The sequence below is a fragment of the Acomys minous genome (genome assembly GCF_964271855.1).
Source record: "Acomys minous genome assembly, chromosome: 2".
Taxonomy (NCBI): domain Eukaryota; kingdom Metazoa; phylum Chordata; class Mammalia; order Rodentia; family Muridae; genus Acomys; species Acomys minous.
Window position 1 is genome coordinate 49,311,400 of NC_140484.1, and position 288,358 is coordinate 49,599,757.

At 42.8% G+C, this 288,358-nt stretch overlaps 4 protein-coding genes, 4 long non-coding RNA genes and 1 pseudogene across 10 annotated transcripts; 4 read left to right on the forward strand and 5 right to left on the reverse strand.

Moving 5' to 3' along the window:
- Positions 1–9,946: 9,946 nt before the first annotated feature.
- Positions 9,947–43,289, reverse strand: LOC311609536 (uncharacterized protein). Its single transcript, XM_084802726.1, has 21 exons — positions 43,161–43,289; positions 42,087–42,443; positions 31,438–31,541; positions 30,762–30,916; positions 30,078–30,246; positions 28,067–28,190; positions 27,764–27,879; positions 26,677–26,891; positions 26,226–26,334; positions 25,876–26,079; positions 24,906–24,938; positions 18,149–18,749; positions 17,449–17,552; positions 17,070–17,224; positions 15,192–15,360; positions 14,638–14,761; positions 14,408–14,523; positions 12,886–13,100; positions 12,650–12,758; positions 10,663–10,866; positions 9,947–10,359 (listed from the first exon to the last, which is right to left on the reverse strand). The coding sequence occupies exons 2-21, from the start codon at positions 42,417–42,419 to the stop codon at positions 10,269–10,271; spliced, it is 3,450 nt and encodes a 1,149-aa protein (XP_084658852.1). The 5' UTR covers positions 42,420–42,443; positions 43,161–43,289; the 3' UTR covers positions 9,947–10,268.
- LOC311586163 lies at positions 16,179–17,063 on the reverse strand. Its single transcript, XR_014775465.1, has 2 exons — positions 16,770–17,063; positions 16,179–16,605 (listed from the first exon to the last, which is right to left on the reverse strand). It is a non-coding gene; the product is annotated as an uncharacterized lncRNA (long non-coding RNA).
- A 23,264-nt stretch (positions 43,290–66,553) lies between the features above and the next one.
- Positions 66,554–69,757, forward strand: LOC311586183. Its single transcript, XR_014775469.1, has 2 exons — positions 66,554–68,118; positions 68,480–69,757. It is a non-coding gene; the product is annotated as an uncharacterized lncRNA (long non-coding RNA).
- Positions 69,758–74,610: 4,853 nt separating this feature from the next.
- LOC311586180 lies at positions 74,611–77,041 on the forward strand. Its single transcript, XR_014775468.1, has 2 exons — positions 74,611–75,634; positions 76,432–77,041. It is a non-coding gene; the product is annotated as an uncharacterized lncRNA (long non-coding RNA).
- An 8,082-nt stretch (positions 77,042–85,123) lies between these two features.
- LOC311586158 (solute carrier family 22 member 19-like) lies at positions 85,124–120,820 on the forward strand. The gene is given in 9 exon segments (XM_084762097.1): positions 85,124–85,742; positions 86,620–86,723; positions 102,437–102,560; positions 108,376–108,405; positions 108,407–108,492; positions 115,798–116,012; positions 117,258–117,366; positions 118,615–118,818; positions 120,496–120,820. Coding segments are annotated over 9 exon segments (1,338 nt in total). The 5' UTR covers positions 85,124–85,340; the 3' UTR covers positions 120,560–120,820.
- Positions 120,821–133,378: 12,558 nt separating this feature from the next.
- Positions 133,379–150,014, reverse strand: LOC311586186. The gene is made up of 3 exons (XR_014775470.1): positions 149,942–150,014; positions 142,046–142,197; positions 133,379–133,928 (listed from the first exon to the last, which is right to left on the reverse strand). It is a non-coding gene; the product is annotated as an uncharacterized lncRNA (long non-coding RNA).
- A 3,814-nt stretch (positions 150,015–153,828) lies between these two features.
- Positions 153,829–208,886, forward strand: LOC311585612 (solute carrier family 22 member 19-like). Of its 2 annotated transcripts, XM_084761021.1 has the most exons (10): positions 153,829–154,424; positions 170,148–170,251; positions 189,126–189,280; positions 189,382–189,550; positions 190,058–190,181; positions 191,800–191,915; positions 193,450–193,664; positions 199,354–199,462; positions 207,835–208,038; positions 208,594–208,886. In XM_084761021.1, exons 1-10 carry the CDS (start codon positions 154,023–154,025, stop codon positions 208,652–208,654), a joined length of 1,659 nt encoding a protein of 552 aa, XP_084617147.1. In that variant the 5' UTR covers positions 153,829–154,022; the 3' UTR covers positions 208,655–208,886. The 2 variants fall into 2 exon arrangements, with proteins under 2 accessions (XP_084617147.1, XP_084617148.1); XM_084761022.1 differs by lacking the exons at positions 193,450–193,664; positions 199,354–199,462.
- A 24,959-nt stretch (positions 208,887–233,845) lies between these two features.
- Positions 233,846–267,477, reverse strand: LOC311585618 (solute carrier family 22 member 19-like). The gene is made up of 10 exons (XM_084761043.1): positions 266,861–267,477; positions 264,469–264,572; positions 257,194–257,348; positions 256,920–257,088; positions 256,257–256,380; positions 254,140–254,255; positions 245,027–245,241; positions 243,393–243,501; positions 235,524–235,727; positions 233,846–234,429 (listed from the first exon to the last, which is right to left on the reverse strand). The coding sequence occupies exons 1-10, from the start codon at positions 267,260–267,262 to the stop codon at positions 234,369–234,371; spliced, it is 1,659 nt and encodes a 552-aa protein (XP_084617169.1). The 5' UTR covers positions 267,263–267,477; the 3' UTR covers positions 233,846–234,368.
- Positions 249,545–251,371, reverse strand: LOC311586155 (heterogeneous nuclear ribonucleoprotein C-like; annotated as a pseudogene). Its single transcript has 2 exons — positions 250,520–251,371; positions 249,545–250,098 (listed from the first exon to the last, which is right to left on the reverse strand). The product of its transcript is annotated as a heterogeneous nuclear ribonucleoprotein C-like (transcript).
- Positions 267,478–288,358: the final 20,881 nt, after the last annotated feature.

Below are 288,358 nucleotides of genomic sequence, written 5' to 3' on the forward strand. Positions count from 1 at the left end.
CCGCACAAAGCACTTGCGTACAGTAGATGTGAGCAGCGTGCAGGACAAGTGGGAAGGGCAGCAAAAGAGCTGACAACATCCGCGTCTTTGTTCCCAGTGTCTCTCGGGCAGCTTCAGCTTGGCCCATCTCAGCCCATCTCGTGGCTTAGTGACGAGAGCCATTATGCATCCCACTTAGGCTCAAAACAGCTAGAATTGTCATAGAACCATGTACAAACCGGGAGTCCTGACCAACACAGGTTCAGAGAGAAGCTGCTATTTATTGCCCAGTGTTTTTCTGGTGTATGTATGTGTGTCTGTGTGTGTATACCTGTGTGCGTGTGTGTGTGTGTGTGTGTGTGTGTGTGTGTGTGTGTGTGTGTGAATGTGGAGGCCAGAGGTCGACACTGGGAGTCTTTCTGTCCTGTCCATCTTTAAAAAAAAAACATATTTATTTTAATTATTTATTGCATGTTGATGTGCGTGGGTATGTGAGTGTGTGAGTGTGTGTACCTGTGGGGTCTGGCAGAGGGTGACGGATCCCCTACAGCTGGAGTTTCAGCAGCAGTTGTGAGTCAGTTGATGTAGATGCTGGGAACAAAACAGGTCCTCGGCAAGAGCAGTCTTGGCTCTCAGCCTGTGAGCCATCTCTCCATCTTATTTTTTTTGGTGTGTGTGGGGGGATTCTCCCTGGACCTGAATTGGGCTCCAGGGATCCTTCTGCCTCTACACCTCCCCCAGCACCTGGGGTTATAGGTGTGCATCGCCACGGCGCGCATCTCTGTATGGATCCGAATTCTGGTCCTCATGCTTGTGCACTGGACTGAGTCCTCTCCCTTAGCGTCCAGCCTAGCATTTTTAATTAACAAGAACTGTTTACAGGAGTTGGTTTTCTCCGGTCACCATGTGGGCTCTGGAGAGCAAACATAGGTCATCAGGCTTGGCAGCCCCTTCACTCACCGAACCTTCTCGCTTGGCAGCATCTTTACTCACTGAACCTTCTCGTTGGCCTGTTTTGTTTTTTGTTTGTTTTAATAACCTACAACTAGCCACTTTTCCTTGTTGTGGTTGTCTTCTGCATTGCATGCAGGTTGCTGAGTCATCCCTCCCAGGTCTTGGCTCCTTTAGGAGTTGTTGTTGGTTTTTTGTTTTTTGTTTTTTTCCTCAAGGACATTCTGGTCTTTCTCAGATGACCACCTGGTTTGTTGTACTTACCAGACAGCCATGTGGTCCCGGGTAAAATGTCTGCATTGCAATTATGCTTCTTGCTTAAGAAGTCCCTGCTGGTTTGTGAACCATTTCATTTGCTTAACATCCCTGAAGGTCCAGCTTCTCGTTGGGTTGTTCGTGTTAGCTGCCGCTCTTCTTAATGAGATGTTCTTGGGAGGCAGCCACAGGCTTTGATATAATTGACCTAAGAGGGGGAAATCATGACTGTGTTTATGAGATATACTTTCTAGTGGTCTAGCTCAAATATGGTGGTGGTTGATAGCTCCATCTGCGGTGCCCACTGGAAGAGGACTGTATCATTCCTGGCATCTGTACAGACTTGTTTGGAATTGTCTCACGGAATGGGACAACTGTGTATCAGTTAAATCAAGTCTTCATTTATAAGGGAATCCAAGATGCCTTTTTATTCAGATTCTTTACATGGTATGAAATCTGAGCTTTCAGATCAAACTGTCTGATGTTTGGGACAGAGAAGCAGCAGGTGGGTTGACAGTTTGGAGAGTATAGTCATCCTTGGAAAGTAGAAAAGTGGAGACCTGGACTTGAAAAATAGGAGGCTGCCCAGGGAGCTCAGGAAATAAAAGTAAAAAGCGTTTGCCAGGGTAATCTGAGTTCAATCTGCAGAATCCACATAAAGGTGGGAAAGACAGAGCTGTAGAGCTGGCCTCCGACCTCTTCCCCAGAACCACACACATACGCACTACAAAGTCAATGTTAAAAACTAAAAAAAGAAGAGAAAGGGGGAAAGCAGAACTGGGAAGGTTGATAAGATATATTGAAGTTGAGTAGACAAGAAGGTCTGAGACCTTGGGCCTGAAAATAAAGAAGAAATCTCCAGGCTAGAGTATGGCTCAGCTTTAAGAGCACTTGCTGCCCTCCCTGAGCACTCCAGTTCCAGAGGCTCTGACGCCCTCTTCTGGCCTCCGAGGGTACTGCATGCATATAGGGCACATACATACACACAGGAAAACACCCATACACATAAAATAAAAATGAGTAAATCTAAAAAAAAAAAAGTCTTGGCTGGGCAAGGTGGTGCACGCCTTTAATGGTGTGGCAGAGGCAGGCGGATCAATGTGAGTTTGAGGCCAGCCTGGTCTACAAAGCAAGTCCAGGACAGCCAAGGCTGTCTTGAAACCTGTCTTGGAAAAAAAAAAAAGTTTTTATGACTTCCATATGGTACTTGTGTGTGACAGAGGAGGGACTAGCCACATCATATTTAGTTACCTGATGCTTCTGTGTCGGGTATATCCACTAGGGATATAATTCCCCTTTTTTCCCTCAGGGCATCTTCTCTCTGCACAGCGTAGACTGAAGGGCAGTCAACCACACAGCTCACTATTCTCATCCTTGGCATAAGCGATGGTTAAATTTGATTATATGACGGCATTGAGCATCCACATAGAAACAAACCCCGGGGCCTTCTGTGAGGCGTTACCGGGATCACACGCTAATTCAACTGGGAGACGTGGCCCTAATTTAGGCAGTGCCATTCCATGGGCTGGTGTCTCAGACACCCTAAAAAGGAGGAAGTGAGCTGAGTGCAATGCACACCTTTGCTTCTTGATCACTGATGTGCTGTGACCAGCCTCCTCAAGCTCCCGCTGCCATGGCGTCCCTGCCACCATGGAGCCAAAAAGAGCCTCTTTCCTTACCTCACATTTGTCAGGTATTACCACAGCAATAACATAAGCAATGAAGTGCATTTATTGGGTGAAGTGTGGCCAAGAGCAAACCCAGAGGGTAGGCTCATCAGTGTGTTGCTTTCAGCCAATCAGAACTTTTCCCGAGAATTTGAATTAAGCACATGGAAATGTTCAGTTTCATGTTGAGCCCTAAGCCTGAGAGGTAATGGATCAGAGCTAGGACTGGTGGTCACTTAGCAGGATAAGCACACAGATAAAATAGGCAGAGGGGAGGAGCAGACTGGGCATGCAGAAACAACGCTGCGGTGTTACGGTTCTCAGTTCCAGTTTCCATGAGTCCTGGATATGCTTTATCACCTGCTCTTGAAGTCTTAAAAAAAACCCCAAACATGTATTTTTCATGTTTTGGATTATTTGTAGGTGTGTCCGCAATGTGAGACAATTCCTGCACATGAGTGGGTGCTCACGTGTCTGCCTTGCGTGCTGGGAACCACGCTTGGGTCCTCTGGCCGAAGACCAAGCACTCGATTTTAAGAAGCGTTTTTATTTTAGTGCGTTGGTGTTCTGCCTGCATGTGTGTCTGTGTGAGGGTGTCAGATTACTTGGAGCTGGATTACAGACAATTGTGAGCTGCTATGTGGTGGCTGGGAGTCGAACTTGGGTCCTTTGGAACAGCAGCCAGTGATCTTAACCGTTGGAGCCGTTTCTCCAGCCCTGAGCAGGTGCTCTTAGCTGATAAGCAATCTCTCCAGGCCCCTTGATTCTTTTGTGTACCTGAAGCTATGCCCCCTTCCCAATGGCTGATTCCAGAGGGGCTGTTTCTGCCCACCGAAAGCCCACTGCCAGGAACAGAGGTGCAGAACACGGCTGGTGTTACAGCTGTGAAGCTCAGAATGCCACACAGTAAAGCCACTCAGTGGCAATCATGACCCACTCCTGTGTGTGTGCTTGTGTGCATGTGTGTGTGAGCGTGTGTATGTGTGTATACACATATATGGTGTGTGATACGTGTGAGTGTGTTTGCATGTGTGTGTCTGCATGTATGTGTGAGAGACTGTGTGGTGTGAGTGGATGTGTGAGAGTGTGTGTATGAGAGAGTGTACATGTGGGAGAGTGTGTGGTGTGTGTGGGTGAGTGTGTGTGAGAGCGTGTGTATGTGTGAGTATGTGTGGTGTGTGTGTGAGTGTGTGAGAGTATGTGAGTGTATGATATATGTAGTGTGTGTGAGTGGGTGTAGTGTGTGTATGCATGTGTGTGTATGCGTGTATGTGTCAAAGAGTGTATATATGTGTGAGTGTGTGTAGTCTGTGTAAGAGTGTGTGTATGTGCATATGTGTGTGTGTACATGTGTGTGTATGCGGGAGTGTGTGGTGTGTGTGAGTGTGTGCGCACGTGTGTGAGAGTGTATATGTGTGAGTATGTGTAGTGTGTGTGAGTGTGTGAGTGTGTGAGTATGTGAGTGTATGGTATATGTAGTGGGTGTGAGTGGGTGTAGTATGTGTGTGTGCATGTGTATGCGTGAGTGTGAGGGGGTATGTATGTGTGATCCTCACCAGCACGAAGACTCTCCCTAGATTTGACCCCTTGACTTTGGACTTCCTCCTACTCCATGTGACCAAGATGCAGCCAGAAGACTGAGGCTCAGCCAGTGAGACCTATCCACTCTGAACTTTGACTCAGGGGACAGTGACTTGAAAACAGAACCCCAGCAGAGAGCTCCCCCATGGTGATACAGACCCCAGTGTCTTTGCCGGACTAGTTTGGAGGTCACACCACTCAGGCTGGGCTCTCTCCATAACTCTCCCCACTGCCCAGTTGCGCTATCGGTAAATGTGTTCTCTCCTTGAAAACTAAATTGAGACAGACTATACTGGTGTACTGAAAAGAAGAAAGGGAAATACAGTTCTGGCAAAAACAAGAACAAAACAACAACGACAAACGCTAAGCTTGTAGCCATCTATCAGCAATGGCAGCGATAGTGAGCCCAGGCAAGCCTTTGCTGCTGAAAGATGACTTAGCTCAGGTGTGCGTTACAGTGACAGAAAGCTGACTAATATACAGGGCTCCCATCTTAGCTCCTTGGCTTTGCTCCATCTCCTAGTCCCAGCTACTGGGAGCAATTTCTAGATGAATTCAGGAAATTGCTTTTGCCTCTAAAACCCTGAGCTCAGAATCTTCAGCCTCCAGCCTCTGTTCTCCCTTCCTCCACACCCGCGTACCCACCCACCCACCTTGGGGACTTGGCTGAGTCCCCAGGGTCTTTTGGCATTCTGGGAAGGTGAAGGTGAGCGGTTGTCTCTCGTTGCAGCCTTCTCTGGTGTGGGCTGGGCGGAGAGCTGCTTCCTGTAGGCATTACTGTGTCTCTTCCGGGAGAGCATCTCAGCTGGGAAACACTGTAGCCTCAGAGTCCACCCCCATTCAAACAAAGTCAAGTCAGGGTCTGTGTCTGTATGTGGAGAGGGCCAGATGGGGGCGGGGCAAGAGATCTTGATGGGCATCTTGGCTGGATTTAGAAATATGTAGGAGATAAACTTCTGAGTGCTTCTGTGAGGATATTTCTGGAAGTATTTAGCTGAGGTGGGAAGACCCACTTTGAATCCGGTGGCGCTGTTCTGAGGCTGGGGTTCTTGACTGAATAAAAAGAAAAAAAAGTGGAATACAGGCAGTCGTTTCTCTGGTTCCTGACTGAAAATGCCATGTGACCAGCTGCCACAGGTTGCTGCATCCCTGACTTAATGGACTGTATCCTCTCTAAGTGTGAGCTAAAATAAGTCCTTTTTCTTTCTTTTGTCAGCTACCATGACACAGCCCTAAGGAAGGTAACTGACACAGATGCGGGCACGGAGGGTGGGAAGCAGCCCAGCTTACTTCACTTTAACCAAACTGGTACACAGGAAGGAAGATCAGCCATTCATACACGCAGGGCTGTGTGACTCTCCTGCTGCTGGCTTCTGTCTTGTCAGGGAAGCGTTGTTCCCATTGGAGGAGAGAAGAGGACGCAGGAGGCAGCCAGGCCTCCAGGGCCCCTGTCCTTACTAAAGTTGAGGAAGTGAAAGAAGGGAACAGGTTGGGGTACCTGGCCAGAGTGGGTGGGGCCAAGGAGTTGGGGTGGATAGGATTAAGATAAGCTATTTACATGTGTGGAACTGTCAAATAATAAATATATTCTATTTAAGTTCCTAATCCAAATGTCTGGTGTCTTTATAAAAAGAGGCAGCAGGGATGCGTGCATGTGGAAGAGAGGCCATGTGAGGACATGCTGGGAAGGTAGCCAAGGGAAGATGCTTAAACCTGCTGACTCTTTGATACTGGACTTTCAGCCTCTAGAACTGTGAGAAAGTGCTTTTCTGTTGAGTAAGCTATCTAGTCCTTGGTATTCCGTGCCGGAGCCCTGTATATTAGTCAGCTTTCTGTCACTGTAACGCACACCTGAGCTAAGTCATCTTTCAGCAGCAAAAGCTTGCCTGGGCTCACTATCGCTGCCATTGCTGATAGATGGCTACAAGCTTAGCGTTTGTCGTTGTTTTGTTCTTGTTTTTGCCAGAACTGTATTTCCCTTTCTTCTTTTCAGTACACCAGTATGGTCTGTCTCAATTTAGTTTTGAAGGAGAGAACACATTTACCGATAGCCCACTGGGCAGTGGGGAGAGTTATGGAGAGAGCCCAGCCTGAGTGGTGTGACCTCCAAACTAGTCCGGCAAAGACACTGAGGTCTGTATCACCATGGGGGAGCTCTCTGCTGGGGTTCTGTTTTCAAGTCACTGTCCCCTGAGTCAAAGTTCAGAGTGGACAGGTCTCACTGGCTGAGCCTCAGCCTTCTGGCTGCATCTTGGTCACATGGAGTAGGAGGAAGTCCAAAGTCAAGGGGTCAAATCTAGCGAGAGTCTTCGTGCTGGCGAGGATCCTGTAGCATTCCAAGGTGGCTGCCAAGGGTGTCACATGGCTGCATGGAATCCAGAATTTTACATGTTAGCTGTCTGTGTGGGTGTGAAACGGCATCTCACTGTGGTCCGACGTTCATTTTCCTCGTGACTATTGAGGCTAACTATCTCTTGTGTTTATCACCTGTTCCTGCATCTTCTATGATAAAGCCCATGTTTATGGATTTTTGGCTGTAGCTGAATTGGGATGTTTGATTTCTGTTTGCTGAGTTTTAGGAAATCTTTTAAAATTTAATTCTCTTCTCTTCTTCTCTCCTCTTCCCCCCCCCCCCGTCCCCTTTCTCTCTGTGTGTGTCTGTGTCTCTCTCTGTCTCTGTCTGTGTCTGCGTCTCTGTCTCTCTCTTTGAGTGTGTGTAGAAGTCAAAACATAGCTTTCAGGAGTCAGTTCACTGCTTTCATAGAGGGTCCCAGGGACAGAATCCATGTTGTCCGGGTTGTGTGGTGCGTGCTTTTACCCACAAAGCCATCTCACTGGTCCTAGAAATTCTTTTCACTTTTTTTTTTTTTGAGACAGTCTCATGTGGTCCAGCCTGGCCTTGAGCTCTCTAAGTAAGTGAGGATGACCTTGAACTTCTGCTCTTTTGTGTGCTGGGATTACAGGCATGAGCCACTGTGCCTGGTTTGTATGTGGTACTGAGGTAGCTAAGCCCTTTACCAACTAAGTCATTCCATCTCCAGCACTAGGAATCCTCTTTGGACTCTGAAAGCCTGTGGAACCTGGTGATTGCATACTTCCCTCGTCTCTAGAAGCTTTCTAGTTCTTGATTCTGCAGATTCTAGCTGCCTTGGCCAACGCGAACTTCTCTTTTGTTCTCCTCAACATCGTGAGGTTGCTTGACTCTGTTTGGACTCTGCTTGGTACTGAGTTCCGGAGTCTGCTCTCAGGAAGGGGGCCCGGATGAATATAGCCCTCATAGCACTTGTTTGTTTCCACACAGCCAGTGTGGCCTGGAGCTCCCTACTGTCCCGTGTCTGAACTACATTCCCTTCAGTTTTCTTCCTGCATTCCCTTCAGTTGTCTAGTTGTCGACTGTAGAAAAGTTGTTTCAGACCCTGACGGTTGGATCCTAAGCAGGAGGTTGGAGGAGTGTGGATGTTAGTGAGGCAGGTGAGGATTTAGTAGAGGGGAATCTCGGAGTTTCAACATATCTACAGGAGCTGGGAGTAAGGCAGACCCTGTGAATTTGATAATAGGGCCCTTCCCTTCCCTAGGCAACACAGCTCTACTCCAACTAAAAATACAGTACATCGGAAAATAGAGTTTCTACTGGGTCTCCTGGAGGAAGCTAACAAAAGGCATATCAGCTTCCTATTGCTGTTTGTAAGACATCATCGCAAATACAGAGGCTTAAAACAGTTCCATTTATTCTCGTATAGACGGAGGCTGCGTATCTAAGGTTGCTATGTCAACAGGGCTGTGTTCCTTTTCCTTCCCATTTCAGCTTCCGGAAGTTTCATTCCTTAGCTTGGAGGCTCACATTACTTAAAAAAATTTTTTTTGGATAATGCTGAATGTACTTATTTGATTGAAAATCAGAAGTTACTTTAATTTAGTAACTATTGAAGCTTGTTGTCTCAGTCTCGTCTTGAGCTGATTTTTATTTTTTGTCCTTTCTTGAGTCACTCTGACCTCTTGACTCTGCTGTTGCATCTACGGGCCACCAGTCTGTTGCTCTAACTACCCTTGCACTCACATTGGGCTAAGCCAAATAACTTAGGATCATTTCCTCGCCCCAGAATCCTTAATTTAGTCATAGCTGCAAGATTCCTTTTCTGTTTCAGCAACACAGTCAAAGGTTCCAGGGAGCTGGCTGTGGGTATCTTTATGTGTTCCAGCCTACTACAGGATTGAAAGCTTAGCAGGTGACGCCTCTAAATCTCTTTAGGGTCATGAAACTTCTGGGGAGAGGGGCAAATACATATAAGAATGGGGTTTGGACAGGGCTGGCCTGTGTAAAACCTGGCATCGCGGGTGACTCCTGAGAACTGGCTTCTGAGGGGGCACTCTGTCAGGACCTGGCAGGTGAGAGTTCTCTGGAGTGTTCCATCTTGCTCTAACCTTGCTCTAAGGTTCCTGACAGACTGACTGAAAAGAGACTAGATTTGAACAATGTGGCATACACCTGTATCACTAGCATTTGGGAGTTGGAGGCAGAAGGATCAAGGTTCAAAGTCACCCTCAGCTACTTAAGTTCAAGGCCAGCCAGGGATACACGAGACCCCTGTCTTAGTATTTCTGTTGCTGTGACCAAACACGGTAACTGAAAGCAACTTGGGGAGGAAGGGGTTTATTTTGTCTTACAACTCTCAAGTCACACTCCATCACGGTGAGAAGTCAGGGCAGAGACTGAAGCTGAGACCGCGGAAGAACACTGCTTACTAGCTTGTTCCCCAGTGGCTCGCTCAGCTCGCTTTGTTACAGCACCCAAGACCGCCAGAGCCCAGGGGTTGGCAACCACCCACAGTGATTGGATCCTTCCACATCAACCGTTAATCAAGAAAATGCCCCACAGGTTTGCCTACGGGTCACTGATGGAGACATTTCTTTTTCTTCAGTTGAGTTTTCCTTCTCTCGATGACTCTAGCTTGTGTCAAGCTGGGCAAGATGATAAGTAGCTAGATACGACCCTGCACCAGGAAAACCAAACCAACCAAACAAAAAGAAACCAGACCAAATCACTCCCAAACAGTATCTACCTCCGGAGGGTGGCTGGGAGGAGAAACTGAGTTAATATATTCAAATTGCTTAAGACATCACCTGGTACCTAATTAGCACTCAGCACTGGCTCTCCCTGGCTGTTCAATACTATCCAGTCCTCCTCTCGCTCCCCTCCACCAGACCTTGGGCCCACAGGAAACAGAGCAACATTAAAAACCTCTGCAAACACAGGAAGGATTAGGTTGCCTAGTGGTCTGAACTTGCAGGAGGCATCCCACCTGTGACCATGGTTCTCTTTTGTTGCTAGAAGTTTCCATCTGCTCTTACAGCGGGAGAAGAGCCCAAAGCAGAGCCTCTGGCTGCTGCTTTCATTTCAGTTTCTCACCGCGTTCTGATTTCTGGGAAGGAGAGGGGCGCAGGGTGTTTAGCTAAAACAGAAATGGTTGGCTACGAGAGGTGGGGGTCAGAGAAGAAGAGAGAGGGACCAAGGTAGGAGAGAGAGTCTTTTAATGGTCTGAGATTCTTTGCCCTGTCCCAGAGGCAGAGGGCAGGGGAGCTGGGGGGGGGGGGGCATGACCACTGAGCTGGAAGATGGCCGAGGAAGCGCGCACTCTGCTTAAGAAGCTGCGCACAGTCAGACTTTTTGTTCCTAGTGGGGACTACTGAAGTGACGTTTGGGGAGCCATTTCTCTGAATGGCAGCCTCCACACTTGGATAGTCGGGTCCCTCCACTCGACCCCCTCCTCCTGCAGATGGCAGGACCGGTAGGTAGAACTCCACTCCCTTTAGTGCTGCGTGAAGCCCCATCCGTCCTCAGAGTCCATTCTTCTCTTGTGTGGAGGCCTGGAGCGGCATCATCTGCTTCTGCTCTTCCGGCTGCTGTTGCCCCTGTTTTTTTCTGCTCCTGGGTGGAGGGGGGAGGGGAAGGAAAGCAGGTATCTGTGTTTGCAGCCTCCCAGATGGGTCTGCTATTGGGCAGGCTCTCCTCTCAGCTGTGCCTAACCACCTGCTATGTGCTCCCAAATGGCAACTGCTCCTGCCTGGAGCTGAGAGACCCCAGAAGGATTGTGGGAGAATCTTCTGCTCTGAGAAAAAGGGACGAAGGCCTGATGTGGAAGAGGAGGCCTAGGTCTGAACCTCAGGGCTGCCCTAAGCCTGGGCTGGGTGACCTGGAGAAAGTCACTGAGCCTCTTTGGGGTGTGCCTACCTGGTCTTCAGGTCCTGCACTGTATCCGGCAGTGGCTGGCCCAAGGTCTCGGGTAGGAAGGGGATGACAGCACTGGCAGCCACAGGGATGGCGCCAAAGATGAAGAGCGGCAAGGAAGGGTGGAACTCCGCAGTCATGCTCACCAGCGGGCTCACGATGCTGCCCACTCGGGCCATGGTGCTGCCTACGCCAAGGCCTGTCTGCCTGTGGTCAGGGTGGGTGTTGGTTAGGGCTCTGGCATGGATACCAGCAGCCACATTCAGAGTAGCCCCAGACATCCCTTTGTCTCCTTCTTCCTACTTGATTAACAAATGATTTTTGTGTTTGGCTGTTGTTTGTGCTAGAATCAAAGCCAGGGTCTTGCACAGGTCAGGCAGACACTTTACTACTGACCTGCATCTCCAGGCCACTGTGGTGACTTAAAAAAAAAAAAAAAAAAAATATATATATATATATATATATATATATATATATATATAAATAGTTTATTTACTTGTATTTTATATACATTGATGTTTTGCCTGCATGCATGTCTGTGTGAGGGTATCAGATCCCCTGGAACAGGAGTTATAGCCAGTTGTGAGCTGCCATGTGGTTGCTGGGAGTTGTACCTGGGTCCCATGAAAGGGCGGCGGTCAGCACTTGTAACTGCTGAGCCATCTCTCCAGCCCCATTGTAGTGACTTTTAAAGCAACAGGGACATTGAGAGAATTGGGAGACTTGAAACTGAGTTCTGCCTCTGTCCTTAAGCTGCTGTGTGACCTTCAGCCAATTGCTTTACATCTCTGGGCTTCAGAGCCAGCTGCCACATGAGACCATAGGGTAGGATCTGTGATTCTGGAATGTTTTTGCTTTCCTTTTCTTTCTTTCTTTCTTTCTCTCTTTTTTTTTTTTTTTTTTTTGTGGCTGAGCTAGGGATGGAGTCTGGACCACACACCCACAAGCCAACTGCTCTGCCCCTGAGCTACACCCCAGCATACCTGCATACCTTATGAATTACAGGTGTCTCCACTACAGAGACCCATTCATTAGAATCCCCAAGCGAAGGGACCTGGAATCTGCATGTTGCTTGTGTGTTAAGAACATTCATTCTCTTTGAGGGGCTGGAGAGATGGCCCACTGCCTAAGAACACTGGCTACTTGTGTAGAGGACCCAGGTTCAGTTCTCAGTACCTAGTGGGCAGCTAATAACCATCTGTAACCCTAGTTTGAGAAATAAGTGAGTTAATATTTGTGAAAAGATTAAGACAGTACTTGGTACGTAGTACCAGAGTGCTTGGTACACAGTACATACTTTTTCTAGAAATCGTAAAGGTATAGTACCCAAGATGCCTCAGTGTTCTTATTCTGGCACCATGACTTCTCAGGTCTTGCACATTTCATGTGATGCATGCATTCAATTCTTAAAGTAGGCATTTTATTTCTTTTTTTTTTTAAAACAAAGATTTATTTATTTATTATGTAACATATTCTGCCTGCGTGTATACCTGCAGGACTCAGGACCTCTAGAAGAGCAGTCAGCGCTCTTAACCTCTGAGCGCTCCCTTATATCTGATTCGTTAATGGCTCTCCCATTTCGCTCTAAAGTGCATATGGCTGGCATGTTGTGGTTCTTACAGGAAGTTGCATGCATGCTCGTGACTTTGGCTTCAGAGGTACTGGTTGGTTTAAGATGGAGTTTAATACGGCCACAGCTTGTAATTTGTGTCTCGGAGTCTTCAGTTCGTTGCCTCTGAGATGTGGCAGTCTACCCTGGTCGAGCAGGTAACTTCTAGATCTCTTCTAGGGTTAAATGAAGTCTGGACAGCCACACCTCTGTCCGGCAGATCCTGACACGTGCAACTGAATGGTTTCTATATACCCTGCCTTAGTGGATTTTTTTTTTTTGAGATGTTCTGGATACTGGGATATGCTCTGGGGCTCTGGCTTTAATGTGGGAAAGGGGCTGTCTTTTCCTAAACCCTCCATTCCCTGGGCTTCCACTCACCGGATCACTGTGGGGTACAATTCTCCCGTGTACAGGAAGATGCAGTTGAAAGACGCAGCCAGGCAGCCCTTCCCTAGCACAGCTAGGGAGGTGCGTATGATCGTCTGGTCTAGAAAGGAGTAGGGAGAGTGGGAGGTTGGAGGTACTACTGACTTTTTCCTTCTTCTGAGAAGCTGGGTTATGTCTGTAGGAGTAAGTGGGTGGGACTGAGAGCCAAGATGCTGGTACGTGCTTACCTTTCGGTATGACGCCGTTCACCAGGATGCAGATGCCGGCCAGCAGCAGGGAGGCCAACTGTGCAGGCCGCCGGCCCAGGGAGTTGAGAGCAAGGAAGCACACGAACTTGGCAGGCAGGTCCACGGCTCCGAAGATCACCTGGATAAGGTACATGCTGACCCCAAAGCCCTGCAGGTCCATGACCAGCCCGTAGTAGGCGAAGCTAGTGGCAAACCTGGTGAGGAGGAAGAGGGATGTGGAGCTGTTTAGACAGGCGTAAGCAAGGGGGCTCTTAGCTGGGTGGTAGTGGCACACACTTTTAATAAATTTTAATTTATGAGAGGCAGAGGCAGGTGATCTCTGAGTTTGAGGCCAGCCTTGTCTACATAGTGAGTTCCAGGACGGCCAAGGTTACATAGGGATACCCTGTCTTGAAAAACCAAAACCAAACCAAATCAAACCACAACTAACCAACAACCAGCCAACCAAAAAAAAAAACAAAACAAAAACAAAAACAAAAACAAAAAAACAAAACAAAACAAAACAAAAACCAAGAAGACAAAACAAAGCAAAACAACAACAAAACCAAGAGTACTCATAATGTACATATGACTCATAATATACATATGATATATAATATGCACTCATAAATATAGTGATGTGTAGGGTACCCTACTTTGGGACCTAGGGACTGCTATGGTTGTTGCTTCTTTAGACATTTAACAATGGTATACTCCAACTGCGCAGTTGCAGTACTGGGGCAGTGCTTCAGTCCTGTGCTAACTAGACACCCCCGGGAGCCGGGAAACTTTCACTTAGTTGCTTATCCACGTTCACTCTTGATCTTATTCTGGGCTCAGGGAGGATGGCTTACAGTGTGAGCCACATCACGGTGCTGCTGACAGCCAGGATCTTCTGGGACATCTGTGTATTTCTGGGATGGATGTTTAGGGGTTCACGGAGCTTAGGTTTGAGGATAAAACCCTCTGCAGAGAATAACCCCAAAGTTGGCAGTGGAGAATTCTTTGGCAGGCTGTGCCCCCACTTAACTGCGATGGAATCACCATGGTGATGCATAGGAGAGAGATAATGGGGCCACTGCGCAGGGAAAGAGAGACTTGGGCTTCTATCACCTTTGTCCCAGGTGTGTTTTGGGGGTAAGTGTGGGCTTTCTTCTGCCTGTGGTGTTTTTCCCCCCAGGCCCCGCCAGAGCAGTAAAGTGTTTTCTAAAACATGCTGGTCTGACCTCACAGTATAAATCTGTGGGCTCTGGAGACTATTGGTCCTGATGAAGAAGTGGTTTATACTGGGACAGGGCTGGTGAGAGAAGCTGGGAGACCAGTGGCCAGTTTGAAGCTGGAGACTGGGGTGAGCTGGAGGACTCTTGTTTCTGTCCGGCTCTCATTACTCCTCGGAGTAGATCGGCTGACTTTTCTTCCCCGTCACGTGTCTTTCCCGCCATCTCATTCGTACCCTCCCCCAGCCTGCTCTTTTGTCTTTTAATCATCCTGCTTGTCCATGAGGATGCCTGTCTGAGCCTACCACAGCATGGAGAGGCAGAGGAAGAGGCGGCGAAGGGTGGGGCAGCGCAGGAGCTCCATGGCCGAGGCCTGGCCTTTGCCTAGGGTCAGTTCCTTCTGCAGGCTGGTCCGGAGCACCTGATGAGATGGGCACGACTCAGGGCCTGAGCTTCTCCTAGGGGACCCCTTCTTGGTCCAGCCTCTGAGTTCTGGGTCTTGGTATTGGGATTTGGGTTGGAGCTCAGGCCTTACCTCTATGCTCAGCTTAGCTCCCTCCTCCTGTTTCCCATTGATCTGGGCCACCCTCTGCAGGGCTTGGAGGGTGAGGTCCAGCCTTCCCGAGGAGGAGTACCATCGGGCTGACTCAATGAAGAACCTGGGAGAGGAGATGGCGGGAGGGTAGATGTTGGATGTCGGCCTGGCCTCAGTTGCAGTCTTCGGGTTAGAGATACGCAGAAGGGTTTTTAATCTATGTTTTGGGGACCAGGGCTCTTGCCAAGACCCCTTTAAGGACAAAGCAGTTTCCAGTGACTCATCCCCAACCCAGAAGCTCAGCTCTTGGGTGCTAGATAGGAAAAAACTACCAGCAGGCAGGTCAAACTGTGGATACCAGAGAACTGCTGCCCTCTCCCACAGCCTTGGCTTCAGAGTCTGTTCAGTGGAAACACTAGACTAGGGTCAGCTTCCTGGCTTGATGGATTCTCTGGGGTGGGGGGGAGGAGGTTTGTGCCCTGCTCTGGGAGATGGCCAGTCTCTTGTAGCCCCGTAGTCTTTGGGCATTGCTTTCCACCCCAGATCCCACATACCAGGAGTAGATGAAGGCAACGAAATAAGGCACAGAGACCAGCAGCTGCAGGTGGCGCCAGTGGGGCACAGCGTAGGCGACACCAGCCAGGAGGAACTGGCCCAGGCTGTAGACATAGCCAATCAAGGTGCCCACATAGGCGCGGGTGTGGATGGGCATCCATTCCACATCTGGAAAGGGGTTAGAGTGGCAATGGTGCAAGTAACGGGGCTGCTAGGCGGGAAGAGACCCCTCTCTCACTCCTTCCCACCCATGCTCTTCCCCAGGGCTCTGAGAAGATGTATCGGTGAGGCTGGGGGCCAAGGTAAGGAGAGTGGAGATGCTAAGTGGAAGTAGGAATTGGGAGTTAGATTCAGGATCCCCAGGAACTGCCTCCTCTGTGCTCCTGCTGGTTTTTGGCCCTGCCCCAAGGGCCTGACTACAGCCCCTTTCCCTGCAGAGTGACTCTGACCACTCAGTCTGTTCTCGGCAGAAATTACTTCTTTCCTCTCGGTCCTGACTGGACCCACCCTTCAGTGGTCCGAGCACTATGGTTTCCCCATCCTGGAGCATCAGTCCAGGTAGGGAGGGGACCACGGCTCTGCTAAGGTCTCGAGAGGACCGGCTGGGTTCCCGGTGGCCTTCTGAGTCTGCTGCTGAGATAGACTTGAATATTTATATTAACTTCGGAGGCTGGAGCCTTGGGCAAGTCCCAGTTCTATCTCAGGCCTACCTAGTTCCTTTCGTCAAGAGAATTGTGAATTCCTGGATTTCTTTCTGGGCTTGAAGGATGACTGCAGGTAAACTTCTTTTCTTTTCCCCAGCCTCAGGTTTATTATCTGGGAAAGTGAATGTGTGTGTGTGTGTGTGTGTGTGTGTGTGTGTGTGTGTGATATACTAGAGGAAGCATACTGATGATCCATGAACTCACTATTTTCAGTCAGTAAGTGTATTTGGTGCTTATGATGCTGGCTTATCCTTGTTTAGAAATATCAGACGAGCCACAATATTAAAGTAATTATGATTTTTATATTTAAAAAAGTGAGAGAGATCTGGGTGTGCTGGTGTATGACTATAATCCCAGCACTTGGAAGGAGGAAGCTGAGCATCATGAGTTGGAGGCTACATGGTAAGACCCTGAATCAAAACAAAACAAGTAAACAACACCAACAAAAATGCAGTGACATCTGACTTCTTGCCTGGGAGTGACTTTAGTATCTCTAAATAGTGTTTCTTTTAAAAATACACTTATTTATTATTTATTCTCCCCCCTCTCTCCCTCCCTCCCTCGTGTGTGTGTATGTGTGTGCACACACACGCATGTGCACATGCGCACGCTTATGTCATAGCAAGTGTGTGGAGGTCAGAGGACAAACTAACTTGCAGTGGTTGGTTCTCTTCTTCTACCATGTTAGCCCTGGGGATCACACTCAGGCCTCGGAGTTGGTGGCAAGTGTCTTTATCCTCTGACACATCTTGCCATCACCACCTTCTTTGGAATTTAGCTCAGACTGCCCTGAAACTTTATATAGACCCATCTGGCTTCACACTTGGGACAGTTCTCCTACCTCTGTCTCCTGAGCGCTGGGATTATGGGCACACACCACCAAGCCTAGCTTGTCTCACTAGCCTTTGGATCGCCTTTGGATATAGTCTTCACTACTCTTAAGGTCTCCTGAACCTGGCTTGTCCTGGCCACTCTGACCAGGGAGTCGGCAATCTCGTTACTAAGTGAGGAGTCAAGGCAGCGTGAGCTGGGGAAGGCAGTGTTGTGTTGACTGGAAACTGCAGATGCGAGGGAGCTATTGGGTTGAGAGTAGATGGGGCTTGGGAGTGAAGGGCTTGGGGAGGAAGCTGGCAGGACTGGGTGGTGAGAGGGGACAGAGATGAGCAGCCTCACTTAGTGTCATGCAGTTGATTGCAATGCTGGCCAAAGACATGCCCGAGAGGAGCCGGAAAATGCAGTAGACAGTGTAGTTGGGGGCATAGGCTGCGCAGGTTCCCGACACAGCTGTCTGTAGGTAGTTCAAGATCAGTACCTTCCGACGGCCCAGCCTGTGGGGGAAGGGAAGACCTGTGTCAGGGGGCTGAGGACTGCTGGGAGCCAGGCTGAGCTACACAGAAGAGGAGTAGCTGCCTGGGATGAGGCCCTGGGCTGCGTTCTGAGGCCCCAAGAGTAGTCTTGAGCCGTGCACTTAAGCCAGCCACCCCTGCCTTGAGTCCAGCCAGGGGCCCCCGATCCCAGTTTAGCCCAGCTCTTTGGCTTACCCAGGACTGACCTGTCTGCCAGGTAGCCAAACATCATGGCTCCCAGCAGCACTCCCACCATGTACAGGGACTGGGCCAGCTGGCGGAAGGCCCGATGAGAGCACACAAGGTTCCACTGTGGGGAGAGGTAAGCTAGAGTTGGGCAGAGAAGAGCTCGGAGGCAGGCAGGCCCCTCAGTCTCCTCTAGGAAGGTCCTCTGAGGTCTGTGTCATCCTCTGCTGTTTGTCTCACAGTCCCTGGGAGCTAGGAACACTTAAAACACCCAGAAGCTTCCGCGTCTGTCTTCTGTACAAACACCATTTTCTTGAATGTTTTCATCTCATTTTTCCAATCTAGGCCCCTGGAGAACTTCTCCCTCTCTCTCTCTCTCTCTCTCTCTCTCTCTCTCTCTCTCTCTCTCTCTCTCTCTCTCTCTCTCTCTGTGTGTGTCTGTGTGTCTGTGTGTCTGTCTCTCTCTCTCTCTCTGTGTCTGTCTGTGTGTGTGTGTGTGTGTGTGTGTCTGTCTGTCTGTCTGTCTGTCTGTCTCTCTCTCTCTTTCTCTCTCTCGCTCTGTGTCTGTCTGTCTGTCTGTCTGTCTGTCTCTCTCTCTCTCTGTGTGTGTGTGTGTGTGTGTGTGTGTCTGTCTGTCTGTCTGTCTCTCTCTCTCTGTCTGCTGTCTGGCTGTGTGAGAGGAGAAGTCTGTCACATGGAGAGAAAGCCCCAAATTCTTACCTCAGTCACGATGGTTGAAGGGAAGGTGCTGTTGTCATAGACCCAGCCATCAATGCAGGGCTCTGTGACTTCAGTGCCATTAGCCTCTGTGCCATTGGGAAAGGGTGGTCCCCACTGTGGGGAAGTAAAACGGAGGCAAGACTTGGGCTGTCCCTGCTCGTCCAGGGGCAGCCAGGCCTCCAGCCCTCCATCTTGGCTGAGGTTGGCATTGATGGGTGGGCGGCAGTGGTGAGCGGGGATGGCGCCAGTGAAGTTCTGCAAGGTGTTGTGGGAAGCCATCAGCAGGAGGGGAGCAACCACCAAGGTGACCTGGATCAGCTGGAAGCGCCCGACGCCCCCCACCTGCTTCAGGATGTCATTGAAGGCCATGGGGCTGGGCCAGGCCGGGTGGGTCAGGGACTGAGGACCTCCAGTCCCGAGACCTCTGTCTGTCTGTCTGCTGCCCTTTGCCTGAGGAGTGGGGCTGCCACTGCCTCTGCAGCTGAGTGACTCCTGGAGCTGGAACTGAGCCGGCTCTGTGTGGGTTCCCTGGGCTGGTGGACTGCCCCTCCTTTCTCTATCCCCTGCTTCTGGCCCTCCCTCCCTCGCCCTTGCCTCTTTTCTTCACTTCGGGGGTCTGGACAGCTCAGCTTTCAGGGTCCTGCTGGAGCCCTGACTCTTACGCAGGCAGCTTTTAATCTTTGTCCTGAAGACAATGAGTTAAAGTGTGACTTGGTGTCAGAAGGATTAACCCTGTGAGTATTCCTTGTGTCAGTGGAATTTCTCCAAGTGGGTATAAAGGGCAGGAGAGGATGGATGAGACTCAGAGTGGCTTCACTGAGGGAGGCCACTTGGGTACCCTGGATGCAGAAGGGGACAAGGTGGGACCTTCTGTCTTCCTTCTATTGAGGAGTCTGGGCTCTGGGAAGTGTGGTTCTGTGGACACCATAGTTTGCCTTTGGGATAACACCAGAGAAAAATGACAAGTCTCTTTGAACCTGAACTTCATATTGACCAGTTTTTAAACAGTGTAGCCCTGATATTGCATAGGCCATGTTTATACATCAAATTAATTATGCATTGATTTGAGATTCAGATCTGACTGGGAATCTTGTATTCTTATTTGCTAAATTGAGCAAACCTGATCTTTGGTCTTTCAAGGATAGCTTATGTCTTGCAGGATCACAGCTTTGTGCAACTGGAAGAAACAACAGTGGTCAGAGGTCGCTCTTGAAAGGCACGGGCACCAAGGGTAAAATCAGACATGATAGAGACCACTCTTTGGGAGGGGGTGTGTGTCTCAGTTTTCATGTTCTTTTGTTGTTCTTTTTTTCCTTTTTTTGAAATTTATTTTTAATTTATATATTCACTTTACATTCCTATAATAGCCCCCTCTCTCCTCTCCTCCTGGTTCCTCCCTCCCACCCAAGTTTTCATGTTTTTGATTATTCTTTTTTATTTGTTTTTAAAGACCAGATCTCATGTAGCTCAGGGTTGCCTTTAGGTCAATATGTAGCCAAGGTTGGTCTTGAATGGTTCCTCCTGGCTCCACCTTCCAGGTGCTAGGACTACTACACAGTTTACCTTAAAGTCTCTCTCTCTCTCTCTCTCTCTCTCTCTCTCTCTCTCTCTCTCTCTCTCTCTCTCTCTCGTGTGTGTGTGTGTGTGTGTGTGTGTGTGTGTGTGTGTATGCCACAACTTGTGTGTGGAGCTCTGAGGATGACTTGCAGCAGTGAGTTCTCTTTCTACCCTGTGGGTTTTAGGGTTTGACCTTATCAGCAGCTTGGCAGCAGGCGGGCTTACCTGCCGTCTCACTGGTCCTCTTTCCTCCTTTAATGATCTTGAATCAATTTCCTCCCCCTTTGTTCTGTTTTTTTTTTTTAATTTCTTAAAATATTTTTTACTTTATTTCGTATGTATCAGTGTTTTGCTTGCATGTGTATCTGTGCACCCTATGCATGCTTGGTGTCAGATTCCCTGGAAATGGCATTAGGGACAGTTGTGAGCCACCATGTAGGTACTGAAAACTGAACCAGAATTCTACGCAAGAGCAGCCAGTGCTCTTAACCACCGAGCTGCCTCTCTAGTTCCCTCTTCTGTTTTTTGTTTTTTGTTTTTTTAATGAGCATGAACCTGTCTTATTTTTAGCCACAAGTCTAGGACCTGACTAGAATTCCTCCAACAGGTTTTTGGCTCCTGAGCCCTGGTAACTCACAATCTGAGGCAGTGTTGAACACTAATTGGATGTTTCTGTTGGATCTGAATACTTGAATCACAGTCTGGGGAGGCCGAGAGCAGGTTGTTACTCTGTAGCTTTGATTTACAAGGTGCCTCTGGTACAAATGATGGAACCCTGGAGTTGGCCCTCCTTCTGTCTTCTCATGCTGCTTGACCAGGAGCAAGTTATTAACTCCTTCTACCTCTGTGCATTGCTTTCAAGCTAGGGGTGGTTTGCATGTCCCCTTTATTTTGTTCTTTGAGGGTTAAATGAGCCAACACAGGTAAAGAGTTTAAAGAAGTCTTTATCCAAGTACACAAGTTTGTGCCCTTAGTCCTGGAAGGATTGAGCTCAGGAGCTCAGCTTGGGCAAGAGGATCGGTATCTTAAGCTTAGTCTTGGCTATATAGTGAGCTTGCAGGCGCCCTGCACTTCATGAGACCCTATCCTAAAGAACCTCCCACAAAAAAAAAAAAAGGTCAAATACTATGCTTATGCAAATTGCACTTTTATTCATTAAATTGGGAAGGAATTTATTGTCTACTTGGGTCCTTAGACACATGAGGTGTTAGACTAGGGCCTTAACTTCAAAGCTAGTTTCCTCCTCCTCCTCCTCCTCCTAGGGTCTAATTATATAATCCCAGGCTGGCTTCAAACTCACAGCTCTCTGATATCAGCCTCCCAAGTGCCTGGAGCCCCTATGTGTGGCCAAAAGCTGAACCCTTAACTACGGCTCTAGAGGTGTTCGCTGCCATGCTAGAGGGGTCTTGGAGGTAAGAGCTAACTTTGCATGTAGAGGAGAGAGCCGGAGGCAGTTGCGGTTCATCCCAGCCTCCCCCTCCCAGCATTTATTGATTCTAGCTTGGGCTCAATGGGTGTCCAGATGCCTGATTCATTCTCCAGGCCAAGGTATATAAAGACCTGTGGCCTGTGGAGGCGAGGACAGCTGGACAAACAGCTTAGGGGCTGTGGGGTCAGTCCCCTGCTAAGACAGTGCTCTCGTTGGGGAGTAGGTGGAGTCCTGAGGGTAGCAGGGCGATCTCCTGCAAGCACCCTCCTTCTCCAAGCTTGTGCTTAATCCTGCTCTGGTTAAGAACTTCTTTCTTAGCTCCTGTCCTAGTTAGAGTTACTATTGCTGGGACAGATGCCATGACCAAAGCAACTTGGGGTAGAAAGGGTTTATTTGGTTACACTTTCATATCATAGTCCATTACTGATGGAAATCAAGACAGGAACTTAAACAGGGCGGGAACCTGGAGACAGGGTTGATGCAGAAGCCATGGAGGGGTGATGCTTATAGGCCTGCTCCTCGTGGCTTGCTCAGCTTGCTTTCTTAGAGCACCCAGAATCACCAGTCCAGAAGTGGCTCCGCCCACAGTGGGCTGGGCCCTCACCCATCAATCACTAATTAAGAAAATACCCTACAAGCTTGCCTACAGCCGCATCTTAGGGAGGCATTTTCTTAATTGAGGTTCCCTCCTCTTTAATGACTATAGCTTGTGTCAAGTTGACATAAAACTAGCCAACACAACCCCTGACCAGTCCCAAGTCTGGCTGAGTCTATAAAAGACTCCATTGGAGACTCCAGGAACCGAACTGTGGCAAGATCCCAGGATTTTCAGATCTGGGGACTGTCCCTTGTTGACCTTGTGGGTCATTAAAAATTTAGGGATGGGACTTCTCTGTGCTAAACGGATCATTGGCTTAAACTCCGGGGGGGGGCAGCTCTGGGGGGGTCTGCATACGGGCAGACGCTACCCCCCCCCCCTCTCAGAACCACATGCCGCTGGAACTGAGAGCTGCCACTCAGCTGACAGATCTCACACTGTATCCGGTGATGTAAATAAGGAAACTGAGGCTCAGACAGGAGTCAGAGCTGCCGGTGATCATACTCCATGTCTCAGACTCACTTCTTCTGCCTCCTTCGTTCTTCCCTGCTGTGGGAGTTGCTGTCACATAGGCTCCAGATTCTCTGGAATAAGTGCTGGCCTTGTATAACCATAGTCTGTTAAGTCAATGGGATTAAAAGTGTGGGACTACATGTGATTTTTATTACTTTGTGACACCTTTCAAATAAATAATTTACAGATCAAAGAAGACAAGTCTGGCTCAAATCATGTTCTGGAAGCACGGGGCTGAAATGACCCGGAGAGTTCAGAAGACTCCAGCTGCCTGCCAGCATCTGAGCCGGAAACTTCAGAGGCAAAGTGAACCTTGTGCCTTGTTCCTGGCTACCCCAAGCAGCAGGCCGTATAAGCCCACCTGGAGCAGCTGTTTATAAAGCTAGATGTGAGCTGGGGACATAGCGCGTTGATAGAACGCCTGCCTAGCACGCAGGAAGTCCTGAATCCGATTCATAACTTGGGACACCGTGGCACAAGAGTGATCCTAGCGCTCGGTTGGGGGGGGGGAGGGGGCGGGAGCGTGAGGATCAGAAGGTCATGGTCGTCCTCAGCCTGCTATGCAGAGCTTTGGAGGCCAAACTGGGCTACACGAGGCCCTGTCTTAACCAGACAACAAAACCTCATAAACTAGACATGAAATCATTCACCTGTGAGGTGACCCAGAGGTGCTCCATATTGGGTGGCAATTCACTGAGGTACAGGAGGGGCAGTGGAACAGCAGTGATGGCGACAAGGATGAACGGGGTTTGGTGTTTTACTTTGAATCCTGACAGCACCAATGGAAAGTGCTATCTGGGCATCTTCCTTCCCCCTCGCTGTGTGTCTACAATAAACACCATCCTGGATCAGTGCAGGAAGGTCCTGGCTAGGAAATTCCAGGAGCCAGGCTGAATTCTGGACCAGGAATATAAGGGAAGATGGTAGAGGCCAGTGCTTCACACTGAGCCCAGCTCTTTGTCTGGTGGAGACCAGGTGAAGCCAAGGAGAGCAATAGCCGGCTCCACTATGAGCTAATCTTAGGCTCCAAGGATTTGAAATCCCAAATTCTAAGACGAAGAAGTCAGGTCTCCATGTCAGTGTGGCTGATCCTGGGTGCCAGCCCCAGCCTGACTAACGGTTGGCACGGGAGACTCCTGCATCCAAACCAAGTGTAAATGACAGCTTCGGATGGGGCTGGGTGACCGGCTGGTGCTGGGTGGTGTTTGAGGTAGGTAGCAGAGGGCTCATCCTGCCCTTTCTCTCCCTCTCTTCCTGGTGCTTGCCTCCTTTCTCAGACTTACTCCCAGGCTTCCTGTTTTCATGACGCTCCTACCCAATAAACCACTTTACATTCAAATCCTTGTCTTGGGGTCTGCTTCTGGGGAAATCTACACCAAGATTCTATGGCGGTCACAATTCATGGTACAATCTGTAGGTCACCTAACCCAGGCTTTGGAGCCTCAGAAATCCTTTGGGAGGAGGCTACACAAGTCAAGACCTGCTCCAAGATAAGTTCTGGGCGAGGCAAATGGAGTGGGGCGAGGGTTCAATAGGGAAAACTCTAGTCCTGAATGAAAGGCCGGGGCAGTTAATGAGCAGAAAGAGACTGAGTGCAGGCTGGATTTCAGCGTGTGAAAGTTGGAGTGTAAAACCTGGAGTTGCAGCTGCAGGTTGGGGCCTGATTCTGAAGGGTCTTGTAGAAGGGTTGAAGTTTTATCCCCGTGAGAAATCACTGAAAGGTGGGGGCAGCGTGCAGTGAAATCCTTTTCCTGTTTATTAAGCACTCTTTCAAATCTCTGAATACATACTCAGGAGTAGTCATTAGCTCTGCAGTTGATAATGGGGCTTCACAGAGTGGGCTGCTGTTGTCCTATGTGGTCACCAAATAGCCACTGCTGAGTGCTTGAATGGGGCTGATCGAAGCTGAGTCTTCTTCTCCTCCTCCTCCTCCTCCTCCTCCTCCTCCTCCTCCTCCTCCTCCTCCTTCTTTTGTTAAGTTAACACAAGTTAGGAGGAGGGAATCTTAATTGAAAAAAAAATTCGCCTCCATGAGACTGGCCTGAAGGCAAACACTTGGGGTATTGTGATTAATCATTGCTGCGGGAGGGTCCAGCCCACTGTGGGCAATGCCACCCCTGGGCTGGTGGTCCTGGGTGCTATAAGGAAGGAGACTGAGAAAGCCAGGAGGAGCAAGTTAGTAAGCAGCACTCCTCCATGGCCTCTGCTTAGTTCCTGCCTGACTTCCCACACTGATGAAGTGTGACCTCAGCATCATAAGGGAAATAAACAGTATCCTCCCTGAGTTGCCTTTGGTTATGGTGTTTCACCATAGCAATAGAAACCCTAACTAAGGCAGGGTCTCGTGTAGGGTTCTGAAACTCCTTAATTAGCAGGGCTTGGGAATACAAATGCTTGGAGAAGGACAAAGTGTCCCCTGTCATGATGTTCCACCTTGGCTCTGAAGAAACAGTGCCTGGTGACCATGGGCCAAAACCTCAAACTGAGAGCCCAAATAAAATCTTCTTTTTAAGTTGTTTACTTCAGGCATTTTGTCATGGTGTCAGAAAGCTGACCAACACAGCTCTGTTCTCAGGAAATGGATCAGTGCCTGATGGAATAGCTGGAGGGAAGCAGCTTTGTGGAGACACAATAACTCCCCAGACTCTGAACCCTGATACCTTGACCTTGCTTGGACTTCCCAGACTCCAGAACTACGAGCAATACATTTCTGTTGTCTAGGCAATCCAGCTTGTGGTAGCATGTTATGTCTGCGCACGCAGACACACACACACACACACACACACACACACACACACACACAGACACACACACACACACGGACATGTGTATGTGTTCAGAGCAGCCCAGTTTGCATGCAGCTGAGTGCCCATATCTGTATGCTTGTGTGGTGCAGATGACACGTGTGTTTGTGCGTGTGTGTGTGTGTGTGTGTGTGTGCGCACGCGTGTGTGTGTGTGTGTGTGTGTTCCCATGTCCACATCATGGCCATCCCTCTTTCCCCATCCCCCTTTCCAAGAAGCATGGCCTGAGTTATTCATTGTGGTTTATTGAAATTTCCCACCAAGGAAAGGGTTTGAGGAAGGAAATAGAAAACCATTAGAACTGCTAGGGGTTGTCAAGGGGGAGGGGAGGTAGGACAACAGGGGAAAGTGGCCAATACAGAAAGGGCAGATAGAAGAATGACAGGGCCTGGGTTGCCTGGAGGATGAGTGCAGGGGTGAGTACGGGGAGCCTTGTGGCTAGAGCTGTGAAGAGGCCAGGTCTGCGGCGTGGGCGATGGTGGAGGTGCTGATGGTAGAATAACTGGACCAAGCTCTCAGAAGTCTTTGTTCTAAGAGCATAGGCCCACCCAGGGCCTCCTCCAAACTTCCAGGAGCCCGAGGAGCCCCGGAAGGGTCCTGCTTGGGATCAATCTCTGGAGGGCAGGAAAGACGACTCTGCCGTCCTCAGCTGGGGTCCTATCCACCAGTCTTCAGAGGAATTGTCTGGGATTCCTTTCCTGCTTCTGGGTCCTGCTTTGCTTTCTTGACTTGCTGGTGCCTAGGGACATATAGGCTTAGGGAAAGCCTGGGGCTCTGGCCTGCTTGCTCAAAGGGAAGCCCTGGGAGCCAGAGGCAGAGAACTCACCAGTGTTGGATGTCCTCAATAGTCTCTGGTAAGGGCCGATTGAGGGTCTCAAGCAGGAAGAAGGCGGCGCTGCCTCCCAGTAGGGCCGAGCTCCCGAAGATGACATTAGGGAGGAAGGGATGCACCTCACCCGTGATTTTCACCAGTGGGGCCATCATGCTTCCCACGCGAGCCCACACGTTACTAGCACCCATCCCTGTTTGCCTGGGAGGGTTCAGAGAAGGGATTAGCAGCCTGTGCACAGGGCCTTTAAAAGGGTAACCCTGGAACCTCTGCTCAGAGGGCAGGAGGAGGAGGAGGAGGACGCTCCAGCTCCGGCTGTGAGCTCCTCACCCAGGTGGATCACATACCTGAGGACTGTAGGGTAGAGCTCACTTGTGTAGAGGAAGAGGCAGCTGAAGGAGCCGGACAAGCATCCCTTCCCAAACACAGCCAGCGCTGTTCTCAGGAGCTGCATTTCTGCATGGGAAGGCATTGGGGGGGAGGGGGGATGGGCCTTGCCATTCCCGAGCACCTGAGTGTTCTCACTCCTTAGCAGACTTATCTTCCTCAGTGCTTTGGTTGCCCGGAAGCTCATATGAAAAGGGAAAGGTGAGTGATTAACCCATCTGCTACTCCTAATGCTTTGTCATGTGGGCCGATTGAATTGTTTTCTACAGGAGTAACCTGAGCCCTACAAAAGGTAGGGAGTCTGTTCAAGGCCGACACCGTGACCTGGAGGAGGGTTGATAAAGCTGGAGCTCACTTTCCTGACTGTGGTACCTTCTTCCAGAGGGTCCTAGGGTCACCCCAACCTCTCACCTGAAGACACAAAGATGAGTGCCAAGATGGCCCCTCCTGCCAAGAGCAGGAGGGAGCCTTGAGTGATGCGCCGGCCCAGATAACTTATGGAGAGGATTGTGATGAACTTGGCTGGGATGTCAACCCCGCCAAAGATGACCTGGAGTATGTAGATGTTCACTCCAAATTCTTCTACCCCCATGGCTAAACTGTAGTAGGCAAAACCAGTAGCAAACCTGAGAGACAGAGAGGAATTGGTCAGAATCTGCAGCCAAGCTGAGGTCCCTTCCCAGAGCAGTTCATGGGTTATCAGGATGGTAAATGCTTTTGTCTATTGTGGCATCTATAACCGATTGATACAGGCTACTTGAATCTTGTGAGACTGTGTCTGAGCTCAAGGAAAAGTGCTCGGATTGATTGGTCATGTCTGGCATGGTCATGGCCTAGGGTGTTCTCGGCAAAGGGGTCCAAGATTAGCTCCATAGAACAGCAGGACTGGAAGGATTCTCAGAGAGCAGAGGAGGCAGGAAATGATCTGTTTTTGTTCAGTAAAAGTAGACCATCCAGAGAGGCAGAGATGAAACTCAAGCTGTAAGCAGTAAGTGGGTAACTCCTCCTCCTCTTAGAATTATGGCAAAGTGTGAAACAAATTTGATTCTGGGGAAGACTAGGATGGAAGATGGTTTCACAACCAGGTCAACTAAAAGGAAGATGCAGGATCAGTCAGAAGAGGAAACTTGGGAGACACATGATTGCTTCCTGCAAGTTTGCAGCCTGCAGGGTCAGCTCTGCTCTGTGTAGATCCAGAAGGCAGGCTGGTCTAGAAGGCTTCAGTGGCAGAGAGGCTAACTATGGGGAAAGTGCTGTCACAAGAATGTGCATGGAAGGGTCTAGAGCATCTGCCCTTTGTGTGGGGTAGTGCAATGCAGAGGGAGGTAGACCCTCTCAGCAGAATGAGGGACTTCCGGGATGGAAGTTTGGCTCGGCGGTGGCCCCTAGGAGGCAGTCCCTTGATTTCATTTGCAGGTCTCCTAGTGTTTGCCCTGATGGACACCTTCTTGTTCGTGAGTCCTATGCAGGACGTGGGTAGGGAGAGGTGGCGGGTTACCAGGCCAGGGAGAGGCAGAAGGTCACACGGCGCAGGATGGACACGCGGAACAAGTCAGATAAGCCATGCTTGACCTTGGCTAAGATAATGTCTTTCTGCAGGTTGGACTTCAGCTCCTTGGGACACAGGAGAAGGGGGAAGTGCTGTTAGTAGGCCTTGCTGGTAGTAGGGAAGTAGGTTCAGGCCTTGTTCTTCTAGAGGATTCGTTGGGGGAGCAGATAGGGTGTGGCTGTAAGCTGAGGAAACAGAGGCGAGCGAGGCGGCCACGTGGCCGTGCCCTAACTACTGTCCCTTCCTACCTACCTCCACGGTGAGCTTCTTTCCTTCCTCCTTCTTGCCATTGATGGTAGCCACCCTCTGGAGTGTCTTCAGGGCCTTTGAGACTTTTCCAGACAGAACCAGCCACCGTATGGACTCTGGAACCCACCTGGGGGCCAGAGTCAAAGCACAGCGGCTCCAATTCCAGAGTCTCTTTTGAGGCATCTGCGTCTGGGGCCATGGGACAGGAGACCCAGAAACCTGAGGTGCCTAGTGCATTTTCCGAGGAACTTCACGTTGGCCTGCCTTTGTACCTGGGGTGCCTCTACTGAGCACACATTTCAGCACTCTGTTCCCCCACTTCTAAAAAGCCTTCCTCTGTCTTCAACCTAGGTCTCTTGCTGTTGGCTCTATTCCTTAGCTGAGAGTCCCAGGGACTAGGCTAAGGTGGGTATAGTTTGGGAAGGGAATGGCATACCTGAGGCTGGTCAGCTGGAGGGTCATTTACCTCTTCCCCCTTAACCTTCCTTGCTCTGGATTCCTTCAGGGCCTTTGGAGGGTGGATATTGATCACCCTCTCAGACCCCTGCTCCCAGCGTTCTGAGTCTGTTGCTCAGGGGCTTTGTGATTCCATTTCTACCTTGGCAGTCCTGTTCCTGCTCTACACTGGCAAGTGTCTTCACCTGCTTTGCGCCTCAACATCATCATCATCATCATCATCATCATCATCATCATCATCATCTGTCACTCACTTCTGTGTATGTGCTGTATAGGATCCTGTGCCTAGCGGAGGACCCAGACCCAAGGCAACAACCGTGAAGGAGCTCCTGTCATGCTTCCTGCCTGAGCCCAGGAGTCCTGCCTTGGCTCCCTGAGAGTAATGACAGCGTTGGCTCCCGGTCAACAGCCTTCCTGCAGGCTAGCCCCATGAAACCTGGGGGGAATCGGCAACATCATCCCCATCTTATCTAGAAAAATCTTGATACTCAGAGTGGGTGACACCTGCCCCAAGTCACAGGATAAAGGGCCCAGAGTTTTCAACTGTACTCTGCGGACCATCTGCCCGTTTTGTCTCCTGACTCTGACGGCTCCCACGCCAGGTCCCATGCCTTTCTCTCTCACTTTCAGATTGCCACTGTCCGAGTTGAAGTTCCATCACAAGCCTGTACTTTTCCGCGTAACAATCTCTAAGCCTCAGCGTTCTCATTTTTGGACAGGGACGATAATGCTCTCATCAAACAGAGCCGGTACAAGGATCAGAGACAACACTGATCATTGTCCAGAATGAGGTCTTACACATAGTTTATAAACAGTTGTGCCAAGGTTTCATAGCCTGGCCTCCGAATGCTTGTGACATCCCGTGCTTCGCCTTCAACCGTGAGTTATGCACACTAATTTCCTGTTTTTCTGTGTGGCTTTGGGTCGAACACATTGATGATGAGTTTTCTGTCCATCCTGGGTTTCCCACCAAACCACCTCAATTCTCACAGATTTCCAGGCTGAGGCTCCACTTTGGATAGTCTTTGGTACTTTAAATCTGAAAACCTCCTAATTCTGTAGATACTTCCTTTAAAATGTCTTTCGGAGTTCTCCCCTGAGTCATTTATTCTATAACAGTCCCCTTCCTTCTATCCTTAGCCTCATCATGTGGGTCTATATTTCAGGGCCTTTAAAAAAAAAAATTCCCACAAGCAAAACTTTGGCCAGGTCTGCCATCCCCATAGACATCTCTAAACTTTTCCACCCTCTTCCATGTGAAGCTAAGGCTTTCCTGGCTTTCTGTGTTCATGGTGGACCAGGCCCCTCTCATCCACGTCAACTCATGCCCCTTCTTTAGCTGCAGGCGACCCCCCCCCCAGGCCCCCGTGCTCCCCATACCTGCTCTGTCCTACGGTATGTTCCAGCACATGTAATCCTTCCACCCTGGAGAGCCTTCCTTGACTCTGGCACAAGGGAGCTGTGCACAGATGGAGCTGCATAGTCAGGTTAGGCATGGGACCCTTACTTGTCCCCGGTGGAACCGGGGAATAGAAAAGGACATCAGAGGGCCACATACCAAGATGACAGGGAGAAGACGAAGAAGGGAACAGATGTGGTTAACTGTAGCCAGCGCCACTGAGGAATGGCATAGGCCAAGCCGGGCAGAATGAACTGGCCAAAGGTGTAGCAGTACCCAATTGTTGTTGACGAGATGGCTCGCATGGAGGTGGGTACCCATTCCACATCTGTGGGAGGAACCCAAGAACCAGATGAGGGTGTGGCCAGGCCCCAGGCACCTCTCTGTGCAGTGGTATCATCTTCTGCCTCCCGGCAGCTACCCGACCTCATCTGATCCCCAAGGGTTCAATTATCACCATTTTGTAGATATTGTACCTGAAATTCAAGGGCGCAGGACTCAAGCCTGGGCCTCTCTCCTCCCCAGCCTACTTTTAATATGTCTCTCCACTGGCAAGTGGATTCCCTTGCTTTGCACCTACACTTCATCATCTGTCGCTCATTTCTGGGTGTGCACCGTGTAGGATCCTGTGTGCCTAGCGGAGTACCCAGACCCCAGGCAAGCCTTTACAGTTTCACAGCCGCTGTAATTTTGTTTGTGGTTTCCGTTAAATTCAGAAGGGTCTTGAGAAATCAAAGGTAGGGCCTCTGGGTTGAATCAAGCCCACTCTCTTAGCTTTTTGCCTGGGGCTCCCCAATGCCTTGCCCGGCAGCACCCCCCCCCCCATCCCCCACCGTGGCTCACTCAAGATAACAGTGCTCAGAGTAATGCCTGAGATGCTGCAACCACACAGGAACCGGAAGATTATGTAGATGGGGAGGCTGGGGCTGAAGGCAGCACCTGAGCCACTGGCTGCCAGCATTAGATAGCTCCAGATCAGGATGGGCTTGCGGCCAAACCTGCAGCTCAGAAGAGAGGAAGGGGCAGGTCAAGCCACTGTGCGTGTGCCAAATTGAGTGACTTTGCAGGCTTTGGGGCAAAGGGCTAAAGGCAACCCCACCCCACCCCAATCCTCACTCAAGGAGAAGATGGAGTAGTTGACCCCCACAGCAGACAGAGCCTTGCTGATAATTGCTGTTATTCAACAAGTCTGCAGTAGGATCATTGAGTTAATGAGTTACTTCCTCCATTGCAGCTTAGCTGACTGAGCAGAGGTCAAAAGACCATGTATTTCTGAGCGACTTGTCTGTCTGAGTTTACACTATGGAGCAAGAATACTGGGTCCAAACACCTGGGTCAAGAGGCCAGATGATTCAAGTGAGGACTTTGGGACAAAATGAAAGCTATGGCATGACAAGGGAACAGTGTCTGCCCAGAGGGGACTGTCCTTCCCACTACCCCCAGCTTTTGCTTCTTTGGGGTACCTGGGTAGAGCAGTGTTGGGAGGGGGATGTACGTGGAATGTGCTTCCAAGACTCACCTGTCTGACAGTTCTCCAAACACAGGTCCTCCAATCAGTATGCCTGCCATGAAGATCGACTGAGCCATCTCCTTCAGTTTGTTGGAGCTGCACACCAAGTCCCACTGCACAGAGCAATGTAGGATCCGCTTAGCTCACTGCCCCTAGCCATGCTCAGCCTGCGCGAGCGTGCGCATGCACGCACGCACGCACGCACGCACGCACGCACGCACGCATACTAGCAGCCACTCACACGCCTTGGCTTCCCTGAGCCTGGTCTTTGACTACCAAGCACCAATACTTTCTGCCTATGGGGGTTCCTTGGGTCCTTGAGCCATGATTGTGTGATGACATCCCTCAAGTGTGTGTGACCCATTGTGTGGCTTACAGAGGCTGCTTAGCTGCTCCATCGACCTGTCCTCATCCTCTTCCATGGAAAGCGTGTCTGTGCCCTGCAGCATTCGGTTCGCCTCCTCCTTTCCGCCATATATCCAAGGCTAGTCCCTCCACCTGCACCCTTGACCGCACCTTTCCTTCTCTTAAGCTCTCCTCTTCTGGTCCGTCCCTTCCTTTCTCGTCTCCTCTCTTCTCTTTCTCTCCCAACTCTTCTCCATCAGTTTTCTGCATGCAGTTTCCTTTCTACACTCCCTCCGATTCTCTTGCGCAGGAAACTACCCTTGCTGCCACCCGTCCTCCTCTTCACTCTGTTCTGAGTTCTGTCCTGACCCACGCACTGAAGCTGTGCTTGCCAAAGCCACCCACAGCTGCTTTGTTTCCCCATACCACAGACCTTCTGCATCCTGCCCTGCCTTAGCCCTTGGCAGCCTCCTTCCACCTGGCTCCTTCCTCCCCCCACTGCCCCCCTCCCCCCCGGGACTCCCTCTGGATCCTTCTCTCTCCCCAGATAATGCCACTGCTTTCTAAGTCTTATGTTACTCTTTATCACAAAGAGCCCAGATCCATTTCTGTGGCCCACTCTCTTTTCTGGCCTTCAGAGCATCAGTGTCTGTGGCCTACTTGAAAACACTGCCTGGATGACATCCCACAAACACCCTAGACTTAACAGGACTTGTCATTCCACTCTTTGTATGGTCCCATGTGTGCCAAATGGCAACCCTGTCTTTTAAAAGTGGGTGGTTTTTTTTTTTTGTGAAATTTACATGACTTTGAACCTGCGAATCATAATTAGCGTTACATGTGTGGAGAACACTGCCATGTTTTTGATATACGTGGAGAAAATAAAATCATGCCAAGGGAACCTATCTGTCACCTTTCCTACTTCATATTTTTTGTGATGATTCATTTAAAGTTTTCTCTTTTAGTTATTTTGATACTCAATTCATTATTAGGATTACAGTCACCCTGCTGTGCAACAGAACAGCTAAAACTGTGTATCCATTGATGACTGGCTTCTCTGTGCCAATCCTCCAGTCCCCAGCCTCTGACAAATATGAGTCCGTACTCTGCGCCTAAGAATTCTACTTTTTAGATTCCACATATAAGAAGAGAACCTGCTGGTGTCCCTGTTTTGACTCTTGCCTCTCTCTCCTACCCATGATGTCCTTGTGTTCACAGACATGCGGTAGAGAAGCCAGGAACGTTAAACACACAGGATTGTCTCTTCAAAGGGGGACATGCATAATCTGTTTTCTACCCCAAGACCGAGAATGTATGTGGTTAATAACTTGGTGGCCTGTGCTGTCTGTATAGGGCCAGGCCACACCCGATTTCTCCAGACTCTTTGGCTTATATCATTCATTCTTTCCAGACCAGTGGCTCTCAACCTGCGGGTCATGACCCCTTTGGGGGCCAAATGATGCTTTCACAGGGGTCAAATATCAGATATCCTGCATATCGCATATTTACATTATGATTCGTAACAGTAGCACAATTACAATTATGAAGTAGCAACAAAATAATTTTATGGTTGGGGTCACCACAACATGAGCTATATTAAAGGGCTGCAGCATTAGGAAGGTTGAGAACCACTTCCCTAAACCTTTATCTTGAGCCTTGTTTCTCAGACCATCTACAGAACCCATCTTTATGGAAGAGATCACATATATTTTGCAGTGGGTTTAGATGTAGTCGTCACTTAATCTTGCGTACAAAATCGAGTTAAGTTCTGTCAACAGAAAAAAAATTCCAAAATTGTACTGTACTCAAATATGCCTACAATAAACTATCTGGGGCCAGCCTCTAGAAGTTTGAACCAACACGAGGTACTGATTTGTGTCGAACTGGATTTCTTTCTTGCCTCACACAGATCAAAACTCTGCTGGCCCTGGTGTTTTCTGAGACCCCACCCCCACCCTCAAGTTTCTAATATATATTAGACGGGGTCTCTCTCTCTCTCTACAGCACTGGATGTCCTGGAACTCATAAACCAATCTGGCCTAGACTTCACAGTGATGTGTCTGCCTCTGCTCACTGAGTGTTGGGTTAAAGGTGTGCGCCAGGACACTCAGCTGCATTTGCCTTTGAATCTGGATGTTTCTGCTTTTTCAGATGTTTTTATCCGATGTGTGTGTACGAGGGTTTTGCCTACATAGGTGTATGTGCACCATACATGTGCCTGGAGCCTCCAGAGGTCGGAAGAGGATGTCAAAGCCTCTGGAACCAGAGCTACAGATGGATGCTCGTGAACTGTCACGTGGGTGCTGGAAACAAAAATTAGGTCCCCGCAAGAGCAACAGGTGCTCTTAACTGCTGAGCCTATTCTGTAACCTCTCTCTCTCTCTCTCTCTCTCTCTCTCTCTCTCTCTTTTTAAATCACAACTGCCTTAATATAGGCCTCACCATCTTGCCCTTGACTGAGCAGTGGCAGCTGATGTCTACGGAGGGCTCGCTGTAGCGGTCACTGTCCTAAAGTAACCTTTTCTATACTTTACTTTCTTTAACCCTCACACCCCATCTCTGTGTTATGTTCCCATTCCTTGTTCCCAGGGGGCAAGAAGCAGTCTCCGAGCAGATTGCGGCGATGGGCAGGCTCATAGCAAGTCTTCTCCGCTCTTCCGCCAGCGACACGAGTGGTTCTTGGGTTCCTAGTTTGCTCGGGCTACTCTCTTGTCGGCTGGGTAGAGATACTCGCTCCCCTGCTGAGAGGTTTATAAAGCCCGCTATGCTTTGGCCGGTCAACCTGTCTGCTCTAACCTCTGCTAATCCCAGCACACATTCCTTGCTCCAGACATCCTGAATTACTTGTGTAATGAAGTGAAGAATGTTGCCTAGAAATGCCTCCCTAGAAGTAAAGTGTGGAGACGGCTCACAGAGCCTTTCTACCTTTCTCTTCTGGAAATGAGGCAGGGTGGGGGGTGGATGAAGACTCCAGGTCTTCTTCCGGCTAGCTTCAGGTGCCCCAGCAAATCCAGGAATCCTGGTAGCCACTTCTAACAGGGAAGGGGGGCGGGGGTCTACGTGGAGTGGTGGGAGGGCAGAGGAGGAAGTGACAGGATACAGGAGGAAAAGAAGCAGGACAGGGGTGTCCGGAGAGACCTCTGGTGCTTTATGCCGGCTTAACCACTTCAGGAAAATCTAAAGCAAAGGTTACTGTCTACATAAAGTAGCTCAACTCCTCCCTTTGCAGTAAAACGCACACACTTCCTGTGTGATGCGGTTAGCTCCGGGGAGTCATGTGGTTCTCGATAAGAAAGTGAGACTGGATGGTGTTATGTGGCATTTCTACCTCATTGGCTTAAGAGGGACTCACTGGCCTCGACTTATACATGCTTTCTCCTTTCCTATGGGAAGGAACAGTGATGGCTGCCACGATCCTGGGAGCCAAGTGCTGAAGGTGGCAGAGCAGCTGTCAGTCCGGGTCCCTGGATGACCCCAAGGAGCAGATCTAACCATCAGTCTGAAAGGCTACTTCTTTCAGAACTCTTACAGAAGAAATTTCTTTGTCAGTAATAGTCCAGCCATGACTTATTGTTGAAGCATTTGTTATAGCCATGAAAAATTGCAGATGAAAATGAAATTCGTATCACCCTCCGTGTCTGCACGAGAGGCCAAATGGTCTATGAGGAAAACTGCCTCCCTTGTGAGATGTGTGTATGGTGGGGTGGACAGTATCTGGCACACTAACTCTGTTAGCGAGGAGAGGAACTTCATTCTTTACAGTCAGATTGGAAAACCACAACATGGTGTCCCCTGGAGCAGTACCAGCTTTCAGTAAAGCTTAGAAGGTCCCCTGTGGCTAAATACTGAAAATAAAGCAAACGGCAATCACATTGTAAATTGGTTTTAAAGACTTCATGGGTATCAAAGCTCATCAGAAGTGATGAGAAAAATGTGGTCATGACTGACCTGCAGGTTAACACAGACTGTAGGGTGTAGGTCTGAGACCCACAGCCATTGTGAGTTGATGGTGACCCCTCAGAAGGTACACTGAAGTTCTAGCCTCCTACAGTGGGAACCAAGTTGGTTTAGATATAATTAGCTGAGTTGCAGTGAGGCCAGAGCGGGCAGGAAGGGCCGCTGGAGGGAGAGGAGAGGAACACACGTAGGATAGGACGGAGGCAGAGCTTGGGCTGGTGGACACACAAGCCCAGCAGTGCTGAGGCGTGTCAGCAATCACCTGAAACTAAAAGGTACAAGGGAGGATTTCTTGGAGGGCCTTTGTAAACAACATACTGATTCTGTGGGTTTTGCAATTCTGGTCTCCAGTTCTGTGAGATAATAAATTCTGTGCTGCTTTAAGCTACCTGGTTTGGGGAATTTTGCTGGAAACGAATGAACCATAATTCTGTGATGTGTGATGCTTCTGTTGGCCTGATAGGCGGTGATGGGAAAGGGTTTGGGATAGACGAGGAAGGCACGTGTGGAGCAAACGGGAGGGGTTTTTAAAGGCATCCCAAGTTTCTGAGAGAGGAACATCCTGGATGCTTTCTGTAGGACTCGCTGTGCAAAGCCCCTGGGAGGGTCCTGTTAAAGCCTGTAGGGGAGGGCTTGACATCAGGAGTGTTTTCTGTGCTGCCCTTATCCGGGGGTCCATAGGCTGGTGCAGTCCTTGGATTTAATCAGGTTTTACTCGGAGTCGGAAAAAAGAAACAAACGGTTCCTTTGCTGTTTTTCACGTGTTAGGATCCCCTTGCTCAGGAACGTTGCCTGTCCTTTGATAATCTTTTCTGAGTGCCAGGGGCGTCTCTGGGTGGTCAATTCATGTGTGTGAGGTGGATGAATGTCTGAGCACTCTGACTCCCAGTGTAGGTAAATTGCCCCTTGTCTCCCCAGCTCTGGTTTCACTACCAGGAGGGTACATGCTAAGCTGAAGCCTCCTAGCTGCTCATCTCCTGATTTTCCCCTCCTATCTTCTGTAGATCCTCTGAGGGCAGAAGACATCTCACCTGACTTTTTGTCCCTGGCAACTCACAGAGTAGCTAGTTATAATACATGTTAGTATTTGTTTAACGAATAATGAATGAATGAATGGATAAACAGGGATCGGATATTATACATAGTTTTACTGATGAGGCCCAGAGAGGTAAAAGGTGATGTGCTAATTGGAGGAACCAGACACTAGCTTCTTGGTGCTTTGCTCCTGCCCTGGTGCTTTGCTCCTAGCCTTGTAATTCCTATCAGCTCCGGTCTGTGCTACATAGCCTTTTTGCTCTTCATAGCCTAGTCCTGTACTGGATTTCTTCCCCCAGTCTTATAGCATAGCTAAGCTCCAAGGGACTGGTTTGGGAAGGAAAGGACAGAAACCTCAGCCTGGCCTGGTACATCGGTACCAGGGAGGAAAGAAAAGGGGCTACCCTGTTCAGGGGGCAGCTTTGCATGCCACAGCAGAACAGTACCACTAAACTGGTGCTGCTATGACCTCATTTTCATAAAGAGCCCATGGCTCCGATAATGCATGGCTTGGTTCATTTCAAGGCAGTGACTAAGCATAGACCTGCAGGATCTCACACTGTGGTTCTGGGCCAGGACTACAGCTCCCAGATGCCCCAGTGTGTGCTGTGTTCTGAGCCCTGGGCTGCCAGACGGAAGACTTAAACATGGGAGTCATTGTGCTGCTAGATGGCATAGTGTAGTGTGGCATTGTGTTAATCAAGATCAGAGCCCACTGGTCTGGTCAAGGTCCAGAGATACAGGTTTAGGAGTTAGGGCAGCAGCAAGAGTAGCCAGGAGGCCCCTCAGAGGGTAAGCAGGCTGGATGATATAGACAGTCGCCACAAACCATTCAGGAGGCAGACTACAATCAAACAAAAGGATGGGTTTCCTGCTGCATGTGGAGAAAGCTAACTTAACCAAGATTTCACATGATGCCAGAGTCCTCAGCTGTATCCGTAGGTACTTGGTACCTACTTCTTAGAGCTGTGAGTGATTTAAGGAATGAAAAGCACCCAGCTCTAAGTCTTGAAGACACTGTCATCTCAAGTCACAGTGATCATATAATAATAATAATAATAATAATAATAACAACAACAACAACAACAACAACAACAATATTATTACTATCATCATCATCATCATCATCACATGTTCAATGGCATGTGACGTGGTACAATAATGGGTGTGGTCCTGGGGTCAGGGTCTCTTGGCCCAGCATCACAGCTATGTAGAATCCCATCTGGATCTGAGCCCAGTGCCATTTTCTATAGGATGGTGAGGATGGGACCCGACTGGCCTGCTCACAACAGGAGGAAAGTAAAGCAGCAGCAGCAGCTCCAGGGCCTGCGTGCAGTTGATGTCTACCAAGTGAGCTCTTGAACTTCAAAAACTACAGAGTGCCTCTAGGACCCCTCAGATGATCAGGAGCTTCTTACATAGTGGCTTTCACTGGGGTCAAGCTGGGCAGAAATGTAGGCATGGTGAAACTCCCAAGTCCTTACTGGCGAGTTAGATGAGAGGCTGAGGAAGAGGTGGCAGAAGTGGGTACCTGAAGCAGGGCAGAGGGCAGCCAGTGGGGCTGTGAAGCAGGACTGGGACTGAACATAAGAGACAGACAGATAAGTGTTCTGAATTTGGGTATTTGGTGATGACGATGGGGGAGATCAAAGGGGGCTGACCCCGGAGCAGGAGTCCTGTAAGGGTCCTCTCTTGGGTAGAGATCATGGGCTTCTTGTTGCTCCAGAAACAGATCAGGAAGGTAAAAAGCCCCAGAGAGGAAGCCCAGGGCCTTAGAAGTATGCATTTTGCTCACTTGAGGCTGGAGCTGGGCCCAGAGGGCCACAGGCTGGGTGAGCCTCAGTGTATGTGAGCCGTACTCCAGCAAACCTAGGGCTCAGCACCCAGGCTCTCACGCCTTCCAGTTATAAAAGAAAGGCCTTTGTTTCCTCTCAGCGTCCTAGTTAAAGCTCGGGAAAAGGCCTCATGGCTTCTATCACATGGGAGGCAGAACTCTACTCTACCCCACCCCAAGTGCTTGGAGGTCACATTTGCCATGGGTGGAATGAACAGAAGACCAGAGAGCCCTGTGCTTGTTCTAGCTGGCTTTGGCCATTAATGGTTCCAGCGGCCGGGCAGGGCAGAGACCCTTCTTATGTCCTCAGAGAATTAGAGCTTAACGGAGAACTAAGTGATGTCTGACACAGACAAGGGTGCAGCGCCTGGGAGGACTTCTGCAGTCTCCTGATTCACACCACCTCAAGGAATGGCATGGTGACTGGAAATTGGGCTGGCACAAAGATAAATTGATGCTCGCCGGGATCCTGCAAGCTCTGCTCTTGGCATGGCACCCCGGGGGCCCACCTGAAGAGCAACCTGGAGAGGAAACGGTTTCCCAGCGGCCAGTAGTGGCTCTGTAGATGTGAGAGGAGCTCACCAGGTATTTAACATTATTTAGGCACTTACTGCATACCTAGCCCAGGGACTCGATTAGTGGCCTGTCTTTCCGTTTCCTAATCTATGCAAACAGAATAGTCAAGGTGCTTAAGTGAAAGGGTTGTGAGGATTACATGAACACACACACACACACACACACACACACACACACACACACACACACACACACACACACACACACCTGTACCTATCCAGCAGTTACCTAACCAGTAAACTCACACACCATGATTGTGATGAGGCCATTTCACTATTTCTTGTAAGCCTGCCTTTTCTTCCGTCAGTTCCTCCTTCTCCACCTTCCTCCCTTCTTTTTTCTTTTCCCTTTTACCCCCTGAGACAGGATCTTTCTGTTTAGTCCCAGGTGGCCTGGAAGTATTTAGCCTAGGCTGGCCTTGAACTCCTGCCTCAGCTTCCACGTCTAGCGCCTTCTCTTTAGGCTGTTTGTTCCTTCAGTTCTATGTTTCTGGTGCTGCCTTTTATTCCTTTCCATTGTCTTCCCAGGTGCGTAGCAAACCTCCCGCACACTGGGGAAACGTATAGGCACGTCTTTGATTTCCTATCTGCTCTTTTCCTCCAACATCTGTTCAGTCACCAAGTCCCACAGGTTCCGATTCCCTATTCTCCCCTGGGTTCCAAATCTACCATCCTATCTATCTGTCACATCTGTCCTGTGCAGCTTGCCACCAGCTCTCCCTGCTGCTGGACCAGAACTCTCCCAAAAGCCACCCACTCTCTGTCCCACAGAGTGAGGCTCTGCAGAAGGTGACCTGAGCCTGCCCTACTCCTCCTTAAACACCACCACATCCGGCGGCTCCCTAGCCCTTGTTACACATTTTTGCCTTTGTGACCACAACAGCGCCCCTGCTATCCTCTCCTGCCCCGTGTCTGGTGAGCCACCATGCCTGGCTGTTCTTGTCTATTCTTTGGTCTTTACACATCTGTGACTTTGCTTCGGAGATGCTGTGCCTCTTCTCTGGGGTGTGCTGCCCACCACTTGGGCCCATTCCCTCTCTTTTATGTCCAGAGCAAGCCCTCTAGGACCCCCTGACCCCCTGCGCTGGTTAGAAGCCTCTTCACTGGCTTTTCAGACTCTTAAGATTATGGAAAAATTTATTTATTCCATCCACAAATATTTATTCTTCAGAGTCTCTCCTTTATGCCAGGTACTGGGGACACAGCAGTGAGTCCTGTCTCAAGAAGAATGCAGATCCTACTAAACTACTGACCCCTACAGAGAGGCACCTGCGTCCCTTCTGAAAGCACCTGAAAAGCATCTGTAAGCATCTGAAAGGTTAATGTCTTCTTTCCCTCTGGCCTTCGCATTCTGCACTGTATGACACACTGTGCCCAGTGTTTTGGATACTTGGTGCATTCTGAATGCTGTGCTTGACACAGAGCAGAAAAATAGTGGATGTGACAGGGAAGACGGATAGTCTAGGGGACATGAGTGTAGCAAATGTGCTCCTCGGGGGCTCAGCTCTGGTGACCAAGCCTGCTTACTCACAGTGTGACCCTGAGCAAGCTCCTAAGCTCTCTGGGCTTCAGTCTCCCCATCTGAAAGATGGGGTTTTGAATGTTAATAACTTTATAGCTGTCAAAAAAAAAAAAGCACAAAATGGTTAACATTTGTAAGATGTTTAGGACCATGTCCGTCTGGCATATAACAAATGCTTCATAGAGAATAAATATTTGTCAACTACATGGATAATTATATAGATGGTGTGGATGGTCTGGAATTTAAATCCTCCCTCTTTCCACAGAAGGTCAGGCCTGAGCCTCCATTTCCTCATCTTGGAAGTGGAAAAAGGGGACTGCACTCCCTTGGGATTCCAGGAAGCCTAGGCCCATAGGGTGGCAACCCTGGGACTGTATTTGCAAGGCAAAGGTCTTCCAATGAGGCAATATTTGGATCCTACACTTGTGGGGAGTCACGGGGTTGCCTTTGTGGAGAACCCTGCAATCTTATGGCCTAAGGCTTCCCTTGAACTTTGTCCATGGGAGCATTTTACTTTAAATTCCAGCAAAGAACAGCTGCTCTCTTCCCTGGGCCCCTCAACAGCAACAAAACAGCCGCATGCATCCACACACCAGAGCCCTGCAGAGCACCCAGATGTGCCTGGAAGCCAGTAGACCTTCAGTGAACACTGACCCCCATTTCCTCATTTTTCCTCCCATCACAGCCTTCTGACTGGCTTGTCAGTTCATCGAAGGGTTTGATTTAACTTTGTTTCCTTAGAATGACAGGTGAGAAAGTCAGCCACTCCAAGAAAGGTGCCTGAGAAGTGAGTGCGTGCGTGGATGACTGACCGCCCTCGGGATCTGCTCAGGAGTTTTTCAACCTCTGCGTCATGGAATTCCTCTTCTGCCCGCCCAGCCTTGCAATGCTTTGCACATGACAGAATGCCCCTCTTCTGATTAACCCTTGCCTGCTGTGCTAGTCTCAGCTCCAGAGACACTTCTTGAGGGCGGCTCCGTCCAATGCCCACCCCTTCCTGGCCCTATAACTTGTCCAAGGGTGCAAGGTCACAGTCCAAAGTCACTGCACAGCATGAGGTAACAAGTCATTTTACACTTCCTCGTGTGGTGTTTTCATCCACTGATGCTGACCAACAAGGCTATCACAGCCCACTAGGAGCGAGGACTGTACAGTTTTGAATCCATGGAGCTCAGTACTGTGCTGCGGATTGAGGAATGCTTGGGCTCTTGAGTATGAAGGAACCAAACCACTCAGTTCATATGCGATAGCGCTGGCCTCCTTCCTCTTTGCCCAGACCCCTGTCCTCCAATCCTGGGAAGTCAAGTGCCCCTGCCTGTCCTATCCACAAGTGCTGTACAGTGTGGGAGTACCTAAGGTAAGGTGGAGTGAGAGAGCGTGCCAGACGTACCTCTGTCACAATGGTGTCTCTGGTGCCGTTGTAGATCCAGCCATCCAAGCATGGCTCGGTGGCCCCCTGGGTGGCATTGGGAAGACTGGCGTTGGGCAGATGCACGAACCGGAGACACCTCGCAGGTTTTCCATTCTGGCCCAAAGGGAGCACCCAGGGCCCCATAGAGGCATTGGGGGGTGGGCGACAGTGGTGGGCAGGGGTGGTGGCTGTGAAGATCTGTAGCAAGTTGTGGTTGGCCATTCCAAGGATTGGGAGGGCCAGCAAGGTCACATGCAGGTACTGGAAGGGGCCCATGCTTCCAACACGATCCAGAATTTCCGAGAAGGTCATGGCACCAGGCAAGATGAACCAAAACTGTATGCAGGGCACATCAGGCCAAAAAGAGGGGTTTGTGTGTGTGTGTGTGTGTGTGTGTGTGTGTGTGTGTGTGTGTGTGAGAGAGAGAGAGAGAGAGAGAGAGAGAGAGAGAGAGAGAGAGAGAGAGTGATATGTAGGTCTGTGGAGCATCATTGAACCACATGCCTGAAGACTTATCTAGTTACATGTGTGATCACACATGTGTGGAACTATGTTTGTGTACGTTAAAGATGTGGGGGCTCTGGTGTGTGGACACATAAGGTGTACCCCGCTGTGTGTAGGGATATTGGAATACCAGTGTGGATGCAGAAATGTGTGTACATTTAAGTTGTATATAGAGGCTGAGTGAATGCAGACATGGGACCCTGCACTTATTTGTTACAGGTGTGCATGCATGAGGCTGCACGGGCCACATAGTAGGGACCAAGGGTCCAAACTTGCATGTAGGTTGCACAGGCTGTAGGCATGTGAGCAGGAGGATAATATACATGCCTGATTGCTCCATGTGGGCTAGGAAGGACCCCCCCCCCCAAGCTCAAAACCTCCTTGCTGTTCCCCGGGGGCGGGGGGGCATCCCCTGTGCTGGAGTGCCCTAAGAGTCCAAGCAGCTCCCTGAAGGCATTAGGGGTTTGACCAGTTTCCGTGGGGAAGCAGGGCCTGGCTTTGCGGTGTTCTTGGGTGCTAGACTTAAGGGCCTCTTCTATCCCATCTCACCTGGTGGCTGGGGCTGTTGGATCCAGTGGGGCTGGAGGTGGCAGCGGCCCGCGCTCTGTCCTAGGGTCCGGCAGCTGCTGTGGTAGGGCAGCTCAGCTCTAACAAGCTGTTTGTGTCTCCCCCAGGGGGCCTTATATAAGGCATAAGCTGTTTCCTGGGCTAATGTTTGACTTTCTTTGGAGGATTAACATCCGGCAGGGAGAATGCTGTGAACCCACCAAGCCCAGATCTCCTGAGAGGGCTGCCTCAGCCAAGGCTGGTGGGGGTGGAGAAGCGGGTTGGGGGAACGGAGGATGGCTGAGCCTAGAGGGCTGCTGGCTGGACAAAGGGCTGAGTGGTCCAGGACACCTCTCCTAAGAGAGAGTCTGGGGAGGGATTCCTGTCAGAGGACTTGGAGCTGAGAATGACATTTCAGAGAGGTGGCGGTCCTGCAACTACTGTCTTTTCCTGCCTGGCATCTCCTGAGCAGGTACATGGAGAATGTTAGGGTACACACCAGACGGAAAGACCCAAGCACTGGTGCTTGTGGTCTCAGAGTTGCCACGCCTTGGGCTCCTGGAAAAACCAGGGCCATCCCTGACTAAGTCTCAGATGACAAGTGACCATTCTTCTGTCTACCCATGGACTCACCTGCCTTTCTCCACCTACTTCTCTCTGCAGTCCCTAGAGCTTTGTTTACTTCTCTGGGTATGGTTTAATTACCAAATAATATGCATTTCTTGTATAAAATGGAAACCTAACAAGCCAACACACACTGAGTAAGTACAGTCAGTCTCACCCAAGAGCCAACTGGGCAGGGAGTTTTGTGGTATCCTTGTGTGTCTTTTCTCCTACAGACCTATATCTAAGACGTGGTCTAGTAGGGCAACTTGAAGGCTGCCTGGCACTCACAGCAGCCCTACTGTTAGCCCAGAGTCGTCCGCAGTTGGAAACTGAGAAGTTAAGTAACTTGTTTAGGGTCCTCAGCCAAGAAGTAGGTCAGGGGTGTGGCTTCAAGCCCATTTCTGGCCTTAAGCATCTAGATATGCCTCTCTCTCTCTCTCTCTCTCTCTCTGTCTTCCCCTCTTCTCCTCTTCTCCCTCTCTCTCTCTCCTTTTTCTTCTTTTCCCTCTTTTTCCCTCTCCCTTCCCGCTTCTCTCTCCACCTCCCTCCCCTCTTTGGGTTTCTGAGACAAGTTCTCACTAATACAGTTCAGGCTGGCTTTCAACTCATAGCAATCCTCCTGCCTTAGTCTCCTCTCAAGTGCTGTGATTACGAACATGCACTGCCACTTCTGGTTTGAACCAGAGTTTTCCGAGAAGTCTGTGGGGCTGTACATTGTTTCTTCCCTAGTCAGGTTGGTTGCTTAACTTTCGTTGCCTTTTAAATCATGGCTGGCCTATTTAGGACTTGTTTGTATTTCCTGGAAGCCCTGGGGAGGCACCCTGTCCTACCTGTTGTGGGAACCAGAGAAAGGCCCACTTATTTATTTATTTATTTATTTATTTATTTATTTATTTATTTTCTGGTAGAGGTCTCCCATTCTATTCCCGCGCTTGCTTCTTAAAGGTGGCATCTGGCCCCTAAGCTAGGGCAGGGATCCTCCTGCTGAAGTGCCTGTCAGCTTGTCCCTCTGCCGCAGGCCAGGGTCAGCTGATGAACCCTGTCCCAGCCCCTCCTCTTCGCTTACCACCTGGACTCAGCAATTATTGATGTTCTCCGAGTGGCCCGAGGCAGGGTGAGATCTGGAGTCATCAAAGGAAGATTAAATTATACTCCAAGGCCGCCAAGGGGTTGTTTTAGGAAGGTTTTGACTGTGAGGCTTGCAGCAAGCTGGGCTGCTACAGCTAACCCCCTGTTCTGGGTGTTCACTCTCATAGAGATTTTCTGGTTCCTAATTGGCCTGGGTTGTCTGTCTGTTCCTGCCCCCGGTGGGATATTGTTTAAAGGCGCCTGGTGACTTCCCTGAGGCTACTGGGGTTGAGCCAGAGTATACACGGTCCAACTGCCCAGTGAGGGGCCGCTGTATCCGGGCAGCTCCCCCAGCCCCCAGCGGATGTGCCTGGGTTCCTGATCCCTGAATCAAGGCTATTGGGGGTTGCATGATGCTCTCGTATGACCTTGGGGGAAATCACCTCTTCCTGGGCATCTTCTCTTCGTTAGTTAAGTGGCTTTGGAAAAAGAAAAGAAAAAAAGCTCCCGAACCTCTTATTCAATAGTATGCTGGTATACTACAATCGAGTTGGTGCTCCAACTATGGAGGAGAAACAGTAGCCAAAATCAGACCCCCTTCACTTTCCTTAGTCACTCTTTCCTTGCTGTCTTCTTTCCCAGGCTGCCGCTGCTGTGGTCCTAAAATCAATGTGTTCAAATTTGACTTTAATTTTTAAAAAGAAATTATGTATGCAAGAGATCTTAACATGCTCAATGCATTTCTAATGGAAATAGGCTTTTCTTTCTTTCTTTTTTCCTCCTGTTTTTTTTTCTTTCTTCTTTTCATTTTTATTTAAATTCTTTCAGTCTCCTCTAAGGTGAATCTGAGCTCGGGTTCCCTGTAATGTCAGGTCCCATCAGGGGCGTGTGACATGACCAAGGAGACAAGAAATTCTCTAGTGCTTTCTCCTCCTCTTGTTTAGGGGGCTTTGGGGTCTAATACAAAGGAACACAGGCTGGGTCCCCAGCGTCTTTGACACCTTTCTAAGTCTTAATTCCCCCGAGGCAGGAAAGCTGCTGAAAAGGGAATCTCGAACAAGGGGCAGTAGGGATCCCACTGACTCCCCCCCCCCCCCCCCCCCGTACTCTCCCACCATGTATCCACCCACATGCCGGCTTGTCTATCTGAGGCCTCAAGCTGTGTTTATGTCTATCAAGTGTGCTTCTCTGAGTGGACAGCATTTCAGAAATAACTACAGTGCCGAGGAAGTCAAGCTTTAAGATGACCAGGCTGCAGGACTGGATCAGAATGGGCTGTCTGGAAGAGCTGACACCATCACTGGGCTTTGATGACTTGATAGGATGAGAGTTGGAGTGAGAGAGTGGTGAGGGCGGGGGACAAGAGGGCAGACCCTCGGCTTCTCTCTAGTGTGGCCAGGACATCCCTGTGACATTCTCAGAGGAGCTGGAGACCGCCTGGGCTTCTTCTCTGTCCTCCAGGAGTATGAGGGAGAAAGTGTCTGAAGCCTTTGCCCTCTGAGGAATCAGGAGTTGGCTCCGTCAAGTTCACTTAGCTCAGCGGGAGTTTCTTACTTCTCAGTTATTTTACTAGGCTGGCTGCCAGCAGCTGCTGCCTACCTGTTCTGCATCCCCTCAGGGGTTCAAGGCAAGGATGTAGCGTGTGCTTCTCCTGCGTGGGTGAGGACGGTAAAGCTAGACCCCCCCCCCCCCCGAGGTCTGGGTGCTGAGTTTCCCTAGTGGCTGAGCGGCAGCCTCTCAGCCTTAGCGTCAATCACTAACCTAGTAGAGACCTCAAATTCAGTTCTTGTGCTGGAGCAGCTCTAAGAAAATACCAGGTAAGAGGATGCCCTTAAACCCCTCTTCCTTGCACAGACCCACCCTACCGCTGTCTTCCTGGGGAGGAGACTTCCGTAGGACCGCCTGTGAATATCGACTCTAACATTTGTTAGCTGGACTTGAGCAAGTGGTAACTACCTGTTTAGGTCTCTCTCACAGACCGAGAGAAGGAAGAAAGGGTTGTGAGAGGGCAAGAGTGCTCCTGTAAGGGGCACACACTGGCAGACCTTTGAGGTGGGTGGGCATCTTGAGATCTTCCTAGTCAATTGGACTTAGTAGACTCTGGCCCAGCCATTTCTGCCTGAGGGCACCATGTAGCCAAGCAGCCTGGGCCTCAGCTGTTACAGGGCCCTTCCGGGACCCACATTTACGAGATCATGTTGTTGCAACAGGAGCCTGGCAGCTGAGTAGGGCCAGGGAAGGGCAGCTCCAAAGGGATAGCAGGGAGAGTCGCCCCCTTCTGGTTTACATCACAAACTGCACTTCTCCCTTGAAGATGGAGGATGCTCTGGAGGAAGAGCCCACTACATGTTTATATGGATTTGGAGGGAGTGGGGCCTCCCCCTACACTGGGCAAACATCCTAAGAATTTGAGGGAGAGGACCTGGTGCCAGCGCTGCATACCTATAGTCCCAGAGGCCAGCCTGGGCTATACAGTGAGACTCTGTCTTAAAAAATGACAAACAAACCAAAGTAAAACAACACTCCCCGCCCCCACCAAATAATCCTCCTCAAAAATTGCAAACAACAAATAACATTGAAAAAAAAAAACCACTAGTAGGAACGGGAGAGATGGCTTGGCAGTTAAGAGCACTGGCTGTTCTTCCAGAGGACCTGAGTTCAATTCCCGGCACCCACATGGCTGTCTGCAACTCTAGTGCCAGGGGATCCAACACCCTCACACAGACATACATGCAGGCAAAACACCAATGCACATAAAATAAAAATAAATAAATCTTCAAAATAAAAACCCACCAGTAACCCAGAACAAAAAGAATCACTACAACAAAAAGAACTCGAATGAGGGGATCCCAGGCTGGGGTACTTAGTTCCAACATGGTGGGACAAATGCCATGGTCCCCAGCACAGTTTTCTGTTTATCAAAGTCTTATAATAGGGTTGGCTGACTTCAGCGTTCAGGGGCCGAGGGTATGTGAAGGAATTGGGTGGGTCAGGTGTTGGCAACAGACTGTGTGTGTGTGTGTGTGTGTGTGTGTGTGTGTGTTTAAAGGGAGGTGTCGATAAAAATCTAGAGAGAAAAAGAGAGAAAACTATCCATGAAGAGATGTGGAATGGTATGTGTGTGTGTGTGTGCACATGCACGCATGCGTGTGTATCCATGAAGAGCTGTAGAGTGTGTGAGCATGTGTTAGTGTGTGCGTGTGTTTTTTGGTCTGTCCATGGTGAGCCATAGAGTGTGTGTGCCTGTGTGCATTTGTCCTTGAAGAGCAGTAGAGAGTGCGTGTGCACGCATGAGCGTTCGTGTCCGTGAAGAGCTGCAAAGCACACGTCCAGTCTGAAGCAGCTTCGCACCAGCTGCTGTTACCATGGGGACATGCAGGCTCTGGGCTGCCAGATCCTCAGATATCTTAAAAATAGCTTGAAATCTGGACTTCTTTGTGTGAAAATTTTCCAATTGTGTAGGCGACCCTTCCTCCTACCTTCTGGAATCCCGTTGCCTTCTCTGTTTCTACCAGTCATGGGGGCCGCCAGGCTCTATCCCTGGGACAGGGAGGCAGGACTGCCTAAGGCAGTAGGAAATAAATGCATTAGACTGCCCTTCCGTCAATTGCGAGAGGCAACAGATTTGGTGACTCTGTATACAAAACTTTTTTTTGACAAATTTTGGAAAAATAAGAAAAATGCTGGCTGGTTGCTCCTAGCATCTCTGGGTCAATTGACAGAGGAAAAGGATGAGCTGCATGGTAAAATTAACCAACTTCTAGCATCTCAGCACACAATGAAGGACAAGAACTCGGTGGCAAAACCAACAGGCTCCAGATGCGCATAAAGTCTAGAGGTTTCTACGTGCTCTCTGGAAGAGGGTCATCCGTCCAGCAGCCACACAGCTCAAGTTGCAGAAAGTCAAACTGAAGCCTTTATTTCTAAGGCTGGCTGAATTACATCCAAAAATCCGAGTCCCAGCCTCAGGCGGTGTTGGTGGTAAAAGTCAAGGCTTTAGTGGGCACAGGACAGGGATCCTATAACTTGGAGTGGAGATGTGTGGACTCCATTGGAGTGGAGAACTTCGAACGTCAGCTTCCCAAGGGTTTATCACACCTGCGGAAGTAGTCTCTCCACTCTCAGCAGAAGATGTACTCACACCCCCTACCCCCTGAAATACTGCCCTTTCTGCCTTTGGCTGAGGAAATTAATCCGTCATTGTCTGCTCTACCAGCAGTGACTTTCTCTGAAGACAGTGCCAGGCAAGACAGTTACTGATGTCTCTCAGGGCCCACCAATAGTTACCTTTAGACTTCAGGCTAATCAGGCTCCTAGCTAGAGGGGTGATAGAAAGTGTGGTCCATGAGAAGGTGTGTAACACTACTAAAGAGCTTGGTGAGTTTGCTAATTCATTCAAACAAAAGTCTGGGGGGGGGGGATATATGTAGGAACGGATTTTTAGGGTGTAGGATAATGGCGGAAGGAAAGTTAAACTGGATCAGGCTGAGTTTATTGATACAAGCTCTCTGAGTGGGGACTCTAGGTTTCCTAACCGTGGAAGCACATACAGTTTTAAAAGAGGTGTCAAGAGTTGTTTTGAATGGTTGACTGAAGTGTTTATCAAAAGATGCCCTACTGAAAAGGCGTTGGAAGTGCCTGGTATTGGTTGGCTCGAGGTTGATTAGGGATTTTGAGGCGCAGGGAAGCTGCAGAGCTAGCGTGGGTACACTGTGCAAAACCCAATCCTCCACGCTGGGAAGGCCCAGTACGCCTGTGCTTCACTGATCGTATAAGACACAAAACGGTGAGGGCGCACGGGCACATTTGAAGAGTTTCATCATCACCCCTTTCCCTTGTGCCTGACCTTAGGGTTGGAGACACTGCTGCTCAGTTGGCTGAATTAAATGCAGCTGGGTTTAACTGGGTCTCAAAGTAGCAGGGCCCAGGTGGCAGCACTGAATTGTCCAAGGCAAGATGGCCGGAGTTATTGAAACGGGCAGCACAGAGAAAAACCATGCCCCGTAATGGTCTAAGCTGTAAATGGGCAGCTCAGGCAAAGTGAATTTTACATGGGCATGAGTCCAACAGACCTTTGGTACTGGATCATCAGGGTTAGTGTTTCCAGACATGAAGTAGGTTCATGGGCATGTAGCTATGGATTGGCTGGGACTTTGGAAAAAGCATGACTGGAAAACTGGTAGGAAAGACATCCGGGGAAGAAACATGTGGCTGGATCTCTCCAAATGGGCAAAGGATGTGAAGATGCTTGTGTCCTGTGGAAATGCCTACCAAAAAGTGACTTCATCAGGGGAGGAGTTCAACGGTCAAGAAGATAGAGAGACCCGTTCTGTGGACAGTCAGCCTCTCACCCCAGCCACCCCTGTCATTGCCCAATGATCCCTGGAGTGACCAGCCAGAGACCTGGTGGCAGGTTGACTACATTGGACCGCGTCCACCATGAAAAGAATGGCGTGCTGTCCTTACTGCAGTAGATACTTATTCTGGTTCTGGATTTGTCTTTCTGCCATGTAGTGCTTCTGCCAAACCCCACCACTCACGGACTTACAGAACGTCTCCTCCACCTTCATGGTATTTCCACACAACATTGCTTCTGGCCGAGCAATTCATGGTACAGGCAGAGAAGCTGGCCCGCAGGCACGGAATCTACTGGCCCTACTGTCTTGCAGCAGCTGGCCTGACAGAAAGACACAATGGCCTTTTGATGACACAGCTATAGTGCCAACTAGGTGGCGGCAGCAGCCTGGAGAGCTGCAGCCGGGTCTGCAGAAGGCGGGCTGCACTTTAGTGTCCCCGGTATGGCTCTGCTTTGCAGATAGCCAGGATCCACAGGTGCAGGAATCAAGGGGTGGGAAAGGGGCCCAGTCCCACTCACTATCACCCTGGGTGACCCATTAGGGGAAAATTTGCTTCCTGTTCCCATGACCTTAAATTCTGCTGGCCTGTAAATTTAGTTCCAGCGTAGGGAGCACCCCTACCAGGAGACACAACAAATATCCCATTGACCTGGGAGTTCAGACTCCACCCCCGCTGGCCACTTTGGACGCCTGATGCCCTTTAACCAACAGGCCAGGAAAGGAGTAACACCGTTAGGAGGGTGATTGATCCAGGTTACCAAGGGGAAATTGGGTTGCTTCTCCACAACAGAGGTAGGAGAGATTATGTCTAGAGTGCAGGAGATCCTCGATGCTACCATATTCCGTTGTTAAAGTCAATGGAAAACTACAACAGCCAATGCAGGCAGGATGCCAAAGGGCTCAGGCCCTTCAGAAAAGAAGATATAGGTCACTCCTGGAAGAGCAGAACTAGCCCTGCTGAGGGGTTTGCTGAGGGCGGAGGAAATACAGACGGGGTAGTACGGGAAGGTAGTTATAAATACCAGCTGAGACCATGTGACCAGTGGCAGAAGTGAGAATTATAAATGACACTAAGTGTTTCTGTCATATTTCATTAAGAATGCGTTTGTACAGATATTTGTATTTTCTTTTCTCGATTTAGTTTCCTTTTTAAAAAAAGGTTTAAAAAAAACCTTTTGTGTATGAATGTTTTCCCTGCATGTATGTATCTGTACATTTTGTGTACACAGTGCCCATGGAGGTCAGAAGACGTCGTCGGATCCTCTAGAACTGGAGTTAGGACGGCTGTGAGCCACCATGTGGGTGCTGGGAACCGAACCTGGGTCCTCTACAAGAGCCACAGGCGCTCTTAATCATTGAGCCATCTCTCCAGCCCCTCGGTTTCTTTGTTAAGTAATGCAACACCAATGAAGAGAATCTCAGTGACTATCGTATTTAAGTTTGAGATACTGAAAAAATGTCCTCCGATGGCCGGGCGTGGTGGCGGCGGCGGCGGTGCATGCCTTTAATCCCAGCACTTGGGAGGCAGAGGCAGGTGGATCGCTGTGAGTTCAAGGCCAGCCTGGTCTACAAAGTGAGTCCAGGACAGCCAAGGATACACAGAGAGACCCTGTCTCCAAAAACCAAAACCAAACAAACAAACAAAAAAAGAATGTCCTCCAAGGGATATTGCTAACTTTTCTAAAACTTACAATGTACCTGCGGTGGGGCAACGGATAGCAAGACCATGTTAGGCCTAATTATGGTCTGGCTAAATTTATAGAACATTTGTGGTGCTACATGGAGTGGCTTTACCTTGTTGGGTGTAATTACGACCTGATCCAGTATTTACCCGGCCCCTGGGCTGGGCTCTCTGAAGAAATGTACGTTGAGCAGACAGACAGACAGACAGAAGAATGAAGAAGATGCAGCGTTGCTTTGGGGGCTTACAGACCCACGCAAGGACAATGGAGGGAACAGAAGCCAAAGAGTCTGGTGGGTGGCAGGCACCCTAGGGACACCTTCCCATACGCTTCCATACTCTCTAAGGTCTTGCATCCTCCCCAGGATGCCATCCGTAGGGCAAGTGGGTGGATTTGGCACCAAACTGCACTCTTTGGCATCTTCGTATTCCTTGGTCCCAAGGTCAGCTCCCTTTTAACTCCTTAATGTCACTTCCTCAGAGAAGCTCTTTTTCAGGCCACACGGGCTGGTACAGCCCTTACCTCCATCCTTCTGTGTGCTACAATATGATCTGTCTAGTATCCTCAGATGCCTGAAGTCGTGTGCTTGCTTGTCACCGGCCTTCCTCCCGTGGACTGTAAGGCTGTGAAGGCAGGGTCCAGCTATGACATACACGTCACTGTTTGGAGTCATGACAAGAATCTGGTAGTTTCAGGTTTAATAGAAATAACCTGGGGACAAAAGTCTAAACGGGAGGCTTTTAGACAGTGTTCGCAGAGTCTTTTTAAGATTGCAGTCACCTCCTTGCCTGTGGGGTATGCTTATCCAGTTCTCTGTCATCCTTTTGGGGTGCCTGGAAGAACCCGGGTAGCTTTTAGAACACAGTCTTAGCAGAGGCAGCTATCAGAGAGTCTGGCTCTCACTTGCTGGGCCTTTAGTGTCTTCAGTTGTAGGAATGCACCCAGCAATGGTGCTTTTGGCTCCACAGGGCTGTGAGAAGGGTGGGTGCTTCTGTGAATGTCGTGTGGTGGTCAGCCCATATCCTGCGGTGGTTTGTGGTGTCCCTGCTTTTTGGGTCCTGACTGGAGGCTTGAAGTTTATTGACAAGTCTCCTCCCCCACCAAACAGTACATTTCCCTCCCTCCTCCCGCACCCCAGCCTCTCCTGTTTTCTGCCCAAGGCTGGCGCACAGGCTTGCTCCGAGGTGGGTCTCCCTCAGCGAAATCAGTGAACGAGGAGCTGAGTGATAAAGATGGTACCACAGGGAAGAAGCCACAGATGCTAGGGAAGATGCTCTCAACCAACTCAATTGTCCCTAGGGTTTACCTTTTGGTAGGGGTCCTTGGGAAGGGGATGATCAGAATCACCTTGACCATGGTGAAGGCAAGGACCAGACAAGCTTAGAGTCTGCAATGTGGAGGATGCGGCAGTCAGGGACCAGACACACAGTTGACTGAACACAGAAGAGCATCCTAGACTAGGGCTGAGGGTGGCAGAACATCAAGTGGCATCCAGGCTAGTGGATTTGCATAGTTGAAGACACAGGGTCTATCGGCAGGTCTACTAGCCTGATAGTCCGCCTCTGGGCTCTGAGCTCGCCCCAGCTTCTTCGACACTGTTGATGAAATTCAGATAACTAAGCTTCACCGAGGCTGGTGAGAACCCAAAGCTGGGATGGAGGGGGTCTAAGCAGGAAGAGGGAAACCAAAGCCGAAGCCACGGGAGGCCGAGTGCTGTGGCTGCTACTTTGTAGCAATATCACTCCCCACAAGCCGGTTAACATGTTTCTTTTTCAGAGATGGCACTGAAGCTCCAGCCCTCACAGTGCCAGGCATGTGCCCTGCCGCTAAGCTTCATCTGCTGCCTGTCACATAAGTGTGTATGCGTGCGTGTGCGTGTGTTTGTGTGTGTGTGTTTTGCCTGAGTTTGCTTGAGTTCTGTTGCTGTGATAAACAACACGACCAAAAGCAACTTGAGGAAAAGGTTTATTTCTCCCTTGTTTATGAGAAGTCAGGACGGGAACACAAGACAGGACTGCTGGAGGCAGGAGCTGATGCAGAGGCGGCAGAGGAGTGCTGCTTACTGGCTCCCTTTCCATGCCTTGCTCAGCCTGCTTTCCTATACCACTCAGGACCACCAGGCCATGGGTGGCACCACCTCTAGTGGCCTAGGATTTCTAACATCAACCGTTAACCAAAAAAATGCCCAACAGACTTGCCTTCTAGGCTTATGGAGGCATTTTTCTCAATTGAGATTCTCTCCCTCTTGTGTCAAGATGACAAAACTACTGATCAGCATAGATGTCTTTCCTTAATCTCTCTTCACCTTTATTGGGGGGAAAAAGGGAAGATTTATTTATGTATATGAACACTTTGCCCCTATGTGTGCCTGTGGATCACAGTGCTATTGTGGATACTTGGGAGATGTTACCATGGATACTGGACCTTGAACCTGGGTCCTCTGGAAGAGCCAGTGTTCTTAACTGATGAGCCATCTCTCCAACCCCCACCTTTCCTTTTTTTGAGTCAAGGTCTCTCATTGAACCGGAAGCTCAGCGGTTCAGCTAGGCTGGCAGGCATCCACTTATCTCTGCTTCCTTCAACACTGCAGCGCCCAACTTTTTTATGTGGGCGCTGGGGACCTGAACTCAGATCCTCAAACTTGCACAGATGGCATCTTACCAAGTTAGCCACCTCCCCAGCCCACATAAGCTTTCTGAGTCTTGGCTTTCCCATCTGCAAAATACAGACAAATGCCACCTACACTGCAGTGTTGTGAAGGGTCATGAGGCAAGTCATGGTTGCGATGCTAGCCTTGTGTGGCTGGCACAGAGTAGGTCCTTAGCAACCGGTGGCCAGTGACGTGACTGATGTCAGTGGGAGCTTCCTAAGGGCAGGGGACTTGTCTCTCATTTCAGTACCAGCACCTGGTACTGCGTGGGCACCGAGCAAATGTTTGTCAGATGAATGAACAAGATGAATTTGACAGGGATAAATGTCAGTTCCTGCACTCAGATCCAAAGACCCAGCTGCACAGGGATGCGGTGGGGGAAAGCTGTTCTCAGAACCAGCACATGTGACAAAAGTGGAGGGGTTTACACTAGTGGAAATTCTGGTCAATCTGAGGTCACTGCCAAAAAAAAAAAAAAAAAAAAAATCAGTCTCAAGGACTGTATACCACTCTGTTATGAAGTGGGGCATGAAGCGGAAGACCCACATCACAGAGAAATTCAGGCACAGGGCTCAGAGAAGTTCACACGAGCCACAGGGGCAGTGTTCAGACTTGCCTCTCGACAGCACCAAGCCTCAGTTTCCTGTCTGTGAAATACGCAAGCCACAGGTGGGACCCAGTATGGTTGCTGGGGAAAGGCAGGAACCAAGCTCAATCCTCACTGGACTCACTCCCCCACCCTCCTCTCTGAGCTCCCTGTGTGGGGGCGGCGAACACAGGAGGACAGCTTGCAGGAAAGCTGTGGGTGGTTGGTGGAGTCTTTCCATGGGGGGTGGGGGGGTGGGGGAGGGCGGGGGCTTGGACCAGGATTACATAGGCGGCATCTCTCTCATAGATCTCCAAGCCTCTTTCCTCCAATTGAATCCAATTGAAAGATTTGAAAGATAGGTTACCTCTCTGGTCCATGTCCAGACCCGGCCAGCTTCCCTTTCACGTGTGTGCGGGATTCTGTCCTTACTTAATATGCACGAAACTAGGCTTCTGGCTTCTGGCTCCTCTTCCTAAAACAGCACTTGCTACAGTGCCGGCCTCGTGGTCCCTCTGGTGGCTTCAAGGAGTCACTGCACTAGCCTTTCCACAGGATTGGAATCGGACATTTTGGCAAAATCGTGGCCCTACATCAATGCCAAATAAATGAAAAGACATCTTATGATATATGTGTACAATTGAATTATTTATTAATAATGAAAAAGAATGGAAATGTCACCACATATACCACAACAGCAATAAGCCCTCAACATATTTTTCTTAGTGAAACAAGATACAAAAGGCAGATAACTACAATTTTACCTATAGGAAGCACTAGACAAATGAAAATTAAAAATACGGGAATTAAAATAGAGGTTTTTATAGGATAAAAGGTCTTGGAAAGGGAGTTGTTGCTTAATAAGCTTAGAATTCTGTTTCCCATGACAACATCTAGAGATGTGTAGTGGTGATCATTGCCCAACACTGTGGATACGCAAAACACCACAGAGATGTACTGGGCAAACACGGCGTGGTATCTGTGCATGCCTAAAATCCCAGAACTCAGGCAGTGGAGGCAGGAGGATATATGATAGTGCCTCAAAAAACAAAACGGAGCCAGGAGGTGGCTCCGTAAAGTACGTGAGGACTTACATTTGGATCCCCAGCACTCCGGGATTGTAAAATCAAGGTGTTGATTTTATATGATCTGCTCCTGTGAAAAAGGAGATCCCTGGGGCTCATAACAGCTGTGAATACCTGCTCAAGATCTGCACAAGATCAAGCCAACCACAATTCCAGCACGGATAGGAGGGCCCCTGAGGTCCCACCCGCAGAGGAGCAGTTGGCAGTTGCTGGTCGCTGAGGGAGAATCATTTTTATTTCATCTGGAAGGTTGCCTATGGCCCAGTGGAGGGCGCCACACAAGAGTATATTAACAGCGTTAATTGGACTTAGGGTTATTAATCACAATAAAAAAAATTAGACATGAAGTTGGGAAAAGGACAGGTTGGAGGACACTGTGAGGAATTTTAGAGTGGTGGGGTGGATAGATAATGGTAAAAAATATAAGAGATTCAAGATGGCAACACTGAACACACACCTTGTTTAGTCAGCAGGACAGTAGTGACTTTACAGCCACCTCAGGTCCGATCTGAAAACCACAAAACACCAGTAGTGGTGACCGCCAGAACAAAAGAACTAGACACTGATGCTGGACCAGACCTGACAGGATCCATTCCGCTCCGCATGCTGGATGCTGACATCCTGCATCCTTCATGTTCCAGCCCCAAGTGCTTCAGTACCTCCTCAGGACAACTCCTAGGACGGCTTTGAAGAAAACTCCTGATCACCATTGGTCCAGAGTTTCAGACTGTCCCAAACAGGACTTTTATTAAGTCTGGAATTTCTCAACATTTAAAAACTGAACCACAAGCCAGGCTGTTGTGGTGCACACCTTTAATCCCAGCACTTGGCAGGCAGGGGCAGGTGGATCGCTGTGTGAGTTCGAGGCCAGCCTGGTCTACAAAGTGAGTCCAGGGCAGCCAGGGTTACACAGAGAAACCCTGTCTCAGAAAAAAAAAATTGAACCACAAATGCTATTCTTAGTTTGCTTAGTCATTTTCCCCAATTGTATTTGGGCTCCTACAAAGATATTATTTATTTCAAATCAGCCAGAAGCAGCCTTAAAAAAGAGAAGGATGCCTCATTTCCCTTAAGGGGGGTTGGGTAGGGTTATAAGTTATTATTGTCTTATTCAGAAAGAAAATGAGGCTGGACTCAGGGATTTCTCTCTTTCTTTTTATTTTTCCTTCTTTCTTAGGTATGGAGATAGGGGTTGAAAAGAAAGAAGGGGAAATATAGAAATATATAGGGATGATAGGACAAAAAGTAGATTATTGAACCTATTCCTCAACACACAAACAAGGCTATTTTTAATTCATTGGTATAGAATTTTGTATATTGGTGCAAAATGAGTTTAATTTTGATACACTATTATAGAATTCAAATTTAAGATTATTCTTCACACACATTATATATATATTTCTACTATAATATGAGGTATTGCACCCACACAGCTCAATTATAATACAAGGTTTACTTCCAATACTTTGAAGGTGCTATTGTAGGCTGTTTAGGATAATTAAGTAATATAAGTTAATTGTTAGTTGATCAACTCATGGTTATGTCAATTACTGATGTACTTTCACCACAAGACTATACACCTTAGGCTTAACAGATGGATATGATTCTATAGATAGATAAGGTAAAATAGTTAGAGAAGATCTCTAAAAGCCTCAGAGACCTACGGAATCTGGCATTTGAAGATATTTCTATTATTTTAAAGAATCTTTGACAATAAGACAGGTTAACTCCTGGCAACACCCAGCCTACCTCAGAGAAGATGATGAGCATCAAAGAACCTCCTTATGGAAATGGCTTCAAATGTGACAAACAAGCCATTGGGCAAAATGTCCTCCTTTGTGCCACAGGCAGAATTCTGCCTAAAAGTGGGCAAGCTTATATGCAGGCAAAGTCGACAGCCAAACTCTGCCAAGACAGGGTAAGCAAGTCCTCAATAGTTCCTGCCTCACAGATATGTCTGCCAGATATACTGGGCCAGAGGGCTGCAGACGAGGCTACAGCGTTATACAGAGAGTGTTGGGTGACTGTTCGGGCTGCGATCCCCGTCATGTTCTCATTTTGGCAGCTGCTAACTTGCACTTCCTGCTTACTCAGATATCCTTGTCAAGTCTCTGACGGGGCTGAAGACCAGATAGTTAGTTTAGTTTTACAGTTAAGCTTAGTTGTTTAGGGGCTAAGATGTTTGTTTTTAGGTTGGTAGAGATGAGATATGATAGATATTGATTTACATTCAGAGTTGTAGACTCACCAAGATAGGAAAGATGTTTTCTCCAAGGCTGCCAAATACAAATAGACAAAACACTATGAATGTAACATTTATATAATCCATAAATGTTTTGTGGTCCTTCTTGCTGTATGTAGTTCATTTTGTGTGTGTGTATATATGTGTGTGTGTGTGTGTGTGTGTGTGTGATAATATAAATGTGTATGTAAAAGTAAAAAAAATAAAAACAGTAAAAATAGATGAAAATTTCAAAGAATAAATTAAAATGTTATTAAAATTAATAAATATAGAATAAAAGATAGAATTAATTAAAATTAGAATAAGTTTGCCATTTTATTCATGGACAATTTCATGTATGTGTGGAGGCCAGACAGAGGTCAGTGTTTGGCATCTTCCTTGGGCTATCCACCTTGAGACAGGGTCTCTCTTGAAGCAGGCAGACTGACCCGCAGTGAGCTCCAGAAATCTTCTGGGTTTGCAGATACAGTCTACTGCACCCTGATTTTACAATCCACGGGTCCTGGAGATCCAACCCAAGCCCTCAAGCATATTACTAACTGCCTAGTTGTGCTTAAGCAAGCACATGCAGCCAGTTGTATGTGTTGTGTGTGTGTTTGTGTGTGTATGTGTTGTGTGTGTTGTGTATGTGTGTGTTGTGTATGTATGTTGTGTGTTGTGTGTGTGTGTAGTGTATGTGATGTGTGTGTGTTTATGTGTGTATGTGTGTGTGTATTGTGTGTGTGTTGTGGTGTGTGTGTGTAGTGTGTGTGTTGTGTGTGTGTTGTGTGTATGTGTGTGTTGTGTGTGTTTGTGTGTGTGTTGTGTGTGTGTGGTGTGTATTTGTGTGTGTGTGTTGTGTGTGTGTTGTGTGTGTGTGTGTGGTGAGGTGCTACTGGGTCTTTATTTCTAATGTAAAGGATTCCTTGCCACACTGGGAGTGGTCTGAGCTGGGCCTCACATTCTCTGTAGACCAGGCTGGCCTCAAACTCATAGAGATTTGCCTGCCTCTGCCTCCCAGAGTGCTGGGATTACAGGCGTGTGCCACAATGCCTGGCTTGGTTTTCTTTCTTTCTTTAAAAAAACAATTATTATTTACGTAATTTATTCAGATTACATCTCATTTGCTATCCCCTCACTTGGATCTTCCTGTTCCCCCCTCCCTCCCTCTTTCATCCTTTTCCTCTCCCCTAGGCCTGTGACAGAAGGGGACCTCCTCCCCCACCATATGATCACAGCCTATCAGGTCTCATCCTGGTAGCCTGCTTACTCTTCCTCTAAGTGCCACCACGTCTCCCCAGCAAGGGGAAGTGGCCAAATGGGGGCACCAGAGTTCATGTCAGAGTCAGTTCCCACTCTCCACACAGCTGTGGAGAATGTGCTGTCCATTGGCTAGATCTGGATAGGGGGTCTGGGTTTACTGCATTCACTGTCCTTGGTTGGTACAGTAGTTTGAGCAGAGCCCCTGGGTCCAGACCTGCCAGCCTTAATGATCTTCTTGTAGGTTCCTAGGAACCCCTGGATCCTTCTGTCTCCCCATTATCCCCTACCTCTCTCACGTGGAGTCCCAGTATCTATCCCAATCTCCGGCTAAGTGAAGACTTTCAGGGGACATCTCTGTTGGGCTAGTGTCCAGTTATAAGTAGGTTTTGAGGTCTTTGTTTATTCTAAGACACAAATCCTGTGTCAGATATAGCTGCCTGTTTACTCAGCTGACAGTTTCCCTTGCTGTACAGGAGCCTTTTTATGAGATCACATTTGTTGGTTGCAGCTCTTATTTTCTGTGCTAAGGAATCCTATTCAGAAAGTCCTTACCCGTCCACAGGCTGAAGTGCGATGGCTGCGTTTTCCTCTGGGAGCTTCAGAGTTTTAGAATTTATGTGGAAGCCTGTGCTACATTTGGAGTTCAGGTCTTAAATTGTTTTTTTTTTTTTTAACTTATATACTTATTTTAAATTTTTATATGTGTCAGTGTTTGCCTGCATGTGTGCATGTATGGGCAATGCATGCCTGGTACCCGAGAAGGCCAGAAGAGGGAATCAGATCCCCTGGAACTGGAGTTTCAGAGCGCTGTGAGCTGTCGTGAACGTGCTGGGAAGTGAACCTCGGTCCTCTGCAAGAGCAGCAACTGCTCTTAACTACTGAGCCATCTCCCCAGTCCTTGGTGTTGAGTTTTGTGCGAGGTGGGAAGTAAGCATGTAGTCCCATTAGCTCACACGCTGATATCCAGTTTCCCAGTACCATTTGTTGAAGAGGCTGTTTTTTTTCTCTCCCTTCTCTAATATGCATTATTGGCATATCTGTCAGAAGCCAGGCAGCTGTAGTTGTGTGGACTTGCCTGGGTCTTGGTCTATTCTAGTCTACTGGTCACGTGCTGTTTTGATGCCAGCGCTAGCCTGTGTTGGCTTTATGGCTCCACATGATAACTTGAAATCAAGTTTAGTGACCCCTCCAGGAGTTTATGTTGCTCGCTAGTGCTTTGACTGTGTCTGGTCTTTTGAGCTTCCATATAAAGTCTAAGATTATTATTTTTTAAACACGTCTGAGAAGAATGGCCTTGGGATTTTGATTGCAATTTCATTGACTCTTGCAGACAGCTTTTGGTAGGTCAGCCATTTTCACAGTATTAATTCTTCTGATCCATGAGCATGGTAGGTCTTTTTACCTTCAAGTGTCCTTTTAAATTTCTTTCTCCTCAAGCACCTTAAGGCTTCCATCACAGTGGTTTTTGTTTTCCTTGGTTAGGCTTTTTCCTAGGTGTTTTATTTTATCCTTGTGACTATTGTGTTTATTCATTTCCTGATGTCTTTTACAGCATGCTTGTTGTTAGCGTGCAGCAAGGTAACCGAGTTTTGTGCTAATTTTGCATTCTGTGTTACTAAAAGTGTTCATCAGCTTTGAGACTACTTTGTCCACCAAGTCTTTTTCAACTAGACCACCAGGGTATCTAAGAAACGAAGCCAGGCCCAGTTGAAGCCCAGGCTGCTGAGAGTCCTCCCCGACTCCTTCCCATGCTGTGGTGCTCCCCTCTCCTCTCCCAGCACTTTCTACGACACTGTCCCATCATCCTGCAATTGCAGACTCTTTCTGCCTCCGGGGTTTTTACCTCTCAGGCCAATCTCAGGATGTGTTCTCTGGCTTTCTGTGTCATTCAAGTGAGCCCAGGTGTTTTATGTTTAATAAATATGAAAATAATAAAGAAATATCAAGGTACCAGATGTTAGAATATATGAGGTTTATTAAATGAGCATAGGGGAGAAGGAAAGGGGGAGGGGTACCAGAGAGAGAGAGACAGACAGACAGACAGACAGACAGAGGAAGAGAGGGAAGAGGAAGAGGGGAGGGGTGAGGTAGGACTGTCCTTTTATGTAGCCCTGGGCAGGGCCACGCCCCCATGGCAGGTAGGCAATGACATCACATGTAGGCAGACTGCAGCAGGATCCTAACGAGGTGTCACCAGTCTTCCCGAGGACCTCACTCCTCACCCTTAGCCTCAGGCTGCCTCTCCTCATCTTCTTCTCCCTCTGTCCTGTTTTTCCTTCTTTAGAGCTGCTTTCCTTTCTGCAGTGATCTTATTTCTTACAATCTGAAGTTAATCTATTTTTACAAAAGTGGTTTGTTCAACTGGTTGGACTTTGCAGGGCACAAAGCAGGGAACCATGCTCCTGCCCATCCTTGCATCTTCTCTGAGGCATCTCCCTTCTTTGAAAACATCTCAGGAGTGCAGCTTTATTACCTCAGCTATTAGAGTGACTTTGAGTCCATCCACTAAAGAGTTCAGTTATTTCAGAGGTGCACACTGATGGGTTTAGCAGTCATGTTTTTTTTTTTTAAATGGTTATCTTCCAGAATTTATTGTATTTCTGTTGTTTTCCAATTGGCTGCTTTTGGTTTTATTATTTTTGCATATATTTAAATTTATTTATTTGTGTGTGTATATATATATATATATATATATATGTGCATTCTATTGCATGGATGGAGGTCTAAGGACAACTTGTGAGGGTCAGTTCTCTCCTCCACCAGGCAATAGACTTGTCTCATCAGCTTTGGCAGCAAGTGTGCTTACCCACTGAATTACCATGCCAGGCGTCTTCCTTACTGTTCTATTGTTGTAAACAGACAGCATGACCAAGGCAACTTATAAAAGAAAGCACTTAGCTGGGGGCTTGTTTATAGTTTCAGAGGGCGAGTCCATGATTATCCTGGCAGGGAGCATGGCAGCAGGCAGGCATGGCCCCGGAGCAGTAGCTGAGAGCTTCCATCTGATCCACAAGCCCAAGGCAGAGAGTGTGGGGGTGGGGGTTGGGGGTGGGGGTTGGGGGGGGGTGGGGAGAAAGAGATGGGAGGTGGAGAGCATGAGGTTACTGGGAACAGCATGGGCTTTTGCCACCTCAGAGTCCGCCCCAGGGAAACAGTTCCTCCAACAATGCCTTACCTCCTAACTCTTCCCAAGAATTCCACCGACTGTGAAGCAAACATTCTAACTTATGAGCCTACGGCTTATGGGTGGCCTTCTCATTTAAACTTCCACAGCAGGTCACCAGGACTGTCTGTCTTGAGGTAGGCTCTCAGCTACATAGACTAGGTTGGCCTTGAACTTAATCCTGCTGCCTTCACTTCCCCAAATCCTGGGATTATAGGCGTGTGCTACCACAGCCAGCTTTGTTAGCATGTTAGTTTTACAAAACAATGGTTTCATCATGACACTTTCACACAGATCTGTAGTGTATTCTGGTCATTTATGCCCCCAATACCCTCTGAGGGCCTACTTCCACTTTTCCCCTGGTCCCCTTCCTTGTCACAGCTAGTCCCTCTACTTTCATATCCCTTTCCAGTGTAGCATCCACGTATGAGACGAGACATTTGATATTTGTCTTTCTGGGCTGGGCTTATTTTGGCTAGCTTTCAAATGCTTCAGCAAAACCATGGACAGCTGGCCGTCTGCACCTGCAGCTTCTGCAGCCTCGGGTTTTCGAACTCGGTGGTTCTCAACTTTCCTAATGCTGCAACCCTTTAATACAGTTCACCATGTTGTGGTGAGCGCCCCACCACCACCACCATAAAATTATTTTTGTTTCTATTTCATAACTGTACTTTTGTTACTTTTACGAATTACAATGTAACTCTCTGATCTGGGGGATATCTGACATGTGACCCCTGTGGAAAAGGCCCTTTGACCCACAGAAGGGTTTGCAACTCATAGGCTGAGAAACATTTGTGCTAACCTCACTTTAAAAATATTTTAACAAATTATGTTGGGCCAGGTGTGGTTGTGCAGAGGCCCGTGGATCTCTATGAAGCCAGCCTGTTCTACGTAGTGAGTTCCAGGACTGCTAGAGCCATATATCAACCCCGTTTTAAAAAATGTATGAATATAGGCCATGGTGGTGCATGCCTTTAGAGTTCCAGGAGAGCTGAAGGCGTGAAGTGAGACCCTTTCTCAAAAACAAACAAACAAACAAACAAAAACCTTGTCGTAGTATTTACACTAGATTACATATTATGACTCAAAGGTGATTTAAAGTTACGTGGGAAGACATGCTGAATAGATTCTATGCCGAGGTCACTCTAGAGGTTGCACACCCAAGGATTTTGATATCTGAGGGGGTCATGGGCCAACACACACAGATACTGACATACACACGCACACACGCGTGCACACACACACACATTTACACTGCGCTTGCATCTGCAGCCCTCCCACTCGCCCTCTCCTCCTCCGCTTCCCTCCCGCCTGGCTTCTCCTTCACGATCCTTTGTGCAGTGGTGAGCGCTCTGGAGTCTGAATACTGCTAACGTCCTGCATGTTTAAAAACTCTGTTGTAAAAAGTTGAGTGAAAACGAAAACAGCTTTGACAAGCTAGATATCTGAGTATTTCTCTCTCTCCTTCAGCGGGTTCTAGCCAGCTTGGCAAAGGCCTGGCTTTCTTGGGGACAGACTTCTGACTGGTAGTGGCGCTGTGGCTGGTGTCTTTCCTTCCTAGAGTTCACCTTTGTCCTTGCAGGCAGCTGCTCCCTCTCCTGCAGGGAAGGGGAAGGCTGTGGGAGGGCAGTCCCAAACCACAGGTAAGGAGAGAAAACAGTCTGTCCCTGTCGGAAAGACGCGAAAAGCCTTCCCCAGCTCTCTCTAAAAGCCTTCACTGCAGAAGCCTGGTAATTGCAGTCTTAACGGCCTCTTGGAAATGCTTGTAAATCCTTTTGGAGGTGAAGTAGGCCCTGCTCCAGCTTGCCTCCCCACAAGTGTTTCACAAGACCCCTTGAAGCATCTCATCTTTCTGAAATGTATCTAGCGAGGAAGTCAGTGCCCAGTTTCTGCCACAGCATCCTAGCCTAACTTCAGCGGGGTCTGGCTCTGAAATGGCAGACTTACCTTCCTACCTACCTGCTGTCTGATTAACAGGGAAAAGGAGATTTTCATTTGAGCAAGGGCAACTGTTAAACACAGGTGGCCACCATAATTGCCAGGCTTGGATGAACTCGGTGTTGAGACAGGGCTAAGTCTTCACTGCTATCTGTCTGTCTATCTGTCTGTCCATCTATCGATCTATCCTTCTATCTATAATGTATATAATGGTATATTTTATATGGCATATAATATCTGCACAATATTCCATTATATAATAAATCATACACCACTACCACACACACATACACACACACACACACATACACACACACACAAATATATAAAATTCTGAGTGTCAAATTCTGGTTTAGAGGTTATTCAGTATTTCTTTCCCTTCCAGTTTTGCAGGAGGCTTTCTGGGTTGCCTGGAGATTGCACCTTTAATTTGTATTTCCTTGGCAGGTGATGTGTGCACCTTCCAGAGATGTGTACTTGTGTGTCATCTTTTCTGTAGAAAGAAATGGCGTCAGCTGGGTGTGATAGCTCATACCTTTAATCCCAGGACCAGGCAGGCAGAAGCAAATTGATGGATGTGTGTTCGAGGCCAGCCTGGCCTACGAAGCCAGTCCAGGACAGCCAAAGCTACACAGAGAAACCCTGTCTCAAACAACAGCAGCAGCAGCAACAACAACAACAACAAAAGTAAAAAGAAAAAAAAAAAAAACCAAATCGGCGTTGTTTCCCTTACAGGCCTGCTAAGATCCCACGATCTAACGTGGCTTCCAGAAAGGACCAGCTGCCTTGCTACCAGATGGTCAACTTCCCTCAGAAAGGGGTGGGAACAAAAGCTGAAGTGAGGTTTTACAGAGATTGTGATTGACCCTCTGGGTAGCTCATGGGAGACAAGGGCAGTGGTTCAAGAGGCTGCAAGAGGCCCCCAGCCCCGCCTCCCCCCCAAACCCCGACAGTGTGGAGAGCAGTGGGCGGAAAACAGTTTCCTGCACTGTGCTGGGTGCTGGAGAGGCAAGAGCACAGGTTGGGTGCCCAGCAGCGCTAGGAGCCCCTCCCACGCTCCATCCCTCAGCCCCCCTCCTCCAGCCTCCAGCGCCCCCCCCACTCCAACACCCGACCCGCAGCCATACCAGGCTGCAGGCTGGCTCGACAGTGACATCGTGTGGCAGGTATGGAACTACGGCTTCTCTAACCCGGTAAGTGAGCCAAAGGGGTCTCCGTCCTGGGACAGCTGCATCTGGGATTGCTGGGGATGCTGGGGATGCTGAAGATGCTGGGGATGCTGGGGATGCTGGGGATGCTGGGGATGCTGGGGATGCTGGGGATGCTAAGGGCTTGGTTAGCAGACTGGAAAAGATATGTGTGAGACAAGATTCCTGAATGTCAACTAGCAAGTTAGTGTTACCAACATTGCTGAGGACCCTTCCTTCCAGATAAAGGGTTGGGTTGGGTGTGTGTGTGTGGAGTTGGCCCTTCTGGAGATTTTAGAGGGAGAATCAGTATTTTTTCCTCTTCTTGTTTCAAGTGTCAGGTTCCTTCCCCTCCCCTCCCCTCCCCTCCCCTCCCCTCCCCTCCCCTCCCCTCCCCTCCCCTCCCCTCTCCTCTCCCCTCCCCTCTCCCCTCCCCTCTCCTCCCCTCCCCTCCCCTCCCCTCCCCTCCCCTCCCCTCCCCTCCCCCTCCTGACTTTCACTATGTAACCCAGGCTGTCTTCAAACAGGCGATCCTCTCACTCGGCTGCTCCAGGCCTAGGCTTATAGGCACAAAGTGAGTTTTAAGTTATGTTTTTGGAGACAGGGTCTGGCCGGCCTGGAACTAACTTGCTATGAGGACGAGGTTGGCCCCAGACTCTCAGAGAGCTGCCTACTTCTGCCTCTGTATCTCGAGTGTGAGGTGTTTTAAAGTTGTTGAGAATGAGCACCGGGTGAGCTCCGCGACAGCTCTGCCTGTGCACCAGCCCATTCCTGGAACACCCAGGAAAGACGCGGCACCGACTTCTTCTGGAAGTCTTGTTGGACATTTCATGGGTTGAGACCGAAAGGTGCTGCTGTCTGAGCATTTACCTCAGGCAGTGAATGAAGGCTGGGGCAGCTGGGCACATCCGGCTCTGTGCACTTGGAGGCCAGAAGATGACCTAGCCCCTGGCTAAGCTTGCTTTATAATAATTTTCTCTTCATTAGGCAGTAATCAGTTTTAAGTTCCAGTGTCTTAAGCAGTGCATTATTTTTGCCCTGTATGGAGAGACTAAGAAAATAACTGTCAGTCTCCTGTATATAGTAAAAAGATATTGCTGCATGCAAAATAAAGCACAGCACAATTGCTTTCCTCAGCAATCTGGCTCCTGTTTATTGGTCTTAGATATTTATCTTATTCTTTATCTAAATATTTCTTATTTCAAATGTTAGTACTGAATACCAGGCTTCATTATAAAGCACACACACACACACACACACACACACACTTTATTCTTATTTGTCTCTCTTTGGCATTGCTCTACCCTGCGGTTTTGATATATTTCTTATTTGTTATTGTTATGCCCTCCCTTGCTCTTGCCCTCATTAGAATATAACGATTCTTTTTTTGAGTGCAAAGACTTAGCCTGCATCTCAGTGTCAGATCCCGGGCTGGTGCTCTGTGGGCAGCCAAGATGTTTGCAGTAACAGGGCTGGGGAGGTAGCTCGTGCGCAGGATGCCTGGCTTTGGATTTGGACATGACCTGGCTAACACCTGCGATCCCAGCACTTGGGAGATGGAGTGCAGAGGATAAAGGGCTCAGGGCCAAGCCGCCCGCGCTCATGGTGGCGCACACCTTTAATCCCAGCACTCAGGAGGCAGTGGCAGGAGGATCAATGTGAGTTCGAAGCCAGCCTGGTCTGCAAAGCGAGTCCAGCACAGCCAAGGCTACACAGAGAAACCCTGTCTCGAAAAACAAAACAAAACAAAACAAAACAAAACAAAACAAAACAAAAAAGAGTTCAGGTCCAGTCTTAAAGCAAGTTGGACATTCCCCTGGGCTTTGTGAAACCCTGTTACAACCAACAAGCATGTTTACGTCACGAATGACGCATGCAGACATTTAGACAAGGAGCTGTGGTCATTCCGTACTCAGGTCTGTATTGCCTTTCAGTTCTCACTGGAGAAATGGTGAGAGTCTCTAGCCAGGAGAAAAGCTTGAGACCGCGCCTCGGCTGGGCTTCCGATTGCTCTTGTCTCATGCTGACCCCTGGTGGCCCTTTTCATACATGACACGCGTCTAGCTGAAGATGCCGCACAATGAGCAAAATACAAGATTATTCCACCAGAGGGCAGCAGAACACAGTGTTCATCTCTGGGCCTGCATGATTGAAGGTGCGGGCAGCCGTGCTTGCTGAGTTCGGTCTCTTGACCGCTGCAAGTTGTCCTCTGACCTCCACATGTGCTCCGAAATATGTAAGCATGTATCATGTGTGCACACGCACCAGCAAGCAAATAAAAATGCTTAGGGGCTGGAGACATGGCTTTTGCAGAAGACCCGAGTTCAATTCCCAGTACCCACAGCTGGAGGCTCACACCTTCCCGTTACTCTAATTCCAGGGACCTCCTGTCCCTCTTCTGGCCTCTGAAGGCACCGCATTCACACGTGCACCCACTCCCATGTGTGCGGGTGATTAAAAGTAAAAATAAAATCTTCGAAGTTTGGGCTCTGGAGCATTTATCTCTTCTCTTTCAGGACAGTGGAACGTAGGCTGAAGGAGGCGGCGTTTTGGACCGAAATGATGACGGCAACATCCTAGAGATGACAGACGAACAAACAGATCAATGTGCTGTGATGCTAAGAACGTCTCACTGGGGCTCAGGAGGAGGAAAGGAGGGGAGCTGCACACACCTCATTGTCCGGAAGTCACTGCTGCTGAGAAGCCGTAGGCCACACTTTTCTGCAAGACAGGCTGAGAGCTACGGCCCCCCACCTCCGTGGCCAAAAATCCGTTGTACTGGATATTGGGAATTAACTGTCCGTTTCTGCCACAAACCATCAAGGCAGCTGGGGTTAAATAGTCTGACTTACAAATGCATTAATTCTATTTTATTTTTTTAATGAAGGCAAAAACTTCAAAGGCGATCCAGACTCAAGCCTCTGGCCATTACCCCTTACATCCTTTGTTTATAATTAAACTTAATTGGTGACATCAATGTTTGGAGCTCGCAGCTCAGTGCCTTTGCTTAGCATCATCTCTGGCTGATGTCCTATCAGTAGCTTGTGCTGAATTTGTCTGTTGCTTTATTAGAAATCTTTATTTGCCTGATTATCATCTCATTATATTTAGCCGGGCCATCTGGAGGCTTCGTCTGCTAGAAGATGAAGGAAGAAGTCTGAGTGGTCAGCTGCCTCCTTGTTACACACAGCTGATGAGTCACTCAGCATCGCTGACGTCTATCCCTTCTCCTTGGTGGCTTTATGAGGCCAGTTCACGGTTGGGGGGGGGACTGTGTTTTCTGTCTTTCATATACCCCCTGCTTTCCAGGCTATGAAGCCCATGTTCTCTCTGTACCCCGACCCCCCCACAGAAACAAATACATCTAAGTACTTACAGACTGACATGTCCTCAAGAAATAGAACAAAACCTCAAATATATACTTGTTGAAAAAGAACTAAAATTATCAGTTGTGGTGGCACACACGTTTACGCCCAGTGCCCAGAAGGCAGAGGCAGGTGGATCTCTATGAGTCTGAGGCCAGCCTGGTCATATAGTGAGTTCCAGGTCAGTCAAGGCTACATAGTGAGATCCTGTTTCAACAAGCAAGCAAGCAAGCAAGCAAACAAACAAACAAAAAACAACTCCCCAAAATAAACAAAAGTCTATAAATCAACTAAAATCAATCTTCCACAATTTTTGTGTTTTAACATCCATTTTAGCATGCTTTGTATTAATTTTTTCATTTGTCATTATGAATTCTTGGAATGATTTACACTCACCTTTTTGAAGATTAAAAATTTATTTTGTGTGTATGGGTGTTTTGTCTGTCTGTATGTCTGTATATCATGTGTATGCCTGATCCCCAGAGAGGCCAGAAGAGGGTGTCGGGTACTATAGGACCAGAGTTACAGATGGTAGTGAGCCATCACATGGGTGAAAAATTAAACCTGGATCCTCTGGGAAAGCAGCCAGTTTGTTGTTGTACCACTATTGCCTAATAATTGCCCCATGCCGAGTGTCAGTTGTTGTTAATTTACTAGTACAGCCTAATAATGCTTATTATTAGGCCTATAAGTATTATTACATCAGTATTTTCTAACCCACTAGTAATCAATCAAGACACAGACACCTGTTTTATTTTAAAATAGCCTTAGTTAACCTGGGGCAGGGCAGGTATTAATCCTCTAAACTACTTCCCGTGTGGGGCAGGTATGTGATATCCCATGCCATCTGGTTCTAATAATTTATATCAAGCTTCCTCCCATGCATAATCCCATACACTTGCTAATGTTCTTCATCTGGGCCACGTCTTCTATCCATGCTGGCCACGTGCTTCTCTTCCACCTAACCCATGGCGGCCTTCCTCTCCTCTCTCTGGTCTTTCTTCTTCCCAAGATTCTCTCTGTCTCCCCCAGCCCTGGAAGCTTAGTCACACTGTTCCCATTTGCCCTGCCCTGGTGTGATGGCATCAGACCAACAACTCCTCCTTTCTGTCTAAATAAAAGGCCATTTTTTTTATATACAGGAAGAACAATTATGAAAAATTATAAAAACCTATAGATAAGACTTACATAATGTCTAATCAAAAGGTATTTGGCAACCTTGAGAAAATATTATCTGTTTTATCTTGGTGAGTCTAAAGTTTTGAACTAAATCAATATCTATCAAAACACAAATCTATCAACCTAAAAGTATCTATCTACACCTAAAAGTATCTTAACTCCTAAACAACTAAGCTTAATTTAAAAACTATCTGGTCTTCAACCCCATCAGAGACTTGAAAAGGGATAAAGTTAACTACCAGAGTAAACAGGAAGTGCTTCCAAAATGAAAAAAAAAAAAAAAAAAAAAAAAAGACAGTTTGCTGCCTGAACAGTCACCCAAAACTCTCTATAATGTTGGAGCATCATCTTCAGCCTTCTGGCCCAGTATATCTGGCAGACATATTTGTGAAGCAGGAACTATTGAGGACTTGCCTACCTTGTCTTGGCAGTTTGGCCATCAACTCTGCCTATATCCAAGCTTGCCCATTTTAGGCGGAATTTTGTCTGTGGAAGATACAACATTTTTTTCCCCCAGTGGCTTGTTTGTCACATTTGAAGCCATCTCTAGAAGGAAGTTTTTTGATGTTCATCATCTTCTTTGAGGTAGGCTGGGTGTTGTCAGGAATTAATCTGTCATATTGTCAAAGAATCCTTAAAATAATAATAAAAAATTTTAAATGCCATATTCTGTAGGTCTCCGAGATACCCTATCTGTTTTATCTTATCTATCTGTAGAATCATACCTATCTATTAAGTATATTCCTGTGATAAAATTATACTAGTATTCGACATGATCATGAGTTGATCAACTAACAATTGACTTGTGTTACTTAATTATCTTAAACAGCCTGTAATAGCACTATCAGAGTATTGGAAGTAAACCATGTATTACTATTTCAATGTATCAAAATTAAATTTATTTTGTATCAATATACAAAATTTTATATCAACGAATTAAAATTGACCTCATTTGTGAGTAACAATAAAGGCCTTGAGTTGATTTACTTTTTGTCCTATTGTCCCGATGCAATTTTATATTTCCCTTTCTTTTCAACCCCTATCTCCATACCTCTCAATGACAATACACATCTATAGCCCAAAAAAGCAACCAAAAACCTACCCAACCTCCCTTAAGGGAAACGGGGCATCTTAAGGATTTTTTTCAGCTGATTTGGGGTGAAGAATACCTATGTAGGAGCCCTAATCAAATTGGAAAAAAATAGTTAAACAAGATAGGAATAGTATTTGCGGTCCAGTCTCTAAATGTTGAGAAATTCCAGGCTTAATATCAGTCCTGTGTGGGACAGTCAGAAATGCTGGACCAATTGGGATCAGGAGCCTTCTTTGAAGCTGTCCTTTTCTGATGAGGAACAGCAACGGAAGCACTTGGGGCTGGAACATGAAGGATGCAGGATGTCAGCGTCTCAGCACGCTGGAGGAATGACTCCTGTCGGGTCTGATCCAGCGTCAGTGTCTGGTTCTTTTGGTCTGAAAATATATAATTTTTCACAAGCATTATACAGTTCTAAAACTATGACTGTATTAGGTGTGCAGGATGCACAGAACAGTTAAGGATGGTTCTCCGCTCTTTGTATGAGCAGAAGGAAGACATCTGTAAATCTTCATTCACGCCATATGAAGAATGGCATCTAATAATAAGTCACAGGGATTCTTTAACCAACAGGAAGCTTTGGCTATGCATAGACATTCATGTCTCAGCCAGTCTCAGAGCTCTTCCCATGTAGTGGGATTAGCAATGTAAGTGAACTGCTTGTTCTGCAGTTTGAATTCATGTAAACATAGACTGACTTACGTTAGCAGTCTCTCTTTTATCTAGGTCTGTTTCATTTTGACCTCTTTCAAAGAGGAAATATAACATCACCATTAACAATGAACATGTAATTATCATCATATTGAAATCAAAACAAGATTGTATAGTTCTAAATGTCCTTGTCTAGGTTTTATGGTGCCTGATGTATATAGGCCAGGCTGCTACGTGTTTCCCGAGAGAATGCTTGCTGTTTTAGAAACAAGCCAGTTGCCTTAAGCAAACGAAAAGGCATTAAGCTTTAAATAAACCTTATATAAACTCCCATTTTATTTTAGAGTTTATGTATATCCTAGGCATCGTGTACCTGGGTTTTCACATTTGTTGTGGGTGTTTTTGTCTGACCCCCTTCTCTATATGGGAAGCATGCAGATTGTGTGTCTATTCCCCCCCCCCCCCCATCCCCAGTCTAACCTTGACCAACAGAACATATCTCGTAGGCCAATTACCCTTTGGCACCAGATCTCCTTTAAAGTGGACGTTCTACTTTAAAGGAGATCGGCTGGCCTTTTAAGAGCAGTTTCTTTACATAAACCTAAGATTAATGTGTATCCATCCTTTAGATCAGTAAGGACATACAATCCGTTGTTAAGAAAAAGGAATATACACAGTAAATTTAAGGAAAAATTTGTCAGTTTAAATCCTAGGCTGTCTCTGAAGGTAACTTATCTCATCAGCAGGCGCTCATGCCTTGTGGAGACCAGGTTGGTCTGCAACTCAAGAGTTCCTCCTGTCTTTGTCTCCGTTGTGTTGGGATTAAGGGTGTGTGCCACCGCTACCCCTTTACACTATTTTCTTCTCAATTCAGTCAAAATCTTTAGAAATCTCAAGCAAAAGTCAAGCAGGGAAACAAGAAAATTCTAAGTCTTGGGTCAGTTGTACCAACTTAGGCTTCAGTTAGTGAAGTCCTGTCCACTGTTCCTTGGAAACTAGTTATTGCTATCTCTTTTTGGTCGACCTTTTCCAGAAGGTTCCTGACAAACACCTTGCTGCTAAGGAGCTCTGAATTCCAGCAGCTATCAACTCTATGGAGAAGAGGTTGGTTTTATTGTCAGTAACTTAGCCTCACAGCTCTCATCTCTCTGCCTTTTTCCCTGAACGTTTTTTTGAGAGGGTGTGCAGAAGTGTGAGTATGACCAAGCCCATTGTGAACAAATTCATAACCATCAAAACAAAGGCAAAAAAGGATCCAGGAGCCTGTTGAGTCGTCTCTCCAGCCCCTATACTTGGCTTTTTTAAAGTCAACATCCTTTTATTGGCTGTGTTTTATCCTGATCCAAAATGATTTTTGTTACTAACTTATGCTTTTGCTAATTCCTAGACAAGTAAATAAATGTTGTTTCTCTTGTCATCAGCTAACCTGGATTCAACCGTTCCTGGCTAATGGGTTTGATACAGTTTTTAGAATGCTCTACTATATAAACGTTCATTGATTACAATGTTAAGATTTAAATCACTGCCTAAAACCATGTTTAGCCTAAGATTCTAAATGTGGTGTTACCTATCATACAAAACTGTTCAGCTTTTTTTGGACTGTACTTGTGTTTTTAATGTTCCAACTTAACTGAGATAAAAACCTAAAGTCTTAGTCTTTAAGTATTAAGATAAACTATAATCAAAGTTTGTCTATTCAAATATTCTTTTTAAAATATAAATATTTATTTATTTATTACATACACAGTGTTCTGACTCCATATACACCTGTACATTAGAAGAGGATACTAGATCTCATTACAGATGGCTGTGAGCCACCATGTGGTTGCTGGGAATTGAACTCAGGACCCCTGGAAGAACAGACAGCGCTCTTAACCGCTGAGCCATCTCTCCAGCCCTATTCAAATACTCTTAAGGTAGACAAGGCTGTGCTCTCGCTGCCATTTTAATTAAAAGGCTGAGGATGTTTTCTGGATCCCCATATAGGAAATGGTAAAAATAATTTTAAAATCTTTAAAACCCGAGAGGAGCCTTCCCGACAGGCTCAGTTAGAACAAACTATTCTCCAGGCCTTAGCCACTGTCCCTGAGGAAAAAGCAGAGGTCTGCAGAACCCCCTCCTGCCGGGGTCCAGCCTGAGCCAGCTCTGCCAGGAACCTGTTTCAGATGCAGCCAGGAGGAGACACCAGTCTCACAGCTGCTGCAGCCAGAATGGGACACTGGTCCCACAGCCCAGCCTGTTGGCAAAATTGGTCTATGGATGTCAGAATGCTCACTCGCAGGCTTGTCCTCTGTGCCAAGCCACTGGAGGTTCAAACAGCACAGAGCTTTAAACATTTACAGCCTTCAAGCTCCTTGACCTGCTGGAGTACAGGTGGCTCTTAGATTCAGCAGCCTTGCCAAACCCAGGGTAATGCTACAGGTCAGTTTTAAACCTATACTCGGGCTACACAGTGACATTGCCAGCTTCTCTCATGGGAGGCTTCAGATACCTTCCCAGCCGTCTTCATATGCAGGAGACCAAATGTTTAACTGTCAAGTCTAGGTACAGGCCACTCCTAGTAGATACAGACTACTTTGTTACTAGACCTTATTTGCTATTCTTTTAGCTAAGGACAGTGGCTCCTTATGGCAATTTCACCTATGTCTTGAAGCTTTAAAGAAGGCGTTTTAAGGTTGATACATACAAGTTGTAAATGTTAAAGGGTCCAAGAAGGTGTTTAATGTTGATACATGCCAGCTGTGAATGTTAGAAGGCCTAAGAATGTGTTTTAAGTTGGTAATGCAAGTTATGAAGGTCAACACGTCTAAAGGATGCTCTATTTCTTCCTGTCGCTGTGCTGTTGTTGTATTAACTGTTCAAGGTATTGACACTGATAAATGGAGCTCTGATTTATTATCTAATTATGGTAAAACATTACACTATACGATCCTATCACAGTTCCAAGCCCAAGATTTTAAATTACTTTTGGTTTGCCTTTCTCTTAAAATGCCTCTTATCAGGTTTAAATTATCCAGTCTTCTAAACAGAAGGAAGAAGCCTCTCTTTCATGATTTGTACTGATGCTAAAGTGAGCTTTTGCCTTCTGCTGTCCAGGAGATTTCTGTCCTCCCCATGTTACTGTTCCACAGAGGCCAAAGAGGCTTCTGCTTTCCCTAAGCTCACCTCAGAGTATGTGTGCTTTTAACACAAAGTTCTTTCCCTAAACCACTGCTGTGCTATATGCTTACTACCTTTTCCTACAATATGTTTATGTCTAATAATGTGTATTTCACTGCAGATTACAAACAGCGATGATGCTAAATTTATCTCCCTTTATGAACTTAGAAGGATCCTTGTAAACTACAGGAACTCCATCTCTCAGGTCAAATGAGATAAGTCCAGTTAAGTACTGTCAATCCAAAGCCTAAGTTTCTCACCTATCGCCTATTTCTAAGGGTGGGATTCCTTCTTCTTTTCCTTGGCTTTGGGACTCCCCGAACTACCTGATTGCCACCTTTCTGCACCCAACACCAGCTAAATTCCCCCTTCCTAGTTGCATAAAGGCTTCCCTTTGTCTGAGATGCTATTGACACCTCTCTGGTTCACTGGGAGTGGAGGTACGCAACCACAGTCCTCTTCACTGACCTATAGCTAGGACCTTTCCCATTGGGTGAGCTTTCAGATGCAGCTTCCTTCCCTTACCTGTCCTCACCATTCGTAGCCTCTGTCCAAACCCTGGTGCACTGGGTAGCTGTGTCTACGTCTCCGGGGCCAGCTCTTCTTCTGTTGAGCTGTGCTCTTGGTCACTAGTCAGGGCTAACAAGCTACAGACCAGTCTGTACCTCCCTTTCCTGGGCCACTTCCTATTTTTGGGGTCACCCTAATGTGTTACTGACCTCATCTCCTCATGAAAAACATCCAGACACCTGTTCTTCCAGGCTTTTCTAGGATGTCTTCTGAGATTTTCAAATCCCTATGCCCACATTAAGGACTTCTAAGCTTACCTGCTTTTGTAACCAAACTTAGACAGATCCAAAGCTAAACCGGTTTAATTATTGCCAACAATTGGGTAAAATGGAAGGGAGTCCCCCATGTTCAAACCTTTTTCTTTGCTCTCCCAAAAGTTTCAAATGTATACCTAAATGGAATTTTCTCCCTAACCTACTAACTTTGTCTTCTGTCCACATGTGTATTCCAGAATCCACCAGGCTTCCTCCATCTGTGACATCATCAAAGCAGCTACCCACGCATGTTCCAGTCCAACCTCAGAAATCGTGCCACCTGGAGCTGCATTGCCCCTCCTAGCTGGACCTGCATTGCCCCTCCTAGCTGGACCTGCATTGCCCTTCCCAGCTGGACCTGCATTGCTCTTCCCAGCTGCATGTGTTCTTAGACCCTGGACAGCAAACCAACAGCCTGTTCTTCCAGAACTTGGCCAACATTTCAGCCTTTTAAACCCCTATTGGCACTCTACTGTCAGCAGGAAGTAGTTAAGATGATTACTTTGCTTCTTATCCATTTGCAAAAGGCTGAGATGGCGTGCTCCAGGCCCAGGACAAACAGCTCCAGGTTCTCCAAGCACTCCTAGGTCCCTATCTGCTACAGGACATGGCTGACATACCCTGCCCTCTACCTTGAACTTTCAGGGCAGAACTTTTCTTTTCCCTTCACTATATAATCTGGACATTTTGTTGCTATTGATTTTTTTCTCTTTCTCTTTCTCTTTTTCCCTTACATGGCAGCCAAAAGCTGCTTCCAATGAACCTGCATTTATATACTTTAACTTACCTTATGTAAAAACAGTCCAATGTTCCTCATTTTTTAATTATAGGAAAAGGTAGGAATGTTAGAGTTCTTCAGTCTACTACCTGTGACGTCACTGCTTACCTGCTATGAGGGCGTGGCCCTGCCCAAGGCTGTATAAAAGGACAAACTGTCCACATGACCCCCTCTCTCTTCCTCTTCCTCTCTCTCTCTCCTCTTTTCCTCTCTTCTTCTTCTCCTCCTCTTCCTCCTCCTCATCCTCCTCCTCCTCCTCTTCCTCCTCCTCTTCCTCCTCCTCCTCCTTCTCTTCCTCCTCTTCTTCCTCCTCCTCCTTCTTCCTGTCTCTGTCTCTGCCTTTGTCTCTCTCTGGGGTACCCCTCCCCCTTTCCTTCTACCCCCCATGCTTATTTAATAAACTCCTCTACAACATAGTTTCTAGCATCTGGTACTTTATTTCCTTATATCTTACTGCCTTAATTATTAATCATAAAACTAGGCATATATATTTTCAAGTCAGTTACTGTTAACCTGAGTAGTCCTTTGGAATTTATAAACCTTATTGATCAAATATACATTATTTATCAAATATTTCTATTATTTAAATTTTTTAAAAATTTATTTGTTTATTATTATGTATACAGTGTTCTGCCTGCATGTACACCTGTTGGCCAGAAGAGGGTATCAGATCACATTACAGATGGTTGTGAGCCATCATGTAGTTGCTGGGAATTGAACTCAGGACCTTTGGAAGAGCAGGCAGTGCTCTTAACCACTGAGCCATCTCTCTAGCCCTATTTAAAATTTTTTAGAAGCCTGGTGTCGAACAGTTAGCAAAGACATAAGTATTTAGACATATATTTCTGTTTCTGTTAACTGGCATATATCTTTATAACTTTAGGGATTTATTTCCATCAAAAGTCCATCCTAATCCAAAATATTTTGGAGACCTTCGGTTGCCTCTTTAGTCTAAAAGGAGATAACAACAATAAGCACAGAGTTCAGTGGGACTAAAAAGTTTTATTAGTGATGCCTTAGTTGGCTTATACTATGTAGCCATCTTAATCAAGGTGGTGGTAAAGTCATGTGGCATGTACTCATTTTAGCCTTAGCAAAGATGGGTGCCAGCCACATGGTTGCTTCCATTCTGATGAGGTCATTAGCCAAGACGGAGGCAAATAACATGGTTGCTATTTAAAAACATCAGTTTTCCTAAGCAAGAATTGAATTCAAGTTACATATACAGCAAGTAGATATATTTTTCTAAGAGTTGAATCACATATGTTGTAGCAAATTAAGATTACCCATGTACAGATTTTTTTTTGTTTTACTATCAATCTTTTGTTACAAATTTTAAGCTGAAATTTGTTACAGATTTTGTTTTGTTTTGTTTTTCCAGATTTTTTTTTAAACCACACTCAATGAATTTACACATCCTGAGACAAAGGCTGTTTATACAAAGTAATCTTAAAACATTTCTTAAGAGCAGAGCACAGAGAAATCATAGAGATAAAAGATTCTGAAGTGTGGAAAATAGAGAGTTTGGGATTGTAGAGCAGAGAAAGTTTAGATTTAAGAGTTCTTGGTGTCATTTATTTGTGCAGGGGCAGAAGTTGTACCATATGAGAGAATTTGAAAATTGACTGTGTCAGTTCTTGGCCATTGCTTGAGCTGTGTTGAGGCCAAGTTGTCTTCAGTGAGGTAGTGAAGTTTAATAAGATCTTTGAGTCCATGGAGTGAAAGGGTGAAAATCCAGGTACAAGATGCCTAGGGTATGCATAAACTACTAAAAATGGGAGTTTATGTAAGTGTGTAAACCAAAGTACTAATGCCTAGGGTATACATAAGTTTATTTAAGGCTTAATGCCATTTCTTTTGCTCAAGGCAACCCTGTTGTCTCTAAAACAGGATGCATTTCCTCGGGAGACAGGTAGTGGCTTAATCTATGCATCAGGTGCTATAGAGCCTAGAGAAGGACAATTAGTTTAAAAGGTGGAAGTGTCCATCCCCTATGGAGAGAAGAAGTGAGACAAAACCACCTGCAACAAGTGTGTAAACCCAGGTACAAGATGCCTAGGGCATGCATAATGTATAATGCTTGTGATAAATTATATAATTTCTGAATAAAAGTACCAGACACTGATGCTGGATAAGAGCCGACAGGATTCATCCTCCAGTGTGCTGAGAGGCTGACATCCCGAGTTCTTGGGTTTCATCCACAGTGCTCCGGTTGCTGTTCATCATCAGAACAGAACCTCTCCCAGGACAGCTTTGGAGAAAGCTTCTGACTCCCATTGGTCCAGCATTTCAGACTGTCTCACACAGGACTTTTATTAAGCCCGAATTTCTCAACATTTAGAGACTGGACCAGAAATGCTATCTCTAGCTTGTTTTGACCTGGCCCTCAGGTCAGTCAACAGGAGTACATGGAAGGAGCAGTGGGAATGGGTGGGAAATAAAGACAAGATGATATTCTGACCTGCTCCGGCCCCCCAGGGTTCGACTAACACTCGGGAGGAAAATTTTCCTGTATAGAGACAGAACACTAAACACGAAGAAGGGGGCAAGTCTGCATTCTGATCAAACCCCGTTTATTGAGAATTTTCACAGAGTTTATATAGGCACAGAGGCATGGGTATTTGCGTAAGCAAGGGTTGCTATGGATACCTAACTCCGGGATGCTCCAGCAGGTAGGTATCTACCTTTACAGCTGCTATAATTGCAGGAGAGAAATTCCAGGAAAGTCGTGAAGGATCTGGTTAGCCAGGAAAAAGCTCCCGGAACTGCTGCTCACAGGCAGCTGGCCTTTAATCTGATCTTATCAGTAGTCCCACCGGAAAAGGAGTAGCTCGGGGGTCTGGAATGACCAGTCCCCACAATAAACCACAACAGGTGTCTTAACTGCCGACCTACGACAAGGTCAGCTGGTTTCTGGTGAATGGCAGGCTTCTGGAGAAATAGGAACCTAGGTTCTGACAAGATGGCTGAACATTGGCCATGTAGCCCATCCCCAACACCGACCAAGTCTTTGTTTATTGTGCAGCAGAGCAACAGTATATACAGTCAGCGGAAGGAGGGGTGGAAGGCAGAGGGTGGAGCAAGGGAAGCAGGTGTTCGGGTTCTGCAAAAACACTGGGTATATTCAAAATGGACATAGGAAAAAACACCAAATGTAACCAATGGAAAGGTGCACTCAGTACCAACTCTGAGTGCATGGCCTTATGAAAAACAACATGCAGGAGCAGGGCTCCATACATTGTTTAACCATTTTCCTAGTTTTATTTGGGCCCCTATGTAGGTATTATTTGTTCCAAGTCAGCCTGAAGAAGCTTTAGAAAGAGAATGCTGTCCCATCTTCCTTAAAGGGGGGTTGGATAAAGTTTTGGGCTATGGATGTTTATCTTCATTGGGAATTGATTGTGTTAATATTGGTTTTGTTCAGAGAGAGAATGAGGTTGGACTCAGGGCTTTTTCTTTGAAAATATAAAAATATATAGGAACAATAGGACCAAAGGTAGATTATTGAATCTACTCTTCAACGTAAGGCCTTAATTGTTACTCACAAGGCAATTTTTAATTCATTGGTACAGAATATTAGATATTGATATAAAATGGGCTTACTTTTATTCACCTTACTATTCAATTTTATCACAAGACTATACATCTTAGGTTTAATAGATAGATAAGGTAAAATATTTAGATTAAGTCTTCAAAAACCTCAGAGACATACAGAATACGGCATTTAAGGAAATTTTATTTGTTTTGAGGATTCTTTGAAAATGAGACAGGTTATCTCCTGGCAACACCCAGCCTGTCTCAAAGAAGGTAATGAGCATCGAGGAGCCTCCTTATGGAAATGGCTTCAGATGTGGCAAAACAGCCACTGGGCAAAAATGTCCTTGTTTTCTGCCACAGACAGAATTCTGCCTGAAGTGGGTAAGCTTGAATGCAGGTGGAGTTGCTTGCCAAACTCTTGTCAAGACAGGGTAAGCAAGTCCTCAATAGTTCCTGCTTCACAGATATGTCTGTCAGATACATTGGGCCAGAAGGCTGAAGATGATGCTCCAACGTGTTAGAAAGTTTTGGGTGATTGTTTCGGCAGCAAGGTGTCTCAGTAATTTTTTATCTTGGAAGCTGCTAACCTGTACTTCCTATTTACTCGGCTAATTAATTTTATTCCTTCTCAAGTCTCTGATGAGGTTAAATACAACAAAACATTATGAGTATAACATAGATATAATGACTGTTTTGTGGTTCTTGTGTGTGTATATTGTACATTGGTGTAATGATATAAATGTATGGGTGAAAGGTTATTTATTTATTAGACTTAAAAGGGGAATTGTGGAGGAATGCTGAGTGGATGTAACATATATCAATAAAGCACTGTTTAGCCAATCAGCTGGGTAGAAAGACAGGAAGTGGAAGGCGGGACTTCCTGGAGGGGAGTGTGGAGAGGAGTCAGTTGGGAGGAGAGACAGTTGACTGGGTGGAAGGATGAAAGAGAGAATGACCGGACGAGCATCTTAGTGGCAAATGCTTGGGGTATATGTATTATATATCAGTTTACAGTAGTTTGTTTACCATAGTTTAGGAGAAGATTTGTATTAGTTTAGATTCTGCCAAGCATTGTGCGAGATTCTGCCCAGCATTGTTCTAGCAGTTTTAAAGTATGCTTCAGACTCTGTGTCTTTATTTAGCTACCATAGGCCAAACCAATACTTTTTTTAATGAAACAATTAAATTCCCATTTTTGAGGAGTTTATGCCTACCCTAGGCATCTTGTACCTGGGTTTGCACACTTGTTGCAGGTGCTTTTGTCTCACCCTTTCTCTCCATAGGGGATGGACACTTCCACCTTTTAGACTAAACGTCCTTCTCTAGGCTCTGTGGCACCTGATGGATAGGTTAAGCTGCTACCTGTCTCCGGAGGAAATGCACCCCGTTTTAGAGACAAGCCAGTTACCTGAGCAAAGGGAAAGGCATTAATGTTACCCTTTTAAGTATGTGAATTTTAGCCTTTGAGTGTTTGGGATCTAACTAGGCTGATGTGTACTTTGTCACCTGTAAGTCCTCGGTGTCTTTTTGCATCTAGTGTGACCGTCACCTGTCCTCCGTGAAAGTAGCTCACATTTAGAGGGATAAGCTGGCTGCCAGAGCACTGACACTTTAACTCCACAAAGGCTTTTCGACGTGAGAGGCATGCAGTTTGCATGTCTGTTTAAATCCTAGGCTGTTTTTGCAAGTAACTTATCAGCAAAGGGGTCACACCCTGTGGAGACCAGGCTGGTCCAGAACTCACAGAGATCCACCAGCCTTTTTCTCCATTGTGTTAAGATTAAGGGTGTGTCCACTACCCTGCACAAATATTTCATCTCAATTCCAGTCAATTTAAAAAATTTTAAGTAATATTTAAGAGTTATCAAAAAAAATTCTAAGTCTTGGGTCAGTTGCACCAATTTTGGGCTTCAGTAAGTGAAGCCCTGTCCACCATTCTTTTGCATTTAGTTATTGCTAATTTGCACTGGTGGACCCTTTCCAGAGAGAGCTGAGAAATACCTTGCAGCTAATAGGTTTCGAATTTCAACTGCTACCAACTTTACAGGAAAAGAGTTTGGAACCTTCTTCCCTTCTCATTGTTGGTAACTTAGCTTGATATCTCTCAGCTTTCTGCCTTTCTCCCTGAACAACAAAAGCCAAGAAAAACCCAAAAAGTATCTAGGAGCCTTCTGCCATATGGACTTAGCTCTTAGGGAGCAATTCCCCCAACAAAACCACAACAAAGTATCTTTTTTCAAGGGTGTGGATACACTAGATAAGTTGGGTGCCAATTTGTTACAGTAAAATAGTATCAGTTCAGCCCAAAATTGCTAAATAAAGACACAGAGTCTGAAGTATACTTTAAAGCTGTCAGCTCTACGCTGGGCAGACATCTAAACTTATACAAATCTTCTCCTAAACTATGGTAAACAAACTAAACTGTTACATATACACATACCCCAAGCATTTGTCACTGTGATGCTCATCCAGCCATTCTCCTCATCGTCTTCTTACCCAGTCAACTGTCTCCCTTGCTCCCATCCAGGAAGCCCCGCCTTCCACTTCTTGTCCTTCTACCCAGCTGATTGGCTAAACAGTGCTTTATTGATAGATGTTAGACCCACTCTGCGTTCCTCCACAACAGAGGAAGAAAAAGTTACAAAACAAGTTGGGCATGGTGGCACATACCTTTAATCCAAGCACTTGGGAGGCAGAGACAGGTGGATCTCTTTGAGTTTAAGGCCAGCCTGGTCTACAAAGTGAGTCTAAGACAGCCAGGATTGTTACACAGAGAAACCCTGTCTTGGGGGAAAGAAAAAGAGCCTCAAAACAAGCTGCTGGAGGGAGGGTGTCTGTAAACTCCACGAAAAAGCAGAGAGGCAGAAGACAGTGTAGCTGCAAGGGACAACAGTGGGATCTCTACCCAGGGGACGATTCTAATATCAGAGGAGCCTAGAAGGGCTTAACAAAGCTTTGAGACTACAGCTTCTATGGGCAGGCATGGAAGTTCCAGGAGGAAGCTAAAAACAAAGGGCACAGAGGGATAAACAGCAAGAATTTCAGTCCACAGTGTCCCCAAATGGATGGAGAAGCCTGTGAGAGGGAAGTGTCCCCAATTACGCAGGAGAGGCGCACATCTTCCATGCGATAGAGGCCTAGTAGGGCAAGAGGAGTGTCCTGGCACATGGGAGTAGCTTCTGTAGTAATAGTGGACAAATCAGGCAGCTCCAGAGGTGGGCTTGGAGAGGCCTTTGGGGGAAAGGAGGGTTATTATAGCGGGAGATGGGTAAGTGTCTTAGATAGCTGCCCATGTGGTATGGCCCCAGAGCATGTATAAAGCTTAAGATACACTTTGGGTGCCCCAAAAAGTATAGGAGGCTCCAGGAGCCAGAGAGAGGGACTTTTTCCCCCATCAGTGAGGAGAAATGTGTGGTTAGAGCAGGTAGAGGGCAGAAGCAGCTAAAGAGGTGGACTTTAGAATTTGGACTCAAACATGGTGGGTGGCAGGAGCCAGAAGAAACAAATGATTCAAACATACCTTAGCAGAGAGTCAAACCAGCAGCTTGGTTTAGAGAAACCAAGTCCCTTGGAAGGGAGCTCTTTATTGTCACTCCTATGGCTTCAGCACCTGGTGAATAAAAAACAAAACAAAACAAAAACAAAATAAAACAAAACAAAAAAACAAAAACAAAAACAAAAAAAAAAAAAAGAAAAGAAAAAGAAAAAACCGAGGAAGTGACTGCTGCACAGTGAGGTTGAAGAGAAGGGTTTCTTGTAAATGTGAGGGAGAGAGCAGGCAGAGGCATCTGGAAGAGCCCAACCTGAGCATGGCCAATAGACTGAACCAGGCTATAATGGGAGAGGGGGGGGAGGAAGGGAGGGAGGGAGGGAGGGAGGGAGGGAAGGGGAGAGGGAGAGGGAGAGGGAGAGGGAGAGGGAGAAGGAGAGGGAGAGGGAGAGGGAGAGAGAAGAGAAGGGGCAAAGAGAACATTGAGAACCAAAAGCATCAAGTGGCCAAAAGACTGTGTGTCCAAGATGGCTGACTTATACAGGGACCAGAAGCTGGTTAGTGGGGGTAGGGAAGGGAAGCAGAAGCCTAACCTCTAGGAAGAAGAGGTTTAGGGTAGAGGGTGGGGCTAGAACAGTAGGGAGGAACCATAGGTACTGAGTGAGAATTGTACCAGGCTCCTTTGAGACCTAACACCCTGTCACTGTTCACACGCCTACCATCTTAGCATGTACTTAACAATGGGAATTCATGGCACCAATGGACCTGAATCAGGCCAGGTAGCAAAGGCCAAGAGCTGTGTTATATTTCATTTGCATTGATTTAGCCTCTGATTCTTTTCACTAACTCTATTAGCCAAGGTGAATGTTGAACACTCCCACTGATTAGGAAAGTGAAAAACACCCAAAGTCTGAGTGTGGAAAATGATATGTTATTTAAAGGACTGCATATTGTATAACATGTTAACTCATTTACTTTCAGAGAATTTGCAGTTCAACGTCCACAGGTAATGATAGAGGTGGTACACAGACAAGTTACTCACAAAGTAGATCTTTAACAGATTCATCACAGAAAGAAACGTCAGCAGAATGTTCCTCTTGGTGACTTTAAAGGGAGTAGCTTCCTTACCTAACACTTAACTCACGAGGAATACTGTGGCCCAATGTAGAAGGGAAAGGGCCACGTTAAGAAAGGGTCGAGATCTGCTTTCTAGTGAAACAGAACTTGTTAAATCCTTCAGATTATTTCACATAGGAACATTTTGTTTTTTGCCTTCCTTTGGACATAGTCATTTGTCCTGAATGGTCTTTCAGGATCTCCTAAACCAAGCTGGCAGCCTGGGAAGATTCCAGATCCTTCAGATGACTTTCATTTTGATCTGCAACATCATAGTGTCTCCTCATACTCTGTTGGACAACTTCACTGCAGCCATTCCCAGTCATCGCTGCTGGGTCCCCATCCTTGACAACGACACTGTCCCTGATAATGACAGTGGGATCCTGAGCCAAGATGACCTCCTGAAGGTCTCCATCCCACTGGACTCCGACTTGAGACCAGACAAGTGTCGGCCCTTCGTCCAGCCACAGTGGCATCTCCTACATTCTAATGGCACCTTCCCCAGTGTGACAGAGCCAGACACAGAGCCCTGTGTGGATGGCTGGGTGTATGATCAAAACACCTTCCTATCCACCATTGTTACTGAGGTAAGTGGCTTCATTTCCTGCCACAAGTTCATGATAGGTTGCTTAGCAATGGTATGAATAGTGCACATGCTTTGTGCCTAGAGTTGGCATTTTAGCCACTATTGATTGCTTATCTATTAAATACGAAACGCATATTCAATGAGTCTCATAACTACAAAAAGGACATGAATTTATTCTCCTGGTTATTTCACTCTAATGGAGGACCACAATTTAATAAGTAACTTATGTACTTATTGTGTATCAAATCAGTTTAAGCAAATAATTTGTGGACCCTTTAATAAATATTACAGTCAATATTTATTTTTTTCAGCTTTGATTTCAAATAAGAAATATCTAGGAAATTAAAAAAAAACATAGTTGGTTGTCTGGGAGTATGGCTCACTGGTAGAATGCTTGTGTGGCACGTATGAACCCAGGATTCATTCCCTAGCATTCTAAAGAGTCTCAATACTTTACCTTCTGTGATAGGGTAGAATGGGGCTGTGCACAAGGCCCGGGGCACCACGTTCAGTTTTGTCTGTCTGTCTGTCTGTCTGTCTGTCTATCTATCCATCTCAGCTACTTCCAGAGCGATATGAGAGGCTGTGCTTCTGTATGGGATACAGAACATTTTTTAAGGCTCTAAAGTGATTGCAGTACATGGCCAAATTTGAGAGCTTCTCAGCACGGACTGTAAGTCAGTAGTGCATCCTGAAGAACTAGGCCCTGGTTACCAAGGGAAGATTCCTGAATCCAGGTGTGTTTAAGATGAGACTAGGACGGTAGAAGTCAGGCGGTGCTGAAACGGGAGAGGAGTTCAGAGGCCGCTAGAAGGAGGAGTGAGGGTCATGTTGACCGGCAGGCTGTACCTTACTTGGCTGATTTCCATATCTTTCAGTGGGACCTGGTGTGTGAATTTCAGTCACTGGATTCAATAGCTAAGTTTCTATACTTGGCTGGTATATTACTAGGAAATATCCTATGTGGCTGCTTAACAGACGGGTGAGTACCTCTTCTTCATGCCTCTCTGTATGGAGGACTTTAGTCACCCGAGGGTCGTTCATTTATTCTTAAGTAGCCATTTCAAATTATATTCTTCTAGCTGCAGAAGCATCCCAAAGATCCTAGAAACCCACAAACACAAGTGGAAACGCGAGTCAGTGTGACAGGAGCCATTTGAATAAAAGTCTATGTGTTGTGTGGACATGAACCCTCCCCATGAAATACGATGGCGTTTCAGGATTGGGAGTAGGGAGAAAGTGTCACACAATGGACGAGAAACCGTCAACTATGGGAAAGAGACAAAGATGTTTTAACACAGTTTTCATCCTATTTGAAGATTCAAAAATAGAAAATAGGATTGGCGCTCTTGCCAGGGGCACTGTGCTTCCTCCCTCCTGGACACTGCACTGAGTAGCTGTGGTGCACGGACAGCGGACACCGTGCCTTCATTGTTCAAGCGCATGGTGGAAAATCCTTTGCTGCCGGTGGTGCCATCGGTGTGACGGGAGCTCTGTCTGTCACTTTCATTTTTGCTTCTGCCAAAGATGATTATTTTTTTTCTTCAGAGATGATTTTTAAATGTTACTCTTTCAGACTATGAAACAATTCATCTAATGACAACTGCCCTCACAGTTTGTGGTTTAATAACTTAGCTCTGTGTTACAGTACATTGTATCCGTTCGGCCTACAAAGCAATTAACTGACACAGGGAGACTGAAACGTACTTTAAAGCTGCCAGCACTTCGCCGGGCAGAGTCTGAACTGATTCTAATCTACTCGTAAACTAAACAAACTACTCTAAACCTTATAACAGATCTGTTGCCTGAAAACACCTCTTTTTTAAACAGAGGACCATTTCTGCCAAGCAAGTTGCTGCCTTTTCTTGTAGCAGAGGTGGCCTACACTGGGCCCTCAATATAGTACAGAGTGTACATAGCTCCCTTGGGTATCTTTTATTTTAACTTTAGACATTCAGTATCACTGTGTATCTATGCACATGGTGTGTGCACGTGCACATGAACATATGTGCCATGGCTTGCAATGTGGAGATTAGAGGCCAACTTTATGGGAGTCTGTTCTCTCCCTCCACCTTTGCATGGCAGCTGGAGAGCTTACTAAGGTTGCCAGGCATGGGCTGCAAGTGTCTTAAGCCACAAAGCTTTCTCACTGGCTCTGCACCTCTTTTATAAGGCCACCAATTCCACTCATAAGGGCTCTCCATTCTCATAGTTTTTTTTTTTTAAAAGAATAGCTTTTATTTTTTTCTTTGACAATTTCACAGTTGTCAGCAACATATCTCTATATCCACCTCAGCTGACCCCCTCCACTCCCTTGCAGGTGCCCCAGCACATCCCTCTCTCCCTTCATACAGTCTCCTTAAAGAAGTCATCATAGGTTAGGTACTATTATGGCATTTTTATTTGTGTGGGTGTTTAGCCTGTATGCATGTCTGTGTTCCATGAGTATGCTTGGTTCCAGGGGAGGCCAGAAGATGGTGTCAGACACCCTCCAACTGGAGTGACAGATAGTTGTAAGCTCCCATGTGGGTGCTGGGAATAGAACCTTCTGGAAGAAGAGCCAGTGCTCTTACCACTCAGCGATCTCTTCAACCCCACATTGTGATATTTCAAACAGCGTGTTTTTGTGGTTCTTCTTCCTCCACACCCTCTTGTGGTTTCTCTGCCCTCCCTGATGCTGCCTCCTAGATTCTCTTCCCTTTCACGTCCCATTGTCTTTTCCCCACTCTCAGTCTTCCCCATCACCCAGTATTCGGCCTCTGTTCTGGATTTTCAGGCTTTACCCACATTGACACCTCTTTTTATTTATTTATTTATTTAATTTTAATTTTTTTATTAATTTATTCTTGTTACATCTCAACGGTTATCCCATCCCTTGTGTCCTCCCATTCTTCCCTCCCTCCCATTTTTTCCCTTATACATATATGCATTACAGCCTATGATCCTCATGTATGAGGGAACATGCAGTTTGTTCTTTCTGGGATTGGGTGACTTCACTTAATATTATACTTTTTGGATCCATCTATTTCCTGAAAATCTCTTGATTTACAGCCAAAGAATATTCCACTGGGTGCATGCATTGCATTTTCATTATTGGTTCATCTGTTGATGGACATCTAGGCTGGTTCTATGTCTTTGCTATCACAAATATAGCAACAGTGAAAATGATGAGCAGGTAACTGTGTGGCAGGATATGGAGTCTTTGGGGTCTATGTCCAGGAGCTATATGCATAGGTCATACAGTAATTTTAATTTTAATTTTTTGAGGAACTTCACAGCCAATTTTCATATTGGTTGTACTAATTTGCACCACCACTGGCAGTGAAGAAATGTTTCTCTTTCCCCACATCATCTTCAACATTTGTTTTCAGATTTCCTGATGATAGCCATTCTGTCTGTAGGGTCCCCTCTCACATTTAACACAATCTGAAAGGTCCCTCTTAGTACTATCAGACCAGATAGTAATTTTCTATGTATGAATCCTGGAGGCACCTCAGATTGTAGCAAGTTTGTAATATGTTGCGTGAATGCCAAGTAAGTAATTATGGTTGGAAGTAATGTTCACCCCTATATTTTGAGACTTGTGGTATATTCTTTGCTTTTCTGTTAGTTACTGAAATATTAAAATTTCTCACTCCATTAAACTATTTTTTCCCTTTAACTTTGTGTTTCTGGTTTGTGTATTTGAAAAGACTGTTTACATAAATGTAAAATTGAGATTCAGCATTATAATTTATGTTTTCTTTTATCAATGAAGACTCATTAAACTATTTATTCATTTTGTTGCTTGTGGGTTGCTTTATCTTATTTATTTTATGCTGGCTACAAGCTCGGCATGCCTCAGCCTCACATGACCTAGGATTATTAGGGTTAACACAGATTTTGGGCTTAAAACAGTGTTTCCAATACCAGGAACTCATACAAAGATGAGCAAGGAGGCTGGCAGCTGGGTATGAGGTAACCAGACAAGAAGCAAGAAAGAGACCAGGGAAAACAAAACAACACAAAAAAGCTGGTTTCAGCAAGTTCTAGCTGGCTCCCACAGAGCTGCCCCTGAGGAGCATGCAAGAGGTGCCTTTGCCTTTGCTTAGTGTACTGTCAACTTGGCAGGTGCTTACACCTCTAGACCTATTTGTACATGTAATTGTAAAAAGACTGAATTGTAGGTAAGGGCAGCTTCTAAGAAGGCATGTTCCCTGCCAAGAAGGAAGGCACCCAAAGACCACCCCAGGGGAGAACCAAGAGAAGGAACCTGGCATATCAAGACTTCTAAATTCAGACACTGGAGACTGACTTTCACACTATTGCTTGGCTCACCACTCAGGAGAGCCATTTCTGATTTTCTGAACTATGCTCAAGACGAACTTTGGCTTCTTATTCTACAGTGTGAATTGCTCTCCCTTAGAAGACAGCAACTGGGGCTATTGGAGTTGGGGGACAGATCTTTCCACGGTGTCTCCCTGCATGGCGCACACTAGCCTCAAATGCTATGTGTGTCTCAGAAGATTCTTCAGATAATAATCTTTTACTGTTATGCCCAGATTGCTAGATTCCCCAAAGACCACCAGGAGTCTGAAGCTGTATGCAAAAGCAAGGGGTCTTTATTTCTGCAGAAGTAAAAATGCCAATCCCAAAGTGAGCTCGCAGGCTCTTTTTAAAGGCATTCAGGGGAATTCCAAGGGAGGGGTTGGTACCCTTTAATATGATTGGTGCGTTCAAATTGAAAAAGCACGGGCAGCCCGGAAAAGTGTGGGCAACCTTAGTCAGTGGTCGTGAGTTCATCATAAGACAAGTGAACCTTGAGAAACCTTATCTTCCTCAGGCCAGGAGCTAGGCCGTCCCTGATTGGCTGCCCATTATCTGTGATATTTCCAGTAACCACTGAGCACACTTCTGAGGAATGGAGGCTCAGGCCTGCTCCAAGCTACCAAGCACCTGAAGCCTGTTATGGAGCTGTCTAGACTTATTTAACCAGGCCGCCTCAGTACCTCAATCCCAGAGTCTGGAATGCTGCTATGCACTACCACACCCGGACAAATGTATGTTCTAAAACCTATTTCTGTCCAATATGAGTATAGTCTGTCTAATGTTAACATCTTCAGCCATCATATGCCTTTAGGAATTTTTTTTATTAGCCTTTGAGGACTTCATACATGCATATGATGTATTTTAACATATTCCTTACACTCTTCCCCCTAACTCCCTCAAAATCTATTTACTATTCCACTTCCTCTCCCAACTTTGTATTCTCTCCACCTGCCTTTTAAAATAGCCTATTGATTCCTCGAGGTGCAGCCTTCGGTGTGGGGCCACTAACTGGAGAATCACCCATCTGCTGGAGTCCACACCCTTAAAGAAAACTGACTTTCCTTTCTCCAGAAACCATAAACCGTTAGTAGATTATCTGCTAGGGGTAGGGACTCTTAAGTTCCTCCCCACTTCATGCTGAAGTGTTGACTGGGTTGATCTGTGCAAACCTTTTTCAGTCAACAATAGCTGCTACAAGCTGATAAGTGCAGTGTCCTGGTAAGTCTAGAAGATTAAAAAAAAACATTTGAATTGATTCTTTATGGGTTTCACATTATGCACCTTTTTCTTACTCAGCTTCCTGTTCCTTCATATCAACCCTCCACCTTTGCAACCTCCCCGCAAAAGAAAAAAACCCCAAACATGAAAAACATCTTGTTGTGGAAGCTGTAGTCCAAACATCTTTTGCCCTTTTGTTCAAACATAATACTTGCAAAATGTTCATTGCAACGAGTCATTGGTATGGTTTGAGGCCTCTGGCTTCTGCTGCACCGTCAATACTGGATCGTCACTGGGACTCCTCTCAGATATCCTGTTGTTGCCCTGTGTCATAGAGATCCTGCAGCTTTGGTTCTGCAAGACCAGCCCTTTTACACACTCCAGAAGTTCATATATGATGGAGATATTAGGGTGGATTAAGTCAAAGCCATGGGTCTGGGCTTAGGTGGTAGCTAAGTTGATCAGCCTGCCAGTTATCCTGCACCCACACCACCCGGGTGAGCTCTCCAGCACTGCCCTAGCTAGCTCACTCAATGCTGCAGCCAGCAAAGGACAGGATCCAGCTCTCCTTCTCTCAGGGTTGGATCAACTGCACCTATGCCAGCAGCTGTTAGCTCTATTGTGCTGCCCAGTTGAGGTGCAATCAGGGCCTGCTCTTCCTAGTGCTGCAGCCAGTGAGAGTTTGGGATGGCTCTTCTGCTCTTATACCCTCATGGCTGGAGAAGACACTGTTTGGCTCTTAACAACCTGCTCTTTCTTCTTTAATGGTCCCTGAGCCTTGGGGGGGCAGCTATTTTATTTTTATAGTTCACAAGAAATATGTTAATTGATCATTTTCTTCTATTTATTCAAAGAACTAATTAAATTTAGATCTTCATTTTGAATCCACTCTCATTATCTTGTCTTTTTCATTAGAATTGTTAGTCTTTGATAAGAAGTATTTATTAATTTTTAAGAAATATCACAGTGTAAAGTCAATCTGCAAAACAAAGAAGTGGGGAAGAGGGTTACTCTGATATTTCAGGAATGTGTTCAAATTTATGATGTAAAGAGAGACTTTAGTGATCACATAGGACTAAGAATAGTCATAAAATTTTATGACTAATAATAGTCATAGATGTTAAAGAGTACCCGTCTTCCGTCAATAAAATAATTGAGAAGCATGAAGCCCAGAATTTCTACAGTATAACAACCAAATACCATTTTAAAAAGTTTGATAAAGTAAAGAAATGGGAGAAGAAAAAGAGAACTATACCCAATCAAAACAGAAACTTATTAGGGATGTTTCTTAGTTCCCCCATCTTCTGTTAGAGATTTAATAGACAAATGTTTTATAACATGTATTTTAAATAAGTACAAAAGTAAGATAGAACATGGAAAAAGTACCAAAGAAAATTAGCAAGGTCATGTATGGAAATGTCAGAAATAGAAAATATATGAAGGAATACAATAGATATCTGGGTGAAAAAGTGCAGTCAACAAATCAAAATGTTCACCAGAGACATTTGGAAGAGGACTCGTAGCAAAATAATAAATCATTGAGCAAAAAACGCCATTAGAAATAAAAAAAAAGAAAAAGCAAAACCAAAATAGGTTTACAAGTGAGTAATGCTTTTATGGAGTGTAAGGAACAGGCAGAGAGAGAGAGAGAGAGAGAGAGAGAGAGAGAGAGAGAGAGACAGACAGACAGACAGACAGACAGACAGACAGACAGACAGACAGACAGACACAGAGACACAAAGACAGACAGAGAGAGAACAAAAAAAGAACTCAAGCTGGTGAGTTGGCTCAGTGGTTAAGAGCACTGGCTGCTCTTCATGAGGTTCTGAGTTCTATATAGCATCCACATGGTGACTCATGACCATTTATAAAGGGATCTGATGTCCTCTTCTGGAATGCAGATGTACACGCAGACAGAGCTCTCATACAAAAAAAAAAACAAATAAATAAGAAAATTTATCACATTTAATATAGAACATCAATCTATACATCCAAGGAGCTCAAATACAGTCTGATTTTTAAAAATATTTATTTATTTATATAAGTGCTCTATTTGCAAGAATGATAGAAGAGGGCATCAAATCTCATTACAGATGGTCATGAGCCACCATGTGGTTGCTGAGAATTGAACTAAGGACCTCTGGAAGAACTGACCACTGAGCCATCTCTCCAGTCCTTACACAAATGTTTTTAAAATCACCATCTCTGTAATATATTGTCACAGACATGAGGATAAGTCATAGAGGTTTTACTTTAAAAAGTTCCAGAGACCTCCACCTGTCCAGCATGATCTCTAGACATCCAGAACAGCCATTGAGGCTTTGCTTGACAAAGGTCCAAAGATCTCCGGCTGATCACCACTGCCCTTAAATATTATGTATGGTCCAGGTGTAATTTTGTCTAGAAATCTGCTTTTTCTCCTAAAACTGTCTTTTTCTTTATTTCTCAGCCCTAAGGAAATTCATACAGGAAAAACCTTTTCCCATAGAGAATGTTGAGAGAATGCATCTGGCCAAAGGCTTGAGGCAATGATAGAGTTTTTTGCTCTGACTGTGAGCACCCAAGCAGAAACTGCATGGAAGAAAGTTAAGACCTTGGCCTAACAGTACCTGGTTAGCTAATGCTACCAGTAGAAATGTTTCCTTAGAAGCTGCTTTGAGAGCAATAGAAGGTAGGCTTGGAACATCATGCTTTACAGATACTTTTCAATAAAGGACCCCTTGGTAGGTAGCCTAGGCTTGCATAGCACACCTGTTGGTTTAGGACTGGGAGTAGTCAAGTTTTTTCTTTATTGGAGAACATTTAGCTCAAGCTATGCTGCTATGACAATCTTGGGCTTTAGCTTGGGAAATTTTATTATTAAACTTTCCCAAGTATTATTTAAGAAATAATAATTAGGTTATGCTGACCATTGCTTGGAAATTGATTGATTTTGGCTGTATGCTTTATTGTAGGTTATAGAGAACTTTTTGTATTTCCTTGTTAGACTGTTCTCTTACTTTGTTGATTTTTGAATGCCCTACTGATTGTAAAAGATGAGAAAAATCATGATGTAATCTCTAATGAAAAAATTGAATTTCATTCTAATAACATACTGGGGTTGGTCCAAGGAGAATGGCAAGCAAGTGACAGAGAGTAAGCTAGGGTGAGATAGACAACAAGAGAGATAGAAAGATGAGGAACAACAAGTAACAAGAGAAACAGAAAGATGCGTAACAGCAAGCAAGAAGAGAGATAGAAAGGTGGGTGACAACAAGCAAGGAGTCAGGCAGACAGCAAGCAAGACAGAGCCAGCCAGCCAGCCAGATAATAATGTTTTCCTGGGCATTAAAACCTTCAGCTTGTACCACATATGCCTGAGTCTCCAAGTATTTTTTCCCTCCATTCCTCAACCTCTCTTCAACATCTAGCTGGTTGTTTAACCAATGGCTGGTTTCCCTTAACCACCTGTTCACCATCTGCTCAATTCTCCCTACCACGGATCCACCTCTCTTCTCTCCTCTTTACTGTTCCCAGAGCTGGTCTGTGGGGACAGCAGTATATCTTGAGTTTTGGAATAGTAACCCCTCCTGGATCATTCTTTTGGTGCATGATTATTTTATCTATTTTGATCATCTTTTGTGCATCTCTATGTATTTTAAAACAAAATTTCTTGTGAAGAAGAGCATGGGGATTTGAATTGGGACTGCACTGAATCTGTACATTGTTTTTGTTAGGATAGTTATTTTTACAGTATTAATTCTACCAACCCATGAAGATGGGAGGTATTTCAACTTTCTAGTGCCTTCCTCAATATCTTTCTTTAGAGGTTTAAAGATTTTATTATAAAGGTATTTTATGTCTTTGGTTAGGTTTGTTTTGAGATATTTTATTTTCTTTGAAACTGTTGTGAATAGTAGTAGAATAGGAGATTCTAGCTGTAAACTCTGATTTTTATTAATAAGTGGGCAAAATAAATCCCATTATATTCATGCTATGGGTACATAACACATAATTTCTGAGGAAGTGTATTCAATGCATACCTATTATCACTATTAGATATGGTATGCTTAAAATATCTACTATTTGATATTTAAATTTTATTACTCATAAAGTAATTTTACTTACTAGAAAAAAACCTACCTTAAAAAAGAGACTAGCAATGAATTTTTACAAGAATATTCTTGCTATTTCTGTGTGTCTTTGCTACCAAGCCTTAATTATCTAGGTTATAATAGAATTTTTGCAAAAATATTTCCTTTTATACAGGGAAATCTTTAAAGATTAGATCACCTCTACTGTAGATGGTGTTGCATGTGTGGTTTTAAAAAGGAAAGCATTTTGAAAACTTGTGTGACATTTGTCTTTTCAGATGATATGGATAAAAGACAAGAAATAAATTTTTTTTGTTTTGTTTTGTTTTTTGTTTTTTTTGAGACAGGGTTTCTCTGTGTAGCCTTGAATGTCCTGGAGCTCACTCTGTAGACCAGGCTAGCCTCGAACTCACGGAGATCCACCTGCCTCTGCCTCCTGAGTGCTGGGATTAAAGGCGTGCACCACCATAGCCCGGTGACAAGAAATAAATTTATCCCCACTATTTAATGAAGAAAGAACATACATAAGTTCTTTAGTTTAAAACTGTAGGCAGGGGCCTGGAGAGACAATTCAGTGGTTTAAAGTTCTGGATGCTCTTTCAGAGGACTCAGGTTTGATCCTCAGTATTCACATAGTGGCTCACAACCATCTACAAGTTCAGTTTCAGGGAATCCAATGCTCTCTTCTGAACTTCAGCGGCACCAGGAATGCATGTGGTACACAGAAATACATGCGATACATGCAGGCAGGCACCCTTTCACAAAAAGTAAAATAAATAAAAATAAAATCTTAAAAACAGCTGTAGGCAGAGTGACCCATTCATCTAATTTTTTTCTGTATGCCCTCTTCTTTTCTTTGTCATGTTTTTAATTTTTAATTTTAATTTAACTTTTTTAAAGACAGAGTCTTACTGTGAAGTCCCAGCTGTCCTGGGATTTGCTGTGCAAATCAGCTTGGCCTTGAACTCACAGAAAACCACCTGCCTCTGGTCGCCTAGTGCTAGGATTAAAAGTGTGTGCTTTCAAATTTGGCTCCTTTTTAATTTTTTGGTTTGAAAGTTTTAATTTTTTATTAGGTATTAAAATAGAATCTTTGTGTCTCAAGTTTTCAAAAAAATTTATTTATTCTTTGAAGTTTTCATATATACATTCTACACACGAGCACAACAGATCTTGATCACATCCATGCCTTACTTTTCCTTTCCAGCTCCCACCAGGACTTCCATCACACCTTTCCAACTTTATGTACTATTTATTTATTTACATTTTTTATCCCTCTGAGTCCAATGAGCCCTGCCCATGTGCTCTTGGGTGTAGGGTTATTAATCAGTGACCACATTCCTAAAGTGACTTTCTCTCTTCCAATAGCCATAAACTGCCAATAATTCCTCAGCTAGGGGTGGAACTTGGGGTGCCCATACCCCTTCCTGCTAGAATTTTTAATTGGCTCGATCTTGTGTGCTGTGAGCTCATGTGTAGAACAGCCGTGTCGTGTTGAGAGGACAGCATTTCACAGCACTACTTTCTACCCTCCAGCTCTTACTTTCTTTCCGCCTCCTCTTTCACCACATTGCCTGAACTTGGGGTGAGGGGGTGTTGATGTAGATATCCCGTCCTTGGCTGAGAACTCAGTCACTTACTCTCAGCATTTTGAACAGTTATGATGCTTTACTTTAACTACTACTACCCTCTGTAATAAGTTCCTTTAACTAAGGCTGAGAACAGCATGCATCTATGCCTATAAACGTCTAAGTCAGATCTTCCCCATGCTTTCTCCCCTCCATCTGATTCCTCATTTTCCATCCTCACCCACCTCCAGTCCTGCCAAATCTACCCTCTTTCCCCTTCTTATGGAGATCCATGCGCTTCCTGCCTCAGAGTGCTCCTTGTTGGCCTCTCTGGGTCTGTGGATTGTAGCATGATTATCACTTACTTAACAGCTAATATCAGCCTATAAGTGAGTACATACCATATTTGTCTTTCTGGGTCTGGGTTACCTCATTTGGAATGACCTTTTCTACTTCCATCCATTTCACTGCAAAATTCACGACCTCATTTTTATTTTAAGCATCCAAGAAACACTCCATTGTATAAATATACCACATTTTCTTTATCCATTCTTTGGTTGAAGGATTGTCTAGGTTGCTTCCAGCTTCTGGCTATGACGAATAAAGCCACTATAAACATAGCTAAGTAAGCATCTTTGTAGTAAGATGGATTACCTTTGGGTATATGTTGCAGGATATTTGATCCCATTGTGAACCCCATGATTGTGAAGGGGTGTTGGAGTCTGCCAAAGGCTTTTTCAGCATCCACTGAGATGATCGTGGGAGTTTTTTCCTTTCATTTCTTTATATGGTGGATTACATTGACTCATTGTTTTTACGTTGAACCTACATCCCTACATCTGTGGGATGAAGTTCACTTGGTCATGGTGGAATACATTTTTAATGTGTTCTTGGATTTGGTTTTTGAATATTTTGTTGAGTACTTTTGTGTCTATGCTAATAAGTGAAATTGGTCTGTAATTCTCTTTCTTTGTTGAACCTTTGTGTGCTTGGGTATGAGTGTGACTGTGGCCTCATAAAATTAATTTGGCAATGTTTCTTCTGTTTCTATCTTGTGGAATAATCTGAGGGTATGCATTAGCTTTTCTTTGAAAGTACCTTTTATTGATACTATTATTTGAATTCGGTGTATTAATTTCTGTCATTTTTGTTTTGGTGATGTTTTCTTAGACCTCTTTAGATGAATTGTTCTGAAATTGTTATTTTATTCCCTGTTACTTTGTGTGTGTGTGTGTGTGTGTGTTTATTTTTGTCTTTAGAGAAAATATTTTAGTGTTTTCTGTAGAGCTGGCTTACTGCCAGAAATTGCTTATGTCTGTTGTTATCATGAAATGTTTTAATTTTTTCTTTAACTTTAATAGTTCTGTTCATTATGATATTCTTGGTGAGCAATTGTCTTTCAGAAGTTGTAATACACTTTCCAGGCTCCTTTGGCTGAAAAAGTTTCTGTGAAATAATCAGGAGCTATTCTCACGGGCTTGTTTTACAAGTTACTCAACTTTTTTTTCTTGTAGTTTTTAACACTCTTTAGTCTATGTTTTAAATATTTTAATTATAATATATTATGGAGAGTTTTTTTTCCTTTGGCCCTATCTATTTAGAGTTCTGTGGGCCTCTTGTACCTGGGTCACCATTTATTTCCTTAGGTTTAAGAAATTATCTGTATGGTAATTATTGAAAATATTCTCTATGCCTGTCTTTCCTATAATGATCTTCTTCTTCTGTGCCTATAGCCTGAAGGTTAGGTATTTTCACGGCATTTCAGAACCTTCTCACGTTCTCTTCCTACTTCTTTTTACATTTATCATTGACCTTTATTGAATGATTCAATTCCTCTCCATTGCCTTTGACCTCTGATACTCTGCTTGTCACATGCCCATTTCATTAGAGAAGGATGCCACTGAGATTTTTATTTGGCTTATTGGGTTTTTCAATCCTGGAATTATTTTAATTTTGGTTTTTATTCAGTAATCCTATGTTTCTTTTCATATCTTGGGTTGGCTTCTTCGATAGCTACTTTACTATTCCTGTGATAAAACACCGTGACCAAGGCAGCCTGCAGAAGGACGGGTTTATTTGAGCTTATGGTTCTAGAAGGACGAGAGTCCGTCACAGCCGCAGGAGGCGGGCGTGTTTATTTCTAGCAAAAGCGGAGGCCTCACATCTCTGATTACAAGCAGGAAGCACAGAGGGAGAGTGAACTAGAAACGGTATAAATCTTTAAACTGTCAACGCTTGCCCCCAGCACCACCAGCCATTCAAACGCCTGAGGCTCAGGGACAGCTCATTAAAGCCACCACAACTTTCTCACTTCATTCATCTCTTTGTTTTTGTTCTCTTGGAGTATATTTATTCTCCTTTGGATTGTGTGAACATTCTTTATTTTATTTTTATTTTTGTTTTTTTGTTTTGTTTTGTTTCTTTGTTTTTTTTTTTTTTGGTTTTGTTTCTTTGTTTGAACATTCTTATAATTATTCTTTTGAATTCTCTATCTGGTAGCTGCTCCAAGTCATTTTCATGTGGTGCCATTAGTATGGGAGCAGTAATTTGTGGTGGAGACATGCTGTATTGGTTTTCCATGATATTTCCATTTCTGTGATGGGATTTGCTCATCTGGGGTTAGTTTGTGGGTCTCGCTTTCTTTTTATTCTTTTGTATTTTTACTTTAAAATTATAGTTTCCTTTAATTTCAGTGGTGGAGTTTGCAATATTTATTGAGAGACTAGTCCTAGTAGGGTTGGGTTGCCCCTTTCTTTTTGGAGGTTTTTCCCTCTTGGCCTTCATCTCCTAGAATAATGACTCATGAGACTCAAAATATATTTATACATACCTAGGCTATACAGCTGGGCTCTTCTATGACTAGCTCATAACTTAAAATAACCCATTTATACCAATTTACATTCTGCCACATGGCTGGTTACCTCTGCTGAGGTGCCATGTATGTGTCCTCACATCTTCCCAGAGGAATCTCCTACACTTGGTTCTATCCCAGAATATATTCTTCCTGATGGATGTTCCACCTTCTATTCTACTCTTTCCTATAGGCCATAGGTCTTTAAATGGACAGTAAATGCATCCATCCATTACACAAGGTATTCTCTCTACACCTTTCCTCAGTGGGACTGGTTCTTAGCGTTGGAAGATTTATTTCTATTGTTCCTGTGAGATTAAAGTATTGTCCTTTGTGTCAGTTAGGCCCTCTTGATTGGGTTTACAGCTTTTGCTGTGAGTAAAGGAGCTCTTTGCATGCCTATTGGTTTTACCCAGAGTCAGATCTGGCCCACCCTATTTCCTCAGCCACTATGTTAGGGCTACTGGGAGATGTGGATCTTCCCACACACTTATAATCTTGACCTAGACTTAAAAATAGGCCCTTCAATGGGTCCTCAGCTTCCTTTGAGGTTGGTGAAAGATATGGAACTCCTCAAGCAACAATCCATTCATATATATTTAAAAATGTATCTTTGCTGGTGTGGTGGCACATGGCTGTAATCCTAGCACTCAGGGAAGCAGAGGCAGAATTCTAGGCCAGCCTTGTCTACAAAGTGAGTCCAGGACAACTAAGGCTACACAGAGAAACATTGCCTCAAAACCAAACCAAACCAAAACAAACAAACAGACAAAAATCACTGACCTTCACTGAATGACTTGTTTCTTTTATCTTGTGTTCCTGATACTTTGTTTTCTGCATCACTCATTCTGTTGATGAGCCTTTTCACTGAGGTTTTTTTCCAAAATTGTTTTATTTATTAAAAGTGTATTCTTCATACAATTCATCCTGACCATAGCCTCCCCTCCCTCTCCTCCTTTCAGCCCCCCACCTCCGCTCTCCCCCAGATCTATTGCTCATCCATTTCTCTCCAGAAAAGAGCAGGCCTCCTAGTGATATCAATGTAAACATGCCATAATAAGATACAATAAGACTAGGCATAAACCTTCATATAAAGGCTGGGTGAGGCATCCAGCAGGAGGAAAAAATGCCTCAAGAGCAGGCAAAAGAGTCAGAGATACCCCACTCCCATTGTTAGGAATCCAACAAAACCCTCAGGCTAAACAGTCAGTTGTGGTGGCACACGCCAGTAGGATTTGCTGAAGGAGGTAGAGGCAGGAAGACCATGGGTCTGAGGCCAACCCAGGCTTCACTGTGGTTTTTATTTAGATTATTGAAAAATTTCATTTTCAGCATCATTTCAGCTTGTTTTTCTTCAGTAATTCTATCTCTTCATTGAATTCTGTTTTCGTACCTTGTACTGACTTCCTTGTTTTATTCCTGTTTTTCTTCTCTTGGAGCATATTTACATCTTATTTGAGGTGTTAAATGTGGTTGTAATCATTTCATTGAATTATTTGTCTGAGTTTTCCCCCGGTCATTTTCATTATCTGTTATTATTTGTGGTTAGTAACTTTTGGAAGAGTCAAGTTGTCCTGGTTTATTATGTTGTTCTTATTTCTTAGCTGGGAGTGAAGCAGTTGGGAAACTTTGTTGGTTGAGTGTTTCTTTATTTATTTATTTTTTCTTTTTCTTTTGGTTCAGGTTGCCTTTTTCTTCCACTAGAGCCACAGTGTTCAGGAAAGGACTAAGTCTTAGTAGTATGGTTGAGACGCAATTTTCCTCTGCAAATTGGTGCCGTGAGTTTCCAGGCTGCCTGGATGGGCCTGAGCAGGGGAAGCTGGGGTTCCCTGCTTAGCGCAAGAGCCTAGGTGGGCTTAGCTCCCAAAGCAAAATTACATCCTTTCCCTTAAAAAAAAAAAAAATCTAAGCCGGGCGGTGGTGGCGCAGGCCTTTAATCCCAGCACTCGGGAGGCAGAGGCAGGCGGATCGCTGTGAGTTCGAGGCCAGCCTGGTCTAGGACAGCCAAGGCTATACAGAGAGACCCTGTCTCGAAAAACCAAAAAAAAAAAAAAAAAAAAAAAAAAAAAAAAAAATCTAAAAACTGCTCCAATATTGGATCAGCAAAGGAGACACACTTGGTTAGAATTGACTCTAAGAAGTGATTATAGGTTTGATACAGTGAGATGAGTTCATAGATACAAAGGAGTAAGCCTTCTGAAGGCTCACTCATATACTGTTCATCTTTACAACTTATCAGTTAACACTGTGGCACTTATGCTTCCATTATATAGATGAGAAATTTAGTCAGATTATTCATCCATGTATGGTGAGCGAGATTATTCTTTCATCACATTCTTAGTGTAGGAATGAATGTAGTTCAGATGATATAATTAGTATGTAAGATTTTCAGAGGTCCTTAATTAGGATAAATATTATGAATAAATATTTTCTATGTTCTAACAAGGAAACCTGAAAAAGTACCCTGTAGGTGTCCCTTATGTTTCAGTTCTGTGAACTCCATGTGCACACGCACCCTGCATTCCAGAAGCACAAGTGGACTGCATGGGTGAACCGTTTCCTACTACCAGAGAACATAAGATTATATTTACCTCCATAACAGAAGGGAGGTAAACAAACTTGGCCCATAAAATGACCACAGATAACTTGTTTTTATGTCCAACCTCTTCTTGAGCAGGTGGCTGTCAGAGTCAGCTCGGTGGCTGATTGTGACCAACAAGCCCCAGAAGGGCTTAAAGGAACTTAGAAAAGTTGCACACATAAATGGAATAAAGGATTCTGGAGACATCCTAACCATGGAGGTGAGCATGATGGGACTTGGTTACGACACAAAGGAAACACAAGCTTGATACATACATGTCTAGATGTCAAGATGCAATATATATATATATATATATATATTTCTTTCAAAAAGGACTAAAACATGTGTCTTTCTTCCTTTTGCTTATTGAGTTTAGCTTGTAAAAATGTATCCATAGGATTTTATTCATTTTAAAACTTTTTCCTTAGCATATACTAATTATACATAACAATGAGTCTTATAACATTTTCACATATGTATATTATATATTTTGTCATATTTATCACTCATTGCTTTTGTTCTTCTCTCACTCCCACTGGTTCCCTTCCTCTTCTTACATGGCCCCTATGGACTTCCATATCTTTTTTTGAGTGTGAAGCAAAAAGTTTAATTAGGGTTAGCAACAGAAACGTGAATGAGAGGCTAGTTACAGAATGGTGGACAACTCATAGTGGTTATTAAATGGAAGAAAATGTCTTTCCTCTCCCAGAAATCAATCATTAACTGACTATTAATCTTCAGGAGCAGTAGGCCTTTATGACCCCTTCCATCTACCAAGGGTCAGTAAGTCCTGAAGAATGGAAAGGCCTCAACAAGCCTCTCTACTTTCTTTGATGAAATGTTGACTGGACCATCTGGGCGGGTCTTGTGTAGGTAACCAGGATAGCTAAGAGTTTAAGTGTACAATGGCTACATAAAGCCTTGAAGACACAATTATATGTGCTGGGCCACTTCTGGTTCTCAAGCCCCTCATGTTGTTCCTTGAGCCTTGAAAGGGGTAATATAGATGCCCACTTTAGGGATGAGCACTCAACAGTCACTTGTTTTCAGCACTTTTATTTACCAGTTCTGAATTTTCAGTATCTGTACCCACTGTAAAAATAAACCTATCTAACCATAACTGACACCAGCAGTACTCTATGGACACAAAGATTTAGATTAGAGCAATTCAATTGGCACATCATGTCCAAACAACAAAACAACCTCCCAAGCAGCATGAGTAGCTTTTCTATTGCCATGACAAAAACACCACGACCAGTTCACCTTATAAAAGAAAGCATTTAATTTGGAAGCTTACAGTTCCAGAGGGTTAGAGTCTAAGGTGAGGAGCAGGCAGCAAGCAAGCATGGTACTGGATCAGTAGATGAGAGGTTATTTCTATCTATAAGCATAAAGGGACACAGACACAGAGACACAGACACACACACACACACACACACACACACACACACACACACACAGAGAGAGACAGAGAGACAGAGAGAGAGAGAGAGAGAGAGAAAGAGATGGGGAAGACACACACACACACACACACACACACACACAGACAGACACAGACACACACACACACACACACACACACACACACATACACACACACACACACACACACAAAGAGATGGGGAAGACACACACATGGAGAAAAAGCTTGAATCCTCAAAGCTCACCCCAGTGACACATCTCCTCCAACAAGACCACACCTCCTGATACCTCCCAGGTAGTTCCACAAAGTAGGTGCCAAACATTCTATATCTGGGCCTATGGGAACTATACTTATTCGGACTAGCACACTGTCCCCACTAGAGTCTATGTTGTGCACAACTAGGGTTTTTCACCTAGGCTTGATGTATCAAATACAAGTTATCGCTTGTTGTACCTACAGGCCTCAATGCCAATCAGAAAGTCAATTGTTAACCCCATGGCAGTGATGCCAACGTTGCACAAGCAGACGCACCTTCTCTGGCATGTTACAGTGTGACATAAGTGTTTACAGCGGAGTAAACTGCTGGTGAAAATCCTTCTGCAGCAACCCGCATAGCACGTTCCAGGGCTGTGAAAAGCTAGCTAGTAGGGAGGAAGCTTTCAGCTCAGTCGTAGCTTGATTTCTCTATATCCCGCCAGCAAAACATGTGATATGTTTAGCAATATATTCGTATTACAGTTCTGGTAGGAAACCGTCAGCCATGGTATGATCCACTTGGCGAGATTGAGAATCACTGAGGACAGAAGCCTCCGGGCGCGCCTGTGATATGTACGTTAGCTTAGTTTCTGAGCATCACCGTGAAGGGTCACCTTGATTTAGGTGAAACCAGAGGACTACCTTAAAAAGGGCAGCACTATCCTCTGGGGTTGGTCTCTGGACAAGATCAAAAGACGGAAACTACTAAATAAAGTGTAACAGTTACTTTTTGTTGTTGTGATAAAGAGTTTGTTTGCCTTATGGTTCCAGAGGAAGGGTCCATAATGATGGGGGAGGCATGGCAGCAGGAAGCAGAGAGAACGAACGGGAAGTGGGGTGAGGCAATAAATATCCAAAGCCTACCTTCAGGGATGCACCTCCTTCAGCAAGGATTCACCTCCTAAAGGTTGGATAGCCTCCCCAAATAGCACCATCAACTGAGGATCAAGTGTTCAGATATAAGAGCCTATGGTGGACATTTCTCATCGAAATCACCACATTTCTACTCTCAGGACCCTATTGGCTCATAGACACATCATAATGTAAAATGCATTTAGCCCAACTTGAAAAGTCCTCATAGTCTTTCACAGTCTCAATACTGCTCAAAAGTCTAAAGCATTGAAGAGAATTTATTCTGTAGGTTTTTCTAACTCAGCTAGTTCCCAGATAATTGAGACAGAGTCCTATTGATTTATTTAACAAGCTTAAGCACAGTAACCTGGCAAGTACAATTTATACTAACTTTCTAAGCTAGTCTGGCTACTTCCCAGTCACACATTCAGTGCATGTGAGAATGCACTAGCCTGGACTGCAACCAGATTTTGAGGACCAGGATTTAGGATCTAAATACACAGAGCACCAGACCAACACTAAAGTACAAAGTCTCCTCTGAGTCTAAAGAAAATCTCTTAACTGTGGCTTACTATAAAATAAAATAAATAAAATAAAAACAAGTTACATTACTTCCAACATACAATGGCACAGAATATACATTCCAATTCCAAGTGGAAGGAGTAGGAACACAGTGAGGAAACATGGCCAAAGCAAGACCAAAATCCAGCAGGACAGACACCAAATCCTGTAGCTCCATGTCCAGTGTCTAGATCTTTAGTTTCACAGGCTTAGATTGATACTATGCTTCCAGATTTGCTGCCTGCAACATACATCTCTTTCAGGCTTATTCATCTCTTCTTGGCAGATGTTTCACAGCTCTGGTACCTTTCACATCTTAAGAGTTCCCACTGAAACCCAGGCTTCCCTTTCATGGCTTCATACAATGGACTACAAAGGCCTCCTAGACGCTGAGGAACTTCTTGCAGTGAGTCCAGCACTAGCATACATTTGGCTGGCCCTGGTAACTCTCTGAAACTGTGGAGGAAGAATCTGTGACCTCCTCAATGCTTGAGTTTTTAATGGCTCCAAAGCTAGTATCACATGCATGACCCTACCAAATTGGGTTGTGCCAGCTTGGGATGGACATTGGCCCACTTCTACTACCGTGGCCTTTTATGTTTAAACTGTGTCTTCTTTCTTAGATTTTCCCTTTCTACAAACTGGAAGCCTAGATGGTGGGGTCTTGCTTTTCAACACATTTCCCATCTTTCCAATGAAGAGTGAGAAGCCTTTTCTTAATGGCTTCAACCTCCTTTTAAGCACATGCCTTGATTGCAGATAATCCTAGTGATTTTATGTTTTATTTTGCAAGCTTTACATTTTGCATTTATTTCTGTTCCACTTTTTTTTTTTTTACTGTAGACCTGCATAGGAGGTTTTAGTAATATAACCACACCACAGATTCAATGTTTTTTTTTTTTGTCTTGAAATTTTCTTTGCCAAATAAATTAGTCTATTTCCTGTTAATTTAGTCCAGTGGTTCTTAACCTTCCTCAGGCTACGACTCTTTAATACAGCTACTCATTTTGTGGCGACCCCCAACCAAAAATATTTTTGTTGCTACTTTATAACTTTGCTACTGTTATGAATCACAATGTAAGTATCAGTGTTTTTTTTTTTAATGGTCTTAGGCTAACAAGTTGAGAACCGCTGATTTAGTCTCATGTAAATTCTCTGGATATGACCAGAAAACAGCTACAGACTCCTAGGAGCCTTCCCTGCCCCAGAGATGGCCTACTCACAGATTTCTGTTATCTCTCCAGGTTCTTCTCCTTGCCCCCCGCCCACCTGATCCCCACTCCTGTTATCCTCCCCACCCATCTGCCAGCCAGTCCCCTCCCTCCATCTACTTTGGATGTCTATTGTGTTTTCTGTTCTGAATGACATCCAAGCATCTTCCCTTGGGTTCTCCCTGGCTTCTTTGGGTTTGTGGATTATAGCATGGTTATCCTGTACATTATGGCTAATGTCCACTTATAAGTGAATACCTACCAAAATGTGCCTTTCTGGGTGTGGGTTACCAAAACAACTCTGAGATTCCATTTTACACCTATCAAAATGGCTAAGATCTAAAACTCAAATGACTGTGCACGAGAGGATGCAGAGCAAGGGGAACACACTCCTTCGTTGCTGGTGGTAGTGCAAACTCGTACAACCACTGTGGAAATCAATCTGGAGGTTTCTCAGAAAACTGGAACTAGGTCTACCTCAAGACCCAGCTATACCACTCCTGGGCATATACCCGAAAGATGCTCCACCATACCACAAGGAACACTTGCTCAACTATGTTCATTGAAACCTTATTTGTGATATCCAGAATCTGGAAACAACCTAGATGTCCTTCAACCAAAGAATGGATAAAGACGCTGCGGTACATTCTCACAATGGAATACTACTCAGCTATTAAAAACAAGGAAATCATGAAATTTGCAGGCAAACGGATGGAACTAGAAAAGATCATCCTGAGTGAGAGCCTGTATCTTTAACTGCAAGCAACAAGCAGAGTGCCATCTAAAAGTAGGGTGAGGCTGTGGCTCTCAAAGCCATTTCACCTTCTAAACAGCGCCACCTACTGGTACCAAGCGTCCACATACCTGAGCCTACGGGAAGCGGTTCTCAGTCAGACATCTAGAAGAGACCATGATCTAAATGAGTCTTAACTTGTCTTTTTTTCTCTCTAATTTGCATCTCTCCCCTACACCCTGCCTTCAATGCTCGGAGTCCACCTATACTTCCTTACTTAACATATCCTCACTGCAGAAATCACTTGGATTTTTTTTTTTTTTTTTTTTTTTTTTTTTTTTTTTTTTTTTTTTTAGCTCTCTTGGTTTTGTAAGACCCGCGGAAGGATCCTACTACCGGGAGGTCCCAATTGAGAGAGAGACACAGAGACCGGCTAGATGCAAAAGCAAGAGGTTTTATTGATCCAGCTGGGGTCGACCTGCACTCTGAGAAGAGGCGACCCTGAACAAATTTGGCGGGCTTTTGCACATTCATAACCCGGCAACTTGAGTAACCACAGTTAAAACACTTCAGGATTGGCAGAACAAAGTAGACCTTTAAACTGATTGGTAAAGTCAGAACAGTCGAGGGCTACCATATATTTTGGATTTGGGACTTCCCGCCTTGACAGGTGGCCAGGGTCCTTAACATTTGTGGTTTTTCCTGGTAGGGGGGAGCAACCCTAGTTCCCTGGTAGGGAGAGGCGGCTATGACATTTTGTAACAGTGGAATTTTACAAGCTTCTGGCTTGCTCATCTCAAAATGGAGTTACTGAAACCTTGCCAGGCTTCTTTAGTTTCACATTTCTTGCATGTTTATAGCTGACACTGTTTCTTTGATGTTTATGTTTTTCACTGGACAGAAATAGTAACTGCTGATTAAGGTCTCTGCAGGTGGCCCGTGTACCCACCGTGTCCATCATTTTGTGACAATAAACAGTTCATTAATGCTGTTGTTGAAGGTTGTGAGAACCACCATGAAAGAGGAGCTGGAGGCCTCGCAGACAAAACCTTCCCTGTGGGACTTGTTCCGTACCCCCCACCCTGCGCAAGCGGATATGTCTCCTGTCCCTTCTGAGGTAGGCTTCACACAGCGCCCAGTAAAATAGCTTGAAGATACAATTTTCTCACTGATGCATTTGGAGATTAAAAAAAAATGGTGAATTTCTGGAGTTGGAGGTAGTCAAAAGGCTTTGAATATAGGAACACAGACTAATTGTACTTTGAGGGGTGTTATTCATCCAACCACTTACTGGACTCATCACCAGAGACTGACACTGAGAAGCCCAGTCATGGTACAAACTCGGACATCTGTTCATCTGTTTCAATTTCAAAGGAGATACAAATTTCAAAATTAAGGTACATAAATGTACATTTTTTTTTCTTTTCGAGACAGGGTTTCTCTGTGTAGCCTTGGCTGTTCTAGACTCACTTTGTAGACCAGGCTGGCCTCGAACTCACAGTGATCCACCTGCCTTTGCTTCCCGAGTGCTGGGATTAAAGGTGTGCGCCACCACGCCTGGCCCTCCTGTTAATTCATAACACCCTGGTCTACCTGGCCAGAGTGGTTTACATACTAAGAGCATTTTTTTTTATTGAGGAGGAGACAAGTGCCTTCTTTCTTGGCAGTCAGAAGGTCAAGAGCTCTCTGGTTTTGTAGGACAGTCGAGGAGGCTAGAGAGATGAGCTGTTTCAGGAGCAATAGTAGAGCCAAGGTTAATTTCTGGATGGAATCAGCCAGCTGCGTGGGGATCTGCTGGCGTAGATATAGACTGTGGGCAGATGGTAGCATTAAAAAGCCTAGAGTGTTCTTTACACATATTTGAGGCTTTCAACCATTCGTCACAGTCAGTGCCCCAAGACCAGTGGAAGGAAAGGACTCACCCTTAGGAGTAGCTGGTAGGCAGGAGACCTTAACCCTTTGAGCAGTACTCATCAGACAAGGGATCTGGAGCCAGTCTGAACTATGGCAGATGGTGCCCAGTCATGACTCCCTGAAGCTCACATGAGTGTTTTAAAGTCGACAAGAAGAGGTCAGTAGTACCACTGCCCATTTTAATCTGCATTGAAGCCCCCACTGCAGGGAAAGCAGGTAATAAGTGTCTGCAAACAGCTCGAGCAGGTGCATTCTTTGGAGTCATAACAAAAGAATAAAGCCTGGAAACTATCAGCATAAATAGAAGCTTCCTGGCAGGAAGGAAGACAAAGAGGAGGAAGAGCTTGAGGTGATTCTGGGAAGAAATGTGAGCTCTCTTTCCTCTGCCCTATTGTCCTCGGATCACCATCTGAGGGGGACCAGACAGATATAGGTTGAAGAACAGAGGTGTCTCCAGCACACACAAAAAAGTACTTTATAAACTCTATATTTAGAAAAGAAAACACCCAAAGGAAATTTTCTAAAAATTGAGCATATGACCATGATAATTTTAATTATTTAAAAAAAAAGTTTTAGTAACCAGCACTTGTAACTGTTACCGAGACTAGATTAACATATCTTATCAAAATCTAATTGCTTAATATGTTAAACTTTTAATTTTCAAGTTTTAATGTCATATGTATTAACTTTAAGTCTCATTTTTACAAACCTTGAAGTACTTTTTCATACCTTTCTAACTTGCATAAACATTGAGTAATTTGTCATGAGACATGGGCGTTTGATTATTGAAAGTAGTCATTGAAAAGGCAAGTTTTGCCAAGTGTGATGGCACATGCCTTTAATTCCAGCACATGGGAGGCAGAGGCAGGGGGATCTCTGTGAGTTCAAGGCCAGCCTGGTCTACGAAGTGAGTTCAGGACAGCCAAGGCTAACACAGAGAAACCCTGTCTCAAAAAACAAAACAAAACAAAACAAAAAAGAAAGGGCAAGTTTTTTCTTTTTTATTTATTCTTCTCTCATATATCACATGCTGACTGCATTTCCCCCTTCCCCTCTCCTCCAGCACCGTCCCTCCCAACTCTCTCTTTCTTCAGATCCACTCTTTCTTTGGTTTCCTTCAGAAAAGAGCAGGCCTCTTCATGAGTATCAACCAAACATGGGGTAACAAGTTACAGCAAGACTAGGCACATCCACTTATATCAAGGTTGGACAAGGCAACCCAGTAGGAGAAAAAGGGTCCCAAAAGTAGGCAAAAGAATCAGAGACAGTCCCACGTCCATTGTTAGAAGAACCACAAGCTACAGAACCGTAACTTATGTGCAGAGGACCGAGGTCAGACCTATACAGGCTCCTTGACTGTCAGTTCAGTCTCTGTGAGCCGTGGTTAGCTGATTCTGTGGGCAGTGGTCCTGTAGTGTCCTTGACTCCTCTGACTCCCAAAATCCTCTTCTTTTTCTGTAGGAGTTCCCGGGCTCCAGAAAAGGCAAATCTATTAAAAATCATCATTGAAGTATAAGGGAATAGTAAAAAGAAAAATTTAAGTCAGGAACAACAGGCTGGCTTGTGAGTTTGCCTTGTTCGGTTGAAAGCCTGCTAAGCTATAAGAAAAAGGAAGGCCTGAATTTTACACTTGAAACAGTTATCAATGTAATAGTATTTTCTATTTTATAACCATCTTATTCCGGCAGGTAATTGAGCCTCAGTTTTGAAGCTCGGGTAATTTAAACTTTTCTTTAGAGCTCTTAGATTTATCTCATCAGTAAGCAACATGTCCACCTTTTATACCCAAAGTTATCGTAAAGTGAGAATGTTTTAAAGGTGAAAGCAGACTTTTAAACTTTGGCCAGATGAAGCACCAAAGAGACTGTATCTGTCAAAGCACCTCTGTTTTCCCCCCATGACGGGCACAATTTATACATTTGATATGAAGTAGAAAAATATACTCAGCTTGTATTTAAAAGAAAGCTAAACCACAGGGGCCTGGTCTAGCTCAGAGGCTAGGAGGAGAAGGAAAATTCAGGAAGGGGTTGGATGCAAGAAAAAGAAAAGCATAATTTAGGCATGATAATCCCTGCCCAACAGGAGGGTTGGAAATTAGGCATAAGAATGGAGGAGTGAGTGATCAGGTGGCCCCAGAGAACAGAGGGGAGACCTAGATAGCAGGCCTAGGCTGGAGGGTCTGGCCATCAGCACCTACCACAGAGCCCTGAGGAAGATAAGTTTTACCAGAGCAAGCAAGAAGTATAGACCAAGTGGCCTCTGTATAAATTAAAAATGATGGAGACTTAGCCTAGGCTCCTTCATGATAATCTTGAGAGCTTTGTTGAGGCAGAAGTCTCAGGGAAGCCTCAGTCTTTGGATGCCAGGCCCAGAAGATCTGAGAGATTTTCCTGTGGAGGAGGAACTTGGATGGGGGACTGATTTACCTTGGCGAGACAGGATGGTGCAATCACTATACAGTGTCCTGCCTATCCAAAGTCCAGGCAAGGCGTGGGGTAGTTCCTTGTCCGGAGGCCAGTGTTGCCGTACTTGAAGCAATTCCCAGGTCGAGTCTATTGTTGTCCTATCTTCTTTGATGGAGGCCTCAGGGATGCTGTTAAAAGCTAGTATTTGTGTCTGTCACAGGAAGCCTTTTACTCCTCTTCCTCCTCCCTTCCATTAAACATCGTAGGTGCCACGTTCAGCAGATCTCTCTGAGAAGTTTAAGGGGCATCTTAAAGTAGTATCTGATTTGACATGAACAAACTTTAATTGTTTTCAGTTACTTGCTTTAGACTTAACTTTGACAACATACACAGAAGGCTAAAGCTTGTCCCTATAAATGTTACACTTGTACTTAGCATGACTAAAAACACAGTTTTGAGTATATTAAATAATTTAATCATTTATAAGCTGACTGACCAGTACTTTGACTTGCATGTCTTAATTATATTTAATAGTTTACAAATCAGTAAATTTTATAAGATTCAGATTTATAATTTTTATTTCTGTTAAGCTTGAACCTTAAAATTAATACTTTTTAACTGAAGATGCTTTAATATCAAAATAAAATTTCAACCATAAATACAATCTCATTTTTCTGATACTTTCATAGTGTACTTTTATAAAATATCACAGTTTCTTGTATGACTCAATTTATTTAAATAAGCTGAGTGGTGGTGGCATGCACGTTTAAAACAAGCACTTGGGAGGTAGACGCAGGCAGATCTTTGTAAGTTTGAGGCCACACTGGTCTACAAAATGAGTTCCAGGACAGCCAAGGCCATGCAGTGAAATCTTGTCTTAAAAAACCAAACTAAACCAAACCAAACCAAACCAAAAAAACCCCACAAAAATCCAAAACAAAAACAAAAACCCAACAACCCACCACCAATAACGAAAAACCACTCCCAACTCAATTTATTCAAATAGTGAAAGCCTAACACAAAGGTACAAGTGGCTAGAAGTATCTTTAAGGTAGAAGTAGTTAGACATATATCTTTTTTTAATGTAGTATTTTTCTTTTTTCCTTTATTATTATTTAATTTTTTTGTATTATATGTAAATACAATAAACTACATACAGCAAGAAGAATCACAAAATAACCAGGAATTATAACAATGTTACATTCATAATGTTTTGGCTATTTGAACTTGGCAAACTTGAAGAAAATATCTTTCCTATCTTGGTGGGTCTAAAATTCTGAATGTAAATCAATATCTATCATATCTATCATATCTCATCTCTATCAACTTAAAGCATCTATCTAGACCTAAAAACATCTTAACCTTTAATCAATTAAGCTTAATTGTAAAACTAAACTATCTGGTCTTCAACTCCATCAGAGACCTGAGAAGGAATAAAAATTAATTACCTGAGTAAACCAGAAGTGTAGGTTAGCAGCTTCCAAAATGAAAAAAATGACAGAGACGGTTTGCTGCCTGAACAGTCACCCATAGTCATCTTCAGCCGTCTAGCCCAATATATCTGACAGACATATTTGTGAGGCAGGAATTATTGAAGACTTGCCTACCCTGTCTTGGCAGAGTTTGATCGGCATCCAAGCTTGCCCATTTTTAGGCAGAATTTTGTCTGTGGTAGAAACCAGGACATTTTGCCCAGTGGCTTGTTTGCCACATTTGAAGCTGTCTCCATAAAGGCAGTTTGTGTTAACCTGAGTAGAACTTAGGAAGACATAGGTTTAAATTTGTTCCTGTTAGCTGAATGAACTTTTATAACCTTTGGAAACTATAAATCTTAATTATAAAACATATATGTTAGTAAGTCCTATTTTATTTTATTTTATTTATTTATTTTTTCGAGACAGGGTTTCTCTGTGTAGCCTTGGCTGTCCTAGACTCGCTTTGTAGACCAGGCTGGCCTCGAACTCACAGCGATCCTCCTGCCTCTGCTTCCCGAGTGCTGGGATTAAAGGCGTGCACCATCATGCCCGGCCTTAGTAAGTCCTATTTTAAATAAACAAGAGTTTAATCCATGATACACATATAGTATGCTGTAGCAAATTAAGATGATTTATGTATGTATGTCTTAGCTATCAGCTCTGTTACAAAATTTAAATTACCCTTTTGTTACAGAGTTAAGCCATACCCAGTGAACTTACAAATCTGAGATAAAGTTTTAATTTTAGCAAAAGTTTCAAAGATAGTAAAACCAAGGGGAAGAAAAGAGGGCGCGTAATTCAGAATCTACAATTACACTTGCCATCTGTAGCCTCTATTGGAGATACTTTACCTCTTAGCTGTTCTCAAACACATAGTGTCTTTTTCCTGGGATGTTCTGTTTTACTCTTCTGTTGTAAACTGAGGTGGCCAGGCTGACCCAGGACAGATGTGTTGGAGGAAAGTTTAAAACAAACAGACTTGGGTCTAAAGCAGGCGAAATCCCAATGCCAGAGCTGGCTTATTAGTAGGGTAAAAAAGTATGCGACAGAATTCCAACATTATCCAAACCCCAAAGACATTTGAGTATCTTTAAGACTGAATTCAGTCCCCAGAGGGAGGTACAACAGCAGAGAGCACTGAAGTCTTAGAGGTGAGGGACTCTCTTGAGCGGAGCTTAAAGAAAGCGTAGAGATAAAGGAGTTTCAATAACTTGCTCCTGCTGTGGCAGAAATTGTTACACTCTGGGTGATTTGGAAGTTGAATGCATCATTGTCTAACCTTTGAGATGGACTTTCTAGTTTTCAGTAAAAACAAGCCACTAAGACCCAATAAAGATCTCTGAGTCTGTAGCGGGAAGGAGGCTTGAGAAGGCAGGCAAGCGGAGTGTGAAATGTGGCCCAGGGTGAGAAGATCCTATGGTTGACGAGATGATGGAGCGGTGAGGAGGGGGTGGCAGAAAAGGAATCACAGTACTGGGACAAAGAACAGACAGAAAGCAGTTAGGAAAAGTCTTTCCTTCCAAGTCCAGGCACTGGAAGCTGTAACTAGGAGATCTGCCAGAAGGAAGAGACCAACGGCATTCACAAGTGCAAGGAGGTGGGGACACCACATCATTAGGAGGCAGAAGAAGGCGGCAGTGAACTGGTGGAGGGTTGGAGTGAGCGCCTCTGTGTGGAAACTTAATCCTGAGGGTATGCCGAAGAGGGCTGAAATTCAGCACGTGAACTCTCAGATTGCGAGAGACGGCTGTCTGTAACCAAGCGAAGGGTGCCAAGGAGGAAGAGAGAAACCGCCCGGTGTGCAGCAGGCTTTTGTAGCAGGCTTTAGTGAGCATGAAAGAAAATCTGAAGCTGTCCTGAGAGAAGGGCACTTGGCCCAGTCTGTGAGGAGAGGTGAGTAGGCATGCAGGAGAGAGAAATGGTGAGAGAGATGGACTAAGAATCCGGAGTCAAAGATGGTGTATGACAGGCAAGTGATCGGTACCATGGAAGAGCCCAGTTGGCAGTTTTTGCCTCAGTTAAAGGAGGGACTGATTCCCCAAAGGCGTCTCTCATGGGTTTTGGCACCAAATGTAAGCAGGTGCAGCAAGAAACAACCAAACATGGCCATTTTCAGTGGACAGAAATAACAATTTAATAATATAATAATAAAAAAGTTAAGCTGCTGCAGACAGTAGAGGACAGCAGTAGTTGTAGAAGCTTATTGGGTTTTATGAGGGTGGATGGCAGGTGTGTGTGTGTGTGTGTGTGTGCGCGCGCGCGTGCGTGTTCAGAAGCTGGAACAGCCAGGTAGTTAGCATGGGGACTCTGAGAGAGAGAGAGAGAGAGAGAGAGAGAGAGAGAGAGAGAGAGAGAGAGAGAGAGAGAGAGAGAGAGAGAGACGAGAGAGACACGAGGTGCCGCCAGTTGCAGTTAGGAGCATCCAGCCAGCTGTTGAAGGCTTCTGAGAAACGCCTCAGGTTTCTATTTTCTAGAAAAACCCAGCTCAGATGGAAATCAAGTCATCACCATCCACACTGCCACTTTGGGGACCTAACAAATGTAGCTACACCTTGGTATTTTAACAACTGAAACTGCCTGCTTTGACATCAGCTCCAAACTCATGGTGTAAGTTTCTGTTCTTTACAGATTTGTGATATGGACGTCTGCGTTTGGCCTGCTGATCAGCTTCCAGTACCTGAGGACTAATGTCTTCCTATTGCAGTGCCTTTTTGGTGCAATAACCATTCCAGCCAATTTGCTTGGATTTTTTTTAGTGAATCACATGGGTCGTAGAACAAGTCAACTGTTTATCATACCCCTGCTTGGAATGTCCATTTTGGCCATAATATTTGTGCCTTACGGTAAGGAAAGGACACAGGAAGAGCAAAGAAATGATCTCTTTCCCTTTCCCCTGGGACTTTTAGGTCCACCTATAAAATCAGAGCAGATGACATTCCCAGGATTTCTTGTAACTAATCTGGGCACTTAGGGCACATTATTTCATTAAGATGCTCAGGGAGGAGTCAAAAGTCAGTCATGTTTGGTTCTAGTAGATGAATGTTCGTTATATTCAAGATGCACATAGAAACTGGTGACGGTTATTCCCAAATTCTGTTATTCCATGTAGGACCTTTTAATCTGATGAAGAATGACCACAGAATATTGTTTTTCCCTCTGCCCCGCTCTGTTTCATTGCACAGTTCTAGTAACAACTTATTTCTGAGCTCTGAGCATCTACTTATGAGCCTCCTAATATAAGGTCACAAATATAACCCTCATTTTGGAAACTGATATCAAAAAAATGGGCATCACTTGTGCTGAAGTACATAAAAGTATGAATAGATTAAACATCAAGACTTTTAGAACTGACTCCACTGAATTCAATGGACTTAAATAATAAATAGCAGTACACAAGTTGTCATAACTCTTGAATGTCAGCAGTTAAAGTTTTTTTTTTCTTGCCCAACTGAAGGCTCAATGCCAAGTTTGAATCTTACATGACACTGAGTTGAGTAGAAAATGACTTTATGAAACTTTCCTTGAGTGGTTTCCAAAGTCTGATATTTTCCTAGCAGCAGTTCTTATGCTGGAGTCTTGAGACTCTATTTCAAACCACACCCATCTCCAGATTGCACCCCGTGGTAGGATTTCTATCTTCTCATGACATGATACTGTACTTCTGCACATCAATTGTGGACTTAAATTCCATGAGTAAATGAATGAGGGTATCATCTTTAGTCACTTCTCCATGATATTCCTACATCCTGCATGAGAAATTGTTGAGACACTGAGTAGAAAATATGAAAGTGAGCTCCTTTTGAAATCACCCAGTTTGGTTTTTGTTTGTTTGTTTGTTTGTTTTGCTTCTTAAGCAAGTATCAAGAGATTTAAGGTGCATGAGTCCAGGTGTTCAGAAGCTTTGATTCCCCCAGATTTATTCTTCAATTTATTAGCCACCAAGTAAATTCTACCTCTGTACCCTTTCCTTACACTATATTTTACACTTTTATTTGTCCCCAGGAAAGATGTTTTCCATTTGGCATTTGGGAAGTACAAAGTCTCAAAGCTCAAGATTTCATGACTGTCCTTGGTCTTCCTCTCTCTAGAAATGTGGATCCTACATTTGGTTTTGGCAACTTTGCGAGGAGCATTTTCTTCTAGCTCTGTTGGCATTAGTTTTATTTATGCAAGTGAGCTACTCCCCACCGTAATCAGGTACAAGACTCAAGGGTCGCTGTCAGCTTCAGAACAAACTTTTCTTAGTTCATTTACTCCTATACATTTTTTACATTTACTATGAATTAATTAATTAAAATGTTTGTGTGTCTGCATGTACCTTTATGATGGGTGCTTATGCAGGTGTGTGCTCATGTACCCACGGAGGTCAGAAGACAATGTTCAGAAGTTGATTCTCTTCTTCTGGTCTCTGGGATTGAAATAGAGTCACCAGGCTTGATGACAAGCATTTCCACCTGCTGAGTCATCTTGCTGGCTTCTTAGCTCATTTACTTTCATTGACTGGATAGTTATCTAAAACAATTAATTGTGACAATAACAACAAGCGTTTCTAAAGTTTCCTCAGAGTCACCTTTTGGTCGGTTAGTTATAGATTTAACAGCAATGTGCCACTAATTAAATCTCATACAATATTTGAAACCCAGAAAAGCAAAAGTCATGAGAAATAATCTATTTAAAAAAAACCCTTTAAAAATCAATTTTAAAAAGTTAGCATAAAGGGCCCACGCATGGTGGAACACACCTGCAGCCCCAGAACTCAGGAGGCAGAGGCAGGCAGATCTCTGTGAGTTTGAGGCTAGCTTGGTCTACAAAGCAAATGCAGGACAGCCAGGGCTCTGTTACATAGAGAAACCTTGACTTGAAAGGCCAAAAAAAAAAAAAAAAAAGTTAGCATAACGAATAATAGGTTTATTATACATTTTTACATCTACTCTGTTTTGGTTGCTCTGCCACTTTTGTCCCTCAAGTCCCCTTCTCCTAGTTATCTTCAGCTCGCTAATTACCACCCTCCTCCTTTTTCACACACACACACACACACACACACACACACACACACACACACACACACTACCCTTAAGATATTTTCTTTCATTTTCATTGTTCTCTTTCTATTTTCCTGTACTTCCACCCATGTATGTATGTATGTGTGTGTGTGTATATATATATATATAAAAGCTAAAATCTAGGATCTCTACATTAGAGAAAACATATTGTCTTTGTTCTTCTGTGTCTGGCTTTGTAAGTGATAAATGAGTGTTTTAATATTGTGATCGTGAGAAAATACACTATCAAATGAGACAGAAATGGGAAAAACAGAACCAAATTATCAATATTCTTATGTCTAAATTCACTGCTGATTTCTATTATTAATGTAGGATGCTAAGTTACAAATTTCAAATGTGCATCCTCATGCAGTTATTTCTACATTCTGTTTTGTGCTCTAAGGGCAACTGCTTTAGGCGTCACTGGAATTGCTGGTAGTGTTGGGTCAGCCCTGTCTCCTCTGATTATGATCCTCACCACATACAATGCCTCCTTGCCCTGGATCATCTATGGGGCCCTTCCCTTCCTTGCCTGTCTTGTTGTCCTTCTTCTTCCTGAGACCAAGAATCAGCCTCTGCCTGACTCCATCCAAGACGTGGAAGATGAGTAAGTACCAACCCGCCCCTTATGATGGAACCTGTGTGTTGTTAGTGGTCTGAGAGGAGGAAGGTGAAACAGCCTTGTCTCCAAAACTACTCTGTGCCAGGCAGGCTGAAAACTAGGTGGCTCTTTTTTGTTCACATGTGGAAATTGTGTTTGGCGTAGGAACCATTTGCATATCTTTTCATGCAATGGTTTCAGATATGCCTGGAAACTCTCTAAATAACAAAGATCAGTACTACCTAGACTACACAGGGAGATTTAAAGATTAGGGGGACAAAAATATGTGTCTTTTGTCCTCTTTGACCTCATGTCAACACATATCTTTGATGATAATTCACAAGCACACACAAGCACACATGTCATCTCATCCCTCATATTGGTAAGTGCTGGTAAGCTGTCTCAAACTATCTATATGCTTGAGTGTGCAGTGGTCACTGAATAACTTAAAGGGAATTACATATAGGCTTAAGGAAGCTGCCACAAACGATACTGAATCTGAGGGAAGGACTCTTGTTTTTTTTTGCTATGAGATTCATATTATCTTTATTTCATCAGGAATGAAAATGTTCATGACAGAGAGGAAGGGAATGAATGGTCAACAAGAGGATCATAGGACGTGAAATAATGGGCAGGATTTCAAAACTTTTGGGGCATTTCCATTGCTTCCCACCACCTAAACTCCCTTGGAAAATACCATGATAATCAAGACAGAAAGTGTCCAACATTGTTTCTCTGTTGCTCTAATAAAACGTTGACCTAATACAACTTGAGGAGAAAAGTCTATATTTTAGTTTATAGGTTAGAGTTCATCGTTGCGGGAAGCCAAGACCGGAGCTTCAAGTAGAAAATAGTCAAGGGACGTTACTTCTTTGATTTGCTTCCTCTGGCTTGCTCAGCTACGTCTCACATACAGCTCAGGCTATCTGCCTAAGGGTGGTACCACAGTGAGCCGAGCTCCCTAATATCAATTAGCAATCAAGAAAATGCTCCACAGGCATGGGCTGGACCTAGACCTCCTACACATACATACACTGCACCATGGACAACCTGTGAGTCTTCTAACGATGGGAGCGGGGGCTGCCTCTGACTATGCTGTCTGCCACTGGATCCCTTCGCCCAAGCTGGCCCCAGTGGGAAAGCGCGTGTTTAGTACTGCCCTGATTTGAGGTGCCTAGGTGGGTTAATAGCCCTTGGGGACCTCTCCTTCTGAGAAAAAGGAAAGGGGGGTGGGGGGAAGGGTGGCATGAGGACGAGACTGGGTGAAGAGGAGGAAAGGGGCTAGGATTAGGCTGTAAAGAGATTAAATTTATAAGTAAATAAGAAAGAAAGAAAGAAAGAAAGAAAGAAAGAAAGAAAGAAAGAAAGAAAATGCTCCAAAGACATGCCACAGGCTTATCTGATGAGTCAATTCCTCAGCCAAATTGTCTCTTCTCAGGTGTGTCCAGTTGACATCAATATTAGCCATCATACTGAGGTTACCAGAGACGTTGGCCTTTTACTTCACAAGATGTACTCAAGTACTGTACAAGATGAGTACAAGATGGCAGGAATAATGGGTGTTTTCAAAGCAGTTGGGTGAAAGATGAGTTTACACTAAAGAATGTAGGGGATGCCATTTTTCTCTGTGTCCTCTTAGGCTCACTGTTAATATGCTTTTGATTTTTGCTATATGTGTTACAGAGGGAGAGTCTCCAGACAAGCAAAGGAGAAAGACACTTCCGCCATCAAAGTGACACAGTTTTAAGGAACTCCAAGAGCTGGAATCTGATCAAGGAGCAAGATAAGAAAAAAAAAATCACTCAGATTTGTGATGATCCAGGATCACTCTGGATATGACTTTTTTTTTTAAGCAAATAGCAATATAGTAAAAATTTGTAAGTTTAAAATTGCCATACTTAATTGGTATATATATATATATGCATATATAATGATATATATTGTCTCAATAACAAAATTAAAGGAAACATAACACAGTGAAATAAATATTCAGTGATTTAAAAAAGTCTATTTATGTATTATGCATACAGTATTTTGCCTGCATGTATGCCTGCATGTCAGAAGTGGACATTACGTCACATCATAGATGGTTGTGAGCTACCATTTAGTTGTTGGGAATTGAATTCAAGATCTCAGGAAGAGCAGTCAGTGCTCTTAAGTGCTGAGCCATCTCTTGAGCCCCAGAGATATAGCTATGATAACGTACTCCTCTCATTGTTGTGACACAATACCTGGGGAAATTAAAGACGGATAATTTATTCTATAACTCTCCTCAAGCCTATGGTCACTTAGATCTGTAGTGAGAACTCAAGAATTTCAGTTTCTTAAAAAAACCCACAAATCTTATAAGAAGATGTTTTTGTTTTAATCTCAGGTGTGGGGACATGGGACTGTCCACAGCAGCTGGGTATGATTTGTCTCACGCTCTAGCAGAGGCATGGTTTTTCCAGCTGCAGATAGTTTTTTGCAATTGTGTGACATTTGGAATTCTAGGAACTTTTCAGAGGGTGTGTAAATGCTAGGGCCCTGAGAGGTGGTGTGCGTGGTTGTCGGTCGTTCAGGAGGGCTGGTGGTGGTTGGCTAGTAGTCATGCTCAAACAAGAAAGAAGGGGAAAGAAACTAGATTCAGAGATCTTTATCTCTCCCTCTCCCCCGTTCTTCTTTCTCTTCTATCTAGTGATAAGGGGCTGAAACTGGGGGCGGGGGTGGATAAAGGTTGGGAAAAAGAAGAACCCATAAAATAATAAAAGTCCAGCTATATGATCGGTTACTTCCAGGCTTGTGGGGGACAGTATATGATGATGGCAGAAAGGTATGCTGGGAAAAAGCTGCTTACTTCATGGTAGACCTGGAGAGGGGGGGCGGGGGCTGGGGGAAAGGAACAGAAGGACAAAGAGAGAGGGAGGGACAGAGAGAGGGAGGGACAGAGAGAGGGAGGGACAGAGAGGGAGAGAAGAGAGAAGAGCGGGTAGGGAAGTGAGGAAGAGGAGGAGGTGCAGGTGAAGAAGAAAAGAGAAACAGGATAAGGCCAAGAACAAAACAAACAAGACCTTCAAAAGTGCATCTCACGAGCACTTCTCTACATTGGCCCCATTTTTAATCAAACATTTTAATAATTAATAATTAATAATTTAAATTTTCTTTTCAATAATACCAACAGTGGGAACATATTCTTTAATAAATGAAACTTTAAGAGACATTCTAGATTCAAACTACAACAAGAAGACTAATTAAATTTAAAGACATGTCTTTTCTACAATTTATAAAAAATAATTGGTGGAGTAATAATAATTAACAACATCATGCTTTTTGAAAAAAAACCTGAAAGATATTTCAAGTTTGTCTAAAGAGTAACAATTATGTACAAGTCTGCTGTCAGTTGCAGGGAAAAAGTATGTTAGATAAAATATTATATGTAACAGTAAAGGCAATATACAACAAATCCACAGCTAATATCATACTAAATGGAGATTTAGCTAAACTTAAAACATTGGCACTAAAATCAGGAAGAAGGCAAGGATGTCCACTTCCTCTGCTCCTGTTCATTATAATGCTTGAGGTCTTAGCTTGACTAATAAGACAAGGAAAGGGGATAAGGGAAGAAAAAGGAAAGGAAGAAGTCAGAGTATTTATAACATATATCTATATATCCTAATGCCTACACTAGAAATCTAAAGCTGATAAACACTCATCAGAGTCACAGAATATAAAATTAAAATACAAAAAAAATCATTAGTCCGCTTACATATTAAAAACATACAGGGAAGGAAATCAGGAAAACAATCACATTTACAATAACCTCAAAAATATCTTGGAATAATATAAATATAAAAGGAAGTCAAAGACTTGTACACTAAAAAATTAAGACACTGAAGAAAGATATTGAAGATACCAGATGAAAAGACCTCTCATGTTCATGGATTGGTAGGATTAATACTGTGAAAATGGCCACCCTACCAAAAATAATAAACAGATTCAACTCAATCCCCATCAAAGTTCCAATAAAATTTCTTAATAGAAATTATAAAATAATATTAAAATTCAAATGGGAACCCAAATGACCCAGGGTAGCCAAAACAATCCCAAACAATATAGAAACTACTGGAGATATAACCATTTTTTAAAATTTCAGGTTAACAGACACACAGATAAGTGGCACGGAATTGAGGACCCACGTATAAGCTCACACTCTTAAATTTACCTGATTTTTTACAAAGATACCCAAAATACACATTGGAGGGAAAAAAAATTAAAAACAAACAAACAAATTGTGATGATGAAACTGAAGAGCTGAATACAGAAGGATGAAATGCGATCCTATCTCCCACTCTGCGTAAAACTCAACCACAAATGGATCAAGGACCTCAACTTGAGATCTGATGCCAGGAATCTTATAAAGAAGAAAGTAGAGAAGATGTCTGAGGCTTTGAGGTTGTGTGCATGCTCCCTCAGTGGCACACCTCCTACAACAAGACCACACCTACTCTGGCCACACCTGCTACTAGTGCCACTCCTTATGGGCCCATGGAAGCCATTTTCTTTCGAACCACTACACTTAGAATTTTTTATTGCTGTGAAGATACAGTAAGATTAAAGCAACTGCTGTAAAGAGAACATTTAATTGGGGCCTGGCTTACAGTTCAGAAGCTTAGCCCATTGTCCTCATGGTGGGAAGCATGGGGGCGTGCAGGCAGACACGGTGTTGGAGCAGTAGCTGAGGGTTCTACATCTGGATCTGGAGATAACAGGAAGAGACTGCCACGCTGGGCCTGGCTTGAGTTCCTGAGACCTCAAAGGCCACCCTCAGTGACACACTTCCTCCAACAAGGCCACACTTCCTCCGATAAGGCCACACCTCCTAATAGTGCCACTCTCTATGAGGATATGGAGCCATTTTCCTTCGAACCACCACACCAGCTATTCATCTGACAGAGGCTTAGTCTCTATAATATATAAAGAACTAAAAAAAAAAATATTAAATATCAATGAAGAAAACAAAACAAGACAGAGTCTGGAGAAGTGGCTCAGCCTTTAAAAGTGCTTGTTATTCTTGCAGAGGACCCAGGCTCAGTGGGAAATCATCTGTAACTCCAGCTCCAGGGAATCTCATGCCTTATTCTGGCTTCCAACTACTCCAGATGCACATGTGGTGCACATACATACATACCTGCAGCAAACACTCATACACATAAATCTAAAATAAAATAAAATGAACAGATCAGTGCATTTTGACATCAAACACATAGGCAGAATGATTCCAGAGTAAAAGCAACTAGTTCTTAAGCTAGAGAAATTAAAAACTTTACACCAAAAGTATTTAGGTAGAAGGACTTACAGAAATAGAGACTTGGGTAAGAGGACAAGGAGAGAAAAAACAAAGAATCTTATAGTTTTATATACAGAAAAACTAGATGTCTCTAGTCCACCACAGAGATGGAGATTGGATGCAGATCCTTGTACATGTGAGGTGACTGCTTTCTCACTGAGCCACATTCCCAGAAAAACTATATCATTTCAACTTTGTTAAAGTGCATTGCAAGTTATGGACACATATTTGTTAGCTGATTAACCCACATTAACAAGTATAATATTAAATAGGATCTAAAATGCCAAAACAGTTGGGGCACGTAACTAAACAGAGAGTTTTCAAAAGTTGAAATAAAAATTACTGAGAAACATTTAACAAATATTCAACATCCTCAGCCATCAGAGATACCCATATTAGAACTACTTTGAGATTCCACCTGACCCTTATCATCATGGTAAAGATAGAACAACAACAAAACAAATGGAAAGTGCTGGCCTGGATGTGGGGGAAAGCGGGCGCTTATTGACTGCTGGGAGAGGCTAAACTGGTGCAGCAGCAATGGAAACCAGTGCATCATTTAAAAAACAAGAGACAAACAAAACCAAAACCCAACCAACAGCCAATTAACCAACCAACCACCACCACCACCACCACCACCACCACCACCACCACCACCACCATCACCACCATCACCATCACCACCACCATCACCACCACCACCACCACCACCACCACCACCACCATCACCACCACCACCATCACCACCACCACCACCACCACCACAACCACCACCACCACCACCACCACCACCACCATCACCACCACCACCACCACCACCACCATCACCACCACCACCATCACCACCACCACCACCACAACCACCACCACCACCACCACCACCACCACCACCATCACCACCATCACCATCACCACCACCATCACCACCACCACCACCACCACCACCACCATCACCACCACCACCATCACCACCACCACCACCACCACCACCATCACCACCACCACCACCATCACCACCACCACCACCACCACCACCACCACCATCACCACCACCACCACCACCACCACCACCATCACCATCACCACCACCACCACCATCACCACCACCACCACCACCATCACCACCACCACCATCACCACCATCACCACCATCACCACCACCACCATCACTACCACCACCACCACCACCATCACCACCACCACCACCATCACCACCACCACCACCACCACCACCACCACCACCACCATCACCACCACCACCATCACCACCACCACCATCACCACCATCACCACCATCACCACCACCACCATCACCACCACCACCACCACCATCACCACCACCACCACCACCATCACCACCACCACCACCACCACCACCACCACCACCACTACCACACCAAAAGCAAAAATAACTAGAAAAAGATCTACCACATGTTCCAGCTATATTAGTTCCAGTCACATTCCTAAAGAATTATATATCTTCTATATCTATATACTATACTCTATATGCTCATCTGTGTTCATTGCTACTCTATTCATAATAGACAGGAAACAGGAACAGCCTATATATTATCAATTGACAAATAGATAATGAAAACATGATATGTATAGACAATAGAACGTTAGCTCTTAAGGGGAAAAGTAACGTTATAAAACACCCAGGTGAATGGAAATAGTCATTCTGAATAACACAGAGCCAGAAAGACAGAGCCACATGTACTTTTCTCATATGTGTATGCTAGCTTTGAATCTACATGGAGTATAGCTGTGTAAGACAGGAAGCTTGTAAGGGGCTATGGGGAAATATCAAGGAAAGAGGACTACAATGCATGTGGTAAGAATGAGGGTGTGGCCACACGGTGGGTGTGGGTTCGCGGGGTTTGAGAGATGAGGTCCTCAATGCATTCTCAGGAGGATGATTGTGTTCCAGAGCTACACAGAAATGTTCACCACCCCCTCCCCACCCCCCCCAGAGCGGCTTGATTGGGAGGAAACACATAGCACAATGTATTAGAAATACCCAAGCCTAGATCATCCAAGATGGCGTCGATTGCACACTGTGTCTGATCCACAGAACAGCAGTGACTGCGCAGTCACCAAAGGACCATACTGAGAGCTCCAAAACACAGTGCTGGCGTTTCCCAGAAAGAAGGAAATCCTGCCGTGTGGATCGTCCATGCCCTCCCGCCGCAGGACCATGGGACCACGTTCCAGTGAGCTCCCAGGGACCCCGGGCCAGCGCTGCCACCTTTCAGGTTGCATCCCAGTGCAGTGCAGGCTAAAGAGATGGCATTTGAGGAGGGGTTGCTGTTCGAGTCAAGCCCAAGAGGACTGCACCACCACAGGCCTCACAGACCTCCTCTCATGGGCCTGGGCCATGCTCAGTGCCTAGAGCTGGATCATGCAGAGGTGGATACTAGCGGCAGCACCCAGGCGGGGGCCCATGGCAGATGGAGCACGCGATGGAACCGGGCACTCAGGAGGCGCGAATCAACAGAGCCGCAAGTTTCCCAGGACAAGAAGCTGAGCTGAGCCAACATCAGTGGTTTCTGTGAGCTACTCAATGAAGACTTGGAGAGGCCTCCACTTGCCACCTGCTTGATGGCCCACAAGGTCCAGTACCCACAGGAGTAGGAGGCCATCCAGGCCTTGACGGCCAGCAACAATCTGGCGACTTGAATGGGAGCAGGAGAGCTGGCCCTGAGGATGTGGGAGCAGGTGAGCCACCCCTGGGGACATGGGAGCGGGTGAGTGGGCCCTGGCCTGAGGACACAGGAGTGGGTGAGCTGGCCCTGCCATGATGTCACGGGAGTGGGTGAGCAGGCCCTGCCCTGAGGACATGGGAACAGGAGAGTGGACCCTGCTCTGAGGACAAGGGAGTGGGCCCTGATCCAGGGCTCTGAGTGAACTTTACCCAACAACTACCCCATGTATCACCTGCTGGAACACATGAAGGGGCTGGACCTGCAGATTTAAAGATTAAGAATCTCCTTGACACACGGCAACAACGGGATATCCGACAGCCGTCCCAGTGAGGATCCAGTAACGATAGTGTAGGCCTCCAACCAGACCCACGTCTCGTAGCAATGAGCATTTGAAAGTAAACATAGGTGGACAAAAGGCTATACTGCACGATACACTACAGCTTCTGTGATGAGATTTTTTTTGTTTGTTTTATTTTACTGGGGGGAGGAGAGGGATTTTGGTGCATGACATGTAAATCGTAGACACTCAATAAAAGTAAAAGAAAAGAAAAGAATGGGGTGTGGTGGCTTGAATAGGTTATGGCCCCTATAGACTCGAGTGTTTGAATGCCTGGCCCACCGGGAGTGGCCCCATTAGGAGGTGTGACCTTGTTGGAGTAGGTGTGGCCTCATTAGAGGAAGTGTGTCGCTGCGGGGGTAAGCTTTGAGGTCTCCCAGGCTTGTTGGCTCATATTCATTCTTACTGCCTGCCAACCTGGGTGTAGAAATCTCAGCTCTTTCTCCAGCACCATGTCTGCCTTATGTGCTGTGATGCTTCCTGTCTTGACGATAATGGACTAAACCTCTGAATCTGTCGCTGCTGAGCAGGGCAAACACGGTGGTATGCAGCAGCCTGGAACTTGCGCTCCAACTCATCCCCTGAACGTGCTATCCAGACACACAATCACCCTGGTTCCGAGCAGTGACAAGATGTCCGAGATGAAGAACAGCTCATTTTCTGGATTGGATATCCTCGAAAGAACTCTATGAGCCATGCTTCCCTGGAGGCCACTTTGGTATCTGTCCATGGTCCGCTGCTCCAGGCTATGTTGAAACAGTTCATGTGGCTGCCCCTGGTCCTACCACGGCCAAGATACATGTTGATGTCCCTGGCCTGAATTACCACCTCCGACTGAGTCACTGACCGAGGTCATTCTGATGTCTGTAGGCTGTGCTTCTGCTGGGGGTCATGTTGATGTGAGTGGCCTGCAGTGCCATCTGAGGCCATGGTGATGCTCGGGTGTGCTGCCTTGGAGGTCCATGTCTGGGTCAGTGGTCCTACTGTAGCCAGGGTCTCTGTGGATGTCTGAGGCCCATGTTACCACCTAAGGCCATGTGGATGTCTGTGGTCTGTGCTGCAGTCGCGGTGATATCAGTGGGCTGTGCTGCTACCAAGGGCCACATTGATGTGAATGGCTTAGGTTGCCACCTGAGCCCTGTGTTGCCACTGAGGGCTATGATGGTGTCTGAGGCCAATATGGCCGCAGAGGGCCATGTTGATATCCGTGGTCTCTACTGCCATCAGAGACCATGCTGAAGTCTGTGGCACTTGCTGACAATGGAGACCACGTGAATGTCTGTGGTCTGCGCTGTCACCAGAAACCATGTGTAATTTCATGATCAGTGCTTCTGATGACTGTAAAGGACAAAGAAACTAACTTTGCCGTGGTATTGATGACTGATGACTCACAGTTGAGAAAGAGGCACATAGAAGGCTTCTATGACAATCCCTACACCCATGCCACATAGCAGCATAGATAGAAAGCCATCGAAGAGAACTCTTAAAAATTGTAATAATAATGATGCTGAAATATAGATCTTTTACAGTTGATGGCATCTGGTGGAGGTGCAGGCTGGGAAAGACTCAGTTTTCTTTAAGAGGCTGGCCACTAGGAGTTTGACCATGCTCCAGTGGTATATGGGCAACAGAAATTGGACTTGGTTTTTTTTTCTTTTATTGAGGGAAGGGGTCCCAAAAGTAGGAGGCAGACCTGGGAGGACTAGGAAGTGATGGTACTTGGGGTCCATGATGTGAAATTCCCAGCTAGTCAATTAAAATATCATGAAAAAAGAATATTGTACTGTCCTTAGAAGACATGATGTATAAAAATTAAAACCCAGAAAGACCATCATGATATGTACTCAGTTATAAGTGGATATTTTCTGTAAAGTAAAGACAATCTTGCTACAGCCCACAGACCCAGAGAGGCTGAGTAACCAGGAGGGCTTAGGGAATGCATGGATCTCCTTGGGAAGGGGAAATAAAATAGATTTTGCAGGTGGACTAAGGCATGTAGGATTGGGAACAACAGGAATCAGATGGGTGGATGGGAGGGAGAAAAGACTGGGAGAAACAGCTGGAATTGAGGGGAATTTCAGGGTCAGGCTGAAATCTAGTACAATGGAAACTTCATGGAGTCTACAAGAGTAACCCACAAGATTACTAGTAATGGGGCACACAGGGCCTGAATCGGCTATCTTGTGTAACCAGGTAAGGCCTCAGGAGGAGAGATTGGGACACCAATCCAGCCACAAAACCTTTAAGCTAGTTTTTTCCTGCCTGCAGAGTGTGCTGGAGCCTAGCAGAACTGTCCTTAAAGAGACCAGAGAGACTTCTGTCTAGCAACAGATGGGAGCAGATTCTGAGTACCACAGCCAAACACTAGATGGAGCCTGGGGAGGAAAGATCGGAGGAACCAGAGCGGTTAGGGCACTAGGGGAACACGGCCACAGAATCAACTGGCCAGGACTCATGGCAACTTGAGAGATCAGGGAACCTATAGGGCGCTATTATTTACTTTTCTGTTGCTGTGATAAAATGCCACAACCAAGGCACTTTATAGAAGGAAGAATTTATTTGAATTTATTGTCCCAGAAGGAAAAGCATCCATCATGAGCCAGGTGTGGTTGTGTACACTTTAACCTCGGTACTTGAGAGGCAGAGGCAGGAGAATCTTTGTGATTTCGAGGCCAACTTGGTGTACGTAGTGAGTTCCAGGCCAGCCAAGGCTACATAATGGGATCCGATATCAAAGAAGCAAACAGACCAAGAGTTCACCATTTCATTATGTAGGAACAGAAGATGAAAGCTTATACCTTCAAATGCAAGAAAAAAGGGGAGAGAGAGGGGGAGAGGGAGGGAGGAAGAGAGAGAGAGAGAGAGAGAGAGAGAGAGAGAGAGAGAGAGAGAGAGGGAGGAAGGGAGAGAGGGAGAGAGGGAGAGAGGGAGGGAGGGAGGGAGGGAGAGAACGAGAGCGAGGGGTGGGGAGATTGGACCTGGCAGGGGCTTTTGAAACTTCAAAGTTCACTCTGAGAGACACACCTCTTCCACTCTTCCAACAAGACCACATCGCTTAATCCTCGCCAAACAGCTTCACCAACCAGGGACCAAAGCATTCAAACATATGATCCTGTGGGAGCAAGTCTCGCTCAAGGGCCCCCAACCCTGTTCTATACGTCCCCAGACAGTGCCACCAAATGGGGACCAAGTGTTCAAATGGTAGCGACTATGCTGGACATTTACCACTCAAGCCATCACAGAGCCTACGTGCGGAAGGGAAGGATCTGAGAGGAGTTAGAAGGTAGAACAAGAGGGTAATAGGTGGCTCATTAGCAAAGGCTGCTCATTGATTCTGAGCCATTGCCTGGTGCCTGAGAGTTTTTAATGCAGCAGCCATTCATTATCTCCCGGGGTTTCTGAGGGCTGACACTTCTGTAGTCACACTTTGTGAGTCACCTTTGACTCAAACAAGATCCTTTTTTATTATCATTATTTTTTTATTTTGACTCCAGCTGTCAGAAGACGCTGCAGCAGTATAAAGGCTAGGGCAGGGCTAGAAGGCCTGTTTTCAAGGTGCTGCTCTCAGTACGCAGTTCATCACTCATGAGCCTCTGTGCAGGGACTTGTGTTCGTTGCTTAGCTGTTCACTGTGACTGACCACAGAAGGAGTTCTACCAAGACAGCATCTAATGGATCTGTGTTTAAAAATTTTTTTTGTTAAAATAAACATATAAATATAACAAGTAGAAAAGGTTATCTCTGCGTTAAAGATGAGGTTACTACGATATTTCAGCAAAAACAAAAAGTCCCAGTGCCAGGCTCAGAATACTTCTCTATGAGTCAGGGGCACAAAGACAATTGCCAAACAATACAAGCTATTGTCATTGCTCCCTGTTGCCTGCCAGAACTGGAAGGTTAGGCCCTGTTGCTGAGGATACCACATCCTCTGAATGAAGGGCACAGAGATATCAAGCTAGGATTCATCTGGAAGGCTCTTCTCTCCTGGTTAGCTTGCATAGAGCTGGGAAGACGCATGCGGCTGTTGGGGCAGGGGGCAGGGGATTACCAATGTCTCATCGAGCCATAGACTCTGGTGAAGCAGAATTATTTTGGGAGGCATTTGTTGTCCCCCTTTTTGTCTAATTATCTATTAGGGGTTTCTATCTCACTTTAGACTTTTTAGTTTCCAAATAAGAGACACAGAGACATATTAGACTTATAATAAACTTTAAAGCTCTAGAGCTGGGCAGGTATCAACCCTCTAAGCTTTCTTTGCTACTTCCCAGCTGTGTTACCCAATATTGCTTGCCATATTTGTCCTCTCTGTTCTGGATCTGCTCCACTAGGCCATGTCCTCTTTCTCCGTCTTCTTCCTTTCTCCTCCTCCGCCTGCCTGAGACCCCAAGCTTGGGAACTAAAGTCCTGCCTATCTCTCTTCTGCTCAGTTACAGGCTGTCAGACCTTTCTTTATTAACCAGAGATAACTGGGGAGCACAGATTATACAACATTGCTCAGTGTATGTGAGAATGCACTCATATGGACTACAACCAGATCTTGGGGGGCCGGGATTTAGTATCTGAATACAGACAGCACTAGACCAGCCCCCAAACACTCTGGCTCTTCTATTACTAACCTGAAAGCAAGATGTATCCACCAGTGCAATAGTGAGATGACAGCTATGGAGGCAGCCAAACATTTTCTGATTGTTTGTGAGGCTTCACAATGGGGAATTCATGCCTGGCAAGGTAAGTCTGGTCATAAGCCCTGGGGCTATCTACTACTGTTGTTTTATCAGTGGACTGTTGCTGTCAAATCTCATTTAAAACATGTGTCATATTAGGTCCAAAACTTTCCACAGACTTAAGAGGAAGGAATTCATGCCTGGTATTATAAATCTAGCCAACTACCCTTAGCTGGTGAGATCATGAACCCTGGATAGGAACCCACCTATGCCACTTTCCTAAAACAATATCATTTCTACATATTTCTCCTTGTACCTGAAGAAAAGTATAGGTCTCACCCCTCATCAAAGAAACTTCTTTCTGTAGCAGATAGAGACCATTATGGAAAGCCACAACTGGCCAAAATGCAGAGAATAAAATGAATGTGAGTGCCTAGCTCCAATCAACACATCTGCAACATAACCTTTACACTTACGGCTCAAGGAACATGGTGGAAGAGGAGACAGAAAGAGCCAGAGCACCCGGATAACTATTGTGAGAGAGTTGTTCTATATATGACAAGAAAGCTACACCTATTAAATCTAAATAATGTGGTCATCTAATTAAGACCTACATAATGACACCACCAGTTGATATGTCAACAACTGTCTTAATAAGGGTTTTTTATTACTGTGACAGACACCATGACCATGGCAATTTTGATAAAGGAAAACATTTACTTGAGGCCGGCTTACAGTTTCAGAGGTTTGATCCATTATCATCACGTTGGGAAGCATGGCAGCATGGAGGCAGACATGGTACTGGAGAAGTAACTAAGAGTTCTATCTTTGAATCAGCAGGCAACAGGAAGAGAATGTCACATTGGGTGTGGCTTGAGCATCTGAGATCTCAAAGTCCACCCTCAGTGACATACTTCCTCCAACAAAGCCACACCTACTCCAACAAGGCCACACCTCCTAATAATGCCACCCCCCTATGAGCCTATGGGAGCCATTTGCATCCAAACCACCAAGCATGGACGGGGAAATCTCACAAGGCCCCACCCCTACATGAAGAGCTATTGAAGAAGACCAATCTTTCCCAGGGATGTGCCCTGGTAGATTAGTCTCAAGTAGTCAGCTCTAAATCGATAGACACAAGAGCAACACTAAATGGACTCAGAGGTTATGAATTTAAGTGGGAGCTGGGGGAGGGGAGGCACAGTAGGAGCTAGAGGGAGGAGAATGAGGTGTGGAAATGATGTGAGTACTATACGCGTGTAGGAAGGTCTCTTTAAAATGTGCTTTTGAAAGAAAAGCAAGGCATGCTTATAAATCCCTTTTACGAGTATTTATCCCGATACAGAAAACATAAATTACGTAAACAACAGCAAAAAAATTATATGCCAATCTCCTTGACAAACAAAAATTTATTAAATTTTTAAAAATTTATTCATTTTACATCCCCGGGAGAGCTCCCTTCCCTTTTCCTCTCAGTCCCACCCTCCAACCCCCCCCCCCCTATTCCTTGGGAAAAGGGAGAACCCCTACCCATCCACCTCAGCTCATCAGGACTGAGTTCGTCCTCTTCCCCTGTGGCTGGCAAGGCAGTCCCGTCAGGGGAAAGTGATCGAAAAGCAAACAAGAGTCCATGTCAGAGGCAGCCCCTGCTCCCCTCACTGGAGGACCTACATGAAGACTGAGCTGCCCGTCGGCTGTATCTCTGTAGAGGACCTAGGCTCAGTCCACGCATGGTCCTTGGTTGGTGCTTCAGATTCCACAGCATGGCCCCCCCTCTGGGGTCCTGGTTAGTTGGTTCTGTTGGTCTTCTTGTGGCGCTCTTGGCACCTCAAGGTACATTTATCCTTCCCCTCACTTTCGCACTGTACTCTCTATGCTTCGCCCAACGTTTGGCGGCTGTGAGTCTCAGCATTCTGTTTTGAACTGCCGCTCAGTGGAGCCTCTCAGATGACAACTCTGATAGGCTCCTGTCTGCAAGCACAGCGGAGTATCACTAATAGTGTCAGGGGCTGGTTCTCTTCCATCGGGGTGGGTCTTGGATTGGGCCAGGCACTGGTTGGACATTCTCTCAATCTCTGCTCTACCTGTTCTGACAGAAAAAAATTTTAATCAATACTTTCAAACTGAAGAATATTCCCACGGCATATGCCTAGGAGGCTGCAGCCGGACTTACTTCCTTGGTGAGCACAAGGCTCCTGAGTAGCTCCAGCCCCCGTCAGGCACAGAGCACCTGGGAGGCCCCTTCCTGCCCGTTGCAGTGGTGACTGTGGCATATTTAGTCGACTTCAGCCCTGTCGATTATCTAGGTGAGGACTGAATGCCCAGGAGGCTTCATTCCAGTCCTCAGTCCCTGTGGGGGCTGCTTTTCAGTCTCACCTGGTACCCGGGTGTGAACTGTGCACTCAGGAAGCTCTAGCTCCATCTGCCCTCCAGTGAGTACAGTGTACCGGGGTGGGCTGCTGCTATGGTGCTGCCTATTGTCCCAGTGAGGCCTCTAGAGCTGGGAAGGCAAAGTTCTCCCTGTCACCCAGATGAGCATAGAGCACACTGGCCGACTCCAACACTATTGTGAAACTTTCACTGACCTGCCGGTGGTATATATAAATAAGGCATGGGCACTTCTATAGAGTTTAGAGCTTAGGCCGTTTGCTGGGGCCTACTCAGCGACTATCTAAACTTAACATGACGGTTCTAGCACTATGATAAGCCACATGGTTAGCTTGTTACCTCCCCGCTCCACTCCAGTCAGTGTCCATTCCCTTCCACAGCCTCTTGGATTCTCCCACTTCAGCTTGCCTCTTCCTGTATCGCTCTTTCCGACTGCAAGCTCCGCCCTCATACTTCCTGCTTCAGCTATTGGCTGTCAGATCTTTATTAGAACCAATCAGCAGCAAGACAACACCGGATCCATCTCATAGACTGCCTATAGGCAAAGAGGGCTGCCTGACCTCCGTAGAAGGATAAGAATTTACAAATATAAAGCGAGTGATGGGCCATAGAAATTACAATACAAAAACCCTGACAGCACTTAGCGCTCTGCTGTACAGAATTAACGACTGAAAAGACAGAGTACACCTTCATACAAAGTCAGGAGGCTTATCCTAACACAGCTCTGTCATGGCAGCGATAACTACAGGCTAGTAGTATCTAGTGAACAAGGCAAACACTCTGATATAATAGGGATAAATTAAAATAATACACAAATAAATAAATTTAGCTAACAACTTAAATCCAGATGTATAAATCCCAGTGGAAAACTATAAGCCACATGAAAAACCAGGCAATGCAACTCCTCAAATAAAAAATCTATCTTACAGAATCTCTAGAAAATGTGAATTATGATGTAATTCAAGCTTTGACAGACAACCGACAACCTAGCCTACTATTTACAGCAAAGCTACCACTCATCACTGACAGAATTCTGCCTAAAACTTGGCAAGCTTGGATGCAGGCAGAGTCGACAGCCAAACTCTGCCAAGACAGGATAAGCATGTTCTCAATAGTTCCTGCCTCACAAATATGTCTGTCAGGTATACTGGGCCAGAAGCCTGAAGATGATGCTCTAATGTTTTAGAGAGTTATGGTTGACTGTTCAGGCAGCAAACTGTCTCTGTCACTTTTTTTTTTTTTAATTGGAAGCTGCTAACCTGCACTTCCTGTTTACTCAGGTAAATAAGTTTACACCTTCTCAAGTCTCTTATGTCGTTGAAGACCAAATAGTTTAATTTCACAATTAAGCTTAATTGTTTAGGGATTAAAATGTTTTTAGGTCTAGATAAGTTGATAGAGATGAGAATTTTAGACTCACTGAGATAGGAAAATGTCTTCTTCAAGGTTACCAAATACAAACTGCCAAAATATTATGAATGTAACATGGATATAATTCCTGATTGTTCTGTGGTTCTTATTATAGGATGTAGTTTAATTTATAGATGTGTAACAATATAAAAGTATATTTAAAATATTAAAAAATATTTAATAAAAAAAATTTTAAAGCTACCAGTCATAATTGAAGAAAAACGAAAAATGTTCCAAGATAAATACAGGCTCAACGAATTAATGAGCAATTTAACCCAGCTGTACAGAAGAAAATTGGAAGACTTATTTATACTGGGGTGAATGACATACCCATCGGGACACAGAGAAGAATACACAGCTATCGTACAATAGCTAAGGAAGAGAGAAATAGAAGAGCACTAAATACAATAAAATCAGCAATTCAAAGTAAATAACACATACTTTTAAATAACTCCAAATATCAACAGTCTCAATTCACACACCAATTTACACACACTGGCAGATTCGTTTATTGGCAAAAAGCATCTATTTATTGTCTCTAAGAAACAAGTCTCCGTATAAAGACACACACTAATTTAAGATAAAAGCAAAACATGTTCCAAACAAATAGAACTAGGAAACAAACAAGGATCTCTTTCCTAATAGCTGATAAAATGGACTTTAAGGCAAAACTCAGCTGAAGAGATAAAGCCATTTCATAACATTTTAAGTGAACACTACATTGAGAGCACATTACCATGCTAAACATGTGTGCTCCAAATGTTAGCGCATCTAATTTCATAAACTAAATGCTACTAGAATCAGAGAGGGAGAGCAACTCCTGCATAATAATAGTGGAAGACTTTAATAGCCTATTATTATTTTTTCAGATTTTAATTTTTCAAATTTTACTGAAAATAGATTCTTCTTTCATACATTATGTCCCGACCACAAGTCACATTGTAGGCAGGATTGCTATGTAACAGGCTAACTCTGGTTTCTTTTCAGAAATTAGTTGTCACAGTTGAAAGAGTCATTACAGCAAAAGGCTAGACACAAGTTGAACTTTAACAGGTTTGAGTACAGAGAGCACATCAGCAGAACATTCCTGGCTCTTTAAGAAAACAGCGCTCTACCTAACTCCAACATCACTAGGCAATACTTGATTTTGGAGTCAGGGTCTCCCTCTGTAGCCTTGGCTGTATTGAACTCATCTTGTAGGCCAGGCTGGCTTCAAACTCACAGTGATTCAGCTGCCTCTGCCTCCCTGAGTGCTGGGATTAAAGGCATGCATCACCATGCATGCTGGCAATACTATTTTTGACTTTGATACGGAAATGAAGAGGGTCCTGTTCAGATTGTGATCAATCCTATTTAGTGCATTTTGGTGAAACCCAATACAATGGTCTTTTCCTCATTTGTACTTAGGTAAATCATTGCCTGTCATTGAGGACAGATATTCAACCTAGATGGCCTTTAAGGATCCCCTGAGTCAAATTGGAGGCCTGGAGAGATCCCAAATCCTACAGATGACTTTGCCTCTGATCTGTACAGTGGTTGTGTTTCCTCATGTTGCATTGGAGGACTTCACAGCAGCCATCCCCAATCATTGCTGCTAGGTCTCTATCCTTGACAATGACACTGTCTTTGACAATGGCAATGGGGCCTTGAGCCAAGATGACCTTCTGAGGATTTCCATCCCACTGGACTCCAACCTGAGATCAGACAAGTGTCACTGCTTTGTCCAACCACAGTGGCATCTCCTCCATATAAATGGCACCTTCTCCAGCATGACAGAGCCATATACAGAGACTTGTGTGGGTGTCTGGGTGTATAGCTGAAGTACTTTCCTCTCCACTATTGTAACTGAGGTTAATTGTCTCTATTTCCCCTGAGGAACTGGGTGTTAGAGATGACATATATAGTGCATATGCTTTATGTTTAGTCTTCTTCATCCTCTTAACTAATATTGGTTACTTCTTCACTAAATCTGAGATGTGTATTTATTGAACCAATGACTTGAAAAATAAGACCTTACATTCATGGTTCTTGTCATTCTCAAAATGACCACAGTATACTCAGATAATAACAAAACATGCTTTGTTATGAGCGTTATGGCAAGTCAATTTAAGCAAGTTACTTGTGTGTTTTATTATAATTGTTATGTCAAGTTAGTATTATTTATCCTTGATTCAAAACTGAAAAAAAAATACCTGGGCAATCATACAAAACCATAATAGTAGATTGGGAGTATGGCTCAGTTGCAAAGTCTTAGTGTAGCATGTATAAGGCCCTGGATTTAACCCCCAGTACTACAGAAAATGTTTGAAAAGTTTACTTTTTTTTATAGGATGCAATGTGGCTAATTGGTAGCGTGCTTTCCCCCAGTGTACAAGGCCTTACATCAAATCCTCAAGATTGATTTCTACATCTCTACATAATCTGTATAACCTCTATATATCATCTATCTGTCTGTCTGTCTGTCTGTCTGTCTGTCTGTCTGTCTGTCTGTCTATCATGAATGTCTAGGGTGAGTGACATGTAGTGAATACATGGAATGTTCCATCTCAGGTTGAGTAAAACACTTGGGTGAATCTTGTTGATAAATTCAAAATTCACCTTGCATATCTGTGAAGGAGAAAGTTATATATACATATGGCCTAATGGCACACATGTTCCAAACAGACAAAAAAGGTAAGGGCTCACACAGAGGCATATGAGAGTGTAGGCAGTAGTATTCAAGATCCAGTAAATTATTTAAGGTCTTCGAAGTATTACACCATATCGTCAAATTGGAGAACCTTCTAGTGTGGGATACATGTCATTACTATAACCTACAGAATTAGGGAAGACATTTTGAAAAAGACACTTATAAATTGATAGCTGGATAACAGAAGTCATGTAACATTCAAAAGGGAAGTTGGAGAGAAAGAAACTGAACTTGAAGGTCATACTGGAGGGTTTGGAACAAAGACCACCACTGTTTTCTTCTCTTCCAGTGGGACATGGTATGTGGATCTCAGGCACTGAACACAATGCCTAAATTTTTATTCATGACTGGCATGTTGGTGGGAAACATTCTAGGTGGCCGTTTAACAGACAGGTGAATTGGCTCTCACCCACAGCTCTCTCCACATGTGTTCTCATGACTTTACTTAACGTATTACCTATTTATACATTCTTATCTATTCTGAAATGAATTACAAATTTAGGAATAATGTATATATTGTATGAATATACATTATGTGTATTTGTATACATATGTATAATTCATATAACTCATGTTATAATGTGAATATACTATTGAGAGTTCATCAATCATAAGTATTGCCTTCCTGTTAATATGGTTGCTCATGTAAACTCGGCTCGTGTGCCTTTGTTCCACTGGGCAGAAATTCTAGTAGCCTATGAAATTCAGAAATCTGTTTCTTATGTTAGATCTTCCCATATTATCAGTCTTCATTCTCAGAGGTGCTTATTTCTTCCCTCAAAGCTTTCTACAAGTCTTTCTGTTGCCTAGCAACTCTCTTATAGCCTCTACTGGGAAGGGGAATGTTGTTCAAGGTCAATAAATCCAGGCCCAACAGAGGGTTTTTATGCTCACAGACCAAATTTTCCTGTGACATCATGTTAGTCGCAATCTCTGCAGCACTGGTTTAGGTACTCAATATTACATACACTGTGTGTGCTCTGTACTATGCTCATATGGAAGTGTTATGTTTACCAAAGGCTCACATGTTTGCACACTTGGTCTCTAGCTGTTGGAGTTATTTTTCAAGGTTATAAAAAAGCTGGAGTTGGAGCCTGACTGACAGATTTGTTTGCTTTGATATTAAAGGAGGTATCTTTCATGTCTAGTCTGAAATCTACTTACTAGTCCAACTCCAAGTGAGGAGCTCTGTCACATGCTCCTACCACCATGGAACCCTTCCATCCTGTCTCATATACTTTGATGGACTGTGTGCTCTTAAGCTGTGAACCAAAAATAAGTCTTTCCTGACTTAAGTAGCTTCCTCGGGTCCTTTGTTACTGCTAATATGCATACTAAATGCTCAATTTAGTATTATATAGTGTTGTAGGAAGCTGAATTATCCTTTCTATAATTAATACTGTGAATTATTAAGAGAGTAATTTTCTTTAATCAGCTAGTTCCCCAATGACTGACACACAAAGACTATGATTTATTTTTAATCTATCAGCACTATGCTGGACAGAATCCTAGCTACTCTAATTCTAGTACTTTTGAACCCCACATAAAAACCAATAACTTGCCAAACTGGTGATTCCCAGGGTGGCTTCTACCCCATCAGTGTGTTCCATGTGTTCAGCTATCCTTTCAGCATTCATGAGCACACCTGTCTTCCTCCATGTCTCCTGGCAAAAAGATGTTTCTCTCTTCCTTTGCCAGAGTTCCTTTCTTCTTACTAGAAAGTTCTGCTTTCCACTTTCTGTCTTTTTGCCCAGGTGATTGGCCAATGAGATCTTTATTGACATTCGCTATATTTACACAGGACAGTCCTCCACAATTCCTCTTTTTAGTCGAATAAAGGTCTCCTGCAGACCAGGTCTAGGAACCTTTGAAGAGGGAAAAAGCAAAAGTGTTTGTGGATCTGAGGTAGGGAGAGTTGATTAGGTGGTGAACAGCTAGTTAAGGGAAACCAACTGTTAGTGAACACCTATCTAGGAACTAGTTGTTGGGGAGAGATTGAGGAACGGAGGAAAAAAGAAATACTAGACCCAGCCTTATGCAGTACAAACTGAAATGTCTTATATCCCAGGAGAACTTTACTTTTCTGTCTCTCTGTTTCTTGCTTTCTGTTACTCCTTGGGCCAGCCTCAGTACTTTCTTTAAAGTGAAGTTCAATATTTTTTCATTACAGATTACATCATTATTTTTACCGTGTTTTACAAGCAATAGAGCATTCTAAAATCAACAAAGCAAGAGAACAGTCCAACAAAGAAACACAAACAGCTCTGTATAACCTACAATAAAGCATACAGCAAAATTTAATCAATTTCCAAGCAATGGTCAGCATGACCTGGTTATTATTAGATTTGCCCTGGCTAAAGCCATTGTGTTTACAAGGTTGGCATAGGAACATAGCTTGAGCTAAATGTTCTCTAATAAAGAAAAGACCTGCCTTGCTCCCAGTCCCAAACCAACAGGCGTGCTAGCTAAGACAAGGCTAACTGCCAAGGGGTCCTCTATTATAAAATATCTGTAAAGCATGACCTTCTAAGCCCACCTTCTATTGCTCTCAAAGCAGATTCTCAAGAAACTTTTCTCCAGCTACTGTTATGTCAAGGCCCTAAGTCTCTGCCACTTTCCTCTTCACAGCCTCAAAGTCTTTTCCCTGCTTCAGCTTCTCAGGCCAAATCTCACTGACCACTGTCCTGTACTTGTCATAAACACACTTGCCATACTGGTTCATGAAGGACATGCTGGCTGCGATGCTTCTCCTTGGGTCCCATGTCTATCATCTCACAATCCAGGGCTAAGGCCTGTTCCTTCACCAGGGAGGTGGTTATTTTTGCTTTGGCCCAGCTTCTTCCATACCAGCATGGTTGTCTCTGGGCCAATAGCAGCCTCAGTATCATTGGGATCCATATCATCAAATCACATGTCTTCCTCTGATGATGTGGACTAATTCACAACTCTGGCCATTTCCAATATTTTGAGGTCTCCAACTCAGTCCAGACTCTACCTTCATAGCTTCACAAAATGGTATCTCTGGGCTTCCAGGGCTTCCAGTCAGGGACTCCATTTGTTACACACATGACCTCAGAAATTTTCATCAATCACAAAGAAAGATTCCATAACCCCTTTACCTATGGGTGCTTCTTCACTCTAAATTCAAGGCTACCTGACTGATGCTGCCAAGCTCTGCTGTGTGCTTGGGGTGGAACCTGCTCCCATCACTCAATTTCATTTGCATAAGCTTAGATTTTTTTAAATGATGTTCTTTTCTTGTATAAGTGTTAATTCCTTGAGCTTTTTTTTTTTTTTTAAACAACAAATTGGAAGTTTAGCTGGGTGTGATCTTGCCCTGAGCATATCACTCTTTTTATTCAATTTTACATCAGGAATTTCTTTAAACGTCTTGTGTCTTTGAGAATGTTGTACCCTTTTTTGCTCTGCTTACTCTTTTTCATTGAAGATCTTCATAAGAGTGATCATTGTTAAGTTTCAGACCTAGAACAAGTGGCTGAGGTGCTTATTTAACATATCAGAGTAGACCTGGCCTTCAGACTCTCCCAGCATTCCTCAGTACCTACCTGTTGCAAGGCATGGCTGGCACACCACACTCTCTACCCTGAACTCTCCAGCCTAGGGTCTGAGCTCCATTTCTCCTGGAGGCTTTTTTTTTTTTAAAAATATAACCCAGACATTTTAGTTACCCGCAGTCTTTTGCTCTTTTTGTACCTTTGGCCTCCTGGTTGCTGTCCTTGGTTTCCCTTTCTCACTTCATGTCTCCGTCTCCCAACATGGTTGAGGGTCATGACCATTCTGGACTCTCTCAGATGTCTCACTTTCCTTAGATACATTGCTCCTTGGCAGCATTGCATAATATTACTCTTGGAAAGATATTAACAAATATTTAAATTGCCTCAGCTAGGAAACTGAAAAACAAATCAAAGTCCAGATTAAATGTCCAATTTAATCTATTTGCAATCTTCTCCATGGAGACATCCAGTGTAGGTCATTGTTCTGGTGGCTTGTGGGGTGACTATGGCAGAGTCACAATGAGTTACCCAGGAAGCAGACTCCAGAGACCAGCATCAGGGTGTAGATCTAGTTTAATATGGAATATTACATACATATATACATACATCATCCAATCAGCTAAGGACACATCTTGCTATCATCCAATGAGTATGAATAGCCCACAATCCACATCATGTGTTGGACAAAGGGCAGGAAGCAGGCAACAGCCTGGGCTCAGCACCATTTTGTTGGTATCCAGTGTGCCAGAGTCCAATTTTATGTCCTTTAATAGTCTCAGGTCTTATGCAGCAGCCATGAGAGCTGTTTGCAGTTCTTACGTTCTCTGCCTCTTACAGACACCATCTGGACAGACTGCTCCCTCAATTCACTTAGACCAGCACAATTTGGTGAATATGCTTTTATTTTTCCATTGTGTGTTTCTATTGCTTCGTTCCCAAAAATCAGGTGTCCATAGCTGTGTGGATTTATGTTTGGTTTTTAAATTTGAGTCCATTGACCAACTCACCTGTTTTTTTGCAAATACCATGTGATTTTTATTACTACAGCTCTTTAGTAGATCTTGAAATCAGAGATGGTAATACATCTGAAAGCTCTATTATTATTGTTCAGCATTCTTTTAGATCCTGAGACTTTTGTTATTGTTGTTGTTGTTGTTTTGGTTTTCATATGAAGTTGAGTATTGTTCTGGCTAGTCATATGTCAACATGACACAAACTATAGTTACCTAAAATTCAGGACCCTTAATGAAGAAAATGCCTCCATAAGATCAAGCTGTAGTGAATTTTCTTCACTAATGATTGATGGGAGAGGGCCCAGCCCACTATGGATAGTACCATCCTTATGTTAGTGGTCCTACTTTCTATAATGAAGCAGATTGAACATGCCATTTGAAGCAAGTCAGTAAGAAGCGCCCCTCCATGGCCTCTGCCTCTTGATAGTCCTACCTAGTCTGAGTTCCTGTCATGATTTCCTTCAATGATGAACAGCAAAATGGAAGGGAAAAATAAATAAACCCTTTCCTTCCCAATTTTCTTTTTGATTACAGTAGCAATAAAAATATTAAGACAAGTCTTATTCTTTTAAGGTCTATAAAGAATTGTGTTGAAATTTTTGAGAGGATTGAGTTAAATCTGTAGATTGTTCCATATATTTTAGTAGGATGGCCATTTTTACTATGTTGAACTACCAATCCATGAGCATGGGAGATAGTTCCATCTGCTGATAACTTCTTCCATTTTTAATGCTTTTGAATAATCTTGAATAATTTTCAATTCTTCAATGATCTGAAGTATTTGTTATACAAGTCTTTCACTTGCTTGGTTAAAGTTGGTCTAAGCTATTTTATCTTATTTGTGGTTATCATGAAGGGTGTTGCTTCCCTGATTTCTTTCTCTGTTTGTCATTTGTATATCAGAGGGATATTTTAGTTAATCTTATATCTAGTCACTTCCCTGAAGGTGTTTATCATCTGTAGGAGTTCTCTGGCAGAATTTTTGGAGTCACATATATATACTATCATATCATCTGCGAATAGCAATACTTTGAATTTTTCCTTGCAATTTGTATCCCCTTGATCTCCTTTAATCACTTTATTACTCTAACTAGAACTTCAAGTACTATATTGAATAGATACAGAAAGAGTAAACAGCCTTGCCTACTCCTGATTTTAGTGGGTTTTCTTTGAGTTTCTCTCCATTTAGTTTGATCTTGGCTATCAGCTTGCAGTAAATCACCTTCCTTATGTTTAGGTATGTTCTCTATATCCTTGATCTCTCCAAGACTTTTATCCTTTAGGAGTTTTAGATTTTTGTCAAATGCTTTTTCAACATGAGATGAACACGCGGTTTCTTTTTTCTTTCAATTTGTTTATATGTGGATTGCATTTGTGGATTTTTGCATGTTAAACCATTCCTGCATCTCTGGGATGAAGCCTACTTGATATTGGTGAATGATCTTTTTGCAAAAATAGGTGTGGAAGGATGGAAAAATAATATTAAAGATATATGAGAACACTGTAGATAGGCTATTGATGATAGATAGATAGATATTAAAAAGCTTAACATGATTGCCGGACACGGGGTAGAAGGATCATCCTTCTTTCAGAAACCATGAACTATCAAACAAAGAGCTCAATCTCATGTCAGGGATATCACACCTAGAGTTGTTCATCAGGATAAGTCCAAGATCACTCCTAGTCCAAAAAATGCAGATTATAGTTTTTTTTTAAACTTAGTTGTCCAATATAATTTGAGAACAAGACCCTGTTGCTGAAAACACCACATATTTGGTCACAGGACTTGGAGGGACAAAAACCTAGTACTAAAATGGAAGCATCCTCCTTGGTAGCTAGCTTTTATAGCACTACAAATTGCTAGACAAAGAGCTGGGAGAGAAAAGACATGAACAGTCATACCTGATTGTGGACACCACACCTAAAATAATACCTAATCCAGCAACTAGGCCCACCGAATGCATTGTTTTGGGAGACAACCAATAGCTATTGGATTAGATTTAAGACCTACTTAACAAGAGGGAACCCATGCCTGGAGCCATTAACCTGTGCCTAGAGAGGTTGTAAACTCAGGAGGAAAACACTAACTTTTGTTAAATGCCTACAGAATCTTACTGTCTTCTAAAGACTTATGTTTAGAGCTATAGATTAATTCAGCTCCTGCCCCTACTCAGAAATATTTCTTTTTGCAATGGATTTATGTTAACATAGAACCAAAAATGTGCAAAGAGCAGTGTGTTGGTTTAAATAGCTATGGCCACCATAGGCTCCTGTGTTTGAATGTTTGGTCTATAGAGAGTGGCAGGCACTATTAGGCTATGTGGCCTTATTGGAGTGGGTGTGGCCTTGTTGAAGGAAATGTGTCACTCTGGGGAAGGCTTTGAGGTCTCCTGTACTCAGGCTCCATACTGTGTGGAATCCGGTCTCTTCTGCTGTCTTTCAAATCAAGACGTAGAACTCTCAGTTCCTTCTCCAGCACCATGTCTGCCTGGACCCCGCCGTGCTTTCTGCTGTAATGGTGATGAACTAAACCTCTAAAACTGTCAATCAGCCACAATGAAATGTTTTTCTTTATCAGAGCTGCCTTGGTCATGGTGTCTCTTCACAGCAATGGAAATCACAGCTAAGACAAACAGAGGAAAAGGGACCGTGGAATCTCATCCCCAAATGAGACAGCTATGTCACATTCCCACTTTCCAGGTTCATGAAACAAAGAGCAGAAAGATTATAAGTCCCAAAGTTCTGGGAGGAGAAAGTGAAACTGAGTATTCTGATATAGGGTTTTGCACTGAAAAAAACTTTCTATAGCAGCAAATTCCTCAGTATTAAAAAAAAGAAACAAAGACAAAAGCATAGTTAGGTTTGTTACAACAATATCCAAGTCTCTGGTACCAAATTCTGTCTTAGTGACTGCTCTATTGATTGAAGAGACAACCACGACACAAGCAACTCCTATAAAAGAAATTACTTAATTGGGGACTTGCTTACAGTTGCAGAAGTTTAGTCAATTAATGGCATGGTAGGAAGCACGGTTGCAAAAAGTAGAAGCTGGCTAAGAACTACATCTTGATCATAGACTGAGAAGGAGAGGACGGGCCTGGCATGGGCTTCTGACACCTCAGTGCTCACCCCCTAGTGACACACTTTCTCCAACAAGGTCACACCTACTAATCCTTCCAATCTTTTTTTAAGAGTTCCACTCCCTAGTGATTAAGCATTCAATTATGTGAGCATATGAAGGCCAATATTATTCAAAACATATAATACTGAAGGGATTTCCCAGTGTTTGAAGCTTTCAAGAGACTTGGGAAAAAAATCTGGAAACCCTAGCACCACAAAGTTCTAGACAGGCTATTGGGGAGAGAAAAACACGAAATGTTAGTGAGCTATGGAGCCTGAAAACTAAAATAACTTACCCAGCAATATAAGCCCACTAAAGACATTAACATTTTGGGCAATAACCAGTAGCTGTCTGGTTATATTTAATACCCACTTAACAAGATGGAACCCATGTAGGATACTATTAATGAGGCCATAAACCTGTGGCTAGAGAGATCGTAGACCCTAGGGAAGAATATTATCATTTTACTAAACTGATATAATGTCCAACTATCTTCTAAAATCTTATCTTTATATCCTTCGATTAGCACATCTCTTGTCCCTACTCAGAGAAGCTTGTTTTTTGCAATGGACTTAGGTTAACATAGAGCACCACGAATGATCAAAATGCTGAGAAAAAGTGACTCTAGAGTGCTTGTAACCAAATGGGATATTTATGTCACACTCCCTCCCCACAAGGCCATGAAAAGTCTGGCTTGAAAGACCCAGAGTATAGGGAGGACAATCATAAAACTATGTCTTCTGCACATGACAAACTTTCAACAGCTGTGGGGGCCCTCACAATATCGGTAGAAGACCAATCTAGTCAATGTTCCAGGATGAATGGTGAGGGAACTCACAAGGCTCCACTCTTAGTTGAGAAGCTCCGTGAAGTGGATGTGTGTGGAGAGAAAATAAGTTTTCCTTGGTGTGAGCCCTGTGTATCTTGCCCATGCTACAGTAGACATCCTTGCATATATTTGCATGTGGACAACACTTACTAAACTATGTAAGTTTTATATATATCTACAAAAGAGAACCCGAAAAGTTATTGTAATTATGCTTTTGGAGTTGAGGTGTTGGGTCTCTTCCAGGACTAAGCACAGTTACTTGCAGGTAGCTTTTGAGGTTTCTACCCATTGCCTTGAAGCCACATAAATGTTTAACCCAAATGTTAAAAAAAAACCTCAATGTTTTGATGGTTTGGAAGGCTCACAGCCAGAAATGTTAGCAAAGTGACTGTTAAAATTGACCCTCAACCCTAGTACTACCTTTCCTTGCCCTCTCTCAGAATGTTTGTACAGTGTCCAGGAAAGAAGCAAAAGAACATTTCAGGACATTAAAGGCGTCTCCCGTGGCTGGAAAGGGACCCAGACCTTACTGAGAGTGCAGAAAACTCTTACAGTCAGTGGAAAAGATTTATCTGGATTGAAAGAATCATTAGTTTTAACAGAGATAGATATATATATTTTAAAATGTGTCATTCACCTACACAAGCAAAGGATGGAGGCCTGGAAAAGAAAACCCTTGGTAGGAGTCAATCATGGCAGCATCTTAACCCCTGATTTCTACCCTGCAAGACTGTGAGAAAGCAGATTTCTGTTGTTTAAGCTAAGAGAAACAATGAGAGAGAAACAGTTTCCTTCCATAGTTTATGGAGAAAATAACTTACTTTTCCCTCACAGATTTTCTTCATACTATTTTTTCAGCTTTTAGGAACTTAATTTTATTTCCACCCTTTTTTATTTTCACTCAGGTGTCTGTAGAGGAGCTTCAACCCACTCAGTGGCCTGCGCTGCTGACCGGTCCTTATTGGCTGGCTGGGCACTCCAGTCTTCAGTAGGAAAGCGATGGATGGGTAAAGAGGGCACTTACACACCCTCAGGCAGCCAGGCTGCCACTTCTGGCTGAGTAACAGTGAACTGAGGAGCCTGTGATGCCCATTCACCTGAAATTCCTCCCTGGTGACAGCCTTCTTAGCATCAGCCTGGTTCTCCTTTTGAGCCTCCTCTGGATCTCTGTAGCAGTAAAGATGAGGTATAACCTTCCCTAGGTGCTCACCAGAGCTATTACCACACGTGGAGTATTTCCTGGGTCATCAACCACATCAGACCCACTGAGTGTGAGCTCCCTTGTTGTTGGATGGGATGGCGATGTCCACACAGAACAGCAGAGAGTCTTACACAGAGCAATGGCTGGCAGGCTGACATAAGATGTTTTTGTGAGGGGCTAGCGGTCAACCCTAGAATTAGTCACCACTAGAAGCCATGGCTCCCTTGTGGCTGCTTGGATGTGGTTAGTGAAGACCCCAGGCATAAAACAGGCCAGCAATTGGAATGGCTCAGTGGCAGCAGCAAACTTCAGCACAGCTAGTTCACCCGTATTCCTGGAGACGATGCTGACAATCCATAACAGTTTATGAAAAAATGCTCTTGACCTAGCTTGAAAAACATTAAAAATCTATCCAAAGATACATATTAGTTCATAAGTCTGTTTTCTTTTACCACATTGAAAAGAAAAATTGAATACAAGTTGAACACAAAAAGGAAATATATGTAAATACATATATACAGTAATACATACATAACACACAGCCTATGTGTGTGTATCTCAGTCATTGTTCTGTTGCAGGGAAGAGACACCAAGAGGATGGAAACTCTTATGAAATGGAAGTGTTTAACTGGGGTTTGCTTACAGTTTCAGAGGATTAATAAACTATCCTCGTGGTAGGGAGCACGGTAGCAGACAGGCAGACATAGTAGCTGAAAGTTCTATATCAAGATTCACAGACCGAAGGGAAGAACAAAAAGCCTCTGGGCTTGTATAGAGCTTCTGAAATCTTAGAGTCCACCCCCAGTAACATACTTTCTCCAATAAGGCCACACCTACTCCAAAAACGCTGGATGTCCTAGCTATTTCAAATAGTGCCACTCCATATGACCTTATGGGGCCATTTTCATTCAAATCATTAAAATATTTCATATTTATCTCACAAGAAAGGCTTTATGAAGTCCATCTCTGAAAGTTCCACAGGCAATCATAGCATTTCTCAAAAGCCCAAGTCAAAAGACTCCTCCTAAATACCCTCTAACAACAGAAAATCAAATCAACATGGTGGCTACCACCAGTTCTACCCACAAGGACAGGTGTATCTCCTACTTTGAGGCTAGACAGGTCTACAGAGCAAGGTCTAAGACAGCCAAGGTTACAAATCAAAACCCTGTCTCAAAACAAAGCCAAAAAGGCCAACAACCAACAAACAAACAAACAAAAAAGTCAAGCAAAGCAAAGCAAAGCAAACCAAAAAGACAGCAAATCTGCAGCTAAAGGGCAGAAAGGGATTTTGATCATATCATCAGAAGTCACATCTGGCCATCTGAGGTCAGTTAAGGCCCTGTGCGCCACAGGAGAAGTTATTGTACAAAACACAGAGTCCTTTGTCCCTTGAGATTCTCTTTCTGGTGATGCTGGCTGCTTTGACCTGTGCATCTGCAGACAGTGCTTCTGAGCACACATACTGCTCTCCTATTCTTCGCCCCCGTTTGCCTCACCTTGTAGACTGGATGGATCCAGTGCCTGTTATCTTTCCTAATGATCGTGTGCTTACGAATAGACTTTGGACAGTAATAGACTCATTCATTCATCTGAAGAAGGGATTGAGTTTAACTTTTCCTCGAGATTTGAATCTTGTTAACAGTGGTCTTCTTATTAAAAGTAAAATGCAGGCCTACATTCTACAAGGTCCTAAGACTACTACTCATATAGGTCTCATTAAAAGCTATTCTATAGGCTTTTTGTTATCAAAACAATAATGTAACTGATAGTACTGGACTTAGTTTGGATCCCTGTTCTTGTATTGCACACATGCTTTCACTTTTCTAACATTACCCTGTTGGCTCTGTTTTTTAACAATTAAACTTTATTATACAACCCAACTAGCTTACACAAGAAAGAAAAAAGGTTAAAGGGACAAAAGAGTGAACCTTCCGGTATCCGTTCCACAGGACGGGTCCTTAGGTGTCTCTCTGGCCCGCGTGCTGGTCCGGCCTGGTCGCTTTTCCCCATGTGCTCTCGCCCAGGCTGAACCTGTTGTTCTCTCCTCCCCATCTGCCTGAGTCACATGGAAAGGGCGGTCTCCTTCTCCCGTTGAGGGTCAATTAAAAAGAACAATAGCCCAGGTGGGGTTCCCAGGTCTGCTTCCTGAATTCCAGGCCCAGGATGGCTCCACTAAGTCTATCACAAGGCATTCATGGGGTGCCCCAAGGGTAAAGCCCGCCAAGACTGCTTCCACTTGTGACAAAGCTTAATCTTTCCCACATTACCCATATGTATAATTTGCTTTCTTGTAGGGTACGCATACATCAAATGACAATTAGATTTATCTGCAAAATCTCAAATCAAAACCACGCTGGATATCCTGCATTTAAAAAAATAAAAAAAGGGGGTAGACATCTGAACACAGCCTAGGAATGGAGTCATGGGAGGAGATTTCCATTTCTAAGTGCTTGTGAGAAAATTCCAAGAAAAGAATACAAGAGTCCTGTGACTTCAGTTTCTTCAAAAACATAGAATTGCCCTTGGATTGTGTTTTTCTGCCCTTCCATGGAGTAATGGATAGAGGTTAGTTTGCTTTATATCATTCATCACAACTGGCATGCTTATTTGTTCATATGCTTCTATCAAAACAAACAAACAAACAAACAAACACTTTTTTTTTAAAATCACACACAGCTTGCCTGTCATGTATAGCTTCTTTGTCACATGTAACCTGCCATAGCGTTTTACACATTGCCATATGATTCCTCTTAACCCTCAGAGTACAAATTATCTGATGCTCTGAATAAAGTTGGCTACTGCATGAGATATTAGTCTGCCTCATTGATCAGCTCCATTCTCGTAGGTCCCACCACCGCTAGGGTGGTAAACAATATGTATAACTGAAGCAAACAAACAAACAAACAAAAAACTGTGGAATGGACAAGTGAAACATATTAGTTCTCAGAAAAATGTATAAAATACCACAACAGCAAAGGCACAAAAATAACATAAAGGACAATGAAGAATCTGAGACTGTCACCCCAATAAGAAGTAGGCTGACTTTATTTCCTCTAGGCAGAGCCATTTCCCAGACACAAAAATGATTAACCACAGAAAATGCCATATACTCAAAAAACAGATGGCCAGGATCCAGAAGCTGATCCTACATTTCTCATCAATATGACAGGGTACCTCACACTACCCAATAGTACGCCAAGACATGAGTCACACTACCCAATAGTACGCCAAGACATGAGTCACACTATCCGATAGTACGCCAAGACATGAGTCTGTATTATGTCTGTGTTCAGTTCATCAGAATCATTTATACAAAATGAATGAATGGACTTCTAAGTACACAGTGAACTCACATGCACTGACTGTCCCAATGATTGTTATTGTTTTTTTGTGTGTGTGTGTTTGTGTGTGTGTATGTGTGTGTGTTTAGCCAAGGCAGTGACACCAGTGTGTAGCCCTTCCCGGACTATAACTTACTTTGTAAACTGTGCTAGCCTTGGACTCACAAAGATCTACATGACTTCATCTGCCAAGTACTGGGATTGAAAGTATTGCACTACTATGCCAAGAATTTCCCAATGATTATTTTTAATTTAAATATTTTTATAATTTTACATGGGAGTATTGCATACCTAATCCCTGCTTCTTCCAAAAGACACTTTCCATGCCCCCAATTCCCTCTTAAATTCATGGACTCTTCTTTAATTATTGTTTCATACACTCACATAAGTACATATACAAACACATATGTACATCTATGAAACCTATTGGGATCATTTAATGCTAATCATATGTACACGCGTATATGGCTGAACACTTGGGATTTGGATAACCTAATGAGCACTACTAACTGATTAGGTTACAAAGTAAGGAAATAAATTACATGCTCCTGCCGCCAAGTACTGTTTTTTTTTTTTTAAAGTAGGCTCAACAGAAAACAAACTCATATTTGTGGTGAAGGCAAGATTTCTTTTTCTTTCTTTCTTTCTTTCTTTCTTTCTTTCTTTCTTTCTCTTTCTCTTTCTATCCTTTTGGTTTTTTGAGACAAAGTTTCTCTGTGTTAGTCTTGGTTGTCCTGCACTTACTTTGTAGACCAGGCTGGCCTCGAACTCACAGAGATCTGCCTGCCTCTGCCTCCCGAGTGCTGGGATTAAAGGCATGTGCCACCATGCCTGGCTTCATTTTTTTTATTTTGGATTTTTTGTTTTTCTTCTTGTTTTTGGCCATACTGTAGTTTTGTTTTGTTATATTTTTTGATTTTCAATTTTTGGCAATTTAAAAAATTACATTTCTTTTTACATATACACTTATATTATTACACATAAATAAAACTTACATATAGCAAGAAAAATCACAAAACAATCAGGAATTATATAAATTTTACATTCATAGTGATTTTGCCACTTGTATTTGGCAAACTTGGAGAAAACATCTTTCCTGTCTTGGTGAGTCTACAATTCTGACTGAAAATAAATATTGATCCTATCTCATCTCTATCAATTTAAAACATTTATCTAGACCTAAAAACATCTTAACCCCTAAACAACTGAGCTTAATTGTAAGACTAAGCTATCTGGTCCTCAACACCATCAGAGACTAGAGAAGGAACAAAACTTAATTACCTGAGTGCACCAGAAGTGCAGGTTAGCAGCTTCCAAAATGAAAAAATGACAGAGACAGTTTACTGCCTGAACAGTCACCCAAAACTCTCTATAATGTTGGAGCATCATCTTCAGCCTTTTGGTCCTACATATCTGATTTTCAAAGGATTTTAACAAGATTTTTATTTCATGCGTATGAGCGCTTTGTCTGCATTGTGTCTTTGTACTATGTGCATGGAATTGATGGAAGACAGAAGACAGCATCAGATCCCTGGGAACTGGTGTTAGGCAGTTCTGAGACACCATGTAGGTGTGGGAATCAAATCTAGGTCCCCTCAAAGAACAACCAGAGCTCTTAAACACGAGCTACCTTTCTAGCCACCGTTCAGGAAGGGTTCTGGTTTCGGTTTGGTTTTGAGAGAGAAAGTTGGGTGGGTTCGGAGATGAGTAGGATCTGGAAATAATTAGAGGAGGGAAAAATGACCAAATTATACGATATGAAATTTTAATTAAAAGAAAGCAGGCTCATAGAGGATAGTGGTAGGATTACTTTCGATTGAACAAAGGTATAAAACATATCCAACAGGTATCATCAAGACAAAGTAATGCTATGTCAGCATATATATTTTGTTACAAATATCATACATGTGTCAAAGCAAAAACACAACTATTTTCTTGAAGGGGATAGAAGACGAAAGACACACAAGACCCAAATATGAGTGACAAGAGCTCAGGACCATAGATCTTAATCCAGATCTCATGTTCCTATCTGGTAACAGTTTCCTGGAGTTTTATAGTAATAGAAAAAAAGAAAATAATAATACCCTTTTCACCAGACAGGCAGGTCAGAGAAAGATGGGGAAAATCTGAGCTATCAGCCTCAGGTGCCATCTGATGACAAGGTGGAGAATGGCACCTTAAGTGATTTGCAATAACTTCCAGATTATTTTCATTGACTCTGTTAAGCAAATTCAAAATTAAGCAAAAATACTTCAAATAAATAAAAAAATGAAAATACTTCACTGTAATCCCTGGTACATTTTACATTCTACAGAAGGTTTTATGCCATGGAACAGATAAACTCTGGTTACCTTTCAACAAGTTTGCAAACCATTTTCCAGAGCTGGCTATGGGGTATGGTGTACAAAGTTCCACAGAAAGCAAATGTTTAACAGACTAGGTTACAGAAAAAAAAAATACCTGCAGATAAATTTTCAGTGCTTTGTAGAACAAAGTTCCCTACCTAATGCCAACAACACTACAGATTGCAGTTCTAGGATTCTGGTGTGAAGGAAGGGCACATTAAACAGGTCAAGATTAGCCCTACATAGTGTGCTTTGTTTATAGGTTAATCCGTACCTAGGTATAGGCATTTCTGCTTCCTATTGGAGACACTCATTCAGCCCCCATGGCCTTCCAGAATCTTCTGAATCTAGCTGGAAGCATGGGGAGATTCCAGATCCTTCAAATAGCTTTCATTATAGTCTGCAATATCTTTGTGCTACCTCACTCAGTGTTGGAGAACTTCACTGCAGCCACCCCTGGTCATCGCTGCTGGGTCCACATCCTTGACAACGACACTGTCTCTGACAATGACAGTAGGATCCTGAGCCAAGATGACCTCCTGAGGATCTCCATCCCACTGGACTCCAACCTGAGGCCAGAGAAGTGCCGTCGCTTCGTTCAACCACAGTGGCATCTCCTATATTTTAATGACACTTCCTCCAGTGTGACAGAGCCAGACACAGAGCCCTGTATGGATGGCTGGGTGTATGACCAAAGCACTTTTCTCTCCACCACTGTGACTGAGGTAAGTGGGTTCAACGATACCAACCCCTCAGTGAATTGATTACAGCAGTTCAGCGATAGCACAAATAGTACATGTTTTGAGCTTAGTCATTTCCTTATTAAATACAAGAGCCATATTCAATGATTCTAATGACTTCAAGGGAAAGCAAAGAATTACATTCTTGTCCTTTCCTTTAAGGTATGGCCTCAGATTAAAGGAAATTTAACAACAGGACCACATAGTAAAATAATAACAGTAGATTTCACCCCAGGGTCTACCTCCTTTCAAGCATGTCTTTCTAAGTCTCTTTACAATATCAGGTTTGACTTTCTTCTTCTGAAGCAATCTTCAAATCCAACCAGAAATGTTTTATTTTCCTATAACAGTTCTTTTACTGCTGCGCCAATGGTCATATTGTCTCTCGAGTTGGTTTTGTAGTACAAGAGGATAAGTGCTGGGTAAGGCCATTGATGTCTTTACCAGCAGTCTACACAGCAAAAGCCAACAAGGAGAAAGTTTCTAGTTTGTTTTGACAGTGTTTTTTTCTGTCCTGAGTAAAAGACTGTGTGGTGTCTTAAGCAGTAGAGCTTAACATTTAGTTATGGTAGGTAACGGAGAGCAATGGTAACAACCTGTGTTGTTTTGAAGACCTGTGATGCTTCCTTGGCAAAAATAACTCACACAAAGTTATTAAATATGACTGTCATGAACATTTCTGTCTAACACCCAAGTCTTCTGGGATCAACAGTGTAGTGAATATAAACATGTTTTTGTTTTGATCCCAAGTGTGGGATATGTAATGGATGCAAACGTGTTTTTGCTTTGATCCCAAGTGTGGGATGGGGAACAGACTTGTGAGAGAACAGGTGATGTTTATCCACTTAGAAACCAAACCACTTCTTCACTTCTTGGTGGGGCTTGGTTTTTGTAAGCTGAAACATATCCTAGTACAGACTCTGAGAGGACACACACACACACACACACACACACACACACACACACACACACACACACACACACACGGAGGCTGGAGCTTTTTGCATCTTGGTATTATTTGGCTGTTCATTGCTCCACTTCGAGAGGTTCCTAGAGAGAACTGCTACAGAGAACACTTTGGGATTCTAGATTCTGGCTGCTGTTCCAGGTTCCAGCTGGTTCCAACATTGGTGGAATTGCTGGTCTGTTGAAATCCTGCTGACTATGCCAGGGGAATTACTCCCAGGAACTTAATTCAACAAGGTCTACTTCTCCTGTTCCCATAAATCTCCTTTCTCTCTTAATTAGGGTAGGTGGGTTGGAAGGGAGGTATAAGCATTTAAAGATCCTGAACTAAAGTAGGTTTGGAAAAGGGAAAGCCTACACATCAGTGTTTGCCCAACTATTTAAAATTCCTTTTTTTAAATTATAGTTTGATTTACTTACCAAGAAAGTGGGTCAGAGGCGAGGACTTCCTACTGAGATTTTAGGCGAGAGTAGCATGGAAGAGTGGGGAAATAGTAGGACCCACAGGGTTCTGGAAACCTACAAGAAGAACTTTATGACAGGCAGATCTGGGTCCTGGGGTCCTCAAACTAAGGCACCAGCAAAGGAGAATATAGGCAGTAAACTTCGAACCCCTACCAAGACCTAGCCGACAAACAGGATATTCTCCACTGTTGAGTGGAGAGTGAGATCTGACTCTCACACGAACTCTGGTGCCCCTTTTCTGACCATGTCCCCTGGATGGGGAGGCCTGGCGGCACTCAGAGGAAGGATAGCAGGTTACCAAGAAGAGACTCGATATTCTAAGAGCATATACAGGGGGAGGAGGGCTCCCTCAATCACAGACATAGGGGAGGGGGAAAGGGGGGAAGTGGGAGGGGAAAAGGGGGGAAGTGGGAGGGAGGGAAGAATGGGAGGAAATAGGGGAAGGGCTAACAATCAAGATGTAATGTGAATAAATTAATAAAAAAAAAGAAAAAAATTATAGTTTGAAGTTAGGTTACTCAACAGTGAATTTCCATGAGACTTTATATAAATCCTTCATGGAGGTGCTGGATAAGAAATTGATTGGAGTGACAAAAGCGAAGAAGGTGTCTTAATTAGAGTTTTATTGCTTTGGCGAGACACCGAATCCCTGAGTCTAATCTCTGATAACTTGTTTCCTCCCTGGCCAAGACTATTTAACAACCTGCATCCAAAAAACTGTGCACTCACTTTTTGGGAATGGTGCATCATATTCTTAAAATGTCTTCCTGCTGATAAGAGGTGATGTTTCTTTTGAGGCCCTAAAAAAAAAAAAAAAAAAAAAAAAAAAGGAAATTGGTCAGTCCAGTCTTAAGAAGGCTGGCTGTAACATTTGGTGTCCAGTCTCTGAGTACTGTGAAAATATAGACTTAAATGAAGTCCTGACAGAACAGTCTATGATACTGGATGATCTAGCTAGCCATTTTAAATTGTTTTCTACGTATATATTTGAGATAAGAGCTACTGGGGTAGCCTGTGATTAAATCAAGCAGGATGCTGAAAAAACTCAGCATACTTGAGGGTCAGGGCCCCTTCAGCTTCATCTGTGTCTGGTCCTTTAGTTCTGTAAACATATAAACTGTCACAGAAAAATATACATTTTTCATTAACATATGTATGGAATGTGCAGTGTGCATAGTTTAGCTGAAAATGATACTTTGCTCTTTGATGAGGTAAAAAGCATCTGTCTCTCTTTACAGGCCAGTCTGGACAGTATAATCAAACTGTAATACAAATTTTCGGCTATGCTATGTGAATGGCATAATAAGTCCTCAGGACACTGTAGCCAACAAGATTTATTAGCTATACATAGCTGAAGTCCTGGCTGAAGACATTTTTTCCCATTTTTATTATTATGTTTCTTTTTAAACATAAACTTTTATATTATTACACGTACAAACTACATACAGCAGGAAGAACCATGAGACAACCAAGAATCACATAAATGTTATATTCACAGTGATTTGGCTATCCATACTTGGCAAACTTGAAGTAAACATCTTTCCTATCTTGTTGAGTCTCACATTCTGAATGAAAATCAATATCTGTCGTATCTAATCTCTATTAACTTAAAACATCTATCTAGATCTAAAAACATCTTAAATGCTAAGCAACTAAGCTTAATTGTAAGAGGTCTTCAACTTCATCAGAGACTTGAGAAGGAACAAAATTTAATTACCTGAGTGAACCCAAAGTGCAAGTTAGCAGCTTCCAAAATGAAAAAAATGACAGAGACAGTTTACTGCCTGAACAGCCACCCAAAACCCTATAATGTTGGAGCATCATCTCCAGCCGTCTAGCCCAGTACATCTGACAGACACACCTGCAAGGCAGGAACTATTGAGGGCTGTGTAACCCGACTTGCCGTCGACTCTGCCTGCATCCAAGCTTGCCCATTCTTTGGCAGGATTCTGTCTGTGGCAGAAATTAGGACATTTTGCCCAGGGGCCAGTCTGCTACACTTGAAGCCATCTCTATAAAAAGGTTCTTTGATGCTCATCATCTTCTCTGAGGTAGGCTGGGTGTTGCCAGGAGTTAGGTTGTCTTGTTGTCAAATAACCTTTATAATAATAAGGACATTTTTAAATGACATATTCTGTAGGTCTCTGAGGCTTATGAAGACCTCGTTTAACTATTTTACCTTATGAATCTACAGAATCACATCTTTCTGTTAGACCTAGGATTTATATAATCTTGTGATAAAACTAGACTAGTATTTGACATGACCATGATTTGTTCAACTAACAATTAGCTTGTATTACTTAAATATCCTAAATAGCCTGCAGCACCACCTTCAAGTTTGGAAGCAAACCTTGTATTAAAATTGAGTTGGATGGGTACAATACCGCATATTAGAGTAGAAATATATGTACACACACACACACACACACACACACACACACTGTGTGAAGAATAATCTTAGATTTGAATTCTATACCACTGTATCACAATTACACTTGTGTTGTATCCATATACAAAATTCTATACCAGTGAAGTAAAAGCAACCTTATTTGTGAGTAACAATTAAGTCCTTGAGTAGAGGAGTAGATCAATAATCTACCTTTTGTTTTAATTTCCCACCTTATTTCTATATCGTCCTTTCTTTCTTTTCAGGTCCTACCTCCTTACCTATGAAAGAAAAATAAAGCAAAAGAGTGACACCCCCGAGTCCAACCTAGTTTTCTCTCTTTATAAGACCAATAATAACTTATAACCAACTTCCAATAAAAATAAGCATCTGTAGCCCAAGAGCAAACAGAAACCTACCCAACCCCCCTTAGAGGAACTGGGACACCATTCTCTTAAGGTTTCTTCAGGCTGATTTAGGGAGAATAATATCTTTGAAGGGGCCCAAATAAAATTGGGGAAGATGGCTAAGAAGTCAGGGATAGCATTTGTAGTCCCTTTTTAAATGTTGAGATATTCCTGGCTTAATAGGAGTCCTGTGTGGGACAGTCTGAAATACTGTGCCAATTGGGACCAGAAGCTTTCTACGATGCTGTCCTGGAAGCTGTCCTGTTCTGATGGGTGACAGCAACTGAGGCTCCTGGGGCTGGAACATGAAGGATACAGGATGTCAGCGTCCAGCATACTGCGAGGAATGAGTCTTATCCGGGCTGATCCAGCATCAGTGTCCGGTTCTGAAAACATATAATTTCTCACAAGTGTTATAAAGTTCTAAAATTATAATTGTATGAGGTATATAGGATGCACCAAACAATTCAGGCTTGTTATCTGCTCTTTGTATGAGTAGAAGACTTCTGCAAATATTCACTCATGTCATACACAGAATGGCATCTAATAATAAGTCACAGGGACTCTGTGACCAACAAGAAGCCTTGTCTATGCCTAGACATTCATGTCTCAGACAGTCTCAGAGCTATTCCCATGTAATGTGATTAGCAATATAAGTTACCTGCTTGTTCTGCAGTTTGAATTCTTTACATCCTGATTGTAGCTCCCTCCCTCATGACCTCCCGATCCCACTCCTCTCATCCCCTTTCCCTCCCTCCCCTAGTCATTAAAAAGGGGAGCCCTCCTCCTCTAACATCTGACCTCAGCCTATCCGGTGTCATCTGTACTACCTGTAACCTCTTCCTCTGTGGCCTGGCAAGGCTACCCTGCCAGAGGGGAAATGTTCAACATTAGGAGGCCCTAGTCCATGTTAAAAGTGGTCCGTACTCCTCCTATTGTAGAACCTGCAGGAAGACTGTGCAGCCTACCTACCACATCTGAGCAGGTCTAGGTCCACATCCTACATAGACCTTGATTGGTACATCAGTCTATGTATTGTAATGTGGTTATCCTGAATTAAGTGGCTTACATCTGATTATGAGTGAGTATATGCCCTGTGTGTCTTTCTGCGTCTGAATTACCTCACTCAGGATGATTGTCTCTACCTCCATCCATTTGCCTGAAACTGTCAAGATTTCCTTGTTTTTGATAGCTGAATAGGATTCCATTTTGTAAATGAACCATAGTTTCTTTATCCATTCTTCAATGGAGGGACATCTAGGTTGTTTCCAGATTCTGTCTATTAGGAATAAGGCTGCTATGAGCATAGTTGAGCAAATGTCCTTGCTGTGTGGTGGACCCTCTTTAGGTGTATGCCCAGGAGTGGTAAGGCTGGGTCTTGAGGTAGACTTATCCCCAATTTCCTGAGATAGTGCCAGATTGATTTCCAAAGTGGTTGTACAAGTTTTCAGTCTCAGCAATGGAGGACTGTTCCCCTTTCTCCGCATGCTTACCAACTTGGATTTAAGGCTTATTCTCTGCTCTTTATATGAGCAGAAGTTTGCCATTCTGGTAGATGCACGATGGAATCTCAGAGCCATTTTGATTTGCATTTCCCTCATGACTAGGGATGTTGAGCATTTCTTTAAGTGTTTCTCAGGCATTCAGTATTCTCCGTACCCCATTTTTCAATATGGATATTTGGCTTGGTGGTATTTAATTTCTTGAGCTCTTTGTATGTTTTGGATATTAGCCCTTTTTCAGATTTCGGATTGGTGAAGATCTTCTACCAGTCTGTAGGCTGTCATTTTGTTCTGTTGACTATTTCCTTTGCCATACAGAAACTTACCAGTTTCATGAGGTCCCATTTATCAATTGTTGATCTTAGGGCCTGAGCTGTTGTTGTTCTGCTCAGGAAGTTGTCTCCTATGCCAATGAGTTCAAGGTTCTTCCCCACTTTTTCTTCTAACAGATTTAGGGTATCTGGTTTTAAGTTGAGGTGTTTAGTCCAATTGGACTTTAGTTTGAGCACAGTGATAAATATGGGTCTATTTGCATTTTTCTACATGTAGCTGTACAGTTAGATCAGGACCATTTGTTGAAGATGCTATCTTTTTTCCATTGTATGGATTTAGCTTCTTTGTCTAAAATCAAATGTCCATAGGTGGGTTGGTTTATTTTTGGGTCTTCTATTCAATTCCACTGGTCAACCAGCCTGTTTTCATGCCAATACCATGCTGTTTTCATTACTGTTGCTCACCAGTACAGCTTGAGATCCAGGATGGAGATTCCTCCAGAAGATCTTTTATTGTACAGGATTGTTTTAGCTATTCTGGGTTTTTGTTTTTCCATATGAAGCTGAGAGTTGATCTTTCAAGGTCTATAAAGAACTGTCTTGGAGTTTTGATGGGAATTGCATTGAATCTATGAATTGCCTTTGCTAAGATGGACATTTTTACTATGTTGATTCTCCTGATCCATGAACATGGGAGATCTTTCCATCTTCTAATAGCTTCTTCTATTTCTTTTTTTAGAGACTTGAAGTTTTTTTTTTTTTTTTACATATAAGTCTTTCACTTTCTTGGTTAGAGTTACACAAAGATACTTTATATTATTTGTGGCTATTGTGAAAAGTGTGGTTTCTCTACTTTTTTCTCAGACTGTCTGTCATTTGTATACAGCAAGGCTACTGATATTTTGAGTTAATTTTCTTATCCAGCCACTTTGTTGAAGGTGCTTATCAGCTGCAAAAATTCCTTGGTAGAATTTTTAGGGTTACTTATGTATACTATCATGTCATCCACAAATAGTGATAGTTTGACTTCTCCCTTTCCCCTGGATATCCTTTAGTCGTCTTATTGCTCTAGCAGGAACTTCAAGTCCTATGATGAAGAGATATGGAGAGAGTGGACAGCCTTGTCTTGTCCCTGATTTCAGTGGAATTAATTTTATTTTCTCTCCATTTAATTTGATGTTGGCTATAGGCTTGCTGTATATTGCCTTTAGTATGTTGAGGTATATACCTTGTATTCCTGCTCTCTCCAAGACTTTAAACATGAATGAGTTTGGGATTTTGTCAAATGCTTTTTCAGCATCTAAGGAGATGATCATGCTGGGGTTTTCTTCTTTCAGTTTACTTATATGATGGGTTACATTGATATACTGAACCACTCCTGCATGCATGGGCTGAAGCTTACTTGGTCATGGTGAATGACATTTTTGATGTGCTCTTGGATTCAGCTTGTGAGTGTTTTATTGAGTATTTTTGCATTGATGTTCATAAGAGAAATTGGTCTGAAATTCTTTATCTTTGTAGAGTTTTGTTATGGTTTAGGTAACTGTGGCCTAATAGAATGAGTTTGGTAATGTTCCTGTTGTTTCTTTTTTGTGGAATAGTTTAAAGAAAATTGGTATTAGCTCATCTTTAAAGGTCTGGTAGAATTCTGTGCTGAATCCATCAGGCCCTGGGCTTTTTTTGGTTGGGAAACTTTTGATGACTGCCTATTTAATGTTTTTAATTGATTCGATTTTGGTAGATGGTATCTCTCAAGAAAATTGTCCATTTTGTTCAGGTTTTCAAATTTTGTAGCATATGGGCTTTTGAAGTAGGACCTAATGACTCTTTCAATTTCCTCACTGTCTGTCACTATGTCTCTCTTTTTTATTTTTTATTTTGTTGATTTGATTACTCTTCCTTTGCCTTTTAGTTAGTTTGGCTGAGGGTTTGTCTATCTTACTGATTTTCTCAAAAATTGATTTTTCAATTGATTATTTGAATTGTTCTCTTTGCTTTCATTTTATTGATTTCATCACTGAGTTTGATGATTTCCTGCTGTCTATTCCTCTTGGTGAGTCGGCTTGTTTTTGTTCTAGAGCTTTCAGGTGTGTTGTTAAATTGGCAATATGGGATCTCTCTGGTTTCTTTATAAAGGCACTTAATGGTATGAATTTTCCTCTTAGCACTGCTTTCATTGTGTCCCATAAGTTTGGGTATGTTGTGCCTTTGGATTCAATGAATTCTAGAAAGTTTTTATTTCTTTTTTTTTTTAAGGTAAGAAAGAATGATTTATATTTGCACTTTTTCCAAGATATATATTATTTTATTAATTTGTTCTTGTTACATCTCAATGGTTATCCCATCCCTTGTATCCTCCCATTCTTCCCTCCCTCCCATTTTCCCCTTATTCCCCTCCCCTATGAATGTTCCTGAGGGGGATTTCCTCCCCCTGTATATGCTCATATGGTATCAAGTCTCTTCTTGGTAACCTGCTGTCCTTCCTCTGAGTGCCACCAGGTCTCCCCCTCCAGGGGATATGGTCAAATATGAGGCACCAGAGTACGTGAGAAAGTCATATCCAACTCTCCACTCTACTGTGGAGAATGTTCTGACCATTGGCTAGATCTGGGTAGGGGTTTAAAGTTTACTGCCTGTATTGTCCTTGGCTGGTGCCTTAGTTTGAGCGGGACCCCTGGGCCCAAATCTGCCTATCATAATGTTCTACTTGTAGGTTTCTAGGACCCTCTGGATTCTTCTACTTTGTCATTCTCCCATGCTTGTCTCATATAGAGTCCCAATAGGATGTCCTCCCCACTGTCCCAGTTTCCTGGTACTTGAAGGCTTTCATGGGACATGCCCCTTGGGCTAATATGCAGATATAAGTGAGTATATACCATTTGAGTCTTTCTGCTTCTGGGTTAACTCACTCATTATGATCATTTCTAGGACAATACAGGCAGTAAACATTAAACCCCTACCCAGATCTAGCCAATGGACAGAACATTCTCCACAGTTGAGTGGGGTATGACTTTCACACATACTCTGGTGCCTCATATTTGACCATGTCCCCTGGATGGGGAGAACTGGTGGCACTCAGAGGAAAGATAACAGGTTACCAAGAAGAGACTTGATACCCTATGAGCATATACAGGGGGAGGAAATCCCCCTCAGGAACAGTCATAGGGTAGGGGAATAAGGGGAAAATGGGAGGGAGGGAAGAATGGGAGGATACAAGGGATGGGATAACCATTGAGATGTAACAAGAAAAATTAATAACAAATTAAAAAAATAACGCCCCCCAAAAGAAATTCTCAATAAAATACTCACAGACCACAAACCAAATCCAAGAACACATCAAATATATTATCCACCTTCATCAAGTAGGCTTCATCCCAGTTATGCAGGGATGGTTCAACATATGAAAATCTATCAATGCAATCCACCATATAAACAAGCTAATAGAAAAAAAATCACATGATCATCTCAATAGACGCAAAAAAGCATTGACAAAATACAACACCCAGTCATGATAAAAGTCTTGGAGAGATCAGGGATAGAAGGCCCATACCTAAATATAATAAAGGCTATATACAGCAAGCCAATAGCTAACATCAAATTAAATGGAGAGAAACTCAAAGCAATTCCACTAAAACCAGGGACAAGACAAGGATGCCCACTCTCTCTGTATGTCTTCAATATAGTACTTGATGTTCTACTTAAAGCAATAAAACCAATAAAAAGATAAACAGAATACACACCAGAAAGGAAGAAGTATGACTATCAGTATTTGCAGACAATATAATACTATATAACAATGACCCTCAAAATTCCACCACAGAACTCCTACAGCTAATAAATACCTTGAGCAAAATGGCTGAATACAAGATTAATATAAAAAAAAAATAGCCTTCCTGTATACAAATGACAAACAGGCTGCGAAAGAAATTAAGTAAACCACACCTTTACAATAGCCAAAAATAATGCATAGTATCTTTGGTTAACTCTTACTATGCAAGCCAAAGACCTATATGAGAAGAATTTCAAGTCTCTGATGAAAGAAAATGAAGAAGATATCAAAAGATGGAAAGATCTCCCATGCTCCTGGAAAGGTAGGAATAACATGTAAAAATGGCTATCTTAAAAAGAATCTACAGATTCAATGTGATCCCTATCAAAATACCAACAGAATTGTTTACAGACCTTGAGTGAACAATTCTAAACTTCATATGGAAGAACAGAAAACCCAGAATAGTGAAAACAACCCTGTGGTTCTCTGCTCCCACCAAGCTCCAGCAGATCTTGCTTGGGCAGAGCTGCCTTGTGGCCCAGGGCATGCTGTAACAAGAACCAGCCATACCGGACGAACAGAGGTGGGCATCTTAAGTCTTTTAGACTGCCTGACTATAATAAATGGTAGTGGCAATTCTCCTAGAGGGAGTGCAGGCCTTTACCTGAATTCCTATGCTCTTGGGCAGAGAGCATCCCAGTTCTCACATCTCTCTGCAGAAAGCCCAATCCAACCCTTCACCTCTACCCCCATATCTCTCAAGCAGGGAGGGAAGCCAGGGCTTGGAAAGTGCAAAAAGCAGCAGCCAGAATCAAGAGCTGAAAAGAGGCAGATGAAAACACCAGTAACGAACCTGTACTGTGCATTCTAAGCCTTGTGCATTCAGTGTAGAGAGGGAGTTAAAGCTAAGCCAAAATATAAAAAGGGAGCAAAAAGCAGGGGGAGAAGAAAAGGCAGGGGACCTGAAGGCACAGAAAAGTTGGACCAGAAGGGCCAAAAATGACCCCTACTTGGCAATCTGGGGTTTTTTAAGCCATGGAAGTTGTAAAGAGGAGGTCTCAGGATATGGCTTATGTTTATAGTAAATATCCTGAGGGCCTTATCTCAGAAAGGGGAACAGCCCTTGGCAATCTGGAAGTGGCTTTGAAAAAAAGTTTTTTTAATCAAAGCAGAACTAGGTCTGTGATACCTCTCACCAGATGGAAATTAGGGGTCTGCTTGGATTAAAGGGAGTTTCCCTCCTTTTTCCTAGAGTGTTAGACCAGCTTCCTGGAGGGCATGGACTTCAACCTCACCCAGCAATTCCATACATAATTCTATACAATAAAAGAACTTCTGAAGGTATCTTCATCCCAGACTTCAAGCTATACTACAGAGCAATAGTGATAAAAAATCTGCATGATACTGGCATTGAAATGGACTAGTTGATCAATGGAATCGAAGACCTAAAAATAAGCCCTCACACATATGGACAGTTGATTTTTGACAAAAGCATTAAAACCATACAATGGAAAAAAAGACAGCATCTTCAACAAATGGTGCTGGTCTAACTGGATGTCTATATGTAGAAAAATGTGACTAGACCCACATTATCACTCTTCACAAACTTAAACCCAAGTGAATAAAAAAACCTCAACATAAAACCAGATACAATAAATCCATTGGAAGAGAAAGTAGGGAAGGGCCATGCTCTCATTGGCGCAGGAGACAAATTTCTGAACAGAATACCAACAGCTCGAGCTTTAAGATCAACAATAATAAACGAGACCTCTTCAAACAGAAAAGCTTCCGTGAGGCCAAGGATACTATCAGTAGAACAAAACAACTGTCTATAGATTGGGAAGTGATCTTTACCAATCCTACATCTGACAAGGGCTAATATCCAAAATATATAAAGAACTCAAAACATTAAACACCAACAAACAAAATAACCCAGTTAAAAAATGGGACACAAAGCTAAACAGAGAAGTCTCAGTCAAGGAATCATAAATGGCCTTGAAACACTTAAATGTCCTTAGTCATCAGGGAAATACAAATCAAAATGACTCTGGGAGTCCATCTTACACCCATCAGAATGCCTAAGATAAAAGACTCAAGTTATAGCATATGCTGGCAATAATGTGGAGAAAGGGGAACAGTCCCCCATTGATGGTGGGAGTGCAAACTTGTACAACCACTTTGGAAATCAATCTGGCACTTTCTCAGAAAATTGGGAATCAATTTTCTACCTCAAGAGCCAGATATACCACTCTACCACACAACAAGGAGACTTGCTCAACTATGTTCATAGCAGCCGTATTGGTAATACTCAGAGTCTGAAAACAGCCAAGAGTCACTCAGCTGAAGAATGGATAAAGAAACCGTGGTACATTTATACAATGCAATACTACTCAGCTATTAAAAACAAGGAAGTCATGAAATTTGTAGGCAAATGAATGGAACTAGAAAAGATCATTCTAAGTAAGGTAGTACAGACTCAGAAAGATACACCTGTATCTACTTATCAGTGGATTTTAGCCACTTAGTGTAGGATAAACATATTACAATGCAGAGACCTAAAGAAGCCAAGTAACAGAGTGTATCCAAGGGAGGATGCTTAAATCTCACTCAGAAAGGGAAATAAACTAGACAGAGGTAGTGGTTGAGGAGAGGGTACAAAGTAGGAGAACACAGAGAGATATGAGGGGGCAAGATCAGACCTGAGGTCTGTAGAGAAAGAGAAACTGTGGGCAGGGGCACATCTGTGACAAGCTGGAGACCCCAGTTTGGGTAGGCTCCCAGGGGGGATGTGATGGGGACTATAGCAGAGACTCCTAGTAGCAGGGGTCATAGAGACTGAAGAGGGCACCTTCTAACTAGACAAGTCTCCTAGTAGAGGGAGAGGAACACCAAACCACCCACAAACACTTTGACTCAAAACTCACCCTGGCTACAAGATGTGCAGGGATGGAGATAGAGCAGATATATCAGAGATGGAGGGAAGGTCCAACCAATGCCTGGCCCAACCCAAGCCCCACCCTATGGGAGAGAACCAGCCCCTGACACTATTAAGGATACTCTGTTATACCTTTATACAGGCATCAAGCAAAGTTATCCTCTGAGAAAGTACATCCAGAAACACCTTGAAACATATGCTGAGACTCTCGGACAAACATTGGGTGATGTATAGGGAGTCTTGTTAAAAATTAGGAGAAAAAGCAAGTGTGGGTCCGTGTGGTGGGTGCGTCGTGTCCATGGGTTCGAAAGATGAGGTCCTCAATACATTCTGAAGAAGATTATTGTGTTCCAGAATGACAAAGAAATGTTAACACCCTAAAGCAGCCTGATTGGGAGGAAACGCTTAGTTAGCACAATGTATTAGAAATACCCAAGCCAGGATCATCCAAGATGGCGTCGATCACACACTGTGTCAGTTCCACAGAACAGCGGTGACTGCGCAGTCACCAAAGGACCATACTGAGAGCTCCAAAACACAGTGCTGGCGTTTCCCAGAAAGAAGGAAATCCTGTCATGTGGATCATCCATGGCCTCCCACTGCAGGACCATGAGACCATGCTCCAGTGAGTTCCCAGGGACCCCGGGCCGCTGCCGTTGCCTCTGCTGCTGCCACTGCGTTTCAGGTTGCAGCCCGGCTCGGTGCAGGCCAATGTTTGAGAAGAGTTGAGACCAAGCGAGGACTGCACTGCCCACACCATAGGCCTCACAGACCTCCTCTCATGGTCCGGTGCCATGCTTAGTGCCGAGAGCTGGATCGCGCAGAAGTGTTTACTGGGGCAGCACTGAGCTAGCGGCCCATGGTGGATGGAGCATGCGATGGAACCAGGGACTTGGGAAGGGTGAATTAACAGAGCCACAAGTTCCCCCAGGGTAAGAAGCTGAGCTGGGCCAACACCTCATGAGACTGAGAAGCTTCTGTAAGGCAGGAGGCACTGTCAAGAGAACAAAGCGACAGCCTACAGACTGGGAAAAGATCTTCACCAACCCTACATCTGACAAAGGTCTAATATCCAAAATATATAAAGAACTCAAGAAATTAAACACCACCAAACCAAATAACCCAATAGAGAAATGGGGCTCGGAACTGAACAGAGAATTCTCAATAGAGGAATATCAAATGGCTGAGAAACACTTAAAGAAATGCTCAACCTCCTTAGTCATCAGGGAAATGCAAATCAAAACAACTCTGAGATTTCATCTTATACCCATCAGAATCGCTAAGATCAATCAATCAATCAATCAATAAATAAATAAATAAAAATTCAAGTGACACCACATGCTGGTGAGGATGTGGGGAGAGAGGAACACTCCTTCATTGCTGGTGGGAATGCAAACTAGTACAACCACTTTGGAAATCTATCTGGTGCTATCTCAGAAAAATGGGAATAGGGCTTCCTCAAGACCCAGCTATTCCACTCCTTGGAATATACCCAGAAGATGCTCCAGCACACAACAAAAACATTTGCTCAACCATGTTCATAGCAGCCTTATTCATAATAGCCAGATCATGGAAACTGCCGACGTATCCCTCAGTAGAAGAATGGATAAAGAGACTGGTACATTTACACTATGGAATACTATTCAGCTATTATAAACAAGGAATTTCCGAAATTTGTGGACAAATGGATTGAACTAGAAATGATCATAATGAGTTAACCCAGAAGCAGAAAGACTCAAATGGTATATACTCACTTATATCTGCATACTAGCCCAAGGGGTATGTTCCATGAAAGTCTTCCCTTACCAGGAAAGTGGGATAGAGGGGAGGACATCCTATTGGGACTCTAGATGAGAGAAGCATGGGAGAATGGCAAAGTAGAAGGATCCAGAGGGTCCTAGAAACCTACAAGAAGAACATTATGATAGGCAGATTTGGGCCCAGGAGTCTCGCTCAAACTACGGCTCCAGCCAAGGACAATACAGGCAGTAAACTTCAAACCGCTACCCAGATCTAACCAATGGACAGGACAGTTGAGTGGAGAGTGGAGTCTGACTTTCACATGTATTCTGGTGCCTCATATTTGACCACATCCCCTGGATGGGGAGACCTGGTGGCACTCAGAGGAAGGATAGCAGGATACCATGAAGAGACTTGATACCCTATGAACATATAAAGGGGGAGGAGGTCGCCCTCAGTCACAGTCATAGGGGAGGGGAGTAAGGGGAAAATGGGAGAGAGGGAGGGAGGAATGGGAGGATACAGGGGACAGGATAACCATTGAGATGTAATGTGAATAAATTACTAAAATAAAATTTAAAAAAAAGAAACATATTTAAAGAAGTAAATATTGCCTATCAATCTAGTTTAATAAAGTGCCCATGAGTTGGGACAAGTCAGCATTATTAAAAACTGAAATATATAGAACTTTACACATTTAACAGTTGTAGCCAGGAAAGTAGGTACCTGACAGAATGCCTCTTCAGCACTTGTGAGGCTCAAGATTCAGAACTGAGCACTGTGCCAAAAAGACACCTCCCAGTAGTTATTCTTTTATAGACAAAAATGTGAGTAATTCCTACTACACTAGGCCCATTCATGGGCTCTACGTTTTAGTGTCAGTATTGCATAAGTATTCAAGAAAATAAAACAAAAAGAGTGATCAGGGTCTATGTGGGTTTTACTCTAAGAGGAGTCATAGAGGAAGTTGTGCATAGATATATAGAATCCAGTAAAAAAATAGTTAATGACATTGAATCATATATAGCCACATATGAGACCTTCTTGGCATAGGTTAAAAGTCACTAAAATAACATACAAAATTATTGAAAGACTCCTATAAACATGTTTGTTTAAGCTGAGATTGAATGGTAGAAGTCAGGTAATGATGAAAAGGAAGGCTGGAGAGGAAGATGAGGGTTGATACAATGGAAATGGAAGTTCATGTGGAAGAATTTTTAACAAATTACACTGACAGACTGCCATGTTGATTTTCTTCTCTTCCAGTGGGACCTGGTGTGTGAATATCAGAAACTGGCTTCGGTGGCTAAATTAGTATTCTTCACTGGTTTTTTGGCAGGAAATTTTGTGGGTGGCTACTTATCAGACAGGTGAGTATCTATTCTTTACACCTCTCTCTACATTTTAGTATTTTCAACAGCTAGGAGTCATGTGTCTTAGTTGAGTGTCTATTGCTGTGTAGAGACACCATGGCCATGGCAGCTCTCATGAAGGGAAGCATTTAAATTGGGGCTGGGTTACAGTTCAAAGGTTTAGTTCGTTATCATCATGGCGGGAAGCATGGTAGCATGCAGGCAGACATGGTGCTGAAGAGATCACTGAGATTTCTCTACATGGATCCACAGACAGCAGCAAGAGAGATTCACTAGGCTTGGCTTGAGCTTTGAAATCCTCAAAGTCAACTACCCAGTGACACATTTCCTCCAATGAGGCAACTCCTGCTCCAACAAAGGCAAATACCATAATGCTACTCCCTATAAGCATATGAGGGTCATTCTTATTCAAACCAACACATTCTACTCCCTGTTCATGACAGGCATGTTGTCTTATCATAATACAAAAGGTATTTAATCCAACTTAGAAAGGCACTATATCATAGTATCAGAACTGTTTAAAGGCCCCAAATCCAAAGTCTATTTTAAGACTCACTCAGTCTCTTAACTGTAAGCCCCTACAAAATCAAAATGAAATAGCAGACCATATACTTTCAACATATACTGTCACAGCACATATGTTACCATTATAAAATGGAGAAAAGGAAGCATAGAGTGGTAAACATTGGACCAAAGCAGGACCAAAAGCCAGCTGGGAAAACTCACAACTCTGGATCTCCATGTCTGTTGTCAAAGGGATCTTCAGATCTCCGAATCCTTTCAGCTTTGTTGACTGTAACACACTTCCTCTTCTTGGGCTGGTTCCTTCTGTTAGCAGATTGCTTTGACAAGTGGCCTACAATTCTGACTTCTCTAACATCTTGGGGTGTCTAAGGCAATCCAGGCTTCTTCTTCTTCTTCTTCTTCTTCTTCTTCTTCTTCTTCTTCTTCTTCTTCTTCTTCTTCTTCTTCCTCACAGTTTCACACAATGGCCACTCTAGGCCTCCATGAAGGGACATCTCTACCATACGTCTGGGCACAGTACCTTTCTTACTGGTGGAGGTAGATTCATAACCTCTTTCTTCTATCCTTTTTTATTTTGAAAGCAGTTTAGTTATACATTCGTTTAAGAAAACATCATCAATCAATTTTAAGAGGCATGTTAAAGGTGAATCAATCACAGTTCTTTTTTTGGCATATACATTTATATATAAATAAAATAAACTACATACAATAAGAAGAACCACTAAACAATGTTACATTCATGGTGTTTTGGCTAATTGTGTTTGGCAATCTTGCAGAAAACATCTTTTCTAATTTGGTGAGTCCAAAATTCTGAATGTAAATCAATATCTATCATAGCTCATTTCTATAAACTTAAAACATCTTTCTATACCCACAAATGCCTTATCCACTAAACAACTAAGCTTAATTAAAAAGACTAAAATATTTGGTCTTCAACCTCTGCAGAGTCTTGAGAAAGAATAAAACTTAATTACCTGAGTAATCTGGAAATGCAGGTTGGCAGCTTCCAAAATGAAAAAATGATAGAGACAGTTTGTTGCTTGAACAGTCACCTGAAACTCTCTATAATGTTGGAGCATCATTTTTAACCTTCTGGCCCAATATAACCAATAGACATATTTGTGAGGCAGGAACTATTGAGGACTTGCTTACTCTGTCTTGGCAGAGTTTGGCAGTTAACTCTGCCTATATCCAAGCTTGCCCACTTTTAGGCAGAAATGGGGGCATTTTGCCCAGTGGCTTGTTTGCTGAATTTGAAGCTGTCTATCTAAGGAGGTTGTTTGATGCTCATCATCTTCTTTGATGTAGGCTGGGTGTTGCCAGGAGTTAACCTGTCTTGTCAAAGAATGTTTAAAATATTAAAAGCATATTTAAGTGCCATATTCTGTAGTCTCTGAGGCTTTTGAAAATCTTATCTAACTATTTACATTATCTATCTTTAGGATCACATCTATCTGTTAAACCTAGGATGTATATTCTTGTAATAAAAACAGACTAGTAATCTCTATGGCCATGAGATCAACTAACAATTAGCTTGTATTACTTAATTATCCTAAATACCCTGCAATAACACTTTCAAAGTATTGGAAGTAAACTTTGTGTCATAATTGAGTTTCATGGGTTCAATACCTCATATTAGAGTATATATATATACTGTAAAGAATAATCTTAAATTTGAATTCTCTATCAATGTATCAAAATTAAACTTATTTTGCAGCAATATACAAAATTCTATACCAATCAATTAAAAAAACAACCTTATTTGTGAGTAACAATTAAGGCTTTAGTTGAGGAGTAGATGCAATAATCTACTTTTTATCCTATCATCTCTCTATATTTCTATATCCCCCTTCTTCTTTCTTTTCAACCCCTATCTCCATACCTATGAAAGAAAGAGAAAGGAAAAGAGACACATTTCTGAGTCCAATCTTGTTTTCTTTCAGAATAAGACCAATAATATAACCAATTCCCAATGAAAATAAGCATCTGTAGCCCAAGAGAGCAAACAAAAACCTATCCACCCCCCGCTTAGGGAAATGGGCATCATTCTGAGTCCATGTCAGAAGTAGTCCCTACTCCTCCTATTGTGGGGCCACAAGGGGACAACATCTGAGCAGAAGGTGAAGGTCCACATCAAACATGGTCCTTGGTTGGCGTATCAGTCTCTGTATTATAATGTGGTTATCCTGTATTAAGTGACTAATATCTGCTTTACTTTTCTTTTCTTTCTTTCTTTCTTTTTTAAAACAGGGTTTCTCTGTGTCACACTGGCTGTCCTGGACTCTCTTTGTAGACCAGGCTGGCCTCGAACTCACAGAGATCCTCCTGCAAGAGTATATACCATGTGTGACTTTCTGGGTCTGTGTTACCTTACTCAGGATGATTGTTTCTAATTCCATCCATCTGCCTGCAAATTTCAAGTTTTCCTTGTTTTTGATTGTGAACAGTATCCCATTGTGTAAATGTACCACAGTTTCTTTATCCATTCTCTGGTTGAGGGACACCTAGGTTGTTTCCAGATTCTGCCTATTATGAATAAGGCTTCTATGAACATAGTTGAGCAGATGTCCTTGTTGAATAGTGGAGGTCTTTAGGGTTTATGCCAAGGAGTCATGTGGCTGGGTCTTGAGGTACAATTGTTACGAATTTCCCAAGATAGCACCATATTGACTTCCAAAGTTGTTGTACAAGTTTGCACTCCTTTCACCAATGGAAGAGTGCTCTTCTTTCTCTGTATCCTTGCCAACATGTGCTGCCACTTGACTTGTTCTCTGCTCTTTGTATGAGCATAAGTTAGCCATTCAGATAGGTGTAAGACGGAATCTCAGAGTTGTTTTTATTTACATTTCCCCGATGAATGGGATGTTGAGTCTTTCTTTGTTTGTCGGCCATTCAATATTCCTTTGTGGAGAATTTTCTGTTTAGGTCTGTACTTCATTTTTAAATTAGGATATTTGTCTTGGTGGTGTATAATTTCTTGAGTTCTTTGTATATTTTGGAAATTAGACCTTTGTTGGATGTAAGCTTGGTGAAGATCTTTTACCTGTCTGTAGGCTGTCATTTTGGTCTGTTGACTGTTTCCTTTGCCTTGCAGAAGCTTTTCAGTTTCATGGGGTTCCATTTATTGTTTGATCTTAGAGCCTGAGCTGTTGGTATTCTGTTCAGGAAGTTGTCTCCCATGCTAATGAGTTCAATGCTATTCCCCATTTTTTCTTCTAATAGATTTGGAGTGTCCAGTTTAAGTAGAGGTCTTTATTCCACTTGGATTTTAGTTTTGTGCATTGTAGTGGATACAAACATGTTTTTGTTTGGATGCCAAGTGTGGGATAGGTATTAGATGTAAACATGCTTTTGTTTTGATCCAAGTATGGTATGTGAGCAGGCTTGTGAGAGAACAAGTGATGTTTATCCACTTAGAAGTCAAGCCATTTCTTGGGGTGAGGGCTTGGTTTTTGCCAGATGACACGCATCCTAGCATGGACTCTGAGAGGAGATACATATCTGAACAACAGGAGGCTGGAGTTTTTTGGGTCTTGGTACTTTTCGGCTGTTCATCACTCCACTTCAAGATGCTTCTAGAGAGACTGCTCCAGCAAAGGCTTCCGGGCTCCAGGTTCCAGCTGCTGTTCCAGGTTCCAGCGACAGCTTTGGTGGAATTGCTGGTCTGCTGAAGTCTTGCCGACTCGCCAAGGGAATCGCTCCCAGGAATTAAATTTAAAAAGACCTAGTTCTCCTGTTCCCATAAATCTTTCTCTCCTATTTAGGGTAGATCGTTTGGAAGGGAGGTATAAGTATTTAAAGAACCCTAAATAAAATAGGTTTGGAAAAGGTGAAGCCTACAGGGCACAGTGATAAATGTGGGTTTATTTGCATTTTCTACTTGTAGCCATAGTGTTAGACCAGCACCATTTGTTGAAGATGCTATCCTTTTTCCATTGTATGTATTTGGCTTTTTCGTCGAAATAAAATGACCATAGGTGTTTGGGTTTATTTCTATATCTTCTATTTGGTTCCATTGACCAATCAGCCTACTTCCAAGCCAGTGCCATGCTGTTTGCTGGTTTTATTACTGTTGTTCTATAATACAGCTTGAGATCCAGGATGGAGATTCCTCCAGAAGATCTGTTATTATATAGGACTGTTTTAGCTATTCTGGATTTTTTTTCCTTCTGAAGCTGAGAATTGACCCTCCAGGTCTGTAAAGAATTGTGTTGTAATTTTGATGGGAATTGCATTTTGTATCTTAAAATTGCTTTTTGTAAGATGGTCATTTTTTACTATGTTGATTCTCCTGATTCATGAACATGGGAGATCTTTCTATCTTTTGATATCTTTTTCTATTTATTTCTTTAGAGACTTGACTTTTTTTCATATAAATTTTCACTTGCTTCATTAGAGTTACACCAAGATACTTTATATTATTTGTGGCTATTCTGAAGGATGTAGTTTCCCTAGTTTCTTTCTCAGCCCATTTGTCATTTCTGTACAGCAGGACTACTGATTTTTTTTAGTTGATTTTGTATCCAGCCATTTTGATGAAGGTGTTTATCAGTGGCAAAAGTTCTTGGTAGAATTTTTAGAGTCATGTATGTGTACTACCATGTCATCTACAAATAGTGATAGGTTGGCTTCATCCTTTCTTATTTGTATCCCCTTGATCTCCTTAAGTTATCTTATTTGCTCTAGTTAGGACTTCAAGTACTATATTGATGTAAAGTCAAGTGTAATTCTGATAGGTTTGCCTTTATATGTGACTGGCCTTTTCTCTTACAGTTTTTTTATATTCTTTCTTTCTTCTGTACATTTAGTGGTTTGATTGTTATGTGGTGGGAGAATTTTCCTTTCTGGTAGAATCTATTTGGAGTTTTGTAGGCTTCTTGTATATATTTATGGGCATATCTTTCTTTAAGCTAAGGAAGTTTCTTCATTGATTTTGTTGACAATATTTTCTGGGCCTTGTGGTTGGGAGTCTTCTTTTTCTTCCATCCCTTCTTTTTCTTTGTAGGTTTGGTCTTTTCATAATGTCCCAGATTTCTTGGACATTCTGTTTCAGGAGCTTTTTAGATTTAACATTTTTTGACTTCTGTATCCATTTCTTCAATCATATTTTCTATCCTTGATATTCTTTCTTCCATCTCTTGAATTCTGTTGGTGATGCTGCTGTCTGTAGATCCTGTCCTCTTCTCTGGGTTTTCCACTTCCGGGATTATCTCAATTATGTTTTCTTTATAGCTTCTAGCTCCATTTTTAGTTCTGGAAAACTTTTATTTATTTCCTTATCCAGTTTGATGGTAGTTTCCCATCTTTCACTAATTTATTTAAGCAATTTGTTCAATTCTTCCCTCTGTTTATGTGTTCCTTTTATAGTTTGAGGGATTTATTTTCCTCCTTTAAGGCCTCTATTATTTTCATAGCCTCAGATTTGAAGTCTTTCTCTTGTGATAGTATCTCCATGGCTTTGTTGTGGTGGTGGTGGGACCACTGATTTCTGGTGGTATCAGATGGACATGGGGAGTGTTGCCTGTGTTCTTACACTGACCTCTTCCCATTGTGATGTCTCTGGTTGAAGCTTGTATCTGGTGGCTGGTTGGACACCCAGAGCTTTCTGTGGCTTTTCTGGGTGACCCAAGGTCAGATCTTCTTGTGTTCCAAACTGTTGTGTCTTCTCAGTGCTAGAACCCAGAGACACTGGTGTTATTGTGAGCCAAGGTTTGTTCTAGGATGTGCCCTAGGATTTCAGAAACTGCCCACCAGCCAGGCACATGTGTCTGCACCCAGGTACCAGGTGGCTGTTTTGCCATTTGGAGCTTTCTGTGGGTTTTCTAGGTGACCTGAGGTCAGATCCACTTGTGTTCCAGATTGTGGTATCTGCTCCAGACTAGGACACACAGATGCTGGTTTTTTTTTTGAAAACCATTGCCTGTTCTATGCCCTGGGATTTCAGATGCTGCTCTCTGGCCAGTTGTGTGGCACTAGCCTTCAGAAGCTGTGTGCCTGTCTCTGTGGTTTTGCTGGGTGGCTGGAGGCCAGATCCAACCATGCTTATCTGGGTGGTATCTTTCCCTGAGGTCATCACACCATTATTCCGTTTAGGTTCAGACTTTTCTTTGAACTCTTCCCTGGTACTACTTTCCTCCCTGAATTCTGTATTTCTATTGGTCAGTTTGCCACTTTTTATTATATATCTGCATGAGACTGCCCCACTCATAATCAAGCAACACAGCCAATATTAGACTTTCTGGAGATCTCCTTTACAAGAACTGTTAATATGTGGCTCTTCAATTTATCTTCGGGCAGATTTTTGGGACAAGAGCAGAAAGCAGCTCATTATTCACCAAAATACTACTAAGTGATCACTAGTCTAACTGTTAATAGTCTTCTCACCTCTTGATCTGGGCTCCCACTGTTCAAGTAGCCATCAACACCTCTGCTTCCCTTGCCCCTGGTAGTATGTTTCATTAAGTTGCCACGCCTAAAGCATTCTAATGCTTTCCTAATCCAGTGTCTCAAGGTCCACATTTCAGCAACAAAAAGCAAGGTCAGGCCAGCAACAACAATACGACACTCCTGGTAATAACTTCTATCTTAGCTGTGGTTTCAATTGATGGAAAGAGACACAATGGCCAAGGCAACTCTTGGTAAAGGAAAGCATTTCATTGGAGTGGCTTTCAGTTCAAACATTTTGTCCACTATCGTCATGGCGGGAAGCATGGTGGCATGGCAGGCAGACATAGTGCCACAGAGATAGCTAGCTGAGGGTTCCATATCTGGATCCACAGGCAGCCATGTAACAGAGCCATTGGGCTTTGCTTGAGCTTCTGAAATGTCAAAACCCATCTCCCAATGATGTAGTTCCTCAATAAAGCTACACCTATTCCAACGAGAAAATTGAAGATATCAAAACATGGAAATATCTCCCATGCTCATGGACTAGTAGTAACATTAACAGTAAAAATGGCTGTCCTACCAAAAGCAATCTACAGATTCAATTCAATTTCCATTAAAATTCCATCACAATTCTTTATAGACCTTGAAAGAAAGATATTCAGCTTCATATGGAAAAACAAAACAAACAAAGAAAGAAACAGGATAGCCAAAACAATCCTGTACAATAAAAGAACTTCTTAGGATATCATCATCCCCGATTTCAAGCTGTACTACAAACAATAGTAATAAAAAAAAATAATAAACCACATGGTATTTTCAAAACCAGACCGGTTAGTCAATGGAGTTGAATTAAAGACCCAGATATAAACCCACACACTTACAGACACTTGATTTTTGATTAAAACACACACACACACACACACACACACATACACACACACACACACACACACACAAAAACTAATGGAAAGAAGAAAGCATCATCAACAAACAGTGCTGCTCTAACTGGATGTCTGCATGTAGAAGAATGCAAATATCTATCACCCTGCACAAAGTCTGACGCGACCTCCTGCCAGCAGGAAAGACGCTTGACACAGGATCCTTCTCAAACACGTTTTATTGGGAGCGCCCTTGAAGCTGAAGCGAAAGACCCCGAACCCCCCTAGAGCTTGAACTTAAATACCATCTAAAGCGGTCTGTTAACACCTCACAGGTTCAGGCAGAATGCCTAATTAACATATGAATGCAGATAGGTCAACAGCTACACAAGCGTAGTTACAATTAGCATAGTCCCCCTGACGGGAGGGGCAACTAGAGATAGCTCTAGCAAACGCATGCATACTGGCAATTGTTTACAGGTAGCAGCACACAGACCAGCGCCATTATTGGGTGCGGCTGGCACAATCGTGGCTGGCTCCTTACACTTCCCCCTTTTCTGTTTAATAAGAAGAGATGAGCAGTGGGGAAATACTCCGATCAAGGCATGGCACAACTTTGTGTACCATCCGATCGAGGGGTAAATTGATGTCAATACAAGACACCATCCTGCGTGCAATGGGTAGAGTCCCAGCAGGGTGCTATGGCTGTCCTGTATTGGGAAGGGAAACACATGCCTTCTGACGTGCAATGGCAATGAGGCCAGTCAGGTGCAAAGGCCATGTGATCAAGGGAAGCTCATTTCTTAAGGCTTGCAAGTCACACTTGGGGGGGAAGCGCCCTGCTCAACTGCCAATAAAGCTTGGACCATAAGCATCTTATCATGGGTATGCTTATTTTTCATTTTGCATATAACCCAGAGGCAAAACACGAGACTGCAGATGGTAAAAGCTCCAAAAATTCCCACCCCCACCCATTCCTTAAAATAAGAAAATGCAGAATGCAGCCAAGAGGTGAATTCTCCCAGAGTAACGGGTTTCATTCGGGTTCCATTCAGGTATGCAATACTGACCAACAGCTGTCGGGATAGCTCTTCAGCCTCCAGCATCCAATTTCCTGCAAGATATTCTGATAACAATTTACTTTGATTAAAAGAAGCTGTAAAGTCATACTGTATTGGAGTGATGCAAACTTGACCATGATGCGAAATGCATCCGGTCTGAACCATCTTATATAGTTCTTCCACCTGTTCTTGAATCAGGTCCATGGGCTGATTTGCCAATCGGAGGCCATGAATAAAATGTGCATTATACTTTTCTTGATTTAAGAGGGCGGTGGTTGTTTTACTAACAACCTGATCAATGGTCTCAGCTGTTTGTACTTGATTTGCCATGGCTACAGCAGCAGTGACTGCAGCTGTAGCAGAAATGGCTATAGCTGAAATAATAGCTGCTGAGATGCCAAAATCTCGTCTCTGGTGGATGAGATTAACAAGGGGAAGAGTATCAGGATCTGCTTTTACAGGAATGGGTACAAAGGTTGGCAGACGGACCACTAAGGCCAATGACTGTGAGCCATTCCAACATTCAGCCAAAAAACAGGGTAAGGTTGCACAGTTAAGTTTCTCAGTATCATTACTGTCTGCCAGTAAAAAGAAAAAAGGAGGTCTGACACAAACTAGGGAGGCTTTAAAAGAATGATTAAAAAGCTTTTGGTGATAGGTTATATTAGTCAATTTATAAGTTTGATTCCGAGTGTCAGCTATCTTAAGTAAAGCTGTCACATTCCAAAGTTCATGGCTAACCTGGCGAAGGGAAGAGAAAGCAGACAAGTCTGTAGTTGCTTTGGCCTCATTACTCAATATCCATTGAAACCATGGCCATCCAGCTATTCCAGCTATACCACTCTCGTTGCCTTTATGAGATAATTTAAATCTATTTAGTGGTGGAGAGAACTGAAACCCTAAAGACAGCTGAAATTTTGAGCTCTCTCGAGATTGACAATCTGTAAATGTGGGAGGAAAACTATAAGCAGGAGTACACCAGGGTGCAGCCCTAAATTGAGTAGCATTCTCATAAGTCACATTATTTCTAAGAGGTATAACTGTTCGGCTAGTAATCATGTATGTGAAAATAGTGGTGCTAGCTGTTATACTTGGTACATGTTGTTTTCCATCCGAACTAATGGAAATGGACTGTAAAGGAACAGCAGCAGCAGAAACCCCTGTACCAAGGTCAATCTTAGGGTTAACAATTTGCTGTGGTTCCAGTCAGGCACTTAAGGTGGTATGTTGAAGTCGAATACATGGCATGAAGCCATGAAATGAAAAGCAAAGAGTACCAAGCAAATGAAAATTAGATTGATTAAATGGTTTAGGGTCTTCCCCAAAAGCAGAGGCACAGGAAATCTCTCCTTCACAGGAGGTGGAGAAAAAATGGGGAAGCACAGTTGAATTAGCATGTACTGGCATGGGAAAAGGCCATGTCCTAGTGACAGCCCAAAGCTCTAAGGCTTGGACACTACTCCGGAAAAGCACGAACGTCTGAAGAGTCAGGAACAACAGGCTCGTCTTCCATGGAGTTCTGTCCCTGGTTCTCTTCTTGCTTGTTGTCATCTTGCCTTTCTTCTTGAACAATCCGTGTCAGCCTCTCGGGGACCCACACTGGATCACTCTGCTCCTGTGGAAAAACACAAACAGCTCCCCTGGATCTGGCTATTACCGGATCCGGGCCTCTCCATTGTTTTATCAATACATCCTTCCATTTTACAGAAGGGAATTTGGTAAAGGAGACATCACTATGACGCTCCACTGCCATGCGATCAGCAGAATCAATTGTTAAGAAATTTAAAGTAAATAATGCTAAAGATAATTGATTCCTGGGGGTGAGCCCTTGGCTAATTCCCCCTTTCTGTTTTTGCAGCAATTCTTTTATGGTCCGATTAGCACATTCCACGACACCTTGTCCTTGAGGATTATATGGCAATCCAGTAACATGCTTAACTTGCATAGTGCCACAGAATGAGTGGAAACCTTTAGAACTATAAGCAGGACCATTATCCGTTTTTAATTCTCTGGGTTTGCCCCAGGCTGCCCAAGCTTCAAGGCAATGGGTAATAGTATGTGCTGTTTTTTCTCCAGTATGTAAAGATGCAAAGATTACCCCTGAGCAGGTGTCAACGGACACATGCATGTATTTAAGTTTTCCAAACTGTGGAACATGCGTTACATCCATTTGCCATAGATCTCCAGGGCATAATCCCCGGGGATTAATTCCTGTATGCGGAGGATGATGAAAAGGCACACAAGCTGTACAGTTAGTAACTATCTCCCTTGCCATAGCACGAGAGATTTGGAATTTTTTCCTCAGAGTTGCAGTAGGTACATGATATAGGGAATGAAATTCTTTGGCTGCTTTAATATTGTCAAATACTGCAAAAGCTATTGAGCGTGTAGCAGTATCTACCAAGCGATTGCCTTCAGCCATAGGGCCAGGCAGTAATGAATGAGCTCTAATATGCTGAATAAAAAATGGATGAAGTCGAGACCATATAATCTTTTGAAGATCTTTTAAAATATGTGCCACCGGGCTACGAGGACAAATATTTCCTGCTATCTCCAGCATGTGTATGGCATTAACAACATAGCAGGAGTCAGAAATTAAATTGAATGGCTCAGCAAAATGCTGAAACACTGTAAGAACTGTTTGGCATTCCACCAACTGTGGCGTATCAGGAGTAAATTGTAACTGAACAGGCTCCTGTCCTGATACCATATAAGCCCCCAGCCCTGTCTTGGACCCATCTGTAAAAATATCAATAGCATTTGAAATGGGCTCTGTAGCTGTCACTTTAGGAAAGATAATAGGATGAGTAGATGCAAAATGCAATAAAGGATCTTTAGGGAGATGGTTATCAATTTTCCCAGGAAAGATAGTTCTCAAAATTGCCCAGTCGTCAATTGTGGCATGTAACACCTGTAATTGTTGGGCATTATAGGGGGTAACAATAACATCAGGATATTGCCCAAAATGGGTTAAACAAGATTTTAAACCTTGTTGAGCCAACACAGCAACACTTGATGGATAATGTTCCACCGTTTTACTAGGTGATGAGTGGCAATGAATCCAAAGCAAAATGCCTTTTTGCCATAATACTGCTGTAGGGCTACAAGGGGTGGCTAAAATACACAAGAAAATAGGCTCACCAGGGGTTACACGGGTGAGTTGAGCTTTTTCTATGGCTTGTTCTACCTTAAGAAGGGCCTCCCTTGCTTGAGGCGTCAATGCCCTGGGTGAGGAGATATGGGCATCTCCTTCTAAAATTTGAAACAAGGGTTTTAAGTCAACTGTAGGTAAATTAAGATAGGGCCGAATCCAGTTAATGTCTCCTAAAAGTTTTTGGAAATCGTTCAAAGTTCTTAGGTTATCTTTACGTATCTGTAACTTTTGAGGTTTAACATAACTGTCAGAAATGACAGCACCTAAAAATGAACCAATATTTCCCTTTTGCACCTTTTCTGTGGCTATAAATAACCCTTTGCTTTCTAATTTTTGTACTGTCTGAATGTAAGCTGAATCCAGCATCTGACAGTTTGGTGCAGCCAGGAGTATATCATCCATATAATGGCACATGCGCATCTTAGGGTAAATTTCTCTAATAGGTGCAAGTGCCTGAGCTACAAACAGCTGACACATAGTAGGGCTATTAGCCATGCCCTGAGGGAGTACTCGCCATTGAAATCTATTATCAGGTTGTTCGTGATTAATACTAGGCAAGGGAAATGCAAATCGTGGGCAGTCCTGGCTTGCTAAAGGGATAGAAAAGAAACAGTCTTTTATATCAATAATAATAATTGGCCATTCCTTAGGCAAGCTTGACAGTAACGGAAGGCCCTTCTGAATAGGCCCCATTACTTGCATTTGTTCATTTACAGCTCTCAAATCATGTAATAATCTCCATTTTCCAGATTTCTTTTTAATAACAAATATAGGAGTATTCCATGGAGACTGCGAGGATTCTAAATGACCAGCCTGTAATTGCTCTTTTACCAAGGAATGAGCGGCTGTCAGTTTCTCAGAGGAAAGAGGCCACTGAGGAACCCATACTGGTTCCTCTGTTTTCCAAGGTATGGGAATAGCATCCTCAGTGGCCCTTAGGAAAAACCCAGGCCTTTAGTAGAGGATTGGCCTTTGGCTTGTAACGGTGTTGAAATTCCTTGTAAATATTTTCCCAATCCCTGACCCGGGGTATAACCCATACCTTGCATTAGTTTGACACTTTGAGGTGAGTAATTAGCTTTTAAATCATTAGTGAGCATCAATCCTAATTGTTCCATGACATCCCTTCCCCAGAGACAAATTGGCAATGGCATAACATAAGGAGTAAACTTTCCTTTCCGTCCTTCAGAATCTCTCCAAGTCAACTCCTTAGCACTGATAGCTGGAGTATCAACATAACCCAATCCCTGTAAAGTTTGTGAGGAAACTTGAGTGGGCCAATTTTTTGGCCAATCCTTAGTTGCTACAATGCTATGATTGGCTCCTGTGTCCAGCAAGCCTTTAAAAATCTTCCCCTCTATAGATAGGCACAGTGTAGGTCTCTGTTCTAATGATAAAGATAAATATCCAATATCTATCCCTGTGGACCCGAGGCCCTTATCCCCTCGTTCCTTAGACTTAGAGGGAAACTGTTTGTGTAGGCTGGGTAGTACTAATAATTGAGCTATTCTGTCCCCAGGGGATATTGCTGTAATTCCCCGAGGTGAGGCACACAAGGCTTTAATTGTTCCGGTATAATCCTCATCTATTACACCTGGAGTTACAGACAGCCCTTTTATAGTGGATGAGGATTGACCTAACAATAGCCCAACCGTGTTTGGAGGTAATGGACCTTTAAAGTCAGTGTCAATTGGCTGGACCCCCATTTGGGGAGTCAATACACATCTGGTGGTGGCACAGATGTCCAATCCGGCTGAACCCGTAGTGGCTCTCCTTGGGCTGTCGGAGGGCGCAGGGATGGTGTTTGCATGGCCCCATATATTTGTGGGCCCTGTGGCCGAGGGCCCTGTCTCCTGTTTTTTGGCTCCGCCTTTTGTAAAGGTGTTCCATTAATATCCCTTACAGATCTACACTCAAAGACTGGAAAAGCATTACTTACTTTTCTCCAAGTCTCTAGTCTTGCAAAACTGGACTGAAATGGGTTTAATTTTCCATCTTTTTTGTTCACATGCATAGAATTATATGGCGGAGGAGGTGCTGAGAGAGTGGCCCCAATTGAGCCATATCTCTCTTGCTCATACTGAGCGGCCGCCTCCTCTAAATCTTGCTCTTCCTCAGAATCAAATTCCTCTTCTTCATTATGTCTCTCTGTTTCTGATTCGCTTGAGCTACTAAGCTCCAAATTTGCAAATTCCTCCAGCACTGGATACAGTTTTCTTTTAGGATCCTCTGTTTTTTGTTCCTCTTTCCTTTTTACCTTTTTTTGTTTTACTTCTTCAGTACTAGTACTATATTTTATCTTTTTCTGTTTCTCCCTTATCTTTAAAATACCTTCTGTTTCAGATATACTATCCTGATGGTCAGCTAATATCTGTTGGCTGCTTTTAATAACTTCCTCACAACGTTTATCCTCCAAGCAGGCACGTACTAATCGCCACAATGGCCTTGTGCCTGCTCGTAATTTACGATCTTCTGCTGCCCTGTCTAGGTCTTTCCCCAGTTTGTCCCAACTAGCAAGATTTAAGGACCCAGTGGGCTCAAACCAAGGAGCAACCTGGTCAACTTCCTGAAGAAAGCCCTGAATTGTTTGTGAGGATACTTTTAATTTTCGCTGTTTAAGAAGTTCCTGAAGTGGTCTAAGAAAAGGTGTTGATTGTTGATTCCCCATATTGCGCTTTTATCTACAAGCGACTTAATATATATATGGGCAGCCTGCCAAGTTATCTACCCTGGCCTTGCGGCTTATCGTCCAGCTTTATTCCCAGCAAATACAAGTGTGGTCTGGACGATGGCAATTCAGGAAAAAACAGCAAAGCAACACAACTACAGCCATCAGTAAAATTAAGCCTGCTGCCAGAAGGGGATCCACACCAAAAGGAGGCATGGCCTTGAGGGAGAACTTACCGGTACCGCCGCTCCACGTGATGAGTTCTGAATCCTCCCAAGTTTTTAACCTCGGGGGTCTCCGCAGGTGTCCAGTGGTGCGTGCACTGTTCTTATCAAAAATTCCCGGGTTTCGGCACCAACTGACGTGACCTCCTGCCAGCAGGAAAGACGCTTGACACAGGATCCTTCTCAAACACGTTTTATTGGGAGCGCCCTTGAAGCTGAAGCGAAAGACCCCGAACCCCCCTAGAGCTTGAACTTAAATACCATCTAAAGCGGTCTGTTAACACCTCACAGGTTCAGGCAGAATGCCTAATTAACATATGAATGCAGATAGGTCAACAGCTACACAAGCGTAGTTACAATTAGCATAGTCCCCCTGACGGGAGGGGCCACTAGAGATAGCTCTAGCAAACGCATGCATACTGGCAATTGTTTACAGGTAGCAGCACACAGACCAGCGCCATTATTGGGTGCGGCTGGCACAATCGTGGCTGGCTCCTTACAAAAGTCAAGTCCAGTGGATCAAGGACCGCAACATAAATCATAATACACTAAGTTTGACTGAAGAAAAAAGTGGGGGAAAAGCCTTAAATGCCTTGGTACCGGAGACAACTTCCTGAACAGAACACTAATAGCTCAAATACTAAGATCAACATTAATAAATGGGACCTCATGAAACTGAAAAGCTTCTGTAAGGCAAAGGACACCATCAAAAGAACAAAATGGCAACCTACAGAATGAGAAAAGATCTCTACTAATCTTATATCATACAGAGGACTAATACCCAAAATGCAAATGAAATCAAGAAACTAGACATCAAACCAAAACGACCTGATTTTTAAAATGGGGTACAGATTTAAACAGAGAATTCTTACCAGAGGAATCTCTAATGGCTGACAAACACTTAAAGAAATGCCCAACATCCTTAGTCATCAGGGAAGTGAAAATCAAAATGACTCTGAAATTCCATCTTATACCTGTCAACATGGCTAAAATAAAAAACTCAAGTGACAATACATGCTGGCAAGGATGTGGAGCAAGGGAAATTCTCCTCCAGTGCTGGTGAGAGTGAAAATTTATACAACTACTTCAGAAATCTCTCTGGAGGTTTCTCAGAAAATTGGGAATAGTTTTATCCCAAGATCCAGCTGCACCACTCCTGGGCATATATCCAAAAGATGCTCCACTATTCCACAAGGACACTTTCTCAACTATATCCATAGCAGTTTTATTCATAATAGTTCAAAACTGGAGATAACCTAGATATCACTCAACTGAAGGATGAATAAAGAAAATGTGGTACATTTACACAATGGAATACTACTCAACTATCAAAAGCAATGACATCATGAAATGTACATGCAAATGGATGAAATGAGAACACATCACCCTGGGCCAAATGTGGTAGCACACATCTTTAATCCCAGCACTCAGGGGGCAGAGGCATGTGGATCTCTGTGAGTTTGAGGCCAGCCTGCTCTACAAAGAGAGGCCAGGGCTACACAGAGAAACCCTGTCTCAAAAAAACAAAAAATAGCAAAGAGGAAAAGGTCATTCTCAGAGAGGTAACCCAGACTCAGAAAGGCAAACATGTTATATACTCACTTATAAGTGGATACTAGCCATAAAGTAAAGGATAACCACATTAGAATCCATAGATCCCAAGAAGCTAATTAACAAGTAGGGCTCAAGAGGGAATACTTGACTCTCACTAAGTAGGAAAAATAGAATAAACACCATTGATGGATGGGGAGAAGGAACTGGGTGAGGAAGGGGTTGGAGATGGGAACAGGAGGAATCAGGCAAGAGGAGAATGCAAGAGTGGAATGGGATCTCTGGTGTGAGCTAGAAACCTAAGGCAATGGAAACTTCCAGTAATCCATGAGGAAGACCCTAACTAAGACTCCTAGCAATTGTGGATGTGGAACATAAAATGGACATCTCCAGTAACCAGAAAAGACTACCAAAAAAGGAATTGGGACATCAACCCAGCCACAAAACCTTCCAAGCACAATTTGTTCAGGGGTTCAGGGGTAAAGATGGGACACAAATTGATGGAGAGGCTAACAGATGACTGGCCCAAGCTTGAGCCTCATGCTGTGAGAGAGACCACTCCTGACATAATTAATGATACTCTGCTATACTTGCAGACAGGTGTCTTGCATAACTTTCATTTGAGAGGCTTCACCCAGCAGCTGATGGAAATGGATGCAGAAACCTACAGACATCTAAATATTAGGTGGAGCTTGGGGAATTTTCAATTAGGATATAAAACTAATTAATTAGTTAGTTAATTGAAAAAAATAGAAGTAGCCATTGAAGATTATGTTTCTGTAATCATGCTTTTGACCCTAGAGATCACTGAACACAAACAGACATTTCTGTTAGGGTTCAAAAATCTGTGTGTTGTTTTGTCATAGAACTAACATCTTATTGGACATGAGACATGTTCAAAAAGAAATTAGAACCCCTACCCAGATCTAGCCAATGGACAAGACATTCTCCACAGTTGAGTGGAGAGCGGGGTCTGACTTTCACATGAACTCTGTTGTCCGTTATTTGACCACGTCCCTGCATGGGGAGACCTGGTGGCACTCAGAGGAAGAATAGCAGGCTACCAAGAAGAGACTTGATACCCTATGAGCATATACAGGGGGAGGAGGTCCCCCTCAGTCACAGTCATAGGGGAGGGGGAGAAAGTGGAAAATGGGAGGGAGGGAGGAATGGGAGGATACAAGGGATGGGATAACCATTGAGATGCAATATGAATAAATTAATAAAATATATTTTAAAAAGAAAAAAAGAAATTAGAGACATATGGCAGAACATGGTTTAGACTTCTAATATTTTGTAAGTTCTATTGCAGGCTGATTAGGATAATTAAGTAATACAAGTTAATTGTTTGTTGATCAACTCATGGTCATGTCAAATACTAGTCTATTTTTTATCACAATAATATACATCCTAGGTTTAACAGATAGGTAGGAATCTATAGATAGATAGATAGATAAGGCAAAAACGTTAGATAAGGTCTTCAAAAACCTCAGAGACCTACAGAATATGTCATTTAAAGATGTTTTTATTGTTTTAAGATTCTTTGACAATAAGACAGGCTAATTCCTGGCAATACTCCACCTACCTCAAAGAAGACAATGATCATCAAAGAACCTCCTTATGGAGATGGCTTCAAATGTAGCAAACATGCCACTGGGCAAAGTCTCCTTGTTTCTGCCACAGACAGAATTCTGCCTAAAAGGGGGCAAGCTTGGGTGCAGGCTGAGTCGATGGCCAAAGTCGGCCAAGACAGGGTAAGCAAGTCCTTAATAGTTCTTGCCTCACAAATATGTCTGTCACCTACATTGGGCCAGAAGGCTAACGGTGATCCTCCAATGTTAGAGAGAGTTTTGGGTGACTGTTCAGGAACCAAACTGTCTCTGTCATCTTCTTATTTGGGCAGCTGCTAGCCTGCATTTCCTGTCTACTCAGATAATTAATCTTATTTCTTCTCAAGTCTCTGATGAAGCTGAAGACCAGATAGTTTAGTTTTATAATTAAGCTTAGTTGTTTAGGAGTTAAGATGTTTTTAGGTATAGATAGATGTTTTAAGTTGATAAAGATGAGACATGATAGATATTGATTTACAGTCAGAATTTTAGACTCACCAAGATAGGAAAGAAGTTTTCCTCAAGGTTGCCAAACACAAATAGCCAAAATATTATGAATGTAACATTTTTATAATTCCTGATTGCTTCATGGTTCTTTTTGATATAGGTAGTTTATTGTGTATCTGTGTAATAATTTAAGTGTATATGGAAAAAGGAAAGTAATGTTAAAAATTCATTTGTTAAAAAATAAATAAGTAAAAAATAAAAAATAAAAAGAAAGATGAGAAGAATTAAACAAAGAGATGAGACTGTCTGTTATTTTTAAACAACAACTGCATTGTTTCCCTGATGGAATCTTTGTCTTTTCCTCAGGTTTGGGAGGAGATTAACCTTCATATTTGCTTTACTGCAAATGGCCATCTCGGAGACCTGTGCAGCTTTGGTTCCCACCTTCTTCATCTACTGCTTGCTGCGCTTCCTGACTGGTGTTTGCGTCTTACTCTTAGGCTCAAATAGTATTTTGCTCAGTAAGTCATACTTTTTGATAGAGATTGTCCAAGCTTTTGATGATGCAGATGTCCTTCCCAACTTTCTTAGAAGTCAAGATTCATTTTTTTTTTCTTTTCAGTGGTAGAATGGACAAGCCCTAAATTCCAAGCCTTGGTGACATCACTGGTCTTATGTGCTAGTAGTGTTGGAACTATAGCAATGGGAGGCTTGGCATTTGCATTTCGAAACTGGCACCACCTCCAGCTGGTAATGTCTGTGCCAATGTTTTTCTTCATTATACCCACAAGGTAAGAGCTTTCCTCCTCTATGCTTTAAAATCCTGGGGTGACCATGTCCATGGAATCAGGATATATGAAATGCATTTGTCACAGTCTTTGTAAAATTAATATTTGTGTCATTCCTGTCATGTCTGAAAAACAATGTATCCTTGACATAATTACTGCTCTGGGTGATATAATTCATGAGCAAATTTTATCCAGGAACTCTTCACTCAGGCAAGGATACATGATAAATAGAATTTCTCTGTGACATACCAAGAAATTTGGCAATTGTATCAAAACGGCTCCCATACATTCTAGTCATTTTACCTCCATGAAAATATTCCAGAAGCACAAGAATGCTGCATAACTGAATAAATTTGTTTTCCTATGAAATGTACCTCATGATATAAGGTTATACCCTTTTGTTATAACTGAATGACTTATAGGTATTATATTTAAATATATAACTATTCAAAAAGAAATTTACTTAGCTAATGACTCCTTGAGAATTTCTGTCCACATCATCCTGAGCAGGTGGCTGTCAGAGTCAGCTCGGTGGCTGATTGTGACCAACAAACCCCAGAAGGGCTTAGAGGAACTTAGAAAGGCTGCACACATGAATGGAATGAAGGATTCTGGAGACATCCTAACCATGGAGGTGAGCATGATGCCAGGCGGCTATGACACAGGGGGTATACAATCTTGGCATGTGTGTTAGTTAGTGCCCAGGATACAGTGTGATCTCACTAAACCGCAGCATACAGTTCTTTAACTCAAAGAGGGTTTTTGTAAAGACCCTTATTTGATGATATTGCTCAAATCTAAACATTTTATATGGACGTACGATTTATACATAATGAATTCTAAAATTTTACACATGCATAAAATGTATTTTTCATTTATACCCCTTTATTACATTATCACTTCTATTGATTCTCATCATTGGCCTCTTTCTACCTTCTAATCCCTTAGCCTCTCATTTTGAACCATCTTTTTTTGGGGGGGGTTGTTTGTTTGTTTGTTTGTTTGTTTTTTGAATCTTCTTTTTTAGGACATAGTACGTTTAATGAAGGCCACTTACACAAACATGTTAAAGATTTACATATGGGAACACAGAAAGCTTACATATAGGTACATTAACTGTCCCTCTTTCCCTCAGCAACCATTAGCTGCCTGCAGAGCCTCAGGAGGGAGTCCGGCTTTAGGGGCCCTGACAGCTAACAATTTCTAACTATGTTCGTGTTGTCAAACAGAGATGGGGATAACGAGTATCTCCTTTCAATATGCCATCTACTCTCAAAGATGGTATAGTGATTGGCATAGCCTTGGGCAGCTGCTAAAAGTTCAAGACTGTGATGCCCATAGCACATCTGCAATTTAGCATCACCTATTTGCTTTTACCATTTCACCTGGAACTTACAGTCCATCCTTCCCCTCCCTCCTCCACGATATTTCTTTTCCCGTGAGGGGGTGGAAGAGACTTCTCACTTAGAGATGATCTCTGAATAGTCACGTGTTCTCATTCCTTGACCAGTTGTGTTTCTTCAATGACTGCCGCCCACTAAGTACAAAATCTTCTTTTATTGGGGCTGATGTGAGCACTAACCTATGGCCATGAACAAAAATGTCTGACCTATCAAAGAATAATCTTTATCTCCTATCATCAGCCTCGGAAACATAATATCAACAATCAGAAAATCAATATCCCAACAGTATGCTATATATTATGTATTTGTTCAAAAAACAAGAAACACACACACACACACACACCTTGAATTAAATTCACTTTTTTGAGTCAATTTTTCTGCCAGTGTGACCATTTTTAAATCACGAGATGCTGATTAAAAGTAGCATGAGACCAAAGGTGGGTGTGGGTGGGGAAAGAAAGCAAAGAAAAGAAAATACACACAACCTTAGGCATGCGCACACACATGAACCTACATATTATACAACCGCATTGTGTTGCCATAGCATTTAAGTTCATTCTGGTATGACTGAAGATTTGGACAAGAATCTAAGTAGCTCTTTACTTGCTGTCCGTGTACTGTCACCATGTACTGTTTAAAAGGTCATCTCTAGAAATAACATTAGTTTCCTCTAACTCCTTGATTCATATGTCACACTTTAATTATGCCTGCCAGAGGCTACTGATGTCTGTGCTTTTTGACAAGATAGAACTAATAATTAATGATCTGGTATTCTGTGAGTACCCACTATGCACCAAAATACTCATAATTTTGTGAGAACTAAACTGGTTTTTGATGCTATTGCTAAAGGTTCTGAGAACCAACATGAAGGAAGAGCTGGAGGCTGCACAAAAAAAGCCTTCTCTGTGTGACTTGTTCCGCACACCAAACTTGCGAAAGCGTGTGCTTCTTCTGTCTCTTTCGAGGTAGGTTTCATATGGCATTCTCTATCTGTCTGTTTCCATTTCAGTTGAGATAAAATTTTGAATATAAATTAAATTATAAAGTATGTATATAATATACATATGTATGTATATATATATACTCATTAATACACCAAAATATATATGAATATATGTATGTGTGTATGTATATATATATATACACACACACACAAAGTTATAACATAATCCTTAAGTGGACAAAGCCCATTTTGTTCTGCAGGAGGCCCCAGTGTACTTGCCAGTGAAAAATTACTCTTTTCTAAGGGATTATCACTAGGGAGAAAAACACTTGTAAGGGTAGGCCCCACTCCCAACATTGGATGGCTAACACAGAACAAACTCAGTGGCATCTTTGTAGGTTCTTTGTCTAACAATGTTGAATTGTGGCATTTTGTTTTAAATCTTACAGGTCCTTTGTGTATATATTATGACTTCCAGTTTTGTGTTTTTATGGAGTTCCTCTGTGTGAAAGCATGTTTGTCACTGCCTCCATGTGTGTATGTTATGCTTTCCTCATTGACTTTTTTCTTGTTTGTTTGGGTTTTTTGTTTTGTTTTGTTTTTTGGTCCTATTCTAATTTGGTTTTGTTTTATCTTACCTTATTTTATTATTACTCCTTAGATGTCTGTGTCTTCTGAAGACACAAATGAAGGTGTAGATATGGATAAGAGGGATGGTGATGAATAACTAGGAGGGGTTAGGAGAAACATAGTCAGAATATATTGTATGAAGAAAAATATGCTTCTAATAAAAGAATTTAGGCCATGAATGTTGAGTTGGTAAGGAATGTGTAGGTGGGCCTTGGAGGAGTAAAGAGGATGAATTGGGGAAGAATGTCATCAAAATACACAGTCTATAAATATAAAATAATTAATAAACTATTTTTAAGTTTTAAGACACCATTATAACTCCCTGTTAAGATCAAGTGAGAGAGAGAGAGAGACTCTAAAAGCTGATTAGATCTGTGATGCATTCCACAAATCCTCAACCTCTTCTTAATAATCCAACAGTAATGGTATGTGCTGTCAGGATACAAGGATGATTTTATGATGGTTATTAAATTCACTGAAATAAATATTTTAAAATACAGATGTTCCTTTATAGTTTAACATCTAAAGCTGTCTTTTGGGGATAATCATATTCATGTCTTTTAGATGTGAATTTTATTTATTTATTTTTATTTTTTAAAAGTATTTTATTCAGATTATATCCTGATTGTTATCCCCTCAATTGTATCTTCCCATTCCCCTCCCTCTTTTGCCCTATTCCCTTCCCTGAGAGCTCTGACAGAAGGGGACCTTCTCCCCCACCATATGATTACAGCCTATCAGGTCTCATTCTAGTACCCTGCTTCCCTTTCTTCTGAGTGCCATCAGGCCTCCCTACCAGGGGGAAGTGGTCAAATTGGGGGCGCCAGAGCTCATTTACGAGGCAGTTCCCACTCTCCCCACATACATGGAGAGTGAGCTGTCCATTAAGTAATATGCTGTTACTATCCTTTTTTTGTTTCTTATAGATTTGTAATAAACATACCTGTTTGGGGCTTCAGTGTCCACCTCCAACACTTGACAAGCAATATCTTCCTAATGCAATGTCTCACTAGTGCTGTGTCCATCCCAATCAGTGTTTTTGGATCAGTTTTACTGAATTACATCGGCCGTAGAACAAGTCAACTGTTTTTCCTTTTCCTGTTTGGAATCTCTGTTCTGGTAATAGTGCATTTGCCTCAAGGTGAGTAAAGAACTAAGGGCAAGAGGAAAAAAATACCCAGTCCCTTTCCTAAGGGTTTGTCAGGTTCTGCTCATGAGGAAAAAAAAATTCATCCAGAGAATTTTCTGTAACAGACATTTAGGGAACATTCTTCCACTCACATGCTGAGAAGAGCCAAAGTCACTAAGTTGGCTTTAAATTTGTGACAGTCTAGTATATTCAAGAAGTATCAGGAACATGGTATCATTTATTCCCCACTTCCTCTAGGTAATTAATGGATCATTCACTCATTATACAATTACATTTTAAATTAGAATGTAGTTACATCATGTTTCCTTTCCTTGTCCTCTCTCCGATCCCTCTGGAGTTCCCACCCCTCCCTTGTTCCTTCTCAATGACATTTTCATAGCAGACATGTAGGTTTTAGCTCTTATAATTCTGACCCAAAGTGACCTAAGCATACTGTCACTTCTTCTGTCCCACTGAGTCTTGTTGCTTCAACTTTGGTGACAAGGTATTTCCCACACTGTATGAATATTACTGTGACTCTTGGGTCACTACAAGTGCAGTCTTAGTCTGGAGAGCTGTATCCAGATAATAAGGATCACTTGTGATGAAGTCAGCAGGCAAAAGGAAGCGGATGTGGACTAGGCATTGGGGCTGCCAGACTTAACCTTGTGGACTTAAGTGGGTGTGTACAAGGGACACAGTCCCTAACCGTCCCCCAGCTTTGCTGACACCCAGGGCTGTGGTATGTTTTAAACTCTCCACAACTCATGGGTGTAGCAGCAAGGCTTGTTCATTGCCTTTTCCCAAAGCATCTTCCAGTGTTTGGCGCATTCATGAGACTTTTCTCACTGAGTAGAAAATGGCTCTGAAAAGGGTAATGAGGTCCTAGAAGTTCTTATTCTTGAGTTCTGACACACTATTGCAAATCGAGCCGTCCTCAGCTTGCCCACATCTGTCTTTCTACGACACACTTCTGTCATGTTGCACCGAGAACATGAATAAACTTCTCATGTGAATACTTGGAGCCACCATAAATGCAAGCACCAAGAGAAATACAACTTCTATTTTTAAAAAATCTTTATTACGTTTTTATCCCATTTACTTTTGTTTGTGACAGTGCCATGCAGGTAGATAGGGTGTGCTCTGCCCATGGCCACACTCCCTCATTCCTACCCATGTCACATTCCTGCTGGGCATTTGAATGAGTACACAGTCCTCCAGATTTCCCCCTTGACAGTCCTACATTCCGTGGGAAGGGCCATGAGATCCTGTGTAGAAAAGATGCAAGTCAGTGGGTGCCTCCAAGACTCACCAAGACTTCTGAAGTGATGGCAAGAGATGCTAGGCATACGAACGCAGTGGGTCACACGTGTTGATTCTCCATGGGCCAGCACATGAAGATAAGTTGTTGCAGATATATATATATATATATATATATATATATATATATATATATATATATATATATGGCCTAGGAAGTCAATAACTGACACAAAGAGACTGAAATGTAATTCAAAGCTGTAAGCACTTCACTGGGCAGAATTTAAATGCTACTAATGTACTACTAAACTAAACTAAACCAATCTAATATAACTAAACTAATCTAATCCTCATGACCTACTGTATCTCAAGCAATTGCCAATCTGATCCTTCCTGGAAAGCTTCCCTCCATCTACTCCCTCTGTCAACTGTCCACTCTTAACTGTCAACTCAAGGCTCCTCCTCTTTTCCAGGAAGCCCCGCCTTCCACTTCTGGTCCTTATGCCCAGCTGATTGGCTAAACAGCTCTTTATTGACAACTGCTACATCCACTCAAGGCATTCCTCCACAATTCCCCTTTTTAGTCTAATAATTTTTTTAAAAAGCCTTTACCTGTACATTTATATTATTACACCAATATACAACACACACACACAAGATTATACTCATAGTGTTTTGTTATCTTCAACCCCATCAGGAGCTTGAGAAGGAATAAAATTAATTACCTGAGTAAACAGGAAGTGTAGGTTAGCAGCTACCAAAATGGAAAAAAATATTACAGGGACACTTTGCTGCCTGAACAGTCATTCAAAACTCTCTAACACATTAGCGCATCATCTTCAGCCTTCGATCCAGTATACCTGACAGACATATTTGTGAAGCAGGTAATATTGAGGACTTGCCTACCCTGTCTTTGCAGAGTTTTGCTGTCAACTCCACTTGCATCCAATCTTGCCCATTTCAAGTAGAATTCCGTCTGTGGCAGAAAATAAGGACTTTTTTCCCAGTGGATGGTTTGCCACATTTGAAGCCATCTCCATAAGGAGATTCCTTGAGGTACCTTCTTTGAGGCAGGCTGGGTGTTGCCAGGAGTCAACCTGTATCATTTTCAAAGAATCCTCAAAACAATAAAAAAAAATCTTTAAATACCATATTCTGTAGGTCTCTGAGATCTTTGAAGAACTTATCTAAATATTTTACCTTATCTATATATTGAACCCTGTATGTATATGCTTGTGATGAAGTTGAATAGTACAATGAATTAAAAATAAACTAATTTTACATCAATATACAAATTCCATACCAATCAATTAAAAATAACTTTGTGAGTAACAAATAAGGCCTTCTGTTGAAGAATAGGTTCAATACTCTTCCTTTTGTCCTATCATCCCTATATATTTCTATATTCTCAGAGAGAAATCCCTGAGTTCAATATTATTTTCTTTCTGAATAACACCAATAATAACATAACCAATTCCCAATGAAAATAAACACCTATAGCCCAAGAAAACAACCAAACCCTTACCCAAACCCCCAACCCCCCCCTTAAGGGAGATGGGGTCTCACTCTCTTTTTTAAGGCTTCTTCTGGCTGATTTGGTATAAATGATACCTCTGTAGGGGCACAAATAAAAATGAGAAAATGGTTAAAGAAGCTAGAGATAGCATTTGTGGTCCAGTCTCTAAATATTGAGAAACTCAGGCTTAATAAAAGGTCCTGTGTGGGACAGTCTGAAATGCTAGACCAATTGGAATAAGGAGCTTTCTTTGAAGGTATCCTGACAGCTGTTTTGTTCTGGTGACAAATAGCAACTGAAGCACTTGTGGCTGGAACACAAAGAATGCAGGATGTCAGCATCTCAGCATATTGGAGGATGAATCCTGTAGGGTCTGATCCAGAATCGGTGTCCGGTTCTGAATACACACACACACACACACACACACACACACACACACACACACACACATATTCTCACAAGCATTATACAGTTGTAAAACTACAAATGCATAGAACAGTCAAGACTGGTTCTCTGCTCTTTGTATGAGCAGAAGACATACATCTGTAAATCTTCATTCATGTCATACAAAGACTGGTGTATAATAGTACGTCATGGGCGTTCTGTAACTAGTAAGAAGCATTGGTTACACATAGACGTCCATGTCACAGCCAGAGTTATCCCCATGTAGTGGGGTTAGCAATACATGCGATCTGCTTGTTCTGTAGTTTGCACTCATGCGTGTATAGACGGACTTGAGTTAGCAGCCTCCCTTTCATCCAGGTCTGTTTCATTTTGACCTCTTTCAAAGAGGTTGTATAATATTACCATTACCAAAGAACATAAAATCATTATTTAATTGAAATCAAAACAAGATTGTATAGTTCTAAATATCCTTTTCTAGGCTCTATGGTGCCTGATGTATAGGCCAGACCTCTACTTGTTCCCCCCCCCAAAAAAGTATCTCATTTTAGAGACAAGGAGGTTTCCCTGAGCAAAAGAAAAGGCATTAAAGTTTTAATAAATTCATGCATACCCTAGGCATCTTGTACCTGGGTTTTCACACTTGTGGGTGTTTTGTCTCACCCTTTCTCTCCATAGGGGGTGGACACTTCCACCTTTTAGTTCTAAATGTCCTTCTCTAGGCTCTATGGTGCCTGATGTATAGGCTAGGCCGCTACCTGTTTCCTGAGAAAATGCCTCTCATTTTAGCATTAAGCCTACCCTAGGCATCTTGTACCTGGGTTTACACACTTGTTGCTGATGGTTTTGTCTCACCCTTTCTCTCCATAGGGGGTGGACACTTCCACCTTTTAAGCATATATGAATTGTAGCCTTTGAGTTTTTGAGACCTGACTAGGCTGACGTGTACTTTGTCACCTGTAAGTCCTCTGTGTCTTTTTGAATCTGGTGCAAGCACCACATGTCCCCCATGAAAGTAGCTCATGTTTAGAGGGATAAGTCAGCTGCCAAAGCAGTGACACCTCAGCATACAAAGGATTTTTGGTGTAGGAGGCATGCAGATTGCATGTCTGTCTCCCCTCCCAACCCTGGTCCTTACATAGACTAACAGAATATATCTCTTAGGCCAGTTACCCTTTGGCACCAGTTCTCCCAATGCAAGCTCCACTTTTAAGGAGATTGGCTAGTCTTTTTAGAGCAGTGACATTTTTCCTTACATAAACCTAACACTGATGTGTATGCATCCTTTAGATCAGTAAGGATGTATAATCTATTATTAAGAAAAAGGAACTTACATAGTAAATTTAAGGGGAAAATATTGTCAGTTTAAATCCTATGCTATCTTTTCAAGTAACTTATCAGCAGGGTTCATGCCCTGTGGACACCAGGCTGGTCTAGAACTCACAGAGATCCACCTGTCTTTCTCTCTATTGTGTTAAGATTAAGGGTGTGTGCCACCACTGCCCTGTACAAATATTTTATCTTAATTCCAATCAAAATCTACAGAAATCTCAAGTAAAATTCCAGAGCTAACAAAAATAGAATATTATTAAGTTGTGCCAATTTAAGCTTCAGTAAGGGAAGCCCTGTCCACCATTCTTTGGAATTTAGTTATTGCTAACTCGCATAGGTGGACCCTTTCCAGAAAGAGCTTAAAAACACCTTGCAGCTAGTGAGTTCTGAATTCCAGCCCCTATCAACTCTATGGAGAAGAATTTGGTTCCTTTTTCCCTTCTCTTTCTTGGTAACTTAGCCTCACATCTCTCAGCTTTCCGCCTTTCTCCCTGAACCACAAAAGCCAAAACAAAGGCAAAAAGGATCCAGGAGCCTTCTGCCATAGCGACTTGGAGAGGGACAATAGCAGGCTCTATTTTATTATTTGGGTTATCTCTTTGGGAGATATTCCCTTCACTAAACTATAACAAAGTATGATTTTTCAAGGGTGTGGATACACTAATTTCATTGGGTGCCATTTTGTTGCAGTTAATCATTTTGTATGGCCTAAGAAGTCAGCAATTTATACAATGAGATTGTAGTGTATTTTAGAGCTGCAAGCACTATGCTTGGCAGAATCTAAACTGCTACCAATGTACTATTAAACTAAAATAAACTACTCTAATCCTCATAACCTACTAACTAGAGCCCAAGCAATTGCCAATCTGATCCTCCTTGGGCGGCTTCTCGCCATTAACTCCCTCTGACAACTGTCCACTCTCGACTGTCAACTCCAGGCTTTCTCCTCTCCAGGAAGACCCGCCTTCTACTTCCTGTCCTTCTGCCTAGCTGATTGGCTAAACAGTGCTTTATTGACAACTGCTAGATTCACTCAAGGCATTCCTCCAATAAGTCGTCTTTTTTAATAAATTATTAGTCACCAAGGACTTTTACCTCTGAGTATCGCCACTCTATATCCCCGACTTAGGAACTGGAAAGTAAATTCTTTTACTTCAGAGTGACCACTCTCCCTAATTTTCCTCTCCACAGAAATGCACACCCTGCGTGCAGTTTTGATAATACTGGCAGGATCAAATACGGCTTTGATTATTAACAATAATGTTCTACATTCAAATGAGCTACTTCCCACCGTGATCAGGTACATGACTTGATGTAAACACCTGGGTAGTTCTCAACAGCAATCAATTGTGGTGATAACAAGTATAGCTGAAGGTTACTGAAAGTTTGCATTCTTTCAGGATATGGTAAGTCTAGCAGTGAACCTCTAAAATCATCTTATATGAATATTTGGAATCACCTAAAACATAAGTGCCATAACAAATACAACTTCTGTTCTTTTAATTTTGAATTAGGTTTTTAAAAAACATATGTTTTTAGCAAATTTCCATTGTGTTGAGCCTTTATCATTTGTATCCACGTCCCATTCCTAATGAATTCCTTCTTCCCAGCTGGCTCCTCCTCTACTGTGTGCACACGTGTGTGTGTGTGTGTGTGTGTGTGTGTGTGTGTGTGTGTGTGTGTGTGTATGTGTGTGTGTGTGTGCGTGTGTGCGTGTGTGTGCGTGTGTGTGCGTGCACACTCATGCAGAGACTTTAATGTGAATGAAAGTAATGAGTTTCATTATGACATATTCAAAAATACTTTCATTTTGTTAATCATCCATTTTGACACTTTATTTCCTATTCCAATAGCCATTTCTTCCTGCCAGTAGCTCCTCTCGTTATTTCATGATTGTGTATACCACCCTCTTTCCATTTTTTAACATTATAAAATTTAAGGCCCCCCCAAAATGTTTGCAATTAAAATAAACATCACATACAAAATTAGCCATACCCAAAGTATATGCTTCTCAGTGAAACCATACAGTCAGAGTAAGCATTCGAAGTTATGGAAATTCACATTCAATTTTACACTTTTGATATCAAATTTTTCCTCTTTTTATTCTCCCACTCATTACATCTCAACCACAGTTAACTCTCCCTCCACTCTTGCCAGTTCTTTCCCATGACCTCCTTTCCCCACTATATCCTGTCTTCTTCTGTTTCAAAAATAATAAAATAAAGAGCAGACACCCCCAGGGATATCAAACAAACCTGTCATAACAAGTTACAATAACACTAGGCACAAATCCTCATATCAAGACCGGATGAGGCAACCAAGTAGAAGAAAAATGCTCCCAAGCGCAGGTAAAGGAATCAGACACACACACACACATCCACAGTTAGGAGTCCCATAAGAGTATCCAGCTGCACAGCCGTAACATATATGCAGAGGACCTCGTTCAGACCCATGCAGAATCTATGATTGTTGCTTCAGTCTCTGTGATTCCCCTAGGAGCCCTGCTTAGTTGGCTCTGTGGCCTGTGTTCTCTGGTTCTTTTTTTTTTTTAATTTATTCTTGTTACATCTCAATGGTTATCCCATCCCTTGTATCCTCCCCTTCTTCCCTCCCCCTCCCCCCATTTTCCCCTTATTCCCCTCCCCTATGACAGTTCCTGAGGAGGATTACCTCCCCCTGTATATGCTCATAGGGTATCAAGTCTCTTCTTGGTAACCTGCTATCCTTCCTCTGAGTGCCACCAGGTCTCCCCCTCCAGGGGACATGGTCAAATGTGAGGCACCAGAGTATGTGAGAAAGTAATATCCCACTCTCCACTCAAGTGTGGAGACTGTTCTGACCATTGGTTAGATCTGGGTAGGGATGTTCTCTGGTTCTTGCAACCATCCCCTCTCACTTCTGTGTGGTTCCCCTGGCACTACCTTGTTTCTGTTTGTGGGTCTCTGCATCTGCTCCCATAAGTTGCTTTATGATGCCTCTCTGATAACACCTGGGTTAGGCACTGATCCATGAGTACCGCAGCATATCACTAGTAATCATTTCATTGCCTTTCCACAGTTGTATTTGGTTCTATTCTGGGTTTCTGAGCTGTCCAGCCTCTGTTACCTGGCCATCTAGGCAGTGTCCGGCATGGGCATCCTTTCAGGAGGTGGGCCTCAAGTTGGACCACTTGGACCACTTAGCTACTCCCACAAATTCTGCACCACCAATACCCTAGCACATCCAGGAGGCAGGACAAGTTGTACGTTGAAGGTTTTGTGGCTGAGTTGGTATTCCAGGCCTGCTGCCAGAAGCCTTGCCTGGCCGGTTAAGGTTTCATAAGCCAAATTACGAAAACTCTTAGTGAAGGTCATTCTTGAAGATTCTTGAAAGTTTCCATTGTACTAGGTATTGAAATCGTCCCACAAATGCCCCCCCCACTTAATTTCAGTCATCTCTCCCAGTACTCTCTCCCTCTATCTCTCATTTCCACCTGACTTGATCACTCACGTTCCCATCCCCACCACCAGCCCATTCACAAAACCTGTTCTATTTACTCTTCCTGGGGAGATCCATGTATTGTTTCCTTGATCCCTCTGGGTCTGTGAAATATAGGATAATTATCCTTTACTTAGCAGCTGATGTTCATTTATAAGTGAATACATATGATGTTTGCCTTTCTGGGTTTGGGTTATCTCACTCAGGATGCTTTTTTTTTTTTTAGTTCCATCTACTTAGCTGCAATTTTCATGACATAGTTGTTTTTTTTATAGGTGGGTAACACTCCATTGTGTAAATGTACCACATTTTCTTTGTCCATTCCTCAGTTGAGAGACATTTAGATTGTTTCTAGTTTCTGGCTATTATAAATAAAACTACTATAAACATAGTAGAGCAAATGCCTTTCTGTTCATATGGAGCATCTTTTGGGTATGTGCCCAGGAGTGGTATAGCTGGGTCTTAAGGTATCTGCAATTTTCTGAGAAGTGGCCACACAACAAGAACATTTGCTCAACCATGTTCATAGCAGCCTTATGCACAATAGCCAGAACCTGAAAACAGCCTAAGTGTCCCTCAATAGAAGAATGGATAAAGAAACTGTGGTACATTTACACTATGGAATACTACTCAGCTATTAAAAACAAGGAATTTCCAAAAATTTGTGGACAAATGGATTGAACTAGAAATGATCATAATGAGTGAGTTAGCCCAGAAGCAGAAAGAGTCAAATGGTATATACTCACATATCTGGACACTAGCCCGAGGGGCATGTCCTATGAAAGTCTTCACTTAACCAGGAAAGTAGGACAGAGGGGAAGACTTCCTACTGGGACTCTAGGTGAGAGAAGCATGGAAGAATAGGGAAATAGAAGGATCCAGAGGGTCCTAGAAACCTACAAGAAGAATATTATGACAGGTGGATCTGGGCCCAGGGGTCCTGCTCAAACTATGGCACCAGCCAAGGACAATACATGAAGTAAACTTCAAATCCCTACCCACATCTAACCAATGGACAGGACATTCTCCACAGTTGAGTGGAGAGTGGGGTCTGACTTTCACACAAACTCTGGTGCCCCATATTTGACCACATCCCCTGGATGGGGAGGCCTGGTGGTACTCAGAGGAAAGATAGCAGGCTACGAAGAAGAGATTTGATACCCTATGAGCATATGCAGGGGGAGGAAATCCCCCTCAGTCACAGTCATAGGGGAGGGGAGTAAGGGGGACATGGGAGGGAGGGAGGAATGGGAGGATACAAAGGATGGGATAACAACTGAAAAGTAATATGAATAAATTAATAAAATATATTTTAAAAAAGAAAATTAAGCATCCTGTGTAAGGTCCTTTTTGTTATTTAGTTTCTTTGTATCTGTGTATTGTAGTATGGTTATCCTGTATTATGGGGCTAAGATCTGCTGATAAGTGAGTATATATCATGTGTGTCTTCCCGGGTTTGAGTTACATCACTCAGGATGATTTTTTTCTAGTTCCATCCATTGGCTTACAAATTACAAGATTTCCTTATTTTTAATAGCTGAGTAACATTCCATTGTGTAAATGCACCACTGTTTCTTTATCAATTCTTGGGTTGAGAGACATCTAGGTTGTTTCCAGATGCTGGAAGTGTCCTTGTTGTATAGTGGAACATCTTTTGGGTATATGCATAGGAGTATTATAGCTGGGTCTTGAGTTAGAACTATTCCCAGTGTTCTGAGAAAGTTTCAAATTGATTTCCAAGATGGTTGCATTAATTTGTACTCCCACTACAGTGGAGGAGTATTCCCATTTCTCTACACATCCTTACCAGCATGTACTAGCACTGAGTTTTTTTTTATCTTAACTATTCTGATGGGTGTAAGATGGAATCTCACAGTCAATTTGATTTGCATTTCTCTGATGACTAAGGAAGTTGAACATTTCCTTAGGTGTTTCTCAGCCACTTCATATTCCTTTCTTGAGAATTTTCTGTTTAGCTCTGTGCCCCCATTTTATAATTGAATTATTTGATTTAATTTCTTGAGTTCTTTATATATTTTGAATATTAGCCCTCTGTCAGAGGTAGGGTTTGTGACAATCTTTTCCCAGTCTGTAGGCTGTTGATTTGTTCTGTTGACTGTGTCTGTGTCTTTACAAATGCTTTTCAGTTTCATGAGGTCCCATTTATTAATTGTTGATCTTAGAGCCTGAGATGTTGGTGTTCTGTTCAGGAAATTGTCTCCTGTGTCAATGAGTTCAAGTCTCTTCCCCACTTTTTCTTCTAAAAGATTTAGTGTGTCTGATTTTATCTTGCAATCTTTAATACATTTGGGCTTTAGCACAGGTTGATAAATATGGATCTATTTGCATTCTTCTGCATGTAAATACGCAGAACATATCAAATATATCATCCACCATGATCATGTAGACTTCTTCACAGGGATGTAGGGATGGTTCACCATATAAAAATCCATCAATGTAATCCACCATATAAGCAAACTGAAAGAACAAATCCCACACTACCATCTCCTTAGATGCTAAAAAAAAAAATCTGACAAAATCCAACACCCATTCATGTTAAAAGTCTTGGAGAGATTGGGAATACAAAGCACATACCTAAACATAGTAAAAGCAATATACAACAAGCCAACATCAAACTAAATGGAAAGAAACTTAAATCAATTCCACTGAAACCAGAGACATGACAAGGCTGTCTACTCTCTCTGTAGCTCTTCAATACAGTACTGGAATTTACAGCTAGAGAAATAATACATCTAAACAAGACAAGAGGGAATAAAAATTGGAAAGGAAGAAGTCAAAATATCACTATTTGCAGATGCTATGATAGTATACATAAGGGACCCCAAAAATTCTACCAAGGAGCTCCTACAGCTGATAAGCACCTTCAGCAAAGTGGCTGGATACAAAAATCAACTTTAAATAGTCAATAACCCTCCTCTACACAAAATACAAATGGGCTGAGAAAGAAATTAGGGTAGCAACACCCTTCACAAAAGCCACAAAACATAACATATCTTGGTGTAACTAACAAAGCAAGTGAAAGACTTGTACAAAACAAAACAAAACAAACAAAAAGCAGAACCTTCAAGTCTCTGAAGAAAGAAATTGAATGCCCATGGATCAGTAGGATTAACATAGTAAAAATACCCATCTTACTAAAAGCAATCTACAGATTCGATTCAATTCCCACCAAAATGCCAATACAATCCTTTACAGACCTTGAAAGAATAATTCTCAACTTCATATGGAAAAACAATAAACCCAAAATACCTAAAACAATCCTGTACAATAAAAGATCTTCTGGAGGGATCTCCACCCCTGATCTCAAGCTGTACTATATAGCAACAGTAATAAAAAACACTGCTTGGTACTGGCATAGAAACAGATAGGTAGATTAATGAACTCAAAAGAGCCAGAAATAAACCCACATACCTATGGACACTTGTTTTGTTTTGTTTTGTTTTTACAAAGAAGCCAAAACCATACAATGGAAAAACGATAGCATCTTCAACAAATGGTCTAACTGAATGTCTTAATATTTTTGAGAAGTTTCCAAACTTATTTTCTCAATGGCTATATTAATTTGCACCAAAAAAAGAGTGGTTAAGGGATCCTCTCTTTGCACATCTTCTTTTTTTATTTTTTATATAATATATTTTATTAATTTATTCATATTACATCTCAATTGTTATCCCATCCCTTGTATCCTCCCATTCCTCCCTCCCTCCCATTTTTCCCTTACTCCCCACTCCTATGACTGTGACTGAGGGGGACCTCCTCCCCGTATAACCTCCCCTATGACTGTGACTGAGGGGGACCTTCTCCCCGTATATGCTCATAGGGTATCAAGTCTCTTCTTGGCAGCCTGCTATCCTTCATCTGCAACCATATCTGCACATCTTCTTAAATATTTGTTGTCAGATCTATGATGATAGCCATTCTGACTGGGAACAGGTGATATCTCAAAGTAGTTTTAATTTGTGTCTCCCTGACCAGTAGGGAACTTCTAATATAGTTTTAACTTTCACAATAGCTATTGACCACCTGTGTAGTTTATTTGCCCATTTGTTGATCAACAGTTTTATTTATTTGGTAGTTACTTTCTGCAGATTGTAAGTTCTGAATATTCAACCCTGTCTGGTTTAACTGGTAAAGCTTTTCTTCAGCCCTGTGCTCTAATGATCATTTCCTTTTTTCTGTGTAGGAATATTTTATTTTCATTTAGTCTCATGTGTTGATAAGTGGAATTAGTTGAAGTGCCACTGGTATTTTATTCAGAAAGTTCAGCCTGCCACAAAATCTTAAGTGCCATCTATTACATTTTTTCTAGAAATTTCAGCATTAAATGTTTTTTAAATTTTTTAAAGGTTTTTAATTAGAGGTATTTGAGCCATTTTGAATTGAATTTTATAGAAGGTGAAACATAAAAACCAGGTTTAATTTTTCTGCAGGTAGAAATCTAGTCTTACCAGCCACATTTGTTGAATAAATGATCTTCTTTAAGTGTTTTGCTTTTTCTTCCTTTGTCAAAATTTAAGTGAACACAGTTTTTCATTGTGTATCCAGATACTCTATACAATTCCACTGTCTTCTATCTGTTTTTATGTCAGTCCCAGACTGTTATTATCATTATGGCTCTATAGTGGAATTTGCACTTGGATATTGGAATAGCCCTAGCATTGCTCTTATCTTAGCATTGATCCGGATATCCATCGCCTTTTGTAAATCTATCTAAGTTTTTATTTGTTTTTCCTAAACCCATTAAATATAACATTGGAATTTTGATAGGGGTTTCCTTTATCCTGTAAGTTAATTGTAGTAGTACAGACATCTTCAAAAATACTAATTTGCCCAATTCAGGAATATAGAATATCTTTATATCATCTAGCTTCTTCTGTGGTTTACTTTAATATCTTGAAGTTTTGATTGTAGAGATCTTTCACCACTTTGGTTGGACATATTCCTGAATAATTAACTTTGGAAGGGAGCTTTCTTGAATGGGATAATTTTCAGGCTTTTTATGTTCCTAGTTCACTAAGAGTAGATGGCATAAAGTAAGGCTACTGTATTTTTATAATGATTTTGTATCATGCAACTTTACTATAAGTGTTTAGAAAATCCAAGAGTTTTCTAATAGAATCAATAAGATGCTCCCGCCACATAATAATCAAAATACTAAGTTTATACAGAATATAAGCAAATACAGAATATTAAAAGCTGCAAGAGAAAAAGGCCAAGTCACATATAAAATCAAACCTATCGGAATTGCATCTGACTTCTCAACAGATACTATGAAAGCCAGAGGGCCTAGATGGACGTCACGCAAGCACTAAGAGACCACAGATGCCAACTCAAACCACTATAACCAGCAAAACTTTCAATCACCATAGATGGAGAAAACAAGATAGTGCATGACAAAATCAAGTTTAAACAGTGCCTAGCTCAAATCCAGCCCTACAGAAGATACTAGAAAGAAAACTCCAACCCAAGGAGGCCCACTCCAACCAGCAGGAAACAAATAGCTCTACATCCACAAAACCAAAAGAAAGAATACACATACACACATACACACACACACACAAACATACAGACACTCACACAAGTACACACACACAAACACTCTACAACCACCAACATCAGAATAACAGGAGCTGACAATCACTGGTCATTAATATATCTCAACATCAATGGCTTCAATTCCCTAATAAAAAGACACAGGTTAACAGAATGGATGCAACTGTAAGACTCATAATTCTGCTGCATATAATAACACACCTCAGCAGTAAAGATAGACACTACCTCAGAGTAAAGGGATGGAAAAAGATATTCCAAACAAACAGGCCTAAGAAGCAAGCTGGGACAGCCAACTCCAGTATAAAATATATATATATATACTTTCAACAAAAACAACTAACAAATTTTAAAATGTAATATTTGTATATGGAGAAAATGTGGTATTTATCATTCTGAGCCTTCATTTACAGAGCAAATACAGAATATTCTGTATTTGCTCTGTAAACAAGTGCCTTTATACTCTGGCCTTGACAAAAACTACTATCAAACGAAAGAGACATTTGCAAAGCACTCTACCAACGTCCTCACTTTGATTCTGATGATTATTTTAAGATGCTGTGTCACAGTACCATGAGTACAAGTTTCCTAGATTATTTTCTGAAAATTTTTTTATGCTCCAAGGGGAACAGCATCAGGAGCCATTGGAATTTTTGCTGCTATGGGGTCATGCCTGGCTCCCCTTTTTATGATCCTCACGATGTACTCTGACTCCTTGCCCTGGATCATCTACGGAGGCCTCTCCATCCTCAGTGGCTTTCTTCCCTTTCTCCTTCCTGAGACCAAGAATCAGCCACTGCCTGACTCCATCCAAGATGTGGAAAATGAGTGAGTAAAATGTGGACCGTCCCCTTAGGGGACTTGTGTACCAATGGCCTGTGATGTGGAAGGTGAAATAGCATTTAGATCATCTCTCTCCCAAGCAGTCAGACAACTAGGCTTTTGCCCATGTGGACATTGTGATGGGCATAGGAGTCTTTCCTGTACTCCTTTACAAAGTAGATTCAGATGGACTTGGTTGTCTCTAGACACAAAAGACGGGCTCTACTAGGATTGGAGATTTATTGATAAATAGACAAAATCATGTTTTCTGCCCACTCTGCCTTCATGTAGAACACATGAAGTATGTGTGTTAATTTGGAGTTTTGGTCATAGCCCACCCTGATAGTTAGTACCAAAGATGACTTGTAGAGAGTACTTACGAGAGAGGAGTTGGTTTTTATTTCCCTAGATTAGTCCAGTCAAATTAGACAATTTGACTAATGAATTGTCTAAAATATTATAAGTGAATGATGCGTTTGCTCTTACAAATTTAGGAGACACCTTTATTCTCTGTGTCCATTCAGGTTTGTTTACATGTAGATGATGTTTGTTGTGTTGTAGGAGGAAAAGTTCAAGACAAGAAAAGCAAGAAGACATCATCATCAAATTGACACGGTTTTAAGGAACTCCAGGTATTGGTCCCTGGGCAAACAGCAAGAAAAAGAAAATGTCACTTGGGTTGGGTTGCCCCAAGATCATTTGCCTCTGCCCAAATCTGTTTCATAATGGTATTTTTGATAGCTGAATAATACTCTACTGCGTATATGTTCCACACTTTTTATCCATTCTTCTGTTGAGATATACTAGCTCACTTCCAGTTTCTGGTTATTATAAATAAAATTGCTATGAACATAGTTGAGTAAGGGTCTTTATGGTATGGTGGAACATCCTTTGGGTATATGTCTGAGAGAGGTATAGCTGGGTCTGAAAGTAGATTGATTCCCAATTTTCTGAGATATCACCATATTAATTTCCAAAGTGGCTGTACACATTTGCACTTCAACCATCAATTGAGGGGAGTTTTTCTTCTTCCACATCCTTACCAGTATGAGCTGTCACTTGTGTCTTTGATCTTATCCATGCTAACAGGTATAAGAGGGAATCTCTGAGTGGTGATTTGCACTTCCTGATGACTAAGGACAATGAGCATTTCTTTAAGTGCTTCTCAGCCATTAGAGATTCCTTTGTTGAAAATTCTCTGTTTAGATCTGTATCCTGTTTTTTAATTGGATTGTTTTGTTTGTTGTTGTCTAGTTTCTTGAGTTTATTTTTTACTTTATTTTATTTTACATTTAAATAATTTATTCAGATTATATCTAAATTGATGTCCCATCCCTTGTATCTTCCCATTCCTCCCTCCCTCCCTCCTGCTTTCATTCTATTTCCCTCCCCTATGTCTGTGACTGAGGGGGTCCTCCTACCCCACTATATAGTCATAGGCTATCTCTCAAGTCTCATCTTGGTACCCTGCTTATTCTTTCCCTGAGTGCCACAAGGCTTCCCCACCACAAAGAAGTGGTCAAATACGAGGCACCAGAGTTCATGCCCAAGGCAGTCCTTGCTCTCCACTCAGCTGTGGAGAATGTCCTGTCCATTGGCTAGATCTGATTAGGGGTTCAATGTTTACTGCACATATTGTCCTTGGTTGGTGCAGTAGTTTGAGCAGAACCACTGGGCCCAGATCCAACCATTCTTCGACTGAGGGACATTTAAGGTTTTTTTGTGCAGGTTCTGGCTATTATGAATAAGGCTGCTATGAACATGATTGAGCATATGTCCTCATTGTGTGCTGGAGCTAGTTCTGGGTATATTCCAAGGAGTGGAATAGCTGGGGCCTGAAGAAGCTTTATTCTCAGTTTTCTCAGATGTTTCTTAGTTGGACAAAATAGACAGAAGGTACATGACCTTGTCAAGATATGTGTTCCCTAATGGGTCAGAGTAAAACAGAGGACATACAAACTTATCATGATTATTATTAAATCTTCTAGCACTACCTGGCCCGGGCTGGCCCTTGTGATGTAGAGTTTCCAGGCACATATGAAACTTCTATGTATATAAAGATATGTACAAAAGTCCCTATGCCAACACCAATGACCATATGTGGAAAAGCCTAGTTGTCAGCCTGTCAGGAAGAGAGTGACCATAAATTCTCATTCACCTTTCTCATCATGGACCATAGACACAAAGTTCCCTAAGTAGAAAGTAGAAGTTTTACTCACTCATTTTCCCTATCTTGGATGGAGTCAGGCAGTGGCTGATTTCTGGTCTCAGGAAGGAGAAAGGGAAGGAGGCCACTGAGGATGGAGAGGACTCCATAGATGATTCAGGGCAAGGAAGCAGAATATGTCGTGAGGATCATAAACAGGGAGACAGGGCTGCCCCAATACTATCACCAATGCCAATTACTCCTATAGCAGTTGCCCTTGGAGCATAAAGGACAAATCAGAAGTAATATGGCAAATTCACACAGAATTTGTGACTTTACATATCACATTAATTACAAGTCAATGAGTCTTGTAATTGAAATTAAGGATGACTTATTCTTATCTTTCAAATTTCTATTTCATTTGGTGTTGCCTTTTTCTTAAGGACAGGGTATTAAAACACTTGTTTGTTACTATAGGCTCTGTTTCTTAACAATTAAACTTTATTATACAAACCAACTAGCTTACACAAGAGGGAAAAGGGTTAAAGGGAAAAAAGAGTGAACCTTCCGATCCTTAGGTGTCTCTGGCCTGCACGCTGATCCAGCCTGTTCGCTGCTCCACCTATGCTCAAGCCTGATCTGAACCTGCTGCTGCTCTCCTCCCCGCTTGCCTGTGTCACGCGGGAAGGGCGGTCTCCTTCTCCCGTTGAGAGTCAATTAGAAAGACAATAGTCCAGGTGGGGTCCCCAGGTCTGCTTCCTGAATTCCAGGCCCAGGATGGCTCCACTCAATCTGTCACAAGGTATTCATGGGGTGCCCAAGGGTAAAGCCCACCAAGACTGCTTCCACCTGTGACAAAGCTTAGTCTTTCCCTCATGTTACTTACAATAAAACATGCTATGGAGAAAACACTATGTGTTTTCTGTCATATGCATATGCTGTACTTTAACATTCACATATGTATACATTTCTGGGGGTAAGAATATAGACTATGAAACGATAAAAAGTGATCATGATGGGGAAGAGAAGGTCTTAAGGGGTGAGGGGGACTTGTAGTATATATGTGACAAGGAAGGAATAGAGGGGACTGAGGGGTGGGCTGGGAATATAAGTGGGGATGGAGGGATAGGGGAGGTAGATGGATCAAAAGATAGTATCTGAAAATGTTATTTTGGAACCCAATTTTTCTATTCTAGCTTAAAGGTCTACAACAAGAACAAAGATATGAGGATAAGAGGTAGGTAGGTGTGGAAGGAGGGAGTTAGCAAGAGTGAACAGAGATAAGAGAAGAAAGGTAACGGGGAGTGAATGTCATCATACTGGCATGATATTGTAATAATAATAAATAATAATATGCACCACAAAAGACCAGTCATAAATAAAACATTTTGAAAAGCTGCATTTCTATTGACACCTACCTTCTTCTAGGTGGCTCCAGATTGTAGAGAAGAGCTGGTTAGTGGTACATTGGTCTTAAGCTATGTGACAAAGGCAACCTTCCAGAATGCTGAGGCCATTCCTGCCATCACTTTTGTTCCTGTTCTCTCAGTAAAAGTGAATGAACTGAGAAAAGTCTGCTCTGACCTCGAGTTGTACCTGGTTATGCGAGGGACTAGCTCACTGGTGTGCACAAGGCTACGTGTTATAATGGCAGAAGAAATTGCTCCTCCCGGTTTTGTCAAAACTGTACTCAGGGTCTGGAATTCTGGAGAGGGGAAGACCGGTGACAGTTGAGTGAGACACACAGATAAATCTGAGTGTAGAAATGTGCAGTTCCTCAACCCCAAATGAAATATAATTTTGTTAGAAGTTTGTATGGATCTACAAGGGTGAAGATACACTAAAGAGAGGTGGAAATTATCCATAACTGTAAGCTGAGATAGGTGACCTGTCTGCATATATTGATTTATGGTAAAGAAAGGCTTCTGAAAAAGTGGGCATTGTATTTTGTCCCGTCCAGCAGGACCAGTAATTACAGGGTTGTGAGGGGAGCCATACCTGAGGGATGGGACAGAAAAGAAAGAGCCAAGACCAAGTAGTGTTCCTATCAAGGTCCGTTTATTGAATCAAAAGCAAAAGCTTATATGGGGTGGAGCAGGAACTAAGCAGTGGGGAGGGGGGGGCAAGAATGTCTCCAGATGATACCATCAGGGGAAGAACCTGTGGTTTATCTCGGAGCTATTTCTATTTTATCTTAGCTAACTTATCTTAGCTAACTATCTCTCAGAAAGTCCCGAGCTAACCTGCTAAATAACATCTGCAGGGGGTGAAAGGAGGGAATTATGCAGAGGCTGAAAGGAGGAGGTTTAGCTTTGGAACGGGGGCAGCAGTATCTTTCCATAGCCAGTAGACTCTTTTAGCCTTGAATGACCCTGGGCTGGCTCTGAACAGTATTTCTGGTGTTTGCTTAAGATGTGGAGAGCGTGGTGAATTCAGAAGATCACGTTCACATTTTATGTCTAGGGTCTCAGAAATCCCTCATGTAGAACGTAGGGCTGTCATGGGGAAATCACAGAGGACTATCAACTCATTTAGATTCATAGAACATTTAGATATATGGCCCATGTGCAATATCATCAAAAAATGGAAGGACAGAAAGGCGGAAGCTGGGAACTGACGACTCAGAATAATGTCTGAAGACTCAAAGGTAAAGATTGCTGCTTAGAAAACTGTCAGTTGGAAAACCATAATAGGGCCAATTTCCTCTAACTTCAGAAGGTCTTGTGACTGTTTGAGTTCCAGCACCCACGTGGTATGTCCCAAGTGTATTCTCAGTTTCCAGTGGATCTGATGCCATCTTCTGGCCTCTGTGGTCACTAAGCACACATGTGGTGTGTGTACATACATGCAGACAAAACACTCATACACATTTTTTTTTTATGAGACTCATGAAACCTTTACACACTGGAGTATTTTTTGAGGCAAGGCAGAAAACTGACATGACTGCTGACATCTAAAAGTCATCCCTGCTATTTTGGGATTTTATGAAATATGCAAGAGTCCTATCCTAGGTTTTAGCAAAGCTTGGTGACCACCTGGCTACTTCCTCCTGACAATCATCCATGTAACTCAATAAAGTCGATTCTAACAGTCCTGTGGCTTAGTCCTTTCCTACTTCTTTGTCCTAACTTTCGAGCTTCACCACAAGCGATGTTTCTCGTCTTGAGACAACTTTCCAAACTAGGGTTGGATACTTGGTAATATAATGTGAGAATCGTGAGTAGATACACACAGTTCAGAAAATACGCTGTCGTTGAAGCTAAAGTAATGAGACATGGTGGAGCAGAGGAAGCAACAATGTGTCCTGCTCAGAATTATGAGGCCTTAACCTATATAATTGCTATGAAAATTACAATTCACTAATGACTGATACATTGTCAACCTAAAGACATTTAAGAATATGCAGCTGTTCTCAGGCACTTCTTCCAGCCAATAAAGATGAATATCTTAACCAAATTTTACTAACATTTTGACAGTTTTCCCAATATCTTGATGGAATAATGTGTTCTCAGTGTCAATAGGATTCCTTTTCCCTGATTTCTTACAGAAAGGATCTGAAAAATCCTGAGAAAAAGGGTGAATGCATTTTCTTTGCTCATCCTGTGTTCTTTTCTCACCTTGAGGCAAAGATACATTGGCCAGAATGGAGATTCCAAGCATAGACATGAAGATCAGTTGGGTTATTGGCGGCCCATGTAGTTCAAGAAAATTTTTCCAAGAACAGTGGCTGGGATGGACACCACACCATAGAGACACTGCCATAGGAAGACATTATTGCTCAGGTGTTGGAGTTCATAAGCAGACCCAAAACAGATATCAATGACACAGATCTGTAGGGAACAAAGAGGAAAGTCACATCATAAGGTTTGGAGTCATTGCCCAACACATGATGACGTAGTTACCTTAGGCAGCTCATGTTAGTTGTTAAAATATTGAGGTGTCTGTTTTCTGGAAAATTTACATGTGGGAGATAAGCTTGTAGTCACAAAACCTTCTATGGTAATGAATGTATGATCACTGTCCATTTTTAAGGGGCTAGGGAATTCTTGGGATATAAACTGGATCCACCCAAGGTTTTAGAGTTTTTCTTATATCTTTATCTGAATGAAAGTTGTAATTTTATATCTGTATATATCCATATGTGTATACATGTATATGTATATGTATACATACATATATACTTATGTTGTTGATGTTTGAAGTTTTATCTTCTTTGAAATGGAAACAGACAATTGAGGAAGCTTAGATTGAAAGTTTTTTCCATGACTGAAGTACTAAATAACAGCTTCTGGTGATGAACCTTCGGAGTGACTGGATTAAAAACTCACCACAGCACAGTTCACTCTGTGTTATTATAGTCCAAACCTTTTGGGTCCCTTCTAGCTGTAGAAACTCCTTGTCACTTGTCTCCAACTCTGTTAAAGTGAAACTTATTCTCTACAACGTTTTTGAGACAGGACCTCAGCATGCAGCGTAGGGTGGCCTTGAACTTCATAGATAGGTCAGGCTGTCCTCAGACCCATAGAGTTCTGCATGCTTCTGCCTCCTGAGTGCTGGATTAAAAACATGAAGCATCACTACAGCATTTTAAGAGACTCAATGTAAAGGCTACCTCACAAAGGATAGGAGGCAGATCCGCTTGCGAAGGTTGGGTGTATGGAGCAGGTCCAGTGGGGAAGGTTTTGTCTGTGCTGCCTCCAGCTCCTCCTTCACGGTGGTTCTCACAACCTTCAACAACATCAAAAACTTTTGTCCCAAAATGATAAATACTGTGAGGCATGCTGGTAACCTACAGAAGACCAGATTAATAATAACTATCTAGTGATCAATATACAGCATCAAGAAAATAATGGCAGTCATAGAAGTAGTAAGAAATGTGAGCCCAGTAGTGGAAGGAAATTCAGGCACTTCTGCAGTGAGGGCATGTTGATCAGGGGATGATAGTTGGATTCTGAATATTGAAAGGTAAGTATAGGTTATAGATACATATTAGGAAGGAAAATAAGTGAAGAGTTATTTAGAATATGGTCCCATGTTCCACATATAGCAAATTACTTTGCATAACATGTTTTCTGAGCCTGATGTCCAACTGACACTTCAAAATGCTTTAAAATACAAATATAATTACATAATTTTTATCTTTTCCTTCCCTCCCTCTACCCCATCCTATGCACTCCACCTGCTCTTTCTCAAATATACACATCCTATTTCTTTAATTATTGTTATATACATACCACACGTGTGTGTGTGTGTGTGTGTGTGTGTGTGTGTGTGTGTGTGTGTGTGTGTGTCAGGGATGACCACTTGGCATAGAATTACCAATTTGGGGCTCTTCTCTATGAGGCTCTCTTGCTATCAGTCTTCCTTAGTTGCTGCAATTGTTTGTCTACAGTTGAAGCTCAATGTAATTTCTACTTCCACTAGTGGAAAGATTGTCAAAGCAAGAGAAACAGAAAATATGTCAGAAAAGCAACATTCATGAAATCCCATCAACCCAGCTGCTTAAGCAAAACTTAAACAAGCATGCTATCAATGTACATGCTAACAGATTTTTTTATGATTAAAAAAATAGTCTTAGTCTGGGCACTAAGGTGCATTCCTTTAATCCTTGCAATTGGAAGGCAGAGGCAGGGGAGTCATACAGGCAGAGTGTCCTCTGCCTCAACCTCCAACCTTCTCCAAAAAAAAAATAGTTTTAGGAGGATTAATCCTTTGCAGAAAGTATTGTTATTTTGTGGCCATCCTATTTTGAAGCATTTCGTGGTATGTTATTACTCCATAAGTAGCATGTTTTAAATTCAGTCAAAGGTTGATATTAGATTAAGTCATTTGTTAGAGAGATCTGGACGAGTTTGTTAATGTAGGGTAAGGAAATATTAGAATGCTGTAAGCAGAGCTAAATGTATGATTCTGGTGGGAGTTCAGAAGATTAGAATTCTGACAAAAATGTGAATACTGAAGGTCTGGGTCATGAGATTTCACTGAATATGTTAAGTTCTCCTGTTCCTGCTAAGATGTTAGCCTGGCATTCCCCACCTGCAATTTTCTCAAAAATCAATACATGGCCCTCTGGCATCAGTGTATCTCGGAGATCCTCCCGCCCCTGCCTGCTGAGCTCTGGGATAAAGGATGTGTGCCACCACTGCCTGGCTGTCTAGTGAATTTTAAACTCTTGGAAGCTTTGCATAAGACATGCATGAGAGTGGGCATGTAAGCTTCTAGTATGGAGAGTAGAGAAGCTCATGAATTCTGGTTCTCCTTGAGGATTTATAGGTAGCTAGCTATTGCTAATGAGGAAGGGCTCATAAATTCTTCCTGAGGATGGATAGGGAGTTCATCAATTAATGGTTTCTGGGAGAAGTGGTGTGGCCTCGTGGTAAATTGCCCAAGCTATTGTAATTAAATCTTCACAGTTCACAATCCTTCTGTAAGAAGCTTTAATCATAATGACTTGTTCAGTGAGAGATATATTAAAGTAGACTGATTATGATGAGAAAGAGAAAGGGACCAGCACAAGTGTGATGGTAAGAAACTTGAGTTGGCATGACGAACAGTGAGTGATAAAAATACACTATATACATGTATGAAGCTGTCAAAATGAAAACCAATACAACATGTAACTAATATATTCCAATAAAAAGTTTAAGAAATGAAATCCCATGGAGAAGGTTCTAAAAGTAGAATTTTTCTACTTAGCTCTTTATTGCTATGATAAACACCATAACCGAAAACAGTTTGACAGGGAAAGGGTTTGTTTCATCTTATAGCTTACAGCATACCATGAAGGGAAGTCGGGGTGGGAACTTGAGGCAGGAACCTGGTGACAAGATCTAAAGAAAAGTCCACGAGGGAGGCTGCTCATTGTCTTGCTCTCTGTGGCTTTCTCAGCTTTCTTTTCTTTCTTTCTTTTTTTTTTTTTTTTTTTTTTTTTTTTTGGTTATTTGGTTTGGTGATGTTTAATTTCTTGAGTTCTTGATATATTTTGGATATTAGCCCTTTGTCAGATGTAGGGTTGGTGAAGATCTTTTCCCAGTCTGTAGGCTGTCACTTTGTTCTCTTGACAGTGTCTCCTGCCTTACAGAAGCTTCTCAGCCTCATGAGGTCCCATTTATTAATTGCTGACCTTAAGGCCTGGGCTGTTGGTGTTCTGTTCAGGAAGTTGTCTCCTGTGCCAATATGTTCCAGGCTCTTCCCCACTTTTTCTTCTAACCAGTTTAGTGTCTCTGGCTTTATCTTAAGGTCCTTCATTGCTTTGTTAGAGTTATTCCTAAATATTTTATATTGCTTGTGGCTATCGTGAAGGGTGTAGTTTTCCTAATTTCTTCCTCTGCATGTTTGTCATTTGTGTATAGGAAGGCTACTGACCTTTTTTAGTTAATTTTTTATCCAACCAAATTGCTGAAGGTGTTTATCAGCTGTAAGAGTTCTCTGGTAGAATTTTTGGGTTCACTTATATATACTATCATATCATCTGCAAATAGGGATAGTTTGACTTCCTCCTTTCCCATTTGGATCCCCTTGATCTCCTTGTATTGTCTTATTGCTTTGGCTAGAACTTCAAGAACTATATAGAAGAGATAAGGAGAAAGTGGGCAGCCTTGTCCGGTTCCCAATTTTATGATGTCGATAACTTAGTTACTTCATAAACAACAACTATTGACTAAAAAGAAATTATCTATTATGATTATTTGGTAAAGGGGCATGTCAAATCAGGCTTTAGATATTTATATTCATATTGATACATCAGTGCTGCTCTCAGGCTTCGCTAGAGGAACTCCTTTTAGCAGTGGACAGTGATTAACGCACAGTCACTACTGGCAAACTGGGGAAAATAAAGACTGTGGAATTCTTGGCCCTAAAGGGGACATCTATTTCGCCCTCCCTAACAAAGATCAGAGGAGAATGAACAAAAGGAACATATGAACTAGAAGTCGAAGAAGCAGAGATGTTGAACAGTTTATTTGGGACATGATATGGCCATTGCACTCGTAAGCTCACTGCAGGTGTTACCTGTAGCAGAGCAGGCTATCAGCACTTTGTCAGGCATGAGGAAAGACTCATAAGGTCCTACTTCTCCCTGAAGGATTACAGTTGAGCAATTTCAATTGATGTTGGAAAATAAGATGTCATGAAATAAAGCAACCAAAGATTATAGGAGTCCAAAAAAAAAAAAAAAGAGTATAAATGTCACATGCAAATATTGGGAGGTATTGCAGGCTACTAATGGATCTATTACATTATCATGTTTCCTGTTTTTTAGATGTATAAATTAACAATAATTCAAAAGCAAAACCAAAATAAAGGGTTTGTGATGAAATATTGTGTGAATGTGTGTGTGTGTGGCATAATCTTTGAAGAGACCAATGGAAGTCTTTAGAAATCTACTGGGTGGGAAATGTGGTGTCTTAGACCAAGTCAGGAAGGATGACGATTGTTCTCGTTTGATTTTCTGTTGCTGATATAAATGATTTGACCAGAAACATCTTGTGGAAGATGGGATTTATTTTGCTTCTAGGTAACAATCCATCGTTGGGGGAAGTCAAGACAGGAACTCAAGCAGAAGCAGAGCTAGGAACCATGGAGCAAAGCTGCTTACTGGTTCGCTCCCAGACTCCTGTTTGCTACTTTTCATAGACATGTGGACATAATGCTCTTGTGGACTGGGTACAGTTTGCCCTTATTCATTCAAATGCTGATTTTTCTACTCCACTATCTGGTTTCGATGTGGACATTGCATTGTGATGTGTTTATTCTAAGTATCCTGTCTCAAGTTTATATAAACATGTCACCATTTGTTCTCTGTATTGCCAATAAAGGCCAACTTGCCAATGTTAAACAATAACAGAGAATATGGTGGGAGAAAGAGCATTTGAATGGAAAAGGATAAACTGTAAGCAGTCCACAAGAACATTATGCCAACATAGACAGCTAGACCCACCTGCATAGCAATGTTATTTCAATGGGTTGGGTCCTCCGGCACCAATTAGAAATAAAGAAAATGCTTCCCAGACCTGCCCGTAGTCACATCTGGCAGAGACATTTCTTAAACTGAGGCTACCTCTTTCTACATGTATAGTGGGACGTTGGTGGTATAATTAATGACATGGAAACTTTTATGTAGTTTAAAGTTTAGGCCTTTCACTGAGCCTGTTTCCTACCTACTGTTTAAACTTTAACTATTCTCGCCTACCATCTGCCAAATGGCTACCTCTCAGCTCCTGATTCCACCATCTGTTCCCTCCCAGTTCCTCTCCTGAATCTCCATGTTTGCTTTCTTCTCCCCATGCCCCTCTCTCTTCCAGAAGCTCCACCCACACACTTCCTGACCCAAATATTGGCCATCAGATCTTTATTACAACCAATCATCAGTGAGATAACACCTGACACATCTCTTAAATTACCTCTAGGTATAGGGGGATGTCTGACTTTTAGCAGGTATGGAAGGACAAGAATTTATAAATGTAAAGCTGGCAACAGGTAATAGAAATTACAATATCAAAATGCTGCCAGCACTTAGCCTTCTGCTGGTACAGAGTTAATAATTAAAAATACAGAGACACATCCTCGTACAATGTGAAAATCACCCCAACACACACATGGTTAATTGACCACCAAGATGTACCATCAGAGTGATAGTAAAGAGTAAGGTAGATTCCTAGTATATTTTAAAGTAGAGTCAATACTCCTAACATAATGACTGAAATACCTGAAAAGTACTTTGTTTTTCAACTCCAGTACATTATTTGTTGTTATGTATTTTATTTCAGAATTTTTATAGCACTAAGACACAACAAACATAACTGAACATAAAGTTATAAATTATTTTATTTTTTGAGATTATAACATAATAACATCATTTTTCCTCCCCCAAACCTTTCTATGTACTTCTCTTTGCTCTTTCAAATTCATGGTCTTTTCTTTTTAATCAATAGTTGTTATATAAAGTGACCAAGTTATTGACATCATGTCCTGACTTCATTTTGTATCTGCTAAGACACTTCTTACCCTTCCACATCTGTTTTAGCAATGCTTTTGAGACTGTCTGTGACCCTGACCATAATCCAGATATTAACTCAAATAATTAATGTTTGTGCAAGATAAAACATAAAACCAAAATAACTAGAGAAAACATAAATTAAAAAATAATTGCCATGTTGTGTCTGGAAAATACTGTTGAGCGCTATGTAAAGACAAATGCTACAAGGTTCCTCCAACACCCTAAAAGACTGATGTAATTGTGGATGTGATGGCTAAAAAAATCCCCTTCATTTTATTCTAGGAATCCTTATTGGACTTAATTCCACACAGGAAACAGAAAGGATACATAAATAGAACCTATCATTCTGCTGCATATGAAAAACATACCTCAGCAAAAATATAGACATTACCTCAGAATAAAGGACTATAAAAAGGTTTTCCAAGCAAACAGACCCAAGAAGCAAGCTGGAGTAGCCACTCTAATATTTAATAAAATAGACTTTCTTTTTTTCTCTCTTCACCCCACCCCCTACCCTCCACAGAACGCTCACAGTATGAGCTAGCCTAGCAAGGATTTTTGACCTAAGTCTATCTACATACTATCCACTTCCTTTTTAATTTTTATTAATGTATTTATATTACATCTCAATTGTTAGCCCATACCTTATATCCTCCCATTCTTCCCTCCCTCCCGCTTCCCCCCCTACTCCCTTCCCCTATGTCTGTGACTGAGGGGGACCTCCTCCCCCTGTGTATGCTCATAGGGTATCGAGTCTCTTCTTGGTGACCTATTATCCTTCCTCTGACTTTCAACCAACATTAATCAAAAGAGGTGAGGAAGGACACTTGATATTCATCAAAGAGAAAATCCACCAAGAAAACTTATCAATCCTGAACATGCCCTTTATGCAAAGCACTCACATTAGTAAGAGAAACATTACTAAAACTTAAATCACACACTGATCACCACACATCAATAGTGGGAGACTTCGACATCCCACACTCACCACTGGACAGATCATCGAGACAGAAACTAAACAAAGAAATAATTAAACTAACATCTGCCATGAATTAAATCCTCATATACTTGGTCACAAAGCAAGCCAAAACAAATACAGGAAATTGAAATAACTCCTTCTATTTTATCAGACTACCATGAATTAAAGCTAGATTTCAACAAGAGAAAAGCGACAAATTCATCGATACTAAACAACTGTACTCAATGACCACTGGGGGCATGGAAGAAATAAAGAAAGAAATCAAAGACTTGTTAGAATTCAATATAAATGAAGGCTCAATGTACCTGAACTAAATGGGACACAGTGAAACCTGCTAAGGGGAAAGTTCATAACTTTTATGTGTCTTCATGAAGAAATTGGAGAACTCTTATGTTATCAATTTTTAAATCACACCTAAAAGTTCTAGAAAAAAGGAAGCAAACACCAAAGAGGAGTAGACATCAGGAAATAAACAAACTCAAGGGGGAAATCAATAACTTAGAAACAAAGAGTACAATATAAAGAATCAGTGAAACCAAGAGCTGGTTCTTTGATAAAAATCAATAAGAGACAAACTCTTAGCCAAACTAACTAAAAGGCAGAGAGACAGTTTCCAGATCAATAAAACCAGAACTGAAAAGAGAGAGATAACAAGAAATACTGGTGAAAACTAAAGAATCATTGGGCCTCACTTCAAAAGCCTGTACTCCACAAAATTAGATAATATAAATGAAATGGACGATTTTCCTGGTAGATTTCACTTACTAAAATTAAATTAAGATCAGGTAAACAAGTTAAATAGTCCTATAACCCCAAAGAAAGTAGAAACAGTCATTAAAAGTCTCCCATCCTAAATAATCCCATGGCCAGAAGGTTTCAATGCAGAATTCTTCTGAACTTTCAAAGAAGAGCTAACACCAATACTCCTCAAACTACTCCACAAAATAGAAACAGGAGACACATTACCAAATGTATTCTATGTATCCATAGTCACTCTGGTACCTAACACACACAGACACTTAACAAAAGAAAAAAGAATTTCAGACCAATTTTACTCATGAACATTGATGCAAAAAGTACTCAATAAAATTCTCACAAACAGAATCCAAGAACACATCAAATGCATTATCAACCATGGTCAAGTAGACTTCATCCCAGGGATGCCCACACGGTTTAACATAAGAAAGGGGAACACTCCTCCATTGCTGGTGGGAGTGTAAACTTGTACAACCACTTTGGAAACCAATCTGGCACTGTGTCAGAAAATTGGGAATAATCCTACCTCAAAACCCAATCACAGCACTCCTGCATATATACTGAAAAGCTGCCCCATAAGGACATTTGCTCAATTAGGTTTGTAGCAGTCTTATTTGTAATATCCAGAATCTGGAAACAACCTAGATGTCCCTCAACCAAAGAATGGACAAAGAAACTATGGTACATTTACACAATGGAATACTATTCAGCTATCAAAAATAAGGAAATCTTGAAATTTGCAAGCAAATGGATTGTCACGACCCCTCCAGTAGAGTCTGTGTGACAAATACTACACAAACCAGAGGCAATGACCACCCACCAAGGAGAGCCTCCTGGAATGAGTCTGATGTTCCTGCCAGGAGTGACTAATTGCAATTTTTCTTCTTACTCATTTGTTTTATAATATTCTGCCTTTGTTTTTACTTTTCATATCAGAACTTTTCAAATGTAACTGTGTTGCTAAGAGACCCCTAGCTTGGGACTTCAGCCAAGGGTCATTCAGGCAGTTTTACCAAGTTCCATTCCACTTGTTAATAAAAGCATGGCTAAGAATTAATCATAGTTTATATTATGACTTACAAGTAAAGTGTTTAAGAAAGCTCCGGATAGTGACAAAAGGGCTAAGAAAAAACTGTCTTGACTCACAGATGTTTGGCATAATGAGAGAACATTGACCTTTGATAAAGAAGGCACATGTGTATTGATACCAAGCGATTGACTTAAGATTGATGACATTATTACTCTGCATCCTTATTTTGAATTGTATGAAAAAATGTAACCATGAAAAACACCCCCCCATTTCAAAAAATGTATAAAAACCCAGCTTGCTTGTCTGCAAAATACACTCAGATTCAAACAGTATCTCTGGGTTTGTCTCTGTTTGTCACTCACCGATCTTTGCCCACCGACACTTCAAGGACCCCCATTCCCAAGGACCTATACCCAACTGAGACAGTCCATGGCAATGGGGGAACTAGAGACAATTATCCTGAGTGAAGTAACCCAAACCCAGAAAGACTCACAAGGTATATACTTACCCATAAGTGGATATTAGCCACTTATTACAGGATAACCACACTACAATACAGAGGCTGACATACCAACAAAAGACCATGTGTGATGTGGACCTAGATCCTCTGCTCAGATGTAGCAGATAGGCAGCACAGTCTCCTGGCAGGTCCCACAATATGGGAAGTAGGATGTACTTCTGATATGGACTCTGGCCTCCTTATGTTGAACACTTCCCCCCTGGCAGGGTAGCCTTGCCAGACCACAGAGGAAGAGGTTACAGGTAGTACAGAGGATACTGGATAGGCTGAGGTCAGATGTTAGGGGAGGAGGGCTCCCCTTTCTAACAAATACAGGGGGGACAGAAATGGGATGAGGGAGGGGTGGTATCAGGAGGTGATGAAGGACAGGGCTACAATCAGGATGTAAAGAATTCAGCTGCAGAACAAGCAGGTAATTTACGTTGCTAATCCCACTACATGGGAATAGCTCTGAGACTGGCTGAGATACGAATGTCTGTGCATAGACAAAGCTTTGTGTTGGTCACAGAATTCCTGTGACATATTGTTAGACTCATTCTTCATACGGCATCAATGAAGATTTTTAGATGTCTTACTTCTGTTCATACAAAGAGCAGAGAACCAGCCTTAATTGTTTTGTGCATCCCATACACTTCATACAATTATAATTTTAGAACTGTATAATACTTATGAGAAATTATGCTTTCAGAACAAAAGAACCAGACACTAATGCTGGATTGGACCTGACAGGATTCATTCATCTCAGCAGGCTGGACACTGACATCCTGCATCCTTTGTGTTCTAGCCTCAGGAGCTTCAGTTGCTGTTATCCATCAGAACAGGACAGCTTCAAAGAAAGCTTCCATTCTCAATTGGTCCAGCATTTCAGACTGTCCCATACAGTACTCCTATTAATCCTGGAATTTCTTAACATTTAGAAACTGGACCACAAATGCTATCCCTGGCTTGTTTAATTATTTCCCCTAATTTTCTTTGGGGCCCTACAAAGGTATTATTTTCCCCAAATCAGTCTGAAGAAACCTTCGGAGAATGACACCTTATTTCCATTAAGGGGGTCGGGTAGGTTCCTGTTAGCTTTCTTGGGCTACGGATACTTATTTTCATTGGGAATTGATTATAAGTTATTGTTGGTCTTACACAGAGAGAAAACTAGACTGGACTCAGGGATGTCTCTCTTTTACCTTATCTTCCTTTTGTAGGTAAGGAGATAGGAGCTGAAAAGAAAGAAAGGGGATATAGAAATATATAGTGATGATAGAACAAAAAGTAGATTATTGAATCTACTCCTCAACATAAGCCCTTAATTGTTACTCTCAAATATGTGGCCACACAGTACAATAATTCTATATCAATTTCTGTTCTCGCTGGATCCTATACATCAGCACAGCTTCCTTGATGGCTCCTCCTAGAGTAGAGCCAATTAGAACCCAATCATTGTTTTTGTTTTATTTATTTACTGGTATACTTATGGCAATACTGAGGATAGAACTTAGAGCTCATGCATGGGTGTAGTGTACTAGAAATTACTCACACTCTAGCCTATAAAGGAATATAATCTCCTGGAATGTTTGGGTTTTTCCACAGTGCTCAGGGCTGACTGTTGGGCCTCACACAAGCTGCAGATGTATTATGTCATGGACCTACATTTCTCAATATCACTGTGGTGTGTTCATCCTGCTAGGTATGTTAAGTTAGAAATCAAAGCTGAATAATTCTGACTTGTCACAATACGTGGACACTTTACTTAACCTAACCCGACACACAAGAAATATTTCTTTTAAATACATTTTCTTATCAGTATTTATTCTTAGAAATTTTATACATGTATACCCTGTATTATGATAATGTCCCACATTTGTGTGCTCCACAACTTCCTCCAAGATGCCTGAACACATTTTTTTTTGTAAAACTCGTGTCCTTTTTCCTTTTTTCATATTCTGCTGTTTGGTTAATGTTGCCTATATGTGCACTGGAGCACAGACAACCTGGTATTGACCATATCCCTAAAGTAAGATAACAGTTCTTCCCCCAGCAACAATCAACATCAAGCAGATCTTAAGCTACAGGGGAGACCTACTGAGCTTTGCTCCAATCTGTGTTAGACTTTTGATTGGCTTGCTCTTGTTCTGGTCTTGGGTAAGTTTCTGTTAGTTCATCTATAAGGTTGTCAAATACAAATAACCAAAACACTATGAATGTAACATGTATATAATTCCTGATTGTTTCACGGTTCTTCTTGCAGTATGTGGTGTATTGTATTTATGTGTTGAAAAACTGTAAAATTAAAAAACCAAAGATATGAAAACCCAGCAATGAAATCCACCATATAAAAAACTGAAAAATATCACATAATCATCTCATTGGATACAGAAAAAGCATTTTACAAAATCCAATACCTCTTCATTATAAAAGTCTTGGAGAGATGAGGCATACAAGGTATGCCTAACATACCTAAACATAATGAAGGCTATCTATACACAGCAAACCGATAGCCAACATCAAATTGAATGGAGAGAAACGCAAAGCAATTTCACTAACACTAGGGACAAAACGACTGCCAATCTCTATATATCTCTTTAATATAGTACCTGAAGTCCTAGCTAGAGTGATAATTCAACTAAAGGAGATCAAAACTATACAAATTGGAAAGGAAGAAGTCAAAGTATCCATATTCATGGATGATACGAAAGTATACATTAGCTACCCCCAAAACTCTACTTGAGAACTCCTACATCTAATAAACCCCTTTAACATAGTGACTTGTTACAAAATTAATTTATAAAAATCAGTAGCTCTCCTGTTTACAAATAACAAACAGGCTGAGAAATAAATTGTAGAAACAACACCATTCACAATAGCCACAAATAATATAAAGTATCCTGGTGTAACTCTAACCAGACAAGTAAAAGACCTATATGACAAGAACTTGAAGTGACTGAAAAAAGAAAATGAAGAAGATATCAGAAGATGGAAAGATCAGTAGGGTTAACAGTACAATGGCCATCTTACCAAAAGAAATATATAGATTCAATGCAATTCCCATCAAAATGCTAACACAATTCTCTATAGATCTTGAAAGAACCATTCTCAGTCATATGGGGAAAAAAAACAGAATAGCTAAAAACAATCCTCTATGATAAAAGAATTTCTTTATAGATTTTGAAAGAATCATTCTCAATAAAGGAAATTCTGAAGGTATCTCCATCCCTAACTTCAAGCTGTACTACTGAGGAACAGTAATGAAAACTTCATGTTATGGGCATAAAAAGAGACTGGTTGATCAATGGAATTGAATTAATGACCTGGAAATAAACCCACATACCTAACTTGATCAAGAAGCCAAAATCGAACAGTGGAAAAGGAAAGCATCATCAACAAATGGTGTTGATCCAGCTGGATGTCTGCAAGTAGTAAAAAGCAAATAGATCCTTATTTATTTATCATCCTTCACAAAACTCAAGTCCAAGTGAATCAAAGACCTCAGCAAAAAACCAGAAACACTAAATTTATTAGACGGTAAAGTAGGAACCAGCCATGGACTCATTGGCTTTTCCAGAGTTTGTCAATTGTTGCCACCCTCAGTTAGGCTCTTTGTTCCTTCTACTTGTTTTGTCTTTTTGTCTGCAAAACCCTCGATGTCCCCTTTGCTTTTCAGGTCAGGAAGTTTCCAGTTACACCAAACCACTCCTGAAAGTCACCCACTCTGACTTGAATAATCACCTGCCCCCATGGGACCCATGACAGTCATCATCTGTTCACTACCAATGATTCTAGCTTGGTCCAGTTGATATTCTACTTCATCAAATCCTGTAAACTTTATTCTAACAAAATCTTACCCCTTCCGTGTATGTTTTTAAAAAGTTCTTCCAAGGATTTTGACAAGACTATGGGGATTTACTCTCAAAGGAAAAGCTGTGCACTTCTGTGAGATCAACTGGTCCTCCTATAAAGCCTCCTATGACAAACCCAAAGCCCTAATTTTCCTTCTGGAATCTCCACTGCACCCATAGCCTGACATAAGATCATTTTGAGCAACTCCTTCTAGCTCTGTTTACTTCAGAGGAAAGGGAACCAGTTTCCTAGACCTGGTTATTGCAAAGTCAGTCTGGGTCAAGTCCAAAGGACCCCAAGGCACCCAGACCTGTTCCCTTATATTGCTCAATGGTTTAGACTAGTTTAAAACCCACCACCTTGGCTTAAGGTTTGTACTTTACTTTTAGGGAATGTACTACAGTATTGGTTTCTTAAAAATAAAAAAAACACAAAAAAACCCTGTCACCTGATTCTTGCCACCTGTCCTTCCCCCTCCAAAAGCCTAGCACCACCTGATGATTTCTCTTGCCCTTTCCTCCAACCAAGGTTCATAGCTCTCATCCTCATGCCTGTCTCCTCTGATTTCCTTCTCTTTCCTCCAACCTGAGGCCCCCATATCCTTTATCACTATGTTCTATCCATCTTTCTCCCCTACCTCTGTCCCCACTGCCCCCACTTACTCTCCTGGACCTATACTTCTAATTTCCCCCACCCTTTCCCTCTGTAACCATCACAATCCCTTCTGATAGAGACATCCCATTTTCCCAACTCCTCTGCACTTCTTTGGTCCCTCTTGAGATCAGATCATACTCTGGACTCAGAAACAGTTACGGCCTCTGTCTTTCTCTTTGGAAATGCCCTTCTACTTTCTGGGAGTGTGGCCAGTACAGACTTAGGGGAAGGGTATTGCCACTTTCAAATCTATATAACTGAAAGGCCTCCTTTTCCTGACAAACTCAAAGCCCTAATTTTCCTTCTATAATCTGTCTGCTTCTCTTCATTGTGCACACAACTGTTTCTCTTTCTCTCCAGTCTCCCCATCACTTGTTAGTTTCAAGTGTCTACTAAAGGTATTATTGTCCTCTTGAAAGGTAATGCTCTTATGTTGTTTTTTCAGTGCTAAGGAAAACAGACTTACACAGCATTATCAATTTTAGATAAGTTCGAATTTTTTCAAGGTGTTTTCAAGAATGCAGTTTATTATTCTTACTCCATCAGTTTATCCTTCTGTAACCTGTGGAAGACTCATGTTTTTAAACCTAACCTATATTCTTGTTACAGTTTTAATATGGATCTTAGAATTTCATGTATGGAAGAATTGGTCCTTAATATCGCTGCTTTTGCAAAGGGGCTGTAAAGCTTCAGAAGGCAAAGGTGTGTTTGGATGCAGCACAGTAGTGGGCACACCTTTGAAAAGAGTATTTGACTCTTGGCTTCAAGTCACTTTTATTTTCTTGTCATTTTCCTTCTCGTTATCCTTCTCTTCTGCTTCATTCTCTTCTTCCCATACACTTTACTGACCATTGTGAAATAAGTATCTTTCCTCTAGAAATCCTTCTGTTGTTTTACCCTGTTTCACATGGGCCTTTCAAGGTGGGGATGAGGAACCAGTGGGTAAGGAGGTGAGTGGGCATGGAGCCCATGCAGAATCCTGGGAATCAGACTCTGGATACCAGACTCAAGATGTAGATCTAATATTACTATTCAGTGTATAAGCCTTTCAAAGACTGACGGGGAAATCCCATGCTAGCCTCAAGCACTAATAACCATCAACCAGGTTGATGTATCTGTGAGGAAATGGGGGGCAAGGTCACCTCAAGAGACGTCCATAGAGAAGAGGGAAGCAATCACCACCCTAGCCTCAGATCCATTTTGTTTTTTGTTTTTTGGGGGGTTTTTTTTGTCTTGTTTTATTGTTTTTCTTTTTTTTATTTTAATTTTTTAAAATTAATATATTCATATTACATCTCAGTTGTTAGCCCATCCCATGTATCCTCCCATTCCTCCCTTCCTCCCACTTTCCCCCTACTCCCCTCCCCTCCCCTATGTCTGTGTCTGAGGGGGACCTCCTCCCCCTGTATATGCTCATAGGGTATCAAGTCTCTCCTTGGTGACCTATTATCTTTCCTCTGAGTGCCACCAGGCATCTCCATCCAAGGGACATGTTCAAATATGGGGCACCAGAGTTTGTGGGAAAGTTGGATCTCCTTCTCCACTCAACAGTGGAGAATGTCCTGTCCATCGGCTAGTCTGGGTAGGGGTTCGAGGTTTACTGCCTATTTTTTCCTTGGCTGCTGCCATAGTTTGTGGAGGACCCCAGGGCCCAGACTCACCTGTAGTTTTCCAGGACCCGCTGGATCCTTCTATTTCCTCTTTCTCCCAGGCTTCTCACACCTAAAGTCTCAATAGGATGTCCTCCCCTCTTACCCACTTTCCTGGTAGGTACAGTTTTTCATGGGGACGTACACCTTGGACTAGTGTCTCGATATAAGTGAGTATATACCATTTAGCTCTTCCACTCAGATCCATTTTGAATTCACTAGAGTTCTAGGAATTCCTAGTGCATCAACACCGTGTGCAGTGGATTGGGATTATTCTAGGTGTCTCAGGAGCCACTAACACTTCACTTGCCATTTTCTGTGGGCCTCCAAAAAATTTATCTTGACACCCCCCACACTTAAATACTACATCCAAGTGGCCAAGACTAGAAACCAATGCAAGGGTCAGCCACGGCAATCTTTCTGAGGTATTACGCCAGAGCTAAGTGAAGATGGCTACCTACAGTCTATCCAGACATGCAGCAAGTATTTCCAACTACAAAAATATTCTGACAAGCCCTCCAAGCACCCACTCCAGGTCCCCACAACCCTGGGACAGCCATCCAGAAGAGAGACACCCAAACATCCACCATGGGTCTCTGTGGCAGGCATTATTTGCTTAGCAAATATGTGATGGAAAAATGGGAGAGAAAGTGAGGCCAAGCAGTTTGTGCACTATGGAGAGAGGTGGGGTGTGACATGTGACAGTGGTAAGAACCAGATAGATATGAGGAGCCTGTGCGACCAACTGAGACCATGGAAAGAGAGGGCCAGGACCAGGCTGTTGCTAAAAGCCATATCTAGGTCCATGCCCCTACTGCATCTAGGGTCTATGGATGGACCTGCTGATGTCTGTCGCTTGTGTTTCCACCAAAAGCCTCTGTATGTCAGTTGCCTGGCCTGCTACCTGAGAAAATACTAATTTCTGAAGGGCTTTCCTGACACCAAGGGCCAAACTGATATGAGTGCCCTGAACTGCCACCTGAGACTATGATGAAATCCAAGCTTACACTGCCAGTATGGGCCATGTCTGGGTCTGTGTTCATATGGCAATGAGGGTCTGTGTTGATAGCCAAGGTCCATGTTACCATCAAGGCCACACAAATGTTGCTGCTCTGGGTTGCCGCCTGAGGTCATCTCGATGTCTGAGCACTATGAGAAGCTGGCCCCAATCCACAATGAGGCCACCTGAGAGAGCTGGCTCTGGTGGCTTTGGTGTGGGAGAGCTGGACTCAATAGTGAGTTCAGGAGAGCTGGCTCCTCCCTTCGCTGGCTTCAGCACTCAGAAGAGAGGGCCCACACCTCACCTGGGCAGCACAGGAGAGCTGGCACTGGGGGGGGGGGGGAACAGATCCAATGGTGTGAGAATGGGAGATCTGGCCCTGCCCTTTGCCAGGGCAAAGCAGGAGAGCTGGCTCTGGTGATACAGGTGCAGGAGAGTGGGTGGGCTTACCAGTTCAGCTTCCATCCAAACCTACAACCAGGGAACTGAGTTACGTTCTTTTTGTTCAATGTTTATTTGATGTATTATTCATGTACCACTAATGTCTTGTAAAAAACTGTTTAAAATCATCGGGGATAAAAGTTGGTATTTAGTTACGTAGAAATCCTATTAGATACTCACTTTGTTATAAAGCAGGTTTGTTTAATAGCTCATATATGTCTTCAAAAAAAATAGATTGATAACTGTAAAAATAGATAGATTTACTCTTCAAACTCTTCAGAGATCCACAAAAGATGACATTTAATGATGAAGGCTTTCCTGACAAAGAGAGACATCCGCTCCTGGCTGCCTCTCCATTTACATCATTAAAGATGGGGGCTTCAAGAGACGCTGGTGACAAAATGGTCACTAGACGAAAAAACTACTCTACTACTGCTCTTATCCTACTACTGATGACAAGATGATTGTCTGCAATGATCGACAATGATGCTGGAAAGATGACCAGACTATCGGATTTCCTGCTTCAAAAAGCAGTTCGTTGGATGTTTTGGGCTGATAAGGCTAAAGACTGGTTGCCCCAATAAAGGAGAAAATTCGGTGACTATCCAGACAGTCTGCTCTCTCTGTACTCTGCAACTTGGAAGTTGCCTGCCAGCACTTCCTTTATTAGATAGATTTTCCTTCTTGGGTCTCTAATGAGATTAAAGACTAGATAGCCAGAGTGTTACTAAAAGCTTTAGTAGATTAATAATTACAATTTCTCATAAAAAAAAAAAAGGACTCTCTTTGGTAGGATAGTGGTATACTTTCCCTTAGGTTAACAAGTATAAAAAGACTTTGTTATGTCTTGTTGTATGTCCTGATGCGTATATATATATATATGTGTGTGTGTGTGTGTGTGTGTGTGTATAGTTCTTAATTTTTTAAAAGAAAAGGGGGATGTGTGGGAAAGATTAAGCTTTGTCACAGGTGGAAGCAGTCTCAACAGGCTTTACCCTTGGGGCAAGCCATGAATACTTTGTGACAGACTGTTTGGAGCCTTCCTGGGCTTGGAATTCAGGAAGCCGACCTGGGAACCCCACCGTGGCTATTGTTTTCCTAATTGACCCTCGAAGGGAGAAGGAGATCGCCCTTTGTTTGTGACTGGGAAGGTGAGACAAAGAAAAACAACAGGTGAAGGCGAGCAGGGCGCGTGGAGAGAGCAAGGGACCGGACCAGCTCGTGGGACAGAGACACCTAAGGACCCGTCCTGCGGAATGGATTCCAGAAGGTTTACTCTTCTGTCCCTTTAACCTTTTTTCCTTCTTATATATGCTAGTTGGGTTGTATAATAAAGTTTAATTGTTAATAAACAGAGCCAACAGAACTGAGTTGGCTCATGTTAGCATCCACCGCATCTATGAACTGCTGTGGTGAGTGTGAAAGGGACGGTTCTGCAGATCCAAAGCTGAAGACTACCCATGACAACAGGCAACAACAGGATATCTGAGTGGAGTCCTGGTGAGGACTCAGTATTGATGGTGTAGCAGAAGCCAGAGGCCTTGCACCAGACCAATGACTCATTACAATGAACATTGGCAAGTAAAGCTGTGTCAGCAAAAGGGTGTGTGGTATGACACACTATGACGCACTACACCTTCCACAATGAGATTCTTTTTAATATTTCTAGTTTTTTGTTTTATTTTAAAGAGGACATTGAAAGGGTGGAGGGCAGATATAATAAAGTGACTGGGAGATGGGTGGAATTGAGGAACGATGTAAAATTTACAAAGAATCCATTAAAAGTAAAAATTAAAATAAACAGATGTAGATATTCTTGAATTAACTGGGAAATTGGGGCATATAGATGATGGTGAGACTCAAGAAAAGTGAAGGGCATGGAAGGGCTTGTCAGGAGGGAAGGAAAGGGAGCATCGTGTAGTTAGGTTTTAATTTAAAATGTTTTGATGTATAAATTCAAATAAAAAATAAAATTAAAATAAATTCAAATAAGCCTGCCAGGTTTCCTTTATTTATTTATTCACTTTACATCCTGATTGTAGCCCCCTCCCTCTTCTCCTCCCAGTCCCTATCCCCTCTGCCCTACTCCTGAGAAAAGGAGACACACACCCTGCTACCAACCCACCCCAACACATCTAGTCAGATCAAGACTGAAGGCCAAGCAAGGCAACCCCACCAGGTGGAAGGGATCTAAAAGTCAGACAATAGAGACCATGTCATAGACAGCACCTGCTCAACTTACTAGGAGATCCACATGAAGACCAAGATGCCCACCAGCCACATATGTGTAGGTCTAGGTCCAGTCCATGCATAGTCCTTGGTTGGCGCCTCAGTCTCCATATGACCCCTGGGTCCAGGTTAGTTGAGTCTGTTGGTCTTCTTGTGGAGCTCTTGTCTCCTTTGAGTCTATTATTCCCACCACTTTTCCAAAAGGTTCCCTACACTCCTCCTAATGTTTGGCTGTGAGTCTCAGCATCTGTTTCGATCTGCCGCTGTGTGGAGACTCTGAGAGGACTTATATCTACAAGCATAATAGAGTATTCTTAATAGTGTTAGGAGGTGACTGTCTCCCATGGGGTGGGTCTCAAGTTGGGCCAGATATTGGTTGGACCTTCCCTCAGACTCTGCTCTATCTTTGGGATTTCCTTTAAAAATACTTTTGCTTTCTTCACTTGTCTTACTGTGAATAATTATAGGTGTTTTATATATAATAATTTAGTAAAACAGTTTCAAATACGGTTCATATTAATTTTTTTCTAATACCTAGAAAAGATCCTAGAACACCACATCTTTTTTTTTCTTTTTTTATTGAAAAATAAAATCATTCATATTACATCTCATTTGCTATCCCATCCCATGCATCCTCCCATTCCTCCCTCTCGCTTTTACCTCATTCCCCTTCCCTATGACTGTGACTAAGGGGGACCTCCTCTCCCTGAATATGATGCTAGGGTACCAAGTCTCTTCTTGGTAGTCTGCTATCCTTCCTCTGAGTATCATCGGGCCTCCCCATCAAGGGGACATGGCCAAATATGGGGCACCAGAGTTCGTGTGAAAGTCAGTCCCCACTCTCCACTTAACTGTAGAGAATGTCCTGTCCCTTGGCTAGGTCAGGGTAGGGGTTTGATGCTGACTGTATGTATTGCCCTTGATTGGTGCTGTAGTTTGAGCAGAAACCCTGGGCCCAGATCTGCCCATCATAGTGTTCTTCTTGTAGGTTTCTAGGATCCTCTGGATCCTTCTATTTCCCCATCTCCTATATTATAACACCACATCTTGAGTGACATTCTTCTTTATCTTTCTGTCTGACCAAAGGCCAATTCCTGGAGTTCCTTAAAACCGTGTCACTTGGATGATGGCACCTTCCTGCCTTCCTTGTCTTGAACTCTTCCCCCTAGAACACATACAACAAACACTATAAACATGTAAACAAACCTAAATTGACACAGAGAATAAAGGCATCTCCTGAATTTGTAAGAGCACACTATCCTTCACTCACCAGGTTTTGGAAAATTCACAATTCCCATCAAGAGATTTGACTAAATCTGAGGAAATAGAACCCAACTCTTCCCTAGGAACTTCTATGAGTCAGCTATGGTACTTACTACCCGGTTTGTCATAGCCCTCTCCAGGGAGATTTCAAGGAAAAGTAGCACAGAAAGTACACTAATATGTAAAAAATACAGCCTATTCTTTTCTGTTTTAGGATCTCACTCTTGGCCACGCTATTCTTTCTGTCCTGAGCTTTTGTGAAAAGCTTAATGAAATCAAGATGGTTCTGAATCTTGCATCAAAAATAAGGGTTCTTCCCACAGATAAAAATGTCATCTGTGGCAAGCTCTCTAGTCTTGTATGTAATTTTCTCTAAGTTATTAAGTGATCATGGCAGACACCCATGCCTCCAGAACTGTCAGCTTTAGACAGCTTACCAGCACTCATTGGGTTGACTGGTAACTGAGTTTGAAGGATGATATGCCATTTGCATAACTGCAAAATACAGACAAGAATGTATTTCATGAGTTGAAGAGAAGGCTCCTTGGATAGAGTGTTTGCTGCACAAGAAGAAAGTCCTGAGTTCAAACCCTAGGAACTCCTGTAAAAAGTTAGGCATGGACACATGTGCTTCTAACCCCAGTCTGTAGGGAAAAGAAACAGGATTCTACTACTCTTTGGTCTCCATCCCAAATCCAGGCTCATTGATAACATGCCCAGAATGGAAACAATGGAGAGGGCAGAAAACATGATTTTGTCTATTTATGAAAAAATCTCCATCCTAGTAGAGCCCGTCTTTTGTGTCTAGAGACAACCAAGCCCATCTGAATCTACTTTGTAAATGGATACAGCGAAGACTCCTATGCCCATCACAATGGGTAAAAGCCTAGTTGTCTGACTGCTTGGGAAAGAGATGATCTGAATGCTATTTCACCTTCCACATCACAGGCCATTGGTACACAAGTCCTCTAAGGGGACAGTCCATGTTTTACTCACTCATTTTCCACATCTTGGATGGAGTCAGGCAGTGGCTGATTCTTGGTCTCAGGAAGGAGAAAGGGAAGAAAGCCACTGAGGATGGAGAGGACTCCATAGATGATCCAGGGCAAGGAGTCAGAGTACATCGTGAGGATCATAAAAAGGGGAGCCAGGCATGACCCCGCGCTAGCAGCAATTCCAATGACTCCTAATGCTGTCCCCCTTGGAGCATAAAACAAAATTCAGAAAATAATCTAGCAAACTTGTACTCATGGTACTGTGACACAGCATCTTAAAATAATCATCGGAATCAAAGTGAGGACGTTGGTAGAGTGCTTTGCAAATTTCTCTTTCGTTTGATAGTAGTTTTTGTCAAGGCCAGAGTATAAAGGCACTTAAAGCATTGGCTCAGAATGATAAATACCACATTTTCTCTCATATACAGATATTATATTTTAGCTTTTATGGTGTGTGTGTGTGTGTGTGTGTGTGTGTGTGTGTGTGTGTGTGTGTGTGTGATGGCATGACATACAGTATAAAATTAGGAAGGTCAATATGTACAAAGGAGGGACCCCCCCCCAAAGGAGAATATGTTAGAGGTTTCTGTCAGGTCAGAGAGCATTAGGTGAGCAAACCTCCAGTTTTTCATGACCACTGAGGTGTGGGCAATCAGCTCCCAAGTTTTTTAAAGAACATAGAATGCCGATTGCTCAGGCCAACAGTTGGTGAAGCACGTGGTACATAGCCCTCCAGCTAACGCATAATCAGAGACCTGCAACTTGGTCTCTAGCACAGTTCCTCCAGCGTTCAGTGTGGGGCTGAGCTTTGGCTCCAGTGTGATGAGCTTCCTCTGAGAGACTGGAGCTTTGGTTCCAGTGATGCCTGAGGTCATTATGGGTGCAAAATTCTGATGTTGCCAGTGTTAAAGATCATTCCAGGATCTGCAGTTTATATTTCTGTAGGCTTAGTGGTTACTTGAGGCTTGTAGCATTATTCACAGTTCTGATAGTAAGCAGACTTCACTTCCTAAGTTTGGTGTCCTTCCTCCAGCAAGTTCATAGACCCTAAAATTCCAGTGTTTTGATTCCATCTAGTCACAGTGGTGCTTAGTAGCCAAACCCACCCTCGTTCCTTGGCACAGTTAATTTGATAACATCATATTTCATCAGTCCTTGTAGCTGAGTGCCAAGTACATATTCCACTAAGAATAGTCACAGATAGTCTCCGTAATTGTGTGGAGAGAGGGGACTAACTCTGACATGAACTCTGGTGCCTCATATTTGACCACTTCCCCTTGGTGGGGAGGCCTGGTGGCACTCAGAAAGTATAAGCAGACTACCAAGATGAGACTTGATAGGCTGTGACCATATGATGGGGGAGGAGGTCCCCTTCTTTCACAGACCTAGGGAGGGAAATAGGGTGAAAGAGGGAGAAAGATATATTTTCATCCTGATCCTAAAATGTTGGTGGTTGTCTGATGTATTTTGATGCTAATTACTGGTTGCTGTCTCTGTGCCCTTCCTTGTGCCTTGCCTAAGTGACCACCCTGTTTGGCCAATAAAAGGCCATCATACTTGGGCAGAGCAAATGGAATAATCATGGTTAAGGTTCCTGGGCTTGGAGGACAGAGAGAATCTTGGGACAAAGAAGAGACTCAAGATTAAGGGAAGAAGAGAAGGCTGCACCATGTGTTAGGTGGAGGAGAAGCACATGGCCTGTGTGGATGGAGATTTGACCCAGATTATTAAAATTAGAAATGTTTGGGATTATGGATGGGAGGTAGCTTGATAGAAATCATTAGAAGCAGACAGCATGGGAAGTAGTTTAAGGGATTAATATCTGCCCTGCACCAGGTTAACTAAGACTATTTTAAAATATAACATGTGTCTATGTCTTGATTGATTGCTAGCATGTTAGAAAATACCGCCATAATAATAATTCTGATAATAAACGTTATTAGCCCATACTGAAAAATTAACCACAACACTAAAATATGCTATGGATGAACTTGACTATTTAAGATATTGTGGCAGCAGATCTCACCACCAAAGGGAAGTGGTCCAATAGGGGGCACCAGAGTTCATATCCGAGTCATTACTTAAATTAAAAAAAAATTTTTTAAAGATGTTGTGACAGGTTGAACTGTATGAATAAAAAGCCAACAGCATAGAAAGCATATCTCACAAATCAACAGATAAGAGAGGTATCCCTTAGTAACTCTTGGTAGAATGAAAATTAATACATCCATTGTGGGAATTAGTTTGGAAGTTTATCAAAAATATAAGAATATAACTATCAAATAGCCCTGCAGTTGCATTCCTGGGCATATACCTAGATATGTCCATATCGTACCATAGAAATATCTCTAACTCCCTCTTTAGTGCTGCTTTATTAATGATAACAAAGAACCTAGTTGTTCACCACCAGATGAAATGATTATTAACATGTAACATATAAATGTAAAAACCAAATACTACTTTGACTAAAGAAAAATGAATTGCACCATTTGTAAAAAAAAAAAAAAAAAAAAAGATGGACTTAGAATGTAAAATAGTAAATGAGGTCATACATCTATAATAAAGCTACATATTAACCCTCATTTTAGATTCTAATCACTATGTGTCTATCTGTAAATAAATGTACCTGTGGGTACGGTATAGCATATAGAAAAAAAGAAAAATAGATGCTAAATAATAGAGGACGAAGAAGAACTGAATAAAGGAAATGGACAGGAGATATGACAGAGGGTATAAAGGTGAGTATTTTGTCTAACTTGGGGTTTTTTTTTCACTTTTGGTGGTGGGTCAGTACATTTTTAAAAATTGGTATCTAAAACAATCCTATACAATAAAAAATATTCAACAATATCACCATCCCTGATTCCAAGCTCTATTATGGAGACAGAGTAATAAAAACTCCATAGGGTTGTCACAAAAACAGACAGGCCAATCATTAAAATTATATTCTTTAAGAATCCCTTGTTCCACATGACCATCTGTTTTTTTCATAGAGAAGCCAGAAATACACTATTGAAAAAAAGAAATCCTCTACCACAAATGGTGCTATTTGACAGCTCTGTGGAGAACAACATATAGAAAAATGCAAAAAGATCCAATCTATTACTCTGCACAAACTCCAGTACAAGTGGATCAAAAACCTCAACATAAAACCAGATATGCTAAACCTAATAAAAGAGAAAGTGAGGAATAGCCTTGAATGTATTGTCACAGAAGACAATTTCCTGGACAGAACACCAATAGTGCAGGCACTAAGATCAACTATCAATAAATGGGACCTCATGAAACTGAAAAGCTTCTGTATGGCAAAGGACGTGAACAACAGAAAAAATGGCAGCCTACAGAATAAGAAACTATTTTTACCATCCTTCATCAGATAGAGGGTCAATATCCAAAATATTTAAAGAACACACACAAAAAAAAACCTAGATATCAACAAAACAAATAATCCGATATAAAATGGGGTACAGTTTCTATATCCATTCTTCAACTGAGGGACATTTAGGTTGTTTCCAGGTTCTGGCTGTTATGAACAAGGCTGCTAGGAACATGGTTGAGCATATGTCCTTGTTGTGTGGTGGAGCATTTTCAGGGTATATTCCAAGGAGTGGAATAGCTGGGTCTTGAGGAAGCCCTATTCCCAGTTTTCTGAGCAAGCGCCAGACAGATTTCCAAAGTGGTTTTACAAGATAGGGTGAAAGCTGGAGGGAGGGAGGAATGGGAGGATACAAGTGATGGGATAACAACTGAGTTGTAATCTGAATAAGTTAATAAAACTAAAATAAAAATTTTTTAAATAAAATAAAATGGGGCACAGATCAAACCAGAGAATTCTCAACAGAGGAATAGCAAATGGCTGACACGCACTTAAAGAAATGTTCAATGCCCTTGGCCATCAGGAAACTGCATACCAAAAATATTCTGAGGTTCCATCTTATACCTGTCAGCAAGACTAAGATCAAAAGCACAAGTGACAGACAGCTCATTCTGGTGACGATGTGGAGCAAGGGTGTGCGTAAACTTGTACAGCCGCTATGAAAATCAATATGGTGGTTTCTCAGAAAACTGAGAAACAATCTACCTAAAGACCCAGCTATACCACTCCTGAGCATATCCCCAACAGATGCCTCATCCTAACAAAAAGACACTTGCTCAACTATGTTTATAGTGGCTTTATTCATAACAGCCAGAAATGAGGAACAACTAAATGACCCTTGACTGAAGAATGAACAGAAAAAAACAAAACAAAACAAACAAACAAACAAACAAAGCATAGTACATTTACGCAATGGGGTATTTCTCAGCTACTAAAAACAATGACATCATGAAATTTGCAGGCAAATGGATGGAACTAGGAAAAGTATTGTAAACAAGGTAACCCAGGCCCGGAAAGACAAACATGATATTTACTCACTCACTCACTTGTCATTAGCTGTCAAGTAAAGGATAGTCATCCTAAAATTCACAGACCTAGAGAATCTAAGTAACAAGGAATACTCAAGATAGGAATGTATGGATCTCCCTGGAAGGTAAGTTAAAAAAAAAAATGTGAGTGAACTGTAGGTGGTGACAGGAATAGGAGGGATGAAGTCGGTGGGAGGAGGAAGGGTGATCTGAGTGAGAACTGGGAAAGATGGCTGAAATTAAGTGAGGAGAATTGTGTGGCTATAGGAAAACCTAGTGCAATAGGAACTCCAAAGAATCTTCAAGAGCAACGCTCTCTAAAACTCCTAGTAATTTGGGATATGAAGCCTGAAAGTGCCCATCTTCTATAACCAGGCAAGGCTCCCAGCAAAATAACTCAGCCACAAAGCCTTTCAACCCACAATTGTACTGCCTCCAAAATGTGCTGGAGTAATTGTGGTGGAGAGCTTGTGGGAGTGGTCAACCAGCGACTGGTCCAAATTGAGGCTTACGCCATGAGAGGGAGCCCATGCCTGGCACTGCCTGGATGGCTAGGAATCAGAGTCTGGACGTCCCAGAAACCCAGATAGAACATAATGCAACTGGGAATAATTCAGTGAAATTATTACTAATGATATGCTGCTGTACTCATAGATCGGTATCTAGCCCAGTTGTTATCAGAGAGAGATCAGCAACTGATGGGAGCAGATGCAGAGACCAACGGCCAATAAGATCAAAAGCTCAAGTGGCAGCACATGCTGGTGAGGATGTGAAGAAAGGGGAACACTCCTTCATTGCTGGTGGGAGTGAAAACTTGTACAACCTGTTTCGGAAATTTATCTGGCACTTGCTCAGAAAACTGGAAATAGGGCTTCCTCAAGACCCAGCTATTCCACCCCTTGGAAGATGCTCCAACATACAATAAGGTCATATGCTCAACCATGTTCATAGAAGTCTTATTTGTCATAGCCAGAACCCGGAAACAACCTAAATGTCCCTCAGTCGAAGAATGGATAAAGAAACCGTGGTACATTTATACAACGGAATATTACTCAGCTATTAGAAAAAAGGAAATGCCAAAATTTGCAGACGAATGGATGGAACTAGAAAGGATCATACTGAGTGAGTTAACCCAGACCCAGAAAGTCTCACATGGTGTATACTCACTCATTATTGGACAGTAGCCCAAGAGGGATGTCCCCTGAAAGTCTTCACTTACCAGGAGATTGGGATAGATCCAGGGACTTCTTATTGGGACTCTAGGTGAAAGAAGTATGGGAAAATAGGGAAATAGAAGGATCCAGGGAATCCTAGAAACCCACAAGAAGAACATCATGATGGGCAGATCTAGACCTGGGGGGGGGTCTGCTCAAACTACTGCACCAACCAAGGATAATACATGCAATAAACATTGAAGCCCTACTCAGATCTAGCCAAGGGACAGGACATTCTCCACAGTTGCGTGGAGAGTGGAAACTGACTCTGATATGAACTCTGGTGCCCCATATTTGACTACTCCTCCCTGGTGGCAAGGCCTGGTGGCACTCAGAAAAAGGATAAGCAGGCTATCAAGATGAGACTTGATAGGCTATGACCATAGGGTGGGGGAGGAGGTCCCATTCTTTCACAGACCTATGGAAGAATAGGGTGAAAGAGAGAGGGAGGGAGGAACAGGAGGAGACAAGCAAGGGGATAACAATTGAGATGTAATCTGAATAAATTAATTAAATAAATAAACTTTAAAAAAATTTAAAGACCCACAGCCAAACACTATGTGGAGCCAGGGGAACTCCACAGAAGTGGGACTGGGAGTATTACAGGAATAAGAGCAGTCACGACACAAGAACACAGCCCACAGAGTCAACTAAGCAGGGTAATTACAGAGACTGAAGCAACAATCACAGCTCTGCATGGGTCTGAGCTAGATACATACATTATGGTTGTGTAGCTGGGTGTTCTTTTGGGGTTCCTAACTGTGACAGTGGGTGTGTCTCTGAATCCTTTGCTGGCTCTTGGAGCCCTTTTTCTTCTACTGAGTTGCCTCATCCTGCTTTGATATGAGGATTTGTGCCTAGTCTTATTGTAACTTGTTATGCCATGTTTTTTTTTTTTTTTGACATTTCTTGGAGGTATGCTCTTTTATTTGGACAGCCTATTGGGGCTTTAGGTGAGAGAGCATGGGAGAATGGGGAAATAGAAAGATCCAGAGGATCCTAGAAACATGCAAGAAGAACATTATGATGGCTGGATCTGGGCCCAGGGGTCCTGCTCAAACTATGGCACCAGCCAAGGGCAATACAGGCAGTAAACTTCGAGCCCCTACCCAGAACTAGCCGATAGACAGGACATTCTCCACCGTTGAGTGGAGAATGGAGATTGACTTTGACACGAACTCCGGTGCCCCATTTTTGGCCACGTCCCCTTGATGGGGAGGCCTGGTGGCACTCAGAGGAAGGATAGCAGGCTACCAAGAAGAGACTTGATACCCTATGAGCATATACAGGGGGAGGAGGTCCCCCTCAGTCACAGTCATGGGGAAGGGGAATAGGGTGAAAGTGGGAGGGAGGGAGGAATGGGAGGATACAAGGAATGGGCTAACAATTGAGATGTAATATGAATAAATTAATAAAATATTTTAAAAAGAGTGGAGGAAGAGTTAACTATGGTCACGATATAATGTATGAAAGAATACAAAAAACTTGATACTGAAAGTGTAAAACTGAAATGTCAAGTTCCATAGCTTAAAATGGTTATTCTAACCACATGGAGGTTTGTTGACATATATATATATACACTTTGGGCATGGCTAATTGTGTTTATGATGTTTACTTTAATTACAGATAATTTTTGGCATAAAATTTCTAATGTTAAAAAAGTAAAAAGAGGGTAGTATACACCATGATGAAATTACAAGAAAGGCTACTGGCAGGAAGAAATAGCTATTAGAATTGGGAATAAAGTGTCAAAAAGGGAGATTAACAAAAGGAAAATATTTTTGAAAATGTCACAACAAAATCCATTACTTGTATTCACTTTAAGACCTCTGAATTAGCACACAAACACATACACACACACACACACACACACACACACACACACACATGCGTGCACACAAAGATTTGAGAGTAGAGGAGGCACCAGCTGGGAAGAAGGAATTCAGCAGGAAAGGGACATGGATACGAATGATAGAGGCTCAACACAGTGGAAATACGCTAAAAAACAAAAAATAAATGTTATAAAAACCTACTTTAAATTTTTTTTAAAAAGTCATATTTGTTATGGCACTTATGTTTTAGGTGATTCCAAATATTCATACAAGATGTTTTTTAGTGGCATACGGATGGTTCATTGCTAAACTTAAGGTATCTTGAAAAATGCGAACTTCCAATAAGTTTCAGCCATATTTGTTATCACCACCATTAATTGCTGTTGATAACTACCCAGGTGTTTACATCAAGTCTTGTACCTGATCACGGTGGGGAGCAGCTCACTTGAATGTAGAATATTACTGTTAGCATTCACAGCCACATTTGCTCCTGCCAATATTATCAAAACCGCACGCAGGGTGTGCATTTCTGTGGAGAGGAAGATCAGGGGCAGTGGTCATTCTGAAGTGAAGGAATTTACTTTGCACTTTCTAAGTAGGGGATAAAGAGTGGAGAAACTGAAAGGGGGTAAAAAGTCCTTGGTGGCTAATAATTTAAGAAAGGTTGCCTATCTTCATGTACTGGTCCATGGAGAATCAACACGTGTGACCCACTGCGTTCGTATGCCTAGCATCTCTTGCCATCACTTCAGAAGTCTTGGTGAGTCTTGGAGGCACCCACTGACTTGCATCTTTTCTACACAGGATCTCATGGCCCTTCCCACGGAATGTAGGACTGTCAAGGGGGAAATTTGGAGGACTGTGTACTCATTCAAATGTCCAGCAGGAATGTGACATGGGTAGGAATGAGGGAGTGTAGCCACGGGCAGAGCACACCCTATCTACCTGCATGGCACTGTCACAAACAAAAGTAAACGGTGTAAAAACGTAATAAAGATTTTTTAAAAATAGAAGTTGTATTTCTCTTGGTACTTGCATTTTTGGTGGCTCCAAGTATTCGCATGAGAAGTTTATTCATGTTCTCGGTGCAACATGACAGAAGAGTGTCGTAGAAAGACAGATGTGGGCAAGCTGAGGAGGGCTCGATTTGCAATAGTGTGTCAGAACTCAAGAATAAGAACTTCTAGGACCTCATTACCCTTTTCAGAGCCATTTTCTACTCAGTGAGAAAAGTCTCATGAATGCTTCAAACACTGGAAGATGCTTTGGGAAAAGGCAATGAACAAGCCTTGCTGCTACACCCACGAGTTGTGGAGAGTTTAAAACATACCACAGCCCTGGGTGTCAGCAAAGCTGGGGGACGGCCTAGGGACTGTGTCCCTTGTACACACCCACTTAAGTCCACAAGGTTAAGTCTGGCAGCCCCAATGCCTAGTCCACATCCGCTTCCTTTTGCCTGCTGTACTTCATCACAAGTGATCCTTATTATCTGGATACAGCTCTCCAGACTAAGACTGCACTTGTAGTGACCCAAGAGTCACAGTAATATTCATACAGTGTGGGAAATACCTTGTCACCAAAGTTGAAGCAACAAGACTCAGTGGGACAGAAGAAGTGACAGTATGTTTAGGTCACTTTGGGTCAGAATTATAAGAGCTAAAACCTACATGTCTGCTATGAAAATGTCATTGAGAAGGAACAAGGGAGGGGTGGGAGGGATCGGAGAGAGGACAAGGAAAGGAAACATGATGTAACTACATTCTAATTTAAAATGTAATTGTATAATGAGTGAATGATCCATTAATTACCTAGAGAAAGTGGGGAATAAATGATACCATGCTCCAGATACTTCTTGAATATACTAGACTGTCACAAATTTAAAGCCAACTTAGTGACTTTGGCTCTTCTCACAGCATGTGAGTGGAAGAATGTTCCCTAAATGTCTGTTACAGAAAATTCTCTGGATGTATTTTTTTTCTCATAAGCAGAACCTGACAAACCCTTAGGAAAGGGACTGGGTATTTTTTTCCTCTCACTCTAAACTTGCTGCTCACCTTGAGGCAAATGCACTATCACCAGAATAGAGATTCCAAACAGGAAAAGGATAAATAGTTGACTTGTTCTACGGCCAATGTGATTCAGTAAAACCATTCCAACAAAATTGGCTGGGATTGACACTGCACCAGTGAGACAAACTTCTAGGAAGACATTACTTTTCAGGAGTTGGCGATGGATGACGAAGCCCCAAGTAGGTATCATTACTACAAATCTATAAGAAACAAAGAGCAGAGTCACATAACATTACTTAAAATTCATGTCTAAAGGAAAAGAATATGATTATCCCAAGCAGACAGTTTTAGCTGTTAAACTTTAAAAACAAGCCTATATTTTAGAAGATTTACTTGAATGATAATTTAATAATCATGTATCCTGGCAGCACATACTCTTACTGTTGGGTTGTTAAGGAGGTGTAGGTGATGTGGGGAATGCATGACAGAATCCAATCAGCTTTCTAGAGTCTTTCCTTATTTAATTAATTTATTCAGATTACAATTAAATTGTTATCCCATCACTTGTATCCTCCCATTCCTCCCTCCCTCCCACTTTCACCCTATTCACCTCCCCTAGGTCTATGACCAAGGAGGACCTCCTCCCCCACTTTTTGGTCATAGGCTATCAAGTCTCATCTTAGTAGCCTGCTTATTCTTTCTTTGAGTGCCATCAGGCCTCCTCACCAAGAGGAGGTAGTCAAATATGGAGCACCAGAGTACATGTCAGAGTTAATCCTTTTTCTTCCTTTCTTCCTTCCTCCCTTCCTTCCTTCCTTCCTTTCTTTCTTTCTTTCTTTCTCTTTTTTACTTTTTTTTTAGCTAAAGAAATATCACAGTTTATTGGGGACTACAAATATTTTCTTACAAGTTGGAACTGCATGCCTTCTAGAAATCAAAAGCAACAGCAGGAGTATGCATTGATGCTTCAGAGGTGCTGCACTCCTCAAGCTCGAAATGGGTAAGACAGGATCAGACACATGGGGGAAAGAGAAATGGGAAGGGGCAAGTTCAAAAGCCCAGAATGTATCCACAACTCATTTCCCCAAGCAGTGCAGGCCATGCAGGCTCAGCAGGCTCACCTCAGCGCTCTAGTTTCTGAAACAAGACTTCAGTGTAAATTTATACACACGTACAAAACACCGCCCCCCCCCCCCAGGCTTGAGCCAAACTAGTTCTCAGCCATCCAGAAATGATTGTAAGGGGGTAGATATTTTCTTCCACTGTTGTATCCATGAGACCTATAACCACTTGGCTGTTGGAAAGGAGTGGCCAAGACATTCACACCATGATGTTTGGAAGAGGGAGGAGCCACAGGGAACACTGCAGGCTCCTATCTTTTTTAACTATTTTTAACAAATCTTTTTACAGCCTGATCCCAGGCCTCTCCCTCTTATCTTCCCAGTCCCACTCTCATGTCTCTTCCTCCAATTACTCCTCTTTTTTCTCAGAGAAGGGGAGGCCCCCTAAGGGGTATTAACCCAAAGTGACACATCAAGTCACAGCAGGACTAAGCACATTCTCTTCCACTGAGGCCTCACAAGGCAGCCCTGCTAGGGAACAGAGATTCAGATGCAGGCAACAGAGTTAGAGACTGTCCCTACTCCCATTCTTAGGGGACCCATATGTTGACCAAGCTGCACAACTGCTACGTATTTATAGGACCAGCCAATGCATGCACTTTGGTTGGTGGTTCAGTCTCTGTGTGCCCCCAGGAACCTAGGTTATTTAGACTCTGTAGGTCTTCTTGGGGTGTCCTTGACCCCTCCAGCTTCCTCCCACTCATCTTTAAAAACAAACAAACTACTCTCGCTCAGCATGTTATTTGGCTGTGAGTCTCTGCATCTGTTTCCATGAGCTGCTGGATGAAGCCTTTAAGAAGACAGTTATGCTACCTCCTGTCTACAAGCACAGCAGAGTATCAATAATAGTGTCAGGGATTGGCTCTCTTCCAAGAGGTGGATCTCAAGTTGGGCCACTCATTGGTTTGCCACTCCCTTAAACTTTGCTCCATCTTAATCCCTACACTTTTTGTAGGCAATGCAAATTTTAGTTGAAGGTTTTATGGGGGGGCTGTGTCCTCCCTCCTTCCACTGGAGATCCCACCATGCTACAGGAGGTGGCTAATTCAGGCTCCTTAATTCAGACTCCCCACTGGTTGGAGTCTCAGCTAGGGTCACACTGATAGACTCCTGGGAGCCTTCCCTGTCTGAGAGTTGCCCCCCACCAATTTCCATTATCCCCTAGTCCTCCTCTTCCTTCCCCGCATCTGATCCACACTGCCTTTATCTTTCCCAGCTCCTGTCCCAGCCAATTTCCTTCCTCCATCTACTTCAGGTGTCTGTTTCATTTCCTCTTCTGAGTGGGATTCAAGCATTTGGCTTGCACTCTCTTTGGCTTCTTTGCATCTATGGATTGTAGTATGGTTAACCTGTACTTGGCTAATGTCCACTTATAAATGAGCACACATCATGTGCTTCTTTCTGGGTCTGAGTTACCTCATTCAGGAAGTATTCCATTGTGTAAATGTAACGTATTTTCTTTATCCATTCTTAAGTTCAGGGACATGTGGATTGTTTCCAGTTTCTGGCTATTATAAATAAAGCTGCTATGAGCAACTATCCTTGAGGTATGGTGGAGCATCTTTTGGCTATATGCCCAAAAGTGATATAGTTGGATCTTGAAGTAAATCTATTCCCAATTTTCTGAGAAACCTCTCAATTGATTTCCACAGTGGTTGTACAAGTTTGCAATACCACCAGCAATAGAAAAGCGTTCCCGTTGTTCCACATCATCGCCAGCACTTACTGTCACTTGAGTTTTTTATCTTAGCAATTCTGACAGGTATAATATGGAATCTCAGAGTCATTTTCGTTTGCATTTTCCTGATTACTACATTGGACATTTCTTTTAAGTGCTTCTTGTCCATTCAAGATTTCTCCATTGAGAATTCTGTCTAGCTCTGTAACCCATTTTTAATTGAGTTATTTGACTTCCTGGTGATTGATTTATTGAGTTCTTTATATATTTTGGATATTAGCTCTCTGTCAGATGTAGGGTTGGTGAAGATGTGTTCCAGTTCTGTAGGGTGCAGAATTTTGTCCTATTGACAGTGTTCTTCACCTTTCAGAAGCTTTTCAGTTTCAAGAGGTTCCATTTTTAAACTGTTGATCTTAGTGCCTGAGATGTTGGTGTTCTGCTCAGGAAGTTGTCTCCTGTGCCACTTAGTTCAAAGCTAGTCCCCACTTTCTTCTCCATTAGATTTAGTGTATCTGATTTTACGTTGAGGTCTTTGATCCACTTGTATGTGAGTTTTGTGCAGGGTGATTAATATGAATTTATTTTCATTCTTCTACATGCAGACAGCAGATTAACCAGCACCATTCGTTGACGATGCTTTCTTTTTACATTGTATGATTTTGGCTTCTTTGTCAAAACTCAACTATCTGTAGGTGTTTAGGTTTATTTCTGGGTCTTTGATTTATTCCAGTTGCCAATACTATGATGTTTTTATTACTATTGCTCTGTAGTACAGCTTGAAATCAGAGAAGGCTATACCTCCAGAAGTTTTTTTGTTGTGCAGAATTGTTTTAGCTACCCTGGATGTTTTTTTTTCCCCATGAGAGGTTGAGAATTGCTCTTTTAAGGTTTATAAGGAATTGCACTGGAATTTTGATGGGAATTACATTGAATCTGTAGATTGCCTTTTGTAAGATGGGCATTTTTACTATATTAATCCTACTGATCTATGAGCATGGGAGATCTTTCCACCTTCTGAGTTTTTTTCAATTTCTTTCTTAAAGGTCTTGAAGTTTGGGGCTGAACAAATAGCTCAAAGGTTAAGAACATTGGCTGCTCTTCCAAAAATCCTGAATTCAGTTCCCAGCAACCACATAGTGGCTCATAACCATCTATAATGAGATCTGGCATGCAGGTATGCATGTAGGCAAAACACTGTATATAAATAAATCTTTAAAAAAAAAAAGACTTGACGTTCTTGTCATAAAAGTCTTTCACTTGCTTGGTTATATTTACACCAAGATATTTTATATTATTTGTGGCTATTATGAAGGGTGTTATTTCCCTAATTTCTTTCTCACCTGCTTATCACTTGTATAATGTGGGATTACTGATTTATTTATTTTTTTTTTTAGCTAATTCTGTATGCAGCCACTTTGCTAAAGATGTTTATCAGCTGTAGTAGTTCTTTGGTATAATTTTGAAGGTCACTTAAATGTATACTATTACATCATCTGTGGATAGCGGTTCTTTACTTATTCCTTTCTGGTTTGTGTCCCCTTGGTCTCCTTTAGTTGTCTCATTGCTCTAGCAAGAATTTCAAGTAGTCTATTGAATAAATATGAGGAGAATGGCTAGCCTTGTCCTGTACCTGGTTTTAGTGGAATTATTTTAAGTTTTTGTCCACTTAAATTGATGTTGGCTATTGGCTTGCTGTATATTAACCTTATTGTGTTTAGGTATGAGCCTTGTATCCCTGATATCTCCAAGACTTTCAGCATGAAAGGGAGTAGGATTTTGTCGAAGGGTTTTTGCTTTTTTGTTTTGTTTTTTGCCATCTAATGAGATCATCATATGGGGTTTTTTTTTTTTCAGTTGTTCATATGGTGGATTATATTGATGGATTTTCATATGTTGAACCAACCCTGCCTGCATCACTGGGATGAATCCTACTTGATGTTGGTGGATGATAGTTGTTTTTTTAAACCATACATCTTTTTGTTGGTGAGTCGAGGATGCATCAAAATTAAAGCAAAACTTAACAAAGCTACTAGGGAGCAACAAAGGAAGTGAAAATGGAACTAGGCTCAGGACAATTATCAGTTAATGGGCACAGGGAGGAATAGGGGGCGGAGAAGAGTGAGAACGTGCTGAAGATACTAGGGGCTCTGGTGTTTCTTTCAGCTCCCACAAGCTCCCAGGTAAGTGAAGAATGGAATAAGATTTCTAAACTCCACTATGTGCCGAAGAGTCATCCTCCCTGTTGACGTTGTCTCTGTCACTCTCGCCTTCCTCATCCTCTTTCCCATCATCCTTGATCAACTCTAGTTGGTCATCCTCTGTCAGAGGCCATATTTCTGTGTGTGGAAGCCAGTCCTTCTGCTTTTCTTTGAACTATGGACCCCTTCTGGGATGATCCATTGTGTTGTTTAAAATGCTGATTCCTTGCTTGAGGAGCCTTGCTGTGCCTGGATGTTTAGATGACCTACCACTGGGAGACACCCCTGAGAGAGCTTTTCTGGGCGGTGACTTCTTTTCAGCCTGCCTGAGAAGCTTGGGGTGGGGGTGGGGGACTTGTAACAAGAGACTTGCTATATGTTCACTATAAATACTGCACTTCCTTGCAATAAAGTGGAAGCCTTGATCAGACTGTTCAGCTTGGCTTTCATATCCCCATGTGTCTCTGTTCTTTCCTCTTCAATCTGCGCCCCCTTTCTCAGGTGGACCCTAGTCTGAAATGTCCCTCAGGCCAGGACAATCCCCCATCTTCATTATCGTCATCATCCAGCAGGTCACCCTCCTCAGCAGAGTCATCTGCCCCTGCCTCAGACTCCATCTTCACAGAGGCGCTGCTCTGCTCTTCTTCCGACTTTTTGTTCTTCATCTCTGCTGGGGATGAGAAGGACAAGTCTGCTTGTTTGCCCTGTTCTTTTTCAATCCCCCCCCCTAAAAAACCAGGGTTTCCAGCAGAGAACCCACTTTTTGTTTTATCTGAGTCAGCTCCTTCTTAATGGCCTGAAGGTCATCACCTTTCAACCTTCCAGACTTAGAAGAAGATCCCAGTTGTCCACTCTTCAAATTGAGTCTACTTTGGCCCCTTTCTGAGGTCTTTCCCAATACATGCTGGTGTTTAGAAGACACCACAGCTCGAGCGATAGGAGGAGGGAGAAGGGGGAGGAGGAGGAGGAGGAGGAGGAGGAGGAGGAGGAGGAGGAACATGTGCTGGTTCACTGTACCTCCTGTCATAATTCCCATTGAAAGTCACAGTCTATGTGAAATGAGGGACCATACATCTCCACTGCAGATGGTTTCACGCCTGCTTTTCCTTGATTCACTTCTGGCTCTGCAGGCCAGGTTAATATCTAAAACCTGGCCAGCAATCATCCTGCCGTCCTCTCCAGCGACAGCAGCCCAGGCGTCTTCTTCATTAACATCCTCAATGAACGCAAACCCCTTATGCCCAGAGCAAACCAAAACATTGCCATACTTTGAAAAGATGGCCTCCACATCAGACTTCTTGACCACAAGAGTGTTGAGATCCCCAATGAATACACGGGGATTCATGGATCGAGGATCCGTCTTGTTGGTAACATTGCTAGCCATTTCCTTTGATGATAAAATTTCTCAAAAAGCTGAAAATATAGCTGAAGATCAAAAAAAAAAAATCTCACAAGCAGAAGGAGAGAGAGAGAAGAGACTGCGGGTCTATGCCAAACTGCCCAGGCTACAGCAAGCAGGGAGCACACTGCACTGCCCTTCACTCTCCATCTCTTCACAAAAATTATCTACATATTTTAATTGTTCTTTTAACTCATAAAAGTTCTCACTACTATGAATTGCAAAAGATTCTCCAAAAATTGTTGACATCCTCTGTGGCCGTCTGCCAAGGTGGGCTTTCCTCTGTGTTTGATGGAATAAGAAGAGTTTCAGGGTTCTGTGAATTGATGAAAGAAAATATTCTGTGCTCTTGATTTCTTGTATTTATTTCCTTGGTTCTTGAATATCTGATTTTTATAGATGTTTTCTAAGCTATGCAGCCTTCAATATCTATTGTACAGAGGCAGAAGTGGACATCTCCAACGCTCTCCTTTCCTGCTCCCCACTTTTGAGTGCTGTCCCTGGAGCTGTGGAGGATGACACAAAAGGTAATAAAGGGGGGAGCGGAGGAGGAGGAGGAGGAGCCAGAGGAGGAGGAAGAGAGCTGGCGAAGTGTAGAGAGGTGTCTCCAGCCAGGGCCAAGCTGCAGAAGCAGCAGTGATGACAGCAACAGCAAAGGGTCTGTGTTGCTAAGAGCCTTTTGGTCTTTTTCTCTCTGCTCAGGGCCACAGAGAAGGAGGGTTGGGGGGTGTCTCTGGAAATAGGCGAGTAGAGGCCTGAGGGGGTAGGAGTGGTGGATGGGGGTTTTCTAAGAAGGAGAAACTCCTCTCCTCTTTCAGGCTCAGTCCTCCACTCAGGGCTCAGAGCTGGAGGATGGGGGAGGAACTCAGCTGTCTTCCCCCCCACCCCCATCCCATTCAATTCAAGGTTGAAGTGGGATAAAATTGGTGTCCTGTCCCTTTAAAAATAGAAATAAAATGTACCTCCCACATACCCCACTACTGCCTCTCTCTTCATTATTATCAGCTGCTGCTGGGGTGTCCTGGATGATGTTTTTGATGTGTTCTTGGATTCAGCTCATGATTATTTTATTGAGTATTTTTCTTCAAGGTTCAAAAAGGAGATTGGTCTGAAATTATTTTCTTTTTTGAGTCTTTGTGTAGTTTAGGTATCAGGGTGACTGTGGCTTCACTGAATGATTTTTGTCAATGTCCCTTCTGTTTCTATTTCATGGACTAGTTTGAGGAGTATTGATATAAGCTATTCTTTGAAAGACTACTAGAATTCTGTGCTAAAACAATCTGGCCCTGGGAATTTTTTGGGGGGTGGGGGGTTGGGAGATTTTAATAATTGCTTATCTTTCTTTGGGGGGTTATATGTCTGTATAAATTGTTTACTTAATCTTGATATAATGTTGGTAAGTGGTATCTATCAAAAAAAATCATCCATTTCATTTAGATTTTTCTAATTGTGTGTGAAGTACAGGCATTTGAAATAAGGCCTAATGATTCTTTAGATTTCTTCAATGTCTGTTGTTATGTCCCCATTTTTATTTCTGACTTTTGATAATTTGGAGACTGTCTCTCTGCCTTTTAGTTAGTTTGGATAATGGTTTTGTCTCTCATTGATTTTATCAAGGAACCAGCATTGGATTTATTGATTCTTTGTATTGTTTGTTCTCTTTGTTTCTAATTTATTGATTTCATCCCTGAGTTTGATTTTTTTTTCCTGTTGTCTACCTGTCTTGGGGATGTGTTTGCTTCTTTTTATTCTAGAATTTTCAGGTGTACTATCAATTGGTAGGATGAGTCTCTCCAATTTCTTTATCAAAGCACTTAGTGCTATAAACTTTCTTCTTAGCACTGCTTTCATTGTGTCCCATAAGGTTGGGTATGATATGCCTTCATTCTCATTCAAGTCTAGAAACTCTTGAATTTCTTTATTTTCTCCCTGACCCAACGGTCATTGATAGAAAGTTGTCCAGTTTCCACAGGCTGGTAGGCTTTCTGTTGTTTCTGTTGTTGTTGAAGTCCAGTTCTAATCCATGGTGGTCTGATAAAATATAAGGTGTTATTTCACTTTTCTTGTATCTGTTGAGGCTTGCTTTGTGACAGACTCTGTGGTCAATTTTGGAGAAGGTTCTATGAGGTGTTGAGGGGAAAAAAAGTATATTCTTTTGTGTTTGGATGAGATGTCCTGTAGATATCTGTTAGGTCCATTTGATTCATAATGTCACCTTTTTATTGTTTCTTTGCTTAGTTTCTCTCTCTTTTTTTCTTTCTTAAAATCTATTTTTCTTGGTATAATATATTTTTAGCATGGTTCCCCCAGCCCTTCTTACTTAATCCATACCTTCCTATTCAGATCCACACCTTTCTTTGTGTCATTAGAAAACAAACAGGCATCTAAGGAATAATAACAAAATAAGATGAAACAAAATCAAATCAGAATGGGACAAGTAATCAAATAATCAGAAGAAAAAGACCTAATGAGGAAAGCACAAGAAACACATATAGAACAGTGAAACACATGTTCACAGAGAAGTTCTATAAAAACACAACTATCCTTAGAAGTGTTCTTTCCCTTGGGGGAAAAAAAGTAATTTTCATTTACAAGTTGACCTGGGGCCTCCTGCAGTCCTAAATGGGCTGTCTCCAGGTAAGGTTTATGTTACAGCTTTGCATATGTATATATTAATTGATATATTTTTGTGTGATTTATATTCAAATTTTAATCTCCTTTAAAATGGAAACAGACAAATGGGAATGCCCTGTGAAGCCTACCTCATAAAGGACAGGAGAAACACACGCTTTTGCAAGTTCGGTGTGCGGAACAAGTCACGCAGAGAAGGTTTTGTTTGTGCAGCCTCCAGCTCTTCCTTCATGGTGGTTCTCACAACCTTTAGCAATAGCATCAAGATACTGTTTATTTAGTTCTCACAAAATGAAGAATATTTTTGTTGCATACTGAGTAGTCACAGAATATCATATCATGAATCATTAGTTCTGTCTTGTTAAAAAAACAACACAGGCATCAAGTAACCTATGGCAGGAATAATTAAAGTGTGAAGTGTGAGTGAAGGAATTAAAGGAAACATATTCTTTCTAGAGATGATCTTTTAAACAGTAGGTAGCCACGGAACGTGGACAGCAAGTAAAGAGCTACTTAGATTCTTGTCCAAATTTCCAGTCAGAACAGAATGATTTTAAATGATAGGGTAATTTAGTATGGTTTTCTGATATGTGCACACATTTGTTTGGGCATGCCTGAGTGTGTTCATATTGTCTTTTCCTTATTTATTTTGGTTTCATCCTTCTTTTAATCAGCATCCTATAATTAGAAAATGTTTCCACTGGTAAAAAAAAAAAAAAGAAAGAAAAAATGAATTTAGTTTGGGTGGTGTGTGTGTGTGTGTGTGTGTGTGTGTGTGTGTGTGTGTGTGACTCCTACTATTAAAACAAATACTGTTATGCTGTTCAGATGTTGATTTTCTGGTTGTTGGTATGTTTCATAGGCTGACAGGCTCTAAGTAGGTAAAGCTTACCTTTCTTGATAATTCAGGATGGTGGGCATTTGAAAGTGACTGATAGCCCTTGGTTATGGCTATGCTCCTAGGTCAACCACGATGTGATAAGCCTATACCACAAATTCCTATCTCAGTGTTACCATGCCTGTTCATTATGATTAACTTAATGTTATTTTTATTCCATTTTGTTTTTTCTGTCATGAACTTTGGTCACAGCAACACAAAAGTAGGCAATAGAATTGGTGCCATAAGGACACTTGTTGTTCTGACAACACAAACAAGTTGTTGTAGACCATGCATTGTGACTTGGTATTGGATTTGGGGGAGTTTTCAGAAGCAAATGACTGGATCTATGCAAGACTGCAACCCAGCACAGAAAACATTAGATGCTGTGGGTTCATGTCTGGCATCCATGGAACATAATGGAACCTTCTGAGCGCTGAAGGAAGTCAGTAGCCCTCAAACAATTTTGTTCATGGCCATAGGTTAGTGCTCGCGTCAGCCTCAATTTTTAAAAAAAAAAATGATTTTGTACTTAGTGGGTGGAAGTCATTGAAGAAACACAACTGGCCAAAGGAATGAGAACAAGTGACTATTCAGAGATCATCTCTAAGTGAGAAGTCTCTTTCACCCCTCTCACGGGAAAAGAAATATCAATGAAAAGGAGAAGGACAGACTGCAGGGTCCAAATGAAGTGGTAAAAACAAGTGTGTGACTCTAACTTAGAGACATGCTGTGAGCATCACACTCTTGAGCTTTCATCAGCTGTGATTACATGCACAACACGTGCCCAGCGTTCTGCCAATCGCTACACCATCTTTGAGAGTCGATGGTATATTGAGAGGACACACTCATCACCCCCATCTCTGTTTGGCAACACACGCATAGTTAGCTGTTGTTAGTTGTCAGGGCCCGTAAAGCCAGCCCGAGGGAAAGAGGGACATGTAGTGTGCCTATGTGTAAGTTGTCTGTGTTCCTATATGTAAATGTTTAACATGTTTGTGTAAGCGACCTTAACTAAACATATGAAGTCACAAAAAAGGGAGATACAAAATGAGAGCCTGGGGAATAGAAGGCAAAATAAGGAAGACTCTGAGAATTAATAGGAGAGGAATGTAATAAAGGGGTATAAATGAAACAATACATTTTATGCATGTATAAAATTTTAGAATAAATTCATTATGTATAAATCATGTGTCTTTATAAAATGTTTAAATGTGAATGATATAGTCAAAGGAGTATTTTTACACACTCTTTGAATTAAAGAACTGTACGCAATGGTTTAGTGAGATCACACTGTATCCTGGGCACTAACTAATACACATGCCAAGATTGTATATCCTTTGTGTCATAATCAAGCCCCATCATGCTCACCTCCATGGTTAGGATGTCTCCAGAATCCTTCATTCCATTCATGTGTGCAACTTTTCTAAGTTCCTCTAAGCCCTTCTGGGGTTTGTTGGTCACAATGAGCCACCGAGCTGACTCTGACAGCCACCTGCTCAGGATGATGTGGACAGAAATTCCCAAGGGGTCATTAGCTAACTAAATTTATTTATAATAGTTTCATTTTAAAATATAATAGCTATAAATTATTCAGTTATAACAAAAATCCATATCATGAAGTACATTTCCTAGTAAAATGGGAAAAAAATCGATTATGCATTGTACTTGCACTTCTGGAATGCAGACCTGGATCCACACTGCTCTGCCCCCCTCACCTAGATACATATTTTAATGGAGGACCTAAAACTAGAATGTGGGGGATATTTCTTGAGACAATCGCCAAATTCCTTCTTAGGTTATAGAGAGATTTTATTTCTTGCCTGAGTTAAGAACTCATGAATAAATTCTGTTCACTAGTTATATCACCCAGAGCAGTAATTATGTCAAGGATACATTGTTTTTCAGGCATGACAGGAATGACACACATATTAATTTACAAAGCCTGTGACAAATGCATTTCATGTGGCATGATTCCATGGACATGGTCACCCCTATCATTTCAAAACATAAAGGAGGAAAGAAAGCTCTTACCTTGTGGGTATAAAGAAGAAAAATATTGGCACAGACATTACCAACTGTAGGTGGTACCAGTTTCGAAATGTAAATGCCAGGCCTGCCATTACCATGACTCCAAAATTAGTAGCACATGAGAACAGCGTTGTCACCAAGGCTTGGAATTTAGGGCTTGTCCATTCTACCACTGAAAAGAAAAAAAAAAAAATGAATCTTGACTTCTAAGAAAGTTGGGAAGGACATCTGCATCATCAAAAGCTTGGACAATCTCTTATCAAAAAGTATGACTTACTGAGCAAAACACTAATTGAGCCTAAGAGTAAGACGCAAACACCTGCCAGGAAGCGCAGCAAGCAGTAGATGAAGAAGGTGGGAGCCAAAGCTGCACAGGTCCCCGAGATGGCCATTTGCAGTAAAGCAAATCTGAAGATTAATCTCCTCCCAAACCTGAGGAAAAGACAAAGATTCCATCAGGGAAACAATGCAGTTGTTGTTTTAAAAACTAACAGCAGGGCAGCACTTTGTCCCGTGCCCTGGTTTAACTCTTCTCTTCTTTCTGAACCATGTTCTGCCATGGGTCTCACCCCTTTTGAACGTCTCCCATGTGTAATAAGATGCTAGTTCTGTGTCAAAACAACACACGGATTTTTGAGCCCTAACAAAAATATCTGTTTGTGTTTAGTGATCTCTAGGGTCAAAGGCATGATTTGAGAAACATAATCTTCAATTACTACTTGTTTTTTAGTTAATTAGTTAATTAATTAATTAACTAATTAACATCCCCATGGCATGTTTCCCAAGCTCCACTTAATGTCTGGCTCTGGGTTTCTGCATCTGTTTCCGTCAGTTGCTAGATGAAGCCTCTCAGATGACAGCTATGCTGGGATCCTGTCTACAAGTATAGTAGAATGTCATTAATTACGTTAGGGCTGGGCCCTCTGTCCTGGCATGAGTCTCAAGCCACGCCCGTTATTGGTTAGCCTCTCCCTCGGTTTCTGCTCTAGGTTCACCCGCGTCTTTTGTAGACAGGACAAATTGTGGGCCGAAGGTCTTGTTGCTGGGTTGATGTCCCAATCTTTCCACGGGAAGTCCTTTCTGGTTGCTGAAAATGTTCCTTTCAGGTTCCATATCCACAATTGCTAGGAGTCTTAGCTAGGATCGCCCTACATAGATTTCTAGGAGTTTCCATTGCCCTAGGTTTCTAGCTCATCCCAGAGAGGCCCTCCCACCATCCCAGTTGTCTCTCCCCTCCAGCATCCCACACACACCTGACCACTCCTGGCCCCACCCCCACCCCTTCCCCACCGGGCTCCTTCCCTCCACCCCCACTATATCTATTCTATTTTCCCTGCTCAGTGAGGTTCAAGTGTTCCCCCTTTGACCCTCCTTGTTACTCAGGGGTTTTTGTTTGTTTGTTTGTTTGTTTGTTTGTTTGGTCTGTGGATTGTGGCATGGTCATCCTGTACTTTATGTCTAATATCCACTTATAAGTGAGTGCATGCCATGTTTGTCTTTCTGAGTCTGAGTTACCTCACTCAGGGAGCTCTTTTCTAGTTCCACCCATTTGCCTGTAAATTTCATGATGACATCGTTTTTTGACAGATGAATAATAGTCCATTGTATAATTCCACTGCACTGCATGTTCTTTATCTACTCTTCAGGTGAGAGACATTTGGATTTTTTTTTTTACAGCCTCTGGCTATTATGAATAAAGCTGCTATGAATATGGATGAGAAAGTGTCCTTGTAATATGGGAAAGCATCTTTTGGGTAAATGTCCAGGAGTGGTATAGCTGGGTCTTCAGATAAAGCTATTCTCAGTTTCCTGAGAATCCAGATAGATTTCCAAAGTGGTTGTACAAGTTTACACTCCCACCAGTCATAGAGGACTGTTTTCCTTGCTCAATGTCCTTGCCAGTGTGTGGTTTCCCTTGATTTTTTTTTTTATTTTAGCCATTCTGAGGGTTTTAAGAAGGAATCTCAGAGTTGTTTTGATTTGCATTTCCCTGATGACTAAGAATGTTGTGCGTTTATTAAGTGCTTCTCAGCCATTGGAGATTCTTCTGTTGAGAAGTAGCTGTTTAACTCTATACTCTATTTCTAAATTGGGTTATTTGGTTTGTCAATATCTAGTCTCTTGAGTTCTTTATATATTTTGGATATCAACTCTCTGCATGATGTAAGGTTGGTGAAGATCTTTTCCCATTCTGCAGGTTGCCATTTCATCCTCCTGACAGTGTCCTTTGCATTACAGAAACTTTTCAGTTTCATTTGGTCCCACTTATTAATGTTGATCTTAGAGCCTGGGCTGTAGATATTCTGTTCAGGAGTTGTCTCCTGTGCCAATGCATTGGAGGTTATTCCCTACTTTTTCTTCTTCTATCAGATTTAGTGTATCCTGTTTTATGTTGAGGTCCTTGATCCACTTGAACTTGAGTTCTGTGCAGGATGATAGATATGGATTTATTTGTATTTTTCTACATTCAGAAATCTAGTTAGAGTAGCAACATTTGTTGGTGATGGTTTTTTTTTTCAGTTATGTTGCTTTGGGTTCTTTTCAAAAATCAAGGGTCCATAGTGTGTGGGTTTACATGTGGGTCTTCTATTTGGCTCCATATATCAACCAATCTGTTTTTGACAGTGCCATGCGGTTTTCATTAATATCACTCTGTAGTGCAGCTTGAAGTGAGGGATGCTGATAGCTCTGGGAGGTTTGGGGTTTTTTGTTTTTTTGTGTGTGTGTACAAGACTGTTTTAACTACTGTGGGGGTTTTTATTTTTCCACATGATGCTGAATATTTTCCTTTCAAGGTCTAAAAAGAATTGTGTTGGAATTTTCATTGAAATTGTCTTGAATCTGTAGCTATTTTTGGTAGGATGACTGCTTTTACTATGTTAGTCCTATAAATTCATGAGTAAGGGCAATCTTTCCATTTTTCGATATCATCTTCAATTTCCTGGTTGTATTGGTGTGGCCTTGTTGGGGAAGTACATCACTGGGAGATGGGCTTTGGTATTTTAGAAGCTAAAGCTGGGCTCGTGGCTGTCTGTGGGTCCAGATGTAGAACTGTCAGCTACTTCCTCAGCACCATGTCTGCTTGTGTGCCACCATGCTTCCCCCGTGATGACAATGGACTGAACCTCTGAACTATAAGCCAGCTCCAATGAAATGTTTTCCTTTACAAAAGCGGCCTTGGTCATGGTGTCTCTTCCCACCAATGTATCCCTGAACTAAGACAGAAGTTGTTGCCAGGAAGGGTTACTGCTGTGATAGGGATGGCCGTGCTTCCTGTTGCTAGAATATGGACCTGGGGACTTTGGATTAGGAGAGCAGTAGAAGTCTTTAGGTGCGGTGGCTTAATGAACGATACTACTAAGAACTAGGGAAACAGAAACGTTTATTGTGATTTGAACTGTGGGAGCCCAGGCCAAGAGGTTTCAGAGATGATGACCGTCAGGATGTGGAGTAGTGGTCATTCTAGTGACATTTTGGTGAGAAAGAAACTATATGGAGAAATAACGAAATGAATAGATGTCATGAATCAAATGGACCTAACAGATATCTGCAGAACATTTCACCCAAACACAAAAGAATATACCATCTTCTCAGAACCTCACAGAACCTTCTCTAAAACTGACCATGTACTTGGTCACAAAGCAAATCTCAACAGATACAAGAAGATCAAAATAACCTCTTGCATCTTATCAGATAACCATGGATTAAAGCTGAAACTCAACAACAGCAGAAGCAACAGAAAGCCTACAAACTCATAGAAACTGAACAGTTCCCTACTCAATGACACCTGAGTCAGGGAAGAAAGGAAGAAAGAATTAGAAGATTTTCTAGAATTCAATGAAAATTAAGGCACAACATAGCAGTGCTAAGAGGAAAGTTCATAGCACTAAGCACCATATTAGAAAATTTGGAGAGATACCAACCATACTAGCAAATTAATCGCACACCTGAAAGATCTAGAACAAAAGGAAGCAGACATACTCAAGAAGATAGTTGGAAATTATCAAACTCAGGCCTGAAATGAATAAATTAGAAACAAAGAGAACAATTCAAAAACTAAGAGCTGGTTCTTTGAGAAAATCAGCAAGATAGACAAACCTTAGCCAAACTAATGAAAATGCAGATGGAGAGTACTCAAATCAACAAAATCGGAAATTAAAAGGGAGATATAATGATAGACACCAAGGATATCCAAAGGATCATTAGGTCTAACTTAAAAAGCATATATGTCACAAAATTTGAAAATCTAAATGAAATGGGCAATTTTCTTGATAGCTACCAATTACCAAAATTGAATCAAGATAAGGTAAACAAATCAATTAGTCCTAGATCTCCTAAGGAAATAGAAGCAGTTATCAAAACTCTCTCAACCAAAAAAATAAAAAAAAAAAGCCCAAGGCCAGATGGAGTCAATGCAGAATTCTACCAAACCTTCAAATAAGAGTTAATACCAATTCTCTTCAAACTAGTCCACAAAATAGAAACAGAAAGAATATTACCAAACTCATTCTATGAAGCACAGCCACCTTGATACCTAAACCATAAAAAGACCAAGAAGGAAAATGGATTAAAGATCTCAATGTAAAAATCAGACACACTAGATCTGTTAGAACAAAAAGTGGGGAAGAGCCTTAAATTCATTGGCACAGGAGACAACTTCCTGAACAGAACACTAATAGCTCAGCCTCTAAGAGCAACAGTTAATAAATGGGACCTCTTGAAACTGAAAAGCTTCTGTAAGGCAAAGGACACTGTCAACCAAACAAAATGACATCCTACTGCTTGGGAAAAGATCTTCACCAACCCTAACTCTGACAGAAGGTTAATATCCAATATATATAAATTACTCAAGAAATTAAACACCATCACACTAAATAACCCAATTTAAAAATGGGAGACAGTGCTAAACAGAGAATTCTTAACAGAGAAATATTGAATGGCTGAGAAACACTTTTTTAAAATGCTGAAGGTCCCTAGTCATAAAGGAAATGCAAGTCAAAAAGACTCTGAGATTCCTTCTTACACCCATCAGGATGGCTTAGATCAAAAACTCAAGTGACCAAAAAAAACAAAAAACAAAAACAAAAACAAAAAAAAAACCCTCACGTGACAGCACATGCTGGCAAGGATGTGGAGAAAGGGGAACACTCCTCCATTGCTGGTGGGAGTACAAACTTGTACAATTACATTGTAAATCAATCTGGCACTTTCTCAGAAAACTTGGAATAGCTCTACCTCAAGACCCAGCTATACCACTCCTAGGAATATACCCAAAAGATACTCTACCATACAACAAGGACACTTGCTCAGCTATATTCATAGCAGCTTTATTCATAATAGCCAGAATCTGGAAACAACCCAGATGTCCCTCATCTGAAGAATGGATAAAGGAACTGTGGTACACTTACACAATGGAATACTACTCAGCTATTAAAAACAAAGACATCATGAAATTTGCAGGCAAATGGATGGAACTAGAAAAGATCATCCCGAGGGAGTTAGCCCAGATCCAGAAAGACAGGCCTGGTTTATACTCACTTATAAGCAGATATTAGCCACATGATACTGAATAACCACACTACAATCCACACACCTAAAGAAGCTAACTAGCAAGGAGAACCATAGGGAGAATGCTTGATTCTCATTCAGAAGGGCAAATAGAGTAGACACTGGAACCAGTTAAAGAGAAGGAAAAGAATAGGAGCCGACCACAGAGGTCTTCTGAAAGACTCACCCAGTAGGGGATCCAAGCAGATACTGAAACTCATAGCCAAACTTCAGGGCAGAGTGCGGGGAGTCTTATGGAAGAGTTGGGGATTACAGAACCTGGAGGGGACAGGATCTCCACAAGGAGACAAATGTATCAAACAAATCCAGGTGGAGGAGATGCAGAGACGGATGCACCAACCGAGGACCATGCATGGTGAGGACCTGGACCCTCTGCTCAGATGTAGTAGATAGGCAGCACAGTCTCCTTGGGGGCCCCATAATATGGGGAGGGGAGCAGGGACTACTTCTGATTGGACTCTAGTGCCCAATCATGGCTCACTCTCCCTGGTAGGGCGGCCTTGCCAGGCCAGAGAGGAAGAGGATGCAGACAATCCAGATGAGACTTGATAGGCTGAGATCAGAAGTGAGGAGGGCCCCCCTTTTCTGAGGACTAGCGGAGGGGGAAGGGACAAGAGAGGGCAGGTGGGACTGGGAGGCACCGAGGTAGGGGGCTACAATCATGATGTAAAGTGAACCCATTTTTTTGGTCTTTTAAAGATTTTATACAATTTTAATTGTATGTCTCTTTGTGGTACAGTATAATGACAGTTTAATATATGTATACAATGCATATCAATCAAACCAAAATAGCTACATTTCCATATTTTTTAATGTTATTAATTTATTTAGATTACAACTCAATTGTTATCCCATCACATGTATCCTCCCATTCCTCCCTCCCTCCCACTTTCACCCTATTCACCTCCCCTAGGTCTATGACCGAGGGGGACCTCCTCCCCACTATATGGTCATAGGCTATCAAGCCTCATCTTGGTATCCCGCTTATTCTTTCTTTGAGTGCCACCCAGGCCTCCTCACCAAAGGAAGGTGGTCAAATATGGAGCGCCAGAATTCATGTCAAAGTCAGTCCCCGCTCTCCACATAACTGTGGAGAATGTCCTGTCAATTGGGAGACCTTAGAGAAGAAAGTAAGCAACACAGAAGTGAGCTTCTCTAATAGAATCCAAGAAACAAGTGAACCCAGTTTTTAAAAAATAGAGTCTGGAGAGATGTCTCAGCAGTTAAGAGGACTGACTGCTCTTCCAGAGGCCCCGGGTTCAATTCTTAGCACCCATAGAGCAGCTCACAACTGTCTGTAACTTCAAGATCTCTCACCTTCACACAGACATACATTCAGGCAAAACACAAATGCACATAAAATAAAATTTTTTTTAAATCCTAAAAAATAATAATAATAAAATAATAGTAATAAAACAAGAGATGGATGAGTCTCAGAAGTGACTTTGAACTTTGGACTTTTAAGTAATGCTGATACTGTAAGCGACCATGACGACTTTTTTAGTTGCTCTAAATGCATTTTGTATTATGAAATAAATGCAAGCCTATGAGAAACAGGGAGTTGAATGTGTTGGTTTGAATGAAAATGTTCCCCATAGGCCTATAGGGAGTGGCATTATTAGACTTGAATTTGTTAGAGCAAGAGTTGCCTTGTTGGAGAAAGTGTGTCACAGAGTGGTTGGCTTTGAGGTTTCCAAAGCTCAAACCAGACCTAGCGGGTTTTTCTTGCTGCTGCCTGTGGATCCAGATGTATCTCATCTCTCTCCAGCACCACATCTGCCTGCATGCTACCATGCTTCCCGCCATGATGATAACGAACTAAACCTCTGAACTGTAACCCAGCCCCAATTTAAATGCTTCCCTTCATGAGAGCTGCCATGGCCATGGTGTCTCTACACAGCAATAGACACTCAACTAAGACACATGACTCCTAGCTGTTGAAAATACTAAAATGTAGAGAGGGGTGTAAAGAATAGATACTCACCTGTCTGATAAGTAGCCACCCACAAATTTTCCTGCCAAGGTGCCAAAAAAGAATATAAATTTAGCCACTGAATTCAATGCCTGAGATTCACACACCAGGTCCCACTGGAAGAGAAAACCAGCATGGCAGTCTGTCAGTGTAATTTGTTTGAATTCTTCAACATGAGATTCCATTTCCATTGTACCAGCCCCCAACTTCCTCTCCAGCTCTCTCTCTCTCTCTCTCTCTCTCTCTCTCTCTCTCTCTCTCTCTCTCTCTCTCTGTGTGTGTGTGTGTGTGTGTGTGTGTGTGTGTGTGTGTGTGTGTGTGTGCGCGCGCAGCCTTGATTAAAGGTGTGCGCCACCGCCGCCAGGCCACCAGCTCTCCTTTTTATCATCACCTGACTTCTATCATTTAGTCTCAGCTTGAACAAACCTGGTTCCAGGAATCTTCCTATACTTCTGTGGGTTATGATAGGGACTTGTAACCTATACCAAGAATTTCTCATATGTGGCCATGTAGTGCAATGATCCTATATCAATTTCTGTTCTTGCTGGATCCTATACAGTTTCCTTGATGGCTTCTCCTAGAGTAGAGCCAATTAGAGCCTGATCACTGTTTTTGTTTTATTGATTTACTGGTATACTTATGGCAATACTGAGGATAGAACTTAGAGCTCATGCATGGGTGTAGTGTACTAGAAATTACTCACATTCTAGCCTATAAAGGAATATAATCTCCTGGAATGTTTGGGGTTGTTTTCCTCAGGGCTGAATGTTGGGCCTCACAAGTGCTGCAGATGCATTATGTCATGGATCTACATTTCTCAGTATCACTGTGGCGTGTTCATCCTTCTAGGTGCGTTAAGTTAGAAATCAAAGCTGAGTAATTCTTATTTGTCACAATACGTGGACACTTTATTTAAACTAACTTGACACACAAGAAATATTTCTTTTAAATACATTTTTCTTATTAGTATTTATTTTTAGAAATTTTATACATATATACACTTCACTATGATAATGTCCAACATTTGTGTGCTCCACAACTTCCTCCACACATTCCTGAACACATTCCTCTCTAAACCTCATGTTCTTTTTTTCCTTTTTTCATAATCTACTGTTTGGTTAATGTTGCCTATATGTGCACTGGAGCACAGGCAACCTGGTATTGACCATATCCCTAAAGTAAGAAAATAGTTCCTATAGGTGAGGTCTCCTGAGCTTTGCTCCAATCTGTGTTAGAATTTCGATTGGCTTGCTCTTGTTCTGGTCTTGGGAAAGTTTCTGTGAGTTCACCTATAAGGATGTTTCCCCCTCTTTCAAATTCTTTCTATTGTTATTAAAATTTTTATACGAAAATATAATCACCCCCCTCAGTCACAGTCATAGGGGAGGGGAGTAAGGTGAAAGCAGGAGGGAGGGAGGAATGGGAGGATACAAGGGATGGGATAACTATTGAGATATAATATGAATGAATTTTAAAAATTAATTTAAAAATTAAATAAATAAATAAATAAAATATAATCACATTACTTCCCTTCTGTGGTGGTTTGAATAGGTATGTCCCCCATAGGCTCACATGTTTGAATGCCATGCCCTTAGGGCATTGCTGGAGTACGACTTTGTTGGGGTAAATATGCCCTTGTTGGGGAAAGTGTGTCATCATGGGGGGCAGGCTTTGGGGTCTCCTATGCTCAAGTTATACCCAGTATGGAACACACTCTTTCTGCTACTTGCAGATGTAGAACTCTCAGGGCGTTGTCCAGCACCGTGCCCTCCTGAATACCACCATGTTTGCCACCATTAAACCTCTGAATTGTAAGCCAGCTCCGATTAAGAGTTACCTTGGCCTTGGTGTCTATTCACAGCAATAAAACCCTAAGTAAGGAGATGTTGTACCAAAGACTTAGGTATTGCTATAATAGCTCTCACCATGCTTCTGTTTGGAGGAATGTATATTTTCAAACTTGGCGTTAGGAAAGCACTGGAATGCTTTAAGTGGAACTTAATGGCCAACACTAGTAGGAACATGGAAGACCGTAACCGTTATAGGAAAACAAAACATTTCTGGTTGAATCTGAAGCTTGCTTCAGAAGAAGAAACTCATATCTGATATTATAAAGCCACGTAGACAGCCATGGCTTGAAAGGAGGTAGGCCCTGGGGTGAAATCTACTGCTGCTATTTTGCTAAATGGTCTTGTTAAATTTCCCTCAATGAACTACTTTTTAATCTGGTCACCCCTTAAATGAAAGGACAAGAATGTAATTCTTTATTTATGTTTGAAGTCATTAGAATATGGCTCTTGCATTTAATAAGGAAATGACTAAGCTCAAAACATGTACTATTTGTGCTATCGCTGAACTGCTGTAATCAGTTCACTGAGGGGTTGGTATTGTTGAACCCACTTACCTCAGTCACAGTGGTGGAGAGAAAAGTGCTTTGGTCATACACCCAGCCATCCATACAGGGCTCTGTGTCTGGCTCTGTCACATTGGAGGAAGTGTCATTAAAATATAGGAGATGCCACTGTGGTTGAACGAAGCGACGGCACTTCTCTGGCCTCAGGTTGGAGTCCAGTGGAATGGAGATCCTCAGGAGGTCATCTTGGCTCAGGATCCTACTGTCATTGTCAGAGACAGTATCATTGTCAAGGATGTGGACCCAGCAGCGATGACCAGGGGTGGCTGCAGTGAAGTTCTCCAACACTGAGTGAGGTAGCACAAAGATATTGCAGATCATAATGAAAGCTATTTGAAGGATCTGGAATCTCCCCATGCTTCCAGCTAGATTCAGAAGATTCTGGAAGGCCATGGGGGCTGAATGAGCGTCTCCAATGGGAAGCAGAAATGCCTATACCTAGGTACGGATAAACCTATAAACAAAGCACACTATGTAGGGCTAATCTTGGCCTGTTTAATGTGCCCTGAATTCTTCTTAATGTGATCTTCTGCAGAATTATGGAACCACAATCTGTAGTGTTGTTAGCATCAGGGAAGGACCTGTTTCCCACAAAGCAACAAAATTTTGCTGATATCTTCTCCTGTAATCCAATCTGTTAAATATTTGCTTTCTGGGAAACTTTGTGAACAATCCCCATGGTCAGCTCTGGAAAATGATTTGCAAACTCTTTGAAAATAAGCCACAGTTAATCTATTCGACAGCATGTGGGCTTTTGTAGAACATAAAATGCACCAGGAGTTACACTGAGGTATTTTTCATTTTCTGGTTTTTTAGAAGTATTTTGCTTAATCATTGGTTAAACAGAGTTTGTTCAACAGAGTTTGTTTGAGAGTTAACAATAAGAATCTGGAAGTTGTTGCAAATGAATTATGATTAAACTGTGTAACACCAGTTCCTGGGGATCAGATGATGTTTTTTTGTCCTCTAGGGTAACAGGCACAGTGTAGACAAATCCTCATACACATAAAATAAAAATATTTTTTAAAATTATTTGAAAAATAGAAAAAAGCAATAGACCAAAACCAAGAAGAAAAACAAAACAAAATAGAAAAGACAACCAGAAAAAAAAATGAAGCAAAGGGCTGGAGAGATGGCTCAGAGGTTAAAAGCACTGTCTGCTCATCCAAGGGTCCTGAGTTCAATTCCCAGCAACCACATGGTGGCTCACAACCATCTATAATGAGATCTGGTGTGCAGATGTACATGCAGAACACTGTATACGTAATAAATAAATAAATCTTTTTTAAAAAATGAAACAAACCCTGCCAACAACCTACCAGAAACACATAAGTTTGTTTTGTGTTGGGTGAATGTTTTTAAATAAATACTTGGTGGCAAAAGCATGTCACTTATTTACTTTGTTAATTAATCAATTACTAGTGCTCAGGGATAAGATTCCCAATAGGTTATCCAATCCCAAGTGTTCAGCCCTAAACACATGTACCTATGAGTAACAGTAAATGGACTCAATACATTTCACATATGTATATATGTGTGTTATGTATTTGTGTGTGTGTGTGCGTGTGTGTGTGTGTGTGTGTGCAACAACAGTAATTAAAGAAGTGACCATGGATTCAAGAGGGAATTAAGGGGTGTAGGAACTGTCCTTTGGAAGAATGAGGGATGAGAAATAATGAATATACAATATTCCTTGCAAAATTCTAAAAATATATTGAAATTAAAAATAATCATTGGGAGATTTAGGGCATAGTGATGCAATACCTTCAATTCTAGCACTTGGCAGGTGGAGGCAGGTGGGTCTCTAAGAGTTTGAAGCCAGCTAGGTTTACACAATAACTTCTAGGACAGCCAAGGCTCCACACTGGAGATCCTGTCTAAAACCACAAAAACAGAAACAAACAAACAGAAACATTGGGAGATTACATGTGTGTGCGTTCATTGTGTACTTAGAATTCCATTCCTTCCTTTTACACAAATGATTCTGATGAACTGAATAAAGACATAATACAGACTAAGGATCCCAGGCTCCAAGAGCTTTCCAGCTTTGGGCTCTCTGGCTGCTTGGTCCACGGAGATCACAGCAGGATGGGCTGAGCCCTACAGCCAGCGGGGAGTGTGGGATCTACCTCTCCAGGGGCCCACAACTATGCTCCAAGCCCACCTCGAGGACCACCAGGAGCAGGCCAAGTGACCCAACCTACAATTGGATGGTCACTTGTGCCCCACTCAAGTCTGCCCCAGGAATGGGGTCTCTTCTTTGAAGACTTTATGGGTGGTTCTTCTTGCCTCAAGCGGCCATCCCTTCCCAGAAATGGCTTGGTAGTTGCTTGCATCTAAACAGCCCCAATGCAAAGCAGGAGCCGGCACAATTCTAATTCTTATTTATTTGCTATATGTTTTGAAGATAGGATCTTGCTAAGTAGCCCTAGCTGGCCTGGAGCTCTTTATGTAGAACAGGCTGGCCTAGAACTCGCAGAGATGTGTCTTCCTCTCTGCCTGCACAGTGCTGGGGTTAGAGGCCACCATATTCCGGCTTCAGACACCATTCTAAACCAGAACAGGCGGCCCACTTTTGGCATGAGATGGTCTTCCATGGGGTTCACTCCTTCCCCTATAGAAGGCAGTTGTATATTAAATCACACCCTTCCCTCCTGACCTAGAGTCAGCGAGGTCCCAAGCTCTGCTGGTCCAGTTCCTGCCGAAGCAGTTCAAGCAAGGACACCGGTTAGAACAGGGCAGAACCTTGCGGCAGGGGTAAGATTCTTTCCGCGACTGTGGCTTTAGGTGCCGGAAGCCTTCGTGAAGATCTGACTTAGCTGCTAGTTCCCCAGGTGGTTTCTGCTGTAATCAGCCAGCAAACCAGTTGAGTAGCGCCTGCTGGGTAAGATTGAGGTTGGCTACAGACCTGATGGCCTTTGGCGTATCTTATTGAAGTTTTTACCCACAAGGCCACTCTCCAGTCTCATGAAAGCTGAGTGGATTTGCAGGAGCACAAAGCAAGAAAAAACCTCAGGAGGCTTTTGCCTGGCGGGCACTAGGCTGGAGCGAGAAGAAGAGGTGTGAGGCTTCTTGAATTTCATTATAATCTCTCACTGTCTTCTCTCCTTTCACAATCAGTGGGTGAGTATCATTCACTGATAGACATTGGAAAAGAATAGTGTGCAAATGTAAAGGGGGAGGGGGAAATGAGTAGAAGAATTTATTTGGGAATAAGTTGAAAGTGCAGTGCAAAGTGTGCACATGCTGTGGGCACCAACAGTGCAGTACAAGGAGGTGGAATAGGGAGAAGCAGTTAGAGGTGAAAGCTGGAGAATGGAAGCTGCGGTGACTAGGTCATCTTTGGCCACAGGTTTAATAAACAGCAGAGGCGTTTAGGACCCGGCAGGAAGGCGGGGTTGCTAATGCAGGGGGAACAGTTGCCAGGCAGGTCTCTGTGGCAGGTTGTCATGCTCTTTGTGCAAAGCTATGGCTCTGTGGAATTTCTCAAGGTAGCTTTTGTCAGCCGTGCACAGCAGCGCTCCCTCTGGCTGCATTTTGTCTGAACTTGAGACCAGGGACCCCATTTTGAATGGGACACATCTCACCTACATACTTGGTTTTCAACAACTGGGAGCAGTGGTTGTGCTGCGTGAAAGTGAATGTTTTCATGGGATCAAGTTGGCGGGCATGTGAGGGATGTCTCTTTCAATGACAAAGCCGAAAGGTGTCTGAAAAGCACAGATCTGAAGTGATCCATCGGCCACACACACACTTTTCCGTAATGTTTACAATGTGATTGCAAACTCGCTTATAGAGAGAAGCCGGTAATTAAGGTGGAGATCACACCCAGCACGAAGAGACCAGAGCTGATTTCAACATCTACGTTAGAGATCAAAGGCAAACTAAAATATCAAGCAGCTGAGGTACTTATCCCCGGGACTGACAGCATAAGTGTTTTAGTATCTTGGTGGTTGCACACTTTATTGTATCTTACTCTGTGTCGGATACGTATCCACACTGACTTGAGACATTGCCTATGCCTTTGTGAAGCAGCTTTCCTGAGGCATATTTTGCACATATTTAAATTCTAGATGCTTAAAATTTCCATTAGACATTTTTCACAATTGATAGAGTTGAAACGAAAAGATTAAAAATGGCAGCTTCCTGGCAAAGAGCTGATATTACCCCTCAGAAGACGTTTATTTGGAGGAGAAAGCTTCACAACATGGGGGAGGGGCAGCAGCAGGCCTTGGAGTGGGAAGATACAAGATTTCATCACGCTCCTCAGAATGGCTTTTAGTCATCAGGGAAATGCAAATCAAAACAACTCTGAGATTCCATCTTACACCTATCAGAATGGCTAAGACCAAAAACTGGTGAGAAGGTGGAGAAAGAGGAACACCCCTCCATCGTTTGTGGGAGTGCAAACTTGTAGAACTACTTTGGAAACAATGCAGATGTCCCTCAGCCAAAGAATGGATAAAGAAATTGTGGTACATTTACCCAATGGAATACTACTCAGCCTTTAAAAAAAAATCATGAAATTTGTAGGCAAATGGATGGAACTAGAAAAGAGCATCCTGAGTGAGGTAACCCAGACCCAGAAATCCATGCCTGGTATATACTCACTTATAAGCGGATATTGGCCATATAATACAGGATAACCACACTACAATCCACAGACCTAAAGAATCTGAAAAGTAAGGAGGACCAGAGGGAAGATGCTTAGTGCCCATTAAGAAGAGCAACTAGATAAGACACCAGAGTTACTGAAGAAAGGGAACAGGATGGGAGCCTACCACAGAGGTCCTCAGAAGACTTCACCCAGTAGGAGATCCAAGCAAATGCTGAGACTCACAGCCAAACCTTGGAGCAGAGTGCAGGGTGACTAAGGGAAGAGTTGGAGGATAGAAGGACTAGGAGGGGACAGGAGCTCCACAAGGGGACCAACAGAGGCAACAAATCTGGGCCCACAGGGCCCTACAGAGACTGAGGCACCAACCAAGGAAGCCCTAGATCCCTCATCAGATGTAGTCTCCAGGTGGTCCCCATAACATGGGGAGTCAGGGCTGCCTCTGACATGCACACCATTGCCTACTCACTGATCACTTCCTCCTGCTGGGGCAGCCACAGCCCACAGAGGAAGAGGTTGAATGCAGTGCTGATGAGACTTTATAGGCTGGGGTCAGATAATAGGGGAGTAGGGCTCCCCCTTTTCTGAGGTGTAAGGGAAAGTGAAGGGGGTAAGAGAGAGAGAGGATGGGTCTGGGAGGAGACAAGCGAGGGGGCTACAGTCGTGATGTAAAGTGAATAAATTACAAATAAGCTTAATTTAAAATTTTTTAATTTATCTTTAAAAAGAGTTAAGGTATAAGTTAAGGTATAAATAACAAGGCCACCAAGCCTGGAATTTAAGAGTTAAAATATAAATAGCAAAGGCTACTAGCCTGAGAGCAAAGATATAGAAAAACATTCACTGATGCTGCAGTGAAATGTTACTTTTTCTGCCCCTCAATTAGATGTCACTTTCAAACATGGATGCTTTCTTCTACAAACTAACTTTACTTTCAACGTTTTGGATTAAAGTTGTGTACTAAGGGTGTATCTGCATTCCAGCTGGATCACATAGACCTAGAAGGACTTTGAATGCAATGCCTTGCCAGAGCAGCCATGTTACTGGATTAATTTTTTTTCTACATCTTCCCCCTTTCTGTTTAAGCTAAAAAGTTTTACACACCTAAACTATTACATCAGAAAAAAATCATCAATTCCATAAACTTAACAGTCTGAATGTTCATTAAAAGGTACCCATATAAATGAAATTTGGCAAATGGGTGTATTTCACTTTGCAGAGTTTGGAAAATTAAAATATGTACACCATATCATAGACACATATTCAGGATTCCAGTGAGCAACTAACTGCTTTAAGTTCTGAAAAGGCTGTTCTGTAATTATACATTTATTAGAAGTTATGTCAACTGGGGGAATACCTGTAAAAATTAAGACTTACAATGCTCCAGCAAATGTCTGTAGTAAAATGGGATAGTTTGTATATTATAATATAAAGCATATTATGGGTATACCATACAATCTTATAGGACAAGCAATTGTAGAGAGATCTAATTATACTTTAAAGAAAATACTTAATAAACAAAAAGGGGTAATAAAGACTGTGGATGAATGCCTTGAGTGGATGTAGCAGTTGTCAATAAAGTAGTTTGGCCAATCAGCTGGGCAGAAGGACAGGAAATGAAGGACAAAGCTTCCGAGAGGGGCTTGGAAGAGCTGGTAGCTGGACAGTTGACAGTTGGGAAAGCAGCTGCCCCAGGAGTCATCAGATTGGCAAGTTATTGGTATATTTGTGGGTTTTGAGGCCATAGGATTAGAATAGTTTAGATTCTGCCCAGCATAGTGGTTGAAGCTTTAAAATATACTATAACATCACCTGTTGGTTATTTGTACCCTAGGCCATATTGATAAGTTAATTGTAACAAATTGGTGTCCAATGAATTTAATGTATCCACACCCTTGAAAATTATACTTTGTCATAGCTTGGTGGGGAGAATAAACTCCCAAAAAGATAAACAAAAAACAAACAAACAAAAAACACACAACAAGAAAAAACGAGGAGGCTGGTGGCAGTCTACTAAACCAACATGGAGAATGGAGTGAACCTCCTGAAAAAAACTAATAAAATAGAGACTGCTGTGGTCTCTCTCCAAGTCACTATGGCAGAAGGCTCTGGGATCCTTTTTGGCTTTCTTTTTGGCTTTTGTTGTTATGGATTAGTTTGCAATGTGCTTAGTGATAGTCACAATTCTCCATACCCTCTCTAAGAAAGTTCAGGAAGAAAGGGAGAAAGCTGAGAGACGTGAAGCTAATTTACCAACAGTGAGAAGGGAAGAAGGAACAGAACTCTTCTTCATAGAGTTGACAGAGGCTGGGATTCAGAGCTCCTCAGATGCAAGGTCTTTCTCAGCTCTTTCTGGAAAGGGTCCACCTATGCAGGTTAGCAATAACTAAATTCCAAGGAATGGTGGACAGGGCTTTGCTTACTGACGCCCATATTGGTACAACTGACCCAAGACTTAGAATTTTTTGTTAACTTACTTGATTTTTGCTTGACATTTCTGAAGATTTTGGCTGGAATTGAGATGAAATATTTGCGCAGGGTGGTGGTGGCACACACCCTTAATCCTAACACAGTGGAGACAAAGACAGGTGGATCTCTGTACATTCAAACAGCCTGACCCATGCTGGTAATATGTTACTTTCAGAGACAAACACTTAAAGAAATGTCCAACATCCCTAGTCATCAGAGTAATGCAAATCAAAACGATTCTGAGATGCCATCTTATACCTATCATAATGACTAAGATAAAAAAAAACTCAAGTGACAGCTCATGCTGGAAAGGATGTGGAGAAAGAGCACTCCTTGATTGCTGGTGGGAGTGCAAACTTGTACAACCACTTTGGAAATCAATCTGGAGCTTTCTCAGAAAATTGGGAATAGTACTACCTAAAGATCCTACTATTCCACTTCTGGGCAGACACCCAAAAGATGATCCACCATACAACAAGGACATTTGCTCAACCATGTTCATAGTTGTGGAGGAATGTCTTGAGTAGATGTAACAACTGTCAATAAAGTGCTGTTTAGCCAATCATCTGGGCAGAAGGACAGGCAGTGGAAGGCAGGACTTCCTGGAGAGAGGGCAAAGCCAAGATTGACAGTTGAGAGGGGAAGACGGTTGAGAGTGGAGGAGGACAGGGAGAGAAGCGGCCCAAGGATCATAGTGGCAAGTGCTTGGGGTATATGTATGTTAGGAGGTTTAGAGTAGTTTGTTTATGTTAGTTTACGAGTAGATTTGTATCCGTTTAGATTCTGCCCAGTGTAGTGCCGGCAGCTTTAAAGTATGTTTCAAACTCTGTGACAGTTATTAGCCATCTTAGGCGGAACTGATACATTTTACTGTAACACATAGCAGCCTTATTCATAATAGCCAGAATCTGGAAACAAGTGGGATATCTCTCAACTAAAGAATGTATAAAGAAACTCTGGTATGTTTACACAATAGAATACTATTCAGCTGTCAAAAACAAGGAAATCTTGAAACGTTCAGGCAAATGGATAGAACTAGAGACAATCATCCTGAGGGAGGTAACCCAGACCCAGAAAGAGACGCATAGTATATACTCTCTTATAAGTACATATTAGCCCAACATAGATGTCCTCTGAGAGATTTCACCCAGTGGGGTGCCAGGACAGATGCTGGGACTTGCAGCAAGAGTATGGGAGAAGAGCTGCAAATTTTATGCAAGACTTGGGGGATGGAGGGTCTGAGAGGGAGCAGAAGCCCCACAGAGTAACCATCAGGGCTTAAGGATCTGAACCAAGGGACAGGCCTGCACTGAGTGATGCACTAACCAATGACAGTGCCTGCAGAGAACCAAGGCCCCTCTGCTCAGATATAACCAATGGCATGCTGATTCTCCACAGGGAGCAGGGAGGGCCGCTGCTGAACCTCTGACATGCACTCTGGCCCCCACAACTTGGTTCCTGCCCTTAGACAATATGGCTGGCCTTGCAGGCACACAAGAGGAGGAGAGTGCAGGATATTCTGAAGAGACCTAAGAGACTGCCATCCCACGTTTGGAGGGGAGGGCCCCTTGACTGAGGTTGGGGGAAGGGAATGAGCAGAGGAGGGAGGGAGGGTGGGAATGGGAGGATAGGAGGGAGGGGCTGGCAGGTGGGATGTCGTGTGAATAGGTCTTAATAAATAAAATGAGAAGGTCAAAATGAAACAGACCTAGATGAAAGAGAGACTCCTAACTCAAGTCAGTCTATGCTTACATGAATTCAAACTGCAGAACAAGCAAGTAACTTATACTGCTAATCCCACTATATGGAAATAGCTCTGAGACATGAATGTCTACGCATAGACAATGCTTCTTGTTGGCTACAGATCCCCTGTGTCTTATTATTGGATGCCATGCTAAATGAATGGTATGAATGAAGATTTACAGAGAACAGAGAACCAGTCTTAACTGTTCCGTGCACCCTGCACACCTCATGCTTTTATAATGTTAGGACTGTATAATGCTTGTTATAAATTATATGTTTTCAGAACAGAAGAACTGAACACTAACACTGGATCAGACCTGACAGGATTCATTCCTCCCGCATGCTAAGACACTGACATCCTGCATCCTTCATGTTCCAGCCCCAAGTGCTTCAGTTGCTGTTCCTCATCAGAACAGAACAGCTTCGAAGAAAGCTTCTGATCACAATTGGTCCAGTATTTCAGGCTGTCCCACACAGGACTTCTATTAAGCCTGGCCTAAACTTTTATATATATAAAAAAAAAAAAAACCAGTCAGCCATTTCTACTTTAAAGGCTCAAGGCACACATCTACTCATTATCAATTTTATTAAATCTCATCAGGAAGCTGAAGGCAAAAATGACTACACAAAAAAATTAATGATCCCCTCGATCACCATCCCTGCCTGAGGGAGTCACATCAGCCAATGCTATTTTTGGCTATTGGTCTTGCTCACAAACCTCAAAAACAGCCTGCCTCAACTATTTTTATGTAATAATTTTATTCAGATTACATACCAATTGTTACCCCCTCACTTGTATCTTCCTGTTCCCCCCTCCCTCCCTCCTTCACCCTATTGCCCTCCCCTAGGCCTATGACAGAAGGGGACCTCCTCCCCCACCATATGATCACAGCCTATCAGACAGCCTGCTTCCCCTGCCACCAAGCTTCCCCATGAAGGGGAAGTGGTCAAATAGGGGACACCAGAATTCATGTCAGAGTCAGTCCCCACTGTCCACATAACTGTGGAGACTGTGCTGTCCATTAACTAGATCTGAATAGGGTGTCTAGGTTTACTGCATGCATTGTCCTTGGTTGGTACAGCAGTATGTGCAAGCCCCTCTGGGTCCCGATCCTCCATCCTTGATGGTCTTCTTGTGGGGCTCCTCTATCCTTCTGGATCATTCTATCTCCCCATTCTCCCATACCACCCTCATCTGGAGTCCCAATAGCCAATTCCAGCATCTGTCCCAATCCCAGCTGAGTGAAGACTCTCAGAGGGCATCCATGTTGGGCTAGTATCCAATTATAAGTGAGTACGTACGATGTGTATATTTCTAGGTTTGGGTTAACTCACCCATTTCTAGTTCCATCCATTTGCCTGCAAATTTCAAGATTTCCTTGTTTTTCTGGCTGAGTAATATTCTATGGTGTGAATGTACCACAGTTTCTTTATCCATTCTTCGACTGTGGGACATCTAGGTTGTTTCCAGATTCTGACTATTAAGAATAAGCCTGCTTTGAACTTAGTTGAGCAAATGTCCTTGTAGTGTGGTGGAGCATTTTTCAGGTATATACCAAGGGCTGGACTAGCTGGGTCTTAAAGTAGCCCTATACCAAATTTTCTGAGAACGCACCAGATTGATTTTCAAAGTGTTGTACAAGTTTGCACTCCCACCTGCAAAAAAGGAGTCTTCCCCTTTCTCCACATCCTCGCCAGCAGGTGCTGTCACTTGAGTTTTTGATCTTAGCCATTCTGATGGGTGTAAAATGGAATCTCAGAGTTGTTTTGATTTGCATTTCTCTGATGACTAAGGATGCTGTGCATTTCTTTAAGTGTTTCTCAGCCATTCAATATTCCTCTCTTGGGAATTCTGTTTATCTCTGAACCCCATTTCTTTTTGTTTGTTTGTTTTTTGTTTTGTTTTGTTTTTGTTGTTTTTTATTAATTTATTCAGATTACATCTCAATTGTTATCCCCTCACTTATATCCTCCCGTTCCTCCCTCCCTTCCTCTTTCACCCTATTCCCCTCCCCTAGGTCTGTGAAAAAAAGGGGACCTCCTCCCCCACCATATCATCACAGCCTATCAAGTCTCATCTTGGTAGCCTGCTTATCCTTTCTCTGAGTGCCACCAGGCCTCCCCACCAAAGGGAAGTGGTCAAATATGGGGCACCAGGGTTCATGTCAGAGTCAGTCCTTGCTCTCCACACAACTGTGGATAATGACCTGTCCACTGGCTAGATCTGAGTAGAGCTTCAATGTGCTTGGTGTAGTAGGTTGAGAAGACCCCCCGGGTCCAGATCCGCCTGGCATAATGTTCTTCTTGTAGGTTTCTAGGACCATCTGGATCCTTCTATTTCCCCCATTCTCCCATACTTCTCTCACCTAGAGTCCCAATAGGAAGTCCCCGCCTCTCTCCCAATCTCCTGGTAAGTGAAGACTTTCATGGGACATGCCTTTTGAGCTAGTGCTCAACTATAAGTGATTATAAACCATGTGAATCTTTCTGGGTCTGGGTTAACTCACTCAGGATGATCATTTCTAGTTCCATCCATTTGCCTGCAAGTTTCAGGATTTCTTGGTTTTTAATAGCTGAGTAGTATTCCACAGAAGCAGTCATTAATAGTCTCCCAACCAAAAAAGCCCAGGGCCAGATGGTTCCAGCACAGAATTCTACCAGACCTTCAAAGAAGAGCTAATACCAATACTCTTCAAGCTACTCCAAAAGATAGAAACGGATGGAACATTACCAAACTCATTCTATGAGGCCACAGTCACTTTGATACCTAAACCTCACAAAGACCCAACAAAGAAAGAGAATTTCAGACCAATTTCTCTTGTGAACATTGATGCAAAAATACTCAAAAAAAAAATACTACCAAACCGAATCAAAGATATCATTCGCCATGAGTAAGTAGACAGACATGAAGGGATAGTTTAATATGCAGAAATCCATCAATGTAATCCACCATATAAACAAACTGAAAGAAAAAAACATCTCCTTAGATGCACAAAAATCATTTGAAAAAATCCAACACACACTCATGTTTAAATTTTTTGGAGCGATCAGGGATACAAGGCACATACCTAAACATAATAAAGGTTATATACAGCAAGCTAATAGCCAACATCAAGTTAAATGGAGAGATACTCAAGGAAATTCCTCTAAAATCAGGGACCAGGCAAGGCTGCCCACTTTCTTCATATCTCTTCAATATAGTTCTTGAAGTTCTAGCCAGAGCAATAAGACAACAAAGGAGAACAAGGGGATCCAAATGGGAAAGAAGGAAGTCAAATTATCCCTATTTGCAGATGACATGACGGTGTACATGTAGTAAACATTGAACCCCTACTCAGAGCTAGCCAAGGGACAGGACATTATTGACAACTGTCTGAAGAGCGAGGACTGACTCTGACATGAACTCTGGTGCCTCATATTTGACCACTCCCCCTCGGTGGGGAGGCCTGGTGGCACTCAGAGAAAGAATAGGCAGGATAATAAGATGAGACTTGATAGGCTGTGACGGTATGGTGGGAGAGGAGGTCCCCTTCTGTCACAGACCTAGGGGAGGGGAATAGGGTAAAAGAGGGATGGAGGGAGGAATGGGAGGAGACAAGCAAGGGGATAACAATTTAGATGTAATCTGAATAAATTAATTTAAAAATCAACTCAAAAAATCAGTAGCCCTGCTGTATATGGGCTGAGAATGAAATTAGGGAAACTAACCCTTCACAACAGCCACAAATAATATAAAGTATCTCTTTTTTTTTTTTTTTCGAGACAGGATTTCTCTGTGTAGCCTTGGCTGTCCTAGAACCACTTTGTAGACCAGGCTGGCCTCGAACTCACAGCGATCTACCTGCCTCTGCCTCCTGAATGCTGGGATTAAAGGCATGTGCCACCATGCCCAGCACAATATAAAGTATCTTGGTGTGATTCTAACAAAGCAAGTGAAAGACTTATATGAAAAAAAAAACTTCAAGTCTCTAAAGAAAGAAATTGATGAAGATATCAGAAGATGGAAAGATCTCCCATGCTTGTGGATCAGGAGAATCAACATAGTAAAAAATGTCCATCTTCAGAACATTCTCCACAGTTGAGTGGAGAGTGGGATATTACTTTCACACGAACTCTGGTGCCTCACCTTTGACCATGTCCCCTGGAGGGGGAGACCTGGTGGCACTCAGAGGAAGGACAGCAGGTTACCAAGAAGAGACTTGATACCCTATGAGCATATACAGGGGGAGGTAATCCCCCTCAGGAACAGTCATAGGGGAGGGGAATAAGGGGAAATGGGAGGGAGGGAAGAATGGGAGGGTACAAGGGATGGGATAACCATTGAGATGTAACAAGAATAAATTAATTTTTAAAAAAAGTTTTTTAAATGTCCATCTTACCAAAGACAATTTATAGATTCAATGCAATCCCCATCAAAATTTTAAAACAATTCTTTACAGACCTCAAAAGATCAATTCTCAACTTCATATAGAAAAAAAAAAAGAATAACTAAAACAATCCTGTACAATAAAAGATCTTCTGGAGGAATCTCCATCCCAGATCTCAAGATGTACTATAGAAAAACAGTAATTAAAACAACATGGTACTGGAATTGAAATAGGCTGGTTGATCAGTGGAATCAAATAGAAGACCCAGAAATAAACCCACACACCTATGGTCATTTGATTTTTGACAGAGAAGCCAAATCCATACAATGGAAATGAGACAGCATCTTCAACAAATGGTGCTGGTCTAACTGGATGGCTACATGTAGAAAAATACAAGTAGACCCGTATGTATCACCATGCATAAAACTCAAGTCCAAGCGGATTAAAGACCTCAACTTAAAACCAGAGATACTAAATCTGTTAGAAGAAAATGTGGGAAAGAGCCTTGAACTCTTTGGCACAGGAGACAACTTCCTGTACAGAACACCAACAGCTCAGGCCTTAATGTCAACAATTAATAAGTGGGACCTCATGAAAGTGAAAAGCGTCTGTAAGGCAAAGGAAACAGTCAACAGAACAAAGCAACAGCCTACAGACTGGGAAAAGATCTTCACCAACCCTACATCTGACAAAGGTCTAATATCCAAAATATGCAAAGAATTCAGGATTAAAATTAAACACCACCAAGCCAAATATCCTAATTAAATTTTGAGGTATAGAGCTAAAGAGAGAATTCTCAACAAAGGAATATCAAATGGCTGAAAAACACTTAAAGAAGTGCTCAACATCCCTAGTCCTCAGGGAAATTCAAATCAAAAGGACTCTACTGTTCCATCTTACCCCCATCAGAATGGCTAAGATCAAAATTTCAAGTGACACCACATACTGGCAAGGATGTGGAGAAAGAGGAACACTCCTTCATTGCTGGTGGGAGTGCAAACTTGTACAACCACTTTGGAAATCAATCTGGCACTTTCTCAGAAAACTGGGAATAGCGCTACCTCAAAACCCAGCTATTCCACTCCTAGGAATATACCCTAAAGATGTTCCACCATACCACAAGGACATTTGCTCAACTATATTCATAGCAGCCTTGTTCATAATATCCAAAATCTGAAAAAAAAAAAAAACCTAGATGTCCCTCAGCTGAAGAATGGATTAAGAAACTATGGTTCATTTACACAATAGAATATTATTCAGCTATCAAAAGCAAGGAAAATCTTGAAATTTTCAGGCAAATGGATGTAACTAGAGACAATCATCCTGAGTGAGGTAACCCAGACCCAGACAGAAAGACATGCATGGTATATACTCACTCATAAGCAGATATTAGCCACTTAATTCAGGATAACCACATAGCAATACAGAGACTGATGCACCGACCAAGGTCCATGTATGATGTGGACCTAGACCCTCCGCTCAGATGTAGCACATAGACAGCACAGTCTCCTGGTGGGTCCCACAATACGGAGTGTAGGGACTAATTCTGACATGGACTCGGGCCTCCTAATGTTGATCACTTCCCCCTGGCAGGGCGGCCTTGCCAGGCTACAGAGGAAGAGGTTACAAATAGTGTAGATGGCACTGGATAGGCTGAGGTCAGATGTTAGGGGAGGAGGGCTCCCCTTTCTGAGGACTAGAGGAAGAAGGGAGAGGGGACAAGAGAAGGGACTACAATCAGGATGTAAAGAGTTCAAACTGCCGAACAAGCAGGTAACTTATACTGCTAATCCCACTACATGGGACTAGCTCTGAGACTGGCTGAGACATGAATGTCTAGGCATAGACAAGGCTTCTTGTCCCTTGAATTATTATTAGATGCCATTCTTCATATGGCACGAATGAAGATTTACAGATGTCTTTATTTCTGCTCATACAAAGAGTAGAGAACCAGCCTTAATTTTTCAGTGCATCATGCACACCTTATACATGTATAATTTAACCAGACACTGACATTGGATCAGACCTGACAGGATTCATCCCTCTCAGCACACTGGACACTAACATCCTACATCCTTCATGTTCCAGCACCAAGTCCTTCAGTTGCTGTTCCTCATCAGAACAAGACAGCTCTCAAGATACCTTCAAAGAAAGCTTTCAATCCCAATTGCTCCAGCATTTCAGACTGTCCCACACAGAACTCTAATTAAGCCTGGAATTTCTCAACATTTAGACACTGGACCACAAATGCTATTTTCCTAGTTTGTTTAACCATTTTCCCAACTTTATAATTCCCCAATTGTAGATATTCTCCAATACCTACAAAGGTATTGTTCATAGGCCAGATCAGCCAGAAGAAACCTTAAGAGAATGATGCCCTATTTCCTTTAAGGAGAGTCAGGTAGGCTTTTGGTTGCTTTCTTGGGCTATAGAGGGTTATTTTCTTTTTGGGAGGTCAGGGGAAGGGTCTCTTTTTTATTAACTAAACATTTTTTATGTTTTACATATACATTTATATTATTACACACATATATATAATAAACTACCTATAGCAAGAAGAACCATGACACAATCAGGAATTATATGAATGTTACATTCTTAGTATTTTGGCTATTTGTATTTGAAACCCTTGAAGAAAACATCTTTCCTATCTTAGTGCTTCTAAAATTCTGAATGTAAATCAATCTCCATCACATTTGTCATTATCAACTTAAAACATCTATCTAGACCTAAATACATATTAACCCCTAAACAACTAAGCTTCATTGTAAAACTAAGACAGGGTAAGCAAGTCCTCAATAGTTCCTGCCTCACAAATATATCTGTCAGATATATTGGGCCAGAAGGCTGAAGATGATGCTCCAACACTATAGAGAATTTTGGGTGACTGCTCAGGTAGCAAACTGTCTCTGTCATCTTCTCATTTGGGATGCTACTAACCTGCACCCCTGTATACTCAGGTAATTAATTTTATTGCTTCTCAAGTCTCTGATGGGGTTGAAGACCAGATTGTTTAGTTTTACAATTAAGCTTAGCTGTTTAGGGGTTAAGATCCTTTTATGTCTAGATAAATTTTTTAAGTTGATAATGACAAGATATGATAGATATTGATTTACATTCAGAATTTTATTTTTAATATACTTATTAATTTATTCATATTACATCCCAATTGTTATCCCATCCCTTCTATCCTCCCATTCCTCCCTCCCTCCCATTTTCCCCTTACTCCCCTCCCCTATGACTGTGACTGAGGGGGACCTCCTCCCACTGTATATGCTCACAGGGTATCAGGCCTCCCCATCCAGGGGACGTGGCCCCAGGGGTCCTGCTCAAACTATGGCATCAGCCAAGGACAATACGGGCAGTAAACTTTGAACCCCTACCCAGATCTAGCCAATGGACAGGACATTCTCCACAGTTGAGTGGAGAGTGGGAACTGACTTTCACACAAACTCTGGTGCTACATTCATAATTTTAGATGTGCCAAAATAGGAAAGATGTTTTCTTCAAGGCTGCCAAATACAAATAGCCAAAATACTAAGAATATAACATTTGTATAACTCCTGATTGTTTCATGGTTCTTCTTGCTGTAAGTAGTTTATTATATATCTATGTATAATAATGTATATGTAAAAAATAAAAAATATTTTTAAAAAAAAGAGTGCAGGGATATCTCTCTTTCTGGTGTCCTTCCTTGTGTCTCTTCTCTTCTTTCTAAAAGAGAATGTCACTTTGTCTTCTGTATACTTATATTTATATCTATAAATCAGTGCTGCTCTCAGCCAACACTAGAGGAATTTATTTTAGCAGTGGCTTGAGAATAATGCGGAGCCACAACTGACCAAAGCGAGGAAAATGATGGCCATGGAGGCTTCAACCCTAAAGGGGACTCAGAAGGTAAACGAAAGGTCACACGTCTAGTTAAGACCAAAACTTGGAAGATTCCGGAAGGCCCTTTATCTAGCTTCTGAAGAGGAGCAATCAGTAATGTGTGAGGAGTCTGAGGAGCCACGCTTCTAAGTAGATGTTATTTGACTGTTGAAGTACCCAGAAACTGTGCAGAGACCCAGGTTAGAACTTTCAAAAGGTGTTGGGGGGACTCTCATTGAGGTAGCTGACCCTTTGAGTCATCTCTACCCCTATGATTAACACTTTATCTAAATTCCTGTTAGTAAACCAATAAATAAATCACCAAGTTGATCTTTGCTGAAACTGCTGTTTTTCCTATGGGCTGTCTTTCTGGGGTAAGTACACGGTGTGTGTTGTGACCCTGCATGGAAAGTCTGTCATGGGACAGTCAGTTATCCTCCCATTGCTATGCTGTGATAGCTGAGAAAATGAACTTTAAAAAAAGAGAGATTTGTGGTGGGTCCTGTACCACTGGCTTTACTTCCATGGCTGCTTTAGTCCACTAATTCAGCGTTTGCGTGAGGCAGCATATGACGGGGAAAGGAGGAGGGTGTGCTGAAAGGAAGCAGCCAATGTTATAGCAACTGAAAGGACAGGTGTGAGAAGGCAGACAAACATAGACAGGTATTCACAGAGATGGAGAAGTGCGTAGAGGGACGGCAGAGAGACAGAGGCAGAGAGAGACGTGGGGGGGGGATAGAGGAGAAGGGGGAGTGAGAATAGAAGTGAGGTAAAAGCGCAAACACAGCGCCCTTCAAATCCTGACTTCATCCTACCGCCTCCACGAAGGAGCCCCCCGCAAATGATCAGTTCTCTGCAAATAACACTAACATTTGTCTACTGATGAGATTCTGGGATGCATTCTAGAGCTAAGCTGCAACAGGAAGGTAGATTAGGTTACAAACATGGTTTCTTTCAGAGTCCACTGGAAATAATTGGTGGAATAAGAATGACTGATGACACCAGACTTGTGAAATTACTTGAAATATATTTTAAGTTTATATAAAGATTAATAATAATAATAATAATAATAATAATAATAATAATAATAATAATAATAATAATAGTGTAGACACCTGCTAAGTGCTGCACTGAAAATGTATAATAATAGAAAAAACTAAAAGTGAGAAGCCTGGTTTGTTTGTTTTTTTTTTTTCTCCCGATAATTTCAGAGGGTTCCAGACGTGACTGCTTTGTCTATTGCCCTGTTCTGTGGCACAGCACAACGCCACAACGCACAGCTTGTGAAGTAGCTTAAGTTGCTAATGTCATGATAGTAAAAAAAAAAAAAAAAGAGGGAGAAACCAGGTTACTAGTAAGTTCTCAACATCAGTGCCACAACTTACTCCAAAGCAGTGACCTCAGTTTCCACCATCTTTCTATAGTGCCATCTGTTGAGGACACCCAGCATCCCAAGTGTAACAACCTGTTCCTACCCAATGGTTCGTGTTTTATTGGAGGAATTGAGACTGTTGATTTTGAAAGATATCAATAAACAATGCTTGTTAATTTCTACTATTTTGTTGTATTAGTGGTGATAGTGACAATAATTATGATGATGATGTGGTGTGTGTGTGTGTGTGTGTGTGTGTGTGTGTGTGTGTGTGTGTCCCTTTTTTGGTTTTGATGATATGAGATTATTTATTTTCCATGTTTTCATGGGTGTAGGTAACCTAACCTAATTGGTTTGGATTTTTCTAGTTTCTTCCGTAGGGGTCTATTTGTAAATAGAGTCTACACTTGATTTTATCATGGAACATCTTATTTTCTTCATTTATGATGATTGAAAGTTTTGCTGTGTATAGTAATCTGGGTCAGCATCTGTGGTCCCTGTACCTCAACCAGGCAGCACAGTGGAGCTGGCCCAGGAGGAATGGATGCTGGTGATCTGGCCCAAGCGCGTGAGAGAAGGGGAGCTGACCCTCCCTCCCGCTGATGGCCACATTGGGTGGTCTAGCTGGAGCAGTGCTGGAGACCTCACTCTGGTGATGTGGATGAGGGAGAGCCAGCACACTGACCAGCACAGCTACCACCCAGGCCCAGGCCCAGGGCTTTGGGCTGGCCCACCCAGCATCCACATCATCTATGAACTGTTGGAGCTCATGAACGGGCTGGTCCTGCTGATCCAAAACTACAGGATCTCCGTGACACAGGGCAACAACAGGATAACCTGGAGGCGTCCCTGTGAGGGTCCCAAAATGATGGTGTCACAGAAGCCAGAAATCTTGAACCAGACCAACCATTCATTGCAATGAACATTTGCAAGTGAAGAGCTGTGGACAAAGGGGTATACTATGGGACACACTGTGACATGGTACAGCTTCCATGATAAAAAAAACATTTTCTTTGTTTATTTTTGTTTGTGTGCTTTTTATTTGCGGGGGAGGAGATTGCAAAGATGGAGGGTAGATACAAGGAATTGGGGAGATGAGTGAAACTCGGGTGCATGATGTGAAACTCACAGAGAATCAATAAAATATTTATTCAGCATTCTATGTCCACAGGGATCACTCTATCATGTTGCTGGAAAGAAAGTTCTAGGTTCTGTTTGGCCGTTTGTTCGGTCTTCAGAGCAGTGCTCACTGGGTTACTTTGCGTTTGTTAGCCTCACTTCTCTCACATCCTCCCATACTACCTGTTGGGTAGACCTATGGGCCTCCAGCTCCATTTGTTTTCTCCCTTCCTCCTGTGTGTCTTTCTTTCCTGCTTCCTCCCTGCCCTCCCCCCCCCCCCCCATGCAGGCCAAATCAAAGTCTAACTATGTATCACAGATGGGACTGGGACTTGCAATTCTCCTGCTGAGTGCTGGGAGTTCAGTTGAGTGACACTATGCCTAATTCTATTTTCCGTCTCTATTCCTATTTTTCCCTTCCTTTTATATCTTCCTTCTCTCTTCCTCTTCTTCCTCCTTCTTTGTGTCTTTTTAAAGTCTGGACATTTAGAGCCAATATACCGGTGGGTTTTAAGGTAGAAGTAAAAAAAAAAATCACTGTCTTCTAATTCAGTGATCAATACATTGTGAATTCTGTCTGTTGCAGTATTCACAGAAATATTCCCTACAGATTCATCCCTTTGATTACGCCAGGTGGTGGCACTGAATTGGGAAATTGCAGAGCCTTTGAGTGCTGGGACCTAGTGTGAGGAAATGGGTTACTGGCCAGAGGTTATGGGTTATGGCGAGGTCTGGCTCTACCTGACTCTGCCCTGTGATGCCCTCTTTCTCTTGTTGCTACTACAACCTTCCTACCATGTTTAACCATGAGCCATGGTTGTGCTCTTATCTGGTATTCTGTCACAACAATGAAAAAAGTAAATTTAATATACTCCAAAAAAAGATTTAAATTTTTTTAAATAAAGAGCATTATAAAATGATACCCTGACTGTTAAAACATTAAAAACTATGTCATTAACAAATAAAAGGGTATTAAGTGGTATTGCTATATCTTAATTTTTACATAGTTAAATTTTTAATATTCACTGACATATTTTTCCATCTCCAAATACATACACACACACATGCACACATGTACACATACATGCACACATGCACTTCCTTAATTTCTTCACTTCTACCCTGTTGTCATTCACCCTGGTTTACCTCAAGTGGACCTGATTTGTGCCTGTGACCTGGCCTTAATTATGCCAGTTTCCTCTCTTACTTCTGAAAGAGCTTGCCTTCAGAGTGAAATGATTTTTCTACCAAAGCCTTTCTTTCAGACAAGGCATCTAGAAGTGAATGGTTACTTCTCCTTGCCAGGAGTCAGCAGACCATAAGAAGGAAATTATCCCAGTGGAACGAGCCAATGTTTGACTCTAGGTTCAAAAACCATTGTTCAAGCATTACAAAGACTTACTAGAATGTCTTATTTATCTAGTCATCCATGCTAAGGAAGAAAGGTTGGGGTAATAAGGAACTTGGGTTGTGGAGGTACATGATCATCCAGAACAGCCCCACCCATCCCACTACAGACGTGAAGATTCACATCTATACAGTGATCCTGAAGCCAACATGTGTGTGTTCATGTACACACATGCATGCACGTACACACACATGCATAGGCTCATATACTTGTCCAAGAGGACAAGAAGGGGGCATTGACTGGATCCCCTTGATGCTGGAATTAAAGGGAACATTAGTGAGCCACCCAACAGTTTCTGGGGATCATAGTGTGGCACTCTGAAGAAGCAGCAAGTACACCAAACCACAGAGCTCTGTCTGGGTTCTTGAAGCCACTTTTTTTCTAATTTTTTGTTTTTGTTTTTTCGAGACAGGGTTTTTCTGTCTTGGCTTGTCCTGGAGTCACTTTGTAGACTAGGCTGGCCTTGAACTCACAGCGATCCACCTGCCTCTGCTTCCCGAGTGTTGGGTTTAAAGGCGTGAGACAC

Bases quoted from the DNA above. Each gene is read 5' to 3' on its own strand.
- LOC311609536 (XM_084802726.1), bottom strand. From the start codon at position 42,419: ATGACCTTCTCGGAAATTCTGGATCGTGTTGGAAGCATGGGCCCCTTC. The intron at 27,880-28,066 runs GTAGGTAGGAAG...CTGTGTCCCAAG, and splicing joins GAAAGAAGCTCACCGTGGAG to GAGCTGAAGTCCAACCTGCA. The intron at 26,080-26,225 runs GTATGTGATCCA...GAACCCTCCCAG, and splicing joins CTCTACCCTACAGTCCTCAG to GCAAACAGGGATGGGTGCTA.
- LOC311585618 (XM_084761043.1), bottom strand. From the start codon at position 267,262: ATGGCCTTCCAGAATCTTCTGAATCTAGCTGGAAGCATGGGGAGATTC. The intron at 235,728-243,392 runs GTACAAGACTTG...TTATGCTCCAAG, and splicing joins CTGCTCCCCACCGTGATCAG to GGGGACAGCATTAGGAGTCA. The intron at 234,430-235,523 runs GTGAGTAAAACA...TATGTGTTCTAG, and splicing joins ATCCAAGATGTGGAAAATGA to GGGGAAGAGTTCAAGACAAG.
- LOC311585612 (XM_084761021.1), top strand. From the start codon at position 154,023: ATGGCCTTCCAGAATCTTCTGAATCTAGCTGGAAGCATGGGGAGATTC. The intron at 170,252-189,125 runs GTGAGTATCTAT...TCTTTTCCTCAG, and splicing joins GGTGGCTACTTATCAGACAG to GTTTGGGAGGAGATTAACCT. The intron at 189,281-189,381 runs GTAAGTCATACT...TTTTCTTTTCAG, and splicing joins CTCAAATAGTATTTTGCTCA to TGGTAGAATGGACAAGCCCT.